Raw genomic sequence first — 288,358 nt, forward strand, 5'->3', positions numbered from 1 at the left:
AGTGATTTGCATGCAAGCAATTTTCGCATCCTTCTTACTGTGCACAGACTGTTCAATAAGGAACTTAGCATCCTTTATCTGTCTCCATGCTGCATATCAGCTGCACTTTAGCAAAGTCTGGATCCCAGATAAGCAAAACAAACCAATTGCCTAAAGTTACCTTTGTCATCTGTTTGGCACGATGTGGACTATCACTATCAGCTTGCATGTGCTTACACTGATAAATCAAAGAAACACACACTCATAATGGGTTAACTGTGTGGATGCGTGCATTAGTATTTTGTTTTTGTGCTTTATATCATTTATAATCACTAAAGGAAGCCTCTGTAACTCCTGTCCCTCAAATAATGACATGATAAGCGCTTTGAGACGGAAAGGGAAAGGGGCTAGTCTTATTTGACTTCCACAGTATCAATATATCTTCCTTCACATTCCTCAGTGTTAAGCAAATGAACTCCTTGCTTATGGTCCAGAGTAAAGAGAAAAGTGTGTGTTTGTTTCAAGATGTTTAAAGACATTTATTTGATTTGATGCTCTAAAAGTTTCACTGAAACTCGGTTTAAATTAAGATGAAAGAAGCAGGCAGTTGTATATTGATTTCATCAAAATCAGAGACAAATAAAGTCTTTTAAAAGCTATAAACTCACTTTATTTGTAGTTTCTGCATGTGGGTTGAGTGAGCTTCAGGCTAGTCAGGATGAGAAGATCTCATTTCAGCTGTTGAGCTTGAATTTCCATTACACAGGAGCACTGTGTGATCAACTGCAGAGGGACATAGTTAAAAGAAAGAGAGAGCGAGATAGAGAGACGAAAAACTGATTAGTGAATAGAATAGAATAGAATAGAATAGAATAGAATAGAATAGATAAGAACATATAGCATTTAAAAGAGATTAAACAAAAAAAACTGCATTGGCAAGAAATCAGATCATGGGGAGGTGGAGAAAGAGGAGGACATGGGAGAATGGGACTGAGAGAGACAGATGGAAAAGTGTTATGACCTGCTGGTCCATGCTATAGGGAAGCTGTTAGAAACCAGGCACGATGGACAGCTAGAGAAGATGTTGGTGAGAGAGCGAAGAGGTTAAAGCAATAGTTTTAATGAATGTAAAAGAATGCACTACAGGTCACCGTGTAAACTGAACCATCCTAAGCAGTGTTTCTGCAAAGGATTATTTGTGTAACTGTAAAACAAAGCCCTCTTGATTCTTTTAATGTTAAAATTTGATCATTAAACACTTAAAATTTAGGAAAAAACAAAAAACATCAGCGTGTTTACAGCTAAGAAAATCTTAAAGGCAAGTGCTTGATCAAGCCAAACACAACAAAGTAAAAAAATAATAATCAGCACACTGCCACTTTAGCTCCCAAACAACACATTTAATAGAGTAGCCTACATGGTCTTCACCAGGTGATCATGTTGACATGATGAAGACCATGTAGGTTGAAACATTGTCTTATTAAATTTGTCTTTTAAAAGCTAAAGTGGCAATGTGCCAAATTTTTGACTTTTTCGAAACAAAAACTAACATTTTTGTTAACTATTTTTGATGGTCAAGTAACTTTAAAGCTTCATGTCAACTACCTTAATATTTGATAACACTTTATTTTGACAAATATTTGATTATCTATAAGTAACTTTTCAACTGACATCAAAATATCAACTGATTTTATTAACCCTACTCTAACTTGTGTACTAATACTAATAAAACTTTTCATAAACACAAGAACATCAAGTCAGTCATGTTCAGACTGTCTGAAAAGTGTTTTTTACATTTAGAAACATACTTAGCTTAAATAGATTGTTCAATCCTAAAGAAAATTCATTTATTGTTTGTTCATGCTGGTATTGTTGTATTTTGTCTGACCTCAAAAGGAAGCATTTTGCATTTAAATTCTGTGTGAACCAGAAGTTGCTGAGACTTTTATTTTAATATGTTGATGTACTTCCAATGAACATGTTGCGGCTTTCTTTTTGTGCATAATTACCTCATAGCAAACTAATGCTAAGAGAAGTGAAGCCACCCAAACTGACAACAATAGAGGAGGACTGACACTCCAAACACAGAAGCAAAAGGTCAGATTTTGATTGAATATTACAAAAAACATTTTTTTTTCCTCAATGGATTAAATTGCATGGATTATTTGTTCTCCTAAAGAATAGCAATGTTTGCTAACAAAATAACCCTTGTAAAGCATTAAACTTTTAAAGGGCACCAATTTTACCCCTTTTTCAAGATTTAAGATAAGTTTTTTGTGTCTCCAGAATGTGTCTGTAACGTTTCAGCTCAAAACACCCATCAGATTATTTATTATACCTTTCAGAATATTGTAATATTTTGCTTTAAACACTATGTAGCTGTTTTTGTTGCCTGACCCTTAATGCTAGTTTTCCCCACCCACCGTTCACACGTGCCTGTCAGAGTGTACCTTAATCTCTGCCTTGGCTGCGTCAGATAAACAGCACTGTGACCGACATGAAGTTAGCAGATCTCACATAACGTTTGTGAGAAATACTACAGTAAGAACTTTCCCAATGATTATTTGATGTATTTGTTGTGGAGTTCATTCAAGCCTTTCTGCAATGATGAGTTACACACTATGTCATTACAAAGTTGTTTTGTAATTCTTGATCACATTTGATGATGATTGATGATCACAGAGAGCTGAACAGATCTTTTAATCCCAGTTGCTTTGTACATCTTCGGTCTTGTTGATATGATTACACGCGTTACTAAGGAGACATGTTATACACGGCTGCAGTGGACCTCAAAAACGGGAAGGATTTGGATCCTATTTTAACGTCAGAAAATTTGAAAAAAGAGACTTATTGTCTTTATATCACTCCACTACGACTGTCGACACACTATACTAATGCACAGTTCTGTCCAAAGAGCTTACAAAAGATGATTTTCATCAAAGGTGAAACACACAAAATATGAATGGGTTTGACTCTCAGCTAGTGACCATTGACTTGCAATGTCTTTATGTATGACCAATGACAACTGTTTCAGCTAAAAATCTACTTTAAACTTCTACTGTATAAAAAAACAGTCACTTATAATGGAATAACCTGAGGGTGAATAAACTTACAGCACATTTTACTTTTTAGGTGAACTACCCCTTCACTAAAATCCTGAAAAGCTTAGTAAATGTAAAAGAAAATGGCTGATTTGATCGTTTATAACAGCAAAATGACAAAGGGAAAAAGTTGTGAGACATTAATATTAGTATAATCTTCAACTTTGCCTGAAATTATATTAGCCAAACGTTCTCACCATTACGTTAAATTGCACAATTACTGCTGCTAGAAGATTAATGGGCCTCTGATGGCAATTCATACTTCATGTTTCATTTTCTCCAACACAGCAAATTCACCCTTCAGTAGATCAATCATTTAGAGGAGAATCACAGAGCAGATTCTGTAATTCACTTTATTTTAAAGCACAGTAGTTATTTGTTTTTTTAACACAGAATAGATAAAAGCTCATAGTCAGTCCTCATCTGCAGCACCGGCATGAGATGCTGCTTGTGTGACTGTAGTCATAGAGAGAGCTGGAGAGGCTCGCCGTCACACCAGTGCAATGAATAAGAGGATTCTGGCAGCCTGGAGACTACAGGCTTTTTAGCTGTCACAGGGCGTTATGGCCCCAAGTGGTGAATGGCCTCTGACTCAGCTAAAAAGGCCTGTGCATAAAACCGGCTAGAGAAACGGAGAGATAGATGCAGAAAGGGAAATAGGAGGAATAGGTCACACCAATGAATAGTTAAATCCAAGACTTTGTTAACAGTAAAAGCTTTGTATTCTACATAACCATGTTTTCCAGTCCCCTCAATTGTCTTTTGTTTTATTCCTATTACTTATTCATTATGTCATGTTTGTTTGCTTGAGCCACTCTCTCTCTCTCTTTCTTTCTCTCGCTGGCCATGTTTTGCCTCCTCTGTTTGCTGGTCCTATTCATTCTTTTCATTGGCAGATCAAACTCAAGATCACAGCAAAGTAGTTTTTCTAGTCTGTTTTATCCCTTTTGGTTGTTTTTTCTTGCTCTCCCTCTTTCTCTGCCCCGTTATACATTTATTTACTCACGTACTTACTTCATTGTGGAGCTTTGTAAATTATAAATCAAGCCAAGACACAACAGTAGATCATTCTTTGAGACGTGTAAAATATTTATATGTTCCTTTTAGCTCAAATGTTGATTTAAGCACCAACATAAAACTCTGTTCTGTTCTGGGCTCACTTATTATTGAGTTCCAAAATAAATATGTGGTCGTGAATTGTTTTTGTAGTCTTAAATCTTCCACTTCCACAGCAATAGTTTAATACTACGTGCAAAAGAGTTAGAACAGCAATTAGCAGTTGCTTTTTCAAAAGTAAAGAGTGCAAGTCAAGGGAGTGTAACAAAAGCTCTGGCTACATTTAACTAATTACAGACTAATTGTAATGTCATGCTTTACAATAAGGTTGTATTTATCAGCATTACACAATGCAGACCCATAGCCAAGGGGGGGGTTGGGTGGTTTGAAAGACCCACTCACTGACAATGGTCCAAAATATGTCCCATACATGAGCTCTTTTGTCCTATTTTGACTGCTATGCCATCATAAATGTCAAAATAACCCATCAAAAAAGGCTTAAATACTAAGAGAAATCCTCTGTTGGCTGTTGCTTTCATGTGCCTGCAGCTAACAATTCAAAGTCCAGAGCAAACTATTATTTTTTATTCGTCTAACTTCCAGCTGTGCAAGCTGTCATCTTTCACTACTGACCTGCTGTATTTTTGCTACATAGAAAACATTTTACAAGTAACTTTGATTCTAAATCTTATTCTTGAAACAAAAAATGACCAATAAAAATGTGTGAAGCACCAAAAGTGGCCCATATTAAAATTAATTTGAACACTAATTCGGCTATTGTTGTTATATGTGAATTTTCAAGGTACTTTTTTTACAAGAGAGGCTAGAAAAATTGTGAATCTCAACATTAATATTATTATTATTATTATTATTATTATTATTATTACTATTTTTTTAATTCAAAGGGCCAAATTCTGACTGAGGAAAGTTAAATGTACTGGTCAGTTTGCTATTTGCCCAACAAATGACAATAGACTATAGTTTTTAAATTCAAAACTGTAACCGATTCTTTTTTTTCTAATTAAATAAATTTGCATTCCCATTTTTTTCATATTTCTTTTTACTAAATCTTTAGGAATTTTTTTTTTGGTACACCAAAAAGTGTGACCAACTGATGACAAGCTAATCTAGCTACAAATAGTGTTTAAAATGTCACTAAAAAGCAATATTTAAATCTCAAAATTAAATAGAAAATGAGGGGAATAACTGCAAAAAGGTCCACTTTTTTGACTGCCTACGGGCCTGCAATGCATTAGCAAACATAAACTAAGATTTACTTACTTCCAGGGCCGTTTTATATTGAAGTTGATATTAAGTCGCACCATGTTGGTGGAAAGCGGAGCACCCGGTGGAAACCCACTTGAACTCGGGGAGAACATGCAAACTCTGCACAGAAATGGCAACTGACCCAGCCAGGGCTCGAACCAGCGACCTTCTTTCTGTGAGGCGACAGTGCTACTCACTGTGCTACTGAACTAATGAACAAAATATTTTACAGTAATTAAAGAATGTAATCGTTCACAATGTATTAATTACATAATGTAATTAAATTGCTAGTAGTTTTCATAGCTAGTACTTGTCACTTAATATATTTAAATAATTTTAACAAACGAAAACTTGTTATAAAGTGTTTCAAAATAAATAAAGTTGTAAACTGAAAGGTGTTTCCTGGATATTATCATAAAAATAATAATAAAGTATAATATAATAATACATATTTACGATTTAGTACACTCAAAAAATTGTTCAAACTGCTTAATTAAAATGAGCTGAAACAACACAATTCTTGAGATTTCATTGGGACAACAAAATATTTTATGCTCAATCCACAAATTTCTTAAGTTAACTTAATCAATTTGTGTTGGGACAACATTAATGAATTGTATGGAACCCTGCATTTTTTACAGTGTATGCTCAGGTAATTAAATAAATATACTGTGATATTAACAGTATTAATGTTATATTATTAAGCACCCTAGCAACAATTCAAAACACCTTAGCAACCACCTAACAATTGACTTCAGAAAATAAATAACATATATACAATTTTAATTAACAAACTTCTGATACTTCACAAAATGAATCAATATAAATACTTCCATTTTTCTTTATACAAACAATTAAACTAATTAATAACTATTAATTAATAACTATTAACATGTTAGTTTGTTAATAACAGCTATTTTGAAAGCTAGTATAACAATTATAGTATAAATCATTCTAATGTATCAGGGAGCTTTTTCATATTACACTGGGCCAAAAAAGCATGAGAACGTTTTATGTTGTGTGTTTTGTTACATTATTTTGTCCTCCTTGCTGTCTTGATGACTTATTTCAGCACCCAGTCTGATCTGGTTAAAAAAAGTAATTGGTTACCACTACTGAATTATAAAATAGAGACTTTAAAGGCTGTCTTTCTGGCTCCATACCGTCTCTGTGGACATTCTTTGCCTCGCTGGCCGTCCTATTGATGCCTTCCTTCCTGTGTGGTGGAGCCACAGTAGATAATACATTATCATTTCTCCGGTCACAATGTGTCTTGAATGATAAATTGGGGCTCCTTTTAAACACATCCATGTATGAACCTGATAATGAGGCCCCTGGTGTGTTTCATCCACCACGTTTTATTTGTAAAGCTCTGTTGTGGGCAAATAAAGTTGCGTTTTATTTAACTGCATTTTAGCAGGTCTGATAACACTTCAAAAACTGTTTATGGAAACACACACATATATTTTAGGGCTACAGTTTTCTCATTACACGTAGACTTGATTTCACTGTCCCGCAGATGATCTTCAATGAGGAGCACATGCATTGGCTGAGGTTTCGGGAAGCACCTGCTCTGGGGAGAAAAGCATGCCATGAATTCCAGTTTGAAGAGATATGTGTCAGACTCAGAGATTGAGAACATCCCCTTTAAAGCCAATGGCTCGCACCTCATTGCAACATGATGGAAATACAGTCTCGTTAGCCAGTTTATTTAGTGCCTGCCATGACACCCTACTGAATTGTAAAAAGCCGAAGCCTAGGGTTCATCTCTGGCTCTGCTGGCTCTGTGTGGAAACATTCTGTCCAGAAGCTCACGCTGTTTTTTGAGAAAAACTTGTGCCAACTCCTGGAGTTAGAAAAGAGAGTTTGTTTAGTTCTTATTTTAGGTTGGGGAGAAAACTGGGTTCAGTTGTTAAAGTGCAGGTTTAATCGAATTGATCCTAATTAGATTTAGTACAATTCACTAAATTCTTTCTCTAAAAAACACAACAACAATTTAAAAAAAAATAATTAGTAGAAACAATAATCTTGACAATGCAGAAAGCTATTTTGGTTAAGCTTTAGTTTAAGTAATTCCCACTAGGTGCTTATTACCTGCCTATTAATAAGATATTGGTTGTATATTAGTAATTATAAATGACTTTTGCAAACTACTTATTTAATGAGTTTTATGTTTTTTAGGACAACTTAATTGTTTTATATAAATTGTTAAATCATGTTGTGGAAGCTGTGTGGACAGAACTGTGTGTAGATATAGCATGTCCACAGTCATATTGGATTGATAGAAACACAATAAGTTTCTTTTTAAAATATCCTGACGTTAAAATAGGATCCAAATCCCTCCCATTTTGAGGTCCACCGTAACGTGATGTAGGAGTGAGGTTTCCCCGTCCACCGAATTGACTGACAGTGTGTATTAGCATGTCTCCGTAGTAATGCCAATAATCATATCAACAAGACAGGATGTGCGCAAAGCAACTGAGATTAAAAGATCTGTTGAGCTCTCTGTGATCATCAATCATCATTAAATGTGATCAAGAATGAGTTTTACAAGTTTAAAATGTTTTAAAATGATGCATGTTTGTAATGAATTACAGCGATTTTACCGTCTTTACTTTATCACCACAGCCACATGTCAGACGCTTCACTCCCGGTTTGTGGATGTTAAATCTTTTGTACATTAACATAATTTTGTACATTAACATAACGGATATCCATATAGCAGTGGATATTAATGTGTATCCTGTCACATTTGCATGCATAAACGACATTGTAATGACATTGTGTGTAACTCATCATTGCAGAAAGGCTTGAATGAACTCCACAACAAATACATCAAATAATCATTGGGAAAGTTCTTACTGTAGTATTTTTCACAAACGTTATGTGAGATCTGCTAACTTCATGTCTGTCACTCTGCTGGTTATCTGATGCAGCCGAGGTGGAGATTGAGGCACACTCTGACAGGCATGTGGAAATGGTGGGCAGGGAGAACTAGCATTAAAGGCACAAGCAACAAAAACAGCTACATAGTGTTCAGAGCAGAAAACCCCAATATTCTGAAAGGTATAATAAATAATAATAAATCTAATGGGTGTTTTGAGCTGAAACTTTACAGACACATTCTGGAGACACAAAAACTCATCTTAAATCTTGAAAAAGGGGTAAAATAGGTGCCCTTTAAAATAAAAGTGTGACTTCTATAACTAATTGTTTTTATTGTTATAGTGTTATTATTTATCATATCAGTATTATTTTATTATCAAACAGCAGAGCGAAACGCTAGCAGTCTCAGGATCATGGGTTTGATTCCCAGCCAACTGAACACACATGCATTCAGCAGATGTCTGGTTCTCCCAAATGCATATATGCATGTACTGTTGTGAGAAACTGGTAAAAAATTAAATTAATTAATAAATATAATCTCTCCTTGCTCTTTTATAGTTTACTCAAAAATTAAAAGTCTGTCATTAATTACCAGTGGTGTAAAGGAACAAATTACAAATACGCAAACTGCTGTATTTAAGTAGTTTTTCTCAGGAATTGTAATTTACTAAGTAGTTTTAAAAATGTGTGCTTTTACTTTCCCTTGAGTACATTTTTAGTGCAGTATGGGTACTTTTACTCCTCTACTTTCCTTCAACCTACAGTCACTACTTTTTTTTTTCATGCCTACGGGGATTGGCTGAGTAAAAAAATCTGTCTTGTGATTCCTGTGCAATCAAATCACACACAGAAAGTAAAATGCATCATACTGAGCTACCTGAAGACATGGGTGTTTTATAAACACAGCAAACCATCTGGAAGCATTAAACATGTCCAAGAAGATGTTCATAATCTTTACACGCAATGACCCAGACGCTGCAAGTCACTGATAAGAAGATGAAGGATGTTTACTGTATGATGACTGAAATCACCAATGGCCTTAAACGGTCACTAAATAAACTACAAAATGTTACGTGTACACACACACGCACAAATTGCATGTAAACGCATCAGCCATTTACAGTTTAATACTCAACACTCATTACTATTAAGTACTTTTTAAAGGGCTACTTTTTACTCATACTTTGAATAATATTTACAACAGATACATTTACTCTACTTCTGCTATAGTTTTGGGCAAGTAATAGTACTTTTACTTGATTATAATTTTTCAGTATTCTTTCCATTACTGTTAATTACTCATCCTCATGTTGTTCCAAACCTTAAAAGTGTACCCCAGGTACAGTATCAAGACTTAATATAACATAAATAATGTCTCTTAATGAATGAGTGCCAGTATTGTAGAAGTGCAGTGTGTGATGTCAAATGGATGCACTTGGTGATCCACAGACACTGTTTACAGAACTTAGAAAGTAAAATACTGATATAATGCAACACTTTTGGCTTTAATTTTCAATCTAAAGAATGTTGATCTTTACAACAATTGATTTTTCACCACAAGGAATAACAGTAATAATGTAATATTAATGTAATGTGTTAATGTAATGTTAAATGCTTCTAGATGTTAAGTGAAATCCACAGAGTGAGAAAAAGAAAAGATAAACAATAAAAATGCTACTTTTATTTCTGCATTGATTGTAGCTGAAAAAACTGGACAATTACCAATTTCTATAAATCTGACTAATCGCCAAATCACTCCCTGAATAAGCTTGAACTTTCTCGTTCAGTGAATAAAAAGCATGTTTCATATTTTGCCATTTCTCAATGCAAATTTCACTCAATGTCAAACTCATTGTGGAGAAACACTAACGGTACAGCATTTGGTTTAAGTGAGCACTATGTCTATCTCTACCTGTGCTCTCTTTCAGTAGCTGCGGTTTACTAAAAACCTTGAAGTCATCAGGCGTCCTTTCACAATTTTCTCTCTTATCAATAAGAAATCAGTTAAGACATACATTGCTTCTCTTTTTGGGGTTGTTTGTCTGAAAATTACAAGCAAAAGCCACACAATGTGGCATGATATCAATATTTTGTATTCCCAGTTGTGTTGTGATAACAATAGAAACAGATAGAGTGCCAGTAGAGGTTCAACCGGTTGATGTCGAAAATAACGGCGTAGTCCTAGTATGTATAAGATTATCTGAAAGGGCTTTACATATTTCATTAAGAGACATAATTTACATTTTATAAGTAATACATAATACTCATGGGTTCCTTCAAAGAGTTTTGTTCATATTCAGAGCACAATTTAAGGCATTTTAATGATATCTGAGATGTTTTTGTTTATCCAACTTCAATAATTATTCACTTCCGCATCAGTCTCTGACATTAGCTCATGGAATGACCATAGTGTTGTTTTGGCCAAACAGCAAACATCCCGAAACAACCTGTCCCAGAAGCACTGCTGTTTACAAGAATTTGCATGACATTTCGAAACTAACATTTTGATGAGCAGCCAGCAGTCATAATTTCATCACTCACAATTGTTTACTGGGAATGTGTGAAATGAAAGCCTCGATAATGCTTTTTTGCATATTCTCACAGGTATCTTGCGTCTGGCATTCAGGAAGTGGACACACAATCTGTTTACAGAAATCGTTCTTTATGGTGTAAAACTTAGATCTTAGGTCTCAAACTCAATTCCTGGAGGACCGCAGCTCAGTTTTGCTCCAACCCTAATCAAACACAGCTGATCTAGTATAGTGTCTAGTAGTCTTGAACTCCTTGATTAGTTGAATCACCTGTTTAATCAGGGTTGGAACACAACTGTGCAGAGATGCGGCCCTCCAGGAATTGAGTTTAAGACCTATGTTTTAGATGATTTAAACATTTTTCAAAAATGATTATTTAAGTTATATTTAACAGTTCTTCTCTTGACGTTAGTTTGATGGCTTCAGTAACAATATTGGTAACCACACCCCTTTTACCATTAACACTACAAGCTCCGCCCCTACTCAATATTCGGTTTCAGTTGGAAGTACATCAGCATACAGAAAAAAGTCTTAGCAGCTTCCGGTTCACTTTAATACATGGTTCTTTGCAACATAGGCTCATTCTGAAAACGTAGCCCTATATACGTTTCTGGAGATCCCGAATTATGTAGCCAGAAAGCGTGTCAAAAATATGAGAACATGGTAAAAATCAGGTGATTTCAGTGGTCGCTCATACACTGTGTATTACGGTAGAGCCCCAAACAGCAATGTACAGTAAGCTGACAGGGAAGATGACGAGGTCACTCACTACACTGAACCGCTGTCATGGAAATGAAATGGATGCTCTTGGCTGGTGGAAAATTAACTAACAATCCTACCCAAAACTTGCAAAATTAGCCAGATCAGTATCCTGGCCAGTAACAGCAGCAGAGAAAGGAGAATCCATGTACAGTGGATTCAATAATGTTCCCCCACAAAAACACGTAGCCTAATCTTTGTGAGTATAGGATTTTTAAATTATAACTAAATATTAATTAAACCATAAAATCATAATGTAGACAGAGTATATAGGCTAGTGCTGCCATTATTCTTTTATTATTCATTATTATTATTCAAATGTGAGGAGAAGTGGTGAAACAAATCCCACAGAGACTTTAATTTCGTTATTGCCAAATATCTGCCATAATTTATAATTTATTTTAATTTAATTGGTTAAGAAAGACTTATTTTTATTGGTGTGTTGGCCAATTTAAAGGCTAAGTGTATGTACCTAGGCCTATTTAGAGTGCTGAGATGTTATGATGTTACAGAGGACTTATTTTATTTCTTTGTTCCAACTTCCAAGTGACCTATAGCCTACGTTTGTTACGAATAAATTGTTAGAGCACATATAACTGACTCTTTCATGAAAAAAGGCAAAAGAGCTGTGTGCAGGTACACATTTGAATAATGTCGGGCTATAAACGGGTTCAGGATTTTAAATAGCTGTCAATCAAAATGTACTTATCGGGCTCGGGCCGAATTCTGTTGGGCTCGGGCTCTATCGGGCCTAACATTTATGGCTCGATTACAGCTCTACTCTGGTGGACTCGTGAAAACAAAAACTGCAAAAAAGCATAGCTCCTGGGGCGTATGGCGACCTCCAGAAATGTATATAGAGGTACGTTTTCAGAATGAGCATAGGTTGGTTCTTCGAGAACTTAAATTGGTTCTTCCATTGCGTTGCCGTGAAAAGCCAATTTTAAAATGTTTACTTATATGAATCGTGGTTCTTTGTGGAACCATCAAATTCTGATAGGTAATTCCAAAACTGTACATTTTTGCAACTAAATCTTAGATGATTCAAGCTTCTTAAACCCATATAACCTGACCTGTTGATGGCCTGAAAGAGGTCAGTGTCAATTAGGCTTGGGCTGGTATAAGTTTCTGACGGTTGATAACCTTGGATAAAAATATCACGGTTTCACGCCATTATGATCACTGCTTTAAAATAAGTTATTTTTTAATATCTGGCTAAAAAAAGGAACTTGATATGTTTCATTTTAAGAAACATTTCTCATATTTTGGAACAGTATGTCAGGCTAAATAATTAAAATAACTCATTGACTTCTGCTGTCTTCATTAGTTTCAAAAACACAGATTTCTTTAAACACAAACAAAAAACCTTATGAACGGTATAGCAGGAAATTTTTTACGTTTTAAAACCTTGACTTTTCCAAACCATGGTAAACCTTGAAACCAGTTATCGTCCCATGCCTATTATCAATACAGAGATAGCTGATATTCAATGTGTTGACTCCTAGTTGCCGCAGGTTCCTCCACAACCGCTTCCTGTTTGTCATTCTGAGTAACTTCAGGACACGTAAACACCAAGAAACCCCAAGCTGTTTTTTATTGCCACTACACCGTCACATTGTGGCAAGTTATTCTTACTACTGACCATGCAAATGTCTGTGGTCACACAGTTAAGTGACTGAAGACAATACACCAAACAAGGCTGGTCATTTCCAGACCACAAGGACGCAAAATGGAAAATGGAAATAGATCTTTGGGCCGTGTGGGCTTTACAGTGTCAGGATGGTGTGGCCTGAAAATACTCTGGGTCTCTTTTGCTTTACTTCCCCTGATCTCTTTTTAATGGATAGTTTTTTGTGTCTTCAGCTTTTTGTAGTTCCTTTATGATGCTTCTGCATAGTACATATCCTATTTTATCATTAAGAAAGTCTGTTTTTTATTGTATTTTCATTTCTCAGAAGATCTTTCAAAGAAATTATAATAAAGATTTGAACTTTAATCAACTTTGGGCGTTTTATATCTTAGTTTTATCAACAAGGTCAATTTCTCTTTTTAAAAATAGGCACAAGCACATTTGAAATCTGCTGAGTAGCTCCAACTATTTTTGCTTCTATTGCCGAAAAGTGTAGAGCATACATATACGGTCATGTTGTTTGCAAGCTTTAGACAAAGGCAGACACACACATGCACACGCACACATTTCTGTTATTGTTTTTGGAGCCAAGGAGACGTCTGGAGTGTGCCGTGCAGGAAACGAAAGACCCTTGTCTGACCTCTGTGACCTCTGACCTGTCATCCCTGCTGTTTTAGGATGTAAGTGTGGCCACTTCAAGGAGGCACAATAGAGAAGGGTGTCAAACCACCAACATGCATCACAAAAACAGCAGGATACTCACGTAAAACATGTTCATGGTCAAAGTAAACATGGAAAAATGGACATAGAAACACACAAGTGTACAGTTGAAGACAAAAGTATTAGCTCTCCTGTGAAATTTTGATTCTTTTTAAGAGATGTGTAACGGACCAAGCTGTGGAATTTGTCACAGATTTTCCTATTATTTTTTTTCTTCTTTATAAATTCTGGGCGACGCAGTGGCGCAGTAGGTAGGGCTGTCGCCTCACAGCAAGAAGGTCGCTGGTTTCCCCCACAGTCCAAAGACATGCGGTATAGGTCATTTGGGTAAGCTAAAATTGTCCATAGTGTATGAATGTAAATGTATGAGTGTGATGTTTTCCAGTGATGGGTTGCAGCTGGAAAGGCATCCACTGCGTGAAACATGTGCTGGAGAAGTTGGCGGTTCATTCCGCTGTGGAGACCACAGATTAATAAAGGGACTAAGCCATAAAGAAAATGAATTAATGTATTAATTCTTTTTTTTTTCTTTTAATTAGGTTGGGAAATGAATAAATGAATAAAAAAACTAAATAAATAAATAAATAAATAAATAAATAAATAAATAAATAAATAAATAAATAAATAAATAAATAAATAAAATAAAATATATTCATAAATAATTAATAAAACAAAATAAAATAAATACATAAAATAAAACAAAACAAAATTAAATAAAAATAAATACATATAAAAATACATAAAATAAAATAAAATAAAATAAAATAAATGGCATTACAGTGGCGCAATGGGTAGCATGATTGCCTCACAGCAAGAAGGTCACTGGTTTCTGCTTCAGCTGGGTCAGTTGGCATTTCTGTGTGGAGTTTGCATGTTCTCCCTGTGTTTGCGTGGGTTTCTTCCAGGTGCTCCAGTTTTCCCCCACAAGTCCAAAGACATGCGGTTAAGTTGAATTGGGTAAGCTAAATTGTCCATAGTGTTTGTATGTGAATGAGAGTGTATGGGTGTTTCCCAGTGATGGGTTACAGCTGCAAGGGCATCCGCTGCGTAAAACATATGCTGGATAAGTTGGCGGTTTATTCTGCTGTGGCGACCCCAGATTACAGTTTTTCTCAGTCACTTTGGTGCATTTCTCACAGCACTATTTACATTTGCACAACAGTTAATGCATTTCTCAAAACAATTAGTCATTTGTGCACATCATAGTAGCAGTTTTTCATTCCTTCCAACAAATTGCAAATGCGTTTGGACATGCATCAACTGCTTTCATACAACTCTCTGCTGTTTTAGAACATTATGACATTTGCTTATGTTATGTCAGTCAAAATGAACTAAACTTGTGAATGCTGAATAGTCAGTCCATTTAAAACTAATAGTCCTCATTTCATTACTTGAGTCATTTCATACAAAAATTTTGAACTAGTTGTCAAAATCTGTCAAGCTAATTTGATTAAAAAAATAATAATAAATCTTTTTTTTTCCTGAAAATGTCTTCTAAATTGAACAATTTCATGAATGATTTACAGACCTGTGTATGTTGTAGGTTCAGTTCCAATATGTACTGCAATATTGTTTACAGTTGTGCACAGCTCTACCCAAAGGAAGTTTATGTTTGTTGTAAATAAGGGTGTGTTTCTTCTTTTTCACAATGCTGTGAATAAATTATGCAAATAAAAATGTGAAACATACATATTCAGTGTCTTGTACTCAGATACGCCACTAAATACAGTAATGTCTAACTTTACTGTAGTTTTCAAATGGCTGTGTAAATAGTAAATAGTGCTGTCTTGAGCATTTTCAGGATGTGTCACCAAAATCTGACTTTTTGCACTGGAAAAAAATGTAGAGAGTAAACAGTCATAATGAAAACATGACAAAGCCATTTGACTATCTTGTTCATAAACAATGGTGTCAGGACTTTTCATCTTGATGACACTGACACTTTCACTGACATGAATACTTGCTTTTGAAGAATGAGCTATCCATTTTGAGCAAGTGACACGCTTTGCAGGTTATCAACTAGGTTTTGCAGTTATACTAATTGTTTTGAGAAATGCATTAACTGTTGTGTAAATGTAAATAGTGTTGTGAGAAATGCACCAAAGCCACTGAGAAAAACTGTAATAAAGGGACTAAGCTGAAAAGAAAATGAATGAATGAATGAATAAATACATACATAAGTAAATAAGTAAATAAATAAATAAAATAAACAAAATAAAATAAAATAAATAAAATTTAATTACATTTAAAATAAAATAAATACATAAATAAATACATAAAATAAATAAAATAAAGTAACAAAAAAAATTATAAAATAAATAAATGCTGAGGTCATTATTATTAGCCCCCTTAAGTTTTTTTTTTTTTGTTTGGCTACAGAACAAACCACTGTTTGTGGTATACAGAGTGATTCAAAAGGATTACCACAACTTTGAAAATCTGTATTTAATCAAAGAAACATAATTTAACCTTGGGTAATTAATCAATGTGAAGAGTACTTTACAAACTTCAGTTTCCTTAAATTGACGACAGAAAGAGCTTAGGTCTTCTTTTCTTCTTAGAGTTCTCGATTTTCAGAGTTGTGGTATACGTTTTAAATCACCCTGTAAACTGCAAAATAACAAGTAAAAATAACAAAGACAAAAACTATTGTTTAAAAAATGTGTTGGAAAAAATCTCTCTGTTAAACAACACTTTTCAATCTTTGAGAATGAGCTAAAATTTCACAGGAGGAAGAATAATTTTGTCCTTAATTTTATTTACAGATTCATGGTTCATACAAAATCTAGGGCCATTTAAAAACGTGGTTTTCTTGCTTTTGTTTTTCCACTTGTTCTGTCATAAATAGACACACTTGAAAACATACAAACATAAACACACTCTGTTTTCTCGACTGTAAATCTACTTAGATCAGAAAATCATCGCTGACGTATCTCTCCTCAGATTGCTGTCTGGAGTGCCCACATTTTGTCCTGGAACAAAGACACTAAATTTAGCCTGCAGAAGGAGAAAGAGAGAGATACATAGATGATAGGAATAGAGAGAGTCTTTTATCAGAGAGTTTAATAATGCATCAAGCATCTCCGTCCCAGACGAGTCTCATTGAAGCAAGGCTGCTCAGTCGTGGTAATGTGTCCGTCGTTTCTTTCAGACTGCTCGAGCCTGTGTTTGGAGATAGAGACACAGAGACTGTCCTCCTCTAACCCTGATCCTGCCTCACAGTCAGACAGACAAACTCACAATCTGTGCACTGAATTCTGATGTCTGCTACCACTTTACAATGAGACACATTCCAATCATGCATAAATAGAAAGAAGGATGGACCCACAGGCAGATTGGAGAAAAGGATAGATAGATAGATAGATAGATAGATAGATAGATAGATAGATAGATAGATAGATAGATAGATAGACGGATGGATAGACGGATGGATAGATAGACGGATAGATGGATGGATGGATGGATGGATGGATGGATGGATGGATTAATGGATGGATGGATGGATGGAAATATGGATGGATGAATGGTTGGATTGATAGATAGATCGATAGATAGAGAGAAAGAGTGATGGATGGATATATGGATGGATAGATAGATAGATAGATAGATAGATAGATAGATAGATAGATAGATAGATAGATAGATAGATAGATAGATAGATAGATAGATAGACGGACGGACGGACGGACGGACGGACGGACGGACGGACGGACGGACGGATGGACGGACGGATGGATGGATAGCTAGAGAGAGAGAGATGGATAGATGGATGGATGGATATATGGATAGATAGATAGATAGATAGATAGATAGATAGATAGATAGATAGATAGATAGATAGATAGATAGATAGATAGATAGATAGATAGATAGATAGATAGATAGATAGATAGATGGATGGATGGATGGATGGATGGATGGATGGATGGATGGATGGATTGATAGATCGATAGAGAGAGAGAGAGAGAGAGAGAGAGAGAGAGAGAGAGAGAGAGAGAGAGAGAGAGAGAGAGAGATGGATGGATGGATGGATGGATGGATGGATGGATGGATGGATGGACGGATGGATGGATATATGGATGGATTTATGGATTGATAGATCGATAGATAGAGAGAGAGAGAGATGGATAGATGGATGGCTGGATGGATGGATGGATGGATGGACGGATGGATAGATAGATAGATAGATAGATAGATGGATGGATGGATGGATGGATGGATGGATGGATGGATGGATGGATGGATGGATGGATAGATAGATAGACGGATGGATGGATGGATGGATGGATTGATAGATCGATAGAGAGAGAGAAAGAGAGAGAGAGATGGATGGATGGATAGATGGATGGATGGACGGATGGATGGATATATGGATGGATGGATGGATGGATGGATTTATGGATTGATAGATCGATAGAGAGAGAGAGAGATGGATAGATGGATGGATGGATATATGGATAGATAGATAGATAGATAGATAGATAGATAGATAGATAGATAGATAGATAGATAGATAGATAGATAGATAGATGGATATATGGATGGATGGATGGATGGATGGATATATGGATGGATATATGGATGGATATATGGATGGATATATGGATGGATGGATGGATGGATGGATGGATGGATATATGGATGGATGGATCGATAGAGAGAGAGAGAGAGATGGATGGATGGATGGATGGACGGACGGATGGATGGATGGATGGATTGATAGATCGATAGATAGATAAAGAGAGAGAGAGATGGATAGATGGATGGATGGATGGATGGATATATGGATGGATGGATGGATGGATGGATGGATGGATGGATAGATAGATAGATAGATAAATAGATAGATAGATAGATAGATAGATAGATAGATAGATAGATAGATAGATAGATAGATAGATAGATAGATAGATAGATAGATAGATAGATAGATAGATAGATAGATAGAATTTCTTTATATGACTTAGTGTTGAGTCTTTCTTACCTTCCTCTCGCAGTGTTTAGTTCATGGTCTCACAATGAGGGAAGCTATTTGAAGTCATAATCCCTTGAACGAACAAGATGGGGATGATCGATAAAACAATAATGAAAGTGTGTGTGCGCAGGGTGTATGGGAGAGGACAATTGTAGATACGCACACACACACACACACACACACATACACATCTTGTTTCTGTAGCAATGGCTGCAGATGGAGATTTAGAAAGTGCTTTTTTTGAGAATAGGCTCACTTTGCAACTCCCCTAGAGTAAAACAGTTGAGTTTTACCACTCTTCTCTACATCTTAAGCTAAGTTAGAAGTGTTCCCATCAGACAGGCTGAACAGTTTAATAAAATTAAAGAACTCATTTGTTAAACTCTAGGGCGGTGGTAAAATGAGCCGATTTATTTATATTTTTTAAGTGTTTTATAGTAAACTCTTCAAGTTATTGTGTCTTTCAGACTTTAGAGTGCACAAGTCAAACTTTAAGAGCCCTTGTTATAGATCGAGGGCTCAGTTTAACTAGATCTTAACACATCTCTCAGCAGTGCAGTTGTAGTCAATATTTTTAGTCACTGAGTCCTTTGTAATTACACTTCTGCGTTTATGTGTTTGCCTTCTGGATGGTGGCAGAAACACACAGCGAAAGAAGAAAAACACAGAAAGGAGAAAGGCAACTTGCATGCAGGAATGATAAATACATGGGAGAACACACACCACAGACATGGTGTGTGATTAAGAGCCTGACCTCAGGTCTGGTCTCATTCTTTTGGGTTTATGCTTTTTTATTTTAAGAGAAATGTGTACAAAATATAGAAAATGCACTAAAGGTAAACTAAACTGGCAAATTGTAAACTGACAATTAATGGCAAACACTCTATGGTGAATGATATTGAATACGGAGAAGTGTGCACAAAATAACATCAAAATAGCATCTTTCCATTGGGTTGTCATTGCAAAAAGGCTTTATAGTCCTGCTCAGCAATCAGCACAAGACTGAGACTTGTGAATGTTTATGTGATGCAGTTCTTTTTAGTGAATCACATTTGAAGTTGTCACTTTTATTTCTATAGCACTTTATGCAATACAGATTGTGTCAAAGCAGCTTTAAAGGATAAAATTAAGGATTCAAATCAGTTATAAGTTTTAAAATCAAAGGATTCGAAACAGTTATAAGTAATAGATTAATTAAGCAATGTTGTTTTCCAGTTTGAGTTAGTTCAGTGTTGAATCAGTTAATCTCAAGACCTCAAGATATCAATGTTACAGGATGTGATTCAACTAATAGGTATTTCAAATAATTGACTTGAAATAAATGAGCCAGTACTGTAATGAATTGTTAAAAATTGTGTTATTTGTTTGGTTTGCCTGAAAAATTATTGAACTCAATTCATGAGTGTGGGTATGTATGTGTATTATCTCACTAAAATGACCAAGGTTGTTTTGTTTCAGTAAACTTATCAATTATTAAATGAAGATACATTCCTCCATTTTGTATGTCCCAGTGCAACATCATGTTATAAATAACATCCTTATCCCTTTAACTGCCCCACCAAGAAGAAAAAATTGGATTGCATTTCTTAACTCCCAGTGTCACTAGTTAACAACCTCAATGCATTTTTTTCAACACATCCCATCATTTCAATAATGATAACCTCTACCAAATGGTTGGTTTGTCGCTTTATGGTAAAAGGACCGGAATTAATAGATATGCTTTAAAAAATCAGAAAATATGAAGTGTAAGACTAATTTATTTAAAACATAATCAAAATAAAACATTTTTAAACATTAAATCATCTTTATTTTATAATGTATGCCTTAAAATATTTCAGATTCTCATTTAAAATGTTTTCTTGTTTGTTTGTTTTTTACAGTAAAACCCTAAATCAAGTGTAGTAGTGCAGCAGGATTATATTTTATTTTTTTTGCTGTGTGTGTAAACCAGTATTTTAAACAGTCACTCTTTAAATGACTTTAACAGTCATTATTTAAAACAGTCAAAATATGGTCAACCATTTGGTGGAGCAGGCAGCTAAAAGGTTAAACTTTATTTTAACACAACAAACCTTTTCCCATCCATAAATACCAAAATGCTTGAAATTTGTGATTTGCTCTTGTGAATTTTGTCAAAGCAAATAATTAAAGTAAACCAGAACAACTCTTTGTTCTGAGAACAGTTTTCTAAGCTGCATCCACACAGTAGTAATTGGCATTCCTGTACTTAGGACTGATCTAAGACCAGCGCTCTTATATAAATCCTGGCAGCAGTATTAAAGATCTATACAGTTCATTAACAGACTATAAGCAACCCAATCAACACATTCACAACAGGTTCTAGAGTAGCAGAAGACAAAACTAGCTCATACTGTACACACAGCAGAGATAAAAATAGCTCACTCCAAAACACTGAATATATTATGCATTCTGGACCATTCACATGTCTATATTTTTACACTATTGCACAATTGATTTACTCAAAAAGACCAACAATGTGCTTTGAAAAAGTAAATATGGGTCTGCTTCCCTAGCCTTGTGGTTAATGCATCGACACATAGCACTACGGTGTTCACAGCTAGTTGAGTTCAATTCCCAGCTCAGTCCTATGCTGATAGTTCTCCTCTCTCTGCTCCCCACAATTTCCTGTCTATAATCTTCACTCTCATATAACGTTAAAGGTGAAAACTCCAAAAAAGTAAATAGGCTTAGTTTTTATTTCTCGTTGACCATTTTAAAATGTTGAATTTGTCACACGTGCCAGGGGAACACAAACTGTACGACATGTCCTGTGCCACTTCCAGAAGTTATAAAAATAGATAATACTGAAATTGGCATTGGCATAAGTCCATCCATGACGTCTGCTGTGAACAGACAGGACAGTGCGATGAGTCAGTATTATAATGCCACATTAGTAATCGAGTGCGTGAGGAGGCCCTCTGTGATGTCATTGACCCCTCCGGCCGAGGGTGATAAGACAGGGCGTGGCCTCTTCCTCCCTGACACGAGAGACGCCGATAAGAAGTCTTTCATCCTGTGCCATCTATGGTCTATCTAGCTGAACACAGTTGCTTCAGACTAGTATGTTACTGGCAGTAGTTTGCCAGTAACATACTGTAAATCAATTACAGCAAAAAACACTGTATTCACATATACAGCACTATTCATTTTTACAGAATTGTATGTGTATCTTTACTGTAAAATATACAGTAATTTTCACTATTTAACTTTAAAGTACAGTAACATACTGTATAACTGTCCTACAGTAAAACAGTTCATATTACAGTTAAATACTGTGTAAATTTCAAAAATCATTAACAGTGTATTTTAAAGCATTTGTTTAGCATGAGCTAGTAAGTTATTAGAGTATTCAGCAATACATTTGAAATGGAGGGTCATTTAAGGAAAAGTGTTCTTAAACACTTGTTTTTAAACCATACTTAATTTTAGTGCAAACGCAAGTAGTGAACTTGTGCACTAGAAAGTTTAGTTCTTGTCCAGTGTGCTTTTTTTCTGTCCAAAAGTTCTGAAAGTTTTGTCATACTTGTTTAAAACAGACTTGTATGTATCTTTAAAAACCCTCAGACAAGCACTTGACTTTCTTTTCAGTATCTAAAACAGTAGCTATGTTTCCATCCAAAGATGCAAGTAAAATTTATGCGCAAAACAGGAATATCGCATAAAAGTCGTGGGATAAAAGTGTTTCCATCGTAGTTTATGCGCATCTTCACTTATCGAATAAAAGGTTTATCCTACTCAGTTATGCGCATATGTTTTTTATGTGCATTTTCAAAACGTATGCACACCTCAGCGTTTACATCAACCATTTTTTATGCGCATATCCAAAATAGGGGAATGGAAACATAGCTAATAGCTTGGTTTTGTGCTAATACTGTACCTTGTGGAGAAAGTAAGCAGTAAAAAAACATTTCAAAGTGCAAATGCACGTAACCCCTCTGGTTCTGACTGACCCACTAGGAGCAGTATTTTAAACCCATCATGGAATCCAGAGTTACACTCTAAACATGTATGCTAAAGACAACAGACTCTTAGAATGTTTACTTGTGCTCCTCTCAATAGCTGGACTCTGTTTCACTCACCCCCTTAAACATCACCCCCATCCAGGTCACGGCACCAATGTCCGGTTCTGCTCAACACTCTCTGAGCTGGACTCTGGCAATTCTCCAAAGGGAGGAGAGCTCACTAACAAGGACAGTAAAGATTGCAGCGTCTAGCATCTGTCACTGGTGTGTATCTTGGACGGTTTACTCGCATATCTCACTAGTTGGCCTGCATTACTTTAACCCACTTTAACCTCATCATCATCCTGGTCATGGCACCAATGTAATCCATCTGGTTCAACTTGACTCTCTGAGATTGAACTCAAACCTGCCGATTCTCCCATGGGAGCTGAGTGCACTTACAAGTACACTAAAGACTACAATTTCTAGCAACTGTCATTAGTGCAAATCTTAAACAGTTTGCTCACATAACTCTCACTAATTGACCTGCACTAACCCACTTAAACTTCACTCCCACCCGGGTCACAACACCAATGTAATCCCTCCAGTTATACACAACCTGCTTTGAGCTGATCTCAAACCTGGTGATTCTCCCACAGGAGGCGAACAGACTAACAATCACAATAAGGATCGCAGCCTCTAGCATCTGTCACTAGTGCATGTCCTGAACAGTTTGCCTCCAAGAGAACTCTCACTAGTTGACCTGCACTACACTAACCCACTTAAACCTCTCTCCCATCCGGGTCACGGCACCAATCTAATCCCTCCGGTTCTACGCAAACCCGCTATGAGCTGATTTCAAACCTGGTGATTCTGCCATAGGAGGTTTTCTAACAAGGCATGTCTTGAGAGAGACAACCTTTGAGGAGAGCCATGTAATTAATGTCAAATAATTTATTGCACCGGTATGACCCAGCATGAAGCTACATAGCCTTCAGCAGCTCTGCAAAATGCAATTCAACAGTAATTACAGCACTGTAAAGCAGAGTTTTGTTATGAAGGCCATAGCATCATCATATTTCTGCATATGCAAAGCTAAGGGCATTTTAATAAACAGCACAGCAAATATAGCGCACCCAAAGTACACCCGGAGATTTCCAGTAAAGCACTTTGTTCTTTTGTTTTATTAGGATGTCAGATAAAGCGATGAACATCAATAATTTACTATTTGGGAAAGAATGAGCGTAGGACATTATGCGTGCCACACTGCATGCCTATTATGTATGTTTTTTATGAAAACCAGGCCTAAGGAAACACTGACCATGCCTATTTTCTTCCTTTCTCTCAGTTTGGCTCACCATAACGCTTCTCATTGATCGCCCCGTAAATTTATTAGCCATTGTGACAGCTTCCTGCCAGGTTCAGCAGGCGATCAGGGGAAACACGCAAGTGGTCAGATAAAGCGAGGGCACACAATGCCTATTGTGTCCTAATTGCGGGTCAAACTATTACCCGAATGGAATGCTTTTCAGGTATGCGTGTACGTTTGCGTCTATGAATGTCCATGTTTGGTTATGCATGTACCTCCTGCTGAAGAATGAAGATTGTCGCTAGAAAGCCTTTAAAAATTCCAACCACAAGGTCAGAAAAACAAGAGAGCACGGATAAGAAGAACAAAGGAAATGGATTCTGGCCAAAGGCAAACAAACGGGCGACAATGGCTTTAAATGAATTACCTTGACCTTCTGCGGTCAATAGCACTCCGAGTTTAAGTTCAGCATTTTGAGGAAAGTATTTGAAGGGGTGTACACTCACTGGACTTCTGGTTACAGAAATGGAAAACAATAAAATCTGTCCTTCTGAGACAGCCAAACGGCACCATTACAAGGATATCTCGACATCTATTATGCGTAATTTTAAACCCTGGGAGTGAGCTTTAAGTAGAGTTCATTGCAGATCTATTTGTATAAGTGTTGACAAACTGTCTGTGCAACTGTGTCTCGGTTAATGTTCGGAGGTCAGCGTTTGAGTGTCTGCATTATTTTTATAGATCTATTTAATAGTTTATACCACACATGTCTGGGGTTGTTGGCTTAAAGTGTGTCAGAGCTTGTTTGGGCTGAGTAAATGAAACTAAGTTTAACTGGATAGTTTCAAAACAGACATACACAGATGCACACATTGTGGCAAAAATAGGACTGGCCTTTGGTTTTCCAACCCATAACCTAAAGGGATACATGTTATGCCTCTTTTTACAGGGCAAGTCTCTGATGTCCCGAGTGTGTATGTGAAGTTTCAGCTCAAAATACTACACAAATATTTTTTAACTCTTTGAATCTGCTCCTTTTAGGCTTTGATCCAAATTGTGTCATTTAAAATTCAAAAAAGGGGCAAAATTTTGCTAACCACTATCATAATATTTGGGATTATCAGAAATTAACCCCATACTGGAAAGAGATTAAAATACATTTAGACGCCATTGTTGAAATAGAGATTGCTTTCACTTGTGAATTTTTATATTCAAGTAATATAAATTTAGATGGACGGATTATTAAAGACAAGAAACTGTTATGAATTCTTCTGGCAGCTAGTAAAAAAGTAATTACAAAAAAATGGTTAAAATTAGATTGCCTACAGTTGAAGAATGCATTGATACAGTGCACACTATATAAGTCATGGATAAGAACACAGACTGAATACTTTTTTCTAATTTGAAGTGAATAAATTAAGTATATTTCACCAATATGCCTGGATTTTTATTGAATTGTAACTTTTAAATGTAATATTATGTGTCTAAATATATATCTTTTCTTCTTTAAAGGCAATCTTCTAAAGGATTTGTAGCTCCCCATGTTTTACTGTGTATAGTTGTTGTTAAAGGGAAGAAAATAGCATATGCAAGATCTGTAAGTGTCTTTCTGTACGAGGGATTATGTAAGTTATATATGAAAAATGTAAAAAATTAACAATTCAAATGAGATTATGCTTTTAAAAAGAGGGTGGAGCTACACATGTCTATGCATCACCATAGTGGCAGATTCAAAAAAGGACTAACGTCATTTCTGTGAAAAACTAAATATTGTTAAAACCCGGATTGGTTTTCTTTACAGAAACATATCTTCTTTTATGCACTCTTTAAAGCAGCATTTGGTCAAGATAACAGTATTACCAATTTTGGATTATGGGCATTTAATTTACAGATCAGCTTCAAAAACTCTCCTTCAAAAACTGGATGTTATTTACCATGCAGCAATTCGTTTTGTTACTGGTGCGCCATTTACTCATCACTGTCAACTGTATTCTTTATTGAATATTTGTTCATTTACAAAACTCTTATTGGGAAAACTTCACTATATTTACAGTCACTTCTTAAAGGGTCATGAAACCCCAAAACACATTTTTTAGATGTTGACTGACATATATATGTGCCACGTTGCTAAAAACTCTATTAAGACACATATACTGTATTTCACCAAAAAATTTAAATTGGTTGGTTTTGCATTATTTAGAGCAATTTTGTTTTTCGAAATTTTGATTGAATTTGATGAATTTTTATTCATGAGGAAAAGTTAGTTTGAACCAATCCGCTCTATTATGAATGAGATGCTACTTCATTAATATGCATGAGATAGCTTCATCGCCTTTTAGCTGTTACAAAGTTCAGAAAATATGTCGAAATCTGTGCTCTAGTAGTTTTTTAACTTTTGCATACCCAAAGTTTGCAATTCATTTGGCCGCTACCCTTTTCAGTTTTCTGCTGCTGACGCTTGGAATTATCTGCAGCAGACCTTAAAGCTCAACACTTTCATTCCACTCTCATCCTTTAAAAAAAATCAATCCAGTTAATAGTACAAAATCACTGTGCTTGTTTTTAGTTTTCCTTGGTTTTATTTGTTATTATCTGCAATTGTGAAATTGTAATTGTATTGTAACCTTGCTGCTTCCTATCTGCTTTTTATGTTGCCTCTTGGACAGGTTGTCATTGTGAATGAGAACTAGTTTTCACCTGACTTACCTGGATAAATAAAGGTTATTAAGACAATTTTAATGGTGGACAGCTGCTTCTCACTCAGGGCTGTTTATGCTAATGAGGGATAGATCATCACTAATCGGCAGGACTTTCCCCCCTGATGATATATACTAAGAGAAAATGTCAATCAAAGTGTTTCTACAGATGTTTTATGATGTGTGATTGTAATAAATATAATAAACGTAGTTTTATGATTAGAGACTGGCTATATTCACAAACTGATGCCACACAACTGTTTAAACCTCTTATAAAAGTGTTTTTTGCGTAATAGGTCCCCTTTAATAGACAGTATGTGCTGAGGCTCTTGTAGACTTCAAGCATCTTATCGCACATCAGCAAGTTATTCAGCAGCACCACTAAACCAATAATCAATAATGATCATCCTGACTGTACTGGAGACATGATAAGCCTTGTACCTGTAGCTTGTGATGACACAGCACAGTACAGGATTTAGTTAAGATATGAAATAGATTTTTAATTACCTTTATCAGTTGAGCTAATGAGTGTCTCTTAGGACCCCAAAGGCAAATATCGCAGGCTCAGCAGTGATGACACGTGTGCACTTTTGTGTGTCTTGTGCTATTTTGGAATGACACCTATTTGGTATGTTTGATAAACTATTAGTTAACTTTAAATGAAACACTGTAAAAAAATATCTGTTAATATACAGTTTCTGTATTTTGTGTTTTCCTGTTTATTTACAGTTGTGATTTGCATTATATACCTTGATCTAAAGTTTAACAAAATTATTTTTTATTGACATTTTAGTAGTTTGAAATAATATAATCTATAAGAATAGATAAATAAGTCTGTAAAATAACCAAAAATGTACTATCACTTGAAACTTTATATAAAATTTATATTAAAAATGGTAATAAAAGTCACTTTTTTGAACTTTTCTAGGTTAAACGTTGTTAGAAGAAATAGCAAGGTCCCATAACTCAACTCAAAAGCATAAATAAACAGGGCGAAAGAAAAAATTAATTTATATATAATTTTTACAGTTATACAATGCTTTATTCTGTTAAAAATACAGTTTTGAGGATTGGTCTTAATTTTCAATTCTCTATAGATTTTTTGTTTATTACATAATTCCAAAACAGTTGGAAGTAGTATATTAGTAGTATATTAGTAGTATTAGTAGTATATTAGATTGTAGTATATTGCACTTTATTTTACATATATGTTTTTTACATTTTTATTTATGGTAATTTCAGCATTTACTTGTATTATCATTATTAAAGTCTAGAGTTGTTTATTTAAATAGTTATTTCACTGTGAATTATTGAACATGAGTAATGTGAACATAGAATATACTTATAATTATGATTAGTCAATGTAATGCATTCAATTAATTTTAACCAATCACAAAAGTGACAGTGTTGGCAACCCATCTATATATGATTTGTATATTTTTGCTATTGTTTATTGCATGGATAGACCTCAGATTTTGATTACAGCTCTGTAATGTATAACCCATACACTGTAAAAATTATTTTCAATATTACAAGAAAATAGTTGTAGCTTTTTAAAATGCTTTTTGCATTGTTGTTGCTATTTCTTAGTTACTGTTTTCAAATTTCATTTGTATCAAGTTTTAAGTGAAATTTTCTTTCAGTTGAGAAAGCAGCTAATGTATTTTTTTCAATCCTATATATATATATATATATATATATATATATATATATATATATATATATATATATATATATATATATATATATATATATATATATATATATCCATGTTTTATAACTATATTTGACACTTCCCTGTCTGTTATAAACGATTCTTGATATGGTTTAGTAATACTCCATATGTTTAGCTCATGAATGTTTTAGAGTCACCGAGCGCTGATGGTTTAAACCTGAGTATATTCTGCCACCTAGCGTTGCATAAAGGTATGATAGGATTACTGTATGGACAAATCATTTTTAGACATTTAAAGCAGTTAAAATGAAAGCTTATACGTTTATTTCAACAATGTTTTGGTAAAAAAAAAGATGACAAAATTACAATAAAATAAACAGTACAATAAAAAACAATGGCACTTTAAAAAGTCTATTCACTTGCTACACATTCCCAGTCTGTACAGTGGAGGACGGATTTAGTAGATACAGTATTTCAAGCTTTCAGGTTTGGTCCAGGAGGGGACGTTCTCTCCCCTTGTTCCCCTGAGGCTCTCATTAGTAGCACACACAGCTGCGGAGAGGCGGAAAAAGCAGGACGAGTGCTCACAATGACAAGAACATGCTGAGCTTGGTACGACACCTTCTTGAATATCGTAAATGGGTAAAAGAAATTATATAAATGCATCTAAAAATGTAAGGCAAGCAGTCTATTTTCCCAAACGAAAAATACGCAAGCAAGACAATCACAGTAATCAATTATAAACATACTTAGTCACACTTTACAATTAGGTTTATGTAATTGATGTTATTTACTTACATGAATTAATTACGAACAATACTTAAACAGCAATTATTAATCAACGATAGTCCAAATGCATGCTTGCTAACATTAGCTAATGCACCGTGAGTTATCATGAACAACCTTATTTCCATTAACTAATATTTACTAACATGAACAACTATTGTAATAAATGTATTGTTCATTCTTTGTTCCTGTTAGTAAATGTATTAACTATTAATAAATAATATAACCTTATTGTAAAGTGTTACCACACACTCGAAGTGTGAGACATGACTAGTAGAAATGCTAAGACGAGACACTGCAGGCTAAAACACTTTTTTATTTGAAATTTTTCTAGAACCTTTTCATTTTGAGGCTTTTAATATATTTATTTACTTCAAAATAATGTAAAGAAAACACCCAAAATACACTTTTAAGTGTTTCATTTGTCGCACAGTACCACTTATAATAGTCCAAATTTCACAGTTTTATTCATATCCACAATATATTCTGAAGGTTTTTTTTTTTTTGTTTGTTTTTTACAGAGGTTGTCATACGCTTTTACATAATTTGCTTGATTATACATAACTTTTTATTTAACAACAATACAGGCATATGTTCAAACATAATTTGTTTGAATATATACAACGTTTAATTTAACAATAATAAGTGTGTTCTGGCTTTTTCTTTAGGATAATGGAGTGATAAAAAGAGATTGCCAAAATCCCCTCTGTAAAAACCTTTGATTCTGCTGAGTAAAAACACCTTGAATCTGACTTCACTCAATGTTCAGAATTTTGTGCTTCAATTGTAGGCAAATTAGCACCTATTTATTTGATTAATGCTTCAATTGCATATTAAATACACATTTTTGAAAACGTGCTATCAAAGTATGGTGATAATTATTAGTTAATATTTATACCCCATTAACCTGCATTATCTTGCCTTAAAATGTGTAACAAACGAAGCTAATGTGTTTTTGTCTCAGTAAGATGCTAAGTGCTTTGCCATGTAAACTTTTACATGTTACTTTTATTGTTACAATGTTTCTGAAGCCTTAATTCTCATTGTCCATGTATCCATATGTATTCACATGTGTCTGCTTGATGTATCAAAGATTATTCAAGGTCTCAGGGTTGTTGTTTTCATGGTCAGACTGACTCCGAGACTGTGGTTATTTCTGGTACAGGAGCCTGTCCTGTATTGGAGAACACAGGAAGCAAAGAAATTATTCAAATGTACAGTCAAACCAGAAATTATTTAAACCCCTGAAAATTTTGACTTAAAGTTATTTTTATTTAATCAGTAAATTTCTGTTTGACTGGAAATGGCACAGGCTTCTCACAAAATATAAAACAATGATGTGAAGAGGCATCAATGTGTGGAAAATACATATTTCTCGGCTTTTATTTACATTTGAACAATAACTCTGTTGGAATTTGCCAGGGTTAGGATTCATTTCAGGCTTGATTGTATTTATGTACCTATGTACCAAAATTAGAGCTTGCATTGTTGGCAGCCTTTTTATATTTTAAAAATGTGTGTCTTTGCTGTGATATTATTAGCTTTTGGCCCTCAATATATCAAAAATGTTGATGAATACAAAAAGAGCATATATACAGTAAGTAGATCCCTCACAAATCTATCTTTTAAATTCATATTTTTAATAGGAAGCTATACAATATTATATTTGTGCATATACATTAGATTAGTCACTACTGAAGCCAATTCTGGAGCTAATCTAACAAAATAACTTACGACAATGGTCCAAAAACTAGTGCACACAAATGTATATGTTATAGAAAAAGATTAAATAAAAAAATTTTAAAAAGAAGGGAAAAAAAATCAAGAGAAGCAAAAAATATGAAAATTTAGTTGAAATTTTGTAGGTTGTAATTTTATTTTTATTTTTTGCAATATTTTGCTTGAATTTAATTGTGCTATCTTTTAATTTCTAAATATGTTTGGTGATTAAAATATTATTTTAATAAATATATCTGTTTAGAAAATCTGTTTTGTTTAAATGCACCAAAATACATTGCCTATATTCACTGAGAAATGGATACAACATTCATTTTCAAAATGAGGTGTACTTAATTATGCACTGTATGCAAGAAACCAGCAGATCATTTCTTCAAAATCTGAAATAATCATATTTTGCTTCTGTTAATAAATAAAGGTCTTAAAGGGACAGTTATTCTCCCTCCACTTGTTTAAAACCTGTTTGAGTTGCTTTCTTCTGAAAAAAGGAAGATATTTTGAAGAGTGTTGGCAACCTGTAACCACCGACTTCTATAGTATTTGTTTTTCCTACTATGGACGCCAATGGTTACAGATTTCCAACATTCTTTAAAATCTCTTCTTTTGTGTTCAAAAAGTTTTTGGAACCACTTGAGTGTAATTAATTGGTGAGACATTTTCATTGCTGGCTGAACTATCCCTTTAAGAGCTGCTGTCATTAAAAACAATATTATAAAATTCAAACAATGAAAGTTTTATATTACTTGTACTGTACATAACTGTACAGTTATCTAATAAGTTTGGAATTTGTAAGATTTTCTCTATTATTTCCTGTCGTCTTGTTAAGTGTTTATTTATACTACTTTTTTAAGTGTGGAGTTTGTAAGTTTACATTAATAAAAATAAAAATGTTCTAAAATATTTCATTTTTATTTTATATGTGCACATATGATCCTGCTCTGTTCATAAACTTGCCTTCAGTGGAAAAAATCTAGAAGAACAAGAGAGCTTTTGTCCTAAACTCAACTTTGAACCCTGTGTAAAACTCTGTGTTATGCCACAGTGTAATTTTTTATACTTTGTTACTAGCCAGGAGATGATATTATCACCGTCAAGTGTGTTAGCTAATGTGATTGTGGTGTGTTTAGAACAAAAGCACAATGCCAGCAGCAAAGCTTGACAACTTTTGTAAACAATTACAGTAATTTCACATTTAAGCCAACTTTTAATTCCCTTTTTGACTGATTTAAAGGATACCAACTTTTGTTCCGCTATTTGGAATGCTAATTTAAATTAAAATGTACATCCTTTTACTGTTTAGTTTTTCAAATAAACCTGCTACTGGAGTTTTGTTTTGCATTCATTAAGTGCTTTACATTTACATTCATTTACATACAGAAATACATAAAAGCAAGTAGAATACATCTGAGAACAAATAAGCATCATCAGGAGACACCAGTATAAAGCCAGTCTGTCATTGTGATGGGCTGTTATTACCTGAAGTCAGCAATTCTGCTGCTTTCCGGTCCTCTTTGATATACAGAGAGGTCATGAGGAAAAACAGGCCTCCCAGGACCCCAATGAAGGGGCACAGCAGAACACTATACTCCAATCTGCGGAAATCCCAGCTGGGATCGGTGGTATTATACTTACTCAGAGAATCTGAGATCTGAAGAGAGCACATAGAAGATTACAGTCTTTAGTCTTTTAAGGCAAGACATTATCCAGGCAAAAACACAGTTCTTTCCATTGTGAGATTTTAGGCTGTAAAGCATTTCTTTTGTCTCTTTTTGTCAAGATCATATGTAAAAATCATATAAAAAAACTTGCTACTACCTTGAGATTCAATCTTAGAAATTTTATACATATAAGAGATACCTTGACTTATGATGCCACTAGTATGTGTTTAAACACTATGATTGTTGCACATTTTTTATATTGTATAACAAGCTGGTCCCAGGCATGTAAAACATCTCTAACACCCCTGCATTGTACACTGAAAAAAATTATTCAAAGTTGTTTCCTTGGATTTACTCAATTTTTTTAACGTTAAGTGGCTGTAAACAATTTATTTTGGATGAATTTAAACAAACAAATTAAGTTGAAGACTATTAAATTTAAGTTGTTTGTTTAAATTCAACACAAATAAATTGTTTGCAACATTTTTGCATGCAACACTTTTTTTCAGTGTAAAAAATGCAGGGTTCCACACAATTAATTCATGTTGTCACAACACAAATTGATTAAGTTAACTTAACACTTTTAACAAATTTGTGTGGATTGAACATAAAAAAAATAAGTTGTCCCAATGAAATAGTGTTGTTTCAGTGTGGAATCATTATACAAGAGATCACTTAAAATCCATGATATAAAAAAAAAAACTTGGTTGTACCATCACTGGAATATTTAAAAAAAAAACGTAGCCTTTTGAGCGTTTTGATAATATTATTAAATATGCCAACATTTGTTTTTTGTTTTTAAACTTATTCATAATCTTTCTGCTCCTTCGTTAAGAAAATGTTTAACTCTTACATCAGAGAAAATATCTCGAACAACACGCTTCATGGTAAGAGTATTGCCAGTGTATTGTGCCTAGGCGTAAAACATCATTTGGCCAATCCTCTTTTTCATATAAAGCCAGAAGACTATGTACTACTCTTTCAACAGAATTAATCACATGGACCAACTACAAGATGTTTTCATGCCTGACCAGGTATTTGTCAAATCAAATTTGTACAGACTGAGTGATGTGTTTGATTTGTCTGTATGTGATTGTGTCTGTATGTGTCTGTAATGTGCAATTTTATTTTATTTTTTATTTATTTATAACCTTTCCTTTTTGAGGTTAATATAATTTTGTTCATGACTCTGTTAAATAAATAAATTCAAATCCAAATACAAGCCAGACGAGACGAGACGAGATTTGTGTTTGAAGATTTCAATTATTTGTCAATTAAGTAGAGTAATAGTGTTTGTAGATTTCAATTATAATTTGTAATCTTTGCATTTATAATTATACATTATATATTATGTATAATATACATCATAAATTATATAATTAATATAATAATTTGTCATTTTGAAAACTTGACCATTTCTTTGTCATTTTTTTCATGCACTTCCCAATTTTGAGATTTTGGGACTATAAAATTTTACTTTTAAGTGTTATCTTTTTTCTGTCTTTAATGCGTTTTTTAAATTTGTTTTCTCAAAATGATTTTTTGCTCTTGTATTGAGCCATAAATTTCCGATTTACCTGCCCAGTTTTATTCATATCTGTATTCAGAAGGTTTATACTGGCTGAGGGTTATGCAAGAGTACATAATTTGCCTGATTATACAGATCTACAGTCTAAAAGTTGCAAAAACATATGTATTTTCTGAATTATGAAGTGATAAATGAGATGCACAAAATCTAAAAACATTTGACTCTAATATGCCAACAACAAATAAGAATCTTTGATCCAATGATACATTTTTTTTGTGCTAGAAATATTAGTATCCATATTAGTTCACATTTAATGAAACAATGCCTCATTAGCATATTTAAACAACAAGTGGGAAAACTGTAATACACTGAAAAAAATATTCAAATATGATTTCTTTGATTTGATAATTTTTTAAGACAAGTGTTTGTAAACTATTTATTTGAGCAAAATTTCATTGATACATTTTTTTCGGCTTAGTCCCTTTATTAATCTGGGGTCGCCACTGCGGAATGAACTGCCAACTTTTCATTCATTCATTCATTCATTCATTTTCTTTTTGGCTTAGTCCCTTTATTAATCAGGGGTCGCCACAGCAGAATGATCCGCCAAGTTTTCCAGGATTTGTTTTATGCAGCGGATGCCCTTCCAGCAGCAACCCATCACTGGGAAACACATACACACTTATTCACACACACATACACTACGGACAATTTAGCCTACCCAATTCACCTGTACCGCATGTCTTTGGACTGTGGGGGAAACCGAAGGACCCGGAGAAAACCCACGCAAACGCAGGGAGAACATGCAAACTCCACACAGAAATGCCAACTGACCCAGCCCAGGCTGGAACCAGTGACCATCTTGCTGTGAGGCGACAGCACTACCTACTGCACCACTGCGTCGCCCTGAACTGCCAACTTATCCAGCAAATGTTTCACACAGCAGATGCCCTTCCAGCTGCAACCCAACACTGGGAAACACCCATTCACTTCCATTCACACATACACTACGGACAATTTAGCTTATTCAATTCACCTATAGTGCATGTCTTTGGACTTGTGGGGGAAACCGGACTCCAAACAGAAATGTCAACTGACATAGCCGGGGATTGAACCAGCGACCTTCTTGCTTTGAGGCGATCGTGCTATCCACTGCGCCACCATGACGCCCTGAGCTGAATTTAAACAAACAAATAAAGTTACTAAATTAAATTTGTGTGTTTAAACTCAACCCATATAAATAGTTTGTAACAATTTTTCAGAAATCATTTTTTTCAGTGTATAGATAATGTTTGCAATTCACTACCTAATCAGATAACCGGGGAAGTATGTTTTTTTCACACTGCATTGCCTTAAATTAAACTGTAAAACACAACATAATTACACCAATACAACTGCTATTTCTAAAGGTGTAGTTTTGTATCCAGGAGTGTCACAGTACTTCTGGACAGTGGCAGCCTTTGACCGCAATGCTGTTTTAAGTGTATTGTGGATTATAAAATTCTTACCGCACCAATAAGGTATGGACTTCCTGCATCTCCAAGAAGATGACAGACCATAATTTGCAAGGCCTCTGCTGTCGCTCTTCTATTAGGCACGACTACATACTACAAGAAAAAGTTCAGAAAGATGCTTTAAATTCCAACCATTCTTCTACAATTGTAATCTAATAATCACAACAAGGGGAAATATAGAACAATTAATTCAACAGTACATCAGTGTTCTCCACGTTTCTACATTTAACCATAATGGTATTTTACATTCATACCGTTAGCTTTATTTATTTTTATTAAATTAGCAGGTTGCTACACTAAATGAAAAGAGTGTGTGTTACATTTATGTCTTTATTTCATTTTATTATATTGTGACGTATAGACCTCTCACCAGAAGAATGTCTGCCAGAATAGCCCAGTTGAGCGACAGCAGAGTCTCTCCAATAGCAATGAATGTCTGTATAAAAAAAGACATTGTATCTGTAGAGCAAACAGTGCACCCTTGTGGTCATATTCTGTTATCGCAGAAAATAATCTGTGTTAAAGAAACACTCCACTTTTTTTTGGAAATAAACTCGTTTTACAACTAAAAACGATTGAGTTTTACCATTTTCTGCTGGTATGGCGGGAGTACTAGTTTTACCTTATCTTGGCTTAGCATAAATCATTGCATCAGATTAAACAATTAGCATCTTGCTCACAAATGACCAAAGAGTTTAGTTAACTTTCCTTTTTAAAGTTTGATTCGTCTGTTGGTACAAAGTTTGACTCTTCTGTTGTTACATTACGTAGTTAGACAAATGGAATATTAAAAGTTTTTTTAGTTATTGCTAGAAACTATACTCTCATTTTTGTGTAATAATCAGGGAAATTTATATGGTGTACACTCAAATAAATGATGTTTGCTGTTTGTTCAGTCTACTTGTTTAAAATGAACTGAAACAACACATTTATTTTGAGTTTTTGGGACAAATTAATTGTTTTATGTTAAATCCACTTAAATTTGTAAAAACTGATAAGTTAACTTAATTCCTTCATGTTGTCCCAACCCAAATTGATTGTGTGGAGCCCAGCATTTTTTATAGTGTAAGTACATGATATCATTTCAAAACAGTCAAGCTTTAAATAGTAAAATTATTTAAAACTTTCTCTTTAATGTAGCGAGATGCTATTGAAATGGTCCAATTTGAGATCGGCCGAATGGATTCAAAAATAGCAAAACTCAACCTTTTAGCTCTAGGTAACTTGCAAAATAAGCCTATTTGCAAAAAAGTGGTGTGTTTTCTTTAAAAGGATAGTGTAAAGTATCCTTTTAAAGAAAACACTACTCTTTTTTGCAAATAGACTGCTACTGCTATGGACGTCAGTGGCTACCGGTTTGCAACATTTCTCAAATATTTACCATTTAAATATTTGAAAAATGTTGCAAACCATGCAAACTGATGTCCATAGCAGTAAAATAAAATCACATAAGCCAATAATTACCAGTTTTGTAAAATAGAAATTAAGAATAATTAATAAATAATTTAATGAATAATAATAAGATCATACAATTATATTAAGGATATCATTTTAAGAATATTATTATATAATTTTATTAGACAAACTAAATACACAAATAAAATCATTCATTCATTTTCTTTTTGGCTTAGTCCCTTTATTAATCAGGGATCGCCACAGCAGAATAAACCGATAACTTATCCAGCACATGTTTTAAACAGCAGATGCCCTTGCAGCCGCAATACTGGGAAACACCCATATACACTCTTTCACACACATACACTACAGCCAATTTAGTGAATCCAATTCACCTATAGCGCATGTCTTTCGAATGTGAGGGAAACCGGAGCACCCGGAGGAAACCCACAAGTGAATTCAATTAGATAAAAATGAATTATTACAGTTTGTTAAAATATGTAAGCAATTATGTAAAAATATTGAGTAAAATAAATGTAATAATGTCAACTACAATAAACTAAATATTGTCTAAATAATATTTTATACCTATATATAATATTTATTTTAAAGTATGAATTCTTTATAAACAACAAACTATATAGATGCCCATGCCTTTGAAAACATCGAAAACCCAATTGTGTTAGTTCAAAATAATCTATATCTGTAAATGAATAGTTTACCAAAAAAATACAATTATGTTATGTAATAAATCACTTTCTACAGAAAAGATGATATTTAGTCATATTTTTGTACAGTCACTGGAGTCTAAAACTGTTATTGAGCTCAGTGACTGCGCAAGAAAAAAAAAAACAAGTTTCTTTTTTGGTGAACTACTCTCTTAATATCAACAGAAATACTGAATGTCACAGAATAATCCAGCAGCATAGCTAAACTGTTCTTACATAAGTGGCCGGGATGCTGGTGGAGGCCAGGACTATAGCAATGAAGAAGCAGGGTGAGGAGCTGAGCATTCCTACAGCACAGATGAGCGGGTCTGCGTTCGGCACACGGTCTCTCAGCTTCTTGGATATGCAGGTGCCCAGAAACACTCCAACAACTCCCGTCACCACTGTGATTGCTCCAAAAATGTAGCTTACACATGAAAGAAAAAATATACAATGTGATGTTATTCAATTTCAGCCTCACTTCTCTGTGTTTTGTTCCTCACAGGCCCTACCAGACCAGTCGGACTAGAAAAAGTGAACAATGCTCTCTCTGTAAGAAGATCAACTCAGTTTGGAGGGACAAATGGTAGGTATATGACTGTATCACATTTTTTGGTAACATTTTATTTTAGATTTAATATCACGGTATTAACAAACCATTACCTAGCACTACTAGCTTAATAAATGACTAATTAGCTGTTAATTAATAGTAAGGAAGAAGTTGGGTTTAGGTTTTAAGTAGGGAAGCAGAATAATATCATACTTTATAACTACTAATGAACAGTTAATAACTTAATAATATGAATAACTTAATAATAGGCTCACATCACAGTAAGCCTATTATTAAGTACATTATATAGTGAAAAGAGCAGAAATTATTGCAACAAAAAAGGGTAACATTAGTTTAGGTCGCAATTCACACATAATAGTGTGAATTGCGACCTAAACTAGTGTTACCCTTTTTTGTTGCAATAATTTCTGCTCTTTTCACTATATAATGTATTGTAACAACACAAAAAAGGTTTCCAGGTATTATTAGAGGTAACAGCTATTATAACCTAAAAAGCATTTTAGATTTATTTCTTTATTCACTACATTACTTTATCATACTTACATGTGAAGGCAAATATATAAGCCCTCCAGAAAATGTTATTTTTGACTTTACATTTTTAACTGAAAATAATAATGTTCAGAGTAAACAAATGTTTTCTACAAATAAAATTACAAAAAGATTATAAAGTACAATAGCTAACACTTTATAGTTGTCACAATCACCAGCAATCTAGCTTGTGCAGATCGCTGGAGAACTACACATCTGCCACTATATGAAATACACCTCCCAGAAGTCTTTCCATTCACACACCAGTTTCTGATTCCCCCTGATTACACACACACAGCTGGGAGCTCATGAGGGACTGCTTACTAGGACTATAAAGACATAGCATTCACACACATTACGAGCATTATGAAGCATTTTTTTTTGTCTTTTTGACATTTGCTTTGTTTATAGTTTATGTTGTTTTGCCGCCTGTCCCGACCATTCGCCTGTTTTTCTGCCTGCGCTTTGGATTAACTGCATGCTCCTGTCTGTCCCTGCTTTGACCTTTGCCAGCCTGACGATTTTCTTAATAAACTGCACTTGGATTCATTACAATAGTAAGGTCTTTTTGATAAGTGTTAGTTAAGGCATTAACTATCATAAACAGTGAGAAATAGCTACAATTGTTAGTTGGAAAAAAAAAACTTATCTTTATTTATTTTTATTTCTATTAAATAAATCAATGTTTAAATTTAATTAACAAGTTAATAAACATCAACCAAAAAATTATTATCACCTGAGATTAATAATGTTTTACAAATATTATTTTACTTTAAATAGCTCATTTTAACAAATGCGGCCTCACTGTAAATCTTAACGAACATTAAACAATAAAAAAAATGGATTCAATATCTCGTGTCGTAGGCTAGATGAAGATGTAAAAATGCTAAGTGTTCAAGCTTTACAACATAACAATATGAATATATATTTTAGAAATATTTAATTAATTAATTAATTATTATATTGAATTAATTATTTAAATTGAATTAATTAATTAATAATTTTTTTATTAATAAATAAATAATTATGCTAATTTAATATGCCAACAATAACAATACCATGCATAAATATTATTAAATATTGGCACTTGTCTATGGCCGAAAAACGGATTAGATCCATTCATGGACTGCAAGAGCAAAAAAAGCTGCAGAAAACAGCAAAAGTGTATCTAGTCAAGGATTACGCAGTATCACAGAGGAAGCCACAGCTACTCAACTAATCTCTGGCTTATCTTTCAGTCAACTGTCAACCTCATTGGTTTCCTCTCAGATCTGTTATATGAAGCCAAAAGGCTGTACCTGTCCACAGAGTCACAGGGCTCTTCTTTGCAGGGTTGTCTGAGACCCTGTGTGACCTGTGCACGAGACAGAAAGGTGGGCGTCCAGAAAGCCAGAGCCCCGGTGACAAAAGCCATGGCCGTAACGCCGAGAGAAGACCAGACGAAACTCCGGCTAGAAGAGGGAGACACAGTAAAAAGCATCAAACCGATGTAGAAATTAACTGAACTAATAGGACTGTAAAAAATATTTGATAATTAAGCTGCCCAGAGATAATGGTTCAACAGAGTTTTCTGTTTATTTGAGCTTCAACACTGTAAAAAAAATCATGGTTGCCATAAATATTTAAGCTAAATCAAATTATCCTTATGAGTCCATTGAACTTATATTATGCTACACTGACTTAAAAACAGCTCGCGTAACTTATAAAATTAAATTAGTACATGATTAACTTCGTTTAATAAGTTACAATGAATTAAAAACATGCTGTCAAATTGTTCATAGATTTTTTACAGTGAATGTTTCTATGTTGTTAAGTGTAAAAAGTGACATTTTTGTAGTTTTAAAAGATATATGTGACCTTGGACTAAATCAATTGTAAGTTTAAGTTTTTTAAAATTGAGATCAATAAAAAGCAGGTAATAAATACTTTTTCTGTTATTTAATGGATTTATTTCAGTGTTTTCCTCTACAATATATTGTTTCAAACTACAAACATCAATAAAAGTCAATATGTTCAACTGCAGAGATAAACATTCTAACATTGTCAGGTCACAGATCAAGGTCCTGCAGTATTAATTCAAACATATAAATAAATAGAAAACACCTGTAAAACAATATGTTTTATTGTGAAGGTAAAACCATCTTTTTGACCTCTACTGATCACCTATTGTCCAATAAAATACACTTCTTGTCTTGTCGCCTATCCAAGTTTTAGGAACAGCAAATAATAACTGGACTTCTAGTTGATCATTTGGTATCGGCAGTGGCTAATATGAAAGGCAAAGGCCTCTAGATTATACTTATTTTAACAAAATTAAATATGATCATGCTTTGATTTTTAAGTATTTAATTAGTAAGGTCTAACTTAGAAAAAAGTCCTGTTACTTAACAGAAATAATGTACAGTATAGAATATAAAGTCATGGTGCAGTGGAAAAGAATTAATATTGTGTATGACTCCCATGAGCTTGGAGGACTGCATCCATACATCTCTGCAATGACTCAAATAACTTATTAATAAAGTCATCTGGAATGGCAAAGAAAGTGTTCTTGCAGGACTTGCAGAGTTCTTGCAGAGTTCATCAAGATTGTTTGGATTCATCTTCAAGGCCTCCTCCTCCATCTTAACCCAGACATGCTCAATAATGTACATATCTGGTGACTGGGCTGGCCAATCCTGGAGCACTTTGACCTTCTTTGCTTTCAGAAACTTTGATGTGGAGGCTGAAGTATGAGAAGGAGCGCTTTCCTGCTGAAGAAACCCTCTCCAGTGGTTTGTAATGTAATGGGCAGCACAAATGTCTTGATACCTCAGGCTGGTGATGTTGCCATCCACTCTGTAGATCTCTTGCACACCCCCATACTGAATGTAACCCCAAACCATGATTTTCCCTTCACCAAACTTGACTGAAGAAGCTATATTTATTAGATATGCCCTGTAATATATCTGGTAAATTGGCCAAATTCACAAAGTTTTTACACAAATTAGATTTGATATGTTGAAGTAATAATCAAATAAACTCAAAAAGTCATGTTTTATTAAATGAAACCTCTTTTAATAAATTTAACCTGTGTTTTTTGTTTTACATCTTAAAAAATACATAACGCAAGTTAAGATATTTCTAATGCAATCTAACAGATTTATGTCCTTCCACTGAAGTCTTTTTTTACTCAAATGATATAAAAATATCAATATTTATATTTGAATAAAAGCCTAAATTAAATGTGTGAATCATAAGAAGCATTTTCCGTCTTGAAGAACTGGATTAACCCATTCAGTTCATGTGTGTTTATTACTACAGTATGTATTACACATAATACAATGATTCTGAAGTGAATATGCTTTTATGGGGGCACAAAAATCTCAGATTTAGTTGTAAATATTTTTCTTCATGTGTTTATTTCTTATGGATTTGGAACAACATTGTAAGTATCCCTTCAAGTAATTTGTCACCCTGAGCCCCTTGACCACTGTCCTAGAGGATATTGTATATAACCTGAGCTCATGACAAACGAACAAACACCTTGAAAAGTGTTCTAAGCACATGGTGGATTGAATGATGTGCACATGACGAGAGTCTATACTCACTTTTTCAAGAGGTATTTGATGTCTTCAGTGTATGAAGTGGTTTCCATGTTTGCTCCTCCATTGTCTGAGGCTCCACGAGGAGGATTGGGTATAAGAAACACCAGAAGCAGCAAACCAAATCCTCCAAGAGCAGGACTGACCTACATTAAAAAACAAATACAGCTTAGCTTTCTTATATAGGCGTAGAAGATTTGTTTCTTGATTATATTGATCATTAAAAAGCTGCTACATGTTGCACAATGCACTTTAATGAAGCAAAGATTTGTAGCATCGTAAACTTTGGATGAAGTAACTTTTTAACTCAAGCCCTTAAGCTTAATTTTGTTTTATTTTTTGTTTCTGTTTGGGACTGCTAAGGACTTCTATTAAAAGACCAATTTTACTGAGAACAGAATATAAATAGCTCCACATCAAAGTTAACTTTTTCCATTTTTTTTTTTTTTTTGCTTGAATGGAATGCAGGTATGCAGTAGAAGTTAGAGGAAATTCAATTAAACCTAATAAATCTAATCCAATACTGAGCAATAGCTTTGTTCAAGCATTTTTATTCTATATTTTTGGATACCACTTTATTACAAGATTAACTAATTGAGTCTTAATCACTAAAGCTGTAGGTGCTTGAGTATTATTGTCACTTTCAATATATGTTTATTTAAAGAGCAGCTATTTTACCCCTTTTACAAGATGTAAGATAAGCCTTTGGTGTCTCCAGAATTTGTCTGTAAAGTTTCAGCTCAAAATACGCATCAAATCACTTATTATAGCCTCCAGAATGTGCTAATTTTGCTTGGCTTGAGTACAGTGTAGCTGTTTTTGTAACCTGTGGCTTTAAATCCAAGTGAGCTGCTTCTCCTCACCCAACGTTCCCATGTTCATGTCTGCTTTTCTGCTTTACATCAGATAAACGGCAGTCAGTGATAGAGACAGACTCAGATGAAGCTGAAATACAGCTCATTAGTCAAATACCAAGTAAGTTTATTTGATGTATTTGTGGTGAAGTTTATTCAAACCTTTCGGAAATGATGAGTCACACACAAATGTCATTTGCAGTACACACACACAGACACACATATTAACGTTTACTGACACCATTCGGCCGTGGTGATTATAGCGGTTAAGAATTATATAGCAATTTTATTGTCTTTATTACAAACATGCTCTGTTTTAAAATAACGTTTTAAACTTATAAAACTTATAAAAATCACTGAGAGTTGGAAGAGATTTTTTAATCCCAGTTTCTTTGCAAAATAGTACTTTGCACATGTGTATACATGTTATTATAGAAACATGGCACACATCAATCAATTCGGCGGTGGGGAAAACTACACTCCTATGTCACATTGCGGTGGGCCTTAAAATCACTGAGATTTAGATCCTATTTTAATGTCAAGAAATTTTAAAAAAGAGACTTATTGTTTTTCTATCACTTCAATATGACAGTATATGTTATATGAGAGGATGCTGACAAAGTAGTGTGGATCCAAATGCAGGTTTATTAGGAGAATGGTCAGGCAAGCAACAGTCAACACAGGGGCAAAGCATGGCTGGATAAGTAGTTTTTTAGTGTGGTGTGTGTGTAGTTCTCCGGCAATCCGCATTCATACCAGCGATCTGCAAGGATTAGATCGCTGGTAATTGTGACACTAAACCTACACACAGTCCTGTCCAAACAGCTTACAAAAGTTGATTTTCATCATAGATGCCCTTTAAAATAATTTCACATATATTCTCTTACCCTCAGAGCCCAACGCCAGTCTCCTGTTGCATTAGCTATAGTTGCCCCAACAATGTATCCAAGACCACTGCAAGAAAGAATGATAAAAAAATAAAGATTTAACAAAGGTTTTTGTCAACATGGCCCAAAGATAAGATAAAGATAAAATTTGTTAGAAAAGAAATTGCTAAAAGGCCAAATATTAGTAAAATATCGATCTGTTGCTATACAGGATAACACACACATAAACATATGTAAAAATGAGACAACATGCAAATTCTGATCTGTACTTATTATTAAATATTATGAAAAATATAACATAAATGATCATGTTAAATTATATTCTATTATAAAATGTTTGTGTTTCTTTTTTCTTTGAGTATTTTGTGCTCCTTTAATAGAGTTTTTTAGTATATTGTCAAATGGTTCTTGTTTTAAAGGGCACCTAGGTTACCCCTTTTTCCAGATTTAATATAAGTCGTTTATGTCTCCAGAATGTGTCTGTAAAGTTTCAGCTCAAAACACCAATCAGATTATTTAGTATACCATTCAAAAGTTTCTATTTTATAGCTCTAAGCATCAGGTAGCAGTTTTTGTGAACTGTGCCTTTAAGGCTAGTCCTTCACGCCCACCGTTTACATGTGCCTGTCAGTGTGTCTTAATTTCCTCCGTCGGCTGCGTCAGACAACAGACAGACATAAAGGAAGCAGATCTCATGTAACATTTGTGAGAAATACTACAGTAAGAACTTTACCAATGAGTATTTGATGCATTTGTTGTTGAGTTGCAATGATTAGTCACACACAATGTCGTTACAAAGTTCACGCACACACACACACACACACAGACAGACAGACAGCATGCGCGTTTAACGTCGCACTCTTTTTGCACGCAAATGTGACAGGATACATGTTAATATCCACTGCTGTTTGGAGATCTGTTATGTTAATGTACAAAATTACCTGATTTAATATCCACAAACTGGGACTGAAGCGTCTTCTTTTATAATTGTTCTGACACGCAGCTGTGGTGATGAAGTAAATCTGAAGTAAATCGCTGTTATTCATTACAAAAATGCTTGTAAAACTTGTATTTTTAAAACTCACTCTTGATCACATTTGATGATGATTGATGATCCTAGCAAACTGAACAGACATTTATTCCCGGTTGCTCTGCGACGTCCTGTCTTGTTGGTATGGTTATACGCTTTACTACAGAGACAAGTTAATACGCAGCTGTCAATCAATTCGGTTGGCGGGGGGACCGCACTCCTACGCCAAGTTGCAGTCAACCTCAAAACAGCTCCAATTAGTCCACCGTTTTTATGTTGTTAAATTAAAAATAAAAGGACTGGGTGTGTTTATATCACCCCAATATGACAGTATATACTGTACACTATACCTACACGTATGTCTGTCCAAACAGCTTGAAAAGTAGATTTTTCACCATAGGTGCCTTTTAAATATGACTGACAAGACATTTTTGTATTTAAACAATTGTCCTTCTGTAAATTACAGTTAACAATGATAATTAATATTTTTGTTAACAAAAAAACTAAACAAGACACAATGTATGGGGAAACAAAAATGCTGTATTATACTGTTAATGTTCTATCTACTTGAAAATCCCCTTTTCATCTGTAACCCAATAACCCAAATGCAAGAATGCTTTAATGATAATTGTATACTACAATTCAAGAATATCATAGTCATTTCTCGAAAATAGATTCAACAAAGTAGTTTCAAATAAATCACAACTGAAAAAAACTGCTACGCATCCCGGAGAGCTACACAGCAGTAGCATTTTTAGTAATTTGTTAGTGCCAATTCTCAGTATTAATAGTCACGCGGATCATCTTGATCATGTCTACATGCCTAAATGAGTTGCTGCCATGTGATTGGTTGATTAGAAATTTGCGTTAACGAGCAGTTGGACACGTGTACCTAATAAAGTGGTTGGTGAATGTATGAAGTACATTTTGTGCAAACTCTTATTCTGCATTACTAATCCTACCCAATACCCAAACATCATTATGACCTTATAACTATTAATAAGTAGCAAACGAGGTGTTTACTGAAGCTAACCATAGTTAATGTTGTATAACAGTGATAATTGTACCTTAAAATAAAGTGTGACCGCATTCTTGACTGACTGACTCATGACTCACTTTGTTCCCGAATGAATCAGTGTTTTTGAATGAATCATGGGTCAATAGCACACGCCTGAACACTAATGTGAATAAAACCTACAGAAAGAGTCTGACAGTCTGTGTGCACTTCACAACTTAATGCATTTAGGCATGTAGACACAGTCAAGCAGAATGAAAAAAACAAACAATGAGAAGTCTGTATTTCTGCACTCACAGAATGCCTGAACATTCCTGAAATTGTAGGACTGAAACAGGCTGTGGAATGTATTTGTGTGAGGATTATTATACAGCTTCTCTCAGAATCTAATAGCAATGCATTTCTTATTTTATTTTTTTATTTAATTTTTAAGAATAATTTTCTTCTTTATTTGACAGAAAATTCTGATGACAGGAAAAGAGAGAGAGAAAGAGATAGAGGGACGGGATAGGGAAAGGTCCACAAGCCAGGACTCGAACCTGGGACACCCAGAGAGCAGATGTGATATACACTACCTGATAAAAGTCTTGTCACCTATGCAAGTTTTAGAAACAACAAATAATAACTTGACTTCTAGTTGATCAATTGGTATCAGCAGTGGCTAATATCAAAGGCAAAGGCCTCTAGATTATGCTTATTTTACCAAAATAAAATATGATCATGCCTTGATTTTAATTATTTAATTAGTACAGTAAGGTCTGACTTTGCTGAGACAAAAGCTTTGTTACTTAACAGAAATAATGTACAGTATAGAATATAAAGTCATGGTGCAGTGGAAAAAGAATTAATATTGTGTATGATTCCCATGAGCTTGGAGGACTGCATCCATACATCTCTGCAATGACTCATAACTTAATAAGTCATCTGGAATGGCAAAGAAAGCGTTCTTGCAGGACGTTTATCAAGATTGTTTGGATTCATCTTTAACGCCTCCTCCTTCATCTTACCCCAGACATGCTCAATAATGTTTATTTCTGGTGACTGGGCTGGCCAATCCTGGAGCACCTTGACTTTCTTTGCTTTCAGGAACTTCGATGTGGAGGCTGAAGTATGAGAAGGAGCGCTTTCCTGCAAAAGAATTTGCCCTCTGCTGTGGTTTGTAATATAATGGGCAGCACAGTCTTGATACCTCAGGTTTTTGATGTTGCCATCCACTCTGCAGATCTCTCGCACACACCCATACGTAATGTAACCCCAAACCATAATTTTTTCTTCACCAAAATTGACTGATTTCTCTGAGAATCTTGGGTCCATGCGGATTCTAATAGGTCTTGTGCAGTATTTGTGATGATTAGAATGCAGTTCTACAGATGATTCATCAGAAAAATCTTAATTATTATTAAGTTATTATATGTTATTAAGTTATTATTTGTTGTTCTTACAACTGGGATTGACGACAAGACTTTTTCATGTAGTGTATGTCAGCACACTAACCATTGGGCTATCGAAGCTAACAGCAATGAGTTTCTTGCATATAATTTTGCAGTGAGGCTTTCACCTTCCGACTGGTATGAAGATGTAAAAGAAGGAGATCATAAGAGTTCTCTTGGAGCCAGCGAACAGGTCACCAATGATAGTAGGAGCAATGGTGGAGTAACTGGCCTCTCCTGTCCCGACCAAAGCCCTTGTCGCAACCAGAACCCAGAAGTGCTGTGGTGAGAATTAAGACTTTAAATCGTGTTCTTAAAAACAATTTACTCCATTAAAAAATCCAGTATAGTCAACGTGTAGGTGTGAAATATAAATCATATACACTTTATTAAAGCTGTGAGACTTTGTACTGTACCGATGATTTGACGAAAGAGCTTCCCAATGTTGTGACGATCCACATAACCAGCCCAACGATCATGATAAGCTTCCTATCATAGCGATCTCCAAGGTAACCAAACACTGGTGCCAAGAACATAAAGCTGCAGATAAAAACTGTAAATATGTTATTACAGGGTTGATGGCAAAGATCCTCTACTTCTGAAATGTTTGGTGTCAATATGAATTTTTTTTGTGAATAACATATTTTATGCTTATTAAGATCAAAATGAATGCTGTGAAGTATTATATAAGTTTTAAAATAAGTGATTTCTATGAATAGATTTTTACATATTTATAAAAAAAATCTATAAAAATTTTTACTTAAAACAACATTTTCTGTAGTCTACAGTATCACATGGCCTTTCAGAAGTGAATCTGATTCAAAAACAATAAGCCTGTTTTTTATATAATTATTTATTTATTCATTCATTCAGTTATTCATAGGAAACTTTCAACCATTTTTTTGTATTTTTTGACAAACAGTTTAATAAGCATTTATTACATTGAAAAAATTTCATTACACCATACATTCAGGTCAGTTTCTCTTTTGATTAATCATTGCTGTAAAGCAATGGTCTCAAACTCAATTGCTGGAGGGCCGCAGCTCTGCCCAGTTTAGCTCCAAATACCTCTAACTCACACCTGCTTAATAGGCTGCATTTACACTGCAGATCTTGATGGTCAATTCTGATTTTGTAACTGTATCAGATTTTTCTGATGACCCGCTTACATCATCTTATAAAAGTGACTCGTATCCGATTGTCTGCATTTACACACCACACGGAAAAAGAGCAGGCGCTGACCAACAGCTGATAATAAAAGAGCACCCTTTTCTCTGTTCCTGTATTCAATCTGTTTGCAGGGATCATTTTTAAAAAAAAATATTTTTGACAAGTTGTTTTACCATAGTTTATCACAGAAAAGTTCTCATTTGGCCATATTCTTTTAATCTAGGCGTTTTTAAACAAGTAGGCATTTTAATGTCAGTTCATGGCGTGATTTATGCACGTGATGTACGCAATAGTTTTATATTAGTTTAAATTGGTTACTTGGTGGATATTGTGCTCTCTCTCTCTCTCTCTCTCTCTCTCTCTCTCTCTCTCTCTCTCTCTCTCTCTCTCTCTCTCTCTCTCGTTAACATACTTAAATACTTGTGCTACATGCTTTTTTAGTCCTCGTGTATTTAAGGTTTGCGACTCTGCTGAAGTCTGTTCCAAAATGAAAGCGTTGGTTTTTGAGGATGCGCAACTAGCATTGACAGGTGAAAATCTGATCTACCTGCTTACACTGCAGACGTGAGGGCACAGATCCGAATCTGAATCTGATTTGAGTAAGTCGAAATCCATGTGATTTTTTTCCTGCTTACATGTACATGGGCCATATCCGATCTGTGCCACATGGGAGAAAAAAATTGAGGAATTGAGTCACTTGAACCACGCAGTGTAAATGCAGCCTGTCTCTACTAGTAGTCTTAAACCCCTTGATTATTTGGATCAGCTGTGTTTGATTAGGATTGGAGCAAACTGCAGAGCTGCGGCCCTCTTTAAAAAAATGTGCTGGTAAAGGTAGAGGTAAAACCTACCTATGTAGCTGCGGTTTTCATCTTTTTGACACCTGTTATTGGCCCCTATTGTCCAGTGAAATAAACTAAAGCCCTTATATTTAATATGTCCAGTAGCATTTCTACTTAATTGCACAAATAATGCTTTACGCAAAGTAGAAAGAGCTTTGATATGTTGAAGTAGTTTTCCATTAAACTCTGCATTTTTTTTATTTAATTGAATTTAAATGAAAACTTTTTTAACATAAATATTTTCAGTAAAGTTCAAAGTTTAAATTTTGTTTGATTTTTATGTGTTTCAGCAAAACGGCTTTTCAAATACCTTTGAATGGTATTTGTAATGTATCATATTTTCTAGTTGTCAAGTTTTCTACAACAAGTGTCCAATAACGGCCTTAAAACCTAATGATGTGTAACATGCTTTCATGTACGCATTATGCAAATCCATAGAACAAATTGTGTATTACATTAATGACTGTCAGTATTCAGTGTAATCAACCAGCCGTTTAACGACCAGATAGAGACTGAGAAAACGGGAAACTGCAAAACCACTTTCATCATCATCAGATTTAGATAAAAAAAAGCAAGCTCCATGACAGATTGCGTAATTTAAATGCACAATTTTTGAAACAACTACTGGTGTATAGCGTAATGCTAGTCTTGCTTACAAAGCCAGTAAAATAAAAAAAACTATTAACCAACACTCAGAATAATATATTTTAGCTGCTTGTTCAAACTTATTGAAAATGAGCTAAACAGCACAATTCTTGTTTTTTTGTGACAACTTAATTGTTTTATGTTCAATCCACTTAAATTTGTTTGTTAACTTAATCAATTTTCTGTTGGGACAATATTGATGAATTTTGTGGAACCTTGCATTGTTTTTTCACAGTGAAGAAAATTCTACAATGATAACCCTTTTACTGTCAAGTCATTACACTGAAAAAATGATTAATTAGATTTACTAAATTTTTTAAGCTAAGTGGTTGCAAACAATTTATATGGGCTGAATTTAAAGGTGCTGTATGTAAGTTTTTGACTCTTCTAAAGCATAAAAATACCATATGTTTGCAGATATTTAAGGATGATAAGTGAACATTCTTGATTATCAAAAAAAAATTATGCTGAAGTCAGATATTTTGCTTTGAAAATGTGTTTTCTCTGCTGGAACGCTGCCTTTGTTTTGGATCTTTTAACCCGCCCAATGCAAGTTTAGCCAATTTCAACACCCTGGTTTGCCCTGGTGGAAAACAGCGTATTTCATTCATTCATTCTGTCTGAAAGGCTCTCAAAGCATGCATCCATGACCGAAATGCGACCTCAAGTGGACAGGAGCAGACTCCAAAATGAGACGCAGATTCAGAGTTCCACATGAGGTTATTAATTAGTAAATAATATAAATATTACAAACGTAAACATTAGGTGAGCAGGTTACATTATAATCACGTGCCCTAACAACACGCTACGTGATGAGATTTGCAGTGATAAGCAATTTGGCTGTTTGCACCAGACGAAATATGACAGAAATTTAAATACACAGAATAGTGCAATCACTCACGAAATGGTAAGGTTTATACTCTAATTCAGTGGTTCTCAAACTGTGGTACGTGTACCACTAGTGGTACGCAGGCTTTCTTCTAATAGTACGCGGAGGAATCGCTGAATAATTAACTTTTAAAAGCACATTTTAAAATTGTTTAAAAGCACATTTTAAAATCACATTTTAATTTAAACGTTGACGTTTTATTTATCTGTTTTTACCTGTATGCACAGTACTGTGTTAATGTTCAAACTATTTATAATGTTTAAAGTGGCTGACAATAATTATATTCATAATAATAATAAATCTGCCACGTTTTTGAACTGTGCAGAGCTGTAGCTGCTTAATTAGGCCTATACGCTACTGTATTTCAAAACCAGTCGTTATGGTTGTACTTGGATAGACAATTTTTTTCTGAGGTGGTACTTAGTGAAAAAAATTTGTGAACCACTGCTCTAATTAATACATATTAACCCTCTTTAACATTATTAAATGTACATGCTGAATGACTTGGCTTGCATTATTCTCAGTTCTAAAGTTCAATTTCAGATGTTTTTTTTATTTTCAAGGAACTATCTGCTGCTGCTTTCAGTAGTAAGGCAATAAATTTCATGTAAAATGGCATTCAAACTCACATTATTAGCATTTACCACTAAATAAGGCACACAATGTGTACCTGAGATATCGAAGCAAGAAATAGAAGCCATTTCGCTTATATCAATTCAAGGTGTTGGTTAGGACAAAAACTCCTCTAAATCTGGAAAATATTCCTTCTATGGTGTGCTGTTGCTTTTATTTAGAACACGACTTAAATCAGCCTTTAAGCTCAGTCATCAGACTCGCTTTGTCAATCTGGCAACCTTCGCTTGCGTTTGTTTTGATTCAGGAATGTAATACCTCGTTCAACCACTGGGTGTCAAACTTACATACTGCACCTTTAAATAAACAAATTAAGTTAATCCTAACTAAATTTATCTTGTTTGTTTAAATTCAGCCCACATAAATAGTTTGTAACCACTTACCTTAAAAAGATTTAGTAAGCCCAAAGAATATTTTTTCAGTGTGGAATATACTAGAACTCATACTGATACCTGTCTGTAGGAGGCCCGATGTGCTGTCGGAGATGCCGAAGAACTTCTGTATGCTAGGCAGCACACCTGGAACAGAAGCAGAACCACATGCATCACTATTTACAGAGGTATTCAGTCAACCATGCATTTGAGTGGGATTTAGGCACAGTGTGCTCACCAGCTATTGTGTACCGGTCCATATAGTTGAGCAGATTGATGTAACACAGCACTGCCACTGCAATGTAGGAGCGTCTCTGAGAGATGGAGGTTGTTTGTGGGGTGGAAGGGTCTCCATCCGGATGCTCAGAGCTCATGGAGCCGTAACGTATAGTTGTGCTGGAGCGGAGACTTAAGCGGGGTTTTGGTCTGTGTTGGTCCGAGGCCATGATTCCCTCTGTCTTTATGGCTTCTGAATAACTTTTGCTCCTGTAAGAAGAGAGATGACTGGTAAACACAGATGGTTGAATTGGCAAAACATGATTTTTAGCACCCTTGCTCTGATGAATGATTAGTGAACTCTGACATAAAGCTCACGTGGATCTCATGTGATTCCTGGGCACTGGAGAATTTATTTAGATTGAAGTTACCATGACAATGTGGAAAAAAGTCTGGAGCAGAGCTGTAACTGCTATAGACAATGTTCAATGAAATGAGACTAAGAAGCATGAATTTTAGGTTAATACTTTTTTAAAATAGTTTTTAATAGTGAGAAGTGTGAGATAAGCTAAAAGTAGTTAAATGTTAAACATTTACATTACTTTTATTATTTTGGCAGACACTTTTATCCAAAGTGATTTACAAATGAGAATAAAAGTAATCAAAAGGAGTGTTAAAAAAATCTTAATTTGTATAAATTGTATTTTATTGCACAATACAAAGAGGTATTGTTAAAGGACTGGGGATATTTTATTTATTTTATCTTGTTTTGTTTTTTTCATTCATTTTCTTTTCGGCTAGTCCCTTTATTATTCTGGGATCGCCACAGCGGAATGAACCACCAACTTATCCAGCATATTTTTTACACAGAAATAGCAACTGACCCAGTCGAGGCTCGAACCAGCGACCTTCTTGTTGTGAGGCAGGAGCGATACCCACTGCGCCATCGTGCTGCCCTGTTTTGTTTTTTGTTTGTTTTATTTGTTTGAATTAATATTATTTAATTTAATTTGATTAATCTATTTTATTTTATCTTGTTTTGTTTTTTGTTTTATTTTTGTTTTATTTAATCAAAATGAGTGTAAGAGATCTTAATTTGTATAAATTTCATCGTATTTTGTTTTATTGCACACTACAAAGAGGTATTGTAGAGGACCGGAGAAATTAATAAATTAATTAAATTAAATAATAATTAAATTAAATTAAATTAAATTAAATTAAATTAAATTAAATTAAATTAAAATTAAATTAAATTAAATTAAATTAAATTAAATTAAGTTTTATTTTATTTTATTTTTTTATTTTATTTTTTTTATATTTTTTTATTTTGTTTTTTGGTTTTTTTTTTATTTTATTAGTTTTTTGTTTTTTTTATTTTGTTTTATTTAATTTTTATTATTACACACTACAAAGGGATACTGTTAGAGGACCAGAGAGATTTTATTTTATTTTATTTTATTTTATTTTATTTTATTTTATTTTATTTTATTTTATTTTATTTTATTTTATTTTATTTTATTTTATTTTATTTTATTTTATTTTATTTTTTTTTTATGCACACTACAAAGGGATATTGTTAGAGGACCAGACTTTTTTTTAGATCATTTTTAGATGGGGTAGATAATAGACCGTATTAGTAACAGGAGTGTTTGCAAAGAACTTTATCTTTAGAATCTTTAGATGATTCTTGTGAATGGCTAAGACTAGAATGGTATGAATGGCCCTGATAATTTAGATTCTAGTGTAATTTAGATCATTGCTCTTTTGTTGAACTTGATTGCTTCTGTTTTCTAAATTTTAGAAAACAGAACCAATCAAACTCAACCAAAGAAATCAGAGAGCAATAATAGTGCTAGGACTATTCCCATTAGATCAAATGCATTAAACAGAACAAGGGTTTATAGAATAGACCAGAACTTGAACATAATAATAAAAGAGTTGTGGAGGGGTTGGGTGGGATTTGGAGGTAGGTATCGTCAAATATTAAAACAAGAACTTGCGTGATATTACACATAACAAATACATGCAACAACATGCTTGTTATACAGTTCACTAAAAACTCATTTTCATCTTTCTGTTCTTTCCTTTTGTCTTCCTGTGCACTTCCAGTTTTGTTCTTTGTAGTATAGCCAACGTTGGTTTGAAAAGTATCAGAGATTTTGTGCATTGTTTTTTATCGTCTTTCTTATGTTGTGATAACTTTCGTTGATTTGTCATTTTGGCATTTATGTTCTACTCCATTGATCAAGTCAGAGATTTAATTTCTTTTTTATTTCATTTTCATTTTTTATTTTGCTTAAGTCTTTGTCTCATTTACTGAGTTCTATATTTCTTTTAATTTCCATGGTGCTCTTTTCGTTATGTTTGAATCCAGGTCCTTCACTATTTCATGTATATGGCTTTCATCTTTTCCCACATTGTTTTTCTACCGTACCTCTGTTGTCTTAACTTTCTGCTAGTATAATAAAGTCCTCAATTAATCCTCAATCATCTTTAAAATGTTTCCACCGCATTTAAAATTTGATCACCTAAATCAAACAATTTAAATTTTAGATTAAGGTCATCTTTGGTTTTTACAATTATATCCACACTTTTTTTTGGCTATAAAGTTTACATCAAACTGAAAATATATGCAAAGCAAACTGTTGCAAATAGCAATCGGATCACTGTAATTAAACTAAATCATCAGCGTACATCAGATGATTTATATGACTTACAGGATGTGTTTTACAATCATTTACATTAAAAGAACTTTCATCGAATATTGTAATAATAGTTAAAAAAAAGAGATATAGATTAAGTAGTAGGTGTTAATGCAAGTGAGCATGCTAAGCTGTTTCATGAAAAAGTTTAGAGCTAGAACTGACCTGCCGTATTATCCAGTAAGTGAACTCTTATTTTCCGGCACTGGCTAATATCGTTATACCTGATGTACTCCTCTGTTATACAGTGTTGCTAATAGCTTGATGCCATTTAAAAGCCACAATTTAGTCAAACTGACATGACAAATGTATACAAGTGGCAGCACTTTAAAACAGATTGAATGCCAATAAATATGCTGGGGAAACACTGGAGAGTTAGGAATGCTGTTTGTAATGGTGCTATGTTAAGATAAATAGACATTATGATCATTGTCAAAGGGGAAACATTTATCATAATTTAATTTATAATCAATTCCTACCTCTATTACAGGTTAACCTCAAACTCAAAAATTGACTAAAATTTACTGAAAGTTAATTCTACTTATTTAAAAGAGTTTAAACTCCAGTGTTGAAGGTAATGAGTTAATTAAATACCTCATTACTCAACTTAAAATGGAGCAAGTTAACAGTGCTCATTGATTAGTTTTTAACTCAAATGGTTTGTAGCAATCGGTTTCCTCAAACGGTTTGAGTTATCTTAACTTATTGGGTTTGGAAGCTTTCCTGACTCGCATATAGTTAATTAGCTTACTCAGTGTTTAAAAATACATACTTCTTACAAAGTCCCGGACATTACACAATGTGTGGGGAAAAACAAAGAAGAAGCACTCGTAGTGAGAGATGCAAACCAATCGAGACAAGATGAAAATTATTGCCTGACAAGATTGTAAACCAGCTAATGCTAATGCCAGTACGAGGCTGTTTTGTTTTATTGGAAGTCAGTGGCAGAGAGGCATCACTATACAGAATAAACAGCTTTTGCAAGGAAATTTGTTACTGTAACTCTCTGGAAAGTGTACAATAGACAGGCAGTTGTTAGTACTACTTACTACATCCTAATTCCCCTAACTTGGTTTTTTCAAGGCAATCGGTTTGGATGCTTTTTTTTAGTAAGGTTTACTAATTAGATTTTACAGTGTATATGTAGACCAACACGGAATCTGCTTGTGCAGAAAGCTGCAAATTTCCATAGATTTTTATGCCATCGTTCAATCTCTTTATTTACTTATGTGAATATTTATTTAGTGAGTTTTATATTAATTACAGTAATATTATTGAAGAATATGCAAATGTTTGGAATCATTATGTACAATACAATTTGTAAAGTAACTTTTCTGTTTTTGGATGTACAGTATTAGAGGGCTGTATTTCATTGGAGAGCTGTGAATTTATATATATATATATATATATATATATATATATATATATATATATATATATATATATATATATATATATATATATATATATATATATATATATAAACTATCGGTCAAAAGTTTGGGGCCGTTTTTTTGTTTTTTCATGTTTTTTTTTTAAAGAAAATTATTCTGTTCATCAAGGCAGCATTTGTCATTTGTTAAATTATTAAATTAGTATTTAAATTTTAAATAACTGCTTTCTTATTGTAAGTAATTTCAAACAAAATGATTACTCCAGTCATTTTTGCTTTTATTACTATTAACATTAATCATAATAATATTATTATTAATAATAATTAATATTAGAGTGATTTCTGAAGGATCATGTGACTTTGAAGACTGGACTAATGAAGCTGAAAATTCATCTTTAAAATCACTGGAATAAATTATTAAATTAATCTATAAAATTACTTTTGAACAATAGCATTTCACAATTTTACCATTTGTACTGTATTTTTGATTAAATAAATGCAGCCTTGGTGAGCAGGATATACTTATTTTAAAACATTTAAAAATCCTACTGACCCCAAACTTTTGGCCGGTAGTCTATACGTTATTTTATATTTTTATTTGTTAGGTTTTCAGCTCCTATGCTCTCAAAATCATTCCAAAAATTGCATAAATTCTCAGATCTTTTTTTTTTTTTGCAAAACTTCTGCACAGAAATAGTCTAGTGTAGTTCTGTTCCCGACATGCTATTAAAATACTATAAAATGCATCAATCTTATAGAGGCTGCAAAACATTACTGTGGATATACAGTAAATGCAGCTACTTGTCAGTGAGCACATTTCCTGGTAGCAAATTCAAAGCAAATGATGCCTTTTAATCATAATTGTTTTTCGGGGGAGGGGGATTTACACTACAAGACACCTACAGTTTGTGAGAATGGAATGTAGACCGGAACATGTTATCTTGAAGATGGTTGTGATCTTGCTCGTTGCACCCAGCAAGCTGTTTCATCTCCAACCTAACTCACAAACTGGTGTTATTTTAGACCTATGATGACCTTATATTAACACAGGAAGAACACTTAAAATATCATACCCACTGACTTACACTTTAAACTGAATTCATATACATGTGTTTTACTCAGTCATATCGAAATATGAAGAAAGTTTTCAGTGGATCAAGATTTCATTTTTCATCAGACTTCCAATACTGAGTTCAGCTCAGGTCTGAGTTCCTCAGCAGACTACCAACAATGCCACTGTTGTGATGTTTATCAGAGTATGACCACAGTAGGATAATGCCATATATTTGTTCAGCTTTTGAATCAATGTGGAATGAAGTAGACTTGACAATGAGACTGATTCATTTTTTGCAAGCAAACTAATCATAGCACCTAGACTATTTTGATAATGTAAATGTAAAATGACTTACGCTTCAGCTTATGTGCTCCAATGTATCTTCTAATCCATCTTTTTCTGTTGTCTTTCTGTCTTCCTCTCACTTTCTTTCTTCTTTTTATAGTGTTCGTTGAGATGTCACAACAGAAATGCATTCCTGTGTGAGTACAGCACACTGCAGGGTTATCAAGTTAGAATCAAGCCCCGCCCCCTTTTCTCTGGTCACATGCAGATAAACAGTTCCTGCTTGTTGCATTATACACCACAAACCCGTAGATTTTCATCTATGCACTCACATCATGCTTTCTGCTTTGCATCGATCTGTTACCCAGATCTGCCAGGGTGTTTGGCATTATGTTTCACGCTAATGTTCAGAACACCAGGACAAAGGTCTTACAGACAGAGTTGCTGGAAAATCAACACCCGTGAGGGGACTTTTTTAAATGGAAACCTGTAAACTCTGTAAAGTTTATGGCTTTTTATGTAGTTAACACTGCTGTGTGGATTGATCATTCTAAGCTATAATCGGTGTGCTGCAGCACTTTTCACTCTACAGTTTTCAATTTATTTATTTTTCTCATGATTTCTTTTCAATTTAATTGAGAAACTTGGTGAAACTGTTGTGCTTCCATTATGATGCAAATGTTGCCATTCTTGTGAAATCCTCTACCTAACCACTTCTCTAAAACAAACAGTCTGTTATTGTAGCACATGTAAAATATATTTTACAGTATGTAAAATGGACACCACGGTGGCTCAGTGGTTAGCACTGTCGCCTCTCAACAAGGAGGTCGCTGGTTTTGAGTCCTGACAGGGTCGGTTGGCATTTCTGTGTGAAGTTTGCATGTTTTCACTGAGTTGGCGTGGGTTTTCTCCGGGTGCTTTAGTTTCCCCACACAGTCCAAAGACATGTGGGTATAGGTGAATTGAATAAACAAAATTGGCCATTGTGTAATTTGTGGATGTGTGTAAACGTAACATTCTGTAGTGCATCTAGTTATTGCCAAGCAGGTGCACAACATCATAAGATGTTAATATTAGGTCGTGACGTCAGGTGACCAAAATTCAACCTCTAGCCAGTGTCTAAGGACAATGTTATTTTGATGTCCAATAATGACGTCAAATGATGTTGATATTTGGTTGATTTTCGGTTGTTAGAAAGCAACCAAAATCCAACGTCGACCCAACATCTTAAACCAACATCATATTGACATCAAATACTGACATTTATTTATCAGGTATGGCAATCAAAATCCAACGTCTAATAAACGTCAATAGTGGTAACGCCCACACAACGTCAAGCTGTAACATCATTAGACCTTGATATTTGGTTGGTTTTAGGTTGGACGTTGGATATTGACATTGGCCTGACGTTGAGTTCTGACGTCAACTCGATTTTCATTTCCAAACAAGATGCAACGTCCCTTGATGTTGGGGTACATCATTAATCTGACGCCACATTGGCGTCTTGTGCCTGCTGGATGTTTAAGGCCATTTCGGTCATCATTCAGTAAACATCCGTCATCTTCTCATCAGTGACATGCATCTAAACAGTCTCTGGGTCAATGCGTGTAAAGATTTTAGACATCTTCTTGCACACTTTGAATACTTCCAAACAGTTTGCTGCAATTATAAATCGCCCATGTCTTGCTGTTGTTCATTATGATGCCATTTACCTTCTATGTGTGATTTGATTGGACTTGCAGGACTGATTTGTCTAATAATTGTTCTATCATAGAAAAGAAAAAATAAAGTAGTGACTGCAGGTTGAAGGAAAGTAGTGGAGTAAAAGTACAGATACAGCACTAAAAATGTACTCAAGGGTAAGTAAAAGTACACATTTTTAAAACTTAAAATTACAATTTCTGAGAAAAAACAATGTAATTAGTTACTTTACATCAATGTTTGCAAGCCATTCATATTTAGTTGAATGTTGTTGTCATTGACACGCTGTAAAACCCAACAGTCATCTTTATCAAATGAAATGTGTGTAGTTAATTCAAAATTGACTGAAAGTTATTTCTACTCACTTGAAAAGAGTTTTGAACTCAGTGTTGAAGGTAATGAGTTAATTTATTACCTCATTACTTCACCTTAAATGGAGCAAGTTCACAGTACTCGTATAGATTAGTTTTACACTCAAATGGTTTGTAGTAATCGGTTTCCTCAAACAGTTTAAGTTCCTTAACTTATTGGGTTTTACAGTACTCAGTTGGTTAAAGTTCTTTTTTATTTATTGGGTTTTACTGTGCTCAAATTGCTTCATTTACTCAGATGGATTAAGTTCACAGTACTCTTTAGGATTAGTTTTTAAACTTAAATGGTTTGCTGCAATTGGTTTCCTCAAATGGTTTGAGTACCCTTAATTTTTGGGGTTTTACAGTCCAGTTCAGCAGCATTCAAAAATCACATTTAAGGTCTTCATTGTGCAGTTTCTCTCTAACAAAATGTACACTGTAGGTCAGATATTTGGGAATATTATGATTTGTCAGTGTTTTTGAAAGTCTCTTCTGCTTATCAAAAATGTAATTGATGTGAACTGTAATAAATGTAATTTATTTCTGTAATTCAAAACATTATCACTCCAGTCTTCTTGTACTATTTCGGTCTTCAATCGTTACTACTGGTTCTCATTTTATCAGTTCAAAACAATATATTTCTGCTAATTTTAGTGGATACTTTTAACTTTTCAAAAAAAAATTTGATCTGAAGTAAAATATTTTAAACGTAATCATATTTACTGTCACATGTAATCAATTTAACGTGTCTGTGAAAATTCTTTGAATTGTACTCTTACTCTTAATATATGACAGTTTTCCTTATGAAATATATGAACATTGATAACAATCAGAACAAAATTATTCAGTAGCGAATCAGCATATCAGATTGATTATGTAACACTGAAAACGAGTAATAACTGCTGACAATTCTCAATTCTGCACTGTAATACAGAAATAAATCAGTTTAAAATACAGTCAAAATTAGAAGTTATTTTAACTGAAACAATATTTCACAATTTTTTTATTTTACTTTTGTCTTGATGAACACAAGAGACGTCTTTCAAAATAATGTTTCCAAATAAAATGTTTTGGCCTGTAGTTTACATCACGCCAGTAAGCGGTACACAAGTGTCATGAACGGTTATGAGAGAGCTGTGTGGAAGTGGATGATTCTCCCATAAGGATCGCCTCTACCACACATTTTGACTTTTATTATTACGCTGTACTGTCTCCTAGTGGTTGAATGACACTGTGCTGTCCACAACAATCCCTTTTCTCTAATAAAAACGTTTTCGAAAAGAAAGAGCAATAATACATGTATGATCACAGATTTTCGCCATAACGAGACATATGAATAGACTCACCAACAACATCACTAAAGTGATAACATATTCTCGCAGTCAATGCCATGGCTGTTTGTTAAAAACTAAGTGTATTTGTTTCTGACATGCGCGAATCCTCCGCCCATAAGTACCCTGGAGCACACTCTCGCCGCGGCCTCGCGGAGAGCAGAGCGCATGCGCACACCGCATCAGAATGTTGAGCAAAACGGACTAGAACAGAGACGGGAAGACGCGCAAGCAAATTCAAACATATTTTTCTCCTTGTCGAGGTGAACGTCTGTCGACCTAGAATATAACTTATAAAAACATGACGGAGCCCCAGTCAGCACTGTTACTCAGGAGACAGCTAGCAGGTAATATTTGAAGGCTATTAGCGAAGGCAGGCTAACAAACCGGTGAACGTTTTAGCCTGCCAGTGCAGCCGAGACGGAGCATTTTAGCCGTTAGCCGCTAGATTAGCAGCCAACAAGCGCTGTTTATTATACAGCATTCGTTAGCATGTTAGCAGCTAAAATAGCCGGCTAAAGGCAAGCACCGTCGTCTTTTGTTATTTTAAAATGCTAGTTTTGTAAGACTCTTGCTAAAATATCAACATGAGAGCTGTTCTAACATAATTAAAACGACAATACACCTCGTTCATTTAGTGTTATTCGGTTTATTGGTGTCAACATAAGTAAGTGTCAGCCACTTTTGTTCGTATCACACCGGCGGGGCTGCTCTCGATCGGCTACCCCCGTGTTTTGACATCTGTGTCCGGACGCAGTTTCCGCAAGAGAATCAGTCATCTTATTAATGGAGGAAAAGTCTGTCATTGTACCAATTTCTGCTCACCGTCTTATCGTTATCCGTCAAACCAATAGTATTATCGCATGGCTCAAATGTGAGATTTATAAGCCGTATAATGTGTGCCATTACCCCGCATCGGGTTGATCAAATCCCTTTGTTTTTCTAGGCTGGCTAGCAGGCTAAAGCTAACAATTGATGGCTGCTGTTTGATCACCAGCTCACTGGTACAGCAAGAACTGGAGTCCCACAGTCTCTGTCACCGTAGACGTGTGCGGGAAATTGGCTCTTATTAGAGTCGTTATGAGCGTTTCCTATTGTGTTATACCCAGCACACACACACACTGGGCAATATGATCCGCGAGTGTCAGCTTTACTGAGCTCAAGCCAGAGGAGGATTTCTCCACTGGGCCCCATTTGCGCAGTGCAGCCAGTGAAGTGAGTTCGTAATAGGGGTCAAACTAGGCAGATTGCCCGAGTTTGGGGGTCTGATGAGATCAATTAAAAAGCAAAACAACAACAACGTTAGATCTGCTTCATGACAGCTGTCTCTTTGCGTCACAGACAGCTCAAGCAACCCCATCCCCCCCAAATTACTCATCTTACACACACATAAAAGCAACTCGCCTGTTTCTTTCCAAGGGTCGCAGGGTGAGCGGCACCCCGGGCCTGTCATGGCGTCAGGTTCTGCAGAGGCCCTGTGCTTGATTGACTGATTCAGGGGGTCAGGGGCTGTTTTGGTTGTCTTTTTTTCAGAGGAACCAGCATGGTGAACTCATCAGCCTTGATCTAACTCAGTGAACCCTTCGTGAGAACAAAAGCCACACAACATCCATTAAAGTTGGCCCGTAAAAGATACGGGCGAGGAAAATGCGGGCACAACTTGTGTTTTGTTAACAGCATGTGTAAAAGTTTATTTTTTTTAAATAAATCACTTAGAAATTATCTTTATTTACTCACCCTAAGCCATTTAACACAATTAATCGATTAATTAGCCATTTTTCGATTAATCGAAATTGAATCGCAATCACGATTTGAAACGTTACGATTAGCTAATTACAAGAGGCTGAGATATGAAAATATTTGTATTAATTATTTTATTTCCCCTGTCCAGAGCAAATGCGTGACTGCCATCTTTGAATGATAGTCTTACTAGCCAATTCAGTGAGCACAATTGAGTGATGAGTGTCTTGCTAAAAAGTCAACTGACAGTATTGCCAGTGTCACTCAATCAACTTCAGAGTTGTTTCATCCGTGTTAGTTTGATGAGTTCTGTATTTTTATAAATATTGTTTTTGTTTGTATAATAAGCTACACTAATCTCCCTGATTTGAGTTTAACTTGTTTACAGAAAGGTAAGGTCATTCTATTTGTTTACTGTTTGCTCTAGAGAGAATTTGTGTCTCATTTCTGAATATTTAAAAATAAATTAGAATAAATGTTTAAGTAAGTTAATATCTTTTCAGTTCCTTTTTTTCACTACACTCACTGCATTTTAGCAGCAAGAAGCTACGTATTATTGAGCTGAAGCTTGACTACAAAATTAAATCAAAAATCAAATCGAAATCGCAGTATCTGTCAAAAAATTTTCAATTACATGTTTTTCCCAAATCGCACGGCCCTTGTATCTACTTTTCATGATCAATAGATTTTCTTCCCTAAATACGGAGAGAAGAGTGTTATTAGATGGCATAATTTCTTTGAAGCTAAATGCTCTAGCATTCCCTGTTCACTAGCATTAGATGAAGAGTTGTGTCCTTTCCTCCAAAACCTTGGCTGAAGAAAGTCAGTCATATACTGGTTGAATGAGCTGCGTGGAAGTAAATAAGTAATATTTTTATATTATTTGCGTTCAGATAATGTTCTGTTTATTAAAAGCACTACTGTTATGTCACTTCATGCTCATGCTTTTAAATTTGTGGGTTTTCTTTGCCTGTGAAGGTTTTATAATTAATTGATGGGAAAATATATCTCTGAAAGTGATTCCAATGATATTGTGTTTCTGTGGTGTTATTGTTAAATCTGCTGTGTGGACGTCTCTCTTCTATTGAATTTAAGGTGTTGGTAAACCTTTCTAGTGATGGCTGTCATCCATTCTTGATTTGAACAGCCCTTTATGGTATTTGTGTGGGTGTTGCTTAGGGTTGGGTGATAGGGCAAAAATGCAATCTTGATGATGATTTTCCATATTGAATAATAACTATATATATATCCAACAATGACTGAAGCCAGTAAAATGAGAGGGTCCATTAAATGGCATAGCATATTTTCTGTGGCTTAAAATTCAGTACATCTCTAATATCAATACACTTTTACATTCTTATTGTTGTACATTTCTGCTGTGTAATTGGTTCTTAGATCAATATAGAGTAAAAAAAAATCCAGAGCTTATCATTGTTATTGACAAATTTGATCGCGATTCGATATAATAGTTTATCGGCCTAGCACTAGTGTTGCTCGAATAACAAATCAGCACTCTAACATTGAAAGTAGGTTTGTTGAAATACAATTTTGAGTCATTTAATAACTGTCAGATAGCGGTAAAAAGCTGGCTTTGACAGAAGAGAGACTCTTCATATAAATGCCAGACTGTCTTAGTGATTCAGGTGCAAAAATGACACATCCATGTGACTGGATAACCAACTGTCATCTTGTTTATGACTACAAGGTGGTCATGCAGTCAACATCCAGTTATTCTGTTGTGCTCTGTCTTGCAAACACACAGAAGTTCAGACAGAGTATCTGAACAAACAGCCAGGCAGGCGTTCTGTAACTAAGAGTCACTCAGCTGATTTGATAGCCGACAGGCAAATTGGCCGTTTCTTGTCTGAAATGCTGCCCAGATGTAGGTCTAACTATCAGAACCCATGTGAAGGCATGAAATGCCACAATTTGCACTTTGAGTAGTTCCATGCAATTGTCAACCAAAGTTTTCAGCAAAATAGCCAAAAATATGGTCACACATCCATAAACAAATCATGTTTATTTTCCTTATTTAAAAATGTTAACAGATTGATATTTTTCTGAACCCATGACCCTGTGGTTGGTTGTTTTGTCAATATAAACCGATGTTTCAATATAGTATGAACTCATACTTTCTCTATGAATTTATGTTCTACTTGTTTTACTGCAAATGTCACATACATAAGACTTTTCTGTAAAAGTGACTAATCTGTATCTTGTTGTCTCTTCCTGACAGAACTGAATAAAAATCCTGTGGAAGGTTTCTCAGCCGGTTTGATAGATGATAATGACCTCTACAGATGGGAAGTACTAATAATTGGTCCTCCTGATACACTGTAGTAAGTCTTTTTGTTGTTTTATGAAATGCCATGTTGTGTGACTCTTACCAGAATGAAATTGTTATCAATCAGCTAAAGAATTAGTTGATGCGAAATAAAATTGACATCATTTACTCATGTAGAGCTAGCAGTACAGGTATTCTCACAGTCTAAGATGGGTAATGTCAAGTTTATTCTTGACATTATAAAAATATAGATGTGTCAGCTGCATTACATGGTCGAACAGGAAAAGCCATAATAATTTTTCGGTTTGTTTGACATATTCAGTGGATCAGGCAGGTAGCAGTGGTAGTGGTAGGATTGATTCTCTATGTGGTGGGAAATTAACTGAATAAGTTTATGTACTTGTTGTGATTCCATACTGGGTCAATTTAAGCTGTTGCAAATATTTCAATAACTTTCATTCCACCACAGTATTATAAGCCTTTTATATTTTTTCTGTTTACAGTGAGGGTGGTGTCCTTTAAAGCCCATCTTACGTTTCCCAAAGACTATCCTCTCAGGCCTCCTAAAATGAAGTTCATTAGCAGAAATATGGCATCCAAATGGTAAGTTTGCCTCATGGTCATTTAAATAGAATTATTTATACTTTACATAAATATTTTGTCAGCTATACATTCATATTGTTTAATACAACCACTTTTTTGTAAGTGTTTTTTTTTTTAACTTTGTTGGAAGCAGGGGCGTAGCACCCGGGGGACGTGGGGGATACGTCCCCCGTACTTTTAGAGACAGACCATTTAGAAACAGGTGATTAAGAATGTAAACCTTGGATTTCATACAGCGGTCCCCCCACTTTTAAAATGTCCACTACACCCCTGGTTGGAAGGATCGGTTGCAGATTTCCAAAAAAAATAAATATGAATTATTGTTATAGAACAATATTATTGTTATATTGGTGATACTGGAAACTCTTGAACTTACACTGACAGACTTCATTATAAATTCACCTGCATGCAGGATTTTGAAAGTGTTGATTCCATTTGCAGCATTGTGGGTATTTGTTGATCCACTTGGGAAATATCTAATAATCTGCCAAACCTAAATACTGACATGCTGTGTATTAGCCTAATAATGACATGAGATTTCTTGTGGCATTGTGTATAACTTGAATAACATTTTAAATTCTACATGTTCCTGAAACATTTACATGTTGTTATTTGCCAGCTGTTATGGTCATTAATAATTTCTTCAGCCACAAGAATTATCTTTATATATATTACCATGTTAATTAAAGGATCAGAAAAAAAATGGTTAATGTGGCTTCATACCCAAGCAACATACGCATTAACTGATACAAAATCCATGTCCTGTCTCTGCATTGTGTTCTGCACAGTTGACAAGAATGGTGATGTTTGTAGTTCGATATTGCACGAACCCCGGGGAGGATAAATATGGCTATGAGAAACCAGAAGAGCGCTGGCTCCCCATCCATACCGTAGAGACCATCATGATTAGCGTCATCTCTATGCTAGCAGACCCCAATGGAGACTCCCCTGCCAATGTTGATGCAGCAGCAGTAAGTATAACATCAAGTTGTTCAACCAGAGATGATTACATGTTGGCAGAAGATCTTTACTTCATGTTTAATTCATTTTTATCTGTTCAACATTTCAGAAAGAGTGGCGGGAAGACAGACATGGTGAATTCAAAAGAAAAGTTGCCCGCTGTGTAAGAAAGAGCCAAGAGACTGCCTTCGAGTGACATTCATCTAGCAGCTTGTAGCTTCACTATTTTCAGGGTAAGCAAATGGACTTTTGGCATCTTGTTTGACTGCCAACATCTTGTTACCTTTTTTTTTTTTTCCCAACATGACTGACTGATTGATTTGAAATTCTTCAAGTATAGAGCTAGATGATGTAGAAGACTTTTACTGGTGGTTTTAAATGAATATTTTAGAGAAACAAATGAACATTCGTCGTCTAAGAAAAAGTTTATTCATACTCAAAGTTTTTTAATATGTGACTATTTCTTGTTTTATAAATAAAAAGGGAAAGACACTTTAACAGTTGTTAATGGCATATGTTTAAGCACTATATAAATAGTCAAAGTATTACAGTTTTTGCTGATTTGTACTGTATTAAAATCACACAATTCCTATACTGCCCCACCTTCCTATACAGCTCTAATCCTCTCCAAGCAGGACTTTTTGTCAGACTGTGCAGAGATCTGTTGTGGTAATGTTAACCTGTTAGAACAGGTTCATGAAGCTTGTGTAAAGTAGAGGTTCAGATCTAAAGATTATTAGGTAACAGCAGTGGCTCTGTTGTCTGCTTGGCCTTTTATTGGTAATCTTCAGGGGCCGATCACAACAAATGTGCTTTTCAGTTCTGTAAACGCAAGGTGCACCACGCTGCCTTTTTGCTGACTTGAGGAAAGAGCAGTGTGCTGCTCTTTTTATGTTGCTAGATAACCACTCTATCAACGGTCTTCAGGCTGGAGCGGAGCGCAAGTTTGCTTTTTTTTCCCAACTGCAGGCACACGAGTGCTCTGTCAAAAATTGCAAGGTGGTTGAATGCAGGGTGCATAAACAACACGCAATATGGTTACTGCCAATAGAAAACCTTTTTCTTTTAAAAAGATGTTTAGTGTTATAGTCAGCTTTTAAGACTGTTGCACTTGTTACTGATGGTCAGTTTATTTGTTTGCTCATCAAAGCTCATGAACCAGTAGTGTTGTTCAATTCTATCAAGTGTGTTAAAATACGTTTCTGTTTTAATTTGTTTTAAAGTGTTTGATGGCAAAGCTGAATTTTAGTAGCCATTTGTCCAGTTTTTAGTGTCACGTGATTTTTCAGAAACCCATTCTAACATACTGATTTACCATAGGAGGACTCCTAGGATGCTCATATTACCCTATATTGATATGACAGCTGTTTGCATCAATTTTCAGTGAACAATGGCTCTGTGTTGCTGCTCCATCAGAAAGCACGTGGAAATACTTTTATTTAAGACCATGTTTTTACTCCGAACTCATAACTTCAGTCAAGTGTTTGAAATCATTCTGAGAGATGATTCTGTAATCTTTACACTGAATCAAAACAGCAACTGTTTGATTATTAGTTTGTTTCTTGTATCCATAGGTGACTAACAATAAAAACAAATGATACGCATAGGCTACACATAAATTGGGGCATGAAGCTAGTCTTCTAATGGAAAGCTTCCACTGCAATCATAGAAACTGGTTCTCATGTGTTTTACATTGTCATATTTTGATTGGTTTGTGCGATTGGCTACATTTTGTGAATCATGATCAGCTGATCAATTGGAGTGTTCTAATTGTTCAAAAGCGTTTAAAAAACAGCATTTATTTGAAATACTTTTCGTAATGTTTTACTGTGACTTTTTTCAATATAATGAATAGAAATATTAATTCTTTTAATAACTTTTGATGGCTTTAGGCTTTTGAACCAGCGTGTGCATTTAAGTTGCGTTTCTAGAGAATAAAATCTAAGCTGAAATGTATCTTAGTCACTTGTTTTGAGAAATCAATTGAAATGAATGTGGTGATTGTTCTGACATTTGAAACCTCTCTAATATCACTGTCTGTACCTTCACAGGTCTCCAGTTGAGAAACAACATGGCACTGTTTTCTTGCACTCTACCACCCATATTGCTGGACTGGTTTTCATTGAATGTTGGCAGTAACAGACTGGCATTAATAGGCTGCAATAGAACATAAGGCCATCACCGATGCTGACAGAACACACCAAGCAAGTGCCAACAAAAGAGAAAATACAACTTCAAAACGATTACGCTTTTTTTTTTTTTCTATTTTTTTTTCCTTTTTGTGTTTTTTTTTTTTTTTTTTTCTCAAGTTTATGAACTGATACAACTTTTCAGGAAGAGATTGTAAAGATGTGTACATAGCACAGACATAAGAACCGGATATATATAATAACTTGTTCCTATCCATCCAGCAAGACTTAGTACCAAATAAAATAGCAGTTCTGTAGTTAGAGTGTGACATCATGTAAAGTTTCTCGAGAGTCTAGTTCATCTCTCCCTCCTACCGCCTCACAGGTGCGACTGCCTGTCGGTTTGAAACAAAAGTCTGCTTTGGCTATTCTCACTCAAACTCCATGCGGTTTAAGGTGGCGAAGGCAGGGGTAAGCTATGGTTAGGATTCAAAGCATGCACGTGACGTTGGACTGCTTTCTCAGTCGGGACACTTCAGGTAAAAATAGCTGTAAAGCACGGTCATTTTCTTAAGAATTAGGGGTCATGAAGGTCTTTCTCTGATTTGGTTTTTAAATGGGGTGGGGGGTGCTCTTACTTTGGATGACTGCTTTCTGAGTGTCGGATTCTCACCTTTGCTCTCTTTTTTTGTCCATTTGAGGCGGGGAGGAAATGGCAAGGAAACCCATCAGATGTGATTTTCTTCTTTTTCCTGCATGTTTTAAGTTTTTCTTCTTGTTTTGTTTTCAAAAGTGCCTCCAATTTAAATCGCTTGGCTCATTACATGCCCTGCATCAAATGGGAGCTAAAGGGAGGAACGTGATTTAAGAACTGCTCAACATCCTCTCAAGCTTGTGTGAATGTGTGAGGTTTATTTTTCTTCATAACCTTCTTACCAGCATTCTGGATTCTTTTGGTGTAGCAATAACTCTGCTTTGCCCAACTTTGTGCGGACATCTCAAAAATTGGATATTCATGTAAGATTTCTAGTAAAGATTCTCCCTGTATCAGAGCAGTTTTTTGTTTTCATGCTTGACATCTTTTGTGTGGTTTCTTTGATAGGTTTCTTAGCCATGCTTTAAATGTAGATTTCTTGCAGACGTTTTCTGGGATTTCAGATGTGTGTGTGTGTGTGTGTGTGTGTGTGTGTGTGTGTGTGTGTGTGTGTGTGGTGTGTGTGTTTAAGGGAGATTGAGTAAAAGTGTTATGAAGAGTGTGTGTGCGAGTGTGTATGTGTGTGCATGCCTGTATCCCACTCTCTTCCCACAATCTTTAATTCTCTGGTTAATTTTATTCTGGCTCTGACAGACTACTGCATTTCTTTTGCCTAATGTACAAAGACAAAATACCGATGTATATTTTTCATGTTTGGAAATTGTCACCTCTAGTGAGTTCTTCTAAAATATAATTTTTTTCCAATACTTTGAGTGTGGTGTCTGTGTTCAGTTCAGTGTTACCACTAACACATTTATATGCATTCATTTATATCAGCGTAACCATAAATGTCTGCTGTTTATTAGAAATAATCTCATGAAAATGTACATTTTGGACAAACCTTTGGTGATTGTGTATCTATGATTCATAAATATTTGAAACCCTGCTGTTATAGTAGTTTTATAGCAGTATTTTTGTAGTTTTAGTAACTTGTGTAATTTTTATGGATTAATTAGTTTGTATAGTTGGTGTCATTTTTTATGCATTTTATTCATTTACAGTAGATATATACACTAAAACCCAACAGTCAACTTTATCAAAGGCATTGAGTGTAGTTAAATCTAAATTTACTGAAAGTTATTTCTACTTATTTGAAAAGAGTTTTGAACTCCGTGTTGAAGGTAATGAGTTACTACTCCATTTAAGTTGAAGTAATGAGGTTAAGTTCACAGTACTCATATAGATTAGTTTTTTTTTTACTCAAATGGTTTGTAGTAGTTGGTTTTCTCAAACAGTTTGAGTTGCCTTAATTTATTGAGTTTTACAGTACTTCATTTAGTTTATTTTTTTCAGGGCCAAGAATGGCTATTTTTCATTGTAGACCACTTACAGAATGTTAAAGTGTCACACCTAAAATAGAAGCACAGCATAATGACATAGACCACACTATCATATTAAAAAAAAAACAATTTAAAAGGCCAAAAACAGATTGATGGCAGTAAAAGAGGACAAAAAAAGCCAAAACAAACAGTACAAATAACTGTCAAGAATACAGTACTAATGCTGATTTGAACTGAAAGAACTCAGTTGGTTTGAGATCTCTTCATCCATTGGGTTTTACGGTGCTCAAATTGCTTCGTTTACTAAATGGATTAAGTTCACAGTACTCATTAGGATTGGTTTTTGAACTTAAATGGTTTGTTGCAATCAGTTTGAGTTAACTTTTTGGGTTTTACTGTGTAGTGCTGATTTCACTTAGTTAAGCGTTTTCTTCTCCTAATTACAAAATTTCAGAAAACATGTTTTTTTTTCTCTAACAATAATAACACAGATTAGGACAAAGTGAAATTTAAGAGCAGACTAAAGACTAAGAACAGACTAAAGCTTGTTTTAGAAGGGTTTTGGGGATCTTTGCCAAATAAGGCATCTCAATAGAACAATGTTGATAAGCCATATGGCTGTGTACTTACATAATAGTAATATTAACGACACCATGTGCTTGTCGACATTGTTGGTACATTTTAAAATCTCCCATTTACAAACGTTAAGCATCTTGAGTAGTAGTCAGCGCATTCACGCTACACCGCTCCTCCCAAATCAAAACCTTCCAGCTCGCGCGCTCTCTCGCGATATTAGGCGACGAGCCACGGATCCAACATGGCGGAAGGTATGAGAATGGTTTCTTTCTTATTTTCACGCCCTTTCTGTTCAACACTTGTAGCTGTCTCTTATTTGCGCGAATGGCATGCATAATGCTGCCTTAAATTGTTATCGGCACAACCAGTTGCCAATAAGTATTGCGCAACCCCAAACGGGCTAGATTGTTTCTTAGGGCTTTTTCTTGCTAGCTGCTTGCAAGTCAGGTGGTGGGCTGGGCGGTGGTAGTAATAATTCGCCGGGTGATTTGAGCTCGCATGTAAAAGAAATATCACTTAATATGATTTCTAAACGATGTTTGCGGTTACATTTATTGCAGCGTTAAGATTTATAAAAAGGAAAATTGTCAATTAAAAACGCTGTCGCTCTGTTTCTCTTGGATCTGCTTTCAAAGTCATTTCAACCAGTAAATTGCCCTTTTAAGTCTTTGTCTTGGTCTTCAGCATCATATTATATGATTCGTGATGCTGTTTATTACTGATTATTTAATCAGAGTATCACGCATCACAATGACAAGAACATGCTGAGCTTGGTACGACACCTTCTTGAATATCGTAAATGGGTAAAAGAATTATATAAATGCATCTAAAAATGTAAGGCAAGCAGTCTATTTTCCCAAACGAAAAATACGCAAGCAAGACAATCACAGTAATCAATTATAAACATACTTAGTCACACTTTACAATTAGGTTTATGTAATTGATGTTATTTACTTACATGAATTAATTACGAACAATACTTAAACAGCAATTATTAATCAACGATAGTCCAAATGCATGCTTGCTAACATTAGCTAATGCACCGTGAGTTATCATGAACAACCTTATTTCCATTAACTAATATTTACTAACATGAACAACTATTGTAATAAATGTATTGTTCATTCTTTGTTCCTGTTAGTAAATGTATTAACTATTAATAAATAATATAACCTTATTGTAAAGTGTTACCACACACTCGAAGTGTGAGACATGACTAGTAGAAATGCTAAGACGAGACACTGCAGGCTAAAACACTTTTTTATTTGAAATTTTTCTAGAACCTTTTCATTTTGAGGCTTTTAATATTTTATTTACTTCAAAATAATGTAAAGAAAACACCCAAAATACACTTTTAAGTGTTTCATTTGTCGCACAGTACCACTTATAATAGTCCAAATTTCACAGTTTTATTCATATCCACAATATATTCTGAAGGTTTTTTTTTGTTTGTTTGTTTTTTACAGAGGTTGTCATACGCTTTTACATAATTTGCTTGATTATACATAACTTTTTATTTAACAACAATACAGGCATATGTTCAAACATAATTTGTTTGAATATATACAACGTTTAATTTAACAATAATAAGTGTGTTCTGGCTTTTTCTTTAGGATAATGGAGTGATAAAAAGAGATTGCCAAAATCCCCTCTGTAAAAACCTTTGATTCTGCTGAGTAAAAACACCTTGAATCTGACTTCACTCAATGTTCAGAATTTTGTGCTTCAATTGTAGGCAAATTAGCACCTATTTATTTGATTAATGCTTCAATTGCATATTAAATACACATTTTTGAAAACGTGCTATCAAAGTATGGTGATAATTATTAGTTAATATTTATACCCCATTAACCTGCATTATCTTGCCTTAAAATGTGTAACAAACGAAGCTAATGTGTTTTTGTCTCAGTAAGATGCTAAGTGCTTTGCCATGTAAACTTTTACATGTTACTTTTATTGTTACAATGTTTCTGAAGCCTTAATTCTCATTGTCCATGTATCCATATGTATTCACATGTGTCTGCTTGATGTATCAAAGATTATTCAAGGTCTCAGGGTTGTTGTTTTCATGGTCAGACTGACTCCGAGACTGTGGTTATTTCTGGTACAGGAGCCTGTCCTGTATTGGAGAACACAGGAAGCAAAGAAATTATTCAAATGTACAGTCAAACCAGAAATTATTTAAACCCCTGGAAAATTTTGACTTAAAGTTATTTTTATTTAATCAGTAAATTTCTGTTTGACTGGAAATGGCACAGGCTTCTCACAAAATATAAAACAATGATGTGAAGAGGCATCAATGTGTGGAAAATACATATTTCTCGGCTTTTATTTACATTTGAACAATAACTCTGTTGGAATTTGCCAGGGTTAGGATTCATTTCAGGCTTGATTGTATTTATGTACCTATGTACCAAAATTAGAGCTTGCATTGTTGGCAGCCTTTTTATATTTTAAAAATGTGTGTCTTTGCTGTGATATTATTAGCTTTTGGCCCTCAATATATCAAAAATGTTGATGAATACAAAAAGAGCATATATACAGTAAGTAGATCCCTCACAAATCTATCTTTTAAATTCATATTTTTAATAGGAAGCTATACAATATTATATTTGTGCATATACATTAGATTAGTCACTACTGAAGCCAATTCTGGAGCTAATCTAACAAAATAACTTACGACAATGGTCCAAAACTAGTGCACACAAATGTATATGTTATAGAAAAAGATTAAATAAAAAATTTTAAAAAGAAGGGAAAAAAAATCAAGAGAAGCAAAAAATATGAAAATTTAGTTGAAATTTTGTAGGTTGTAATTTTATTTTTATTTTTTGCAATATTTTGCTTGAATTTAATTGTGCTATCTTTTAATTTCTAAATATGTTTGGTGATTAAAATATTATTTTAATAAATATATCTGTTTAGAAAATCTGTTTTGTTTAAATGCACCAAAATACATTGCCTATATTCACTGAGAAATGGATACAACATTCATTTTCAAAATGAGGTGTACTTAATTATGCACTGTATGCAAGAAACCAGCAGATCATTTCTTCAAAATCTGAAATAATCATATTTTGCTTCTGTTAATAAATAAAGGTCTTAAAGGGACAGTTATTCTCCCTCCACTTGTTTAAAACCTGTTTGAGTTGCTTTCTTCTGAAAAAAGGAAGATATTTTGAAGAGTGTTGGCAACCTGTAACCACCGACTTCTATAGTATTTGTTTTTCCTACTATGGACGCCAATGGTTACAGATTTCCAACATTCTTTAAAATCTCTTCTTTTGTGTTCAAAAAGTTTTTGGAACCACTTGAGTGTAATTAATTGGTGAGACATTTTCATTGCTGGCTGAACTATCCCTTTAAGAGCTGCTGTCATTAAAAACAATATTATAAAATTCAAACAATGAAAGTTTTATATTACTTGTACTGTACATAACTGTACAGTTATCTAATAAGTTTGGAATTTGTAAGATTTTCTCTATTATTTCCTGTCGTCTTGTTAAGTGTTTATTTATACTACTTTTTTAAGTGTGGAGTTTGTAAGTTTACATTAATAAAAATAAAAATGTTCTAAAATATTTCATTTTTATTTTATATGTGCACATATGATCCTGCTCTGTTCATAAACTTGCCTTCAGTGGAAAAAATCTAGAAGAACAAGAGAGCTTTTGTCCTAAACTCAACTTTGAACCCTGTGTAAAACTCTGTGTTATGCCACAGTGTAATTTTTTATACTTTGTTACTAGCCAGGAGATGATATTATCACCGTCAAGTGTGTTAGCTAATGTGATTGTGGTGTGTTTAGAACAAAAGCACAATGCCAGCAGCAAAGCTTGACAACTTTTGTAAACAATTACAGTAATTTCACATTTAAGCCAACTTTTAATTCCCTTTTTGACTGATTTAAAGGATACCAACTTTTGTTCCGCTATTTGGAATGCTAATTTAAATTAAAATGTACATCCTTTTACTGTTTAGTTTTTCAAATAAACCTGCTACTGGAGTTTTGTTTTGCATTCATTAAGTGCTTTACATTTACATTCATTTACATACAGAAATACATAAAAGCAAGTAGAATACATCTGAGAACAAATAAGCATCATCAGGAGACACCAGTATAAAGCCAGTCTGTCATTGTGATGGGCTGTTATTACCTGAAGTCAGCAATTCTGCTGCTTTCCGGTCCTCTTTGATATACAGAGAGGTCATGAGGAAAAACAGGCCTCCCAGGACCCCAATGAAGGGGCACAGCAGAACACTATACTCCAATCTGCGGAAATCCCAGCTGGGATCGGTGGTATTATACTTACTCAGAGAATCTGAGATCTGAAGAGAGCACATAGAAGATTACAGTCTTTAGTCTTTTAAGGCAAGACATTATCCAGGCAAAAACACAGTTCTTTCCATTGTGAGATTTTAGGCTGTAAAGCATTTCTTTTGTCTCTTTTTGTCAAGATCATATGTAAAAATCATATAAAAAAACTTGCTACTACCTTGAGATTCAATCTTAGAAATTTTATACATATAAGATACCTTGACTTATGATGCCACTAGTATGTGTTTAAACACTATGATTGTTGCACATTTTTTATATTGTATAACAAGCTGGTCCCAGGCATGTAAAACATCTCTAACACCCCTGCATTGTACACTGAAAAAAATTATTCAAAGTTGTTTCCTTGGATTTACTCAATTTTTTTAACGTTAAGTGGCTGTAAACAATTTATTTTGGATGAATTTAAACAAACAAATTAAGTTGAAGACTATTAAATTTAAGTTGTTTGTTTAAATTCAACACAAATAAATTGTTTGCAACATTTTTGCATGCAACACTTTTTTTCAGTGTAAAAAATGCAGGGTTCCACACAATTAATTCATGTTGTCACAACACAAATTGATTAAGTTAACTTAACACTTTTAACAAATTTGTGTGGATTGAACATAAAAAAAATAAGTTGTCCCAATGAAATAGTGTTGTTTCAGTGTGGAATCATTATACAAGAGATCACTTAAAATCCATGATATAAAAAAAAAAACTTGGTTGTACCATCACTGGAATATTTAAAAAAAAAACGTAGCCTTTTGAGCGTTTTGATAATATTATTAAATATGCCAACATTTGTTTTTTGTTTTTAAACTTATTCATAATCTTTCTGCTCCTTCGTTAAGAAAATGTTTAACTCTTACATCAGAGAAAATATCTCGAACAACACGCTTCATGGTAAGAGTATTGCCAGTGTATTGTGCCTAGGCGTAAAACATCATTTGGCCAATCCTCTTTTTCATATAAAGCCAGAAGACTATGTACTACTCTTTCAACAGAATTAATCACATGGACCAACTACAAGATGTTTTCATGCCTGACCAGGTATTTGTCAAATCAAATTTGTACAGACTGAGTGATGTGTTTGATTTGTCTGTATGTGATTGTGTCTGTATGTGTCTGTAATGTGCAATTTTATTTTATTTTTTATTTATTTATAACCTTTCCTTTTTGAGGTTAATATAATTTTGTTCATGACTCTGTTAAATAAATAAATTCAAATCCAAATACAAGCCAGACGAGACGAGACTAGATTTGTGTTTGAAGATTTCAATTATTTGTCAATTAAGTAGAGTAATAGTGTTTGTAGATTTCAATTATAATTTGTAATCTTTGCATTTATAATTATACATTATATATATGTATAATATACATCATAAATTATATAATTAATATAATAATTTGTCATTTTGAAAACTTGACCATTTCTTTGTCATTTTTTTCATTGCACTTTCCCCAATTTTGAGATTTTTGGGACTATAAAATTTTACTTTTAAGTGTTATCTTTTTTCTGTCTTTAATGGCGTTTTTTAAATTTGTTTTCCTCAAAATGATTTTTTGCTCTTGTATTGAGCCATAAATTTCCGATTTACCTGCCCAGTTTTATTCATATCTGTATTCAGAAGGTTTATACTGGCTGAGGGTTATGCAAGAGTACATAATTTGCCTGATTATACAGATTCTACAGTCTAAAAGTTGCAAAAACATATGTATTTTCTGAATTATGAAGTGATAAATGAGATGCACAAAATCTAAAAACATTTGACTCTAATATGCCAACAACAAATAAGAATCTTTGATCCAATGATACATTTTTTTTGTGCTAGAAATATTAGTATCCATATTAGTTCACATTTAATGAAACAATGCCTCATTAGCATATTTAAACAACAAGTGGGAAAACTGTAATACACTGAAAAAATATTCAAATATGATTTCTTTGATTTGATAATTTTTTAAGACAAGTGTTTGTAAACTATTTATTTGAGCAAAATTTCATTGATACATTTTTTTCGGCTTAGTCCCTTTATTAATCTGGGGGTCGCCACTGCGGAATGAACTGCCAACTTTTCATTCATTCATTCATTCATTTCATTTCTTTTTGGCTTAGTCCCTTTATTAATCAGGGGTCGCCACAGCAGAATGATCCGCCAAGTTTTCCAGGATTTGTTTATTGCAGCGGATGCCCTTCCAGCAGCAACCCATCACTGGGAAACACATACACACTTATTCACACACACATACACTACTACGGACAATTTAGCCTACCCAATTCACCTGTACCGCATGTCTTTGGACTGTGGGGAAACCGAAGGACCCGGAGAAAACCCACGCAAACGCAGGGAGAACATGCAAACTCCACACAGAAATGCCAACTGACCCAGCCCAGGCTGGAACCAGTGACCATCTTGCTGTGAGGCGACAGCACTACCTACTGCACCACTGCGTCGCCCTGAACTGCCAACTTATCCAGCAAATGTTTCACACAGCAGATGCCCTTCCAGCTGCAACCCAACACTGGGAAACACCCATTCACTTCCATTCACACATACACTACGGACAATTTAGCTTATTCAATTCACCTATAGTGCATGTCTTTGGACTTGTGGGGGAAACCGGACTCCAAACAGAAATGTCAACTGACATAGGCCGGGGATTGAACCAGCGACCTTCTTGCTTTGAGGCGATCGTGCTATCCACTGCGCCACCATGACGCCCTGAGCTGAATTTAAAACAAACAAATAAAGTTACTAAATTAAATTTGTGTGTTTAAACTCAACCCATATAAATAGGTTTGTAACAATTTTTCAGAAATCATTTTTTTCAGTGTATAGATAATGTTTGCAATTCACTACCTAATCAGATAACCGGGGAAGTATGTTTTTTTCACACTGCATTGCCTTAAATTAAACTGTAAAACACAACATAATTACACCAATACAACTGCTATTTCTAAAGGTGTAGTTTTGTATCCAGGAGCTGTCAACAGTACTTCTGGACAGTGGCCAGCCTTTGACCGCAATGCTGTTTTAAAGTGTATTGTGGATTATAAAATTAATATCTTACCGCACCAATAAGGTATGGACTTCCTGCATCTCCAAGAAGATGACAGACCATAATTTGCAAGGCCTCTGCTGTCGCTCTTCTATTAGGCACGACTACATACTACAAGAAAAAGTTCAGAAAGATGCTTTAAATTCCAACCATTCTTCTACAATTGTAATCTAATAATCACAACAAGGGGAAATATAGAACAATTAATTCAACAGTACATCAGTGTTCTCCACGTTTCTACATTTAACCATAATGGTATTTTACATTCATACCGTTAGCTTTATTTATTTTTATTAATTAGCAGGTTGCTACACTAAATGAAAAGAGTGTGTGTTAACATTTATGTCTTTATTTCATTTTAGTATATTGTGACGTATAGACCTCTCACCAGAAGAATGTCTGCCAGAATAGCCAGGTTGAGCGACAGCAGAGTCTCTCCAATCGCAATGAATGTCTGTATAAAAAAGACATTGTATCTGTAGAGCAAACAGTGCACCCTTGTGGTCATATTCTGTTATCGCAGAAAATAATCTGTGTTAAAGAAACACTCCACTTTTTTTGGAAATAAACTCGTTTTAACAACTAAAAACGATTGAGTTTACCATTTTCTGGCTGGTATGGCGGGGAAGTACTATTTTACCTTATCTTGGCTTAGCATAAATCATTGCATCAGATTAAACAATTAGCATCTTGCTCACAAATGACCAAAGAGTTTAGTTAACTTTTTCCTTTTTAAAGTTTGATTCGTCTGTTGGTACAAAGTTTGACTCTTCTGTTGTTTACATTACGTAGTTAGACAATGGAATATTAAAAGTTTTTTAGTTATTGCTAGAAACTATACTCTCATTTTGTGTAATAATCAGGGAAATTTATATGGTGTACACTCAAATAAATGATGTTTGCTGTTGTTCAGTTCTACTTGTTTAAAATGAACTGAAACAACACATTTATTTTGAGTTTTTGGGACAAATTAATTGTTTTATGTTAAATACCACTTAAATTTGTAAAAACTGATAAGTTAACTTAATTCCTTCATGTTGTCCCAACCCAAATTGATTGTGTGGAGCCCAGCATTTTTTATAGTGTAAGTACATGATATCATTTCAAAACAGTCAAGCTTTAAATAGTAAAATTATTTAAAACTTTCTCTTTAATGTAGCGAGATGCTATTGAAATGGTCCAATTTGAGATCGGCCGAATGGATTCAAAATAGCAAACTCAACCTTTTAGCTCTAGGTAACTTGCAAAATAAGCCTATTTGCAAAAAAGTGGTGTGTTTTCTTTAAAAGGATAGTGTAAAGTATCCTTTTAAAGAAAACACTACTCTTTTTTGCAAATAGACTGCTACTGCTATGGACGTCAGTGGCTACCGGTTTGCAACATTTCTCAAATATTTACCATTTAAATATTTGAAAAATGTTGCAAACCATGCAAACTGATGTCCATAGCAGTAAAATAAATCACATAAGCCAATAATTACCAGTTTTGTAAAATAGAAATTAAGAATAATTAATAAATAATTTAATGAATACTAATAAGATCATACAATTATATTAAGGATATCATTTTAAGAATATTATTATATAATTTTATTAGACAAACTAAATACACAATAAAATCATTCATTCATTTTCTTTTTGGCTTAGTCCCTTTATTAATCAGGGATCGCCACAGCAGAATAAACCGATAACTTATCCAGCACATGTTTTAAACAGCAGATGCCCTTGCAGCCGCAATACTGGGAAACACCCATATACACTCTTTCACACACATACACTACAGCCAATTTAGTGAATCCAATTCACCTATAGCGCATGTCTTTCGAATGTGAGGGAAACCGGAGCACCCGGAGGAAACCCACAAGTGAATTCAATTAGATAAAAATGAATTATTACAGTTTGTTAAAATATGTAGCAATTATGTAAAAATATTGAGTAAAATAATGTAATAATGTCAACTACAATAAACTAAATATTGTCTAAATAATATTTTATACCTATATATAATATTTATTTTAAAGTATGAATTCTTTATAAACAACAAACTATATAGATTGCCCCATGCCTTTGAAAACATCGAAAAACCCAATTGTGTTAGTTCAAAATAATCTATATCTGTAAATGAATAGTTTACCAAAAAAATACAATTATGTTATGTAATAAATCACTTTCTACAGAAAAGATGATATTTAGTCATATTTTTGTACAGTCACTGGAGTCCTAAAACTGTTATTGAGCTCAGTGACTGCGCAAGAAAAAAAAAACAAGTTTCTTTTTTGGTGAACTACTCTCTTAATATCAACAGAAATACTGAATGTCACAGAATAATCCAGCAGCATAGCTAAAACTGTTCTTACATAAGTGGCCGGGATGCTGGTGGAGGCCAGGACTATAGCAATGAAGAAGCAGGGGTGAGGAGCTGAGCATTCCTACAGCACAGATGAGCGGGTCTGCGTTCGGCACACGGTCTCTCAGCTTCTTGGATATGCAGGTGCCCAGAAACACTCCAACAACTCCGTCACCACTGTGATTGCTCCAAAAAATGTAGCTTACACATGAAAGAAAAAATATACAATGTGATGTTATTCAATTTCAGGCCTCACTTCTCTGTGTTTTGTTCCTCACAGGCCCTACCAGACCAGTCGGACTAGAAAAAGTGAACAATGCTCTCTCTGTAAGAAGATCAACTCAGTTTGGAGGGACAAATGGTAGGTATATGACTGTATCACATTTTTTGGTAACATTTTATTTTAGATTTAATATCACGGTATTAACAAACCATTACCTAGCACTACTAGCTTAATAAATGACTAATTAGCTGTTAATTAATAGTAAGGAAGAAGTTGGGTTTAGGTTTTAAGTAGGGAAGCAGAATAATATCATACTTTATAACTACTAATGAACAGTTAATAACTTAATAATATGAATAACTTAATAATAGGCTCACATCACAGTAAGCCTATTATTAAGTACATTATATAGTGAAAAGAGCAGAAATTATTGCAACAAAAAAGGGTAACATTAGTTTAGGTCGCAATTCACACATAATAGTGTGAATTGCGACCTAAACTAGTGTTACCCTTTTTTGTTGCAATAATTTCTGCTCTTTTCACTATATAATGTATTGTAACAACACAAAAAAGGTTTCCAGGTATTATTAGAGGTAACAGCTATTATAACCTAAAAAGCATTTTAGATTTATTTCTTTATTCACTACATTACTTTATCATACTTACATGTGAAGGCAAATATATAAGCCCTCCGAAAATGTTATTTTTGACTTTACAATTTTAACTGAAATAATAATGTTCAGAGTAAACAAATGTTTTCTACAAATAAAATTACAAAAGATTATAAAGTACAATAGCTAACACTTTATAGTTGTCACAATCACCAGCAATCTAGCTTGTGCAGATCGCTGGAGAACTACACATCTGCCACTATATGAAATACACCTCCAGAAGTCTTTCCATTCACACACCAGTTTCTGATTCCCCCTGATTACACACACACAGCTGGAGCTCATGAGGGACTGCTTACTAGGACTATAAAGACATAGCATTCACACACATTACGAGCATTATGAAGCATTTTTTTTTGTCTTTTTGACATTTGCTTTGTTTATAGTTTATGTTGTTTTGCCGCCTGTCCCGACCATTCGCCTGTTTTTCTGCCTGCGCTTTGGATTAACTGCATGCTCCTGTCTGTCCCTGCTTTGACCTTTGCCAGCCTGACGATTTTCTTAATAACTGCACTTGATTCATTACAATAGTAAGGTCTTTTTGATAAGTGTTAGTTAAGGCATTAACTATCATAAACAGTGAGAAATAGCTACAATTGTTAGTTGGAAAAAAAAAACTTATCTTTATTTATTTTTATTTCTATTAAATAAATCAATGTTTAAATTTAATTAACAAGTTAATAAACATCAACCAAAAAATTATTATCACCTGAGATTAATAATGTTTTACAAATATTATTTTACTTTAAATAGCTCATTTTAACAAATGCGGCCTCACTGTAAATCTTAACGAACATTAAACAATAAAAAAAATGGATTCAATATCTCGTGTCGTAGGCTAGATGAAGATGTAAAAATGCTAAGTGTTCAAGCTTTACAACATAACAATATGAATATATATTTTAGAAATATTTAATTAATTAATTAATTATTATATTGAATTAATTATTTAAATGAATTAATTAATTAATAATTTTTTTATTAATAAATAAATAATTATGCTAATTTAATATGCCAACAATAACAATACCATGCATAAATATTATTAAATATTGGCACTTGTCTATGGCCGAAAAACGGATTAGATCCATTCATGGACTGCAAGAGCAAAAAAAGCTGCAGAAAACAGGCAAAAGTGTATCTAGTCAAGGATTACGCAGTATCACAGAGGAAGCCACAGCTACTCAACTAATCTCTGGCTTATCTTTCAGTCAACTGTCAACCTCATTGGTTCCTCTCAGATCTGTTATATGAAGCCAAAAGGCTTGTACCTGTCCACAGAGTCACAGGGCTCTTCTTTGCAGGGTTGTCTGAGACCCTGTGTGACCTGTGCACGAGACAGAAAGGTGGGCGTCCAGAAAGCCAGAGCCCCGGTGACAAAAGCCATGGCCGTAACGCCGAGAGAAGACCAGACGAAACTCCGGCTAGAAGAGGGAGACACAGTAAAAAGCATCAAACCGATGTAGAAATTAACTGAACTAATAGGACTGTAAAAAATATTTGATAATTAAGCTGCCCAGAGATAATGGTTCAACAGAGTTTCTGTTTATTTGAGCTTCAACACTGTAAAAAAAATCATGGTTGCCATAAATATTTAAGCTAAATCAAATTATCCTTATGAGTCCATTGAACTTATATTATGCTACACTGACTTAAAAACAGCTCGCGTAACTTATAAAATTAAATTAGTACATGATTAACTTCGTTTAATAAGTTTACAATGAATTAAAAACATGCTGTCAAATTGTTCATAGATTTTTTACAGTGAATGTTTTCTATGTTGTTAAGTGTAAAAAGTGACATTTTGTAGTTTTAAAAGATATATGTGACCTTGGACTAAATCAATTGTAAGTTTAAGTTTTTTAAAATTGAGATCAATAAAAAGCAGGTAATAAATACTTTTTCTGTTATTTAATGGATTTATTTCAGTGTTTTCCTCTACAATATATTGTTCAAACTACAAACATCAATAAAAGTCAATATGTTCAACTGCAGAGATAAACATTCTAACATTGTCAGGTCACAGATCAAGGTCCTGCAGTATTAATTCAAACATATAAATAAATAGAAAACACCTGTAAAACAATATGTTTTATTGTGAAGGTAAAACCATCTTTTTGACCTCTACTGATCACCTATTGTCCAATAAAATACACTTCTTGTCTTGTCGCCTATCCAAGTTTTAGAACAGCAAATAATAACTGGACTTCTAGTTGATCATTTGGTATCGGCAGTGGCTAATATGAAAGGCAAAGGCCTCTAGATTATACTTATTTTAACAAAATTAAATATGATCATGCTTTGATTTTTAAGTATTTAATTAGTAAGGTCTAACTTAGAAAAAAGTCCTGTTACTTAACAGAAATAATGTACAGTATAGAATATAAAGTCATGGTGCAGTGGAAAAGAATTAATATTGTGTATGACTCCCATGAGCTTGGAGGACTGCATCCATACATCTCTGCAATGACTCAAATAACTTATTAATAAAGTCATCTGGAATGGCAAAGAAGTGTTCTTGCAGGACTTGCAGAGTTCTTGCAGAGTTCATCAAGATTGTTTGGATTCATCTTCAAGGCCTCCTCCTCCATCTTAACCCAGACATGCTCAATAATGTACATATCTGGTGACTGGGCTGGCCAATCCTGGAGCACTTTGACCTTCTTTGCTTTCAGAAACTTTGATGTGGAGGCTGAAGTATGAGAAGGAGCGCTTTCCTGCTGAAGAAACCCTCTCCAGTGGTTTGTAATGTAATGGGCAGCACAAATGTCTTGATACCTCAGGCTGGTGATGTTGCCATCCACTCTGTAGATCTCTTGCACACCCCCATACTGAATGTACCCCCAAACCATGATTTTCCCTTCACCAAACTTGACTGAAGAAGCTATATTTATTAGATATGCCCTGTAATATATCTGGTAAATTGGCCAAATTCACAAAGTTTTTACACAAATTAGATTTGATATGTTGAAGTAATAATCAAATAAACTCAAAAAGTCATGTTTTATTAAATGAAACCTCTTTTAATAAATTTAACCTGTGTTTTTTGTTTTACATCTTAAAAAATACATAACGCAAGTTAAGATATTTCTAATGCAATCTAACAGATTTATGTCCTTCCACTGAAGTCTTTTTTTACTCAAATGATATAAAAATATCAATATTTATATTTGAATAAAAGCCTAAATTAAATGTGTGAATCATAAGAAGCATTTTCCGTCTTGAAGAACTGGATTAACCCATTCAGTTCATGTGTGTTTATTACTACAGTATGTATTACACATAATACAATGATTCTGAAGTGAATATGCTTTTATGGGGGCACAAAAATCTCAGATTTAGTTGTAAATATTTTTCTTCATGTGTTTATTTCTTATGGATTTGGAACAACATTGTAAGTATCCCTTCAAGTAATTTGTCACCCTGAGCCCCTTGACCACTGTCCTAGAGGATATTGTATATAACCTGAGCTCATGACAAACGAACAAACACCTTGAAAAGTGTTCTAAGCACATGGTGGATTGAATGATGTGCACATGACGAGAGTCTATACTCACTTTTTCAAGAGGTATTTGATGTCTTCAGTGTATGAAGTGGTTTCCATGTTTGCTCCTCCATTGTCTGAGGCTCCACGAGGAGGATTGGGTATAAGAAACACCAGAAGCAGCAAACCAAATCCTCCAAGAGCAGGACTGACCTACATTAAAAAACAAATACAGCTTAGCTTTCTTATATAGGCGTAGAAGATTTGTTTCTTGATTATATTGATCATTAAAAAGCTGCTACATGTTGCACAATGCACTTTAATGAAGCAAAGATTTGTAGCATCGTAAACTTTGGATGAAGTAACTTTTTAACTCAAGCCCTTAAGCTTAATTTTGTTTTATTTTTTGTTTCTGTTTGGGACTGCTAAGGACTTCTATTAAAAGACCAATTTTACTGAGAACAGAATATAAATAGCTCCACATCAAAGTTAACTTTTCCATTTTTTTTTTTTTTTTGCTTGAATGGAATGCAGGTATGCAGTAGAAGTTAGAGGAAATTCAATTAAACCTAATAAATCTAATCCAATACTGAGCAATAGCTTTGTTCAAGCATTTTTATTCTATATTTTTGGATACCACTTTATTACAAGATTAACTAATTGAGTCTTAATCACTAAAGCTGTAGGTGCTTGAGTATTATTGTCACTTTCAATATATGTTTATTTAAAGAGCAGCTATTTTACCCCTTTTACAAGATGTAAGATAAGCCTTTGGTGTCTCCAGAATTTGTCTGTAAAGTTTCAGCTCAAAATACGCATCAAATCACTTATTATAGCCTCCAGAATGTGCTAATTTTGCTTGGCTTGAGTACAGTGTAGCTGTTTTTGTAACCTGTGGCTTTAAATCCAAGTGAGCTGCTTCTCCTCACCCAACGTTCCCATGTTCATGTCTGCTTTTCTGCTTTACATCAGATAAACGGCAGTCAGTGATAGAGACAGACTCAGATGAAGCTGAAATACAGCTCATTAGTCAAATACCAAGTAAGTTTATTTGATGTATTTGTGGTGAAGTTTATTCAAACCTTTCGGAAATGATGAGTCACACACAAATGTCATTTGCAGTACACACACACAGACACACATATTAACGTTTACTGACACCATTCGGCCGTGGTGATTATAGCGGTTAAGAATTATATAGCAATTTTATTGTCTTTATTACAAACATGCTCTGTTTTTAAAATAACGTTTTAAACTTATAAAACTTATAAAAATCACTGAGAGTTGGAAGAGATTTTTTAATCCCAGTTTCTTTGCAAATAGTACTTTGCACATGTGTATACATGTTATTATAGAAACATGGCACACATCAATCAATTCGGGCGGTGGGGAAAACTACACTCCTATGTCACATTGCGGTGGGCCTTAAAATCACTGAGATTTAGATCCTATTTTAATGTCAAGAAATTTTAAAAAAGAGACTTATTGTTTTTCTATCACTTCAATATGACAGTATATGTTATATGAGAGGATGCTGACAAAGTAGTGTGGATCCAAATGCAGGTTTATTAGGAGAATGGTCAGGCAAGCAACAGTCAACCACAGGGGCAAAGCATGGCTGGATAAGTAGTTTTTAGTGTGGTGTGTGTGTAGTTCTCCGGCAATCCGCATTCATACCAGCGATCTGCAAGGATTAGATCGCTGGTAATTGTGACACTAAACCTACACACAGTCCTGTCCAAACAGCTTACAAAAGTTGATTTTCATCATAGATGCCCTTTAAAATAATTTCACATATATTCTCTTACCCTCAGAGCCCAACGCCAGTCTCCTGTTGCATTAGCTATAGTTGCCCCCAACAATGTATCCAAGACCACTGCAAGAAAGAATGATAAAAAAATAAAGATTTAACAAAGGTTTTTGTCAACATGGCCCAAAGATAAGATAAAGATAAAATTTGTTAGAAAAGAAATTGCTAAAAGCCAAATATTAGTAAAATATCGATCTGTTGCTATACAGGATAACACACACATAAACATATGTAAAAATGAGACAACATGCAAATTCTGATCTGTACTTATTATTAAATATTATGAAAAATATAACATAAATGATCATGTTAAATTATATTCTATTATAAAATGTTTGTGTTTCTTTTTTTCTTTGAGTATTTTGTGCTCCTTTAATAGAGTTTTTTAGTATATTGTCAAATGGTTCTTGTTTTAAAAGGGCACCTAGGTTACCCCTTTTTCCAGATTTAATATAAGTCGTTTATGTCTCCAGATGTGTCTGTAAAGTTTCAGCTCAAAACACCAATCAGATTATTTAGTATACCATTCAAAAGTTTCTATTTTATAGCTCTAAGCATCAGGTAGCAGTTTTTTGTGAACTGTGCCTTTAAGGCTAGTCCTTCACGCCCACCGTTTACATGTGCCTGTCAGTGTGTCTTAATTTCCTCCGTCGGCTGCGTCAGACAACAGACAGACATAAAGGAAGCAGATCTCATGTAACATTTGTGAGAAATACTACAGTAAGAACTTTACCAATGAGTATTTGATGCATTTGTTGTTGAGTTGCAATGATAGTCACACACAATGTCGTTACAAAGGTTCACGCACACACACACACACACACAGACAGACAGACAGCATGCGCGTTTAACGTCGCACTCTTTTTGCACGGCAAATGTGACAGGATACATGTTAATATCCACTGCTGTTTGGAGATTGTTATGTTAATGTACAAAATTACCTGATTTAATATCCACAAACTGGGACTGAAGCGTCTTCTTTTATAATTGTTCTGACACGCAGCTGTGGTGATGAAGTAAATCTGAAGTAAATCGCTGTTATTCATTACAAAAATGCTTGTAAAAACTTGTATTTTTAAAACCACTCTTGATCACATTTGATGATGATTGATGATCCTAGCAAACTGAACAGACATTTATTCCCGGTTGCTCTGCGACGTCCTGTCTTGTTGGTATGGTTATACGCTTTACTACAGAGACAAGTTAATACGCAGCTGTCAATCAATTCGGTTGGCGGGGGGACCGCACTCCTACGCCAAGTTGCAGTCAACCTCAAAACAGCTCCAATTAGTCCACCGTTTTTATGTTGTTAAATTAAAAATAAAAGGACTGGGTGTGTTTATATCACCCCAATATGACAGTATATACTGTACACTATACCTACACGTATGTCTGTCCAAACAGCTTGAAAGTAGATTTTTTCACCATAGGTGCCTTTTAAATATGACTGACAAGACATTTTTGTATTTAAACAATTGTCCTTCTGTAAATTACAGTTAACAATGATAATTAATATTTTTGTTAACAAAAAAACTAAACAAGACACAATGTATGGGGGAAACAAAAATGCTGTATTATACTGTTAATGTTCTATCTACTTGAAAATCCCCTTTTCATCTGTAACCCAATAACCCAAATGCAAGAATGCTTTAATGATAATTGTATACTACAATTCAAGAATATCATAGTCATTTCTCGAAAATAGATTCAAACAAGTAGTTTCAAATAAATCACAACTGAAAAAAACTGCTACGCATCCCGGAGAGCTACACAGCAGTAGCATTTTTAGTAATTTGTTAGTGCCAATTCTCAGTATTAATAGTCACGCGGATCATCTTGATCATGTCTACATGCCTAAATGAGTTGCTGCCATGTGATTGGTTGATTAGAAATTTGCGTTAACGAGCAGTTGGACACGTGTACCTAATAAAGTGGTTGGTGAATGTATGAAGTACATTTTGTGCAAACTCTTATTCTGCATTACTAATCCTACCCAATACCCAAACATCATTATGACCTTATAACTATTAATAAGTAGCAAACGAGGTGTTTACTGAAGCTAACCATAGTTAATGTTGTATAACAGTGATAATTGTACCTTAAAATAAAGTGTGACCGCATTCTTGACTGACTGACTCATGACTCACTTTGTTCCCGAATGAATCAGTGTTTTTGAATGAATCATGGGTCAATAGCACACGCCTGAACACTAATGTGAATAAAACCTACAGAAAGAGTCTGACAGTCTGTGTGCACTTCACAACTTAATGCAATTAGGCATGTAGACACAGTCAAGCAGAATGAAAAAAACAAACAATGAGAAGTCTGTATTTCTGCACTCACAGAATGCCTGAACATTCCTGAAATTGTAGGACTGAAACAGGCTGTGGAATGTATTTGTGTGAGGATTATTATACAGCTTCTCTCAGAATCTAATAGCAATGCATTTCTTATTTTATTTTTTTATTTAATTTTTAAGAATAATTTTCTTCTTTATTTGACAGAAAATTCTGATGACAGGAAAAGAGAGAGAGAAAGAGATAGAGGGACGGGATAGGGAAAGGTCCACAAGCCAGGACTCGAACCTGGGACACCCAGAGAGCAGATGTGATATACACTACCTGATAAAAGTCTTGTCACCTATGCAAGTTTTAGAAACAACAAATAATAACTTGACTTCTAGTTGATCAATTGGTATCAGCAGTGGCTAATATCAAAGGCAAAGGCCTCTAGATTATGCTTATTTTACCAAAATAAAATATGATCATGCCTTGATTTTAATTATTTAATTAGTACAGTAAGGTCTGACTTTGCTGAGACAAAAGCTTTGTTACTTAACAGAAATAATGTACAGTATAGAATATAAAGTCATGGTGCAGTGGAAAAAGAATTAATATTGTGTATGATTCCCATGAGCTTGGAGGACTGCATCCATACATCTCTGCAATGACTCATAACTTAATAAGTCATCTGGAATGGCAAGAAAGCGTTCTTGCAGGACGTTTATCAGATTGTTTGGATTCATCTTTAACGCCTCCTCCTTCATCTTACCCCAGACATGCTCAATAATGTTTATTTCTGGTGACTGGGCTGGCCAATCCTGGAGCACCTTGACTTTCTTTGCTTTCAGGAACTTCGATGTGGAGGCTGAAGTATGAGAAGGAGCGCTTTCCTGCAAAAGAATTTGCCCTCTGCTGTGGTTTGTAATATAATGGGCAGCACAGTCTTGATACCTCAGGTTTTTGATGTTGCCATCCACTCTGCAGATCTCTCGCACACACCCATACGTAATGTAACCCCAAACCATAATTTTTCTTCACCAAAATTGACTGATTTCTCTGAGAATCTTGGGTCCATGCGGATTCTAATAGGTCTTGTGCAGTATTTGTGATGATTAGAATGCAGTTCTACAGATGATTCATCAGAAAAATCTTAATTATTATTAAGTTATTATATGTTATTAAGTTATTATTGTTGTTCTTACAACTGGGATTGACGACAAGACTTTTTCATGTAGTGTATGTCAGCACACTAACCATTGGGCTATCGAAGCTAACAGCAATGAGTTTCTTGCATATAATTTTTGCAGTGAGGCTTTCACCTTCCGACTGGTATGAAGATGTAAAAGAAGGAGATCATAAGAGTTCTCTTGGAGCCAGCGAACAGGTCACCAATGATAGTAGGAGCAATGGTGGAGTAACTGGCCTCTCCTGTCCCGACCAAAGCCCTTGTCGCAACCAGAACCCAGAAGTGCTGTGGTGAGAATTAAGACTTTAAATCGTGTTCTTAAAAACAATTTACTCCATTAAAAAATCCAGTATAGTCAACGTGTAGGTGTGAAATATAAATCATATACACTTTATTAAAGCTGTGAGACTTTGTACTGTACCGATGATTTTGACGAAAGAGCTTCCCAATGTTGTGACGATCCACATAACCAGCCCAACGATCATGATAAGCTTCCTATCATAGCGATCTCCAAGGTAACCAAACACTGGTGCCAAGAACATAAAGCTGCAGATAAAAACTGTAAATATGTTATTACAGGGTTGATGGCAAAGATCCTCTACTTCTGAAATGTTTGGTGTCAATATGAATTTTTTTTGTGAATAACATATTTTATGCTTATTAAGATCAAAATGAATGCTGTGAAGTATTATATAAGTTTTAAAATAAGTGATTTCTATGAATAGATTTTTACATATTTATAAAAAAAATCTATAAAATTTTTACTTAAAACAACATTTTCTGTAGTCTACAGTATCACATGGCCTTTCAGAAGTGAATCTGATTCAAAAACAATAAGCCTGTTTTTTATATAATTATTTATTTATTCATTCATTCAGTTATTCATAGGAAACTTTCAACCATTTTTTGTATTTTTTGACAAACAGTTTAATAAGCATTTATTACATTGAAAAAATTTCATTACACCATACATTCAGGTCAGTTTCTCTTTTGATTAATCATTGCTGTAAAGCAATGGTCTCAAACTCAATTGCTGGAGGGCCGCAGCTCTGCCCAGTTTAGCTCCAAATACCTCTAACTCACACCTGCTTAATAGGCTGCATTTACACTGCAGATCTTGATGGTCAATTCTGATTTTGTAACTGTATCAGATTTTTCTGATGACCCGCTTACATCATCTTATAAAAGTGACTCGTATCCGATTGTCTGCATTTACACACCACACGGAAAAAGAGCAGGCGCTGACCAACAGCTGATAATAAAAGAGCACCCTTTTCTCTGTTCCTGTATCAATCTGTTTGCAGGATCATTTTTAAAAAAAAATATTTTGACAAGTTGTTTTACCATAGTTATCACAGAAAAGTTCTCATTTGGCCATATTCTTTTAATCTAGGCGTTTTTAAACAAGTAGGCATTTTAATGTCAGTTCATGGCGTGATTTATGCACGTGATGTACGCAATAGTTTTATATTAGTTAAATTGGTTACTTGGTGGATATTGTGCTCTCTCTCTCTCTCTCTCTCTCTCTCTCTCTCTCTCTCTCTCTCTCTCTCTCTTCTCTCTCGTTAACATACTTAAATACTTGTGCTACATGCTTTTTTAGTCCTCGTGTATTTAAGGTTTGCGACTCTGCTGAAGTCTGTTCCAAAATGAAAGCGTTGGTTTTTGAGGATGCGCAACTAGCATTGACAGGTGAAAATCTGATCTACCTGCTTACACTGCAGACGTGAGGGCACAGATCCGAATCTGAATCTGATTTGAGTAAGTCGAAATCCATGTGATTTTTTTCCTGCTTACATGTACATGGGCCATATCCGATCTGTGCCACATGGGAGAAAAAAATTGAGGAATTGAGTCACTTGAACCACGCAGTGTAAATGCAGCCTGTCTCTACTAGTAGTCTTAAACCCCTTGATTATTTGGATCAGCTGTGTTTGATTAGGATTGGAGCAAACTGCAGAGCTGCGGCCCTCTTTAAAAAAATGTGCTGGTAAAGGTAGAGGTAAAACCTACCTATGTAGCTGCGGTTTTCATCTTTTTGACACCTGTTATTGGCCCCTATTGTCCAGTGAAATAAACTAAAGCCCTTATATTTAATATGTCCAGTAGCATTTCTACTTAATTGCACAAATAATGCTTTACGCAAAGTAGAAAGAGCTTTGATATGTTGAAGTAGTTTTCCATTAAACTCTGCATTTTTTTATTTAATTGAATTTAAATGAAAACTTTTTTAACATAAATATTTTCAGTAAAGTTCAAAGTTTAAATTTGTTTGATTTTATGTGTTTCAGCAAAACGGCTTTTCAAATACCTTTGAATGGTATTTGTAATGTATCATATTTCTAGTTGTCAAGTTTTCTACAACAAGTGTCCAATAACGGCCTTAAAACCTAATGATGTGTAACATGCTTTCATGTACGCATTATGCAAATCCATAGAACAAATTGTGTATTACATTAATGACTGTCAGTATTCAGTGTAATCAACCAGCCGTTTAACGACCAGATAGAGACTGAGAAAACGGGAAACTGCAAAACCACTTTCATCATCATCAGATTTAGATAAAAAAAAGCAAGCTCCATGACAGATTGCGTAATTTAAATGCACAATTTTTGAAACAACTACTGGTGTATAGCGTAATGCTAGTCTTGCTTACAAAGCCAGTAAAATAAAAAAAACTATTAACCAACACTCAGAATAATATATTTTAGCTGCTTGTTCAAACTTATTGAAAATGAGCTAAACAGCACAATTCTTGTTTTTTTGTGACAACTTAATTGTTTTATGTTCAATCCACTTAAATTTGTTTTGTTAACTTAATCAATTTTCTGTTGGGACAATATTGATGAATTTTGTGGAACCTTGCATTGTTTTTTCACAGTGAAGAAAATTCTACAATGATAACCCTTTTACTGTCAAGTCATTACACTGAAAAAATGATTAATTAGATTTACTAAATTTTTTAAGCTAAGTGGTTGCAAACAATTTATATGGGCTGAATTTAAAGGTGCTGTATGTAAGTTTTTGACTCTTCTAAAGCATAAAAATACCATATGTTTGCAGATATTTAAGGATGATAAGTGAACATTCTTGATTATCAAAAAAAAATTATGCTGAAGTCAGATATTTTGCTTTGAAAATGTGTTTTCTCTGCTGGAACGCTGCCTTTGTTTTGGATCTTTTAACCCGCCCAATGCAAGTTTAGCCAATTTCAACACCCTGGTTTGCCCTGGTGGAAAACAGCGTATTTCATTCATTCATTCTGTCTGAAAGGCTCTCAAAGCATGCATCCATGACCGAAATGCGACCTCAAGTGGACAGGAGCAGACTCCAAAATGAGACGCAGATTCAGAGTTCCACATGAGGTTATTAATTAGTAAATAATATAAATATTACAAACGTAAACATTAGGTGAGCAGGTTACATTATAATCACGTGCCCTAACAACACGCTACGTGATGAGATTTGCAGTGATAAGCAATTTGGCTGTTTGCACCAGACGAAATATGACAGAAATTTAAATACACAGAATAGTGCAATCACTCACGAAATGGTAAGGTTTATACTCTAATTCAGTGGTTCTCAAACTGTGGTACGTGTACCACTAGTGGTACGCAGGCTTTCTTCTAATAGTACGCGGAGGAATCGCTGAATAATTAACTTTTAAAAGCACATTTTAAAATTGTTTAAAAGCACATTTTAAAATCACATTTTAATTTAAACGTTGACGTTTTATTTATCTGTTTTTACCTGTATGCACAGTACTGTGTTAATGTTCAAACTATTTATAATGTTTAAAGTGGCTGACAATAATTAATATTCATAATAATAATAAATCTGCCACGTTTTTGAACTGTGCAGAGCTGTAGCTGCTTAATTAGGCCTATACGCTACTGTATTTCAAAACCAGTCGTTATGGTTGTACTTGGATAGACAATTTTTTTCTGAGGTGGTACTTAGTGAAAAAAATTTGTGAACCACTGCTCTAATTAATACATATTAACCCTCTTTAACATTATTAAATGTACATGCTGAATGACTTGGCTTGCATTATTTCTCAGTTCTAAAGTTCAATTTCAGATGTTTTTTTTATTTTCAAGGAACTATCTGCTGCTGCTTTCAGTAGTAAGGCAATAAATTTCATGTAAAATGGCATTCAAACTCACATTATTAGCATTTACCACTAAATAAGGCACACAATGTGTACCTGAGATATCGAAGCAAGAAATAGAAGCCATTTCGCTTATATCAATTCAAGGTGTTGGTTAGGACAAAAACTCCTCTAAATCTGGAAAATATTCCTTCTATGGTGTGCTGTTGCTTTTATTTAGAACACGACTTAAATCAGCCTTTAAGCTCAGTCATCAGACTCGCTTTGTCAATCTGGCAACCTTCGCTTGCGTTTGTTTGATTCAGGAATGTAATACCTCGTTCAACCACTGGGTGTCAAACTTACATACTGCACCTTTAAATAAACAAATTAAGTTAATCCTAACTAAATTTATCTTGTTTGTTTAAATTCAGCCCACATAAATAGTTTGTAACCACTTACCTTAAAAAGATTTAGTAAGCCCAAAGAATATTTTTTCAGTGTGGAATATACTAGAACTCATACTGATACCTGTCTGTAGGAGGCCCGATGTGCTGTCGGAGATGCCGAAGAACTTCTGTATGCTAGGCAGCACACCTGGAACAGAAGCAGAACCACATGCATCACTATTTACAGAGGTATTCAGTCAACCATGCATTTGAGTGGGATTTAGGCACAGTGTGCTCACCAGCTATTGTTGTACCGGTCCATATAGTTGAGCAGATTGATGTAACACAGCACTGCCACTGCAATGTAGGAGCGTCTCTGAGAGATGGAGGTTGTTTGTGGGGTGGAAGGGTCTCCATCCGGATGCTCAGAGCTCATGGAGCCGTAACGTATAGTTGTGCTGGAGCGGAGACTTAAGCGGGGTTTTGGTCTGTGTTGGTCCGAGGCCATGATTCCCTCTGTCTTTATGGCTTCTGAATAACTTTTGCTCCTGTAAGAAGAGAGATGACTGGTAAACACAGATGGTTGAATTGGCAAAACATGATTTTTAGCACCCTTGCTCTGATGAATGATTAGTGAACTCTGACATAAAGCTCACGTGGATCTCATGTGATTCCTGGGCACTGGAGAATTTATTTAGATTGAAGTTACCATGACAATGTGGAAAAAAGTCTGGAGCAGAGCTGTAACTGCTATAGACAATGTTCAATGAAATGAGACTAAGAAGCATGAATTTTAGGTTAATACTTTTTTAAAATAGTTTTTAATAGTGAGAAGTGTGAGATAAGCTAAAAGTAGTTAAATGTTAAACATTTACATTACTTTTATTATTTTGGCAGACACTTTTATCCAAAGTGATTTACAAATGAGAATAAAAGTAATCAAAAGGAGTGTTAAAAAAATCTTAATTTGTATAAATTGTATTTTATTGCACAATACAAAGAGGTATTGTTAAAGGACTGGGGATATTTTATTTTATTTTATCTTGTTTTGTTTTTTTCATTCATTTTCTTTTCGGCTTAGTCCCTTTATTATTCTGGGATCGCCACAGCGGAATGAACCACCAACTTATCCAGCATATTTTTTACACAGAAATAGCAACTGACCCAGTCGAGGCTCGAACCAGCGACCTTCTTGTTGTGAGGCAGGAGCGCTACCCACTGCGCCATCGTGCTGCCCTGTTTTGTTTTTTGTTTTGTTTTATTTGTTTGAATTAATATTATTTAATTTAATTTGATTTAATCTATTTTATTTTATCTTGTTTTGTTTTTTGTTTTATTTTTGTTTTATTTAATCAAAATGAGTGTTAAGAGATCTTAATTTGTATAAATTTCATCGTATTTTGTTTTATTGCACACTACAAAGAGGTATTGTTAGAGGACCGGAGAAATTAAATTAAATTAAATTAAATTAAATTAAATTAAATTAAATTAAATTAAATTAAATTAAATTAAATTAAATTAAATTAAATTAAATTAAATTAAATTAAATTAAATTAAATTAAGTTTTATTTTATTTTATTTTTTTATTTTATTTTTTTATATTTTTTTTATTTTGTTTTTTGGTTTTTTTTTATTTTATTTAGTTTTTTGTTTTTTTTATTTTGTTTTATTTAATTTTTATTATTACACACTACAAAGGGATACTGTTAGAGGACCAGAGAGATTTTATTTTATTTTATTTTATTTTATTTTATTTTATTTTATTTTATTTTATTTTATTTTATTTATTTTATTTTATTTTATTTTATTTTATTTTATTTTATTTATTTTATTTTATTTTATTTTATTTTATTTTTTTTTTATGCACACTACAAAGGGATATTGTTAGAGGACCAGACTTTTTTTTAGATCATTTTTAGATGGGGTAGATAATAGACCGTATTAGTAACAGGAGTGTTTGCAAAGAACTTTATCTTTAGAATCTTTAGATGATTCTTGTGAATGGCTAAGACTAAGAATGGTATGAATGGCCCTGATAATTTAGATTCTAGTGTAATTTAGATCATTGCTCTTTTGTTGAACTTGATTGCTTCTGTTTTCTAAATTTTAGAAAACAGAACCAATCAAACTCAACCAAAGAAATCAGAGAGCAATAATAGTGCTAGGACTATTCCCATTAGATCAAATGCATTAAACAGAACAAGGGTTTATAGAATAGACCAGAACTGAACATAATAATAAAAGAGTTGTGGAGGGGTTGGGTGGGATTTGGAGGTAGGTATCGTCAAATATTAAAACAAGAACTTGCGTGATATTACACATAACAAATACATGCAACAACATGCTTGTTATACAGTTCACTAAAAACTCATTTCATCTTTCTGTTCTTTCCTTTTTGTCTTCCTGTGCACTTCCAGTTTTGTTCTTTGTAGTATAGCCAACGTTGGTTGAAAAGTATCAGAGATTTTGTGCATTGTTTTTTATCGTCTTCTTATGTTGTGATAACTTTCGTGAATTTGTCATTTTTGGCATTTATGTTCTATCCATTGATCAAGTCAGAGATTTAATTTCTTTTTTATTTCATTTTCATTTTTTTATTTTGCTTAAGTCTTTGTCTCTATTTACTGAGTTCTATTATTTCTTTTAATTTCCATGGTGCTCTTTTCGTTATGTTTGAATCCAGGTACTTCACTATTTCAATGTATATGGCTTTCATCTTTTCCCACATTGTTTCTACCGTACCTCTGTTGTCTTAACTTTCTGCTAGTATAATAAAGTCCTCAATTAATCCTCAAATCATCTTTAAAATGTTTCCACCGCATTTAAAATTTGATCACCTAAATCAAACAATTTAAATTTTAGATTAAGGTCATCTTTGGTTTTTACAATTATATCCACACTTTTTTTTTGCTATTAAAGTTTACATCAAACTGAACATATATGCAAAGCAACTGTTGCAAATCGCAATCGGTCACTGTAATTAAACTAAATCATCAGCGTACATCAGATGATTTATATGACTTACAGGATGTGTTTTACAATCATTTACATTAAAAGAACTTTCATCGAATATTGTAATAATAGTTTAAAAAAAAAGAGATATAGTATTAAGTAGTAGGTGTTAATGCAAGTGAGCATGCTAAGCTGTTTCATGAAAAAGTTTAGAGCTAGAACTGACCTGCCGTATTATCCAGTAAAGTGAACTCTTATTTTCCGGCACTGGCTAATATCGTTATACCTGATGTACTCCTCTGTTATAACAGTGTTGCTAATAGCTTGATGCCATTTAAAAGCCACAATTTAGTCAAACTGACATGACAAATGTATACAGTGGCAGCACTTTAAAACAGATGAATGCCAATAAATATGCTGGGGAAACACTGGAGAGTTAGAATGCTGTTTGTAATGGTGCTATGTTAGATAAATAGACATTATGATCATTGTCAAAGGGGAAACATTTATCATAATTTAATTTATAATCAATTCCTACCTCTTATTACAGGTTAACTCAAACTCAAAAATTGACTAAAATTTACTGAAAGTTAATTCTACTTATTTTAAAAGAGTTTTAAACTCAGTGTTGAAGGTAATGAGTTAATTAAATACCTCATTACTTCAACTTAAATGGAGCAAGTTCACAGTGCTCATATTGATTAGTTTTTAACTCAAATGGTTTGTAGCAATCGGTTTCCTCAAACGGTTTGAGTTATCTTAACTTATTGGGTTTTGAAGCTTTCCTGACTCGCATATAGTTAATTAGCTTTACTCAGTGTTTAAAATACATACTTCTTACAAAGTCCCGGACATTACACAATGTGTGGGAAAAACAAAGAAGAAGCAATCGTAGTGAGAGCATGCAAACCCAATAGATGACAAGATGAAAATTATTGCCTGACAAGATGTAACAGCTAATGCTAATGCCAGTACGAGGCTGTTTTGTTTTATTGGAAGTCAGTGGCAGAGAGGCATCACTATACAGAATAAACAGCTTTTGCAAGGAAATTTGTTACTGTAACTCTCTGGAAAGTGTACAATAGACAGGCAGTTGTTAGTACTACTTACTACATCCTAATTCCCCTAACTTGGTTTTTTCAAGGCAATCGGTTTGGATGCTTTTTTTTAGTAAGGTTTACTAATTAGATTTTACAGTGTATATGTAGACCAACACGGAATCTGCTTGTGCAGAAAGCTGCAAATTTCCATAGATTTTTATGCCATCGTTCAATCTCTTTATTACTTATGTGAATATTTATTTAGTGAGTTTTATATTAATTACAGTAATATTATTGAAGAATATGCAAATGTTTGGAATCATTATGTACAATACAATTTGTAAAGTAACTTTTCTGTTTTTGGATGTACAGTATTAGAGGGCTGTATTTCATTGGAGAGCTGTGAATTTATATATATATATATATATATATATATATATATATATATATATATATATATATATATATATATATATATATATATATATATATATATATATAAACTATCGGTCAAAAGTTTGGGGCCGTTTTTTTGTTTTTTCATGTTTTTTTTTTAAAGAAAATTATTCTGTTCATCAAGGCAGCATTTGTCATTTGTTAAATTATTAAATTAGTATTTAAATTTTAAATAACTGCTTTCTTATTGTAAGTAATTTCAAACAAAATGATTACTCCAGTCATTTTTGCTTTTATTACTATTAACATTAATCATAATAATATTATTATTAATAATAATTAATATTAGAGTGATTTCTGAAGGATCATGTGACTTTGAAGACTGGACTAATGAAGCTGAAAATTCATCTTTAAAATCACTGGAATAAATTATTAAATTAATCTATAAAATTACTTTTGAACAATAGCATTTCACAATTTTACCATTTGTACTGTATTTTTGATTAAATAAATGCAGCCTTGGTGAGCAGGATATACTTATTTTAAAACATTTAAAAATCCTACTGACCCCAAACTTTTGGCCGGTAGTCTATACGTTATTTTATATTTTTATTTGTTAGGTTTTCAGCTCCTATGCTCTCAAAATCATTCCAAAAATTGCATAAATTCTCAGATCTTTTTTTTTTTTGCAAAACTTCTGCACAGAAATAGTCTAGTGTAGTTCTGTTCCCGACATGCTATTAAAATACTATAAAATGCATCAATCTTATAGAGGCTGCAAAACATTACTGTGGATATACAGTAAATGCAGCTACTTGTCAGTGAGCACATTTCCTGGTAGCAAATTCAAAGCAAATGATGCCTTTTAATCATAATTGTTTTTCGGGGGAGGGGGATTTACACTACAAGACACCTACAGTTTGTGAGAATGGAATGTAGACCGGAACATGTTATCTTGAAGATGGTTGTGATCTTGCTCGTTGCACCCAGCAAGCTGTTTCATCTCCAACCTAACTCACAAACTGGTGTTATTTTAGACCTATGATGACCTTATATTAACACAGGAAGAACACTTAAAATATCATACCCACTGACTTACACTTTAAACTGAATTCATATACATGTGTTTTACTCAGTCATATCGAAATATGAAGAAAGTTTTCAGTGGATCAAGATTTCATTTTTCATCAGACTTCCAATACTGAGTTCAGCTCAGGTCTGAGTTCCTCAGCAGACTACCAACAATGCCACTGTTGTGATGTTTATCAGAGTATGACCACAGTAGGATAATGCCATATATTTGTTCAGCTTTTGAATCAATGTGGAATGAAGTAGACTTGACAATGAGACTGATTCATTTTTTGCAAGCAAACTAATCATAGCACCTAGACTATTTTGATAATGTAAATGTAAAATGACTTACGCTTCAGCTTATGTGCTCCAATGTATCTTCTAATCCATCTTTTCTGTTGTCTTTCTGTCTTCCTCTCACTTTCTTTCTTCTTTTTATAGTGTTCGTTGAGATGTCACAACAGAAATGCATTCCTGTGTGAGTACAGCACACTGCAGGGTTATCAAGTTAGAATCAAGCCCCGCCCCCTTTTCTCTGGTCACATGCAGATAAACAGTTCCTGCTTGTTGCATTATACACCACAAACCCGTAGATTTTCATCTATGCACTCACATCATGCTTTCTGCTTTGCATCGATCTGTTACCCAGATCTGCCAGGGTGTTTGGCATTATGTTTCACGCTAATGTTCAGAACACCAGGACAAAGGTCTTACAGACAGAGTTGCTGGAAAATCAACACCCGTGAGGGGACTTTTTTAAATGGAAACCTGTAAACTCTGTAAAGTTTATGGCTTTTTATGTAGTTAACACTGCTGTGTGGATTGATCATTCTAAGCTATAATCGGTGTGCTGCAGCACTTTTCACTCTACAGTTTTCAATTTATTTATTTTTCTCATGATTTCTTTTCAATTTAATTGAGAAACTTGGTGAAACTGTTGTGCTTCCATTATGATGCAAATGTTGCCATTCTTGTGAAATCCTCTACCTAACCACTTCTCTAAAACAAACAGTCTGTTATTGTAGCACATGTAAAATATATTTTACAGTATGTAAAATGGACACCACGGTGGCTCAGTGGTTAGCACTGTCGCCTCTCAACAAGGAGGTCGCTGGTTTTGAGTCCTGACAGGGTCGGTTGGCATTTCTGTGTGAAGTTTGCATGTTTTCACTGAGTTGGCGTGGGTTTTCTCCGGGTGCTTTAGTTTCCCCACACAGTCCAAAGACATGTGGGTATAGGTGAATTGAATAAACAAAATTGGCCATTGTGTAATTTGTGGATGTGTGTAAACGTAACATTCTGTAGTGCATCTAGTTATTGCCAAGCAGGTGCACAACATCATAAGATGTTAATATTAGGTCGTGACGTCAGGTGACCAAAATTCAACCTCTAGCCAGTGTCTAAGGACAATGTTATTTTGATGTCCAATAATGACGTCAAATGATGTTGATATTTGGTTGATTTTCGGTTGTTAGAAAGCAACCAAAATCCAACGTCGACCCAACATCTTAAACCAACATCATATTGACATCAAATACTGACATTTATTTATCAGGTATGGCAATCAAAATCCAACGTCTAATAAACGTCAATAGTGGTAACGCCCACACAACGTCAAGCTGTAACATCATTAGACCTTGATATTTGGTTGGTTTTAGGTTGGATGTTGGACATTGACATTGGCCTGACGTTGAGTTCTGACGTCAACCCGATTTTCATTTCCAAACAAAATGCAACGTCCCCATGATGTTGGGGTACAATGTCAATCTGACGTTATGTTGACGTCTTGTGCCTGCTGGATGTTTAAGGCCATTTCGGTCATCATACAGTAAACATCGATCATCTTGTCATCAGTGACATGCATCTAAACAATTTCTTGGTCAATGCGTGTAAAGATTTTAGACATCTTCTTGCACACTTTGAATACTTCCAAACAGTTTGCTGCAATTATAAATCGCCCATGTCTTGCTGTTGTTCATTATGATGCCATTTACCTTCTATGTGTGATTTGATTGGACTTGCAGGACTGATTTGTCTAATAATTGTTCTATCATAGAAAAGAAAAAATAAAGTAGTGACTGCAGGTTGAAGGAAAGTAGTGGAGTAAAAGTACAGATACAGCACTAAAAATGTACTCAAGGGTAAGTAAAAGTACACATTTTTAAAACTTAAAAATTACAATTTCTGAGAAAAAACAATGTAATTAGTTACTTTACATCAATGTTTGCAAGCCATTCATATTTAGTTGAATGTTGTTGTCATTGACACGCTGTAAAACCCAACAGTCATCTTTATCAAATGAAATGTGTGTAGTTAATTCAAAATTGACTGAAAGTTATTTCTACTCACTTGAAAAGAGTTTTGAACTCAGTGTTGAAGGTAATGAGTTAATTTATTACCTCATTACTTCACCTTAAATGGAGCAAGTTCACAGTACTCGTATAGATTAGTTTTACACTCAAATGGTTTGTAGTAATCGGTTTCCTCAAACAGTTTAAGTTCCTTAACTTATTGGGTTTTACAGTACTCAGTTGGTTAAAGTTCTTTTTTATTTATTGGGTTTTACTGTGCTCAAATTGCTTCATTTACTCAGATGGATTAAGTTCACAGTACTCTTTAGGATTAGTTTTTAAACTTAAATGGTTTGCTGCAATTGGTTTCCTCAAATGGTTTGAGTACCCTTAATTTTTGGGGTTTTACAGTCCAGTTCAGCAGCATTCAAAAATCACATTTAAGGTCTTCATTGTGCAGTTTCTCTCTAACAAAATGTACACTGTAGGTCAGATATTTGGGAATATTATGATTTGTCAGTGTTTTTGAAAGTCTCTTCTGCTTATCAAAAATGTAATTGATGTGAACTGTAATAAATGTAATTTATTTCTGTAATTCAAAACATTATCACTCCAGTCTTCTTGTACTATTTCGGTCTTCAATCGTTACTACTGGTTCTCATTTTATCAGTTCAAAACAATATATTTCTGCTAATTTTAGTGGATACTTTTAACTTTTCAAAAAAAAATTTGATCTGAAGTAAAATATTTTAAACGTAATCATATTTACTGTCACATGTAATCAATTTAACGTGTCTGTGAAAATTCTTTGAATTGTACTCTTACTCTTAATATATGACAGTTTCCTTATGAAATATATGAACATTGATAACAATCAGAACAAAATTATTCAGTAGCGAATCAGCATATCAGATTGATTATGTAACACTGAAAACGAGTAATAACTGCTGACAATTCTCAATTCTGCACTGTAATACAGAAATAAATCAGTTTAAAATACAGTCAAAATTAGAAGTTATTTTAACTGAAACAATATTTCACAATTTTTTTATTTTACTTTTGTCTTGATGAACACAAGAGACGTCTTTCAAAATAAATGTTTCCAAATAAAATGTTTTGGCCTGTAGTTTACATCACGCCAGTAAGCGGTACACAAGTGTCATGAACGGTTATGAGAGAGCTGTGTGGAAGTGGATGATTCTCCCATAAGGATCGCCTCTACCACACATTTTGACTTTTATTATTACGCTGTACTGTCTCCTAGTGGTTGAATGACACTGTGCTGTCCACAACAATCCCTTTTCTCTAATAAAAACGTTTTCGAAAAGAAAGAGCAATAATACATGTATGATCACAGATTTTCGCCATAACGAGACATATGAATAGACTCACCAACAACATCACTAAAGTGATAACATATTCTCGCAGTCAATGCCATGGCTGTTTGTTAAAAACTAAGTGTATTTGTTTCTGACATGCGCGAATCCTCCGCCCATAAGTACCCTGGAGCACACTCTCGCCGCGGCCTCGCGGAGAGCAGAGCGCATGCGCACACCGCATCAGAATGTTGAGCAAAACGGACTAGAACAGAGACGGGAAGACGCGCAAGCAAATTCAAACATATTTTTCTCCTTGTCGAGGTGAACGTCTGTCGACCTAGAATATAACTTATAAAAACATGACGGAGCCCCAGTCAGCACTGTTACTCAGGAGACAGCTAGCAGGTAATATTTGAAGGCTATTAGCGAAGGCAGGCTAACAAACCGGTGAACGTTTTAGCCTGCCAGTGCAGCCGAGACGGAGCATTTTAGCCGTTAGCCGCTAGATTAGCAGCCAACAAGCGCTGTTTATTATACAGCATTCGTTAGCATGTTAGCAGCTAAAATAGCCGGCTAAAGGCAAGCACCGTCGTCTTTTGTTATTTTAAAATGCTAGTTTTGTAAGACTCTTGCTAAAATATCAACATGAGAGCTGTTCTAACATAATTAAAACGACAATACACCTCGTTCATTTAGTGTTATTCGGTTTATTGGTGTCAACATAAGTAAGTGTCAGCCACTTTTGTTCGTATCACACCGGCGGGGCTGCTCTCGATCGGCTACCCCCGTGTTTTGACATCTGTGTCCGGACGCAGTTTCCGCAAGAGAATCAGTCATCTTATTAATGGAGGAAAAGTCTGTCATTGTACCAATTTCTGCTCACCGTCTTATCGTTATCCGTCAAACCAATAGTATTATCGCATGGCTCAAATGTGAGATTTATAAGCCGTATAATGTGTGCCATTACCCCGCATCGGGTTGATCAAATCCCTTTGTTTTTCTAGGCTGGCTAGCAGGCTAAAGCTAACAAATTGATGGCTGCTGTTTGATCACCAGCTCACTGGTACAGCAAGAACTGGAGTCCCACAGTCTCTGTCACCGTAGACGTGTGCGGGAAATTGGCTCTTATTAGAGTCGTTATGAGCGTTTCCTATTGTGTTATACCCAGCACACACACACACTGGGCAATATGATCCGCGAGTGTCAGCTTTACTGAGCTCAAGCCAGAGGAGGATTTCTCCACTGGGCCCCATTTGCGCAGTGCAGCCAGTGAAGTGAGTTCGTAATAGGGGTCAAACTAGGCAGATTGCCCGAGTTTGGGGGTCTGATGAGATCAATTAAAAAGCAAAACAACAACAACGTTAGATCTGCTTCATGACAGCTGTCTCTTTGCGTCACAGACAGCTCAAGCAACCCCATCCCCCCCAAATTACTCATCTTACACACACATAAAAGCAACTCGCCTGTTTCTTTCCAAGGGTCGCAGGGTGAGCGGCACCCCGGGCCTGTCATGGCGTCAGGTTCTGCAGAGGCCCTGTGCTTGATTGACTGATTCAGGGGGTCAGGGGCTGTTTTGGTTGTCTTTTTTTCAGAGGAACCAGCATGGTGAACTCATCAGCCTTGATCTAAACTCAGTGAACCCTTCGTGAGAACAAAAGCCACACAACATCCATTAAAGTTGGCCCGTAAAAGATACGGGCGAGGAAAATGCGGGCACAACTTGTGTTTTGTTAACAGCATGTGTAAAAGTTTATTTTTTTAAATAAATCACTTAGAAATTATCTTTATTTACTCACCCTAAGCCATTTAACACAATTAATCGATTAATTAGCCATTTTTCGATTAATCGAAATTGAATCGCAATCACGATTTGAAACGTTACGATTAGCTAATTACAAGAGGCTGAGATATGAAAATATATTTGTATTTAATTATTTTATTTCCCCTGTCCAGAGCAAATGCGTGACTGCCATCTTTGAATGATAGTCTTACTAGCCAATTCAGTGAGCACAATTGAGTGATGAGTGTCTTGCTAAAAAGTCAACTGACAGTATTGCCAGTGTCACTCAATCAACTTCAGAGTTGTTTCATCCGTGTTAGTTTGATGAGTTCTGTATTTTTATAAATATTGTTTTTGTTTGTATAATAAGCTACACTATCTCCCTGATTTGAGTTTAACTTGTTTACAGAAAGGTAAGGTCATTCTATTTGTTTACTGTTTGCTCTAGAGAAGAATTTGTGTCTCATTTCTGAATATTTAAAAATAAATTAGAATAAATGTTTAAGTAAGTTAATATCTTTTCAGTTCCTTTTTTCACTAACACTCACTGCATTTTAGCAGCAAGAAGCTACGTATTATTGAGCTGAAGCTTGACTACAAAATTAAATCAAAAATCAAATCGAAATCGCAGTATCTGTCAAAAAATTTTCAATTACATGTTTTTTCCCAAATCGCACGGCCCTTGTATCTACTTTTCATGATCAATAGATTTTCTTCCCTAAATACGGAGAGAAGAGTGTTATTAGATGGCATAATTTCTTTGAAGCTAAATGCTCTAGCATTCCCTGTTCACTAGCATTAGATGAAGAGTTGTTTCCTTTCCTCCAAAACCTTGGCTGAAGAAAGTCAGTCATATACTGGTTGAATGAGCTGCGTGGAAGTAAATAAGTAATATTTTTATATTTATTTGCGTTCAGATAATGTTCTGTTTATTAAAAGCACTACTGTTATGTCACTTCATGCTCATGCTTTTTAAATTTGTGGGTTTTCTTTGCCTGTGAAGGTTTTTATAATTAATTGATGGGAAAATATATCTCTGAAAGTGATTCCAATGATATTGTGTTTCTGTGGTGTTATTGTTAAATCTGCTGTGTGGACGTCTCTCTTCTAATTGAATTTAAGGTGTTGGTAAACCTTTCTAGTGATGGCTGTCATCCATTCTTGATTTGAACAGCCCTTTATGGTATTTGTGTGGGTGTTGCTTAGGGTTGGGCGATAGGGCAAAAATGCAATCTTGATGATGATTTTCCATATTGAATAATAACTATATATATATCCAACAATGACTGAAGCCAGTAAAATGAGAGGGTCCATTAAATGGCATAGCATATTTTCTGTGGCTTAAAATTCAGTACATCTCTAATATCAATACACTTTTACATTCTTATTGTTGTACATTTCTGCTGTGTAATTGGTTCTTAGATCAATATAGAGTAAAAAAAAATCCAGAGCTTATCATTGTTATTGACAAATTTGATCGCGATTCGATATAATAGTTTATCGGCCTAGCACTAGTGTTGCTCGAATAACAAATCAGCACTCTAACATTGAAAGTAGGTTTGTTGAAATACAATTTTGAGTCATTTAATAACTGTCAGATAGCGGTAAAAAGCTGGCTTTGACAGAAGAGAGACTCTTCATATAAATGCCAGACTGTCTTAGTGATTCAGGTGCAAAAATGACACATCCATGTGACTGGATAACCCAACTGTCATCTTGTTTATGACTACAAGGTGGTCATGCAGTCAACATCCAGTTATTCTGTTGTGCTCTGTCTTGCAAACACACAGAAGTTCAGACAGAGTATCTGAACAAACAGCCAGGCAGGCGTTCTGTAACTAAAGAGTCACTCAGCTGATTTGATAGCCGACAGGCAAATTGGCCGTTTCTTGTCTGAAATGCTGCCCAGATGTAGGTCTAACTATCAGAACCCATGTGAAGGCATGAAATGCCACAATTTGCACTTTGAGTAGTTCCATGCAATTGTCAACCAAAGTTTTCAGCAAAATAGCCAAAAATATGGTCACATCCATAAACAAATCATGTTTATTTTCCTTATTTAAAATATGTTAACAGATTGATATTTTCTGAACCCATGACCCTGTGGTTGGTTGTTTTGTCAAATATAAACCGATGTTTCAATATAGTATGAACTCATACTTTCTCTATGAATTTATGTTCTACGTTTTTACTGCAAATGTCACATACATAAGACTTTTCTGTATAAAGTGACTAATCTGTATCTTGTTGTCTCTTCCTGACAGAACTGAATAAAAATCCTGTGGAAGGTTTCTCAGCCGGTTTGATAGATGATAATGACCTCTACAGATGGGAAGTACTAATAATTGGTCCTCCTGATACACTGTAGTAAGTCTTTTTGTTGTTTTATGAAATGCCATGTTGTGTGACTCCTTACCAGAATGAAATTGTTATCAATCAGCTAAAGAATTAGTTGATGCGAAATAAAAATTGACATCATTTACTCATGTAGAGCTAGCAGTACAGGTATTCTCACAGTCTAAGATGGGTAATGTCAAGTTTATTTCTTGACATTATAAAATATAGAATGTGTCAGCTGCATTACATGGTCGAACAGGAAAAGCCATAATAATTTTTCTGTTTGTTTGACATATTCAGTGGATCAGGCAGGTAGCAGTGTAGTGGTAGGATTGATTCTCGATGTGGTGGGAAATTAACTGAATAAGTTTATGTACTTGTTGTGATTCCATACTGGGTCAATTTAAGCTGTTGCCAAATATTTCAATAACTTTCATTCCACCACAGTATTATAAGCCTTTTATATTTTTCTGTTTACAGTGAGGGTGGTGTCTTTAAAGCCCATCTTACGTTTCCCAAAGACTATCCTCTCAGGCCTCCTAAAATGAAGTTCATTACAGAAATATGGCATCCAAATGGTAAGTTTGCCTCATGGGTCATTTAATATATGAATTATTTATACTTTACATAAATATTTTGTCAGCTATACATTTCATATTGTTTAATACACACTTTTTTTGTAAGTGTTTTTTTTTTTAACTTTGTTGGAAGCAGGGGCGTAGCACCCAGGGGGGACGTGGGGGATACGTCCCCCGTACTTTTAGAGACAGACCATTTAGAAACAGGTGATTAAGAATGTAAACCTTTGGATTTCATACAGCTGTCCCCCCCACTTTTAAAATGTCCACTACACCCCTGGTTGGAAGGATCGGTTGCAGATTTCCAAAAAAAATAAATATGAATTATTGTTATAAACAATATTATTGTTATATTGGCTGATATGGAAACTCTTGAACTTACACTGACAGACTTCATTATAAATTCACCTGCATGCAGGATTTGAAGTGTTGATTCCATTTGCAGCATTGTGGGTATTTTTGATCCACTTGGGAAATATCTAATAATCTGCCAAACCTAAATACTGACATGCTGTGTATTAGCCTAATAATGACATGAGATTTCTTGTGGCATTGTGTATAACTTGAATAACATTTTAAATTCTACATGTTCCTGAAACATTTACATGTTGTTATTTGCCAGCTGTTATGGTCATTTAATAATTCTTCAGCCACAAGAATTATCTTTATATAATATTACCATGTTAATTAAAGGATCAGAAAAAAAATGGTTAATGTGGCTTCATACCCAAGCAACACTACGCATTAACTGATACAAAATCCCATGTCCTGTCTCTGCATTGTGTTCTGCACAGTTGACAAGAATGGTGATGTTTGTATTTCGATATTGCACGAACCCGGGGAGGATAAATATGGCTATGAGAAACCAGAAGAGCGCTGGCTCCCCATCCATACCGTAGAGACCATCATGATTAGCGTCATCTCTATGCTAGCAGACCCCAATGGAGACTCCCCTGCCAATGTTGATGCAGCAGTAAGTATAACATCAAGTTGTTCAACCAGAGATGATTACATGTTGGCAGAAGATCTTTACTTCATGTGTTAATTCATTTTTATCTGTTCAACATTTCAGAAAGAGTGGCGGGAAGACAGACATGGTGAATTCAAAAGAAAAGTTGCCCGCTGTGTAAGAAAGAGCCAAGAGACTGCCTTCGAGTGACATTCATCTAGCAGCTTGTAGCTTCACTATTTTCAGGGTAAGCAAATGGACTTTTGGCATCTTGTTTGACTGCCAACATCTTGTTACCTTTTTTTTTTTTTTCCCAACATGACTGACTGATTGATTTGAAATTCTTCAAGTATAGAGCTAGATGATGTAGAAGACTTTTACTGGTGGTTTTAAATGAATATTTTAGAGAAACAAACTGAACATTCGTCGTCTAAGAAAAAGTTTATTCATACTCAAAGTTTTTTAATATGTGACTATTTCTTGTTTTATAAATAAAAAGGGAAAGACACTTTAACAGTTGTTAATGGCATATGTTTAAGCACTATATAAATAGTCAAAGTATTACAGTTTTTGCTGATTTGTACTGTATTAAAATCACACAATTCCTATACTGCCCCACCTTCCTATACAGCTCTAATCCTCTCCAAGCAGGACTTTTTGTCAGACTGTGCAGAGATCTGTTGTGGTAATGTTAACCTGTTAGAACAGGTTCATGAAGCTTGTGTAAAGTAGAGGTTCAGATCTAAAGATTATTAGGTAACAGCAGTGGCTCTGTTGTCTGCTTGGCCTTTTATTGGTAATCTTTCAGGGGCCGATCACAACAAATGTGCTTTTCAGTTCTGTAAACGCAAGGTGCACCACGCTGCCTTTTTGCTGACTTGAGGAAAGAGCAGTGTGCTGCTCTTTTTATGTTGCTAGATAACCACTCTATCAACGGTCTTCAGGCTGGAGCGCAAGTTTGCTTTTTTTTCCCAACTGCAGGCACACGAGTGCTCTGTCAAAAATTGCAAGGTGGTTGAATGCAGGGTGCATAAACAACACGCAATATGGTTACTGCCAATAGAAAACCTTTTTCTTTTAAAAAGATGTTTAGTGTTATAGTCAGCTTTTAAGACTGTTGCACTTGTTTACTGATGGTCAGTTTATTTGTTTGCTCATCAAAGCTCATGAACCAGTAGTGTTGTTCAATTCTATCAAGTGTGTTAAAATACGTTTCTGTTTTAATTTGTTTTAAAGTTGTTTGATGGCAAAGCTGAATTTTAGTAGCCATTTGTCCAGTTTTTAGTGTCACGTGATTTTTCAGAAACCCATTCTAACATACTGATTTACCATAGGAGGACTCCTAGGATGCTCATATTACCCTATATTGATATGACAGCTGTTTGCATCAATTTTCAGTGAACAATGGCTCTGTGTTGCTGCTCCATCAGAAAGCACGTGGAAATACTTTTATTTAAGACCATGTTTTTACTCCGAACTCATAACTTCAGTCAAGTGTTTGAAATCATTCTGAGAGATGATTCTGTAATCTTTACACTGAATCAAAACAGCAACTGTTTGATTATTAGTTTGTTTCTTGTATCCAATAGGTGACTAACAATAAAAACAAATGATACGCATAGGCTACACATAAATTGGGGCATGAAGCTAGTCTTCTAATGGAAAGCTTCCACTGCAATCATAGAAACTGGTTCTCATGTGTTTTACATTGTCATATTTTGATTGGTTTGTGCGATTGGCTACATTTTGTGAATCATGATCAGCTGATCAATTGGAGTGTTCTAATTGTTCAAAAGCGTTTAAAAAAACAGCATTTATTTGAAATACTTTTCGTAATGTTTTACTGTGACTTTTGTTCAATATAATGAATAGAAATATTAATTCTTTTAAATAACTTTTGATGGCTTTAGGCTTTTGAACCAGCGTGTGCATTTAAGTTGCGTTTCTAGAGAATAAAATCTAAGCTGAAATGTATCTTAGTCACTTGTTTTGAGAAATCAATTGAAATGAATGTGGTGATTGTTCTGACATTTGAAACCTCTCTAATATCACTGTCTGTACCTTTCACAGGTCTCCAGTTGAGAAACAACATGGCACTGTTTTCTTGCACTCTACCACCCTATTGCTGGACTGGTTTTCATTGAATGTTGGCAGTAACAGACTGGCATTAATAGGCTGCAATAGAACATAAGGCCATCACCGATGCTGACAGAACACACCAAGCAAGTGCCAACAAAAAAGAGAAAAATACAACTTCAAAACGATTACGCTTTTTTTTTTTTTTCTATTTTTTTTTTCCTTTTTGTGTTTTTTTTTTTTTTTTTTTCTCAAGTTTATGAACTGATACAACTTTTCAGGAAGAGATTGTAAAGATGTGTACATAGCACAGACATAAGAACCGGATAATATATAATAACTTGTTCCTATCCATCCAGCAAGACTTAGTACCAAATAAAAATAGCAGTTCTGTAGTTAGAGTGTGACATCATGTAAAGTTTCTCGAAGAGTCTAGTTCATCTCTCCCTCCTACCGCCTCACAGGTGCGACTGCCTGTCGGTTTGAACAAAAGTCTGCTTTGGCTATTCTCACTCAAACTCCATGCGGTTTAAGGTGGCGAAGGCAGGGGTAAGCTATGGTTAGGATTCAAAGCATGCACGTGACGTTGGACTGCTTTCTCAGTCGGGACACTTCAGGTAAAAATAGCTGTAAAGCACGGTCATTTTCTTAAGAATTAGGGGTCATGAAGGTCTTTCTCTGATTTGGTTTTTAAATGGGGTGGGGGGTGCTCTTACTTTGGATGACTGCTTTCTGAGTGTCGGATTCTCACCTTTGCTCTCTTTTTTTGTCCATTTGAGGCGGGGAGGAAATGGCAAGGAAACCCATCAGATGTGATTTTCTTCTTTTTCCTGCATGTTTTAAGTTTTTCTTTCTTGTTTTGTTTTCAAAAGTGCCTCCAATTTAAATCGCTTGGCTCATTACATGCCCTGCATCAAATGGGAGCTAAAGGGAGGAACGTGATTTAAGAACTGCTCAACATCCTCTCAAGCTTGTGTGAATGTGTGAGGTTTATTTTTCTTCATAACCTTCTTACCAGCATTCTGGATTCTTTTGGTGTAGCAATAACTCTGCTTTGCCCAACTTTGTGCGGACATCTCAAAAATTGGATATTCATGTAAGATTTCTAGTAAAGATTCTCCCCTGTATCAGAGCAGTTTTTTGTTTTCATGCTTGACATCTTTTGTGTGGTTTCTTTGATAGGTTTCTTAGCCATGCTTTAAATGTAGATTTCTTGCAGACGTTTTCTGGGATTTCAGATGTGTGTGTGTGTGTGTGTGTGTGTGTGTGTGTGTGTGTGTGTGTGTGTGTGTGTGTGTTTAAGGGAGATTGAGTAAAAGTGTTATGAAGAGGTGTGTGTGCGAGTGTGTATGTGTGTGCATGCCTGTATCCCACTCTCTTCCCACAATCTTTAATTCTCTGGTTAATTTTATTCTGGCTCTGACAGACTACTGCATTTCTTTTGCCTAATGTACAAAGACAAAATACCGATGTATATTTTTCATGTTATGGAAATTGTCACCTCTAGTGAGTTCTTCTAAAATATAATTTTTTTCCAATACTTTGAGTGTGGTGTCTGTGTTCAGTTCAGTGTTACCACTAACACATTTATATGCATTCATTTATATCAGCGTAACCATAAATGTCTGCTGTTTATTAGAAATAATCTCATGAAAATGTACATTTTGGACAAACCTTTGGTGATTGTGTATCTATGATTCATAAATATTTGAAACCCTGCTGTTATAGTAGTTTTATAGCAGTATTTTTGTAGTTTTAGTAACTTGTGTAATTTTTATGGATTAATTAGTTTGTATAGTTGGTGTCATTTTTATATGCATTTTATTCATTTACAGTAGATATATACACTAAAACCCAACAGTCAACTTTATCAAAGGCATTGAGTGTAGTTAAATCTAAATTTACTGAAAGTTATTTCTACTTATTTGAAAAGAGTTTTGAACTCCGTGTTGAAGGTAATGAGTTACTCCATTTAAGTTGAAGTAATGAGGTTAAGTTCACAGTACTCATATAGATTAGTTTTTTTTTACTCAAATGGTTTGTAGTAGTTGGTTTTCTCAAACAGTTTGAGTTGCCTTAATTTATTGAGTTTTACAGTACTTCATTTAGTTTATTTGTTTACAGGGCCAAGAATGGCTATTTTTCATTTGTAGACCACTTACAGAATGTTAAAGTCACACCTAAAATAGAAGCACAGCATAATGACATAGACCACACTATCATATTAAAAAAAAAACAATTTAAAAGGCCAAAAACAGATTGATGGCAGTAAAAGAGGACAAAAAAAGCCAAAAACAAACAGTACAAATAACTGTCAAGAATACAGTACTAATGCTGATTTGAACTGAAAGAACTCAGTTGGTTTGAGATCTCTTCATCCATTGGGTTTTACGGTGCTCAAATTGCTTCGTTTACTAAAATGGATTAAGTTCACAGTACTCATTAGGATTGGTTTTTGAACTTAAATGGTTTGTTGCAATCAGTTTGAGTTAACTTTTTGGGTTTTACTGTGTAGTGCTGATTTCACTTAGTTAAGCGTTTTTCTTCTCCTAATTAACAAAATTTCAGAAAACATGTTTTTTTTTCTCTAACAATAATAACACAGATTAGGACAAAGTGAAATTTAAGAGCAGACTAAAGACTAAGAACAGACTAAAGCTTGTTTTAGAAGGGGTTTTGGGGATCTTTGCCAAATAAGGCATCTCAATAGAACAATGTTGATAAGCCATATTGGCTGTGTACTTACATAATAGTAATATTAACGACACCATGTGCTTGTCGACATTGTTGGTACATTATTAAAATCTCCCATTTACAAACGTTAAGCATCTTGAGTAGTAGTCAGCGCATTCACGCTACACGCTCCTCCCAAATCAAAACCTTCCAGCTCGCGCGCTCTCGCGATATTAGGCGACGAGCCACGGATCCAACATGGCGGAAGGTATGAGAATGGTTTCTTTCTTATTTTTCACGCCCTTTCTGTTCAACACTTGTAGCTGTCTCTTATTTGCGCGAATGGCATGCATAATGCTGCCTTAAATTGTTATCGGCACAACCAGTTGCCAATAAGTATTGCGCAACCCTCAAACGGGCTAGATTGTTTCTTAGGGCTTTTTTCTTGCTAGCTGCTTGCAAGTCAGGTGGTGGGCTGGGCGGTGGTAGTAATAATTCGCCGGGTGATTTGAGCTCGCATGTAAAAGAAATATCAGCTTAATATGATTTCTAACGATGTTTGCGGTTACATTTATTGCAGCGTTAAGATTTATAAAAAGGAAAATTGTCAATTAAAAACGCTGTCGCTCTGTTTCTCAGTTTGGATCTGCTTTCAAAGTCATTTCAAACCAGTAAATTGCCCTTTTAAGTCTTTTGTCTTGGTCTTCATCAGCATATATATATGAATTCGTGATGCTGTTATTACTGATTATTTAATCAGAGTATCACGCCGATGTCTTAAAATGTGTTTAAAGATATGTAAATGGAAACTGTTAATAAATGATGTTATTTGAAGGTGCATAATATATACATGTGCTGTTGGTGTTCATATTAGTATATATGTTCACGGTAAAACACCTCGCAGCAAGCGGTTGTGACCGTTACATTTATCAGCTCATAGGTGACATCCTCCTCCTTTATCTTCCTACAACAGGCTGTAAAGTCACAATACATTTAAAGGACACTTCTTTAAAACCTCGTTCGAGAAAGCAAAAGAGTACCTCTCATTTTACCTCAACGACGAAAAAGTACTTACACGGTTAATTATTGTTTATCATGTTGTCAAAACATAGCGTACAGTTTTCTGTGTTAGTAAACGACTGGAGCCGTTTATGCTGTTTCGTTTAGACCGTTTCAGGATTTTAAAAACCATTATTCACCTTAAATCGTTATATAAATCACGTAAATGCTTTTGTGTGATGCAAGCAGATTATTGCTCCAGTGTTTCCTGTCAGCTGATTGGCTCATGAGCTTTTTAAATACTTTATGGGACCTATTTGGAGGACTCAAGTTGTTGATTGCTCAGGACACTGGATTCTTGAATCTAGGCTAAAGGCAAATGGCTCACATATTAAACTGAAAGTATGCTAATCCTTTGCTTACACACACACACACAGGCTTTAATGCTTTGACTAGACTTTACTTTTAACAAAACTTAAAGGGATAGTTCACCAAAATATTTAAGTGTGCTTATACTCGTCCTCCAAGCCTGCTTGAGTTTCCTCATCATGTTAAATCTAAAGGAAGATAATTTGTAGAATGTGTTTGTAGAATGTGTGAATGTGATACTTTTGGTAGCCATTTTTATTACATCAATAGTGTTTATAATTATAGTAAACAATACTAGTTATAGTTTTCCAACATTTTTAAAGATGTCTTGTTTTGTATAAAAATCCAAAATTAAAACAAAAAGGGCTCAGGGGTAGCTAAAATTATGTGTCTGTGCTCTATGGGTGAGGGATTCATAAGAATAAACAGCAAAAATCAGTCCTAGGCACTCGAAAAATGCAGGAAAAATATTAAAAAGCCTTTATTCAGCCTTTATTAGGCTAATCCTTAAAAAAAACCTACGCGTTTCGGCATAGAGCTGCCTTCATCAGGGTAATCTCTCGGCCAAAACGCGTAGGTTTTTTTAAGGATTAGCTATGTGAATAAAGGCTTTTAATATTTTATTCACATTTTTCGAGCGCCTTGGACTGATTTTTGCTGTTTATGTCTTGTTTTGTGTTCAATTGAAAGAGAAATAAAAGTTTTGTAAGCATTTGAGGGTGAGTACGCATGGAGAAAGTTGTAATTACTCCTTTATTACAATATATAGCAGATGTTGATCGGCTAGCTGTTTTATATTTAGCAGCATTTGAAGTGTTTTTTTTTCTAGATGTCAAATAATAAGACATTTCCAGACCTGCTCCCTCGACAACTGAGCATATATGGAGCAAAGTGTAGCCTCAGCGTTCTGGAGAGAGAGCCACAGAAATAAATTCAGGGAAAAGAGGAAGGAAGCAGCCGTGTTGGAATGTAGGCTAAGCTGTGAAATCCTCTAGTAACAGATCCCAGGCAATTAGCACACTGAAGATGGCCAGTTTGAAGTTGTTATTTTGAAGTTTGAGCGATCCAGAGGGAGCGTTTGTGGTTCTGATGAATCAGAGGACGTTGAAAGTGTTTTTACTTCTTGTAATGTGGACAGAGCTTTGCTCACATGTCGTAGGATCACTTCTCTTGCTGTGAGCATACTCAGGAAGTTTGTCTGTCAGCAGTTTTTCATGACATGTCTGTATTTTTGCCTCTTTTCTGTTCTTTGAGTACATGTAATCGCATTTCCTCTTCCCTTTTGCTTTGCCCATCACTTTTCTTTTCACGTACCTTTATTTTCCTTCATTCCTTTCTCTCCACTGCTCTGTTTGCCACTGTTTGTCCATCATGCGCACAGAGGAGGTGCAGAAACTGCAGAAGCACCTTGCTCTGCTGAGGCAGGAGTATGTGAAGATGCAGCAGAAGCTGGTGGAGACGGAGAGGCGCTGCGCTGTTTTGGCTGCTCAGGCTTCTGTACCCGGCTCCTCCTCTCAGGCCAGTGACTCCTTCATCAGCCGCCTGCTGGCCATCGTGTCTGACCTCTATCAGCAGGAGCAGTACAGGTGAGAAGCACACATCCTGATAGATCAGGTGCTGGATGAACTGTGCAAACGCGCTATTAGTTTTCCATATTTGTTCAGAATGTCATGTTTCCAAAAGAAAGAAACCAGATCGAGGATAAATCAAAGATATTTTTGGGTGAACGAACTTATTAATGGGATATGTTGTCATATTTAAATTTGACATGAAACGGATGTTGGGATTGTTCCTTTTTTGCTTCATCATGAGGTATTTATTTATTTTATTTATAGATTTATTTTGACCTGGATATCACAATTACACTGGACAACCAAATGCATTTGTTCATGGATAGATTTATACACTAGATATCGCATGCGTTAATAGCGCCGCCACATTTGTACAGTGCTCCCTGGACAAAAGTCATTCAACCGCACTAGTCAAGACTAAAGCCAATCTGAAGATGCTGGACTTTAGCGGTGTGTACAGGTGTAGTAACAAGCAAACAAAGCACAAAGGCAGAACATTTCATGGGTAAGATTGAATTTTTTTTACGAATTTGTATGTTATGAACTTTTGTTCTAAACAAGTAACGTTATTGATGATAATAAAGTCACTTACTGCACTGACCATAAGGCAAAGTAGCAGCAACTTGCACTAAATACTAGGCTTATGCTAGTCTTGTTGAATAAAATCAGCAAACAATGTACATGAAATGTAACAAGATGCTGCAGTGCTAGTATCTTGAATTCTTGTCGGCTAAGTGAACGAGTAGTCATAACGGAGATTCATTCACAAACGAATCGCTCCCGCCGTGACCACGAGAAGTGAAAGCAGAAGAGAGGGTGTGTTTCAGGACATGGATTAGATCAAATTTAACAGGTAGGATAATACATTTTCATGCACACAAACACACGCTCTTTGTCAGCATTGCCCATGCGGTCACTTATTCATCGATGTAGAAAAGTGACGTAAAATTATAATTTTCAAAATAAAATTAAAAAAAATGTTTGCATACTGACCACAAGAAAAACTCCCGATCATAGATATGTGCATATATGTGTATATCTCTGGCTCTAGACAGCCAGTCTTCCACTGCACCTTGGTCCCATATTTATTCATTCAGGAGCGCTACCCTGTACTAAAATGGCGGCTCTATTGACGTGTAAGTGTTTTAGTAGACTTGCTAATTCTTAACATCTGTCCATGGGAAACTTGACCTAAAATGAAAATACAATAGATACATATACACTATTGTTAAAATTAAAATATTATAAACACATAAACATTTTATTTCTTTACATAGAATTGCTATAAGGCAAAAGCAAAGGTGGCAAAATCAACAAGCTTATAGTAGCCTATTTGTCCAAACACTGGTGTTTTGTTTTTAACCACTTTTTAAGTACACTACAAAAAATATTTCTATTACCTTCTAATTTTAGGCTAACAGGTAAATCATTCCACAATTTGGTTCCCTTCACAGAGAAAACAGATTGACCAAAAGAGGTCTTACACTTTGGAACAAGACAGTCAACATTAGCAGTTACATGTAGAAAGAAAATACATGTAGGCTGGTGCATGATTTGGTTCCTTGGGAACCGATTGGATTGTTGGAAGATGGGGGTTGTTAACAAAATCTTGGAAGTTGGAGGACCGAACAAGGCGCGTCCTTAAGGCATTTCATGTGACCAGAAGTGAAGGGGAAAAAAAAGTTATTTCTAGGATAGAGAGATGGTTATAATATTTGATTAAAGATTCAGAGGGCAAATGATTTTTTGCTAAATAATGAAGTAAGCATGTACATAAATTATTGCAAGCACTGCTATATATATATATATATATATATATATATATATATATATATATATATATATATATATATATTTAAAATTAGGTAGAGTACATTTAGATTTCATTCCGACTTTAAGTTTTGTAAAATTAAAAGCACTTTGTACCCAATAAATATACAGTAGCTATAATAAAGTAGTTTTAGTTCAGTAGAAATCAACAATGCTAAGTAATGTATACTGATATAAAATAACAAATGATGTTCTAATTAAAAAAAAAATTAAATGTTTTGTGCAAATATTATATTTTCATGATGATATTTATTGTATTTTTCGGCTGATGGCATGGTTATGATAGAAAATGTTATGTAAACATTTTTGCAAAGATTCTTATTAAAACTGCAATATTCAAAAATAGTTTAGACTTTAGGAAAACTTTTTTTGATGCAGAGTGATTCTTAGATGTACTTAACTTTTCAAGTTTTTTTAAAGTGAAGAAATATGATCGCAATTTAGATTAGCAGTTTTCCAAAAATTATATATATAAACATTTATATGTATGTATATGTATGACTTTATTTATGGCTAGACCTGATATAAATTTCCTGCCTCCACCTGCTGGATCTGATTTTCAGTTTCATTTAGCTACTAAGTGCAATAAAGCCAGCTAAATGATTTTAATATGTCTGCTTGGTCTGTAAAGTTAGGAAGTTGTATTGGAGGTGTATTTCCTTACATTGCACCATGTGCTTGCGAGATTACAGAATGATCCATCAGAGATTTGAGTTCAGACTGTTGTCTCAGATCTGACCTGACCAAGACCAATGCATAATACATAAGATCTAGTCCAGTGCTTTAGAAGATATAGGAGCTGATGACTGCATATTTCACTGGGATGCCTTGTCCTTCGATCAGTGTTTTTTTCTTTTTCTTCTTGCAGTGATCTGAAGGTGAAGATTGGAGACCAGAGGCTCAGTGCTCATAAATTTGTACTGGCTGCTCGCAGTGAAATCTGGAGTTTAGCTAACCTGGCTTCCACCTCAGAACTGGACCTCTCAGGTAAAAAATAGGCCTGTCACGATATCTATTTTTGTTCTACAGTATATTGCACCAAAATATATTGCAATAAACGATATTATTGTCATTTAAAGGCCATTTTACATCACTCATTACATAATGCCAGAATGATAATACAAATCATCACAAAGAGCACACAATATTTTATTTTTAAGAATATTTAATTTAATTATAGTCATTTTAACAATGTAATAGTAAATGCATATCCTAAATAAATAATAATTTATGTACCAAAAAAGTGCAAGGTAAAAAGTAACAGAAGCTGCAATATCTGCTACCAGATCTATTTTCAGTTGCCAGACACCCACGTGAAAGTATCCTGTAGTAATTTATAGTAAATACTATAGTATTTTTTAACTATACTGACACTGACACCTCCAATAGAGATAGAGGTTGCGCAATCAGCTATATGGTTGCTATAATAGTTTTTGTTATGTATGGGCGATATATATTGCGCCAAATATTATTGAGGTCATGTCCATGTGTTGTGCGATAAATCAATATATTGATTTCTGAGACAGACTTAGTAACAATTGCTTTGCTGTTTTCTACTACTTGTGATGTAGAACATCAATCACATTTTTCAAAAACATTTACAGCAGGTCAAACTTGTATTTGTGGTGGGAAATAAATACACAATTTGCATTGCCGTAAAAGTATTTTTATTTAATTGAGAAATTATGTTAAAAATTATATTTAAAATTTTATTTTAGCAGCCCTTACTCCACAGCAAAACCTTTAAATATTAATATAAGTATAAAATGCTGACATTATAGTCACATTCACTGTAGCCAACTTAAAACTATGAACAAAATATACCACTTAGAAGTTCTTAGTTTCTCTGGATTTGCAATTCATAATTATGTTTGAGGTGTAATTCTGATAACTACTGATTACATTTCTTCTTAATTTAAAATCAACAGGCTGTAATCTAAAGGATAAAATGACAGTTGATCAACATTCTAAAGATATTTTTCAGAATCAGTTGTTTAGAAATGTTTATATTCCTTAAAATATCAATGGAAGAGTCGAGAAAGCAATGCTTTTAGTCCACCGAGTTCAATGGCAGCAAATGACAGCATTTGGCATTTGTTATTTTCAGAACAATTATCGTTTTCTGCCAAAAAAAGAGCTCTTAATTTTTCACAGCTATATATATATATATACACATACATTATGAAAGTCAAACATAAGTATATTTATCTGTGAAACTGTAACTAGCAATGTGTGAGAAAAGCATTCTAAAAATGCTCTGGTGTGTTTTTCATTTTTCTTGTGTTTGCCTGTGTTTCCTAGATGCCAAACCAGAGGTGGCGATGGCCATGCTACGCTGGACATACACAGATGATCTGGAGTTGAATGGAGATGATGGCTTTCTTGTCGACCTAATGAAGTTAGCCAACCGCTTCCAGCTCCATCTCTTGCGAGAAAGGTACTTGAACTCTTCAAAATAACTGACTCACTCGCTGCTTAATTCCATTTCATTGTTATTCACCAACAAAAAACACCATGTAAATCAATGGTCTCAAACTCAATTCCTGGAGAGCCACAACTCTGCATAGTTTAGCTCCAACCAGCTTCACCTTAGACCTGGTTAATAGTCTCTAGTAGTCTTGAACACCATGATTAGTTGGATCAGCTATGTTTGATTAGAATTGGAGCACAACTCTGCAGAGCTGCAGACGTATGATGTAAATGGTTTTATTGATCACTCGTCTTTAAGAATATCAAATACAGATTATAAAGCACTTATCTGTAGTGCATTGATGTTGATGTTTGATAGTGAATCTATTTGCATTTGCATCGTACCAACATTTTTAGTCACTCTGAGTCCTATTCATCAAACGGAGTAGACATTTCCCTGAAAGCATGTGCTCTTTTACCTGGCATTTACTTGAAAGAGGCTTATGGTTGAGAGGAGAGTTGCGGTGATGCCTCATCATCAGCGCACCCTTGAGTTAAGTACCTAATCTTCTCCTGTCAAATCACTTTGGATAAAAGCAGCTGACTAATGGCAAGCAAACAGCCTGTGTGTTGGTGCGTTTACACTAATGATCAGCTTTTATTTTTCAGTACAAAGATAAAAAATAATAAAGAAACAAACATGCATGGGTCTTATGTTACTTGGAATTTGTTTCGGACCTACTAGCTGTCTACAGGGTTTACTTAGAATGTAGGAATTTATTTTAAAGTATATATATTTTGATCTCATTTTTGTAAAAGGAAAAAAAAGCAAATGCTCAAGTCTAAATTTGAGTTTATTCTAATGTGAGGTGAATATTTTTTCCTTTTTTTTTTTTTTTTTTTTTTTTTTTTTTTTTTTTTTTTTTTTTTTTTTTTTTGTGTTGGCAAAAAAGAAAAAGTCTCAATTATGAATTTCATGGAGAAGTTGTTAGAGTGACTCACTGTAGTATTGGTAACCTAGTAACCAGCAGTAAACAGGCAAACATAATGGCTGTTTCTCAATTCCAAGAACGCAGAACGGACTTGCGTTCTTGTGAAGACTGGTCTTTGCCAAGTTACCTCGGAAGAACGCATTCGAGAGACTGCGAGAACCGAGAACGCGTCCTGTAAGAAGGGAGATGCTGCGTTCTTCCTGATAGCCACGTGACCATCACGCGTTTTTAATGGAAACTTATTTAAACATTACACCATTCATACAATGAGTTATTGTTTTTCCCCCTTTTCACAATATATACTATGCATAAAAACTTTACAAATATACGTTGCACAATACATATGAAACTCATTTTAATATGAAATTTATCAAATATACACCCTTTTAGTAAGATTTTTTTATGGTAATGTTTTCTTTCACAGTCTCATTTTGGGAAACTCCTGACATAAGTTATATGTCTGAACTTTAATAATAAATCTATATAAAATGCTGCGCTTCCCACCTCCTTTATACAGCCGCAATGACTTCTGGGACTTCTTGAGTGAGTTTTTCCCTCAAGTCTGCATCGATGCGTCCTCGATATCAAGAACGCATCCGGGAACTTTTGCGCGTCCTCCGTTCTTGCGGTCTTGAGTTTTGGAACTGAACTTTGGCAGTTGATGATGACATTACACGAGAACACAAGGACACAAGATTGCTGAAAAATGCATATGAAACGGCCAAAGAGTTAGTCATGCATTTATTTGGCAAATGCAATTTCATCTCCATTGTTCACTTTAACTCCTATTCACAAAACCAAATCCACCTCAATCAAGTATAAAAGCTTTTTTTGATAATTTAATTTCCATCACTTGTTTCTTACGCAATACTTCAAAATGCCCATTAATTAATGTGATGGAAACCTAGATTATTGTATGATAATTATTTCACTGTTCAATATGCTTGGAATCAGTTCTTTTAACATTTTTTAGGGATGCACAGATACCATTTTTTTTTTGGAACCAATCCCGATACTGTACAGTGTTTTTTTTATTATTATTATTATTTTTTTTACATAATACAGTTTCTGTAGTTCTGCACAGCCGGTGCCTGAATGAAGCGCTTGATGCATCACTGAAACAGAGCGTAGCCCTCCAGTATCTGCGGACACTTCCAAAACAGAAGCACAAAGGAAAGAAATGAGTGCATTGAGGAACTGTCCAATGTATTAAGCATTTTCTAATTTAGAGTTTCAGGTAGGCCTACTTTGTGTGTGCAGAGCAGGTAAAAACCCTCTCTACTCCAGTGTTGCAAATGCGATCTGATCTTACAGACACGACGCAACATGATTTAAAAACAGCAATGAACTACATGTTGCAGGTCAAAATGAACCCATTTAATGCAAAACTGAATACATTTCTCCACTAATTACTTATATTTACTGGAACAATTAGTCTTGTAGAGTTTTATTTGTGTTGTCATGAACGCCACATGCAGTTTGAATTGTGAATGAATAGAGAATGATTGACAGGCACAGCGAAGGGAAGCTCTGAAATGAACATGAATTTAAGCACTTGACTATTCATCTGTACATCACATTAAACTATATAATGGCTTCAGAACTTTTGACATATAGTAGGCCTACATGACAACTTTCTAGTGCCTTGTAATAGGCTACATTTGGGGCTTTTGTTGGCTCATATATTACCCAGAATATAGCGCACACGCAAGATTGGATTTGGATCGGTACCAGCTGGCTGATACCCGATCCAGCCAAAATATGCGGTATCAAACCGATATCCGATCCAAGTATCGGGATCGGTGCTTCCCTAACGTTAACTAACCGATGCAGACTTTTTATTTTTTTAAACAGCCGTGTCAAAAGACCAACATTTACCATGGCCATGTTTCAGGATGAGGCCCAAATTGATAATGAAATTTTGTTTTTCACACATGAATTTGCTACCAATTGAACTGAACCCCACTGAATATCTTTGAAATGTTTTTGATCAAAGTCTCAGGTTAACCATTGCTGCATTTTGAAAAATATATATAATAACAATTAAAAGCTCTAATACTTTACTAATTTAACATAACTCGGCATGAGTTATTTTAAATGTAAGAAAATATTTCGGCATGATTACAATTGAAGCTTATTCCTGAAGCTTAATTTGCTCTTGGCTTCAGTGTCATTTTTACTTTGCTTTTTCAATACATTTATTTATCTTTGCTGAATATTTGACTATTGAATTTTTTAAAAGAGGTGTCTGATCCCGAAATTTGGAATACTTGCGTATACCAAAAATATTTATGATTTAGAAATATGGAAACGAGGATGTTATTAATCTGTATAATTAAATATAAAAGTATATAATCTTAGGTTAGGTGTAAATGGTAATAATTTAAGTAATTTAAAATAATAATCCATTTGATAAGCACATCTAATTAGTTTCAACACTTATCATGTTGTTTTATATGCACAGTGAGCTGTAAATGTGTTTCTTAAATGCAGATGTGAGAAAGGAGTGATGTCATCAGTGAACGTGAGGAACTGCATCAGGTTTTATCAGACAGCTGAAGAGCTGGACGCCGCAACATTGATGAACTATTGTGGAGAGATTATTGCCAGTCACTGGGTAAGTCAGAAGAAAGGAGTTGTCGTTATCATCATTTTTTTTTTTAAGACCAATCAGATTTGGAAATTGTTTTAAAGATGCAATAGCCTTGATTTTCTTTAATATCGTTTTTTTTAATAGTACACTTGTAATACTCCATAATAATACAGTTCTAGGCATAATTTTAACATTGTTGCATTAATTACTGATTAATAAATTGACTTCCTGACATGGAGAAATGGCTTTTGTCCATTTCATGTTCACCATTCAACGGCAGCAGGATTTTGTTGCTCTCGTTGAAGTTTGGGGTCTTCTTTATGAGTCCTTGTAAATCCCCACAAGGTGTAATGATTGATTTCCAAGGTTATGTTTATGACCAGGATGGTAAAGGAAATCTTGTGATAGTTTTACAGGCTCTTTCTCATCTGAGTGAACCAAACACATCAATATGGGCTCAGCAAACCTTGAGCAAGACCTTGAAAAAGACCACAGGGAGTCTCTGATTTGAATAATTAGTCATAAATCAAGCCACCTGCTGTTTTAAAGGAGATTGTTCGGTTTGTTTTGACTGTGTATTCATATAAAGGAGAGGATTGTTTTATTGTTGTTGTTTGCTTGATTTTTTTTTAATTATGGAGTGATAAAAGGATTCACAAATTCCAATCCGGATAAAAAAATGTCCCAAAAAAAGATATTAACTTTAGATTGATCCAATGTTCATATGTGTGTATGTATGCAAATTATAATGCATAATATAGCATTATTTCTATATTTAAACGCATTTTGTGAAAACGTGTAATACAAAAAATGTTGGAAAAGAAAGTCTAGTAACAGTCTAAATGGCAATCCTCACTATTAACTAAGTGTCTTGTTACCTGACTTTGTTATAAATATTGGTTACTTATTTGTAATTATAAAGTGCATATTCAGCATGATTTTAGTGTGCGTTTCTACTCCCACCCAATACCTAAACCCAACTACAACCTTAACGATTAACATACAACAAATTAGGAGTTTGAGCTAAAAGTCATAGTAAATGGTTTGTAAATGGTACCATAAATAAAGTGACTTAATTTCTTATTCTAAAAATTTTTAAGAATTATATTGATATCAGTTTTTTTTTTAGCCATTCATCCACAGTTTCTAAATTAGTTGCTTATTTTATCCCTCTTAAACAGGATGATCTGCGGAAAGAGGACTTCAGTACCATGGATGCTCAACTTCTCTATAAGATGATCAAATCTAAAACCGAGTACCCCCTTCACAAAGCTATTAAAGTAGAGCGAGAAGATGTGGTCTTCCTTTATCTAATAGAGATGGATGCCCAGGTAAGAAGTGGGATTGTGGTACCATTAAGTGGTATAAATGCATAAGGATGCAGAAATAAATCCTATCAAGTGATGTTTTTGCATGGGTATTGACTGGACGTCTTGTGCTGAACGAATATGAGACTAAACTATTTCTTGTAAAAAATGCAACAAAAAAAAACCCCTTTTATAGTTGTTAGTGAAGTCCAAGAGCCACGATTTTGCCCTAAAACTAATGTGAGTACTTTCACTATGTACCACATCATTAAGGGTTTTCCAATCAGCCTGATGATGGCGCTACAGTGACCAAAAACATGAAATTGCTCATAACTGCTGACTGCACTCAAGTGTCTTATATGGCCAAGTCCCATGTTTTTCACTCAGAAAAATTACTGTCTAAACTCTTTAAGCCAATAATAATGTTAAAATATCAGGGCCCGTATTTGTCAAGCTTCTCAAAGTTTTAAATGCTGACAATTGAATTGAATTGAATTGACAATTTAAATTAACAATTGACATGAAATTTACTCCTACTTACAAACTTAAGTGTAAAAGCAAGTGATCTGAAAATTATCTGAAGCCAAGAATTACTCTCCCGTTTTTTTTTAAGCTCCAGATCTCTCTCAAGGGGTTAGGAGTTGTCAGTATGGGGTTCTTTTATCGCTGGGGAGTAGAAAAGTGCATGGGACACATTGCTGTGACCTTGTTGACTGAATGATGATGCGCTGAAATCCACTTTGCAGAAATCAGCAGCCGAACAGTGATTTGCTGTTTGCCAGTTCTCTTGTGAAAAGGCTTTTTTTATGTCTCTGCTTGAGTGTGTAACCACAATGCACAAATAGAGAAAGCTCTCTCCGACGATAAGCTGGAGCTATAATTGGTTTAATGCAGTAGATAATTTGCGGTTGATTTATTTTAATCATGTATATTTAGTTATTTTAGTTATACCTGCTGAATCTTGTACTATTGCATTGGGTCGGGTTGCAGATCTTTTGTTTAGAGACAGAGATGTGCATGAATCTTTCAGGAGAGGAATAATGTTTTTTAGAATTTTTGACAGCAAGCAGTTAATCAAACGTTCTCATTTAGAAAGAGCAGGCATCACCATTTATCAGCGATTTGTGGTTGGTCTCACCACCACTAAAAGCACTCTGCTTTAAAAGTTTGAAATAAGACATGCTGGGAAACGAGTTGAAGTTTCCTTTCCAGTATCAAGTGTATAACATAATATATTCTGTTATTCCTTATCAAATCTGTGTTGAATTTAAACTCGTAGGAATTCCATTTAATAATAATAATAATAACAATAATAATTAAATGATATTCTTATATGAAGAAATCTACTGCGATTGGTCTGTCAATGTTGTCATCCAAAATCACATCTAAAGTGTCGTGAATCACCTCTAATATGGACATCTAAGATTTACTCCTACCCTTCACTTAAAGTACGACTGGGATGCATTATAAGTAACTTTGAAGTGCAACTTTGAGCCAAGAATCGTTTTACTCTTAAGCCAATTCTTAGCACTGTTATTATGAGTAGTAATAATAATAATTTTAAAAGCTTGATAAATACAGACCTAGGTCTTGGGGTACACTTGGCCACGCCTGTTATCCCTAACCAAAACTTTTCTAAAGTGATAGAGAGCATGTAACATGCATTTCTAAAGAAGCATAACTTTTTTTAACAAGAGCAACCATTAGGTCACATACTTATTATTTAGGTAGAAAATGCTAGCTATTTTTTGTATTTCTGAATTTCCTTTGTAGTGGTTACAGATTTACTAAAGGATAAATAATATGTTTTCACAAATAAACCTATTGGCGTTAAGTTAAATTACTTATTAGATTTTGAACAGCATGCATAGGCTCAACAGTGTGTAAAATAAAATCAATATTTTGTTCTTTAATGATAAGATTTCTTTAAATAAAGTCATGAATCTGTTTTCATTTCATTCCCAAGTTACCAGGAAAGCTGAATGAGCTGGACAATAATGGAGACTTGGCGTTGGATCTGGCTCTGTCCAAGAAGCTGGAGAGCATCGCCACTACACTGGTCAACAACAAGGCGGATGTTGACATGGTGGACCAGAGCGGCTGGAGTCTTCTACACAAGGCAATCCAGAGAGGTGATGTGCACTTCAATCTGGCCTGAGTGAATAATTCAGTGTGCCATTTTAACTATTAAGTTGATTTCACACAAACGCTATTGAAGATCTATTTTGTTGGCCTAAATACTCTACCCATGTATCTTTGTCTGTCTCTTTAGGAGATGAATTCGCCTCCACTTTCCTGATCCGTCACTCAGCGCAGGTGAATGCCGCCACGGTTGGGGCAGTGGAGACGCCTCTCCACCTGGTCTGCTCTTTCAGCCCTAAGAAACACAGTGGTGAGGTTATGGCTGGCATGGCACGCATCGCTGAGGCTCTGCTCAAAGCTGGTGCCAACCCCAACATGCAAAACAGCAAAGGACGGTGGGTGAAATAAACCAAAGATTTGTTCTGCATGAATGTTTTGATAGGTTAGATATGTTTACACTATTTAATCCATTGATTTTATTTTTATGTGTTTTTTTTTTTTTTAGGACGCCACTACATGAGGCTGTGGTGTCAGGAAACGAACCGGTTTTTAATCAGCTTCTGCAGTGCAAACAGTAAGATCTTTCATATATTTTTTGTTTCAAAATGAATTATCTGAAATTATTAAGTGTTCTTTATACATGGAAAAGACAGAACAGTCAAAACAATGTTTTAAGAAGTACAAATGCAACAGGGTGCTCTATGAGATGGTGTTTCCAATGATGCATTACCTGACCTTCCATTCTGACAAAGTAACTAGGAGTAATATCAAAATTAGGGATGCACCGCTACCATTTTTTTGGATCCGATACCAAAATTCTGAGTATCAACCGATACAGATCTGATCCCGATACTGTGCCTTTTTTGTTTTTAAAGCATAATACAGTTTCTATAGTTCTGGTATAAACTCAAATATACATCATCTTCAGTAAAAATAACATACCTATAGGTCTGCTGTATATGACAGACGACACAATCTAACTAAAAACATGATACTTGCTGTAAACTAGGCTACATTATTTGAGTATTCGTGACATTGATCTGCTGTGGTCCAGCTTATGTTTCCTTTTTTAATGTTAAGATTTTTCTTTGAAATCTGTGATAGGCTACCACTATTGACACTAATCGTTGGTAAAATAGCCAGTCTTTTAGCAAAGCCTGATATTTCTCTGCAGGTTTGATGCAGACTAAACTGTCTGAGGCCAGTTTTACTTCTAAAACACTTTCTCTTTTCTGTTAATGACAATCCATATTGCGCCTGTCAGTTTCACTTTTATTAATTTAATCAACTACTTTGACCACAGTGAGCCAGGCTTTACAAACTATTCGCACCAATTAAAGTATTCCCCTCGGAAGAATAAACTCAGTCGAAAGGATTACAGAACAGAAACTCTTTGTGAGAATAATTTTGCGGAGTGAGGCATGTCGTGTCTGCTCAGCCGGGATACGTGAATGATACGCTTGATGAGCCACAGAAAGAAGAAGAAGAAATGAGTGTGTTGAGGATTTGTCCAATGTATTATTGAGCCTTTTCTAATTAATTTCAGGTAATCCTACTTTGTGTATGAAGAGCAGGTAATAAGCCTGCGAATGCGATTTGCTAATCTAACTGACACAGCGCAACATGATTTAGAACCACCAATGAACTCCTTGTTGCAGGTCAAAATGAACTAATTTAATGCAAAACTGAATGCATTTCTCCACAGATAACTTATATTAACAGGAACAATTAGTCTTGGGGAGAGTTTTTCATAATCGTCATGAAAGCGACATGCAGATTGAATTGTAAATGAATGGAGAAAGATTAACAGGCGCAGCAGCGGGAATCGCTGAACTAAACATGAATTTAACCACGTGAATATTCATCTGTACATTAAACTATACAATGGCTTCAGATCTTTTGGGATATTGTAGGCCTACATGACAACTTTCTAGTGCCTTGTAATAGGCTACCTTCATGACTTTTGTTGCTTTATGGATTACACAGAATATAGCGCAGGCGCAAGATCGGATTTGGATCGGTACCAGCTGGCTGATACCTGATCGAGCAAAAATATGCGGTATAACTGATATTCCATCCAAGTATCAGGATTGGTGCATCCCTAATCAAGATGTGATTTATTTATAGTCATCTAGACGGGCAAAAGTTGAAAAAAAAGTTGTATTTTTGATCATCTATTGTTCAAGAAGTCTTTTTAAGAAATAATGAAAAGAGTCGGCTTAAGGATGCAAGAAATACAGTCCTAAAAATACAGTGCGCATCTAAAATCTTATGCTGTCTGAATCAATACTGCAATTAAATTTGCACTTATAGCACTTCATTTTCCTGTTGTATGTAAACTTTAAGCATGAAATAAACAACAGAATAAACGTAATCTGCAGCTCCTTATAAATGACTGTCACACAAATAAAAGACTGCAGCATAAATATCTTTTTTTGGAGAGCTTTCTAGAGCTCTTCCTTGACTTGAAATTGGTGTGACATACAGGTAATGCTCATTACCTCTCAGTCATCAGACATCCACCTTTTTCCACACTGTACTACTGTGTTTCAAATGATGTGTTGCACATCCAGTTTGGTGAACCTCCAGTTAGAAGAACAGACACAAATCACCTAAAATAATATGCCCATGCTACAATTAACCCATATAAATAGTGAAACCTGAGTGTTTGTGCTTAATTTTTAAAAATAATGTTGTGTTTGTTTTTTCAATGTGATGTTAATATTGCCAGTCAATCTGTGGCTCTTAAGTTCACAGTGTTTTGTTCCTGCAGATTATTGTCTCTATTTATTACCTACAATACAGTAATATATTGCTGCAGAAAGACTTGTTTTTGGTGTTATTCATGGTCTGCTGAAAATAATTGGTTAATTGTAATATGTTGCCTTTTAATATTTGATGAATGAACTGTGAGGAGAATAATTACACCTCATTGTACACCATTTTCAAAATACTTACTCCTATAACAAATCATTATGGGCTATTGGGAAATGGTAGATGATATGAATACTGGTAGCATTGACATTCTTGCTTCTTTTTCTATGCTCTCATATGATTGTAATGTGACATTTTCACTTCTGTTTTTAATGAATGAACAAAACCAGTGATTTGCAATATTGTTTTCTTCATTAAATTATTTGATAATGGATTCTAATTTTTGATTTTACAATGTCTATTTTGCCTGGTTTACCCTGTATTTTCTCTTCTTTTTGTTCAGGTTGGACCTGGAGCTGAAAGATCACGAAGGCAGCACTGCACTCTGGCTGGCCCTGCAATACATCACTGTGGCCTCTGACCCCTCTGTTAACCCTTTTGAAGACGAGGCTCCTGTTGTGAACGGCACTTCATTTGATGAGAACAGCTTTGCAGCACGGCTTATACAGAGGGGGAGCAATCCTGATGCACCAGACACTAACGGTACCACACTTTTTGCACTTACTTGAATATTCACTTGGTCTTCTTTACAACTTGTGAAGATGTTAATCGTGGCATGTCTTCCTCAGGCAATTGCCTTATGCAGAGAGCAGCCGTCGCAGGAAGTGAAGCAGCCGCTATCTTTCTGGCCACACATGGAGCTAAAGTCAATCACACCAACAAATGGGTTAGTGTCAGATTAGTTATATTTTACATGCATACATTATTCCCTCACAGGCCACTTTATTAGGTACACCTTACTAGTACCGGGTTGGAGCCCCTTTTGCCTTCAGAACCTTCCTTAATCCTTCATGGCGTAGATTCAACAAGATACTGGAAGTATTCCTCATAGATTTTGGTCCATATTGACATGATGGCATGACTTAGTTGCTGCAAATTTGTCAGCTGCACATCCATGATGCGATTCTCCCATTCTACCACATCCCAAAGGTGCTCTGTTGGATTGAGATCTGGTGACTGTGGAGGCCATTTGTGTACAGTGAACTGATTGCCATGTTCAAGAAACCAGTCTGAGATGATTCGCGCTTTGACATGCTGCATTATCCTGCTGAAAGTTGCCATCAGAAGATGGATACACTGTGTTCTTAAAACTAGTGACATGGTCTGCAACAATACTCAGGTAGTCTGTGGTGTTGGCACTATGCTCAACTGACACTAATGGGCCCAAAGTGTGCCAAGAAAATAACTCCCACACCATTACACTACTGTTACCAGCCTGAACTGTTGATGCAGGATGGATCCATGCTTTAAAGTTGTTAATTCCAATTTCTGATCCTACCATCTGAATGTTGCAGCAGAAATCGAGACTCATCAGACTAGGCAATGTTTATCCAATCTTATATTGTTCAATTTTGGTGAGCCTGTGCGAATTGTAGCCTCACTTTCCTGTTCTTAGCTGACAGGAGTGGCACCCAGTGTGGTCTTCTGCTGCTGTAAACCATCCGCCTCAAGGTTGGATGTGTTGTGTGTTCAGAGATGCTTTTCTGCATACCTCGGTTGTAACAAGTAGTTAATTGAGTTACTGTTGCCTTTTTATCAGCTCCAACCAGTCTGGCCATTCTCCTCTGACCTCTGGCATCAACAAGACGTTTGTGTCTACAGAACTGCCACTCACTGGATATTTTCTCTTTTTCAGACCATTCTCTGTAAACCCTAGAGATGTCTGTATGTGAAAATCCCAGTAGATCAGCAGTTTCTGAAATACTCAGACAAGCCCATCTGGCACCAACAACCATGCTACGTTCAAAGTCACTTAAATCACCTTTCTTCTCCATTCTAATGCTCAATTTAAACTGCAGCAGGTCGCCTTGACCATGTCTACATGCCTAAATGCATTGTCATGTGATTGGCTGATTATAAATTTGCATTAACGAGCACTAATAAAGTGGCTGGTGTGTATATATTATTGTACCATTATTAATTTAGTTTAATCTCATACTACAGTAGATCTTCATTCATTTTTTTTGTAACAGGATGCTTTCTAATTAATGTATTATGTAATTTCATTATAGAGATGAATCTCAGTTATAATAAAAGTGGAATCAAAACCAACCAACCACCTATACATCATGCGGCAAGACTGTTTATAGTTTAACTTTTTAAATTGATATATAATTAGCATCTAATAAACAGTATAATACTTTTACCCAATTGAAAAAATCTAAGATCTTTAGATCAAGATTTCAAAATATTGTACAACTACCAATAGGGGGCGATAAGCACTAAGATTGTAACTTTTTCATTAAACAGCTGCTTTTTGGCATCAGTTCCTTTTGCGGATCACCAGCTTGTAGCTTTGGTGTTCTGTTAAGATTGTCTTTTGTGTTTATGATAAAGTTGATTGAACTTACTCCCAGGAGGGACCAACATCAATAAGTTTTGGGGTTAATCAACCAAGAGTCCAGGGTTTAGCAGATGGTAAGTTAACTTTCACCCCCCGGTTTCTTATGGATTGTTTTTCTTTTTAGGGAGAGACGCCTCTCCATACGGCGTGCCGCTGTGGCCTGGCAGGACTGACAGTTGAGTTGCTCCAGCAGGGGGCCAATCCTAACCTGCAGACTGACAGCGCTTTGCCTGGTGGAGTGGAGAAGAGCCAGGGAGTCTCTCAGCAGAGCCCGCTCCACCTGGCCATTGTTCATAACCATCCGGATGTGGTGTCTGTTATACTAGAACAGAAAGGTAGGTTGAGAGATGATGCTCAATTTGACTACTGATCTGTGCAGCTTCTTATGCATGTTATTCTCCTCCATCTCTCATAGCCAATGCGCTACATGCCACCAACAACCTGCAGATCATCCCTGACTTCAGTTTGAAAGACTCCATGGATCAAACCGTTCTGGGTCTTGCTCTCTGGACTGGTGGGTTCTGCCAAAATCTCTTTTAATGAGTTCACACTGCCTCACTGTTAATGAGTTCACCGTTTCCTGTTTTTGCTTGTATCCTGTTTTAGGTATGCACACTATTGCTGCTCAGCTGCTTGGCTCTGGAGCAGCCATTAATGACACCATGTCTGATGGACAGACGCTGCTTCACATGGCCATCAAAAGACAGGACAGCAAAAGCGCCCTTTTTCTGCTGGAGCACCAGGCCGATATCAATGTCAGGTAATGCACCTGCTATGAACATCCACACATCCACCACACGTGTTCAAGTCCCGTTCCGTCTGCTTCAAGACATGGCTGCCACTTATAAAGTTGATGCCATATACATTAGAGGATAATTTCACTATGAAAAGGAAACTACTATAAAATAAGATAGACAATTACTTACATTTATTTATTTTAACAGATGCTTTTATCTAAAGTGACTTAAATACAAAAAAGGGTAAAAGAATTTCAAATCACCAGAAAGCAGGGATTCTCAACCGGTGGGCCATGGGCTTCAGTGATCCTGCAGGTGGGCTGCGAGATGGCTTAAAATTAACTTAAATATTATACTATAATTATTTTATTTCGTTATTAAATATGTCCTATTAAAATGTTCGAAGTGATGCCATTTCCGGTTTCTGTATTGAATAGGCTAATTCGGACTCTGTGCAAAAACAGCCTCACTGGTTTTTTACACAGATATGCCTCACAGACATATATAATGCTTAAAATTCCAACTGCTGCACGTCAACTAGGACAGCATTCTCAGTTCTATAAATCAAACCGTCACATAAATGTAAAGATAACGATGGTTATGAGTTATAATAACCAGTTAGCGTGTGCCTCACATCTGCGACTCGAACTGTATCAGAGTCGCAGAGGTCTGTTGATTCACAAACTATGTGTGCTCTCTTTTTGTCAATACTTTAATATATCTGCTTATTTTTCCAAATGAATGTCCTGCAAGTGTTTTGGAATGCGTGCCCAAACGTAGCGAGACTCTGTGGTGTTCAGTAATGAACAGCTGTTCATCGTTCCTGTCAGCAAACTCCAATATTCAGCTGCAAACCCATAAAAAAAAGTTCTTTTTTTAATGGTCTTTAAAGTGAAATAATGCAACGTAAACAAAGGAGGCTGACAAAAAGGATCATTTTCAATGGAAATTTCAGATGGCACTTAGAGGTTTTTGCATCTGAACTCTTCATACATACATACATACATACATATATATATACATACATACATACATACATACATACATATACATACATACATATATATATATATATATATATATATATATATATATATATATATATATATATATATATATATATATATATATATATATATGAAAGTGTAAGTGCGTGCGATTTAAAATTGTTGAAAATTATGTATTTAGTTGTGTTTTGTTATTTGTAACCGCGTGTACTGTATCAGGTTAACTCTTTATATTCTCATATATCCCGTGTAAAGCCACGTTGAAAACGCGACGCGTGCCGCTTTGTTTACGGATCGTCAGCTGTTCCTACAAGCGAGCAATGGTCAAGTTTCAAAATATTTCAGCTCAGGTTTGAGGTGAGGTGTCTAAATTGCACCCTGCAAGCTGAACTGGCGCTCTAGGCGAACGGTGAGGGTAAAATGTGTGTGTGTTGTGTCTTCTGAGGAGGAGGAGTGTAGTGTGTGTGTGTGTGTGTCTGTGTGAAAAGAGCAGGTAGACTGTGATGGGCTAGAACAGGGGTCACCAAACTTGTTCCTCGAGGGCCAGTGTCCTGCAGATTTTAGCTCCAACCCTAATCAAACACACCTGAACAAGCTGATCAAATTTTTACCAGGTATTCTTGAAACTCCCAAGCAGGTGTGTTGAGGTAAGTTGGAGCTAAACCCTGGAGGGACACCGGCCCTCCAGGAGCGAGATTGGTGACCCCTGGGCTAGGAGATCTCCTCGCCAGTTCTTGGAGTTTTTGCTCAATAAAATAGTTAGTCATTGGTATTTTCAAGTCCATCGTCTGTATTTACATTCACCCACTGGCAGCCAAAATCCACGCCTTACACTATGAAGCGTGTATGCACTGTGACTACTTTTATATTGTTAATTAGCAGCTGGGCATTTAACTCTGTCTAGCGCTGAAGGCTGTCAGTTTCGACCAATCGCAACAGGCTGTCATCTGTCCAATCAGCGCAGATTAGCTTCGCACTGAGGACGGGTTTGGGTACAAATGAATCGCTGAACGATTCATATGGGAGTCGCTGGAATAATTAGGTAAAAATAAATGCAGATTATAAGACCATGAAAGTGTTTTTTGACCTTTTATGCATATTAGACTGTTGTTGGAGACCCTTACAACCTAAATATGACCCTATTTTATGTATAATAGGGGCTCTTTAACACCGATAACGGCCCAGCACTAATATATACATATATATGTTTCACTTTTTTATAAAATGTAGGAAAAATAAGAGAATAGTTGTAGAAGGCAAAAGAAATGTTTTGCTAATAAATAAAGCTTTAAAATAAGCATTTTCTCCAGACAATCAGTTTGGGCCTTCAAAAAAATTTTTGAGAAGGAGGTGGGCCTCGAAGTGAAAAAGGTTGGGAACCCCTGTCAGAGAGCAACTTTATGCAGTAGTCAACATTTGATGTGGATCAAAAACATTTTTCATTATTGTAGTAGGCTTATCAAAGTATCAAGTTAGTTATCAACCTTGATTGGCCTTGAAGGTCATCAGTTCCTTATCCTTCATCGCTGTTCAGTGCAAACACAGATACACGAACTCTGGAGTGTTTTAATGCCACGTAGATCAGTCAATCCCTCAGTGGATCGCTTGTATGTCAGCTCATAGACAAAATCAGCTGATTGATGACACTTTGAAACGCTTTAATATGTGTGTATCTGTGTTTGCACTTTGTAAACAGCGGTGAAGCATGGTGAACTGGTTATTTCTGTTGAGTACATGAACACAATGACCAATCAGCGGTTTTTAAGAATGTGGTGAAATGTTAGTCGTTTTCAATTTCTGTACCGATTGGTACCGTACTATATATATTTGACAACCCTAGTTCTAAGATAAGAATGGGTGTTGTTCACTAGTTTTAGACAATTTTCATAAACATTTTTTATTGCACATACATGTGTATATATACACACTTATGTATTCCTACAGGTGATCTGTCAAGCCCACTTACCTGTGTGAAGCTATTAATCTCGCAACGTTTTCCAAGAAATCTGGAGCATTTATGAAAGAGTGTGTGGTGCATTTGGAGAGGAAAAGAGATTATCTCCGACAGGTGGTTTGACTATAGATTAAAAATCATGCTTTGTTCCAGGACCCAGGAGGGACAGACGGCTTTGCAGTTGGCCATCAGTAACCAGCTTCCTTTAGTAGTGGACGCCATCTGCACCAGAGGAGCCGACATGTCAGTGGTGAATGAGAAGGGGGATCCTCCACTCTGGCTGGCTTTGGAGAATGGTTTAGAGGACATTGCATCAACATTGGTAAGGCCTTCTTTTTTATATATATATATATATATATATATATATATATATATATATATATATATATATATATATATATATATATATATATATATAAATATATATATATATATATATATATAAATATAAATATATAAATATAAATATATAAATATATATAAATATAAAACTTTCCAGTATTTTTTAAATAATACATGCTAAAATGGGTTGAATTTGCTTGTCTTTTTTTTGTTTTTTAATAGGTGAGACATGGGTGTGATGCGACCTGCTGGAGTTCAGGGCCAGGAGGATGTCAGCAGACTCTTCTCCACAGAGCTATCGATGAGAACAATGAGGTCACTGCCTGCTTCCTTATACGCAGGTTTGCACTCCATTCTTTGTTTTGTCTTGCTCCTGGGAATAGTTCGTGTTAAAAATAAAGTAAACCACCAAATAAAATATGTCTTGTTTAAAAGCCTGTGATTAACACAAACTCAATTTCTTTTATTTTAAGCTGTAATCAGTGACACCCCCTCCCGTTTTTTTTATACTTGTCTTAAAGGCAGTTACGGGTGACTAAATAGAAATTTAGAGGTTTTCAGGCACAATAAAGTGAGCGTGAACTGGAAGTTATTTCACTGTTGATGTACTTCCAACTGAAACAGAATATTAATTAGAGGGTGGAGTTTTTTTTTCCACATCATTCTCTCAAAGAAAACTTTAAAACGTTATGAGGGGCGTGGTTAAACATATTGATATAGAGTTACTATGGAAGCCCTCAGGTTGACATTAACAGATTGACCGCCACACCAAATGGGGATGAAAATGGTCAGATTTGGCTAAAGATTACCAAAACAAAGTTTTTTAGGGGATTAACTTGCATAGATGAATTCTTCTCTTTTTTCCAATTCCTTTTTATTATATTTTAACATGTACATACACATTTCCATGTACCATATAACATAAACCAACAAGCAAACAAATGATCAAACAAAACAAAAGGCGTCTCAGTATTTTACATCAGAATAATATATCACCTCTTTTACTAATCTTCTAGTAAAACATTTCCAACTCCAACACCTTTTAAAAACAACATAAAAGGTCCCCAAACCCAAATCTGGTATTCATTTCTTAATATACAAGTTATTTTTTCCATTGACATGTTTGTTACCATCTCTTTCAGCCAATGGCCTATATTTGGTGCACATATACTTTTCCAATTTAAAGAAGCAAGCCATTTCTCTTGCAGAGTACATGTATTCATAAATATGTTCTGTCTTTTTTAACTTGATCTCCTTGGGATATAAATGAAATAAAAAAAAAATTCAAGGAGACATTGGTATGTTAACCTCAATAATCATTTCTTTCACACCTTTCCAGAAGTTCTGCCTTCCTTTACATTCCCATATACAGTGATACAGCGTTCATTTAAGGTCCCTGAGTCTCAATCTAGTATCTGGAATATTTTCATTATATTTATGCAATAAAACTTGAGTTATGTAAATCCTCATCAACCGCTTATATTGTAATCGTTTCAGACGAGTGTTTATTGTTAGTGCTTGTGCTTCCTCGCATGTCTTTATCCAGTCGATTAATCATTTAAAAAAAAAAACAAAGTGAGCTAGCAAAAAATAACATTGCAAATTTTAATTTCAGTAGGGCTTTAATTGTCATTCTACATCATCACACATGTACTTCTGGTCATTTGCATTGAGAATTCATATATGTAAAGATAATTTGTGCTCATTCAAAAGGAACAAAATACGCAAGAATCGTACTCTTTGGGGCTTATCCAGTATTCAATGTGATGACAACGTCCTGGTTCAGGCTATAACTGCTGGCCTTTTACACAATCTTTTAAAGACTTTTGTTTTAAAATAAAGTAATCTATGAATTGTATTGCTGGTTAAATTAATGAAATTCATTCCAAGTAATCACTTACATAAAAATAATTGATTACTAAATGAGTAGACGTTGCAAAAGATAACCTAAAATAAAGATACAGAAATTAAATGTTCTTTGAATGTCACCTTGTTTTTTCAGTGGCTGCGACGTGAACAGCTCGAGGAGGCCTGGTCCTAATGGTGAGGGTGATGAGGAGGCGAGGGATGGACAGTGTCCACTGCACCTGGCTGCGTCCTGGGGTCTGGAGGAGGTGGCACAGTGCCTTTTAGAGTTTGGAGCCAATGTTAATGCACAGGTTTCTACGCACTTTAGCGTTCTTTATTTTATTCTTTAGATGAAAGAATAGCTTCTTTTTTTAGATCGGTCTCGTATACCCTGACAATGTCTGCAATGTCAATTTCTGTGCCTGCAGGATTCAGAGGGTCGCGCTCCCATCCACGTCGCCATCAGCAACCAGCAAAGCGTCATCATCCAGCTGCTCATCTCCCACCCTGAAATCCGGCTGAATATACGAGACCGACAAGGCATGACGCCGTTCGCCTGTGCCATGACCCACAAGAACAACAAGGCTGCTGAAGCTATCCTCAAGCGAGAGTCTGGCGCTGCTGAACAGGTTTATTGGTGCTATTATATTTGCATAAAAAAATAAATAAATCAGTTGTAACAAATCACGTTGTCATATATGCAGTGTCACAAGCCACTAAATGAATGTTCTTTCTGTGTCAAGGTGGACAACAAAGGTCGCAACTTTCTCCATGTGGCTGTGCAGAATTCAGACATAGAGAGTGTGCTGTTCCTCATCAGTGTACAGGCCAACGTCAACTCCAGAGTGCAGGACAGTGCCAAACTCTCGCCTCTACACCTGGCCGTGCAGGCAGGATCCGAGATCATTGTCAGAAATCTGGTAAAGCCAAAGATGCAGGAGTTTCTGTTCTCTTTTTTCTTTTCTTTTAAATTTTTAAGTAGTGAAACATGTATTAAGTGACACGGTGGCGCAGTGGGTAGAGCTGTCGCCCCACATCAAAAATGTCTGTTCTTTTGTTTTTAGTTTAGTTTAAAACATTATTAATCCCCTTGGGGCAATTCATTCTGACATGGTGGTGCTTCACATATAACAAGAATAACACACTCCACAATAAACACCAACGCTTAACATCAAGTACACACACACCCAAAAAAAAACACAAAAAATCAATAACAATAATAACTAATAATAATAATCAATTGATTAACTGCATTTATTACGTAACCGAATTGCTTCAGGCACAAAAGTAAATTTATAATGATTTGTAGAACATCTTATTGTCCTTAAACGTTGCTCAAGGGTCATCCACTCAAAATATCTGCTCAAGGGGTGTGTGCTGTCTCCTAGTATTTTATGTGCCATCCTCAACACCTGCTGTTCGTAATAGCATGCCAGACTTCGCAGGGGAACTCCTAAAATTTTTGAGCACAAATTAACAATGCCTCAAAGACGATTCTTGTTTTTTTATAGAAAGTGAAGCAAACCAGCAAATAAAGGAAAAGGACATAATGCTTTCAGTAAATGAATGGTTCGAGCCCCGGCTGGGTCAGTTGGCAATTCTGTGTGGAGTTTGCATGTTCTCCCCGTGTTTGTGTGGGTTTCCTCCGGGTGCTCCGGTTTCCCCCGCAGTCCAAAGACATGCGCTATATGTGAATTGGGTTAGCTAAATTGGCCATGGTGTATGTGTGTGAATGCAAGAGTGCATTTGCTGCGTAAAACATATGCTGGATAAGTTCATTCCGCTGTGGCAACCCATGATTGATTAAAGGACTAAGTCAAAAAACATGTATTTTCTGAGATCATTGTAAGAAATCTGTAAGTCCAAAAACGTATTTTTTCCCATTCCTTTAATTTCCTTTTTCCATTCTTTGTTTTTCCTGTTCTTTTCCTTTCCTTTCATTATCTTTACTAATTATTCAGTTCAGTTCTACTTCTGTACTGCTTCTCACAAAAACTATCATTGCAAAGCTTCACAAAATGAACGCATCATTACATTACAGTCAAAATTAGAAAAGTAATGAATTTTCTGAGGTGGTTGTCTGAAGTCTTGTAAATCCAACGATGAAGGATTCTTTCTTTTTCTAAAACCTTTTCCTTACATTTACTTTAATATCCTCCTTTTTCTTTTCCCAGTTTCGTTTCTATTCTCTTCCATTTTCTAATACTTTTCTATTCTTTTCTATTCAAGTACTGAAACATGTATTTTATCTTGTTGCATTTGTGGATTGCAGCTCCTGGCTGGTGCTAAAGTAAACGAACTGACCAAGCATCGTCAGACAGCGTTGCATCTTGCTGCTCAACAGGATCTTTCCACGATCTGCTCTGTCCTGATTGAGAATGGCGTTGACTTTGCAGCCGTCGATGAGAATGGAAACAACGGTAGATTATTGTGCTAATCTCAGATTTTCAGTAAAGTGTCTCTCTAGTCAGTGTAAATCAGAATCATTTTAGCACGAAAAAGTTAAATCATTAAAACAGTATAAATAAATTCCATTTCCTCCTCCTAGCACTTCATCTGGCCGTGATGCAGGGGCGACTGAACAATGTGCGTGCTCTACTGACCGAGTCCAACGTAGATGCGGAGGCCTATAATTTAAGGTTATACATCTACATCTACATCTTTCACCACATGCTAGCAGTTATACATTTATTTATATACTATTTTAAATGCAAAAATGTATTCTTTTTTTATTATCATAATACATTGTTTTTATAACCTAAAAATTTCATTAAATGGATATTATTACAAAATAACGGAGTTGTTTAAATTATATAATAAACTCACAAAATTATAATTATATATTGTCTTATATTCATTGACATTCACTAACTTGTATAGTTTTGGCCTGATTTTACTTCTCTAGAGGTCAATCTCCAATGCATGTCCTCGGCCAGTATGGGAAGGAGAATGCGGCGGCCATCTTTGAGCTGTTTTTGGAATGCATGCCGGAATATCCCCTAGATAAACCTGACAATGAGGGCAACACAGGTTGGTGAAGCACAACTGCTTTGATTTAAAATGAATGTGCACTTTTAAATGGTTTATCATTGTTGTCAGACAAACAAAACAAAAACAAAGTTGTTTTCTTCTTGCAGTACTGCTGTTGGCTTATATGAAAGGAAATGCAAACCTGTGTCGTGCGATTGTGAGGGCTGGAGCTCGTCTCGGCGTCACGAACAACCAGGGCATCAACATCTTTAACTATCAAGTTGCCACTAAACAGCTTCTGTTTCGTCTGCTAGGTAAGAGGTACAGGCCTTGGTGTTTGAAGGTATCAATACAATCACTGTGAAGTTATTTTCATTCGACTTGGAGGTAAAAAGAAGTTCAAAATGGCTTTACGGATATAGATGCGGTTTTAGTGAACATCAATTTTGTTTTGATTATGCAAATATGTAATGCAAGCTTTCCACTTCATAAAATCAGTGCTGAAAATAAGGAGTTGCAAGTTTGAAACCCGACACGTTATTTAATGTGTTGATGTAGTTTCCTTTCAAATGGGAAGACATTGTTGGACATTAAGTAGCTACTTTATAACAGTCACAATCTAATAGTAATGCTGTGTCTGGTTATGTCCAGATGGCATCGTGTTTTTATCTGCGTTGCAGATTTTAATAGTTTTGTGTGGGTACACATTTTGTTTCAAGAAATGTCTGCGTTCATACAGAAATGGGAAAAGTGGGTAAAAATGGTCTAATATGTGTGCCGCACATATATGTGGCACCGTAAACCAACATTGAGACTCAAGACACACTAAAATCACAGAAGTGTGCAGTGAGCATGCATGCATGATGTGGTAGTGTGACATCATAGGACTGCGTATTTAAATAAAGGCATTTTCTTGTGCATTTTGTCAGTCAAGCCAGGTCTGTAACCAACAGTAAATCTCCAGCACCATCTTTTAGAAGGAGCAGTGTTTATTACACAAAGCTATAATTCACTCACAATTCACACAAAAATTGCGGACAATTTAATTTATGAAAAAAAAAGTCCTGAAATCGAAGAGAATCATTTTGCAATTTGACTTTGTTTGCATGGGTTCTCAGTGAACTGGGGCTCTTTGTTACTGCTACATCTGAAATGCGTGAAGACACCACATTTAATTACATGTTTTTACTTCAAACTCACTTCATAACTTCAGTCTATTGTTTGAAATCAATCATTCAGGGCATTAAGGCCTTTTACACAGCAAATAAACCAAACTGAAGTGGCATAAATTTATGTATTTACACAACTTAATAGCGGCTTTAAACAAAGCAGGCACAGACCCAATTTAGGGCTACTGTAAAATTGTCTGTGTAAATATGACTTTAGTCATGTTGAATCAATAAAACGGTTAAATCCTCAGCTCTAATTAATTTCCCATTGCTCCATATTTAAATTTTCTGCTGAGAGTGCCATCTGGTCTTTGGAGGTTTCCTAGCCATCATTGATCCATGCTTCCCTGACAAGATGTGCATAAGAAATGCTGCTTTTGCTGGATCAAGATTTAGATTTCATTTTCATTAATACTGCAACCCTATGTCATCATTTCCAAAACGTTGCATTTTGCCAAACACATGGCTGTGTGCAGGGTGACATTTTGAGATTTATTTCACTCTATAACTTTCAAGGAACCTACAAATGCCAGTGTCTTGTGGGGGTGAAAGGCCAAAACATTTGCGGATTGACCTAAATCTATTGCAGGGTGAAGGTGTCTGTCTAATCCCAACTATTTAAATAATAATAATAATAAAATAATATTAAAAATGCATGCATTTATCCATCAACCAAACAACTATGTCAAACAAGCATAGAATTACAGTTTAAAATCTCTTATGAATCACGTTTACTGACTAAACGGAGGAAATGAACCAGAGAAAATTGTCAAAAAAGGCAGTACCTCGGGGTCGCAACAACCAGTTATGCAGTGACCAAAGTGCAGTGGTGGTTTGAACCCATTTACCATCTGGAGTAAACATTTTTGGATGGTTAATTTTGACAAACATAATTTTTCTTTTTTGTCATACCAGTTCGGTCTCCCGTTTTGCTTGAACCATTTCAATGTGGACATGTCATTGGCCCCTGAACATTTCCTGCTTGTCATCAAACTATTTCATAACTGTAACAAGAGGCTATTCAATCACAACTTCATGTCAAAACAGCTATCATAAGATTATTTATCAATCTGTGGCTCTTTTTGGATTCTCAGAAGCTATAGAAATTAAAAATGTAAAACAGGAAATACGTTGGGACCATTGTTTTATTTACATCCCTCAAAATGGTCTTTACTTGTAGTATATGTACCTATCAACACTTGTGTGTTACATTTTTATTATTTTTTTTTCAACATTCCAGATATGCTATCCAAAGAGCCCCCATGGTGTGATGGATCAAACTGCTATGAATGTATTACCAAATTTGGAGTCACCACCAGAAAACATCACTGGTACGTAACCAACATGATATTCAATCTGTTTACCTTCATAAATCCCTTTGTTTTCTCCGTTCAATATGAACAACTCCCTCGTTTCACTTCAAATCCTTATAATTATGATGTTTTGTCATCGTCTTTTGTCCTCTCGTAGCCGCCATTGTGGACGTCTGCTCTGCCACAAGTGCTCTATAAAAGAGATCCCCATCATCAAATTTGACCTGAACAAACCTGTGCGTGTGTGTGACATCTGCTTTGATGTCCTGACCCTGGGCGGCGTGTCGTAACGCACCAGAGGAACCTGAAGGACAGGCGCCAGCCGAGCTGAGCATGAACCCACGGCCTGGGCCTAACACTATTCAAGGAGGACGCCGAAGAAAGGAAGAGCTTTTGAACAAAACCATTCCATTCTTGTCAGATGACAAAATACAACCATAACAATATATGTTTGTTCTAGCAGTACTATTTAGAACCAAACTATTGTCTGTCGAGGATCCAGATTAAAACTAGCGGAATGCAGAAGCAAATTGTAGTTCAGAGTGAGATGAGAAGGACCGCTTTCATTTACTAGTCATTAAGCAAACAATGAACCATATGGGTTTTTATACAGGGCTAACGTGCTATGTGGACACTTATGATTTATGATCACTTGATTTTTATTTTGTTTCTCCATCAGAATGACAAAACTAGCACAGGATTCCCTCTCGCCATCACCACTCCAATTGACTGTTTCTACAGACTTGAAGGTATTCGTTGAATGCTGCTGGATGTGAAGGGATCTGAAAGGTAGCCATGTTTAAACATTGAGAAGCCTTAATCATGCCATGCAGGCTCGTTCAGTTGTCACATTGAGGTTTTGTACACATTTTTAGCCTCTCTAGAAAGGGAATTTCTTTTTCTTTGTGGAGTTCAAATCAAAACACTAAGAGAGAGACAGATGGAGAAATACACCTTACTGGCTTTATTATATTATTAGTAACATGATCACGTAATCATTTATTAATCTGCATATTCAGTGGACTTTATTTTTACTGATCTATTAGAGTTTACATCATTCTACAATGTGAGAATTGCTTCATATATGAATTTAAAACGTTCCTTGTGATTCTATTAAGTCGGACAGGTGCAGAAATACAAGTGCAGGTTCATAATATGCTTACTATGCATATGCATGACGTCATTTGTAGCCTGTTATCATCATCATCATCATCATCACAGTTTATTCATTTCTGATCACCAAAGGATACATTCCAATTAATGTTTGCTCTGCAAGCTGGTGCAGGGGGCACTGCTTGCTTGGTCCTTGTTTTCAAAAGTCTCTTTGGTGGCGTGACGCGTCACTTCATTTTTTAATTTTATGCTTTTCATGTCCATGCTTAACAGGTGCACTTTATCAAGTTCTTTTTTTTTTTAAACATTTCCGATCATTTTCAAGAGATTTGATTTGTTTGCATTGTTAGTTGTTTGTGGGGGGAGGGCAGGGGGGAAGGGCGAGTCCACAGTCTGGTATTGGTATTGTTGAATTGTACAGATAAATGTATAATATTTTTGACCACTACAACTGTTTTGTACTTTAATGCAGGTTGTGCTTTTTTTGTCTATGTGACAAACCTACAATTTGGCCTCTGTTTAATCTTCTCTGCACATTGTATGGTATCTGTATGCTCAGATATTTAGCCTGTCGCCGCCTCTAGTATCCTTTTCAAGAAAGGGAGGACAACTTTACATAAAGGACAATTCAAAAAAGCTGTCTTTTTATTTAATTATTTTGATTTCATGGCATAAATAACAGGATTGGTTATAATCTGCAGGGTTCTTGCGGGTGCTGGAAATCCTGGAAAATGCTTGATTTTTTTAATATGGTGTTTTGAAGGTTAGAAAGTACTTAAATCTGCTTGAATTTGAAATTGCAGGGCTCACAATTGCGACCGTTTTGGTTGCATATGCTCATAATATTTTATCTATGTGAGCTCAAAATATATTTGGGAGCAAATGTGCGAGTGCATTAATTGTTGTCGTACGACCAGTTTTCACTGCAAAATTTTCACCGTATGCGAGTATTTATGGAGCTAATAATATGCCAAAACAGTCTGAATTTGAATTGTGTTTATTTAAATTATTAACAACTGTAAGTTAAAAAAACTGAATAATATATGTATCCATACGTATTTAGGAGACATTCACCAAGAATGCATCTTTGCACCTAAAACGCCAATAAAAATAGCAATGCACATGAAATATCATAAATGACTTTTTTTTTTTTTTTTTTAAGATATAACCTTTAGGTAGAAAAATGCCAAACTTAAATCCAAAACTGAACTTTTTTTTTTTTATTTTACAATTTTGGGTGAACTATCCTAATAAATTTATGCTCTAAAGTATTCAACAATTTAAGCTGAAATTTCATATTTTGTTTTCTTAAAATAGCACAATGGATTTAAATGTGAAGGTTCATACAGCATATATAAACGTAATTTACTGTGGTTGTTAGGTGCTGGAAAACATAAAAATGCACCTTGGAAGTGCTTTAAAAGAGCTGGAATTTGAAGTTGGAAAAGGTGTAAGAACCCTGAATCTGTAATGGAAGGAAAGGTAAAACCTAAAGGCCCTGAAAAACTCAAGATGGAGATATTTTCCATTCCTTACAGAGGGTGAAAAGAAGTCCAAAATAACTGAGCAGCGAGACAGTGGTGTGAATGTGTTTGCATGAGCTCTGCCATTTAGCACTCCAGTGATTTCAAAACACTTATTTATACCAATTGTACTATAGACTGCTTTAATAAAAACCACTTTACAGTACTGAACCCCCTCCAAAAATGATCAGTTCTGCTTTAAGTTAGAATTACAGCTTCGATTTCTATAACAAATCTCCTCTCTCTGTTTAATGTGTTTACTCATGGATGTCTAGCCTTTAGCAGTTTTTTCGATTCTGCTTGAAGTACAGTGCTCAGCATAGTTGAGTACACCCCAGTTTTATCCATTTCTCAGTGAATATAGGCAATGTGTTTTGGTGCATTTAAACAAAACAGATTTATTTAACAGATATTTATTAAAATAACATTTTAGTCACATAACATCTTTAGAAATGGAAAGATAATACAATTAAATTCAAGCAAAATATTGCAAAAACAAATTACAAACTACAACAATTTAACAAAATTGTATATATTTTATGTCTCTCTTGATTTTTGCTATTTTTGAAAAATGTTCAACATTTTTCCAAAACACATACATTTGGGCTACTAATTTTTCAAACATTATTGTAAGTTATTTTGTTAACCAAGCTCCAGATTTGGCTTTAGTACTGACCAAACTAATGTTTATGCACAAATCTAATATTGTAAAGCATCCTATAGAAAATATTCATTTAAATGAGAGATTTGTGAGGGGTGTACTTATATATGCAGAGGACTGGATGTCAAGGCCTTAAATGACTATTTCGCCTCCCCAAAAATAAAATGTTATTAATTTCTTACCCTCATGTCATTCCAATTGCATAAGACGATTTTTTTTTTGTCATCTTTGGAACACAAATGAAGATATTTTAGATGAAATCTGAGAGCTGTCCGACTCTCCATATACAGAAATGGTCACAAGACCCTCAAAGTCCTGACAATGAAGTAATGTGTGTGTGTGTGTGTGTGTGTGTATATATATATATATATATATATATATATATATATATATATATATATATATATATATATATATATATATATATCCTCCCGAGACCCTGCCCATTGGCTTGTGTCCTCTGTAGTGGACACTGTGTTTTCATGAATTTTCTTTGAATTTTTTGAGCTACTCTGTCAAGTTGTACTCAAGTCTGTAGTACTGTTCAAAAGGCATCCTGGGCTTTCTAGTGATATGTCATTTGATTGGCTGGCATGCTAGGAACCACTTCTTACACTGCATCCAAAATGGCCGACATTACAAAAAAGCACATTTTATGGGAAAGAGAGAGGCATGTAGAATTTTGCTTTTTAAATGTTTTTTTACTCTTCTTATTACATATATATTTGTTTAATAAAGTGTCAGGAACGATACTTTAGCTTTCAAAGCTGTTAATTGTTTGTGTTTCCCTTTTTAATTGTTCACTATAGTGGACACCAGGACCATCTTAATGTACTTAATGACTGCATGTTGTTATAGGGGCAAAACTGAAGCAGAGAGGATTCTTTATAAAATAGTTGAGGGAGACTCTGATTTAGAGTCTGACAATTAGAGAATGACAATCAGTTTTAAATCGCTCTTATGTTAAATTTATTTTGGATTAACATCACTTTTTATTTTTATTTTTTAGTTTGGCTCTCTTTCAGACTAAACTGTTTCAGGAATTTCAATACAAAAGGAAAAAATGGCTTTTATTTTGTTTTTGTATGTATTAATTAGTCAAAATATTCAATGTGACTAGTGGTTCAACTGTGATCATATGAAGCTCAATGATACTAACTGTAAAAATGACTTTGTTCACCCTGACCTCTTTTCTGTGACAGGTCAGTGTGCATGTTTACTATGGACGTTATCACATTTTGCCATTGGAGTCAAACGTTGTATTGCCAGTAATAAATGCACACTCTAATCTGACATAGAAGACATAGTCGGGCAAAGTAGTTTTTGCAGCTTTTTACAAGTTTTCCTGGAGCTTCATTTGATAATTGAATCGCTGAACTCACATATGGCTGCTTTTCTGGACTTTAAACAACTCTGGACTGTTGCTGTCTATGGAGGGTCTGGGAGCTCTCAGATTACATCTAAATTTTAAATCTTAAGATGAAAAAAGATCTCAAAAGATTGGAACAATATAAGGGTGAGTAATTTATAATGAAAAATTCGGTCACGGTTTATTTTTATGGTCCGTTTGTTGAATTTAAATTACGTTGCAACTAATTCTCATTATATTATAAGTAGTCTGTTAGGTTGGAGTTAGGGTTAGTGTAAGTTGATGTGTACTTGCAAAGTTTCTCATAGTCAAATATCTGTTGAAGGAGCAGTATCAGCAGATATTAAGCAGACAGTCTACTAATACTTAAATGGACCATCAAAATAAGGTGTTGCCAAAAATTTTATTTGTGGGTGAACTAACCCTTTAAATCATAAAAATAATTTAATCGGAAACTTAATCATATAAACAATTAAGAGCAGCATCAGTCCCATGGTGTGTGCCTTCTACAATAAACAAATCAAAATAACAATTCTATTGATGTGAGTCCTTGAAATCCAAAACAAACACATTGAGTTCTGTAGTGTGGTGAAGGCTTGTATCTCAGTCTTTAGCAATTTGGCAAGACTCTGCTCGAAAAGGACAGTCCTTGTACTCTCTCAGGTTTCGGTTCTCAGAATGAACAGGATCAGAGAGTCTGATACACACACATCTGGAATGACCAGATCCTGGGGTGAATAGCATTCTGGGTACTCCAACCCAGTCTCTGTGAATGCCGCCACTACGGAGTAAAAACATGCGTTATTAAATGTTGTCCATGGGAGAGATTGTATGTAAAATGTCACAGTTGTACCTCATCGTTGAGCACCATACTCGTCCTCCGCTGGCTTCACTCCACTCTGAGTTACAGGAGGGGTAAAGCTGCATCTCACTCTGAGCCTGGGCCTTTTTCTTCAGCCCGTCAGATAGGAAAGCCTCAACATGGAGCAAAGCGTCAGTGGGCAGCCCAGTTTCTGTGTAGAATCGGCCTATAAGTTTGCCTGCAACACAGAGGCCATGCAGACAGATGCCTTTAAGGGATAATTCTACCCAAAAAAGTAATCTATTTATTTACTGATTAAGGACTTGATTTTTTTTTTCTTGGTTGGGAACATTTTTTTATTTAAAACCATAATTGAAGATTCTGAAAGGATTACTTGAAATTCTTAAGTGAAATTTTGCACGACTTGCATTGATTAAAGAATTTAGATATACCAAGATATTTTTTTAAAACACATTTTTAAACAATGTTATTACATGTAATAGAGGGTATCTTAAGAAATGTAGAAAAATACATGTACAACAATGATGTAAAATTTAGCTCACTAAATATTTTGATATTAGTACATGCAAATTAGTTGTACCCCCTTTCGTCTTCAGAACTGCCTTAATCATTTGTGGCATAAATTCAACGAGGTCCTGTAAATATTCATCAGAGATTTTGGTCTATATTCACATGATCGCATCACACAGTTGCTGCAGATTTGTCAGCTGCACATCCATGATGTGAATCTCCCTTTCCACCACATCCCAAAGGTGCTCTATTGGACTTAGATCTGGTGACTCTGGAGGCCATTTGAGTTCAGTGAACTCATTGTCATGTTTAAGAAACCAGTCTGAGATGCTTCACGCTTTGACGTGACGCATTATTCAGCTGGAAGTAGCCATCAGAAAATGGGTACACTGTGGTCATAAAGGGATGGACAAGGTCAGCAACAACACTCGGGTAGGCTGTGGTGTTGACACAATGCTCAATTGGTACAAATTGGCCCAAAGTGAGTGTATGTATATTAATTTATGGATCCATTTCTCATTTGTTCATTAATTTATTTTCTTTTTGTTACCTTGTTTTATTTGTTGTATATATATATATATATATATATATATATATATATATATATATATATATATATATATATATATATATATATATATATAGTATCAGGCTTTCCTGAAATGCTACTTCCTGTCCCTAAGGGGGAGCATTAAAGTATACAATAAAAAACATAAATTCAGTACTAGTTTTCAAATTATTGTATTTTCACATTATAATTACAGTACTTAGTTTATGTTAGTTATTATAACAATTATAAAACATAATTTTAACTTTAAAAGTTTAAAGTAAATTCAAAACACTTTGTAATAAATACAATTGCAAACGGGTTCTGAATAATTTTAAAAGTAATGTCAACAGCATTGACGAAGAAAGCAGAATTATTTCCATTCCTTGAATTTATTCTCAAATATATTCATTTAAAAATATTTGTGTGTGGCCGAATTAACTATTAATTTGACGTAAGCAGTTGTGGTACCCACCTACTGGTGTGTAGTCCCTTTGATAAAATGACAGCCAGTCATGAAGAGCCACAATCTGGGACTCTGTGAAATCCGAGACGTCGTTAGATAAACCAGCATCTGTGAAATCGCCAGTAATAAACGCCCTTGATGCATCTTTTCCTGTAAAAACACGCAGATTTCAGGAACATACGAGCTTTAGCATCACTAACCTCCTTCACAGCAACATGCCTCCTAAACTGACCTGTAAAGAAATGATAACCGCCTCCCGGGCCGTAATGCTTTCTCCCCTTTTCAACGTCAAACACCTGTCCTAAAATCGCCAGGTACAATCCTTTGCTGTTCTCTCCGCCGTTGTATAACGAGAGCTGATCTTCGGTCAGTAAGAGTCCCGGAGAAGAAGCGGACACTTCACTGACCCGCTGCCGCAGCCAGGACTCCACTACTGCTACTACATTACCGTAGACCGGGAACGTGAGCCACTCGGGCGCCGTCCAGACGGCCAGAACCATAGAGATGAGAGCTACTAAATATTTCAGCATTGTGCATAAAATGTGTATTCATATAGGCGATATGTCGAGGACTCAGCATATCACATCTGAAACAATGTCATGCTGCACCGAGCAACACATCTGTGGATTAACAATAGAATCGCCTCTGTCAACATGTTTCCGGGAGTGCGACTGCGCATGCGCATTTCTATTACGAAGTTATTCGTTTGTATGTTTGTTTTTATGTGGGGTATTTTTAAATTCTCTAAATAATTATATCTATCATCACAACAAAAATTATCACCAGAAGAAAGAACAACAGGGTGAATTGTACACAGAGAAAATTACTAGTACACGAAATTTCTTTAAATATGAATGTCGGTTTTTTTTTTGCAAGAGTAAAAATTCGGACAACCTTACTCTCAGTATAAGGCTCTACATTGGGGTATTCTATTACTGAATTAACTTGTACATATATATATATATATATATATATATATATATATATATATATATATATATATATATATATATATATGTATATGTACATATATATATATATATATATATATATATATATATATATATATATATATATATATATATATATATATATATGTATATGTACATATATATATATATTTATATATATATATATATATATATATATATATATATATATATATATATATATATATATATACACACACACACACACACACACACACACACACATAAATATACACATATATACATATACACATATAAATGCACATATATATGCACATATACACACACATATATATGTGTATATATGTGTGTGTGTGTGTATGTGTGTATATATATATATATATATATATATATATATATATATATATATATATATATATATATATATGTGTGTGTGTGTGTGTGTGTGTGTATGTATGTATATGTATATTTATACATTTATTTATTTATGTAAATTCCTGCTCAAATAAAACAATAAATAAATAAATGTATATATAAAATCCACCAATCCCTGCATAAATAAATGTATAAATAATTAATAGTGTGGGCAGGTAAATAATTAAATACATTTCACGAATATTGGGGCAATAAGAAAATGCTGAAACACTGAAAGTTTGTTTTACGCCCCTTTTAAACGTTTATTCATTAATCATCAGAAGCCAGTCAAAAAAAAAATCGAATTCAATTTTTTTTCTAACGATCAACCAATAATAGCATAAAGACCGCCTTTTGATGATTGATCAGACACCCTCTCATTAGCACGTTGACCTGAAGAAAAGTAAATACGCATCTACGTTCAAGAGTGAATAAACGTTTAAATTGGGGAGGGGAGATAAATATATATATATATATATATATATATATATATATATATATATATATATATATATATATATATATATATATATTTATAAATATTATATAATTACTTATATACTTATTTATTTATGCAGGAATGTGTGGATTTTTTATACATTTATTTATGTGTTTGATTATTTAATTATTATTGTATTTATAGATGAATGTGTGTACTTATTTATTTATATATTTGCTTATTTCTTTATTGTTTTTACATTTTAAAAAATAAAAATGAAAGAAATCAAAGGCGTATTTCAGATTGCGGATCCTGGCGGTTGTTCGCTAGGGGGCGTGTTTCCAGTACGGCGGCCGTCGCTGAGCTCACGGAAGGGACCAAAGTTTTTTGCTGACAAACATGACGTCAGCTGGCGGAGCCCGTCAATGCGGTAGTGACAGCGAAGGAACGCACTGACTGGAAAAGCACCCTGGATTAATCAAACCTGACACTAAAACTAAGCTTGAAACCTGGGCTGAAGGTGATCGGAAGAGAGCCCGAGGCCGCGGAACAGCATGGGGAACGCGGAGAGCGGCTGTGGCGCGGGGAGCGGCGATGAAGAGGACGTAGAAACGGAGAGTCCCGTGTTCGCGGAGGGCAGCCCGGCCTCTGCGGCCACTGGCACCAGGGACGGTAGCGGAGGTGGTGGCGGCGGTGGCGGAGCGGGAGGAGCAGCGGCGGCGGGCTCCGCTGGCCCGGGGAGAAGCGGAAGAGGGTCGGCGAACCCACCGGCACCGAGCCACGGTCTTCCCACTCCCGAAGCTCTGCTAGAGCAGGTGAAGCTACGAGAGGCAGCGGCCCGTATGAGCGACTCATGGGTCGCCATTTCGGAGTCGGTTCTGGCGCGCAACGAGAGCGCTCTGGTGCGCTGGCTAGAGGAGAGGCTGAGCCGCGGAGAGGAGTCCGTCACCCTGGAGCAGTTCTGCGAGATGATGGAGAGCAGAGACGCGGCCAGAGACGAGTGCGAGGAGGTGAGCACTCTCTGGGACATGCTGACATAACGTCACAGGTCCAAAATCTTGGTGACTGGAAGTTTGTATGTTCAATACCCATGCCAAGTGATTCATGACATGCCACCATAGTGCACTTCAGGAAAACGCCCCAAATGACTAATTAGTAGATAAGTAACGCTTCACTCTGACAAGCAGCTCTAAGTTGAGTAATTGACATCAAGCTTGATTTTGAGAGTGGTTAAATTGTGTAATCTTTATCTTTGTACACTATCACACATTTGATAAAGGCTGTTTCTTGGCTGTCTCCACATTTTCGTGCCTTGTAGGACTGTCATTGTTAGATTTGGTTTTTGTGTTTATATTGGCAGCTGCAAGTTTTGATTAGGCTGTTTAACAAATATTTAGACCGCAGAATCAGCCCTGTTCAGGGCTAGAGAAGTTTGTATTATTGACTCAGCATTTTTACAATTAGAGATGATAACTCTGATTGAGGTAAAGTTGGTTTTATATTCGCACATTCCTTCATTTCACGTTCCCTATATTATCTACCACGCTAATCTGAAATCTGGTCTGAAATCACATGTAAATATGACTTGAAAACAAAATTAGCACTATTTATTTGACTGTGAACACTGTTGTACTTTGATATTCATTGGTTGCTAATATGATTTCACTATTTATAATATGCAAATCACACTTTTCTGATATTATTAAGGAGAAATTCTGAATGTGAGAATATAAAACCAACTTTCCACATTATAAATCTGAACCTTGGCATTTTAATGCTAGTCTATGGCCATGGGATATGTCTTTTTACATGGCTGTTGAAGAACAAAAAGCTACACACTACATCTGGCAGTTAGGCATAAAGAATAGTTCCCAACATATAAGAAGCCATTTCGAAACATTGCAGTAGTTTTATCATGGTTCAGTGATGACATATTGACATATAATTGATTAACATAACACAGATTGTTTTTTATGTACTACATGTTAATCTAAGATAATCAAAAATCATGATTGGACTGAGTTGCTTTTTGCTGGTGTGGTGCTTTCTGGAAGTTCCTTTCTGGATTTTACCTGGCCCTCTTTCTTTCATCAGCTTCACAAATGATTCGCACACTGACCGTGCCAGTGTTTTTGTAGATGAAATAGACGGCTGCTTTGAGACTGGCAGTGTGAATGCTTTTTTTTGTTTTCCTTCTCCTTTTTTCATCTGCTTGTCTTTTAGTGTGTACTATTTGCGTGTCAGAGAATGTACAAACAGAAACAGACAATCATCTTTTGCATCTGTGCTCTTTAGGCCTTTGGTCAGTTTGATGCTGAGGGTGATGGGATTGTGGATGTGGAGAACATGCTCATGGCACTAAGGAACTCCAATGGAGCCAATCTGCAGGGAGAACTGAGTCATGTGATCAGGCAGCTCCAGGCATGCTCTTTGACACCAGGTGGGGAAGCAGAAATGAGCATGTTGTGTATTTGAATGAAATGGCAACAGGCGCTCAGATGTCCAGAATTGAGCATGCAAGGTGATCATTCAAATGACTCTTTCACTCACTTGTTTTTCATCCTTTATGCTTATACAGGATTTGTGGATATCTTCTCCAAGTCCAAGGACCGCCTTAAAGCACATGCCTCCAAAATCCTGAAATTTTTGCACCGGAATCGCATCCCCAGCAATGTCATCCCGTTCCCTGTGCTGGATGGCTACAACAGCATCTGCACCATGAGGGCGTCTGTAGTGCAGGACTTCCTGGATTACCTGCTGCAGAAGGAGAAAGGTGAAGGGCGTGGTTGGTGAAAACAAAACACATGAAAATAGGCTAAAGTTAACCTATAAACAAACAACACTGCCATCACATGACTTCAACATCACCACCACTGATCTTCTGAACACACTGTCAAGCCTTTAAAATCTGCCAGTTCAAAAGTGTGAGCAATAATTAAGAGTTAAGCACACCAATACTGTCAGAAACAAATTAGCGAGTAGAAAGCTTTTCTGTTCAGAGTCATGATGTGTAGATGTTTACAAATTGTACATGCTGCCAATTGTTATCACAGAATAAAGCCAGACAGGCTTCGATTTAATAATAATAATAGTAAAAATTTTTTTTGTCTCCCCCAAATGATTGAAGGACTTTATTTTGTGAAAACAACCAGCTTGGTGTACATTATCCCGCTTATTACATGGTGAAATACTATTATTATTCATTAATTCAGTCATTCATTCAGTCATTCATTTTCTTTTCAGCTTAGTCCCTTTATTAATCAGGTGTCGCCACAGCGAAATGAACCTCCAACTTATCCAGCATATGTTTTACGCAGTGGATGCCCTTCCAGCTGCAACCCATCACTGGGAAGCGCCCATACACTCTCATTCACACACATAGACTACAGACAATTTAGCTTACCCAATTCACCGTTACCACATGGCTTTGGACTTGTAAGGGTAAACGGAGCACCCGGAGTCCACACAGACACGCCAACTGACCCGGTCGAGGCTCAAACCAGCGATGTTTGTTTTTGCTGTGAGGCGATCGTGCTACCCACTGCACCACCGTGCAGCTATTATTATTATTATTATTATTATTATTATTATTATTATTATTATTATTATTATTATCTTTATTATTATTATTATTATTCAGTCACAGGGTGCTGCTAAACAGTCAAGAACAGCAAAGTGAATGATAATATCTATATGTTCATTAATAGCCACATTGATTCTTAGTACCCGGATGAGCCTGTGTTATTACTTTAATCTGTTGTTATCTGGGAATAACATAGCCAATGTCGCGATTGGCCAATCAGAATCAAGTATATTACAGAACAAAAAAAAAACAATTATATAAAAAAAATAGCAAGCAAGTTTTAAATTGGAATCTGATTATTTAATATAAAACATATTTTATAATACATTTAAAATGATTTTTTATAATGAATTTAAAAATGCATTATTTAGATTTTTTTAAAATCTCTTTTCTTTTGTGTCTTTGTGTTCTTATGAAAGTAAATTTAAGATTTTGTGAAATCATTTTTTTTTAGAAATAGCCAGTAAATAGGTGTATGTACTGTGGGTTTTAAACTTGGTTCATTGTGAATGAAGTTTCAAAGATTCATAATAAGCTCTTAAACCAGCAGCTCAGTGCCTAGATTTATGCAAATTAGTCTGAATTTACATTGGTTGTTCATGTGCACACGTAAATTGTGCATGTATAATAATATCTGATTTATCCATCCCATCTCATAATTTTTCTGATGGTTTGTTTACTGATATTAGGGTGGAGTGAACCAATAGCAAAATTAAAACAAGTCCTGATGAACTAAATTAAATTTAAATTATTATTATTTTTTTTTTCTTATTCAGACATATGCCACAACAGAGAAAATAAGACTATCTCTACTTCTGTTTTATGCCAAACAGTTTTTTTTTTCTTCAGGCATTGAATTCACAGACGGTTGAGTTATATGGAGGACGAAACCTGCAAAAACAATAAATAAGTAAATACGCAAACAAATAAACAAATGAGTAAATAAATCCACAAATTCCTGCATAAATAAAAGAATAAATAAATAAATATGCAAATAGATAAATGCACATAAAAATACACAAATTTCTGCATAAATAAGAAATATATATATAATTTATAGTACGGGCAGGTAAATAATTAATTACAGCAATGTTGGGGGAATAAGAAATTGCTTGACTGAAATTATATTCCTTTATTTATTGGTTGATCATTAGAAAAAAAATTTTTTTTTGAATGACTTCTGATGATGATTAATGGATAAACGTTTGAAAGGGGGAAAATTAAACTTTCAGTTTAGCATTTTCTTATTGCCCCAATATTTTTATAATTTATTTACTTATTTACCTGCCCACACTGTTAATTATTTATATATGCAAGAATTTGTTATATATAGACGTTATTTATTTATTTATTTGCATAATTATTTATTTATTCATTTATTTATTGTTTTTGCAGTTTTCATCCTCTATAGAGTTTGCGGTAATGGGATCTGAAATACAATAATGTAACTCACTTGCAAGTTTTAGGACCTTTATTTTTAAGTGATTTTCATTTAGTACTGCTAAAGGATGAAAGCCATGTGAGAGCACATCTTCCTCAATCTCCTCAATTGCTGTCAATAATCATAATCTGATGGCTCTCCTTTCAGATCTAGACATCCAGTACAGGGCAGAGCTCAATCATGACCCAGACGTGGATAAGGTCAAAGTGGTCACTCAGTGCTTCAGCTTCATCGAGGCTTCATCCAATAATACAGACGTCAACAAGCTGACCAATGGTGAGACTGTGTCTTTCTGGCAGTCGGACGGCAGCGCTCGCTCACACTGGATAAGGCAAGATTCATTGTTGCATCTACATAGAGCTTCATCTTATCTTAATAAAGAGATAGTTAAATATAGCTACTTCCTTTGACTCATTGCTTTCACAGGTTAAAAATGAAGCCAGACATAGTTTTGAGACGGTTGGCAATTGCAGTAGCATCTAATGACCACAGCTACATGCCGCAGCTGGTGTCTATAGCGGTTGGAAAGAACCGGCGCTCCCTGCAGGAGATCAGAGACGTGAGGATCCCCAGTAACATTACGGGTTATGTACCGCTGTTAGAAAACGCCAACATCAGCCATCCCTGTGAGTGCACACTCTAATAACACAGTATTTTGTTTGAAGTAAAGCCATCGTAATGCATTGAAAATCTCTATGCTGTTTTTTGATTTGTCATACAGTGCTCAGCATTATTCACGACACCCCATTTTGAAAACATTTTATTATGATATTATTGAGTATTTCGTAGGGAAAATAAGCAATGTAGTTTGGTGCATTTAAACAAAACAGATTTTCTAAACAGATATATTTATTAAAGTAATATTTTAGTCACCAAACAATTTAGAAATTGAAAGATAATCCAATAAAATTCAGGCAAAATATTGCAAAAAAAAAAATCAACCTATCAAATTTTAACAAAATTTTTCTAATTTTTTGCTTTTCATGATTTTTCCTCTGTTTTTTAAATTTATATTTAATATTTTTCTATAGCATTTACATTTAGGTGTACTAGTTTTTGCACCGTTATCGCAAATTATTTTGTTAGATAAGCTCCAGATTTGGCTTCAGTAGTGACTAATCTAATGCATATGCACAAATATAATATTGTATAGCTTCCTATTAAAATATGAATTTAAAAGACAGATTTGTGAGGGGTTTACTTATAAATGCTGAGCACTTTATATAATAATAATTTATTTAGGACTCATATGAAGGGAAAATAAAAATGTCAAAGTATTGATTTGTTATCATGTATCAAAATCATTCCTTAAAGTGTATTTACATATAACTTTTACCCCTATCTAACATACTGTAAGGATATTACGATGCCTCAAAATACTCCATACATAGCTTGGTCACAAAACATGATCACTAAACATTTAATATTTTCTTTTTCAAAGGTTGTGTTTAGAAAAAAAAATACTGAAAAAAAATGATTTAATGGTAATCTCTTGTTGTTCTACTAAAAATATGCATATTTTAGTGTATACATCTACATATCAAACAAAATCCACTTGAGGGTTGTTGTAAAATATTTGTTTGCAAATTGTAAAGATTTTTGCACTTTAAACTGTATTTTAGTACTTAATCTAGTGTTATACGAATCTTAAATATTAAATTAAATGTCAGTGCTCTTTTTTTATATAATAGCCATTTTAATAAAGGCTTTTACATTATTTTCAGTTACTCTTCGAAGGCTTTGGACTTATGATTTCATTGTTTATCTTTATAAATTCCTTATTCAAAGAGCACTGAGACATTAAATACCCATAAAGCATTTTTTGTTTGATTTTTGAATTGAACTTAATGTTTTTTCAACTTTTTTGTAACATAATAAATGCATTTAGCAACAATAATAATATAAAATATAAACATTACATAAAACATTTTTGTAATTAAATAATAATAATAAATAAATCTTATCGACCCCAATCTTTTGAACTAATGGATGTGTACTTGGTCTTTAAATATTGTGATGAGTGAAATGTACAGACTGGCTGTGATTTCTGTTTAGTTTTATTTTAGAGTTCTTCTTTATCAACATGAAGTTTAGAAATTTAGCAAAAGCATCTGTAAACCTTTTTTCTTTTGTCTCTCAGATATTCAGATAAATATTAAGCGCTGCCTTAGTGATGGCTGTGACACACGTATTCATGGTCTGAAGACAATGGGCTACCAGATCACCAAGAGTAAAGAGGTTTCGGTATCCGACGCCTCGGCTATATGGTATCTGTCTCTCCTCACATCTCTGGTCACCGCTTCAATGGAAACAAACCCTGTGCTTGCACAGACTGTCCTACAGAGCACACAGTAAGAGAAAAAGGATGAATGAATGTGCTATGTTTGCTGTGTTTTAGTCACATGATGCACAAAGCTACCAATCATATAAACCAAAGCCTGGAATTATGTTTTATTTATTTTTTAAGTCCCAATGAACCAGAAGCTACGATTGTTTTTTTTTTTTTGGTATTGTGACAGTTTCTAGAGAAATTTAGAGAATTTTAAATGAGAAAGCAGTGGGCATGGCTTGTTTTTTTTTTTTTTTACCGTAAACTGAATGGATGTAGTAAAGTAGGCATTTCATTCAGTAAGATCAGGAAATGGGTTTTAGAAGAGTTATTGCTATAACAGACTCATCCTGCTCACCATTTGTGTTTGTTGTCAAAACTGACAGTTGGAGCAGCGTGGAGTGCATTTTCAGAATTCAATTAAAGATCACAAGGGCAAACATTTTTTTTCTTATTGACATGCACAGATGAATTGTTCACCACAAAACTAGCAATGTGACCTAACAAGATCATATGGTTATTTTTGATTCTTGGGGACATGAAATAATGCATTTTGATTATAAAATGAACACAAACTTCCTTATTCTTTTGAAAAGAAATTAATACTTCTATTCAGAAATTATGCATTACAATTTCTTCATGAGATTTTTTCTGTATTTTTTCTGTTTTTCCTTTATTTTATTAAATTATCAAAAACATAAGTGATAGATTGAAACCAGTGTTAATTTTAAATCTTTTTTGGTATGTGTGATCTATGTAATTGATTTTTTCATCCTTTTAGTATTTTAATATGAGTGAGTAAAATGTAATTTTTGTTTTACTCTGTAAACTTCTGGTGAAATCTCTTTCAAATTTCAAATAATTGCAATGAAAACAACAACTCAGAGTACCATAGAAAAACCTTGGTAACCACAAATTTTTTAAATTTAAATTTAAAATTTCTTAGCAACTGCCTAGCAACCACCTAGATGTATTTATCTACCTATACAATTTGTTTCAGATTTCAAGCTTTTTGAAAACTACTTTCAAAATAACAAAAATGTAGCATAACAACAATAAAAAAGTACCATAACAACAATAAAAAAAGTACCATAACAACAATAATGTTTTAACTTCAAAAGAAATTAAATATCAGTACTTAGTAAAAAAAAAAAAAAATTCAATCACAACAAATGACTTTTGAAAACAGTGTTATTCTGACCAACTGTCTTTAAGGGTGCACTCACACTAGGCTATCCGAACCGTCCCTGGGCACTTTTCACGGTTCATTTGACAAGTGTGAGTGCTATGAATCGGGCCTAGGCGCGGTTCAGTTAGCTGGCTCTGGCCCTGGCCCGCTTGGAAGAGGTGTGCTAGAAAGCGGTTGAGTTGGGTTTTGGTGCGGTACGCTTGTAGTGTTAGTGCAAAGTGCACCTGAGTGTGAAACTGAAGACGCAACTTCACTTTTAAGGGACTGTTTCATGTGGGTTTATTAATTATTCTTACATTTTCTCTCTCTAGGAAAGCCTTACAGCACATGCCACCCCTGTCTCTTACTCCTTCCTCAACTGAGTTCCCCAAATTCTTCTCTGCAAACATTCTGGAAGAGGTGGACGGCTTTTTACTGCGCATAGCAGAGTAAGAGTCAAGCTCAGCTCAAATCTGTTATTAGGAGGTCAAAACAATGCTAACGAAGGCAGCGGTAAACCCCGTCCATTTTTAGTTAAGCAATAAAGCCAGCCTGATAATAACAAGATAGCTATTTCGCATCAGTGAATAATTACAGCCTTTTCTTCTGAACATAATTGGACTGGTTCTGCCATTCTCTGCTGAAGACTCTCATGATAACCGTCTTGTGTCCGTGTCTGTCTTTAGCTGCTGTGTTTCTCCTGAGGCTGAGCTGACTCTGTTAGCGTTCGCTCTGGCTCGGGGCAGTGTTGCTAAAGTCCTCATCTCCCTGTCTGGAATCTGTGGGCATCTGGACTCAGAATACAGAGCTTCCTCACTGCTGGCCTCAATGGCGTCAGTCCGGTTAAGATTACTCCACCGCAACGGTAATGGACACTAGTTATATAGACAATTTATTTTTTTAACATTTTTACTTGTGATTTATTCACATAGATATTTTTGTATGTGCACTTTACCGTTCTTTTTATTTTTACAGTTTCAGTATTTTTCAACAAAAAATATCAACAAATTCTTTGATAATCTAAGTTGTATCTATAAATATGATTCCTAGTCAGATCTGAGGAGGGGTGAACTAACATTTAAACAGGTGTATTTTTTATTACTTAAAGCTAACATGCATAAATAAATATTCATTGTTAATGTAATGCAACTCACATTCATTTACCATTTGTGCAGCGTCTCTCCTTAATAACTTATTTCAGTTACCTGTTAAGTCAGCATTTCTAATTTTCATCTAATATTTATAAATGTTGTTTTCTTAATGTAATATGTAATCTCATTTTTAGACAATATTCTAATCTAATATTTACATAGTTAATAAATATTTGGAATTATTTCTTAAATATTTCGTTATTTAGTTTCTTAAGCTTCTTATTTTAATTAACAATATGAATATAAATATTATTCTCCTGTCACTGAACACCTACACATTTGTTCTATTTGTTTATATTGTCACAAATTTCTTTGAAAATATTGTAGATGCAGTTCCACATGAATACATATCTGTGTTAAAATGTCTATCTAGTAAAAAGGTAATTATCTATATTAAAGGTAATTATTTTTACCATTTTTAGCAGAAGGATTAAAATAAACTAGTTGATAAAACCGCTTAAAACTCATCAGGTCTAGAGTTGTTGAAGCCAGCCAGTCTCTACATTTTCAGTAAAAGGAATAAGCTGATTAAGCCTACTGTATTGTAATGTGTGTGTTTGTGTGTAGGTAAACCTCTGCAGCTCCATCTGATGGCATGTGATGTAAAGAGTAAAGAGGAGAAGTCTGGCCCAGAAAACATGCTGACAGAGCCCAACACTGGAGATGGTACACAGACCATGCACAACATTATTGCTTTATTCTGACTTTAAAATATGGGTAGGGATGGGTATTGTGGTCGTGTTCTTCAGGGGTAAATCACCTAGTACTAGAAAATAACTGCTTCAAATGCAAAACTTGCTACGTGTTATTCTCAAGAGTGAAAGTATACCCTGTTTTATTTGCTGTATATTGCGTGCAATGCTGGGCCAAAAAGAAAATGTTGACACGTTTTTAAAAGTCGATGTTTGATTTGAAACCTGCAGGCTTCCTGACAGAGAATGGAAAGAGGAAAGCCAGTGTGATTTTGTCCACTGAAAACCAGAGCTGCTTCCAGGTCACACAGATCAAGATAAAAGTGAGAGAAGCTTTTGCATACTCTTGAGCTTTTTGTGTTTAATGCTTCATTTTTGGGGTTACAATATTATATTCTGTAATTATATGGTGATAGATTGTTTTTGAATTATGTGCAAGCGATATTACTGTGTATGTCCTTCAATTTGCCAAAACAATCAAACAAAATGCATGATTGCATGATGAAGCCCGTTAGAATGCAGTTAGATGATTCCTTTATTAATTAATACACTTTAATTTGCATATTACATTTATTAAATATGATATACAGTAGTTAAGTAATGTCACACTAGCTACAGTGCATTGTTCTCAAAAATCAGTATGCGAGCATTATTGCAAATGTGAGATTGATTTTATATATGAAGTTCAACAAACAGAAATTGATATTATGTCAGAAAGTTGCAGAATAAATAAACACTGGGAATAATAGTATTTGATTAATGCTAACACATACCTTTTTAATGTTTAAATTGTTTTAATCCTTTTGTAAATCTTAGTTGGTGGCTGATTTCTTTTTTTAACTTGTTTTATTTATTTTTTTTGTGCTGTTTTTTTTCTATTACACATTGAGGTTTTACTTAAAATCTTAAAAAGTGCTTCATATTTTAACACAATTAGTTGTTCCCAAAAACATTTCATTAAATTCCTTCAGGTAAGGAGCTATTTTTCTTCTCATCAAGGTGCAAAGCTTACAAAACCAACCAAAACACCTTTTTGAAGACCTGTTATCAAAGTCTGCTCAATCAAAATGTTTAGTACGTATGTTCTATAAGATGTTCGAATCATGCTGGACAGAGTCATCAGAATTTAAATTGGCTTCCTGGAGAGAAGAATGAAATGTAAATATTCCACTGGATGAATGGGTGGAAATATGTATAAAAGCTCAATCATTATCATTTAATAGTAATCTTAAATTAATGCAGCACAACTGGATTATCAGAACATATATCACTCCAGTCAGGTTAAATGAAATTAACCAAAGTATCCCAGACACATGTATCAAATGCTCAGTTGAAAAGGGTACACTTTTGCACTGTATGTGGGATTGCCCGAAGGTACAGGAATTTTGGAAAGAAGTGGCTATGTTCATTTTTGAAATGGTATCTGTATAACTGCCCATGAAACTGTAAATGTTTGTTTTGGGAATTACTTATGAAAATAGTGATTGCCACAGCAGCACTAGTCAACTTATCGATATAAGTATACTCCAAGCAAAGCATCTAATAGCTTGTACTGGAGGAAAATGGGAAGCCAGCTATTGTAAAGTGGATCAATAATATGTCCTTCTGTTTAGCTATGGAAAAGATGTCATGTGTTAAAAGGCAAACTTACTATTTTTAAGAAAATGTGGACGGCCTTTATATATCTTATTTCTAATTCAAATTTCAGCAATTTAAATGAAACAGGAAAAGATGAAATAAACTGACATTCACTTGGCCTATATACATATTTCCCTTTTTCCAAAGATTTATTTAAACAAACCAGTCATATTGCTGATCTGGTGTGTGCCTTCTATAGATTATTTGTATTTTTAACAATTTCTTCCTAATGTATTGTCTAAAATAATCTGGTACTAATTTAAACAACCTGTGCCCGCTTTTTTTTTTTTTTTTTTTTATTATTATTATTATTTTTTTTATATTATTATTATTTTTTTTAATAAATCCCTTTTGTTTTTTAGTTTTGAAAGTTTTTTTTTTCTCTAAATTGAAAACAACGATATAAAAATGATTGTGATGTTATATTGTCCTATTTTTATTACTTCTCAATAAAAAGATTGTTCAAAAAAGTACTTTATAACTAAAATGTATTGTAATTATTATTATTATTATTAATGCTATCGAAACGAAGATTCCATAAAATACTGAGATGTACATTTTTGTGTCAGTATCGCACACCCCTACTTTATAAACCTGAAATCAGAATGGTTGTCTTGTAAATGTTCTGTTTGCAACACTGTCACTGATGTGTGTTTCCATCTTAGGTGCGTAAAGGAGCCATTGGTTCTAAATGTGGTTTGGTGTTTGCCTACAATGACTGCGAGGCATTTGATGCAGATAAACATTTCAAAAGATTCAAGAAGTTCGACAGCTGGGACTACAAAGACTATAAAGAATTTGTCCAAGACAGGTATGGTTTTTCCTTAAACTAATGCTGCATGTTCATTTATTTACCTGTTGCTCATTAGAAACAGCCTTGTGAACTCTGCATAATGTTTGTGTAGGAGTGTATGAGTGAGAAATGGTGTAAGAAGATATTGTCAATGCGCATGTTAGAGTTTATTTTGATCTTTGTGTGGCCAAGATGGCTATAAATTCTGTGAGACTTTTTCTGTTGACCTCTTGCTGTTATCTGCTTGTGTACCCTTCACCACAAACACACACACACACACACACACACACACACACTACAGCTCAAGAATAACAGAGAGCAGTGAAGAGGAGCCCATTGGCTGGTTTGAGGTGGAGGAGGACTGGAATGACGTGGATATCAAGCTACAACAATGCAGAGTGTCAAAAGTATGTTTCTTTCTTTCTTTCTTTCTTTCTTTCTTTCTTTCTTTCTTTCTTTCTTTCCTTTTCGTCTTTTTTCTTCTTTTTTCCTTTCTTTCTTTCTTTCTTTCTGTCTTTCTTTCTTTCTTTCTTTCTTTCTTTCTTTCTTTCTTCTTTCTTTCTTTCTTCTTTCTTTCCTTTCGTCTTTTTTCTTATTTTTTTCTTTCTTTCTTTCTTTCTTTCTTTCTTTCTTTCTTTCTTTCTTTCTTTCTTTCTTTGTTTATTCCTTTTCTTCTTTTCTGTCTTTTATTATCTTTTTTATTTTTTCCTTTTATTTCTTAAATTTCTTTCTTTCTTTCCTTTTTCGTCTTTTTTCTTTTATTTCTTGAATTTCTTTCTTTCTTTCTTTCTTTTTTTCTTTCTTTCTTTTTCATCTTTTCTTTCTTTTATTTTTTTCTTTTATTACTTGAATTTCTTTCTTTCTTTCTTTCTTTCTTTCTTTCTTTCTTTCTTTCTTTCTTTTTCATCTTTTCTTTCTTTTATTTTTTTCTTTTATTTCTTAAATTTCTTTCTTTAGTTTTTTTCCTTTTCTTCTTTTCTGTCTTTTATCTTTTTTTATTTTTTTCCTTTTATTTCTTAAATTTCTTTCTTTCCTTTTCGTCTTTTTTCTTCTTTCTTTTATTTCTTGAATTTTTTTTTCTTTCTTTTTTACTTTTCTTCTTTTCTTTCTTATCTTCTTTTTTCTTTTTCCTTTTCTTTTCTTTTTTTGGTCAATTCTATTTCAAATACAAGGAGATATTTAAATTGTCCTTATCTGCTAGTTTTTTTTCTGAAATTATGACTAATGTTTTTGCAAAAATCATAGTTGTGTTATAGTGTGTGATGTAGTGTTTTTTTTACACTAATTAAATATTTTGCAGATTGTGTTGTAGTACAAGTATCTTCTAGGGATGGGGAAATATTTTGATACAGCATAGTATTAAAATATTTTCCACGGCAATACTATATTGACATGCTAATGCACATATTGATACATTGCATATAAAAATAAATACAGGCCACAAATGAACATGGAGGATGATCTCCGAGTGGCGTTCTCCAAAATTAAATGAAGAATAGACTTGGGCCTATTGGTGTGTGTACATCGTTGTGTGCGAGGTTTGTATATTTATAACCACCTCAGAGGATGTTGGGGGTCGTGAGTCACTGGTATTGTTATTTTAGGGGTCGTGGGCTGAAAAGTTTGGGAACTCCTGCACTAGGTGGTGGTGCTAATATAGCACACAACTTTTATGACAGGTTTTCATTAAATCCTATTTTGCACTGCAGCAATTCAAATGAAGTGAGATTAAAAATAAAAACAAACAAACTGAGAAATGTTTTAATAAGTTGAAACGGATGTTTTCAAAGTTTTCTTTTGGGGACATAATTTGAAGTTGGAAAGAGGTGATAAATTGCCATATATGGCGGAATATCACAATATATTTAAAATATCAATAATATTGTGTTGTTAAACAAGTATCATGACAATATTGTGTCATTGAGACTGGTGATTCCCACCCCTAGTGCCTTTGCTAGATCTGGCTTGTTATGGATAAATAAAAATTAAAAAAGGAAAACACAAATAGTCAGTATGTGGCAGCAAATCACTGCCTTAATAAGTGATTCACTGAACCATTTATTCAAACAACTCATTTGAACAGACTGACTCATTTAGAACTGAAACAAGAAAGCATTTTTTGAATAAATCATTGAGTCATCGAATCAAACGATTTATTCAAAAACATTCATTCACGAAAGAAACAGATAGTGTTTCCCTAAGATGCACAAACGTTCTGCTGCAGCTTGGTCTTAAACCCTCTTTTGGTAAAAAAACAACAAAAAAAACATGTTGTTTGTAAAATGTTGCTTACTAAATATATTGAGAGTTCCATTCATTTTAAAGAGCTCAGACATTTAAAAGAGCAGATGACAAAACTGCTGCCTGTGCTCAGAATAAAGCAAAGCTATCTTCCCGTTGGGGCTGATTCTTGTGCAGTTATCTTTAAATCTTTATCATTCTTGCTGTAAACAGTTCCTAGGATTTAAAAGACAAGTCAAAAGGATTTTCTCCATGTGTCCATGTGGCAAACGCTTTGATAGAGCTTAATTTCAATTCAATATACATTTATTTGTTGCATAAGAAAGCATTGAATGTAATGGGGATTAAACATCCTTCCCTTTCTCTGTCTCTCTAGTTTCTGATGGTGAAGTTCCTGTGTGCACGGCAGGACACAGCGGAGCGGCTCGGGGTCCAGCAGTTGATTTTCAGTGGTTATTTGTGTCCAGACTCAGAGCGGATGGAGGATGTGGAGGATCTGAGCGCTCAGGCTGAGGGAAGCGACTCGGGTCTGGTTACTGGTCTTGCGCTCATGAAGAAAACTCTTTATTTCATCCAGCAGCTCACCAGAGATACGGTACACCCACCACATGTCCATGACTCTGACTTGAATGATTAAAAACAAGCATTTTTCAGTCAACTTTGCATGCATCTGTAAAGAGAATGAATCTGTTGTCCTGTGTTACAGGATGTGTCTCTGTCCAAGCAGAAGACCCTGCTGGACTTCAGTGACCTCAACCTTCTGCTGTTTTGGGACTTTTACCGCAAACTCAGATCCATGTGAGTAAAGCTGCCAGATCAATTTCTGTAAATGCAGTATGATATAAGAAGTAATGTGAAAAAATTTTAGTGTGTCATGTGATTTTCAGTTGTTTGAAATATTCATTAAGTAACCATAAATGGTGTTTCCTTAAATCATTATAATAATGAAAGATAGCAAATGTGCTCTTTCAAAAACATGCCTCACTTTTAATCGATGAGTGTGTTTACAGTACAAACTTTTAATGAACTTTTTAAGGGCGAAAATACAATTCACAATAAAATAATTCTTTAATAATTGAACTTGAGGCTGTCGAGGTTTAGATTATTAGGTCATGTTGTCCAGCCCAGACTCCTTTGTTAAAATATATCCTGACTGCACAGTTTTTGTCTGTTCTAATGCATATTTGTTTGTTTGTTTGTGTGTTTGTTTGTGTGTGTGTGTGCGCGTGTGTGCGTGTGTGTGTGCGCGTGTATGTGTGTGTGCGTGTGCACTCACAGTGAAGGAGAAGAGGCCATAAAGACAAGAGTTCTCCTCCTTCAGCTGCTACAGAACTGCTTCCCAATGTTGCCCAGTCTGACCGAGTCCCAGCCATCAGATCTCTCTGCATCAGCCTTAGCATCGGCTTCAGGCAGCTCAGACATTGACCCCGCAGAAGCTGTCGGAGAGCTCTGCAGACACTTATGTCAAGGTGAGACTCTGCTCTGAGATAATGCTCTCACTTAGTATGTTTACATGGACACCAATACTCGAATAAAAAACGATTAAAGCAATACTCTGATTAACAGTCCATAATGTAAACAAAGTTTTGATCACCTTGATTTGCTCATAATCGTTTGCATAATTGAATGTTTGCATTCAGAGAGCAGCATTTACAGCGGATCTTTCAGCCCATAATATTGTAGTGATATGAACTTATTGTAAACTTAGTAACTAAAGTATTTTGACTAAGGTATGTCTTTAAAAACTGAAAGAGCACTTCTGACGATACTCACTAACTCTGAATAACCAAAGAAAGGACATTGATCATGCACTTACCAAATCTGTATAGACAGGACAATTAACATCAACTGGAACTGTGTCTTTTTTAAAAAGAAGACGAGTGGCAAATTCTGATTTCACCATTTCCTGATGCAAAGAGCTCTTGGGTAAAAAATGTTCCTTACAAACGTATTTTTGTCCTCTTAGCAGAGCTCTGTAATCCTCACATGTGAGTCCAGCTTTGTTCTCTCATAGCGGGGAATTGAAAAAAGAAACTTCCTTACTGCACATTTATAAACGCAACACTGACAACCCATGTCTCCAAACAATTCTTCTTCTTCCACTTGTTTTAATTACGGTTGTCAACACAACGTGGCGTCTCTCTGCCGTCTGAACACTGTAACTGGTAAAAACAGTCTTCAAAGCTATCATGCATATTAATGAAGTTGCACCTCAATAGAGCGCACTGATTGGTTCGAACCAAGTCTTTCTCTTGAATTAATGCAAAGACGTCACGTTGTACTGGCCGGTACAGACATCCAGTCTACATGCTGAAATACACACAGTTTCTTTTCAAACCGGAAGAACGAATTTGCTCAAAATAACGCAAAAACAACCAATTTTCACTTTTTTGTTAAATAAATGTGTCCTAATAGTGTTTTTAGCAGCGTGGGACACATATATGACTGTCAACATCTCAAAAAATGTGTTTTGGTGTTTCGTGACCCTTTAAAAAATCACCTCAGCTTATCAATGCGTTTTTGGATTACAGTGAATGAGCTCATAAAAATGTTAATGCAGGTTTTGGAAATATTGATACTTCATGATTCTTTGTTGAAAAGAAAGCATTTATTTTGTTACAACCTCTTTGATGTTAGTCTAGGGTAAAAGTAATAACATTTAAACGGTGTGGTACTCACAAGTGTTGGGTTCAAGCAACAGCAACAAGACAAACAACAAACTGCCAACAAAAGTGATTTAATATACAAAGAAAGTGAAACCAGAATGCCCAAATATATTTACAAAAATAAGAAATATTTACAATAATAAAGTAGCAAATGAAACAAAGTATCAAACAAAATTAGGTCAACTCAAGAGTAAGGGGACACGCTAGTGAAGCCAAAATCAAAGAAATAAATATAACAAAACAATTCTAACTCGTAAACAAACCCCTTACCTACCTAGAAGCATGAAAAGAAAAATTAAGAATTAGAAAACTTTTGTATAATTATGACTATCTCTGCCGTCAATTTTGATTAACGCATCCTTTGTGAACAAATTTTTTTTATCTGTTTCATTTAGAACAGATAAACTGATAACAAACCTAAAATAACAGAAAGGTATTGTAGCGTATATTGTGAAAAGCATTTATTATAAACTCCCAGCCAAATTGTATTTATTTAAAACTCAACTTACTAGATTTGATATATAAATTCTTGAATTAATAATAATAATAATAATAATAATAATAATAATAAAAACAAATATAATAGGGTTTCACGCTTCATTTGACCCTTTAATAATTCTGATTTGATGTCTGAAAAGGCTTTTTTTGTGTTTTGACTAGTGTTAGAGAGAGTAACTCATAGATTTTATGCTGTGCAGTGGTGGACGGGCCTGAAGGAGAGACTGCAGCAGAAAAAGCTCTGAGGAAAGAAGCTGTGAAAGCCATTCTCAATGGAGCTGCCATCTTCTACCCAGACAAACAGAGCCGGAGGGACAAACTCTTTCACATGATGGTAAGACACTGAGAGTCGGATACTTGGCTTACCTGAAAGAATATTATCAGCAAAGTTCTTTTGTATGAGCATGTTTTTTAATGACTTCTTTTTTTCAGAAAAACATAACTGAGGAGAATCAACCAGAGTCTGTAAAGCTGACGTTTGAGTCGCTCTGCAGTTACTTCAGGTATTCTTCCTTTAATAGGGTAAAAAATGTATCACCATATCATTACAGTAAGAATTGCAAGCATTTTTTTATTATTACAAGTGTTAAATATGCACTAATCTGCATATATTTCTAGCACAAAGAATATGAACATTGGATGAAGTCATGTTCAGAATTCATGTTTCATTTTAAAGGTTTTTACAGTGGTGGTTTCGAGGATCTCTTTTTGTCACTCACTAGTAGCCAAAAAAAAGTTTCACACATATGAACATACACTTCTGTAAAAACCTTCAGAATACAGAAATGAATCACACAGTGAAGTCTGAAATATGTAAGTGTTGCTGAAGTGGAGATTTATAACTTTAGAACAGGAGGAAAACCTCATTTTGTGAAAAGTCTTTAAAAATATGTATTGTGATTGAAATCTACAGACTCAAATTGTTACTGTATAAATAAATTAAATAAACTTAAGTGATGTTTTAAAAAGATCAGAAAGATGTTTTTTTTTTTTACATTAGACCTTAAAAATACTCTGAAAATCCATAAATATCTAAAAATTTACATAAATTCTAATAAAAACTGAGCAATTTCTGTTTTATGGATGTTTGCTGTAAAAACATAAAACTGTAATTGCAAATTATTTTCTTTTAATTGCTTTAATTCTCCGGTAAATGATCAGTTTACGCACACAGACAGCCTCTGTGAGCAAAAGGATCCCAGACATGGGCTCACGTGCATTTTTAAAGGCAATGTTAAAATGTTTTAGATAAGAATTTCTCCACAGCTCCTTAACTCTTAAACAACCAGTAGATTACACATGGCTGTAATAGTTCGATGATGATAATAATGCATTTGATCTTTACTTTAGCAAAACCATAATCAATTTATAATGTCAATATATAATTATCAATCATCAATATATGATCTTCGATTTTAAAAATTTCCATCACAAAACAAATTCAAAGACAGTGTATATGTCAAAAGTGTATTGAAATATATGTTTCTTTTTCCTAACAAACAAACAAACCACAGAGTGAAGAGATCAGACAAATATTAGTCTGTAAGCGTTTTACATTTTAAATAAGGGAAAAAATATGCATTATGGATGTAAACAAAAAAGTATCCAAGTTTACAGTATAACACACTTATTCTGTTAATTAAACTTCACAACCCCCCAAAAAATAATACTAATCAAAATGAAAAGAGTTGGGTCTTCAAAGAACAATTATGATTTATTTTATTTTATGTTTCATTTTTGCATTTATGAGGAAAAAAATTGTAATATATTTGACATCGCTTCATTATGGTTGTGACGATTTTTTGAAAATGTTGACAGACATTTTTAAATATTTTACTGTACTGTAAAATACAAGCCTACACAAACAATTTTGGAAAGATTTTGCTGTTTTGGTAAAAAACTTTTTATTTATTTATTTTTAATCAACTCCTTGTCATTCTGCCCTCACACACTCACTCTCGCCCATCTCTGTTTGCAGTGATCAGGACCCAAAAGGTCTTCTTCTGCTCCCCCCTAAAGGAGCCCCGTCTGACTTTGACATCTCCCCTGTCCTGAGCGTCATGGACACGCTGCTAATTGTGGCCAGTAGAGAGGTACTTTGTGTTCGTCATGCTGACAGTCAACAACATGCTAATAGCTGGCATATGCTTTAAGTCAGTGTTTCTCAACCACGTTCCTGGGGGACCCCGAGCATCAGCTCATTAACAGAGACTGACAAACCTGTAATGGGTGTAACAGACAAAGGAGACATCCAAAACATGCAGTGTTGGCGGTCCTACAGGAACATGGTTGCGAAACACTGCTTTAGATGTTACATCTAAAGCATATGCCAGCATATATGTTAGATGTATACATTGTGCTTTAGCATCTGTTAGCTGAAGATCTCATGTTGTTCTGTTTTCTATGATAGCTCATTAATAGTTTCTCTTGACTGTCCTGATGACGAGTAATGTGATGTTCATTAATGTAAAAATGCCGCTCTGTTCTTTCAGTGTGAGGTGCTGATGTCGGAGTCCAGTGGAGGGTCTATTTGGAGGGTCCTGCTGTCTCTGTTTTGGGCTCTACAGGGTAGTTTGCTATCCTGGTGCTTCCTGCAGCTCAAAGGAGGAACTGCTACCTCCGCTGATCTGGCCAGGGAAATCCTGCTCAAATGTTAGTGAGCTTAGTGATCTCCTTTATAAGAACTCTTCCAAGTGCAGCATGGTCCAGTCTATTCTAAATCTATGGTGAAAATGCTTCTGTTGTGCTAAAATATTTGTTTTGATAAGGGTTGTGCAATAATAATATTGCTGTTTTTTTAACAATTTGAGAGCTGACTTTAAGTATGTGATGGTGAATCATATTATTTGTTTTACATATTTTACTAAGAAACACACAAAAATATAGAAATGAAAAAAATATATATTAATAGTTTAAATCTACAAAGGAACAGTAAATTGATCAAAAGTGACATCAAAGATTTTTATAAGGGTGTTTTAAATGATCCTAAAGCAATGTTAGACATTAATAATCTTACAAATGATTTCTTTCTCAAAAAAATGCAGTTTTTTTTACTTTCTACTCATCGAAGAGTCCTGACAAATGTAATCACAATTTCAGCCTTTTTATCAAAATATATGTACCAAGTGCGTTAAGCAGAAAAAATATTCAAGTTTAATGCCATTTCTTGATGATCAAATAGCAAATCCTTCATAAATTATGATTCATATCAGCATATTAGCTGGAATATTAACTGCAATAACTGCTGATAATTCATCTTTATTTGTCATAATTGCAATTTATTATAAATATAAAAAAATCCACAATTTGAACAGTTTTTGCTATAATTTGATCTAATAAATGCAGCGTAATATTATCAAGCTCAATTTTGCTGTGTTTTCTCAGTAAGTGAACATGCTTGTGCTGTTTCTCTTGGCTGTTAGATGTGGAGCAGTTCCTGTCAGGCACCAGAGACATACTGATTCCTCTTACTAAGAGCTTTTCTGGAGCTGATATCATGAAGAAACTCAGTGGATCCATCCTCGCAATGGCAACAAGACAGCTGGTAGCTGACTACTTTATCCCACTATATTTAGAATTATTCATTCATGCCTTCATGCTTCTGCAAATATGTCTATATTGAATGTGTATGGTGTCCTGTTGTAGACAATCTTCCTCCTGGAGCTGTGTGCTCTGGATATTCCTCACTGTGTGCTGCTCAAGAGATTTTACCCCATTTCAGACCTGCTGAAGAATCTGTCTAGTGACTCAGATGACATCTTCTCTAAGGTCAGTTCACAGCATGTTCAACAAGAGTTTCTTTACAGGAAATCACTTCCTTTGGTTTCACACTGACTAAACATTATTACTGACTATTCTTTTTTTCTCTGTAAAGCTGATTTGACATTGAAAACACTCACATAGACATAAAATAAATGAAATAAATACAAACTAAATGCTGGATAATAAAAATGATTTGTTATTTGTGTGTTTGCAGGTTGATTTGGAAGGCTGTCAGCAGCCTCAGCAGCCTGTTGTGTTGAGGACGTGGCAGATGGAGTCTCCTCATAACTATGAGAACAGCAGACACGAGACCACCGTCTTTGTCTGCCCTGGAGCCACGTCCTTTGAGGTGGAGTTTGACGCTCGCTGTGAGACAGAGAAAAGGTGTGAAAACTCTACTGACACCTTCTGGTGATAACAGGACTGGCGATAATGCATACTTTTCTGTTACAGACACCTTCTGGTTTGACTTTGGTCTAAACTCTGAGGTTTATGCTATATTTACACACAGTGAATGTTGTTGTTGTGTGTGTTTTTTTTTTAATAGGTATGACTATCTGGAGTTCACTGATGCTAGAGGAGGGAAAGTGCGCTATGATATGAAGGTTGGCACAGAGAAATGGCCAAAGGTATGGAAAAAGTATTTTTTTGGAGTGTTCTTATAGGTCTCATTTAAATGTGTTAATTGTGTCAAAAATAATATAAAAAATAAATGTGTTAAAGGGATAAATCACCCATAAAATGAACATTTACGCACCCTCAAGTGGTTCCTATAAGTTTCTTTATTCTTTTTAACACAAAAGAAGATATTTTGAAGAAAGCTTAAACACTGTAACCGTTGACTTGCATAATAGAAAAAAACGAAAATTCTGAAAGTCAATGATTACAGGTTTCCAGCTTTCTTCAAAATATCTTCTTTTGTGTTCAACAGATGAAGAAAGTGAAACCAATTTGGAACAAGTAAAGGGTGAGCAAATGATGACAGAATTTTCCATTTTGGGTGAACTATCCCTTTAAAAAAAGGCTGTTATTATTAATACCTCCTACCTGCACATACATGTTATTATTTAATCTGGTAAATATGAAGAAGAAAAAACATAAATTTGATTTATAATAAATAATGGGTTTTTTTCCTTCAGAAAGTGACGTTTAAAGCGGGTCCCCAGTTGCAGTTTCTGTTCCACTCTGACAGCAGTAATAATGAATGGGGTTATAAGTTCACTGTGACAGCGTATGGCCTGCCGGACGTCACTGTGTCCTGGACCTCAGACCTGCAACTGCTCGTGTCCAGGCTGATGGGCCGCCTGGCATCCCGCACCATGGCTTTAAAATCACCATACGGTGAGGGGGCACACTGATAATCTATTAATCTGAAATGGTTTATTTTTATAAAGTTTCTTTTTCTTTCTAATAATATATTGTACATGCATTTAAGTACAAATGTAGGTTTAAAAATGCATAGACCAAATTCACTACCTAAAACAGTTTGTCACACCTGCCACTGGCCGATGCCCTAATTAATTCGCTGTCCATTTAAAAAGACAGCCAGAACAAATTTAGGAGAAACATTTCACTGCAATTTATTTTTACTTGCAGATAATTACTTGTGCACATTATAAGTAATTAAAGCTTGCAGCATTTTCAGAAATATAGTTCATTTGGATCATTTACTGCACCCGAGCCACTTCTGAACATTAAAAACACTGTTATCATGAGCCGTTTATATGAAAAGATCACAGCTTCACACACAGATTATATATTCCTAAAAATACAACAGATTCTCTGCAATTTGATTCAAGCCAATTCCTCCTCACATTTGAGTATTATTGAATTTTTAATTTTATCTATGTCTGTATTTTGTATGATAAAAGAAGCAAGATAATAATCTGTCATATTATGCATTGCAGTTTGTTTAAAAGTGTAATTTTATGTTTTTGTTTTAAAGAGATCCGCAGTGTTAAGGAATTACCGGCAACCTTGATGAACCACATCCTGTCGTGTCCCCTGTGGAAACCTGTGTTCAGACATGGACTAAGTGGCCTTCCTGAGGAACAGAAGTTAGCTCTGGCCAGCCCAGAAGCCGGCCAGGTGATTTACACTAGGATTTTGACTATGTCAGTGTGTTTCAATCTAAAACAGTCTAATTGCATTTTGCATCCTGCGTGATTTCTTTTTGCAGGAAGATTCGGCTCCTCTGGGAGACGAGCTGGTGGAGTTCCTGAAGGAATTTGCCCGCTGGGATCCTTCACAGGATTCTTCTGATGGCAGAACAGAGCTCATGAGGGCCCTTTTGGTGAACTGCAAGAAGCAGTTGATCAGAAACGAGATTGCTTCAGGCTTAAAAGTGGACCAGGCTGTTAATGCCATCTGGGCAGCTATGGTTTATCACACACCTGCTCTTCACCACTGCCTGAAGAGCTTCGGTAATTCAAGAGTTTGAATTACACACTCACAAGAGCAAACACTGTATATAAATGTAACTAGTATGCAATTAGAATTTATTTCAAATTAATTCTTTTGTAATAATCATATTTAATATGTTAATGAGAGTAATTATCATATAACAAACACGCATATTGATATATTTGATTGCTGTATCTTCAGGAAAATAAGTTGCATCAATAAATTGTGTTGGGTCAATATGTCATTGAATGCATGATTGGTTACCTGTAGCTAGTAATATTTAAAAAATATAGACGTACATTTTAGTTTAAAACAAAAGTTCATTATAAACAAAAATAAATCAAAACATAGAATACATTTTTAAAATTGTAACTACAAAGCAGAAATATTATAATATATTAAATATAATTTAATTTAGAGCAAAACTGAAAGTAACCTTTTAAGAAATATATTTTAGGAATACTTGCATGTCAGTCTCATTCAACTTTTAAACAAATGTGTGTTTGCGTATGTTTTGCGAATGCTTCACTTTTTTTATAATAGATTTATAATAATTGATTTTGGAATAAAAGTAACATGTTTCACGTTTTTAAGGTCGATTATAACTTTATTTTATACTTTTAAAACTTTATAACTTATTTTATACGATTATAACTTTCGATTTATACTTTAAGGTCGACTTACAACCTTAAATTTAAATTTAAAATGAATAGACTTAGGACTTAAAGTAATAACATGTGAGGCTCATTTATGCATATATTTGTATCTGATCAACAGCTAGTTTCATTGTTTTGTGTTTCCTCATTTATTTATGAACTTTTAGCTTCTTCAGTATAATTAAACATGTTTAATCACAATTTGCGGACTTGTTTTAATGGAGAAATGCTGTCTAATTATGTCATAATGCCAAGCCATAGTAACCTTGCCTGCTTTGGTACCAACAGTATCTGCTGTAAGATGTTCGTATGAATAGGTCAATTTGTCAGTCACACATGTCCATAACAGAGACTAAGTTACATTTTCTATATTTCCTATTCATTAGTTGCTAAGAATGGTCAGAGTTGTCTCAGTGAGGATCTTGTGCAGGTCTACACTCTCGCGGATGGCATCAGAACATGGATGGTTAGTATGGCTTTCGACTTCTGGTTTTAAAGTAACATTATGTTTTCTTTGTATTTAACTCTGTATTTTGAACTGTTTTGGTAGTTGGAGATGAAACAACGCTACCTTATGGGTAAAATGAATGGAGTAGAGGAAAAAGATGAAGGACAGAACGAGGTTACAATGGAATCACTTGGTAAATATTGAAGAAAATACATTTTGATTGAATGTATGAATGAGTTTTCAAATACCTCTGGAAGTGCTTGAAAGTAGGCAAGCTTAAATAATTTTAGACCCTGTTTACACCAATATTCGGATATTTAAATGGAATGATTTAATAGATGGACAATGTTTTATTAAAAAATATATTATTTTTAAACAAAAATTGTTAATTATTGTGCATTTTTTATTGGAATAATATCATTTGCATGATGAAAGTGAATTGTTTTTCCCATAAATATAGACAGTGTTTCTGACATGTAATTTAATCATTAATAAATAAATACAGCTGTAACTTTTTTTTTTAACCAATCTAACACTCTACTATATACTATACTACACTACCTGACAAAAGTCTTGTGGTCGATCCCAGGTGTAAGAGCATCAAATAAAAACTTGATCATTTGGAAAAGTGGCAGAAGGTAGATTTTTCCAATGAAACATCTGTTGAACTCCTTCCCAATCATGACAAATACTCCAGAAAACCAATTGGAACCCGTACAGACCCAAGATTCTCACATTAATCAGTCAAGTTTGGTAAAAGCAAAATCATGGTTTAGGGTTACAATAAGTATGGGGTGTGCGAGAGATCTGCAGAGTGGTTGGCAACATCAACAGCCTGAGGTATCAAGACATTTGTGCTGCCCATTATAATACAAACCACAGGAGAAGACAAATTCTTCAGCAGGATAGCGCTCCTTCTCATACTTCAGCCTCAACATCAAAGTTCCTGAATGCAAAGAAGGTCAAGGTGCTCCAGGATTGGCCAGCCCAGTCACCAGACATGAACATTGTTGAGCATGTCTGGGGTAAGATGATGGAGGAGGCATTGAAGATGAATCCAAAGAATCTTGATGAACTCTGGGAGTCCTGCAAAAATGCTTTCTTTGCCATTCCAGATGGCTTTATTAATAAGTGATTTGAGTCATTGCAGAGATGTATGGATGCAGTCCTCCAAGCTCATGGGAGTCATACACAATATTAAATTTTTTTTCCATTGCACAATGACTTTATGTTCTATACTGTACATTATTTCTGTTAAGTGACAAGACTTTTGTCTCAGCAAAGTCAGACCTTACTGTCCTAATTAAATCATTAAAAATCAAGGCATAATGATATTTTATTTTAGTAAAATAAGCATAATCTAGAGGATAGGTTACAAGACTTTTTTGCCAGGTAGTGTATACCATACTATACTGTAATGATTATTAGTTGACTTGTTTTTCAGCTAATTAAACAAAATGTCTGAAGAGGAACATCAGAATCAAGTGTAACCATTATTTTTTTTCTATTTCTCACTCTCTTTACAGCTGAAGTTTGCATCAGCAGAAGTTTGTTCCTCTTCCAGTTCAGCCCAAGCGGTGGAACCTCTGTATCTCAGGAACAAGAGCTTTCCAGACCTGAAGACATTGCTTGTGTTGCTCCTCTTCTTCGCTCCGCTTCCACCTCAGAAGGGGATTTCCAGCCGAGTCCATCTTTCTCCGTCTCCCAGACCCCTGATGGGGCAAAAGCAGTGACATCCCCTGTATCTGCTTCTCGCGAGCGGACACAGGACCAGGGTTTCTCTGCTTCAGGTGATGTAGGAGCGTCCGGCAGCATCAGTTCTCAGGGTGCCACAGGCTCCTCAGAAAGTCTTCAGTCACAAACAGGAGAGCCTCTGTCTCCGTTAGTCTTCCCGCGCAAAGCACCGTTCAGCCGGGGACGCTTGAGGCTCCTTTCCTTACGATCCATGGAGGAACCTCGTATGGCGCCACCAGTTAAAGAGCGCTTCCCAATCCTCAAACACATCCTCAGCTTTATGAAGGACATGGTCATTAATGAGAGCAGGTACAAACCAGGGTTTTTTACCTCATGTTGTCAGTAGCGTAATTCATGGTTCTGTGATTCAACAGGTTTTGATGTATGTATTTAAAGAGGAATGCATAAGTTTAAAGTTGAGTTTCCTCGTGTTTGTGTCACGCTTATTTTATACGAGTTTCTGACGCACTATAACACAAAACTGCATGTGCCATTGGCTCTTCCAATATATATATATAATAATTCAAGGGGGCTAATAATTCAAGGGGGCTAATAATTCTGACTTCAACTGTATATGATGGGAGGATAAGCAGTAATGATAAGTGTGTTTGTTTGTGCAGTGTTCTTCAGACTCTGGCTCTGAAGAAGGCTCAGGCTGTGAGTGTGTGTGAGGTACTGGAGCTCGTGCAGCAGTGTATTCTCACCCTGGGCAAACCGCACCTCTTCCAGGCACCCTGTATTTTGTTTCTCCAGGAAGTTTTGGCCTGTCAGAAAGATTTCACAAAGTATGTAATCCAAATTTGGTTGTCATTTCCAAATCATTTTGCCACATTTAACTTTATCTGTCTTTATCAGCTACTTTTCTCAACTGGTGGGCAGCGGGCAGGAGATGAGGGAACGGGTCAGACACTCGTATCATCAGCTGGTTCTCATGTTAGTCGAAGCCGTGCAAGGCTTCAGTGCCCTGAATGAAAAGTGAGTTCTCTCTCATCTGTTTTTAAGCATTTAATCTAGAATATACTATACAGAGTTGATGTTTAAATGTGATTTGAAACCAGTGTGTTCTTCAGAAATAACATATTAGTACATTTACTTTTCCATTTAATCATTTAGCTGATGCTTTTTTTAAGTTACTTACAAAGTGCATTTTTTGTAAATCATATTTATATTTATACCCTACAGCGGTGTATATATAATGTTCATTATGTGTGTATTCTCAGGGTTCTGCTGCCAGCACTATCATGCGTTCAGACTTGTCTGCTGCATTTGCTGGACATGAGCTGGGAAGCTGAAGATTTGTCGCTGTTTCTTGATATTAAACTGCCGGATCTTCTGCTCGCAATGTCCCAGGAAAACATCAGTGTGCATGACATTGCTATCAGGTATGAGACTTAGCTTCAGGGATCAGAGCCCACACATTGGGCTAGGGTTGTAAATATATCAATGATAAAAAAAGACATTCAAAGGAAAATAAGGCATTCAAAGAAATTAGTTATAAGTTGAGCATGACCTAGTTAATAAACAGTTCTATTTAACAACTTGGTTTACTCCAAGGAAAAAAATGAATGCATGTTAAAAAAAAAAAGTTTTTCCCCTGCTTTTGTTAGTCAAATGTAAAACTTGCACTATTCAGACTTAAATTGTTATAATTTTAAGAAAACTCTATTCAGATTTTTGCTAAAAATTAAGTATTTTAAAAAATAAAATGTTATAGAATATTCACCGTTATAAATATTTCAATAAATATAAATAAAACCAAATTTGAAATTGATAAAACAAACCTGAAATTATTAAACGCTATATCCAAAATAGTTACTACATGAAACCCAAATTTTACAGAGTTTTTTAAAAATGCATTCCTTTGTCACAAATCAACCAATTTCTGTCACAATATCACTTTTTAATCACAAAACCATTTTTAAATATGTGATAAAGGAGAAAAAACAATAAAAAGAGTTTCATGAAGAAGTATAATAGAGACTTAAAAATGATATAAAAATGGAGAAAGGGGGGGTTACAGACATGTAATGATTTGTGAACTTCTCACTTATATCTAACCGTTCATGTGAAAACATCTTAAAAGTATATTTGATGAGCATTGTTTTTATTCTTCTTTAACTGACACTGTTAATAGGGTTTAGTTTGCGCTTAATCCTGATGTCACAAATTAGGCTCAAATGTATGCGATGCTTTATATGGCTTCTCATCTGTCCTTTTCTCCATGTGACATGTTGGTGTAGTCAGTGGACAGAGGAGGATGAGATTGCTGACTACGAGAGGAACTGTGAATGGATGGATGAGTGTTTGGACGGCATGTTTGAGAAATGGTTTGATAAGATCAGCCAGGCCTCTGTGGAGGACAAGAGAAAGGTACGTATTGCAAGTAAAGTTTCTGCACATTAAAATTCAATACCTCAAAAGACTAAATAATCCATACTAATAGATACTTTTCCTTTAAATAATTTAGACAATTAAATAAAATGTCAGATGAATAAGGACAAAAGCCAACTTCTAGGTGGAGGTATAGGATTGCTATTTATTCATGTCATGTTTTTTGAACATGTTATTGCAAACCTTCTTACTTTGTTTAATCCTCAAACACAACCAAATGTCAGCACCACGTTAATGCCTAATAATCATGAGATCCTAAGTTCACTTTGTTCAGGCAGAGTAAATATTTGAATTGACTTTAGTTTCAGAATGTGAAATTGACTGTTAACTGTGTGCTGGATTTTTGTTATCTGCAAAAGCATAGCCATATTTACAAAATTGTGCGGGTTGAATCCAGATGTCGCATTTTGGTCTTTGCATCAAATTTAATAGAAGACAACTTATGTATTTCTTAACCCTAGTGTGCTGTTGGGGATGTTTTCATCCACTCTGGGGTGATTTTGAGTTTTCATTTGGCCACAACATTCTCTGTTCTTCAGAGAAAAGTTTTTTGGTGACGAATCTTATTTTGATACATATTTTAGGCAAATGCATTGAAAATTTAAAAATTCTGTAATACACTCTGGGCTCTACACTTTCATTGGGCTCTATTTTGACGATCTATGCGCAAAAGCATTAAGGGCGTGTCAGAATACACTTTTGCTATTTTAAGGACGGAAAAATCCGCTTAGCACCGTGGTGCATGGTCTTACAGGGTTGAGCTTATTCTCTTATTGAGTTATAGGTGTATTTTGAGAATAAACTAATCAGAGTCTCATCTCCCATTCCCTTTAAAAGTCAGTTGCGCTGCGCCATAGCGCATTTGCTATTTACATGATGGACTTTGTAAGTGGAAAAACTGAATGCTTCACTAGCAATAAAACAGTTAAACAGAGCATCTGCAGCGCAAGAATGAGAGATGAGCCTCCCCATTATTTACTTTCACTCTCATGGATAGGGAAACGTGTTGTATGCACAGTCATCGATTAGCCTATACATAATTATTTTCGTTTATTAAGCGCAAAGATTTGTTTCAGAACTATTTCAGTTCTAATTTCCAGCAAAGGAATAAATGAACAATAATAACGAAGTGTGTTCAAACAACTGAGTTATTTCCAAATACACATGCTATGCCCCATATGGTCTAAAACCTGACAGGTGGACAAATCTAAGCTTGTTTTTAATAAAACAAATATAAATATGCATATAATAAATAATACTACAACTAATAATGACCTTATACAAAAGCAAATTGTCATGAATAAACTGAACAAGCCCCCACGAGATGAAGGCATGAAAGTATGGTTTTTATATTTATGTAGGCTAGAAAATAATATTTTTTGTAATATTTTAATCCTTTATATTTAAATACTATATATATCCTTATTATATCCTATATATATCCTTAATATTTTCATTCTTTTTCATTTGTAAAGGTATTTGCGTATTGCTGTACACCTTGTGTGTATTAAGCAATGTGTCAGCGAGGCGCACAACTAACGCGCTCTGCGCTGGACTATAGACCTGATTTGATCTTGTCTATTGAACAGTCTATTTAAGTTCCTCAAAATAGCAACACGCCAGCAATGTGCCTCAACATGCCTCTTTTTTTAGACCAGCATAGGCGCACATATGAGCGCAAATGCATTTGCTAGTTAAACAGCGTGGCGCAAAATGTCAAAACCACTCTTGCACCAAGCTGAAACTAGCAAACAACAATTGTGTCGCGCCTTGTGCCGCATTGCACGGGGTGTATGATAGGGCCCATTATGTTCATGGCTGTTTTTGCCCCAATGACTATCATTATAATGTTTTTTGATTGCGAAGCCAGCACACCATATAATCACAATCATTGTTGCTGTGTTTCCTTGTTGGGAAGAAATTACATTTTTTAATTCTTACTGTTGATTATCAGTTGCAGTGCAAAAAAAGCATAGTTTCTGCCTTCTATGTAGAGTATTGTGTGTGTGTGTGTGTGTGTGTGTGTGTGTGTGTGTGTGAGAGACTTGTCTTGAAATGTTTAAGATAATCAAAATAAACAGCTCAGCTCTCAGAGCATAGTAAACATAGTAAGTGTATTTATGCACACACACTAATCTCATGTTATACTCTGTAGAACTGCATATAAAAGCCGGAAACTTTTTTTGCATGGACCTTTCTATAGGGTTAATGCTGCCAACAGATGATCAACAGTAAAAATGACACATTTTAAAATATATAAAAGAATAAGGGATTGTTTTGGTGCTCATTCACTGACTTTTGTGGCTTTTAGATGCACATGTTCATTGCACGTTACTGTGACCTGCTAAACGTGGAGATTTCATGTGACGGCTGTGAGCGGATCGCACCGTGGCATCGCTATCGCTGTCTGCAGTGCACAGACATGGACCTGTGCAAGACCTGCTTCCTCAGTGAGTCCCATCATCACAGATGACCATGACTTTAGCTCTATCTACATCACAATGAATCATTATTTCTCTTTATTTATTACATTAGATAATACACAATGGACTTGCAGCAGTACGTTTTTGCACGTTTGCTTGGGTGGAGTGTGTTTTTGAGCAGTTCTGTTCTCCTTATTCAGGCGGTGCTAAACCAGAAGGCCACGAGGATGACCATGAGATGGTGAACATGGAGTATGCCTGTGACCACTGCCAGGGCCTCATCGTGGGCAGCAGGATCAACTGTAATGTCTGTGAGGACTTCGATCTCTGCTTTGGCTGTTACAATGCCAAGAAATACCCAGACAGGTAATACACACCCAACAAGTGAGAAGATACTTCTAGCTGACTTTACATTTTGGAATAACTTTAGATTTTTTTTTTTAACCCAGAAATACTTTTTTCCTTATGAAGATATTTAAGTTTACAAAACGTGCTAGTAGCAACCGGTTTACTCAACTTGAGTTTTAGTGTTCAACCAAGCCAAATTAAGAAGCAACACTACATTGTGAGGGAATGCATTAGGGCTGGACACTATATACTGCAATGTGTGCATTTGCAATAGTCACATCACAGGATTAGATTAGATAAAATATTATAATTTCTTTTTTAATTATTGTTTATATAATGATGACCATGTTAGTTTACTTTTGATTGTTTAATATTTGTACTTGAATACTGTTAGACTCCCCATAAAACCAAAAAAGCACAGATTATTTATTTATTTATTTTTGCTTGTAGTTTATTACAGTTTATGCAAATCCACTGCATAGAAAAAGACTTGATTATCCCAGTCAATCTAAATTAACGAAATCTTTTCAAACAGCTATTCAAATCATCTGGTCAAATTCTTTATATCGCAATATTTATCTCAGCAAAACAAAATATCGCAATGTCAGATTTGTCCAATATTGTGCAGCCCTAGGATGCATCGTTTATTAAAAAGCCCCTATTATGGGTTTTTTGAGAATGAGCTTCCATGTAGTGTGTAACACTGATCTAAGTGAAGTGAAATATCCAGCTAAGGCTTAAATCTGAATGTACACAGTGTTTAAAACTATTGATTAATTTATAAAAGAGTCGACTCATTGTGTTTCCACATACACTATGCACTCTGACTACAATATTGTTGATAAGCCATGGTGGGCATTTCGCTGTCGACCAATCCCAACAGGCTGTCATCGGTCCAATCAGCGCAGATTAGCTTTGCACTAAGCACAAATTTGGGAACAAATGAATCGCTGAACGATTAATATGAGAGTCGCTGGGATAATTAGGAAAAAATAAATGCATATTATAAGACAATGAAAGTGTTTTTTTGACCTTACACGTATATCAGCCTGTGGTTGGAGACCCTTATAACCAAAATTGTACCTTTTTTAATACATAATAGGGGCTCTTTAAATACTAGTATTTAAAGTTACACCATTGATCATCGCCACATTATTGGTAAGTTTAGAGCAAGCAAAAGTTTCAACAAAACATCTGGAAGTTCTTTGCATTTGCTAAAAAAATATTTTAAAAGTGCTTAAATATGTTGGGTAAAATCAAAGAAGAAAGGTCCAAAAGAATGTTCAAAACCAAAGAATTAAACAGAGTAATCATTATTAAATAATAGTGAAGGAGAACATAAATTTGGATCAATTTTAAAATATTTGTTTTGTGTGTGTACATCAGGGAATCTGCAGGGTCTTAAAATGTCTTCAATCTCAAAAGCTAAATTTTAGCCCTTAAAAGTCTTAAATCTACTGAAATGTTGTTTTGTAGGACTTAAATCTCATTTTAACAGGTCTTAATTTTCCTTTGTTCATGTATAATTACCCAATCTGGCCATTGACACCCATGCCAACAATCTATCTCAATAAAACTTCTAACCTTTTATTTAAAAATAGCATATAATTACTTTCCTTATTGTAACATTTGCTTAAAAGTTATCCATTTATTTACAGCTGAGGATACTGACCTGACATATATTTTTTATTATTATTATTATTGTAGACGGACGTAATTAACAGCTATGTTTTGTTCTTTTCTAAGTAAGGGTTATAGGGTTTGTGAATGGATATATTTGAAATTTAATAAAAAATATTCCAACTAAATTATTGTTGTATTTTTTAATTGTAATTATTTTTTCCTAGGCAAGTAAAAATCTTTTCTAACTGGGATATTCGGAAAAAAAATCCTTAGCGTTTACCCCTGTATAAGTCTAAAATTTCGTTCATAATGTTCTTAAAATGTCTCAGATTAAAAAGTTTTAGATTTAAGTTGGTGAAACCTTGGTGTATATATAAGGACACTTGCCAAAGCATACAAAACTGATTTAGTTTGTGTCTACTATCATTTATAATGAAAAGGTCTTGTAGTTTTGTTGCTTGGAAAAATCCCTAGAACAAATGTAAGTGTAAAAAGTGTACTTAATGTAAGTGAAATAAATCAATTAAAGCTGCATTACACATTGATTCTTGACAACCCCTTTTTGTTTTTTACCAATGTATAATTATTGCTATATGTGATATTAAACATCACAATACATTTTTCTCTCTCTTTGTCTCTAGCCATTTACCCACCCACCGTATCACTGTTTACCCAATGGTCACTATCCGCATCAGTGACCGCCACAGACTCATCCAGCCCTACATCCATAACTACTCCTGGCTTCTCTTTGCCGCTCTTGCCCTGTTCACCTCCGAACTGATCAGCGAGAAAGCACAGGACGGAGAGTCTCTGGATGATGTCACACTGGGTAATGCCAGTGCTCTGCAGACCCAGTGCTTTGACATCATCAAAGAGTGCCTGCTGAAGGGACAGACTGGGAAAGGTAATTAAGTCAGTGAGAGTGTTTACATGAATGTGCTTAAAGGGTTAGTTCACCCAAAAAATGAAAGGTTTGTCATTAATTACTCACACTCATGTTGTTCCCTTTCCTCAAAACCTTCATTCATCTTCAGTACGTTGTACCTAAAGTACGTTGACACAAATTTTAGATGAAATCCAAGAGCTCTCTCTGACCCTTTTCAAAATTTTCAAAACATTCTATCTTACTTTAGTAGTTAAATTGTAATCATACAAAGCTCCAATAACAATAACTTTTGTACACCAAAAAAACTGTAAGCAAATGACTTTGCTTGCCAATATAGTCTCCTCCATTTTAGGTTAGGGTAAAGGCATTTACTACAGGGAGTATGACGTATTGTCATTAGATTCAAAAGTGCAACACACAAGCATAATAAACACACACCTTGACCTGACACAATAGACAAATGTGAAAGTTATTTTCATGGGTTTTTTTTTTTGACTCACAAAAGTGTTCTTGGAGGTTTGTATGATTCCAGATACACTGAAGTCACTTGAAATGTTTTGGTTTCTTTTCTGAACTTTAAATATCTCAGGACTCTAACTGTATATGATGGGGCAGAGAGAGCTCTTGGATTTCATCTGAAACAGTGTTTCTCAACCATGTTCCTGGAGAACCACCAGCTCTGCACATTATCCATGACTGTTTGTCAGTTACAAGACCGCAGAGAACGGACTCGTGTTCTTGTCAGGCCACCTCAGAAGAACGAACTCAGGAGACCGAGAGAACACAGAATGCATCCTGTGAGAAATGAGATGCTGTGTTTTTCCTGGTTCTTCCTGATGGTCACATGACCTTCACACATTTTTAATGGAAAATTATTTAATCATTACAGATTTTAATACAAATTTCAGCAAACAAATACCCTTAATGTGTTTATGCCTTTTAAAAAGATTTTTTTATGGTAATGTTTACTTTCACCGTCTCATTTAGGGAAACTCCTGAGATAAATAAGTTATATGTCTGAACTTTAATAATCAATCTATATAAAATGCTGCGCTTCCCACCTCCTTTATACAGCCGCAATGACTTCTGGAACTTTTAGAGCGAGATCGGTGCTCAAGTCTGCATCGGTGCATCCTTTAAACCAAGAACACATCTGGGAACTTTCGCGCGTCCTCCATTCTTGCGGTGTTGAGTATTGAAACTGATCTTTGGTGATGACGTTACACTAGAACACGAGGACGCAAGATCGCTTAAGAACGCATATTGAGAAACAGCGCGTCTCCTTAACCAAACACACCTGAATCACATCATCAGCTCATTAACACAGACTTAAAGGCCTGTAATGGGCATGACAGACAAATGAGACATCCAAAACATGCAGTGTTGGTGGTCCTCAAGGAACATGGTTGAGAAACACTGCTCTAAAATATCATAATATGTGTGCTGAGGATGAACATAGGGAACTGCAATGACATGAGGATTTAAATTTTTTGGGTGAACTAATTTGTAATAAGCTGACACTGCACACTGTCATGTTAACATGTTAACCTGTTTTCTGTTGGTTAATTAAAGTGCGCACATGCACATTTAAGTGCATCTAGGTAGAGAAATTATATGAAATGAAGCAAGAAGAAATCTACCGCAAACTCAGGCGCTTTCTTAACCCAAAGATTTATAAGAATGTTTTTTGATCTTATCCAAGTAGACATGCTTCAATCATAATGTTTCTAGTTGAGAGGATAGTATATGAGCCGTAAGAGTTCCACTGGCCTGTTGCAGTACTGTGATTTATTAAACATGACAGTCAACTTATCAAATTTAATTATTAGATACACAAATTAGTAAGTTTTGACATCACTACCAAGAAATAAAATGATTTATTAAGAACGTTTTATAAATACAGTTTACCTGCATTGGTAGGTTTTTAGTAGGGCCAGACAGAATCTACGGACATTTTGTTGCTATTTCTGCTGAGAATTTTGTTAAAAATCTGCAGGTTTCTGCAGAATTTTTTTGGGAGTATCATAACTTAAAACTTAATATATGAAATCAGAAATAATATGTTTTAACATTTAATGTTTACAATGCAAATCCATCTAATTCCACTTATCTGGTAAACAAAGCAGGTCTCTCATATAATAGATCTACTAAAAGACAGAAAATATTACTTTACAAACTGTATTGTAAATAAATCGAACAAACTCTTTCATATTAGTCAATAATATTAGTGACATTAATTAAAAAACTGAATAAATAAACATTTACACAAGCAAATAAATAGACTCAATGTTGGGCTGGAAATCTGTGGATTTCTTCGCGCACAGATTTCAATGTGGGCCTAGTTATTGGTTTGCATGTGAACTGGGACATCCGGTTATCTAAGCATGCTCAGTAATGTAACAATTAAAGTGATGTGCCATTTAATATGGTAAGGGATGCTTGCTGTTTTTTCCTGTAGGTTTGCGAGCCTCTGCTCTGTTGTCTCTGCTTTCTTCAAACGAATCAGCCACAGAGAGTGAACTGTGTCCCGCGACGGCAGGCTCCTCTCAGGACATAAGCAGCACAGACACCTCTTCACTACCCAGCAGCACAACAGCCATCTGCTCTCCTCCGCTGCCCAGAGACAGAGTCAGTCACTTCACAAACAAACATTACTAATACATCCCTTGACTGCAGTCAGGAAAAGTGTGCTTGGCCTTTAAGGTCCACGTATAAAGATTCATAAATATCCTTCTCCAAAAATAATCTCTCTTTAGGGAGGAGGAGAAGGTGACGAGAAGAGGAGAAGAAAGCTGGTCTCTCAGGACACCTCAGACTCATCCTGCGCCAGTCAGACTCCCTCAGTGTCGAGTGAAGACACACTGTCCCCTGGAGTCAGAGGTGAGCTCTCTTATTTTTCTGTAAATGGATGGTTCACATAAAAATGAGAATAGTTGCTTTTAAAGGTGCTCTATAGACGTTTTTGACTCTTCTAAAGCATAAAATACCATAATATGTTTGCAAATCAGAAATTCTGCTTTGAAAATGCAGAATGCTGGAATGCCGTCTTTGTTTTGGTAATTTTACCCTGCCCAATGCCAGTTTAGCCAATTATATTCCAGCATCCTGGGTTGCCTTTGTGGAAAACTGCATATTTTATTCAGAAAGGCTCTCAAAGCATGCATCCGTGACTGAAATGCAACCTCTGGTGGACAGTAACAGACTCCAAAATGAGACACAGATTCAGAGTTCCACATGAGGTTATTAATTAGCAATTGATTTAAATATTACGAGCGTAAACAATAGGTGAGCAGGTTACATTGTAACCCCGTGTCCTAACAACATGCTACGTGAGGAAGACGACTGAAGGAAACATGACAGACATTTAGAAGCACAGAATATGCACTCACTCATGAAATTGTAAGGTTTATAACCTTATTAATACATATTAATCCCATTTAACTATATTAAATGTACATGCTGAATCACTGATATGTGTTGATTTGCATTATTTCACAGTGCTAAAGTTCAATTTTATTAGGATTTATTTTATTTTCAAGATCTGAGGTGAACTATCTGCCGCTGCTTTCAGTAGTACAGCAATAAATGTCACGTAAAATGGCATTCAAACTCACATTGTTAGCATTTAACACTGAATAAAGCACATGAGGTGTACATGAGGTAAACAGCACTGTCAGTTTGGCTTGTTGTTCAGCTGCAAGAAATAGAAGTCGCTTCTAATATATCAATTTGAGGTGTTGGTTAGAACAAAAGCTCCTTTTAATATGGAAAATATTCTTTCTATCAGGTGCCATTGCTTTTATATAGAACACCATTTGAATCAGCCTTTAGGCTCGAAACGTCAGACTCGCTCCTGTTGGTCCTCAATCTTTCAACATGCGCTTGCGTTTGTTTTGATCCAGGAATGCAATACCTATTTCAACCACTGGGTATCAAACTTGCATACAGCGCCTTTAATTTAAGCTGTAAGTGACTTTTCTCCTCTGTATAACATTAAAATAACATATTTAGATGAAACTGGGCTTCATTTAGTCATAAATGCCATTCAAGCACTATTGAATCAAATTGAATCAAAATGACAAATGAGCTATTGAGGTTGTCTTATGTTGTGGGGGTTTATATGGGTATAACATCCAAAAATACATTGCATGGGTCAAAAATATACATTTTTCATTATATACGTTTTTTTTTTTTTTTTTTTTTTTTTTTAGTATTGTGCATTACTAATAACTTAATTTGACAACCTTAAGGGTAATTTTCTCATTTTTTCGTTTTTTTGAACCCTAGAATTTCAATAGTTGTATCTCTGTTGCCAGATATCGCTTTATCTTAACAAATCTACATCAATGGAAAGCTTATTAATTTAGCTTTCAGATAATGTATAAAGCTCAATTTCCAAAAGAATTGACTGGTTTTGTGGCCCATGGTCACAAATAATGTTGTGCTTCATAATAAGTGTGTTATCAGGAGCCATGGGTATTGATTTGTTTTTGCCTGTATATATTTATGCGACTCCCAAAATGCTTTTTTAAATGTTCTTAGAAAAATAGTCACCTATTTCTTGAATTGCCTGAGGTAAATTTACAGAAATAACAGCTTCAAGAAGCCTTGTATACAAGAATTACTTATACATTGTTGTCTCCCTAAGAGTTCAGGATTGTTCTTGGTGCTAAAGGAGGTCACATTAAATACTGCCATTAGCAGGAAGCCATTTTGTTCTGAAAACAAATGACTTTTTGTGCTTTGCAAGTATCTTTAGGAAGAGACCAAACCATACATACAAATGACTTTTAAAACAGAGTTTGGAACTCTCAGCATAAAAGAGTACACCTCCTTTTGAAAATGAATATTTTTATCCATTTATCTGTGAATATAGCCAATAATGTTTGGTGCACTTTATTAAACAGTAATATCCATTAAAATAATAGTTTGGTCACCGAATATGTTTAGGAATAGAAAGATAATACATGTTTTATTTTGTATGTTTCTTTTGATTTGTCCTGTTTATTAAAGTTTTGTTTAATATTTCCCCCAACATACTCATTTAAGTGTATATACAGTGCTCAGCATTTATTAGAACACCCCTCACACATCTATCTTTTAAATTCATATTTTTAATAGGAAGCTATACAATATTATATTTGTGCATATACATTAGATTAGTCAGTACTGAAGCTAAATCTGGAGCTTATCTAACAAAATAACGGTCCAAAAACTAGTACACCCAAATTTATGTCACAGAAAAATATTAAATGAAATTTGTTTTTGCAATATTTTGCTTGGATTTAATTGTATAATCTTTCTATTTCTAAATATGTTTGGTGACTAAAATATTATTTTAATAAATATATTTGTAAAAAATCTGTTTTGTTTAAATGCACTGAGAAATGGATAAAAAATTGATAAAAAGTGTTACCAAATATACCAAAAAAATAAATAAAGTGTTACCAAAAAAGAGATCTGTTAGGGGTGTACTCAGTTATCAGGGTGTTCGTGGGGTCTTAAAAAGTATTAAAAGTTGATGAATCAATGTAGAGAAGTGAAGGCCCTTAAAAAGTATTAAAAAGTCTTAAATGCTATTTTGCAAGGTATTAAATTTGATATTATTTATGAATATACAATGTATGGTTGTATGCTAAAGTTAGTCTGAATTAAATCTGCGAATATCAGGATGCCTTGTAGTTTATAAAATCAATGAAATCCTACTAGATTTCACAGCATGCTGCTATGTTTACTGCATTAACCAAGGCAACACTATTATTTCTGCAGTATTATAGGCACCAACCTGCTGAATTAGCAAGATTTAATAGATTTTTATTCAGTACATGAATAATGTTTTAGTTCTGGATTAGTTTCTTACATTAATATTTAGTAAATATATTGTAATTTAAAATCTCGCCAGTGTTTATAAGGTTGGTTATAAGGTCTTAAATTTATGGAAAGAGTCTTAAAAGGTATTGAATTTCATTTTTTGATTCTTGTATACACTCTATTTATGCTTAGCATTGTATATATTATGTATATATTTGTGTTTCACGGTTTATGCATTTTAACATATATATATATATATATATATATATATATATATTTTTTTTTTCCTTCTGTTTCAGGTTCTGAATCAAGTGGAGACACCATCACATCTCCTACCTCAGAGAACTTGGATGCATATAAAGAACAGGAGGAAAAGACAGCCCGGGGGCCGCTGCAGGAGCATGTGTTTGCCGAATGCTCCAGGGAGAGGATTCTGGGATTGCTGGCAGCTATGTTACCTGCAACCAAACCGGTAACAACTAGCTTCCAGAATTGTTAAAGAATAGTTGCAAAAGGTTTAACATATAACCTGAAATCTGTTTTGTCTCTCATTCATATTATACCTCTGTATAAACATATACTAATATACACCTTATGAATGTGCTATAGGGCAGCCCGCTGTCATTATCCAGCCTGAGCCCCATCCTGCCTCTGCTGTTCAGAGTGGTGATCTCCAACGCTGGCTGTCTGAATGAGACGTATCACCTGACCCTGGGTCTTTTGGGACAGCTTCTGTTGAGGATCTGTCCTGCGGAGGCTGATGCTGCTGTGACCGAGGCTCTGACAGACAAATTTGAGCTGCTTACCCTTGGTGATGGAGCAGCACTTGATGTCGCTGGCTGGAAGACCACACAGTTGCTCTTCAGTCTGGGAGCTGTGTGTCTGGACAGGTATGGTGTGATAGGATGTTCAACATACGGATAAAAAAAATATGTGTTTGACTTGAATAGGGAGATTGAGCTGATTCCTGGTTGCAAATTTTAAAACTCACCATATAGCACTTAATTTATTTATTAATGATTCTTAGTATTGTTTTGTGTTGGAGTAATATTTCTTTCATACCATTCATTTGGAAGAATGCATTCAGTTGTGCATAATAGTTGTATTGGCTCATTTTATTAGTCTTGCTGTGATAGCAGTACATAATATTTTACTAGTTTTTGCAAGATTCTAGTATTTAAAGGCTTGAATTAGCTTAACACAATAGTTTATTTTTTCCTTTTTTTTCTTTTTATAGAATTTTGTGTAGACAACAGCATCGAGTAAAACATAAACAGAATACAGTATACTTAAGGGACAAAAGAAAGAAGAAAAAACAAAGCAGCAGTGTGGTCTTATTCAAAACAGTATTACAATATTGCAGTATGCACAGTTAGGGATAAATAGTAGACTTATAATCAATGCCAAGACAGAATCCAAGAAATGTTCCACAACTTCTGAAATGACTTGGATTTTCCTTTTAATATATGTCCAATCTTTCCCATAATTATGTTTTTTTTTAATCAGGATTATCCAGTCTTTGACAAGAAGGGGTTCTGTCCCGAACCATTTATTCATAATTAAATTTCTCCCTAGTATCAGTAGAGGTTTAAAGACATCTGAATGAATAATGTTTCAGAGAAAGGGGAGGGCAGAACACCTAGTAAGCACATTAATGGGGAGGCGGTAATCTTCTGTTTATGTAATACAGCTTGTCGCAACCAAAGGACATTCCCAAACACGATGAAAGAATATGCCAATACTATTATTGCATTTCTGACATTGAGGTGAAACAGTGTTATTTATTTTACTATATTTTTGGGGGATATATAAGCTCTATGTACAATATTATATTGCAATTCTTTAGATCTGTTGCAGACTGAAATATTCAAGGGTAGTCTGATATCATCCCACACATTTTCATTAATGTCGCATTTTAAGTTCTTACTCCATGTCTTCTGCAATGAAATCAGTGTAAAATTTGGATATAAAGTGCTTAACTTCAGTAGTTTTAAGAAAGAATCTATCCAAAAAGAAATGAGAGCTATTCAAGGTGAAATTCAACAATGGTTTATTCTGTAGCAAATCTGGGGAAAAAGAATCTTACATTAAAAAATTATTACAGAAAATGCTTTTTCTGTTAAACATCACATCAACATCATCATATTTAAAAAAGGGTTAAGATTTCATATGAGGACTAATAATTTTGCCCTGTAAACATTTTATAACAATATATAAGATATAAGGGCAGCACGGTGGCACAGTGGGTAGCATAATCGCCTTACAGCAAGAAGGTTTCTGGGTCAGTTGGCATTTCTGTGTGGAGTTTGCATGTTCTTCCTGTGTTCGAGTGGGTTTCCCCACAGTCCAAAGACATGTGGTACAGGTGAATTGATAAGCTAAATTGGCAATTTGGGTTTCGGCTGGAAGGGCATCCGCTGCATAAAACATGCTGGATAAGTTAGCGGTTCATTCCGTTGTGGCGACTCCAGATTAATAAAGGGACTAAGCCAAAAAGAAAATAAATATACAATGAATATATAATGTGTTTTTATATTTAGTTTGTGTGCGCATGTGTGCGCGTGTGTGCACGTGTGTGCGTGTGTAATATCACACAGCATATTACAAATACATTTAAAAACGTATTAATTTCTAAATCTAAATTTATATAGAAAAAAAGTTACCATAGAAATATTTCTCATTTTAATTGCATAATAACTAAATAACCACAGTTAAAATGAAACATGTATAAAAACAAATCTTTAAAAACTAAGGAAATGTTGCTAACATGTATCTAAATAACAAAAACATAATTAATTTACTATAAAGTGAAAACAGAAAATATATAAATAAAATGAGTTAATAAATAAACTACTTTTTTAAAACTGCTTACTTGGTGGTAATAAAACAAACTGGTTGGACGTTACTGTATTTGCACAAAATGATACAGTATATTTCATATAACAGCTCTGAATAGGTTAAATGCATGGCTAGTGGTTTTCAGCCAATGATGAACTTCTGGTGAAAGCTTTATGTGACTATTTTCAATTTCATAAAGTTCCTTGTACAGCATCGATGTTGTAATGTAATTAAGTCACATTCAGTTAATTAGACTTAAGCATTTAATTAGTCGTTAAAGCGTAAAAAGAGACGCAGCAGCAGGCCAGTTTAAACGCAGCAGCAGGCTAGCACAGATATACTATTGAAAATACTAGGGTAAAATTTATTTCCATATTTTAAACACATACGACATAAGGCGCGAGGAAATAGAATTTAATGCAGTGCTTCTTGTTTGGTCTGATACCCCCTGTATACCGTATCTCAGCCAGGCAGTGAAAAGATTGCTGTTTTTTTAAGAAATCAGATCTTAAATGCTGCAATTTTTGTATGGGATGACATTCAACCTAAAGCCCTGGGGCTGACTAACTGAAATTAAAAGTTTTTGTGCGTATACGTCATTTAAATGATTGTGCTCATCATCTGTCTTTTCATTATTACAGTCGTATCGGTCTGGACTGGGCCTGCTCAGTGGCGGACATCCTACGAAACCTGAATGTTTCTTCCCAGTGGTGCACTGTTGTGGCATCTTTCACTGATCACTGCATCCTACAATTACCACAACATCTCAAGAGAACAAACCTCTTCACACTGCTGGTGCTCGTGGGCTTTCCTGAGGTACGATAAAACCATTGATATTTGATAAGCCTTTTCACACTGTGCTTCACCCTGGATTATCATCATTCTTACCTCCTGATTGTAGGTGCTGTGTATGGGGACTCAGGCTGTGTTCATCGATAACGCCAACGAACAGCACAACATGATTCTGCTCAAACACTTCACAGAGAAGAATCGAGCTGCTGTGGTGGACGTCAAGACTCGCAAGAGGAGAACAGGTGTGATAAGAGCTGTCAGCAGGTTCTTTATGCTGATCACACTCATCTGTCAGATAGTCTCAGCTGTAAAAATACCAGCACTGCCAGTCAGTTTAAAATCCCATGACTGTCATAGATACATAAACACACCTTCATTTATGAAGGGTGTGGGTGCTTTACACTTGAGTTGCCCGTTTTTGTGCATCTTGAGTAAACCTCTAAGGCTTTAAAGATAACCGAGCAAATATTTGGCCACAATTCTCATTTCTCAGTAGTAAAACAGTCATGTGCTTAAAAAAATAATGCTTTTTTTGTGTGTTTTTAAATTTCAGTTCTGTCAGTCATCCACTGAAAACATGTAGGATTGCTGATTATTATGGTCATTTTTTCCTTTGAAACCTGAAAGCAATAGTTTAGCCAAACATAAAAATCCTGTCCAAAATCAAACATAAAGTACTCAGGGGTAGCTTAAATAATGTGTCGGTACTCTTTGGGCAAGGTATTCATCAGAATAAACAGCAATAGTCTGTTCAAGGCACTTGAAAATGTGGAAAAGAATGGTAAAAAATTCTTTATTCTAATGGCTTTTCCCTGATTAGCCATGTGAATAAAGGCTTTTTAATATTTTTTAAACATTTTTGAGTGCCTTGGACTAATTTTTGCTGTTTATAAAAATTCTTTCATTTTCTCACCATCCACTTGTTCCAAAACTGAAGCTTAACTTGCAATTTACTCGCCCTCAAGTGGTTACAGACCTTAGGGAGTTTCTTTGTTGTTAGTGTTGAACACAAACTAAGATATTTTGTAATAAGATATTTTATAAAAATGTAGAAAGCATGTAGCCATTGACTTTCTAGTACAGTGCCTTATGGTATTGTTTTTGTGTTGTTCATTAGTTTTTTTCAAAAGTGTTTTATATTTTATTAAAATTTATTTTTTAGATTTATACAATTTTAATCAAATATTTGCTCTGATGTTCTAACTAAAGTGTGAAAAAATAATCACATCTGCATGAGTGAATTATTTTGTGTATGTAATTTAAAAAACTAAACTATTAATTTAGTGAAAAATACTGTAGAGTGTTTTTAACTGGGGTTGTCAATGGTCAATCATTGTCAATCAGGTTTCAACTTTCTTAAAAAAACATCTTTTGTTGAGAGTTAAGTTAAAGTTCTGCAACCACTTGAGAATAAGTAAATGGTGAGTTAAGTTTCTTAATGGTGAGCAAATGTTTGTGTGAGCAATACCTTTAAAATTTTCACTTCCAGCCCTCATTTAAGGGATTCTTATTTTGGGTTTGCACCAAACGCATAGAGAACGCATGAATTGGATGACTTTCTTTACATTACTCCTTTTTGCCTCACACAAGTTTTCTGTTTAAGTTGAACTGGTTAAATTTTGAAAACTCGATGTAGCGGACTTCCACACTTTCATTGTAATTTGCAATTCGTGCAAAAAGAATTTGTGCATTTAAATTCACTTTGTATCTTATTAACTTGAAATAATCAAAATTCTCATTTAGTGTGAACTAGGGATGTCCTGATCAGGTTTTTTTTTGCCCTCGAGTCTGAGTCATTTGATTTTGAGTATCTACCGATACCTAAACCCGATCCGATACTTCCATAATGCATAAATAAAGATTAAAGAAGAACGAAGAAACGGATCCAGGATGTTTCAAATTTTTTATTTAATTCACCTTATTTTAACATTCAACAACTCTGTTGACAAACAGCACTTCTGTGAGGTCGCTTGAACAATCAAGTAATGAATAAAATCAACTCTTCACTTTTGGACTTTATTGCAACAGTAAATATAAAAAAAATAGTATAAAACAAATAGTACCTCAACTTAAAATACCCGGCAGGCTATCCCAAGTTTACATATCTCACAGTTTCTATGTCAATGTTGTCATCATCAACTTTATAATACTTCCAGACTGCAGACACACTCGTGCTTCCCTTCTCTACTTTGCCGGCAATTAGTCAAGAGTGTCTCTGCAACAAAGTGAATAAAATTTAAAAATAATAAGAAAATGTATATATACATATATATTCGAGTCCTGATCGGGAGGTGACGTCCAATTCCGATCGAATCTGAAACCGCATGATCGGGCCCGATTTCCGATCTGGACATCGCTGAATCCAGCATTACAGCTTTTTTCCTGAAACACCTATACCGTATGCCGCTTGAATTACAAATCAAGCAATAGTTAGAAAATGTATTAATGTGACACTTGATGTCTACGTTATTTCCTCTCAGTGAAAGACTACCAGTTAGTCCAGGCCCATGAAAGCAGCAGCAGGAATGATTCAGAGTCTCACGAGGGTCAGGCTTTGTCTCCGAGCTCGGCCCACCTGAGCCACTACCTGAAAAACTTCACCTCCATTGTGAGTTTCCTGCTCCAGGCCGGGGTGGAGAGCAGTGCACAGGATGCTGTGGAAGCCACCTGGGTTCTCTCTCTCTCACTTAAAGGACTCTACAACACTTTAAAGGTATTTTTTTTTTCTTTATTTAAGTATTTCATTTTAAATTCGCTACACACCTTAGCATTGGAGAAATCAGGATGATAATGTATTAACTTATACAATTAATTACAGATAAATAATTATAATAATTTTAGCTTAAAAGGATAGTTCACCTAAATAAGAAATTGTGCTCACTGTTACTCTTTCTCAAGTGTTCCCATACTTTTATGAGATTCTTTCTTCTGTTAAACACAAAAGCGGATATTTTGATGAAAGCTGGAAACATGTAATCACTGGCTTCGATAGTCAAGCCAAGTCAATGGTTACAGCTTTCTTCAAAACTTCGTACTTTGTGTCCAACAGAAGAAAATCATAATGGTTTCAAACAAGTTAAGGATAAGTAAATGATGAATTTTTGGGTGAACTGTTACTCTCAACACACTGACCTGACCATACATCAAATATATGTGCAGACACATTTCAGAACATTCATGTTATTTATACACACACTGGCAACATTAAAAGGAATCCTAATAATCCTTAAGTAATTGGAATGACTGCTCAACTTCACTAAAAGCCTTCATGTAAATACGCCAATCAATCTAATTGAGCTAGCTTCTAATGTTAATGCTTAATAAATATAAGCAGCACAGGACAATGATTCATGTGCTGCTTGTCTACTTATTAGGAGCAAAAATAGAGACATATTAGAGAATAAAAATTGATGGTAGTAAACTAATGTATGCAGCCAGCAGAAAAGTCTGTATATTCGTGTGGTATATGCATGCCAGAAGATCAAATCTGAAATCAAGCTTGAGGCATAGAAACACACATCAACCTAATTATTACATAATAATTATTTAATGTTCATGTAAACACAGTTTTTTTAGACTTAGCAGTCAGAATGATTTCAATTCAGTTGTCAATGTAAATGGCCATTTTAATGTTTTTATATTAGTTTTACTGTTTTGAAATTCTAAATGTTTGATTGGTGGTTTGTTTAGTTTTTGGCGTTTGTTAGGTGTTGCCAGGTTAGTTTTTTAAATGATAATGGCTTCTTTTGTACTGTATACTTACACTGTATAAATTGTGAATTCTGGAAAAATTGTGTTTTATAATATTATTAAATGTTTATTATTATTTAAAACTAGAGTAAAGCATGTTGTCAAACTGTTGTAAAAAATTGCGATTAATCAATATTTTGTGGCTCCAGTGTGATCCTTAAAGGTGCTGTATGTACGTTTTTTACTCTTTTGAAGCATAAAAATACCATAATATGTTTGCAGATATTTAAAGAACATGATAAGTAAACATTCGTGCTTATATGAAAAACAATGATAAAGTAAGATATTCTGCTTTGAAAATGTGTGTTACGTGGCGGAACATCTGTTTTTGTTTTGGTCCCTTTAACCTGTCCAATTCCAGTTTAGCCAATTATATTTCAGCACCCCGGGTTGCCTTGGTGGAAAACAGTGTATTTGAATCATTCAGTCAGGAAGGCTCTAAAAGTATGTGTCCACAACCGAAATATGACCTTTGGTGGACAGTGTTAGAATCCGAAATGAGACGCAGATTTAGAGTTCCACATGAGGTTATTAATTAGCAAATAATATAAATATTACGAGTGTAATTAGGTGAGCAGGTTGCGTGGTAACCACGTGTCTTAACAACATGCTACATCATGAGATTTGCAGTGATAAGCAATTTTGCTGTTTGCACCAAACGAAACGCGACAGAAATTTAAATACAGCCATTCAGAAGCCCAGAATAGTGCACTTACTGCACTCTAACAAAATGGTAAGGTTTACAATCTAATTAATACATATTAAACCTCTTTAACATTATTAAATGTGCATGCTGAATCACTGATATGTGTTGGCTTGCACCGAGTCACAGTTCTAAAGTTTAATTTCAAACGGTTCAATTTATTTTCAAGATCTGAGGTCAACTATCTGCTGCTGCTTTCAGTAGTATTGCAATAAATGTCATGTAAAATGGCATTCAAGCTGTTGCTTTTATTTAGAACACGACTTAAATCAGCCTTTAGGCTAGATAGTCAGGCTCGTGCCTGTTGGTGTCGTCAATCTGGCAACCTGTGCTTGCGTGTGTTTTGAAGCAGGCGTGCAATACCTAATTCAACCACTGGGTGTCAAACTTGCATACTACACCTTTAATGTGTTTCATCAATTGGTTAATTATACCAAAAATCATGTCCTCTATGTCTTACAGAAGCATGGTGTGGATCAAGCCCAGGAGGCCCTCCAAGGCTCTGGCCTGATGCAGCTCCTGGTTCGAAAATGTAGCAAAGGCACCGGCTTCAGCAAGATGTGGCTTTTGCGAGACCTAGAGATCCTCTCTATCATGCTGTATTCCTCCAAGCGAGAGATCCACTCGATGGCGGAGGACGCGGACACTGAGACTGATGGAGAGAAGGAGAGAGAGAAGGAGCAGGACTCTGACCACTCCAGCTGCTGCGCTGATGATGCTGATCCAAACAGACCAGATCCACTGGAAGGACTGGACGAAGAGACCAAGATCTGTTTCCAGGTCAGCCTATAGACACCCTGCATTTCAGCAATTTGATACTGTGTTGAATGTTGTAATTGCTTTTCAATAATTATGAACTTGAGGGCAGATGATTCACTGAAATGCAATGAAGAGATGATTATGTGGAGGAAGAGTTATTAAGAGCTCTAATATTATCTTGTTAGATTACCCATGATGCTCTTAATGCCCCACTGCACATCCTGAGAGCCATGTATGAGCTTCAGATGAAGAGAACAGACTCTTTCTTCCTTGAGGTGCAGAAGAGGTGAGTACACAGTCAAGGCTTAGAATTTGTTCCCAGTAATAATGTGAGCATATTTTGAGCTCCAAAATGTTCTTACCAGAATACCAGAACTTAATATAAGAAAACCTCAACATTGTCAGAGATATTTATGTACATTTCAAATGATAAAAATTTACTGAAATTACACAAATCTTTTGATACTTAAAGCCATGTTATTTTCTTTTGTAAATACCATTTTAATTAAGTTATTTTTAATGTAATATTATATATATTTTGCGTTAACTTTCACAACACTAATTATACATGTTTTTCTCTGCTTATGCTGTGATATTTCAGTTGCTTTGTATAATGTTTAAAATGCATACATTTATTTTTTAAATTAAATTATTGATCAGTTTAAGAATAATAGTTTTTTTATTACTACCAGTTAGCAGTGTTAATTTTGACAGCAAATTCTGATTTAGTTTTAGTCTTAGTCTTTTGACTAAAATTCCTTTTTAATTTTATTCATATTTTAGTCTTCTGAATTATTTTAGTTTTAGTCTAGTTTTAGTTGACTAAATCTGCTGTAAATTTAATTGACTAGAATATATTTGGTTTAATTTAATATACAATATTAAAATATTGTATACATTTATTTAAAATATTTCTTATTAAAATATAGATTATAGCTTTTCCATTAAAGAGCAAAAATTAGATATGCATTGTTTATTCATATCATAAGTAATATGTCAAATTATGTGTCAGCAATCAATCCACATGTTATGTAAACAGTAGCTGTCTGAAAATGCAGGATTGTGCATTTTTTTAGCAAACCTATTATTTTAACGAGGTAAACTACTAGTTTTTTTGACCAGTCTGTTGAACATTTTCAAGCCATTAAATCCTTAAAATGGCTTAAAATAGTTTAAGTCCACTTTGCAATGTCAGTCTATAGCAAGCTTTACTGTTGTAGTTTGTGTTACAGTGCATGGTGCTCAGCTGTATAGCACTGAGTAAATAAGGAGAATAATGACATGACTGGCAAATGATAATGTGTTATCTTGTAAAATGTGCACTCAGTCCCATGGCTGTGTTAACTCACAAAGAGGAATTATAAATTGAAAATGTACTTAAAAAATAAAAGTGCGCTTCACTTCAAGGCAGTTTCGTTATCTTGTGTTGTATGCGACTCCCTGATAAGCGGAGATTATAGCACTACAGTATCATTACATCCTTACAGTAAGAAATAATCACATCGCTGAATGATGTCCAGAAATAAAGGAGTTTTTATTTTGTGGTAGAGGTACATTGTCTGCTTCTGCTGCAATTGTCATGCCATTTACAGAGCGTGAACCTAGCGCGAGTTAGCTACACTGTAGCCGCAGCTAAAATGAAACGTGAGGAAACAACTCCTCACGAAGATGAATGCCATGATTATATGACCTTAAGATTGACCGATTTAATAGCTTTTAATGTACAATCTCACTGAGTAAATTCTCTAAAGGTCAGCAAGAGGCTTTAGCGTTTCAGTTCATGGAAAGCACACACACGGGTAAATAAATAAAAGAGTTTACCTTTGCTGAATTTTGGAGATATATCCAGCTGCAGGCCTGCAGAACCACACACGTTTTAGGCACACACGATCTAAGCAAACCGTATATGGTTACGATGGATGTTAATGTTATTAACGTCTTCTTGGACGTCGTTATCGATATATTTTGATATATATGGTTAATAAATATTGTACACAATAAACAATAGTGTTTACTTTATTTCACAAAGATTACGATCGAGACGGGCGAATGGGGGGAACGTTTCCGATCACCATTCAATTATAATAGACTGGACTGTTTTCTACCAGTCATCATAGATGATCAGTCGTTATTGTTCGACAGAGTCAATATAGCAGATACTCGTTTGCTGGCCTTGCTGAAAGATCTAAATTGGACAGGTTTTATTTTTATAATGGATTCATTTATAATAAAGGAGATAATAGCAAGTTAATATAGGCAATAATACATTTTATATGTAATAAAAATCTTTTTACATGTAATAAATGTTTAATACTATATTAATATTTTACTCAAGCGATTAAATAGTGTGTATTTGCTTAATTTTCTAATAACTTTTTAATTAATGATTTCCCACATTAAATACTGTAGTAATTTATAGTAAGCAATGTATTGTTTTTAACCCAAAATTTAGCAATAGAAACAGATTAACTATTAATAATTAATAAAAAAAATAATAATAAGTAAATATATATATATATATATATATATATATATATATATATATATATATATATATATATATATATATATATATATAACAGCTGTGACAGTTTAGTAAAAGATCGTAGTTAATAATCAGATCGGTTAAGATAATCAGTTTATAACTATATTATATATTGTTTAAATGATTAACTATAGTAATTCATTTTTAATGTGTCACATTATTGTTTGCTTTTGATATTTTACAATATCACACTTGTTTAACTAAGTATGATAATATTAAGATCCTAAAATTTGTTTATTACACTTAATCCCACAATTAGACGGTCTATTATGTTTTCTTTGTGTATGTGGACACATGAATAAAGTCAAAAGTGTCTTTAACCAATTATTTTTATTTACATAATTTGAGTTCAGAAACTGCAGAGATGTAAAATGATCGTTGAGATATAATAATAATAATAATAATAATAATAATGACTGAGATGGGAAATCATATTTGTGAAATTCAATAGGTGGCGATAATGCTAAGGAGTTAGTTATTTACCATATATGGTTTGCCTAAATCGTGTGTGCTAGATTGTCTGCCTGAAACGTGTGTGGTTCTGCGGTTCTGCAGCTGGATATTATTGGAATTTTGGGATGATTCCCTGGCATGCTGATGTCACTTTAGATGTTTTTTTTTTTATCAGTTTTTATCAGCTATTTCCAACCCTCTTTTTGTCTTGACATCAAATGTGAATCTTCTCAGCTGTTGTTGCCCTTTCACTGTTGTTTAATCAGACATACGCCCCTATGGAAGATGATGTAATCGCATCCCGCGTCTACTGTAGATCTGCTACTTTTTAAATGTGCGTGTGTACGTCATGCATCACACACCAAGATTAATTCTGATTGGATATTTTCCCAAAAAACGTCCCTCAATCACATTCTCATCTCGTTTTCATTGGTCAAATTTTTTTTTTATTATAGTTGTCGTCTTCATCACTTAATTTTATTTAGTTTTCGTCTAGTTTTTGTCGGTAGAAACTTTTCACAAAAATTTTGATAAAAAATCTTCGTCAGCGAAATAAACACTGCCAGTTAGTTATGTTTTTTGTTAGTTATGTTTTTTGCTGTTGAAATGTTATGACTATACTTTAAAGTGTAAATCATTTTAAATAAACATTTGTGTATAATTCATCAACTTTCTCTCAAATAGTCCTTTTCTGTAAAATGTCATCTTCCAGGTTTGACGGCGATGCTATAAAAACCGACGAGACTATTCGTACACTGGCGCAGAAGTGGCAACCATCTAAAAGACCTCGTTCTGATGAAAGAAGCACAAAGGCTGTAGATACTGATATTATTATTGTGCCCTGTGTGGTAAGACTAAGTTCAAAATTTTACGTCCATTTTGTGATTGAAGTCAATACTAAATCAGTTTTTTGACCCTCAGTCTAAACCCACCCGCTGTGAACGAGCCACAGAAGAAACGAATGTGGTCACGCAGAAACTCATCACTAACACAGAGAGCGATCTGCAGCTGAGTTATGCCAAACAGCGGCGCACAAAAAGCTCTGCTCTGCTGCACAAAGAGCTGGATGCCCGCAGTAACAAGGCGGTACGTCAATATCTCTTCAAGGTGAACGAGGCTATTGCTATCCTGTATGCTCGGCACGTTTTGGCGACACTGCTGGCCAACTGGCCGTCTGATACTCCCATCAGAGAAGAAGACTTGGAGCTGAGTGGAGCTTCTCACATGGCCTACATACTGGACATGCTCATGCAGCTCGAGGAGAGACCCATGTGGGAGAAGGTGAGAAGTGACAGAACAAAACATTTAAAATGGGGCTGTGCAATATGACAATATATATATATATCGTATAGACAAAATAAAAAGTTTGTCGTGCATCGTTTATGCTATATATTTTATGCTCGTCATATTTTATATTTTGTGCTCATTTTATATATTTTATGCTCATCATTTCATGGTGTCAGAAAAGGCATTGTTCATGGTAATACTTTTTCATTATATGGGTGCAATATTATACACCATTATGGGGATGAAGACCTACGTGAATAACAGCTTTGTGTGAAAGTTGCCATCTTGAATGCACAATGTTTATGTTTGTATTTTATTAATATTTATTAATGGATGGGTGGATGGATGGATAATTGGATGGATGGATGGATGGATAGATAGATGGATGGATAGACGGATGGTTAGATAGATAGATAGATAGATAGATAGATAGATAGATAGATAGATAGATAGATAGATAGATAGATAGATAGATAGATAGATAGATAGATAGATAGATAGATAGATAGATAGATAGATAGATAGATAGACGGATGGATGGATGGATGGTTAGATAGATAGATGGATGGATGGATGGATGGATGGATGGATGGATGGATAGACGGACAGATGGATAGATAGACGGATAGATGGATAGATAGACGGATAGATGGATAGATAGACGGATGGTTAGATAGATAGATAGATAGATAGATAGATAGATAGATAGATAGATAGATAGATAAGATAGATAAGATAGATAGATAGATAGATAGATAGATAGATAGATAGATAGATAGATAGATAGATAGATAGATAGATAGACAGACAGACAGACAGACAGACAGACAGACAGACATACAAAAATGTATATAATTAGTATGGTTATCATATAAAATGCAGTAAATTGTAAAGAAAAAAAAATGTATTCCATGGGCCTCTTGCTATCAAAAACCACAGTGTTTTATATTTTTGAGCCAAATCTCAAACTGTCCTATGATGTAACTGTCACAGTTTAAATGATCACAGCTGTTATAAATTAGAAACTGTGAAATCATTAATGAATACCTCAACATAATTTTACTACGGTCTATTTTAGTAAAAAGTAATCATTTTTTCATCCATACATTTCTAAAAAAACAGACATTTGATATGTTTTGTAACTGAAAACCGTGTCCTCTTGTGTAACGCTATATGCTCATTTTGAATCAGCAATTCCTCTGAAAACCTAAATTATTGAAGGATCCCATGACTGAAGCCCCCATGTAAAGAATTTGTCTCAGAATTTTTCATATTTTTGGAACCACTATAATTTTAAAATGTTTTGTTGTCCTTTGGTTTGACATCCTTATTTATTGAAAATATCCAACAAGTCCATCAAATCTTAATAAAAAATATTCTTCATAATTTCATATAAAATAAATAGCATTATATGAAGACAAATAACCAACAGTGAAGATAAATCACTCTCACTCTATTTGTATATTATTAAGAGTGGTTTTACTTAATTTTTGCTATGCCACAGTAAAAAAAGTTAAAGAATTGATATAGTTAATGTCCCCTTATATTTTCCAAAACATCTCGCTTTAAACTACATAAATATAACATATATAGCATTTTTACTGCCTATTTGTAAACCACCCATGTATTTTGAATGTTGGAATTGTCAGATCTTGCAGAAAGTTCTAAGGGGCTGCAGCCAGAGCATGCTGGGTAATCTGTCACTGACTGCTTGCCAGTTTATGGAGGAGCCCGGAATGGCAGTACAAGTTCGTGAGTCCAAGCACCCTTATGACAACAACACTAACTTTGAGGTAACAATCCATTTTCTTTCTGTGCACTAAATCATTGAATTCTGTTTGAGTTTTCAGGTGCGTTCAATTTCGTTCTTTGTGTTGTCTCAGGATAAGGTCCACATTCCTGGTGCAATCTTCCTGTCGGTGAAGTTCGACTCACGCTGCCACACAGAGGAAGGATGTGACGAGCTCCTCATGGCCAGCAGTAGTGACTTCCTGCAGGACCTACACACGTTCAGTGGCTCTCACCAGAAATGGACTGACTTTGAGATTCCAGGTGAGTTTGAGAAAGTTGGAATGTTCATAAAAACTCAAGACCTCCACCTGATTGAAATGCTTTGGCATGACCTCAATAGTAAGATTCACATTGGACATCTCAAGAATACATCTGAGATTAAACCTTTTGCAAACAGTTCAAATATTCCACCTGATAGTTGTGCAGGTCTGATTTATAGTGAAATTTTTGGTGGCTGTTATTGCTGCCCTAAAACCAACCAGTTATTAAATTCAATTCTTTAAATTGAAATTATTGACTTTTCTGTCCTGCAGCTAAAGCCGCTTTAAAAATACAATCTGGAAAAGAAATGAGTTTGTATTAAGTTTGACAGCGTATCTTCTTTTCTTTTATTTCTATTTCTACTTCTATTTCTTCTATTTTTTCTTCTTTTTCTTCTATTATAAATCTAAAGGGAAATGATTTTCAAATCAATTAACTGTTGATGGTTTAATCAATAATATTTATCAAGAGATTGTTAAGAAAAAATATTAGTGTAATTAGTTTTCTTTTGCCAAAGTGTCAATAGTTTTAAAAATAACTTAAAGGGACAGTTCACCTAAAAATGATCTTGGATTACCTAAATCTGTGGTCATTGGTGATTTCATATAATGGCAGTGAATGGTTATAGGTTTTTTATATTAAAACAAACACATACAAACGAGTTCAAATCGATAGCCATGGCTACTGAGGTCTTATGAAGCAAAATTATCAGTCCGTGTAAGAAATTGAACATTATTTACATTCTTGCAGTTGTCTGCGCATGTGTGATTGTAGTCTTGCCACTTTTGATGACAAGAAGCGTGAGAGCTGGTGACGCAATTACCAATATTTATCAACAAACTGCGTCACCTGATCTGCTGTCCAAGTGGCAGACTACAATCGAACTACATTCGCACATGCAGCTAATAAGTGAAGTTTATTTATAAACTAATTTCGAGAGGAGCACGTGCTTATGATTGATCACGGCTGGTCCTGCATTAACTAATGCATGGTTCTTCAATCAGATGATTCCTAACTCACTATAAATAACCAGAGTTTCTTACTTCAGTTATTTTCGCGTTGAAGAATCCGCCTGTTCCAACCCTACTCCTTCACCTTTTCCTTATAGGGCGGCACGGTGGCTAAGTGGTTAGCAGTGTTGCCTCACAGCAAGAACGTCACTTGTTCAAATCTTTAACAGGACAGTTGTCGTTTCTGTGCGGAGTTTACATGTTCTCCCCGTGCTTGTGTGGGTTTCTCCTGGGTTTTCTGGTTTCCTACCACAGTCCAAAAACATGTGTCATAAGTGAATTGATCAATCTAAATTAGCATTATAGTCGAGCTCTTAACCAGCAGTATATCTCTCATTCATTCATTTTCTTTTCGGCTTAGTCCCTTTATTAAGGGACCCCACAGCGGAATGAACCACCAACTTATCCAGCATATGATTTACGCAGCAAATGCCCTTCCAGCCACATGGTCACATCTCTACATAGCAATTTATAATCTATCATCAGCCCTAACTAAAGGGGGAGTTCTCAAGACCTACCTGAGCTCAAACTCCCCTCTCGCCCTTCAAACGGGAGGGAGCCCTGGGCTCGAGGATCTTATGAGCTCAGGGCTCTCTCCCGGGACAGCATGCCAAACTTGCTTTATAATCAATCATCAGCTAAGTGTGAACTCTTGAATATTGTAAATAATGTTCAGTTTCTTGCACTGACCGATCGTTTTGCTATGATCACCATTCACTGCCTTTATATGAGTCACCAAGGATGACAGATTCTGCTCAAAATCTTCTTTAATGTCCTCCAAAAAAGAAGTCACCCACATCTTGAATGTGTCAATTAAAGGGACATTTTCATTTTTGGGTGAACTATCCCTTTAAGAAACAAGACCTTCCCGGACTTCCTAGATTGTCTGTGATAGCCTGTAGACTGATTTTTATGTGAAGAACTGCCTGAAAAGTCAAAATCATGCTGTTAAGAGTTATGTTTTTCTCTTTCTCCTCTAGGGGACACCCTCTACTACAGGTTTATATCAGATATGAGCAACACTGAATGGGGCTACAAGTTCACTGTGACTGGTGGCCATCGAGGACGTTTCCAGACGGGTATGCATTTGAAAATTTATCCATTTAATATCTGTCTCCAGTGTCCTTCAGCCACCGTTATTCTTCAACCCGAGCTGTCATCATCTACATGTCTGGTTATTGCCCTCTAGAATTATGCCCTCTAATAAGACATGGAAAAAACAAATGTCTGCCTAATTCAATGAGATTCACAGTAATGCCATCATTTCACGTGACGCTTGCATTCCTCCTTTGTTTTGGGCCTGTAACGTCGGCTTGTGAGCTTCATTTGCTCATCTGTGTGAGAGTTAGTGGGGGGTCGGTGTTCATGGCCGTGTCTCTCAGCATGTGGAAGCTTTAACAGCCACACAAACTCAACTTCCTGTGAAGTCCATGGCCCTGCAGACCCTCCGATCACATATCACACATTTAAAATTCATTAAGGCAGTCGGTGGGGTGGATTGGCATGGTTTTGGCAGTGACCACTGAGCTGCTTTTCTGTAGAAGAAATGCAAAGCCACACATCACAAACACTAACTGTTAAACTGTTATGATTTTATCTGTGATTGCAGTCTAAATAAATGAAAGATGCAGAATTTAACATTTATTCTGGATATTGCTAAATATCAGATTTTATATTGTAGAATATTAAAATATTCTAAAATCTAAAATATTAAAATTATTTTCCTTAATTGAAAATATACAGTGGGGGAAATAAGTATTCAACACCTCACCATTTTTCTCAGAAAACATATTTCTAAAGATGCCGTTGACTTAAAATTTTCACCAGATGTTAATAAAAACTAAAGAAATCCATATATGCAAAGAAAACAAGTCTAATTGGTTTACAATTTTTGTGTAATAAAATAAAATGACAACGGAAAAAAGTATTGTACACATGAAGAAAGGAAGGTACAGAAAGGCAGTGAACGCAACAGAAATCTCTCAGCAGTTCTTCAGCAACCCTCTGCCCTTTGTCAGTGTAAATGAATATTAGCTGCTTCAGTCCAACATCTATATTAGCGTTAGATGATGAAGATGAAACCAGGGTGGACATTTCAGCAAGACAATGATCCAAAACACAGCCAAGGAAACTCTCAAATGCTTTCAGAAAAAGAAAATCAAGCTGTAGAATGGCCCAGCCAATCACCTGACTCGAATCCAATAGAAAATACAAGATAAAGATCAGATTGGATAGACGAGACCCACAGAACCATCAAGGTTTTTACATTCTGTTAAAGTCTATGAAGAACTCACACCTGAGCAATGTATGTGACTTCATTCTACAAATGAGAGATGTCTTTAAGCTCTATAAGAATACTTTTCCCCCACTGTAATTAAAGAGAGTTGTTTGCAAATTAAAAAGTCAACTCTAAGCTTTTCAACTGTAGTGTATGTAATTATATACATTAAACATTCTTATTTAGCATTATTTTAAATGTGTAAAAAAACTTATTGTGGTATGCCATTTTATGTTTGTTCTTTTCTAATACTGTGTGTTGTTTTAATATTTATTTTTGCATGTGTAGACTCTTAGATTAAATATTATTTAGTAAAATATAAGTAAATATTGGATAAAAAAATGATAAACTTAAAGAAAAAAAAACTTTATTGCTAAAATTAGCCTCACATGCTGCAATGTAATTAATGAAAGCTAAATAGATATATAAAAATATAACAAAAGCAAGAGACTTGAAACCCACCATCAATTTGTACATAAATGAAACATGGCAAAGAGAATGGGACAACTGCATCAACAACAAATGATATGAAATTAACTCGAAAATAAATGAAAGACATTTAGCAAATTATAGTTTCGAAACCAGGCATGATCAGACGGTCTATACCAGATGTCGAATTGGACATTCTAGGTTGACACATTCATATTTTTTTAAATAACGAAGAATCACCTAAATGTAATAACTGCCAGACTGCTCTTACCATTTAACATATTTTGTTGGAATGTAGAAGTTTAAATTCCATTAGACAAAATTTTTATAAGGAGAGTACTATGATGGACATTTTTAAAAAGGTACCACCAGTAAGAGTTTTACATTTTTTTAAATCAAAAATAGAACTGAAATACCATATTTAACTAACTAACTAATTAATTTTGAAATTAGTTTATATTTTTATATTTTATATATTTGTCTAAGTAATTTTTTTATATAATACGAAATTGTTTTTAGCATGTAATATTTTAATGTATATCCATTTGGCCACAAAATTTGGCCATTTGGCCATAAGTTGCTGATGTGGCAATAAATATGTAATAAAAAAATAAATAACAAAAGCAAGAAAATATGATAATACACTAAAATTAAAATGAAAACTGTAAATGAAAAATATATCTTTAAATGTTGTAAGAATACAGTAATATTACATTAGATGAAGTCGAAGAGTTGGGCCACATGAGAATGAACAAGATAAATGTTAAAATAGGCCAAATGAGCATGAACAAAGTGTCTAAAATCAACAGATAATGATAAATTGAGGAATCAAACTCTAATATTAGCCAAAAGGTTGTCATTATATGAAAAATGTAAGAAATTTTCCTGAAAATGTAAAATGTTCCTCTTGTAAAATGTATTTATTACAACCTATTTGGCACATTGTGTCATGTTAAACATTAAACGTTAAACATTCTAGCACATCCACCTGTCCATGTATATATTGAAAAACAATGGGAAACAGCTGAGCAGTGGAATGCTAAATTCAATAGGTTTGTAAACTTTAGGGCGCATGATTGATCATGACTATTAGTAAGCTGTAGCACTGAGTCGCAGATTGCTTTGAATTCTTCTCCTGTGCCTCGTCCACCTTTAATTAAAGAACTAATAGACTTTTGCAACTTGTGCTCTGTTTCTGGTCTTATTTGTCTGTAATAGAATATCTAATGGGTTTTCCAAGTATGCAAACAGTGCCTCATTTATATGGTCCGCCAACTCATTTGTTTTTGCGTAGAAGTATACAAGAGAAGAAAAGCAGTCCCACGTGTGAAATTAAAGTTTTTAATAGTAATCACCATACATTCACATTCACCATCATTCATGCACACTGATTACTATAATAATTACTAAATTTAAAGAAAATTTGTATTTCAAGTTTTCTGAAATGTTGTTAAAATATGTTAATGATCAATTATTTAAGTAAATATTCTTTAATTTGCATACATTTCTAACATAAAAATCTGGACTTTTTTTACTACACATTAGTCGATTATTTTTACAGAGAACATTATATATTTTTTTTTATCACCCCCCCCCCCCTAATTTAGAAAAGTAGTTTTCATTAATATGTTGAGTTTTATTTCTCATAGCAGAAGAAAAATCTCATTTTTAGAAAACAGCTTTTAAAAATGTTTATTGTAATTGGAATGTACAGACACAAATTGAAAAACACTTCATAAAAAGCCCAACATCTCAAAAATTGACATTAGCATGAGAAAGCAGTGTTATTGTCTGTAGTGTCTCACTTAAACTCATTAGTGCCCATGTTTGTTTTTCCCAGGTTTTGAAATCCTGAAGCAGATGCTGGCGGATGAGCAGGCCCTCACTCATCTCCCACTCCCCGACATCTGGGAGTGGCAGGTTGGTGTCGCCTGTCGTCAAACTGGAAACCAGCGGCTGAAAGCTGTTCATCTGCTGCTGCGACTCCTCCAGTGTCCGTCCCAATGGTGTGTTAATTTTTACCTTTCATAAAAGCTTTGACTGCATACTGCAAAAGCAGCCATTTTACCCAGCAGTGCTTTGTAGCTGTCCCAGTATTTTCGCAAATGTCCTTTCAGAGCCTGCTTCTGTCAGATCACTTCTGCACTCTGTGGATGGCAGGTGCAACTTGTCCCAGTTTAATAAGTCTCAGATGCGCAAATCTAACCCTCACTTTGCAGCTTTTTGGACATTATTTGGACATTATTAAAACACATCTTCAGTGTCTAACGCCGCATTAACGCATTTTGATTTTCCCCCCATGTAGCACAGATCGGATATGGCCCACATAGATGTTAGCTGGAAAAAAATCACATGGATTTCAGTTTCAGCCCTCAATCATGTTTGAAAATTGATTCAATATGAATCTGACATGTGCTTACGTCTCTGCAATGTAGACAAGTAGATTGGATTTTCACCTGTCAGTGAGTTGTTTATCATAAAAAAAGGCACGGTATGTGTCCACTGAATCATTTATATTGCGCTGCAGAAACATGAGCACTGTTCTAAATACAATCAGGTGTGTGCGCTTCTCCAACTGTCAAGATGTTTAAAAAATGCAGAGCGTTCATCACTGAGCGTAAAACCAGGGTATCCGCCGGGTCTTAAAGTCCTAAAATGTCCTAAATTTCAAAAACATTTTCAAAAACACATTTTGCCTCAAAGTCTTAAATTTCCTAAAATATTGTCTTTTAGGTCCTAAATGATTTTAAATAGGTCTTCAATTTTCCTTTTTTTATGTAAAGTGAGCCAATCAATCCAACACACATTCAGTCACCAACAATAAATCTCAATACAACTTTTAGCAAAGCTATATTCATAGCTAATATTATAACAGTCTGTTGGGCATACATAACATTTTTTAAAAGTTATGTTGAAACAAATGTATGTGTAAAACTAATGTTTTGACACATTATTTAAAATATCTGGCTAAGAAATACCTAATTAGAATTAGTTTTTTTAATGGGGCAAGTACATTTTCTTTCTGCTGGGCCATTAAAAAAACGTTTAGCCCTGTATACATCTGAAATTTCATTCTTCGTGGTCTTCAAAGGTCTTAAAAAGTCTTAAATTTGACTTGGTAAAACCTTGCAGAAACCCTGAAATCGCATGCCCAGCATCTTGCTATGCAGTTTTAAAACTTTCTACAATAAAAATAAAACACTCGGCTGGTGTGTCTGAAGCGCAAATAACACTTCGGTGGACATACAACTTTAAGCTGTCATCCCAGAACAGTCCCTTCGTCCTGCATGAGTCCAAACCCTTAAAGTCTGCATAAAACGGAAGTTGCTATGAGTTTCATTTTAAATATGTTGATATATTTCCAACTGAAACTGAATATTGAGTAGGGGGCAGGGCTTACTTTTGCATCATTCCGTCATGGCAAACTAATGGTAAGAGGGGTGTGGTTAAGAATATTGTAACTGAAACCGACAAACTGACATGAACAGGGAAGCACCACCACTCCAAACGCAGAAGCAAACGCTCAGACTTAAAAGATTGCCAAAACAATTTTTTTTTTCATTGGATTAACTTGCACAGATTGTTCACCTCAAGAATGACAATGTGCCCTAGCAAAATAGACATTGTAAATTTTGATTTCACAGACTTTAAATCTCATCTACAAGAATGAAAAAAGCTTTTATATTGTCATGTAGCACAAGTTGATGCATTTAAGCATGTTAATGATGAGAGAGAGTGCGCATCCCAAATCGTATACTTGTGCACTATTCTACGCCATTTTGTAGTGCATTCACACTGAAAACTCTAAAAAGAATAAGTGCACTTTAAATACCTGGATGATGGATTTTTTAAACCCTTAAAAAAAGTGTGTTATGTTGGACACCTCACACACTCAACGGCTGCAGCTTTGCTCAAGTAACAAAAGGGGCAGAGCTATCGGGTGCAGACGTTTGATTACTTTGGCTGTTTCTCAATTCCAAGAACACAGAGAACGGACTTGCGTTCTTGTGGAGACTGGTCTTGCCATGTCACCTGGGAAGAGAGACCGTGAGAACAGAGAACGTGTCCTGTGAGGAATGAGATGCTGCGTTCTTCCTGATGGTTAAATGACCTTCACTCGTTTTAACTGAAAATGATTTAAACATTACAGCATTCATACAATAATTTATTGTTTTTCCCCTTTTCACTATATACTATGAATAAAGACTTTACAAATATACGTTGCGCAACACAAATAAAACAGATTTTAAAACGATTTTCAGCAAATAAACACTCTTAATGTGTTTATGCCTTTATTAAGATTTTGATGGTAATGTTTACTTTCACCTTCTCATTTAGTGAAACTCCTGCGGTAAATAAGTTATATCTCTGAACTTTACTAACAAGTATATATAAAATGCTGCGCTTCCCACCTCCAGTCGTAAGGACTTCTGGGACTTCTAGAGCGAGTTCGGTGCTCAAGTCTGCATCCATACATCCTCGATACCAAGAACACATCCAAGAACACCTTCACACGTTCTCCATTCTTGCGGTCTTGAGTTTTGGTACTGAACTTTGGCAGTTGATAATGACGTTACAGAAGAACACGAGAATGCCAGATCGCTGAAGAATGCATATTTAGAAACTGGATTGTGAAATCAAAATTGTTCTATGAGACTGATTATAGCGCCTCCCGATGGTGAATGCAGTTACACTCATGGCAGGTATTATTTAACAGTTTGGTCATTTATTTCACTAATTTGGCAAGTGTCAAACATCATCTGGGGAACATGAATATGACAGTTAGTAAATATACAGTTAGAAAAAAAAAAACATTAGTGCTCCATTTGGTACGACACTATATTCATTTACTGTGCTGTTAAGTGTGTAAGTGCATAGTATATAGCAGGCATGACCAACCCTGTTCCTGGAGATCGACCTTCCTGCAGATTTCAGTTGCAACTCATATCAAACACACCTGGCTGTAATTATCAAGTGCTGTTCAGGTCCTAATTTATTGGTTCAGGTGTGTTTGATCAGGGTTGGAGCTGAACTTTGCAGGATTTTCGATCTCCAGGAACAGGCTTGAGCACCACTGGTGTATAGTGTGCCATTTGGGACGCAGACTGAGATTCACTTAATTACTCTTTAATGGAGGGATTTGTTGCTACATACTGCCATTTTTTTTATAATTTTATCTACAATAGGCCCAAACCAGTCAAGGTACAAGTACAAAAACACACTAACAAAATATTGCTTAATTATCATTTAAAAATTCAGTGCGTTTTTGACATCTGAAACTCGAATCATTTGACCGCCTTATTAATGAACAGCAATATCATGTTTCCTCTCACTGGATGTTTTCCTCAGATGCACTTTTTAAATGGTTTTTATCAACTGTGGCTCATTCATTCATGTCTTTTGTATTGCTGAGCATCCAGATTGATACAGCTTTTGCATAATGCATCTGACAGTGGCTTTCTGCCTTGATTGTTCCCATGGCAACAAGGTCACATGTCAGGTTGATTTGCATGATTTCCATGGTGTTTGGACACAGTTACATCATCGTCAGATGGAGAAATGGAGAGCTGGACCTGTGCTGTCAGATGCAAATGGGCACCTGCCCAGCACCAGGGGAACATTAATCCACCACATAGTTCAAATACTGTATGAGTAATGATGAAGCCAGGCTCATTCAGAGTGTAATGAGCTCCGCTTTTGATTGTTGTGTTTGTACACAGGGGTTGTGACCTGATGCTTCTGCGGCCGCTGTGGCAGCTCTTCACCACTATGGAGAGTGGTTTATGTCAAGATCCTACCAGCATCACAGTCCTCCTTCCTCTCCATCGCGCCCTCACTGAGCTCTTCTTCATCGCTGAAGCAAAAGCCATGGTGAGAGACTAGTCTGATCTTAAGCATGCACCTTTATCACAGATGATGATAGTTCTGATTTAAACTAAAACCCATTTGAATGGCAGGATCATTTCTTTTATTTTTCTGTTTTTATCATTGCATCCATTTTAAATATTTGTAATTTTTTTAATCATTATTTACTCGCACAACCATTCAAGACTTTGGAAAGTTTAAGTAAAAAGTAGGCTTTTATTCAGTACACATGGAAGCAGAGATGCCCAAAATAGGGCCTGCGGGCCAAAGTTGGCCCATTGCATAGATATTTACAATAGATGTCGCCTACCCTGTTGTTGTCTATTAAAAGGAAAGCTTCAATAGAGCCACCATTTTAGTATAGGGTAGTGCTCCCTTGAAATGAATAGGGCACCAAGGTGCAGTGGAGGACTGTGGCCATCCAGAGCCAGAGATATACACATATGTCTATGATCGGGAGTTTTCAACAGAGTCAATGAGAGTCAATATGCAAATATTTTTTTTAATTTTGAAAATTATAATTTTTCGTCATTTTTCTACATCGATGGATAAGTGATCGCACGGGCAATGCCGACAAACAGCATGTGTTTGTGTGCATAAAAATGTATTATCCTACCTGTTAAATTTGATCTGATCCATGTGCTGAAACATACCCCCTCTCCTGCTTTCACTTCTCATTCTAACAGAGGGAATGATTCATTTGTGAATGAATCTCTGTTATGAATGACTCGCTCACTTAGCTGACAATAATACAAGTTTTTAGGATCGCAGCGTCTTGTTGTCATATTTCATTTACATTGTTTGCTTAATTTATTAAACAAAACTATCATAAACCTAGAATTTAGTGCGAGTTGGTGCTACTTTGCCTTATGGTCAGTGCAGTAAGTGACTCTTTTATCATCAATAATGTTACTTGTTTAGCACAAAAGTTCATAACACAAAAAACAAAATCTTACCTATGAAATGATCTGCCTTAGTGCTTTGTTTACTTTGTTTGCTCGTTACTACACCCATATGCAGTGTAAAAGTCCAGCATCTTCAGATTGGCTTTAGTCCTGACTAAGCGCGGTTGAATGACATTTGTCCTGGGAGCACTGTATAAATGTTGCAGCGGTGTTGACACATGCTCAGGGCCCGTATGCAATATCTAGTGTATATTTCTATGGGCCCATTGTAACCTTTGATTTTGCTTACTATCCCATCTGAGAATGATCGAAAGGGTTGGGGCAATTCCTGTAACAGAGGTCGTCATTTTTAATTTGACGTAACCTTTTTTTTTGTTTGTTTGTTTGTTTGTTTGTTTTATTGCTGAGCTACTAAAATAGCTATTTTAAATTAAACGTTTCGATTAAACGTAAGTGAATCTGAGTGTTCAAAACGTAAATAATGTCACTCGATGGATAGAGGAAGCAGAAGACATGGGTGATCAAATCAGGGCAAAAACTAATGTAACTCCATTCCGTTATAAATGAGATTATTTTTGTTTGTACTGTAATAAGTTCAGTAAAAATGTAAAAATAAATATATACTGTATTAGTTAATATAAAGCAATGTTATTTAGTTATTTTTAAATATTATTAAATAAATTAGGAAATTACCCATGGCAACTATATTTACTTTCGGCCCAGTAGCCTTAATAAAGATTGGTTTTTGGACCTTCATAAGAAAAAATGTGGTCACCCATGCATTAAAGTGACAGTAAATACATGTAAAATCCAACTAAATATTTCTATTTCAAATAAATGAGGTTCATTTGAACTTTATGTTTGAATATCATTATTTCATATCAACACTGCTTCCAACTTCTTAAGCTTCCAATCAGCACATTAGACTGATTATTGAACGATCATGTGACACGATTATTCACATTTTAGTTGTCTCCAAATGTATAATTTACAAAACATTTTAACATAGTAGAAAAGACTTATTTTAAATAAAAATTTTAGTTTTCGATATTGATGTTTTCATTCATTCATTCATTCATTTTCTTTTCGACTTAATCCCTTTATTAATCTGGGGTTGCTACAGCGGAATGAACCGCCAACTCATCCAGCATATGTTTTACACAGCGGATGCCCCTCCAGCTGCAACCCATCACTGGGAAACATCCATACACTCTCATTCACGCACACACTACATGCAAACTCCACACATGACTTATTTAAAATATTAATTTCAGTTGGAATAAAAGAATTACTTTAGGCGTTCCTTTTAGCCAGTGGAATTAATTTGATCATTTATTCTGCTGTGCATTTAGGGCTCCACATATACAGTAAATATATAACAGATATGAACTGCTTTGTGGTGACACGGTGGCTCAGTGTTTACCACTGTCGCCTTATGGCAAGAAGTTTGAGTCACGGCTGGACCAGTTGGCATTTCTGTGTGGAGTTTGCATGTTCTTCCCGAGGTGGTGTGGGTTTCCTCCATGTGCTCCAGTTTCCCCCAGACATGCGGTATAGGTGAATTAAATAAACTAAATTGGCCCTAGTGTATGTGTGTGAATGAGTGTGTATGGATGTTTCCCAGTACTGGGTTGCAGCTGGAAGGGCATCCACTGTGTAAAACATATGCTGAATAAGTTGGCAGTTTATTCTGCCGTGGTGGTGAATAAAGCGAATAAGCAGAAGAAAAATGAATGAATGAACTGCTCTGTCCTTCATACACCATTGGTAAAACATATCAGGTCCTTTTTGATGCCTTTTGTTTTAATAAATCTGTCTTCTTCCAAAACTCCAGATGCCCAGTTAAGTTATTTATCCTGGCATCCAACAGTAGCTTTTTGTGGCAGTCCTGCATTCCTAATTAAATCATTTTGTTTTTGTAAACATCAATCAGAATTTGTAAGTGGGAACATTGCATATCGAGGCCAGAAATCTGGGAGGCGTCCAGGTGATGCACAAGTAATTGATTTGTGCTGTCATGAGGAAGTAGTTTTGTGATGATATGTGAAAAACTGGACTGGAGAGACTAGGGTTGTTGTCTGCGAGAGTGTCTGTTAAGGGAATTTCTCATACTCATCTTAAACTGTCTGTTGAGTGTGTTTGTGTCACGCTTGTGTCATGAACTCACATTTCAAAATAATAGAAACGTACAGTCCTCACGTCAGTCTTAATGACAGTGCTTATATGGTGTAGAATGCGAGTCTACAAGACTTCACAATCCTAACTATGACAACATCCTAACTATGATTGACTGTTGATATTGCTGGCCCTGTTTACCAAAGGTGGATCCTCAGCTCAAACTCTGTTTAACTAGATCCTATACACTCATCGGCCACTTTATTAGGTTCTCCCGTCCAGTTGCATGTTAACGCAAATTTATTTATTTATTTATTTATTTTTGCCCAATTGCGATTTGTTGCCTATATTTAACGCAAATTTTTTTTTTAAAGATTTATTTTTTGTCTATTTTGCCTTTATTAGATAGGACAGTATTTAGGACAGGAAGCGAAGTTGGAGAGAGAGAGGGGGGTAGGGAAATGTCCTCGAGCCGGGATTCGAACTCGTGACGCCCTGATGTGCTACTGCACCATATGTCGACGCGCTAACCACTAGGCTATTGCGCCGACTTAACGCAAATATTTAATCAGCCAATCACATGGCAGCAATTCAATGCATTTAGGCATGTAGTCATGGTCAAGACGATATGCTGCAGTTCAAACCGAGCATTAGAATGAGGAAGAACGGTGATTTAAGTGACTTTGAACGTGGCATGCTTGTTGGTACCAGACGGACTGGTCTGAGTATTTCAGAAACTGCTGATTTACTGGGATTTTCATGTACAACCATCTCAAGAGTGAACAGAGAATGGTCTGAAAAAGAGAAAATGTTCTGTGGGCGCAAATGTCTTGTTGATGCCAGAGGTAAGAGGAAAATGGCCAGGCTGGTTAAAGCAGATAGAAAGGCAACAGTAACTCAAATAGCCACTCGATACAACCGTGGTATGCAGAAGAGCATCTCTGAACACACAACACGTCCAACCTTGAGGCGGATGAACTACAGTAGCAGAAGACCACACCGGGTGCCACTGCTGTCAGCTAAGAACAGGAAACTGAGGCTACAATTCGCACAGGCTCACCAAAATTAGACTGTAGAAGATTGGAAAAATGTTGCCTGGTTTGTCAAGTTTTGATTTCTGCTGCAACATTCGGATGGTAGTGACAGAATTTGGCATCAACAACATGAAAGCATGGATCCATCCTGCCTTATATCAACAGTTCAGGTTGGTGGTGGTGTAATGGTGTGGGGGATATTTTCTTGGCACACTTTGGGCCCATTAGTATCAATTGAGCATCGTGTCAATGCCACAGCCTAGCTGAGTATTGTTGCTGACCATGTCCATCCCTTTATGACCACAGTGTACCCATCTTCTGATGGCTACTTCCAGCAAGATAGCGCACCATGTCATAAAGTGCGAATCATCTCAGACTGGTTTCTTTAACATGTCAATGAGTTCGCTGTACTCAAATGGCCTCCACAGTCACCAGAACTCAATTCAATAGAGCACCTTTGGGATGTGGTGGAATGGGAAAATCGTGTCATGGATGTGCAGCTGACAAATCTGCAGCAACTGTGTGATGCTATCAAGTCAATATGGATCAAAATCTCTGAGGAATATTTCCAGTACCTTGTTGAATCTATGCCACGAAGGATTAAGGCAGTTCTGAAGGCAAAAGGGGGCGTCCAACACGGTACTAAGTTGTACGTAATAAATTGGCCTGTGAGTGTATGGCCTGTGACCATATACATGGTCAGTTACAATCTACAGACATTTTTGACAATTCTGTGCAGAATTTTGTTTAAAAAAATTTAAATCAGCGGAATTATGCTGAATGATTTGAGATTTCATTGAGAGTGTAGACAAAAACATTAACAATTAAAAAAAAAAATCTTTAACTTTTTTTAATTTCTTACCTTTTAAGATTTACAATGCAGATCCTTAATTTATACTTATAAATTATATTTTACTCACTTTGATTTATATAATAGAAAGAATTCATACATTTGAATGAGTGGCTTCAATAAGAGTGTGACAGAGAAAAAACGATCACTAGATGGCAATAACACACTTACTTGTATTCAGAATAAGTCTAATAGGTTTTTCAAGAACACAGTATAGCCACACAAATTCTGAACATCCAGTAAATGATTTATATTTTAACCACTACTACTGTATAATGCCTGAGTGAATGACTCAGGAAAGATTTTATGACAATAACCTTTCATCACTGAGCCATAATCTCTTTTAGCAGCATGAGCGTGAAGTGGTTTGTGTGTGTGTGTGTGTGTGTTTGAATGTGGAATGTTTAAGTGAGCATTAGTCTGGAGGACTGACACGCAAATGGCTGAAGTGAGTGTTTTGTGAGTGTGTTGAGTGAATTATTATGAAGAGCCTTAATCTCTCCCACAACCACTGCACTTCTCAGAATTGACCGTAAGATTTCCGTTAGATCCATTGTTGATTTTCAGCACTGCAACACTGGCAGATGAGATCAGAAAACTCAGCATGTGAATATTCAGCTTTTGCACAGTTTTGAGGCGGAAGTGAGGCGGAAAGAAGAAAAAAAAACTGATAAGAAGTTCTGACTTGCTCTGTCTTCCTCTCTTGTAGTGTAGTAATACTCATTTCTGCGGGATGATAAAAGCCCCTCCTTCGCAGAGGAAGTGGTTTCAAATGTGTTGTGACATGACAAAAGCTGCAGCCGCTCCACAGTCTTCACTGAGATGAGTTTTCAGATGTCTAGATGCCGTTTGCTTTGCTGTAGAATTGGAGTGTTGTCTCACGGCTGCTGTAACACAATGCATTAATGGTACACCATTCATAACTTCAACTAGGAAAGTTATTATAAATGTATTTATCTGAATTTTTAGTCTGCAGTGTCACATGATTTTGCAGAAAGCATTTGTATATGCTGATGTAGTGCCTAAAGGGATGTTTGTTTGTTTGTTTGTTTTTTTCATTTTATTTATCCAGGTGAACATTAAAAATGATTTGTTGTGACAAATGGTGATTTCTAAAATAAAAGACAATGGCTATATATATATATATATATATATATATATATACACACTCACCGGCCACTTTATTACACCTTACTAGTACCGGGTTGGACCCCCTTTTGCCTTCAGCACTGCCTTAATTCTTCGTTCATCAAGGTACTGGAAAAACTCCTCTGAGATTTTGGTCCATATTGACATGATAGCATCACGCAGTTGCTGCAGATTTGTCGGCTGCACATCCATGATATGAATCTCTCGTTCCACCACATCCCAAAGGTGCTCTATTGGATTAAGAAATGGTGACTGTGGAGGCCAAATCATTTTAAAACATTTGTCTATAACATCATTTATTCCTGCTTACTTTTTAGTAGTATATTTTGACTGAAAAAAACACAAGTGTAAACATACAAATAGAAAGAAATGTAAAATACAAATGGCAATGAATGATAATACCTGTATGCAAACTTCTCTTGAAGTTTTAACGTTTATGCTGTGCTTGTTCATTTTACTATTTGTCATCAGTATTGGCATTTCTAGCCAGGTTATTTGCCCGTCATCAGGAGTTCAAGCATATGGCTAGTTTTTGCCAGTCAGTGTATGAGTATGCATTAGCCTTGTTATGTACCGTTTACACATCAAGTTACATAACAGCTTTTTAACATATATTTTATATACAGTTGAAGTCAGAATTATTAGCCCCCCTGTTTATTTTTCCCCAATTTTAATTTCCCCCCTGTTTAACAGAGAGACGATTTTTTAACACATTTCTAAACATAATAGATTTAATAACTCATTTCTAATAACTGATTCCTTTTATCTTTGCCATGATGACAGTAAATAATATTTGACTAGATATTTTTCAGGACACTTCTATACAGCTTAAAGAGTGACATTTAAAGGCTTAACTAGGTTAATTAGGCAGGTTAGATTTAATTAGGCAAGTTATTGTATAATGATGGTTTGTTCTGTAGACTATCGAAAAAATATATAGAAGATTTTCTCCTGAAGAAAAAATATTACCAGAGATACTGTGAAAATTTTCTTGCTAATAATTCTTGGCTAATAATTCTGATTTAAACTGTATATATACATTGCATTGTACTGTTCTTAGATTCCACCATCAGATATTCCCCAAGGATCACATAACAGCCTCTGCATAACACAGAAATTACTTACTTTAGCCTCCAGACGTTGATCAATGTGAAATACCTGGAATGGTGCAAATCCTTCAACCGTAGGAAATGAGACAGCAGAGGCAGGGCTGATTTAGATGGTGTCTGCTTTGATTCAGAGCCTTTTCATCAACATTAAGGTGCTGTTCCAAAGCTCAGATTAACAGCTCATGTTGAGGAGCCAGTCTACGCCGAATAACACTGTAGTGTAACCCTGGTCTTAAATTGAACTGCCCGCTGCTTGGATTACTCTCCTGGCAAGTGCTGTAGAATAAATTCAATATTTTTGTTGTTGTGCTTAAATACTGAAGCTGTTATGTGTCTTTTCATTGGTCTATCAGGAGCAGAACGTCCTGCAGGAGTACCTTCTGGCTCTCACTACCAATGAACAGCTAGTGGTTCGCACTGCACAGGTAAGAGCATCAACACTATCTATAATGTTCTTTTTTTTTATTTTACTTTACCAGGTTAACCCCCACTGAGATTTAAATTAAGAGCAGACAGCATTTGAAAAATATATGATATGATATGATATGATATGATATGATATATGATATGATATGATATATATATTGACTTATATTCATAGAAAGCTTGTTGAATGAAAGGTTTTTTTTTATACATATTTTTTAAGAATTATGTTTAAGTAAAATGCCAACATATGGGTTAAATAATGTTCCATCGTTATTCAGCTTCGATGTAAAAATGAAACTACACATTACAATATATAAAAGAATAAGCAATCATGTTAAATGTGCCATAGAGTGCATTGATTTAAGATATTAAATTGTTCTCTAATATCTATATAGTAGGTATGTGGCTTAGGTACAGTAAGTTAACACATTCAACAGATTTTTATATGAGCATATATAACAACAGGAATTACCCCAGAATTAGATGCTCGTTTTTGACTATATTTGGAATGGTCGTTGACTTTGCCAATGCCAGACATCCATTTAGAGTTGCATTCTGAAGCTTTTTAAGTATAAATGAAACCACAGGCAGAAATTATGAACCTCTGCATAAACAGATGAGTTTTAGAAAGTTTATTGTCATCCTTTCACTCAAGAAAAGCTACAGTAAGAGCTGAGTGTTATGACACAATGCATCAACTGGCATTAAACAGTGATATTTAGGAGATTACATGTGTCTGTTGCCTCATTAAAAACATACATGGCAAATTTCACAAGATACACATTAAACTAGCTAAATATACATTTAAACAGAGCTAATACCTCTTCTGTAATATGTGGCACTGAATAAAATTAAATATATTATATAACATTGCAGGGCTATCTGCTTCACAAAACTGCTTCTTTTTAGTCTCCCTGCCTCTCCCACTTTCAAAATAAAGAGTACATATGAAGTATAATAGAAGCTTAGATAAACTTAAACTACTGAATAAAATATAATTCTTGTAATCTCACTAGGAAACATCGTGGCCAATCAAACACAGCCTGGGGCATGCATATTAATGAGTTATTGTTCCAACTGGCCTGTTTTTCACCAGTATTTAACTCTCAGGGGATTTAGATGAAAATGAGGAAACGATGGGGTCTGAGGTTCACAGTATGCTGTTTCCATGTACTGAACTAATTATTTAGCGATGCCTAGATATATCCAGGTTTTTATTCTATGGCACCTTTAAATTATATTTTAAATGTTTAAAAACAAGTGGTCTGAAAGATTTAATTGGACAATTAATTAGCATTATATGCTGATACAAATTCATAAATGATTACTTCTGTAATAAGTGTAAATGTAGTCTTCCCTGTTAAATAAATGTTGGCTGTTAAACGTATTAATTTAGAATTAGTAATTAATTATTTTTAAAAATGGCATGAATAACAAAGGTTTTATTGCTCTTTTAATAGATTTTAATTAATTACTTAACTAATCAGCACATGTAATTTATTAATGATATTTGTCATCCATAACTATCACAGCATAATATGATGTATAGGAAGGAGGATAAACAAATGCAATATAAGAGGTGTTCAACTGAAGACATTTGAACACAGACTAATGCTCCCATGTTCAAATGATTACATACATGGTAAAAAATCTGAGGACACCAAGGGTTGTCACTGGTACTAGTTCTCATCTTAAAGTGTGATGAGGCAAAGGCCAGTGCATTAATTACCTTGTGTCATAAAGCTGTTAATTCACAGGAAACCACAGCAGTGTAAAGGATGTTTTTTTTAAACATCTCAGTGATGGTGGACTGAATCAAATGTCCCACCATATGCTGATGATGAATCATAATAATCCTGTAATGTCTAATGATGTGTAAAGCTTTTATTATCCAGCCTTGATGACTGACAGCCATGGTACAGCATGGATAGTTTATGAAAAATTAATGAGTCTATTTTATCAATATTCTACTATAGCAGCCTCATTTTTCTCTTGTTTCTGTTTTAATACCAATTATTTTATAGATTAATAAACACAGATTAAGAAAATATTTCAAGAAATTTGAAGTTAAGAGTGTTCGACCTTAATTTGTTAGATGGATAATGGCATTTGTGACAAAATTGCCTTTGGTAAAATAAATATTTGCGCTCCTCATCACATGATGGCTCTAATCAAATATTATGCTAAAACAGATGAACATCAGAAAGCATATTGATCAAGAAAACACCTGTGTTGATTCTCACACGTGGCATATCATAAAGTGTCTTTAATGTTTCAAGTAACTTTTGTGAAAATAAAATGCCAAAATATGGGCAAATAATCCTCCATTGTCATTCAGTGTAACACATATTTACGTACAGTATGTATTACATTATTTGCTAGCAGCTAGCTCTCTGCAACAGTACTTGGATGGTCAGTACCTGGATGGGAGACCACATGGGAAAGCTAGGTTGCTGCCAAAAGTAGTGTTAGTGAGAGCAGCGGGGGGGCGCTCAACCTGTGGTCTGTGTGGGTCCTAACGCCCCAGTATATTGATGGGGACTCTACTGCTCAGTGAGTGCCGTCTTTAGGATGAGATGTTAAACTGAGGTCCTGACTCTCTGTGGTGGTTAAAAATCCCAGGATGTCTTTCGAAAAGAGTAGTGGTTTAACCCTGGCTAAATTTGCCTACTGGCATTTGTCCATCATGGCCTCCTTACCATCCCCATATCATAATTCATCACCTTGTCCCCTCTCCACCAATCAGCTGGTGTGTGGTGTGGGGTCTGGCACAATATGGCTGCCGTTACGTCATCCAGGTGGATGCTGCACACTGGTGGTGGATAAGGAGATTCCCCCCAAAAATGTGTAACGCACTCCCCCATCCCCACCTAACCCACCCCCCCCCCCCCCCCCCCCCCCCCCCCCCCCCCCCCCCCCCCCCAAAGTGTAAAGTTCTTTGCGCGTCGAGAAAAACGCTAATTAAATGTATGGAATTATTATTTTTATTATTGGCCACATGGTGGTGCAGTGGGTAGCACAATCACCTCACAGCAAGAAGGTCGCTGGTTCGAGCCTCGACTGGGTCAGTTGGCATTTCTGTGTGGAGTTTGCATGTTCGCCTCGTGTTTACGTGGGTTTCCTGCGGGTGCTTCGGTTTCCCCCACAGTTCAAAATATGTGGTATAGATGAATTGGGTAAGCTAAATTTGATGTAGTGTATGTATTTCCCAGTGATGGGTTGCAGCTGAAAGCGCATCCGCTGTGTAAAACGTGCTGGATAAGTTGGCGGTTCATTCTGCTGTGGTGACCCCAGATTAATAAAAAGACTAAGCCGAAAAGAAAATGAATGAATAAATCACTGTTATTATTGTTGTTGTTATTATTATTATTAATTTGTATTTAGCTTACTCATTATGGCCTTTGCTGTTTAAAATATATAGATATTAAGTGACTAAATTATATGATATTTTAAATGTTTAAATAGCCTCTTGCTGCCAATTGTGTTCAGAATTTGTGGTTTTAAGGATAGTGGCAAAATTTTAATTAAATTAAATGTGAACTTTTCATGTCATCATATAAATCTTGATCAAACTATGTCTGACAAAATGTTTTGGTATATAAACTATAATTATGTTGGATGACATTTTAATGTGTGACTTCTGTAAATCATGAACAAAATGTGTAACAGACATATATGCACTCATCACAAGCTGACTCGAACCAAATATTAATCTTAAACAGCAGAACATCAGAATGGATGTTGATATATGTCAGTTGTCATGTATCATCAATGTACGAGTGTGTTTGTGTGTGGGCTGTGAGCAACTCTATTACATTTAGTCATTAACCCTGTTATCATGTTTAGTGTGGCACAGCTACATCTCCGGCACAGGGACCACTTTGTGTTGTGTAGGATGGGATTAATGCTCCCTATTTATCTTATCCCATACACCTTTTTAGCTGGAATAAAAAAAAGCATATTCATGACAGCCAAACAAGTGGTTTTATATTGTTTTAAAAAAGGGTATATTTGTGCCACAGATTTAAATGGCATATTTGAAGTGTTATAATTGTGTGTTTGTGTGTGGGTGTTTTTTGCTAAACTCTGAGGGCCACAGGTGTGTGAAACGGTTTGATAAATTACCCACAATGTTTTGCTTAATGGGTTTTCTCTCTGCTCTCTTTCTCTTTGACTTCCTCTGGCTTTGTTGCCTCCTCCTGTACTCATTCACTTTTCTTTATATCATTCTCTCTCTCCTGTTTTATTGCACAGGCGCTGAAGAACATCGCAGCCATCAGCCTGGCCATTAATTACCCAAATAAATCCACTAAGCAGCTCAACCTGTCACCCTGAAAGACAGGTGAAAGAGCGATGGAGATGAGAGAAGGGAAGCTTTCCAGAGGCCAATGGGATCGGGAAGTGGCCCACATATCGTCTTCCAAGAAAAAACCCACCCATATCACTAATATTTCTTAAAATCACGAACGTCTTGGACTCTTCAGAATCGTTTCTCTCTCTTTTTTTATTTTGAGCTCAAGTTCAGCTCTGCAAAGGAGAGTTTGGCGCAATTAAAAAACAAAATTACTTCAACTTGTTGAAAACGGTAGTAAATTAAGTTGAAAGAACTTAATTCTGTTAGGTGTAACAACTTGAAGTAATTTTTTTCCTCTTATTTCTGACTTTTTTTTCGTAGATTGTGCCAAATTAGTTTCTCCCTATTACCGTGTGTTTCTATCTCCGCTCCTTGGTTTACTTTTTCAGGAAAAGTGACTGTTGGGCGAGACAATTGATCAAAGAGAAAGCAGGTCACCTTTCCCTGCCTCACACGCTCTCCCTGGATTCGTCGCCTAAAAATACGAGGCTGCCAGTCTTATGCTTTTAAGTGGCCCGAGACTACGAACACAATATACTGATATCTATCTAAAACCGCGGGGGCCTTCTCTCCCTCAGTGGAGCCTGATGTTTGTTCAGATCTAGCAGCTACACTTGAAAACCATGCGCTTCTAGACAAATGTCAGCTGATGTTTGTGAGTAAATAATATAGAGTGCAGAAGGCGCCGTTTGCCTTAAGAGTGCAGATTGTGGGTCAGTTATCAAAGAGGAATGTCTGTCTTACATCGTCCACGATTCTCAACTCACTTGCAATGCTGCATAACACCAGGAAATGTAGAGCACTATGTACAGAAATATCACTTTAAGTTGTGCCGCATGCAACACTCAACTGAAACACAACGTCCAGTACTGTTGGTGGCAAATTGGTTGGTGTTTTTAGATGTGTTCTGTATGTAGTAATAATAATACGGTTGGAGATGCTCTGAAGCGATTGACGGAATTATGCGCAGAAATCGATAATCATAAACTTCATCCATCAAAATGGTTTCCTTCTTATCTAGCGACGTGGATACTGTTATCGAAGTTTTAATTTGCTTTAAAACATTTATGTATTTATTATTATTATCAATACAGGGACATTATTTGGTTAATCTTGAGTGAAGCATTTGATTGGCTGATGTGATTGGTTGCCGTTTGGCAAGAAAGTTCTTAGTTTATCTAAAAAGTCGTTTTTTATTGTATTTTTTTGCCCTGTAATTTCTCTTTTTTTGTTTTGTTTTTGTTTTTTTAATGAAATATGATTTAGGAGTTTTCTTGATAAGGATATTCAGGTCAATTATGGTTTTAATTTCAGTTTGATTTCATTTTAGTGAGAAAGGGATTGAGATGGGTGGTTATTTATGCCAAAGAATCATTACTGTTTGATCTGAAGCAAAGAACTGTATATTTATCTTCCAGAAAGGAGGGTGTCGCATTGGAGTGTGTTGGTGGTGGTGGTTGTAATAGAAGAGGTGCGGGGCTCCAGCGGTCGACACAGATCCTTTAGTTTGTTTACATGTGTACTAGCATGGAGCACTGGCTGCGTTTGGTGCCCCTGCTCAGCCTCAGTTCAGGTGGGTTTCAAAAAGTCTGCCTGGAAAACTTCCTGTCACTATAAAGCCTCAGATATTAACGAACGATGTGCCTATGTTTAAAATGAAGCAATCTTAATTTAGTCTTCATATCATTGTAAAAGTCCTCTCTTCAACTATATTTTTTAAAGAAAATTATATAGTTTAATTTGGAGCATTTTCTATCTATTTTATTTTTACGAATTTTTTTTTTGTTCATGGCTTCAACTGCTTTGAATATGACATGAATGTATATAGTTGTGAATATAGATAATTGCATAAACAATTGAAATGAAAATAAGTTTATGTCAGCCCTCCACGTTAAAAAAAGTCTGAATAATGTAATATATTGTTGTAAGTTTACACTTGATCCTTTTCAATTGATTTGCTACAATATGTCACGCCAAAAAATATGCTTTGGGTTGATGCTCATTTGTTTTTAATTAAAAAATTAAGATATGAAAATGTATGTGGCTTTGGGTTTTCCCTCTCTTTAACAGATATTCAACCAGCTTTAACATGTTTTTGTTTAATTTAGATGGCAGTTCAGTCTTTTGGAATTAGACTCCAGTCAGGATAGCAGAGATAATTTCTGACAGGAACAGATACTGTGAGGGATGAAAGCAGGTACAATGCCTTTAATGAACTGTACCACTGTTTAACAAGATACCAATTGTTCAAATGATAAAACAAAAGGTGTGCAGTAGCAGAGGCGGGGTTTCCGTTGAGGTGACAGCAGTGTTTGTGTGGTCAAGACGGCTACGGAGAGACTAGCGGTCGCTGTTTCAAGTTATCCAGAGCTGTATGACTTTTTTTTAAACTTTAAATATCACAATATTATTAAATATCACAATTATAATCAACAGCAACACTTGCGTACAATACGCAGCTGATTCAGTTGTTGTCTATTGACATAAAGCGTACCACGCTTTTTTTTTTTTTGTAAACAAAAAAGGCAGTGTGGTGCGCCTCACGGAAAAGCTTGTTCGGTGTGATCGACCCCTTACATAGTAGATTTAGTCGAGTAATGTATTTTAGTTACTAGTTACTTTTATTCACAGTTATACTAGGTTTTGTGTTAGCAATTAAAGTTTTTATTGTAATAGCACTTAGTGAACTGACAGAACATTTAACCATTAAAGTCCAAAGTATATTTAATTTATTATTATTATTATTATTATTAATATTATATGTACATTAGCTAAGTCAATAGTCAAACCTGTAGACTCCGTTTGATAGTGTGCACAATCATAATAAATGATTCATCATTGTCCAGTGTTTGCACTTTGTCTCTCCGAATGTTATGATAAATAAGAATGTCTTTGTACGCATTTAAATTAGAGTTGCGGACATCCCCTCATTTACATTCTATGCAAAGTAGGGCTGGGCGATATGGCAAAAATGCAGTCTCAATAATTATTTTCCATATTGAATGATAACGATATATATTTTGATATAAGTTGTTAGTGCTTTTAGATTTAAAAGAGTATCCCAACAATGACTGAAGCCACAAAACTTCGCTTCTTAACATATTTTCGGCCGATAAATTTTTGGTGGCTGAAAATTTGGTACATCTCTAATATCAACACACTTCTAGATTCCCATTATTACAAATTTCTGCTGTGTGATTGGCTTATAGATCAATATAGAGTAAACAAGTCTAGAGCTTATCATTGTTATTGACATACATTTTATCGCGATTCGATATAATATAATTTATTGGCCCAGCCCTAATGCAAAGCTACAAAAATAGGGCAGTGCGCATAAATTACACACATTATACCTACACAAAAGTGTTTTTCTACTATAGAAGTCAATGGTTACAGGTTTTCAGCTTTCTTCAAAATATTGTGTTCAACAGAAGAAACTCATACAGGTTTGGAATCACTTGAGGGTGTGTAAATAGTGTCCTTTTTTTTTTTTTTGGTATAACCATTCCTTTAATGCCCATGCACAACGAAGGCCTATAATAATGGTGATAAAGATATAATAAGGCATTTTTATCAACATATAAAAGAAGTCCACATCATATAAAAATAGTGGCACAGAATTTTACGCAATACTTTTCCTCAATATAAAGGGAATGTAACAGTGGCTGAGAGCTTACATTTTCTGCCACACATGTATAGAAAAACACTAACAATCTACGGAAACAGCTTACTTGGTTTCATAGATATATACACTAGATATTGCATACGGACCCTGAGCATGCGTTAATACCGCCGCCACATTTGTACAGTGCTCCTAGGACAAATGTCATTCAACTGCACTTGGTCAGGACTAAATCCAATCTGAAGATGCTGGACTTTTGTGCTGCGTACAGCTGTAGTACAGAGCAAACAAGGTAAGATTGTTTTTTTTACGTTTTTGTATGTTATGAACTTTTGTTCTAAACAAGTAACGTTATTGATGATAAAACAGTCACTTACTGCACTGACCATAAGGCAAAGTAGCACCAATTTACACTAAATTCTAGGTTTATGATAGAGAATGTTGAATAAAATCAGCAAACATTCATTCATTCATTTTCTTTTCGAACCACCAACTTATCCAGCATGTTTTTACACAGCGGATGCCCTTCCAGCCAAACCCCATCTCTGGGAAACATTCACACACACTCATTCACACTCATACACTACGGACAATTTAGCCTACCCAATTCACCTGTACCGCATGTCTTTGGACTGTGGGGTAAACCGGAGCACCCGGAGGAAACACACGCAAATGCAGGGAGAACATGCAAACTCCACACAGAAACGCCAACTGACCCAGCCCAGGTTCGAACCAGCGACTTTTTTGCTGTGAGGCAACAGCACTACCTACTGCGCCACTGCGTCACCAAATCAGCAAACAATGTAACTGAAATAACAGGATATTGCGGTGCCAGAAACTTGCATTATTGTCGCCTAAGTGAAGTAACAGCAATTTTTTGAAGTAACTTAAAAGAGTGCCTTATAACATAACAGTGCCTGCACCTCAATGTGCATACGCCTACTGTCCATCCTAAATTATTTACTATTACAAATGTTTTATACCATTTAGATCAGAAAGGTGGACATGCACATTGAGACACAGGGATATCGATGTTCACATGAGTCGTTCATAACGGAGATTCATTCACAAACGAATCGCTCCCTCTGTTAAAATGAGAAGTTAAAGCAGGAGAGGGGGTGTGTTTCAGGACATGGATTAGATCAAATTTAACAGGGAGGGAGGATAATACATTTCCATGCACAAACACATGCTGTTTGTCAGCAATGCCTGTGTGGTCACTTATTCTTCAGTGTAGAAAAGTGACGTAAAATGATAAAAAAATATTTGCATACGGACCACCGGGAAAACTCCCGATCATAGATTTATTTATTTATGTTTACATATTTCTGGTTCTGGATGGCGAGTCCTCCACTACACCTTGGTCCCACATTCATTTCAAAGGAGCGCTACCCTGTACTAAAATGGCGGCTCTATTGACACATTCCTTCCAATAGACAACAACAGCGTAGGTGACATCTAATGTAAATGTCTATGACTTGGTTTAACGACAAACACGCATGCAAATTCTCTCAACATGTGCAAATACAGAAACACACTGCAAATAATGCAGAGCACAAAGTAAAATGTGTCCAGGTACGGCAAAATGTGATTAACCTGGCTGCTTGGAGTCAGCGGGGTTGTCGAAGATCTGAGATGTGAGTTTTCGGTTTATTTTAACATTCAGGTCATACAGTTTCTTATTTGTATGTATATTTTTAACCCTACTATTCTGACAAACTGCACTATTAATGTTAAATGAACCACAGACTCTAAACAAGCAAGTTTAGCAAGTGTCCCAATGTAATTCTGTTGTGGCCTGGACTGTTTGCAGCATGTTGCTGTATTTGCATGTGTTTTTGAGAATTTCTGTGCATGTGTGCGGTCAAATTGATGATGTTTTCTCAATTTGTTAATGTTTATTTTCATGTTTTCTTAACTTGCAGGACGTTTGAGCTCTCTCAGCCACCATAGAAATGTAATTAAAATGGAAAAAGGTTTCAAATTAAGGATGTGTTTACACTGGACAAACAGCCATTAAAATGTAGTTGTTGCTATATTTTCTTCAATAATTTGTTTTAAAAATGTTGCTTTAGCTCTTACCCTCAAAAAGTAAAAAAAAACATAAAATAAATAAAAAATAGGCACCCAGACTAATATCTACTGTTTCATTTTTGCTGCGTTAAAAGGAGACATTCTGTTATATTTGGAGCCATGAAACAATATCAGGGTGTCCGCGGGGTCTTAAAAGTATAAAAAATTGCTAAGTCAATTTAAGGTCCTTAAAAAGTATTTAAAAGTCTTAAATGCTATTTTACAAGGTAATAAATCTGGTATCAGTGAGCTAAATTTTACCTGCTGGATTAACATTTTTATTCAGTATATACAGTTTTAGTTTAGTATTCGTTTCTTGCAATCAGTTTTTAGTAGATATATTGCAATTTAAAATGTCGGCAATGTCACTGGTTGAAACCTGAAGTAGTGATAATGTCTTAAAATGTATCTAAAGAGTCTTTAAAAAGGTCTTAAAGGGTACTGAATTTCAATCTTTGATTCCTGTATTTACCCTGAATGTGCTACTGAAAATTATACTGGATTATCTGTAAATTCTTTAAAAACTTTGTGGAACCAAAAGTTTTTCAGCTCTCTTTTCCCCATTGCCATTTGAATATCAACACCATGTACGTCATTGGGGGATCCAGTCGAGTACAGCCAGCAGTCTTGAGGTGTCACGTCTATATGTATGCGTTTTGTCTCGGCAAACACATGGATGGATCCTCCCTTTAGTACTACAAATAGTGTCTCCTATGTCAGCCTTTTCGTCCCTCCTAGGATGTAAACCATCTGCTGTTATCATAACCGTTAGTCTAAATATAGGCTCTCATTTTCAAACAAACAGTGTTAGAGCCACACCCTGACTTTTAAATTAGCTAAACTAATAAATATGGACCACTTTACCTCACAGTACCACCAGCGTTTATTTCTGTGCGCATCCCCTCTTTTCTCTCCATTCACAGAAACCCTGAATGACGGATGTGACGATGATGATGATGAAGACAGCGATGATTCAGAGGCAGTGTGAGCTGTAGCATCCCCCTCATTCCTTGTGAGTCAGCTCTCCTCACACCCCCTCAAGCCGCCGGACCAGATAAACCTTACACCTGAGACCCCTGAGAATGATGATGATGATGAAGTCATCCGTTGGGGACGTAAGTTTGAAGAAATATTAATAGCTCGCGAAACCCGGATGGCGCGAAACTTGCTCTTCACACCTCCACCTCAGTTATGAGTAAAAGAGGAAGAACTGGAAAATAGGGTTGGGAAAAAAGAGGAAAGTGAAAAACGGAGTAACTGATAATGTGCAGATGCGTTGGTTTTTGGAGAGAAGGTGGGCGGCAGTGATTCAGGCTTCGCTGAAGACGAGTTCGGATTAATGGTGCTTTCACAGCAGATGATTTGTGTTTTGGCTCGGTGTCGTGTTGTGCAGGGCTCACACTGTGTGAATGCCGAATGCCTCATAGTAGGCTACTAATATTTGAAACACCTAGAATTCTCTCCCCATGAATTCCCTCTAAACTTACAATTATGTGAATTCTATGGTATACGATATATTTGGTGGTTCGAAAGACCCACTCACTCACAATGGTCCAAAATATGTCCCACACATGAGCTCATTTGTCTTATTTTGACTGCAATGCCATCATAAATTATGAAAATAACCCATCGAAAAAAGGCTTTAAGACCAAGTGGAATCCTCCGTTGGCTGTCGCTTCGGTGTGACTTCAGCTAATCCGTTCAGGCCCGTTGTCAGCCTATTAAAAGTGGAGCATTTTGCAGTTATTCGAGGTTCAAATCTTGCATTTTAGTGACATTTTAAGCTCTAATTTCTGATGAATTAGCTTGTCGGATGGTTATTACCACACTTTTTTAAGCAGCAAAAATACTATTTTTGCCAAAGTGCTTATAGTAGTTTTTGTTTACAAAAATGTACGTTTATTTACAAGTTTTTACAGTTTTATAAATATTGTAATGAGATTAGAGTTTTAGAAATATGAAAAAAATGCTAATTTATTATCATCCATCATAGAAAAAAAAACATAAAAAAATTGGGAACCTGTTAAAACTAGTTTTAAATTAAAAACTAGTCTATAGGCAAATAACAAACTGGCCAGCTCATTTCTTCGACGTGAGGTCATCTTTCAATACTGACCTACTCTATAGTTGTTAAATTGAGAAAACATTTTACAAGTAACTTTGATTCTAAATCTTATTCTTGAAACAAAAAATGGCCCATATTAAAATTAATTTGTATACTAATTTGGCTGTTGTTGTTATCCATGCATTTTCAAAGTACTTTTTTTACAAAAGAGGCTAGAAAAATGTGAATCTACATTATTATTATTATTATTATTATTATTATTATTATTATTATTATTATTATTATTATATGTTTTTTTTTTTTCAAAGGGCCAAATTCTGACAGCGGATAGTTAAATGTACTAGTCTGTTTGTTATTTGCTCAACAAGTTTAATTTAGAACTCATTTCTAACCAATTTCTATTTTTTTTAATGAAATATGATGTAATAATTTTTTTTTTTTCCGTATTCCTTTATCCTAAATCTTTACGTTTTTTTTTTTTTTTTGGTACATCAAAAAAGTGTGGTTATGAAGACCATATGACAAGCTAATCCAGCCAAAAATAGTGAGTAAAATGGCACTAAAAAGCAGTATTAAAATCTCAAAATTAAATAAACAATTAGGCAAATAACTGCTAAAAGGTCCACTTTATGAGAAAACAGAACCACTGCTTTCACTGGACTGGCTACAGGCCAGATACTGAATTTAGAATCATTTCTGACTTATGAAATATAGCCAATGTCAATTGTTAGGCCTATATTTACACGTTTTGATGAACTACATAAATTACACACATTTATAGGCTACCTCAAATTTGATGACTGTTAACAAGCCCCTAAGACTGGTATATGATTAAATTACTACAAGGGGTTATAGCATTGGGTTTAACTGAATAAACCTAAAATGAATTACATGATAAAATTCCCAAACATTTATTATCTGTAAGTAGATTGTTGTGTTCATAATCAGATTTCCATTATATTTTTTTATAAATTAGATTGACTGCAGCTATTTCTGTACATTTTTTTTAAAAAAGGGTCTAATTGATTAGCTTTGAATTATCTCAATGTAGAATGGCCATGGAAATATGATGTAAATTCATTTGGAATCCATACTTCTAAGTCAAATGTAATCTAAAAGTAATCCAAAAGTAGTCCAAAAAGTTATTTAAAATAAGTGCGCTTAAGTGCACTACCGACTGCACCTTTAAACCTGTAATTTGTAACCAGTAACAGACTACAATATTTAGTAAATTGCAATAGACTGTTTAAACAAGACACATTTTTAGGTGGACACTTAGAATATGTCCTTAAGATCTTTATGAGTTAGAATACTTGTAAAACATTTCAAAGACTTGTATTAGGTCACTGTAAACAGCAGACTTTTTCTACACAAATCACGCTTTAAAATACATCTTGCAGTATGTCTGGGTCCAACTATTGAATCATTTAGCAGCTAAATATGCTAGTTGCTAACGACTTAATATTAGCTACTGATAACTGTATAAACGTGTCATTTTAAAATGAAGTCTTGCAACATTAAACACTGTGAATTTCACATTTCCCACTAGTCAAACATATCAGATATCAAAATCACAATATATCTGTCTTCATTTGAAGGGCACATGAGTAGCTTCTCATAAGTTTCATCTGTGGGTTTAATTGCCTGTCACTATCATTTATAGTAGTACTAGCATATGAAGTCTGACTACAGACAGGCTCATCGACAGGAATGATACATTGTGTTCATTTTTAAGTCATGTAAACAATATCTCTGCTCCTGGAGGGCCCATGTCCACAGTTTAATGCCATCCAACACCAATTCCAGGCTGTACACACAGATGGATTTTTAATGGACGTCAATAAAGAAGAGGCTTCAATATGTGGAATAAACTGCTTTTGTGGAAAACAGCTTATTTTAGGAATCAACAGCATATTGGCTAATCCTTAACATGTCTGCCCTTAAACATTAGTTTTGGATTGATCTGGTTTTAGAGTTTACGCCAGAAACAATTTTTTGTACAACACAACACATTGATTTCTATGCTCTCCAGACTGTCACACAACTTTGACAGAAGGTTAATGGATGTCAAGGCTGTAACGTGATTGGTTATGAAAGGCACTCAAGAACCTTAACCATTTTGCTTTCTCCAAAGGAAAGAACTTTGGACCCTTTAACCTCCCAAATTCAGAATATGGCTTTATCCGAAATTGACCCCCTTTCCCCTTTAATACTGCACTATTTGAATGAGCAGCCATTTGCTGAGGTGTCCAAAACCATAATGAACATTCCAAAGTGCACTTAATCAATCCCACAATGCACCGCAATAATGACTGTACAACCAATGTACATTTAATGGCTAGAGAATATACCATAATGCACTGAGTTTGCGCTCTGAACAAATTTTCATGTCTGACTACAAGATGGCATCTACAGCACAATCCCATTGGTGTATGTTTCTAAATCTATTTAATTGTTCATTTAAAATTTAGTTTACATGACAGAAATCAAAATACTTTCTGTTAAATTACTAATGAACAGCTCGCTAACCGTTAAATAACTATCGCAGTGTCTGACCAAGAAGTTGGAAATCTAATGTGCCTCAAGGCATCTATCAACCAGCAGAGCAAAAACAAACAGCTTCACTTCTGGTGCATTGAGTACTTGAATTCACTCACTCGTTTTCATTCACTCCTTTAAGTGGACGATATTAGTGGACTAATGAAGGGAATAATGATTGAGGGTATAGGGAGCAACTTTGGAGTCTCTTTACAGCCTCATTCTAAAGAGGATAGGTCTGAAGACCTTGATTAGCTGAGAAGGGTGTAAAGCGGTGGTCTCAAACTCAATTCCTGGTGGGCCGCAGCTCTGCACAGTTTTGCTCCAACCCTAATCAAACACAGCTGATGCAACTAATCAATTTTTAGGGCTCTTTTGAACATTTGATTATTTGGATCAGCTATGTTTGATTAGGGTTGGAGCAAAACTGTGCAGAGCTGTGGCCCTCCAGGAATCAAGTTTTAGACCTATGGTATAAACAGAGCACAGAGCCAGGTCTTATCATTTAATTTAATGTCTTGTATATGATAGAGTCTTAATTTTTTGTGTTTTATTAACATCTACACCCCAAGCGGCAACATCCCACTCTCCTTTAAGACGCTAATACGGAAGTAACTGGAACTGCAATTCTTCGAAATTCTGCTAGTCCTGGCTCCATAATAGAGCACATTTCTATTGGCCCCAATGTTAAAATAGCCAACTTTACAGCAGAAAAAAAGTGTTTACAGCTTGGTACAAAGAACGATTTTGGTGTATATAGCTAATATTACCTTTCATGACTACTGTGAGGGGTGAATTTTTGGTTTATATTAAGTCTGCATAATTAAGAGCGTGGCCACTTGAGTGATAGCTAGGTTTTGCTGGTTACCGTCATGATTCTGGCTGATTAGCTGCTGAACTCGGCACATACATCCAATTTTTGTTTTATTTTATGTAGCTTTACACAGTCAATTGCCTTTTGGAATTATTTATTACAATTATCAGATGATATGGTATGCTGTGTGCACTAAATTGTGTTCAAACCATTAAATTGGCCATCATTTGACAGGTGAATGAAATTATATACATAATATACCATATCTATAAATGCATTTGTTTTATTTGAAATAATTTATCATTTATAATTTTCTTTAGACCATTAAAGCACTCCAGAATCTGACAGATTGATTAGCTGTAGGCCAGAGAACAGTCATCTGAAACGTTGTCATACAGTGTTAAGCCTGGATTTCATCAATAGCCTTGCATTTACTAACACAGACTATGTTTGAAGTGTTTGGAAGTAATTTGCTTTTTCCTCCTGTAGAAAAACGGCATGAGAACAATGCTTAGTGGCTCAAAGTATTACAACACAGTTTTTAAAAGTCTAAACACTTTATTGATATAGTGTACAACCAAGCACATGTGGTCAGAACACAAACGAGTCAAGGGTAATAAAGTATTAAGCGTTTCTGCCAAAGAAAAGCCTGTCTAGGCAAAATGCTAGCAGGCATCTGTAGCTCCGCTCAAGCTCTGCCTCTTTGCTCTTTTTTTAGTAACCCCCGGTCGGCACGACAATGCGCGAAAAATGACGATGGTTGGCCATCATTTGCGCTTTTCAGAAACCTATGGGTGACGTCACGGTTACTACGTCCATATCTTTTACAGTCCATGGTCTACACCTACCCAAACCCTAAACCCAACCTCACAGTAACCTGTTGTATTTTATTAAGGTCTACTACACCTACACCCAGCCTACTTATGGCGTAAGTCCCTCCCACTTGGTTGTTGCTAGATCAGATACGGTTGTGTCCAAATGTTAATGAGAATTTTTAATATTTTTTTATCAAATTTTCCATTCATTGTATTTTATTACCATCTACCCCAACCCTAAACCCAACCGTTACAGTAACTTAAAAACAGTCGTTTTAAAGTATTATTTGTTATTTATTAAATTACCAATAAATTGTATTTCATTAAGGTCCCCCACCCCAACCCTAAACCCAACCGCCCCAGTACTGCAAAATATGAATTATTGTTACAAAACGATGTTACATTGATGTGCATATCCGCAGCTGTATCCTACTGTCTCTAGACTTTATCCTCCCACTTGGAGGTCACCTAACCCACTTGTGGTGTAATCCCTCCCACTTGGAGGTCTCTTTAACTGTGTTTTTAGGCTTGAAGCTATACTCTCCTAGAACTGGCGTGGACACCCCTGATCTACACTATGCTTTCATCAATCACACACTTGCAAATGCAGTGGCATTTTTCATAGATGAATCCGAGCAAATGATGTGAGGACTAGGTTCTTTTTGCACAAACAGCACAACTTTTATTCTGTAGGGGTGCATAAGCCTCTGTTGACTTTTATGAGTGTTGAATTTACTAAGAATGAGCATTCAGTTATATTTTATATCTTTGAAGCGCAAAAAGAATATAATAGAGCAATACTATAGACTGCATAGAATTGACCATGCTGTGTGAGTAAGTGTTAATTTCACTTTTTTTTTAAATTGGTAAGGGTAGGGTGTCATTACCATATTGCATAGGTTTGCCAATGTCCATCATGATTGTTGTTGTAAAGTTATCGGTAAAGAGTTCATGACCACTTATCTGAAACACACGTCTCCTTTGTTATTACTATTTCTATTAGTTCATTTCTTCGAATGTCTCAGACACTATCTTGGCGGTATGTCCTTTTAATGTCCAGTCACGAAATGAAACGGAGGCGAAAGAGCTGTGTGAAATGAATCTCACGGCTGTGAGTGCACTCCAGAGAAAAGCAATGATCTGCACTCTGACTTCTGTCAAATGCTGCGGGTTGATTTCTTGTACGTGAGAAGAGGCCGAGAGAAAGGGCTTGTTTTGTGTGTGTTTGGGGAGAGAATATTTGCATTTGTTGCTGATTCTCTGATGTCAAGCTCCATTGCAATGCCTATAGGCAGTGCAGGGCTGGGCTGAGATGATCTGAGGGTGAGCTCAGCTGCCCTCTGCGACACACACACTCATCTTCGTGATGAACTGAGAAATTCTTGTCAATACACTGCAAATAAACTTTAGTTATTCTTACATATTTTGCCTTAGGCGAAGTAAAATGATGTCATTGTAAATATATTTATAACTGCAGAAAGAAACCTTCAGATTATTTTCTCTTCAGATTATTGCATCTCTGTCACACAAACGAACTATGTATAAGGACATTTTACATAAGGACATTGGTGAAAAAGTACTGAAAAATCATACCAAAGTAATGTACTCTTACTTGCTGGAGTAAAAGTATCTTTTCTAAATATTACACAAAGTATGAGTAAAAAGTAGCCCTTTAAAATGTACCAAAGAGTTGTGAGTAGTGAGTATTATGGTGTAAAAAGCTGATGCATCTACATGTAATTTCTGTAGTGCATTTAGTTATTGGCCAGCAGGCACACAATGTCATAAGACATTAATATTAGGTTAGATTTAGATTGTGATGTCAGGTGACCAAAATTCAATGTCTAGCCAGCGTCTAAGGACAACGTTATTTTGATGTCCAATAACGAAGTGAAATGATGTTGATATTTGGTTGATTTTAGATTGTATTAGAAAGTGACCAAATTCCAACGTCGAGCCAACATTGAAAACCAGCGTCATATTGACGTCAAATATTTACATCTATTCCTCAGGTATGGAGACCAAAATCCAACATCTGATAGATGTCATAACGGTAATGTCCACACAACATCAAGCTGTAACATCAGACGTTGATATTTGGTTGATTTTAGGCTTGACATTAATGTCGACCTGAGGTTGGGTTCTGATGTCAACCTGATTTTCATTTCACAATGTTTCCACAACGTTTGGGTTTAACGTTAATCTGATGTCATGTTGACTCTTGCGCCTGCTAGGTGTTTAAGGCCATTTCAGTCATCATGCAGTAAACATCTATCATTTTCTCTTCAGTGACATGCATCTAAACAGTCTCTGGGTCATTGCGTGTAAAGATTTTGAAACTTGAGACTTGGAAACTTTTAATGCTTGCAAACAGTTTGCTGCAATTGTAAATCACCCATTATTTGCACAATACTGGAATTCGGTACCAGTCAATGCTGAAATTTTTAAAATGTCAATTTCCCGCTAACATTTTAGCACTGTTAAGCACATTCTTAAACATCGTTGATTTGCCATTGGGTTCACATGCTCAACAGAAATGTTTGTGATTGGCTGTGAAGGTCATCAGTTCACCGAACTTACCACCGCTTACTGAGTGTAACCACAGATACAGGAGTGTATCTGTGTTTCTGTACTGCAGTGTCCCTGTACCTGTGGTTACACTCAGTAAACAGCAGTGAATTCAGTGAACTGATGACCTTTACGGCCAATCACAGTCATTTCTGTTGAGCATGTGAACCCAATCGCAAATCAACAGTGTTTAAGAATGTGCTCAAATGTTAGCGGGAAATTGTCATTTTAAAAATTTCAGTATCGATTAGTACCGAATTCCAGTATCGTGACAACCCTAGTTCATTATGATGAGATTTATCTTCTATGTGTGATTTGATTGGACAGGAATCACAGGACTGATTTTTCTAATCCCCATAGACAAGAAAAAAAATCAAGTAGTGACTGCAGATAGAAGTAAAGGAGTAAAAGTACCAATACTACACTAAAAATGTACTCAGGGGAAAGTAAGTACACAAAGTACACATTTTTAAAACTACTCCGTAAATTACAATTTCTGAGAAAAAACTACTTGATTACAGAAGTTTGAGTATTAATTTGTTACTTTACACCACTGGGCATTTTTGTTCATGTTGCTTGTTTGTTTGTTTAAACACGACTCAAACCGAGCATAACGCACTATGAATCCAGTATTCCTCACAGTGTTTTAATAGTGTATGTACTGCATATTTGCATGCAGTATGTAATCCAGGAATTCTGTGCATCCAGAGACTTTGCATAACCTGCACAACTGGAAAATTATGAGCAGTATGACTGACTGTATGCCATACGCTTTTAGTAGAGAATCTCTGATGAGTACGACAAAGAATGTATAACTATTCTGCACCCTTCTTCCATCCTTGTAGCTCTGAAACAGCGTTTGTCCTTCAACTGAGCTATAAAAAGAGGTTACTAGAATTTCTATATTCAGAAGCTTTTGTCGTGAGGCAAGTTATTTTTATAACGTTTTATATAAGTTTTTTATTTCGCTTATTTCATGTAAAACTGGAACAGCAACACTGCAGAACTCAGAACAAGCTCTAAACAGGTCTCAAAACTAACCCTAATTTTGCATGTGGCATCCCAAATCCTCAAATTGAATCAAACATAGCATTCCACCGCACCACAAATGACATCACATCAGATGTCACAGTCGTCCAAGAGCTTCATTAAAGGAAAGCCCCATCGCAATACTAATGAGACCTATTTCCTGTATCCCAAGTGTCCCTTCTTCAGAGACCTGCTTGCTAATTGGGTTGTTTAAATAACCCAGGAGAGCGAGACCCCACTCAGCCTTTTAACCCAGATTAAATGACATCACAGAGGGACATGTCTGATTGCTCTGAGAGACGCAGGAGACTATTTTAGATGTGGTTTCTCCTTTAGCATATGTTTGATTCCTAATAAGATGTTTTAAAATGGAGGCCCTGTTGTCATAATTTGGCCCGTTCCTCTGCTTTATTGTCAAGGAAACAAGCCCTCACAGGCCCTGGTTAATAGCAGACTGTATTATGTCCATTATGGTCTCCAGTTAGTCTGTCCAGGGTCTGTGCAGTTAATGAAGACATTAGTAATAGCCTCAAACCAATTACTAACACTCGGATACCTGCTGTACAAATATTTGGGGCTGTTCAACCCTATTAAAAGCTAATGCAGAGAAAATTGGAGCTGTTTGCAATACATTCTCCTGACAACTCTATTTGCTAATATTTAAAACAAATAGCTTACAGAAGGTGGTGAAAGAATGTTTTATCTTACGTTTTTCAGATTTACAACCTGACTTAAATGATGGTTTTGCCATCTTGAATACTTGATTAGCACTTCCTGTAAGACTAGAAGAGTTGTTTGTCAAAATGTCAAGTAATAAAACTGCAAAATACTAGCCCATAAATGTTATTATGTCCAAGGTTAGGATGTTTCTGGCTTGTTTTAGTCTAGCTGCTACATTTTGTTAGTAATAACTAGAAAGCTTAAAGAAGGTCTGATGGTTGTGAACTGGATGGATGTAGACGATGGAATGTAAATCTGGAGGTACATAGCTGAATAAGTTGAATTAGGTCAGTACCTGGAAATGACTGTGATCCTCAAACACCATTATTTCCTCATTCTCATGTAAATCCAGTGAGTGTAAAATTTTGGCCAATTGGAACAAAACAGACTGTGACAATCCACATGGAATGATTAATATGCATACCCTAGGCAAAAAACAAACAAAAAAAAAAACAGTCAGTATCTGGTGTGAACACCATTTGCCTCAACAAGGCAAGACAAGTTTATTTATACAGCACATTTCATACACAGTGGCAATTCAAAGTGCTTTACATAAACAGGAATAAAAGAGAAGCATAAAAAAAAAAATAATAAAAAAACAGATAAAATGTGTTAACATGTTATAAAAGAAAAGAAAAACCTAATTGTGCGATCTGTCAGATGTAGCACAGTGCTCATTTAGTAAAGGCACAGCTAAACAGATGTGTTTTCAGTCTTGATTTGAATGTGCCTAATGTTGGAGCACATCTGATCATTCTGGAAGCTGATTCCAGCGGCAAGGGGCGTAGTAGCTGAATGCTGATTCACCCTGCTTTGACTGAACCCTTGGAATTTCTAGTTTATATGATCCTAAAGATCTGAGTGATCTATTAGGTTTGTATTCAGTGAGCAAATCTGTAATGTATTGAGGTCCTAGGCCATTTAGTGATTTATAGACCAGGAATAATACTTTAAAATCTATTCTGAATGCAACTGGGAGCCAGTGTAAAGACCTGAGGACAGGTGTGATGTGCTCTGATTTTCTGGTTCTGTCCAGAATCCTGGCAGCAGCATTCTGGATGAGCTGTCTTTTTAAGAAGGCCAGTGAGGAGGCCGTTACAGTAATCCACCCTGCTGCTGATAAAAGCATGAACAAGTTTCTCTAAGTCCTCACTGGAAACAAAGCATCTAATTCTACCAATGTTTTTAAGATGATAGTATGCAGATTTAGTTATTGCTTTGACGTGACTATTGAAACTCTGATCTTACACTAGAATCACACCAAGATTCTTGACCTTATTTTTTGTTGTTTTACCCTTAGAGCCAAGGTATACATTCACCTTGAGAACCTCATCTCGGTTCCCAAATGCAATGACTTCAGTTTTCTCTATGTTTAACTGAAGAAAGTTCTGCCACATCCAACTGTTAATTTCATCAGTGCATTGGCAGAGGGTGTCAATGGGGCTGTAGTCATTAGGCAGTAAGGCTAAGTATATCTGAGTGTCATCAGCATAGCTGTGGTAGGAGATTTGGTTCTTTCCTATTATTTAGCTCAGTGGGAGTGTCCACCTCGACCTATGGTCACCTATACTGACATAGTAACCTCTCCCTTCAAGGTAAGATCTGTACCATTTGAGGACTGTCCCAGATAGCCCAACGCAGTTTTCCAGCCTAGTATGCTGTGATCAACAGTGTCAAATGCAGCACTGAGATCAAGCAATACCAGCAATGTTAGTTTGCCTGAATGTGTATTTAGGCAGATATCATGTCTCCTTCACATCGAATTGATCAGGTTGTTGATTGTGGCCAATGTTTCTGGCCAGACTTGTGAAGTTGTCTGAAGTTGCTGGATATTGGCAGGAACTGGAGCACACAGCTGTAAATGCTGTTCCAGAGCATCCTAAACATGCTCTGTGTGTGACATGTCGGGTGAATATGCTAGCCATGCAAGAATTGGATTGCTTTCAGCCTCCAGGAATTGTGTACAGATCCTTACAACATGGGGCCATGCATTATCATGCTGAAACATGAGTTGATCGTAGTGAATGAATGGCATAACAATGGGCCTCACGATCTCATCGCAGTATCTCTGTGCACTCAAAATGCCGTCAATAACATGCAGCTGTGTTCGTTGTCTGTAACATACGCCCTTCCATACCCAACAAAGGCTCATTGTGAAAACAAAGCCCTATGTACGTTTCTGGAGATCGCGAATTGAGTAGCCAGAGCTACATATGGTTGCATTTTATCTTTAAAACGAATGCTCTGGGGCAGTATGATGTCATTCCTTTTCTTGCTAACCAGCTGACCACTTACCTGCATGTGGACGGCTTTTCTGCTTTTACCAGTTTGTCTGGTAGCTTGCCATGTACGTCAGTGGACTTGAAATGCAGAGCAGAGTTGACTGTGATGACCGGGTTTAAGTCTGGTGAAAAACGGTTCCAGAAACAGAAGCCAAAAAATAAAATAAACAAGTAAATAACAGGGTGAGAATGTGGTAAAATCTGAAAACATGGTAAAAATCTAATTTCTAGATTGCTTTTCAAAACACTGCGGTTGGGTTTAGGGAAGGGGTGGGCGGGTCAATCAATGCTTTTCAAAATACTATTAGTTGGGTTTAGGGAAGGGGGATAGGGAGAGTGGGCCTCTGATCAGGCTTGGAAGGCAAAAAAATGCAATGTGAGTGCAGGAGGAAAAGGGAGGGGGTACAATCGCGCCCGGGCACGGTTCAAGACAACCATGCCTAGTGTGAGTACACCCTTAAATGATTTACTGTTTGAAGCTTTTCACACGTCAGTAAAAGTCTATGGAACATACTGTATATATGGAATATATATAGTGAGGTACATGTATAATAATCTGTAAATGGGTTCAGAATAAACAGTATTAGCCCTGATTTTGGCACAATCCTTTTGACGCATGATGTTGTAGTGATTTGTCAATGACAATGGAGGCTGGGAAACAAGAAAAGATCATTTGATCTTGTAAAGTGTGTCAAAGTGGACAACAACTGACACCGGCTTTGGGATACAGAAAAACTAGCATGTTCACATTTTTGTCTTCCACAACAAGTTCTGTCACATTTGTGATTGTGAGAAGTAGGGGCTCAGATGCTTTCATACAGCGCTTTGAAACATGGAAAAAACAAAGGAGGGCAGTTGTATTGGTTCTTCTACTATAGGTGTAATTATAGCCAGTACAAAGCACACCACTATCAGTCATTGCTTGAATATCATTCACGTTTCTGCAAGTCACTATGTGAGTGTCGTAATGCACTCAAATGACGTTTGCTGTTTGTTCAACCTAACTATTTAAAATGAGCTGAAACAACAAAAAAGTGAGAACCTAATTGCTTTATGTTCACTTAAATTTAAAAAAACTAATAAGCTAAATTAATTCCTTCATGTTGTCCCAACACAAATTGATTGTGTGGAACCCAGCATTTTTTAAAGCACTGATGGTAAGCGATGATTGGTTGTGAAGCAACTTGTATTTAGCTTTTTTTTTGTCCACACTGAGAATTCAACAGTCAAATTGGCATAATCTAACATAATTAACCATTGTAACAAACAGAACTATTGTTTACTCTGAGTCTGGCATAAGTCAGGTAAGAGTACAAGATCAAAAGTTTGTACTCTCATTGTGTTATTTTAAAATGTAATGTGGAAAGTTGATGATAAGATTATTCTGTAGTTGAACTGACTTTTGCCAGTTTTTTTTCCACATGAGTAAGGTGTTCAGTGATTCGGAGGGGAAGATTCTCTCAGCAGATGGAGAGAATATGTTGATTAGAGGATGAGAGGACTTGAATAGAGGTTAATGAAACAGAAGGACCCACTAAGAAAAGTCCAGAAACATTTCTTGACCTTTTCTTCTCATCTACCCACAAATGTCTATCCACTCAAGCTAAAACTGTGGGTGGAGACCTCTTCTCTGAGAGCTCCAGTTCTTTCAGTAGTACATGTTTCTTCACTTTTCCTCTGATTTGCAGTCTCTCTCTAGCGCCTGTTGCATAACGCCACCTACTTCCCTGAACATAAAACACTTTAGGGCTGTACTGCGTGAACTTAATTCATAGCTGCTTTCAAATTCCTATAAAACCTACGGAAAAGACATTGCTTTTTAACATTATGCTTACATCTGTATTTAAGCCTTAAATGACCCACAAATAATGGTGCGACCCTTTAATTCCTCCAGTTACTGGGGACTCCTTTTGCGATGGAAAGTTGTTCATATGTGACTGTAGATGACTACATTAGGCTGCATTGAGTTCCTTACTTTTCTTTTATCCTGCTGCATACGCATCACTTTGATTTCTTTTGTCAGAGAGAGAGAGACCTCACATTAACTCTTTAAGTCTCATTTCAGTTTACTTTCAAGCTAAAAATATTATTAATATTAATAATATATTATTAAATGACTCACTCTGTCAAATCTTCAAGAAGAGCCCACAGTTAGCTCTTCCGTCATGTTCTGTGGCTGACTTGACTGTCTCCCGCTATCCTGATCCAGGGACACAGTTCCATCTTCTCGAGATCTCGTTTGATCAGGCTCATTATCAGATTTATTTGTGGTTTAAAAAATTAAAATATGCCTGACTGCCTCTTTGCTATTTTGAAAATACAGATATTAATTAGGTAGGCCACTATGCCATTGTTTATTTTCACTGCTCACTGAGCGCGAAACAATAACCACCAACCAATGAGAATAATTGTAAACGTAGAAAGATGATTGGTTGAAAATATTGTTCAGGGCCAATAAACATTTAAAGACTTTTGCTTTAACTTGCACTCATTCACATTCGCTCTCTCTCTTTCACACACACACATGCGGGTATTCACCGCGCATTAATTCATTTATTAATGCCGAATTAATTCAAATAAATACCGGAAAGCAAAACACAAATATCTGACATTTTCTAAAACTGGATCAAGTTGAAATTAAGCACTGATTATCCAAATTTATCTACATATAATGTCCTGCTGGGCAGCAGCTTAAAAAAAGCTTTTTTTTTTTAAGTGTTGTGAATAAAGCTTGCTGGGACAAATGTTCTAGTGTCCAATAGAAATGAGGCAGCCAGCCAGGCACAGAAGAAAACACTCCATGGCAACACTGCTGTAACTTTATCTCATTGAGAATTGTTTCTCTGCCTTCATCAAGCCCAGCCGATGTCCCACCCCCGAGAGCCATATATGCCACCGTGATTGGCAGGTTCATTCAGCTCCCCATATAACACTGTAAAGTGCCATACATATCAAACTTGCGGGCCGCACTAAAGTTAAACTTTTAAATTAAGGCAGGGGCCACAAACCATCATCCCACGAGTTTGAGACCCCTGATTTAAGCAGAACTGATATACATTGTTGCAATTAAAGGGTTAGATCAGCCAAAAATGAAGATTTCCTCAATATTTACACCCCCTCTTCTTTCTTCTGTTGAACACTACAGAAGTTATTCCATACAAATACTATGCAAGTCATTGGTTACATGTTTTCCAGCATTTTTCAAAATATCTTTTGTAGTGTTTAACAAAGAAATGGGATGTCGCGGTGGCGCAGTGAGTAACCCCATCACCTCACAGCAAGAAGGTCACTGGTTCGAGCCACAGCTGGGACAGTTAGCATTTTTGTGTGGAGTTTCATGTTCTCCCCGTGTTCGCGTGGGTTTCCTGCTGGATAAGGTTTCATATGCTGGATAAGTTGGTGGTTCATTCCGCTCTGGCTACCCCTGATTAATAAAAGGACTGAGCCAAAAAGAAAATAAATGAATGAACATAAAGAAAAGAAGACTCATAATGTTTGAAAATAGTGAGGGGCACATAAACGATGACAGGATTTTCATTTTTGGGTGAACTATCTCTTTAAAGAGGCTGGGAGGAAGTTCTGCTAATCTGCAGTTATCTTTTCAGCGAGCGACAATTTCACTATAGCACTTCCCAATTCTCCTCTTTTTCCGTATAATAAAAGTAGAGATCGGCTTAGACATTCTGCCAAATAAACACCACCTTTTACTGTGTTTCACAAAGGGGTAAATGTCATACAGGTTTAGAATGACAGTAGGGTTAGTAAACGATAGAAATATTTGATCTTCCTCTGCTCCTCTTTCACATTTATGAGATCTTATGCCATTTTTTTTTCTGTAAAGTATCATTGTGAACAAAAGCCATTATGATGCCTGTAGTTGATATCCAATAATAATATGATACTACGCCACACTGACAGTGGTAAAAGGTATCATTTGGAAAGACTGGATGATGGTTCAGTGATACTAAAATTGCACTCATGTTAATGCCTGAAGCAGGAGTAATTGTGATGTGTAATTGTGATGTTCACATGAGAGCTTCAGCGCTGCAGTCTCTGCAGTAGGGCGGTAACCTCAAAACATCAGGACTCTGCATGCTCGAATATAGGGCTACAGGACTGCAGTCATAGCATAAAGTGGGACGCATCCTTTCTTTAGTTTTTCTTTTGTAAGATTGGTCAATTGTGGTTTTAAGGCTATTATTATTGCTTATAGTCAAGCCTTTACTGAACTGCTGAGCCATAATATGATGTCTGTTTTAGTGATAGCTACTAGTCATATTTATTTAGTTGCTAATTACGCATATTGATTCCCTGTAAGTAAGCAAAGTAAAGAAAATGTCACACACCCACTTGACCAACATGAAGGTGTCATTTCATTTGCTTGCTGAATGTGAGTTGCCATTTACAACATGTTACTTAAAGTGACAGTTCACCGCAATTAGTCATCATTGACTAGACTGTTTTAATGGTGGATAATTTTCTTTTTCAGACCACACAAGATGTTGCAAAGTAAGGAGAAAAATGTCGTGCTCATACTCGTAAGAAGGCAATTTTATTCAGAAAATCAGCACTTCAGTAAAAGTTAGATGACATTTAGTTTTAGTTTTTCAACAAAATGCTTAAAGTGAACCATCAATATAAAGTCTTGCTTGAATATGATGATTATTTAAGTATGTTTTACAAGAAAATACTGTTTCAGTCGTTTTGTTTCAGAAATGGTCACGTTGAAGCATTTTCATACTGCATATAACTGTAGGTGGTGGCACGGTGGCTCAGTGGTTAGCACTATCGCTTCACAGCAAGAATGTCGCTTATTCAAGTCCTGACTGGATCAGTTGACATTTCTGTATGTTGTTTGCAAGTTCTCCCCCGTGTTTGCGTAGGTTTGCTCCACTTTCCCCCACAGTCCAAAGACACGTGGTATACAGTAGGTGAATTGGTTTGACTGAATTGGCTGTAGTGTATGTGTGTGAATGTGAGTGTGTATGGGTGTTTCCCAGTACTGCAGTTAGAAGTGTATGCGCTGTGTACAACATATGCTGGATAAGTTGGCGGTTCATTCCAGCAGCTGACTCTCTGCAACTTTCACATAGTCGTCCACTGAAAGTAAGCAGGGCTGCAGCCAGTCAGTACCTGGATGTAAGACCACATGGGAAAGCCAGGCTGCTGCAGAAAGTGGTGTTAGTGAGACCAGCAGGGGGCGCTCACACTGGTTTCTGTGGGTCCTAACGCCCCAGTATAGTGAAGGGGACTCTATACTGCTCAGTGAGCGCCGTCTTTCGAATGAGACTTTAAACCGAGGTCCTGACTCTCTGTGGTCGTTAAAAATCCCAGGGTGTCCTTTGAAAAAGAGTAGGGGTTTAACCCCATAATCGTGACCAAATTTGCCCACTGGCCTCTGTCCGTCATGGCCTCCTAACATTCCTCATATCAAAATTGGCTTCATCACTCTGTCTCCTCTCAGCTGGTGTGTAGTGTGCAGTCTGGCGCAATATGGCTGCTGTCGTGTCATCCAGGTGGATGCTGCACACTGGTGATGTATGAGGAGACCGAGGAGACCCCCCCCCCCCCACACACACACACCCCAAAAAAACGTGTAAAGCACTTTGAGTGTCCAGAAATACGCAATATAAATGTAAGGAATTATTATTATAATTATTATTATTCCTCTCTGGCGACCCATGATGAATAAATGGACTAAGCCAAAGGAAAATAAATGAATGAATGAATAACTGGGTTATTTTCTTTTTTTATTTTAAATAACTTAAAATGTTATGCCTAGATGTTTAACAGCCATTTGCGTACCTCCCATTAAGATGCTTTGGAGAGTCGCGGAAACACTGAAAATTGCAGATAAACAGTAGTTTCAGCATTTGATGGATGGCGGTAGATTGTGACATGAGGATTAACTGTTAACCATGAGATAATTCAACGCAATATCATGGCAATTCGTACTTTTTTATTTAATGACTAATTTGTATTATTATATAAGATCTCATTCATAGATTTTAGTACAATTTGCTCATTCCCCAATGAGGGGTAGGTGTTGGGGTAGGGTTTTGGGGCATATCTCCTATTAAAAATGGCAAGTTTTCATACAAATTAACTGTATGAACTGCCCACTTTTGTGACAACTCATAAAATACTGTAATTACGTTTCCTCCTGAGATTGGGCTGGCTAATTATGAGAGCAGTGAGATGTGAAGCAAGAAAAGCTAGGACTCTTTTGACCTGGAGATAAAATGAATGTGTAAAAAGTATTTGTTTTGTTGGTTTGTTGCAGTATTGTTTGTTTTCTTAGCAGAAAAGATGTGTATAAACAATATTAGTTTTGATTTCTTTTTTTACTCTTGTCTTGTACTCTTTTTCTGATATTATATTTCTATTAATTAGAATGTTTTTCAGTCCTTGTCAGTAAAATCTTTAGCAATGCACGGATGGGTAAAAAAGCAAGGGAGGGGAAAGACAACTGGAGGGGAGCTGCTGGGAGCAACGAGTCCAAACAAATGACAGCAAGACTGTATATCAGGAAGAAAGCAATTGTAGGAGGGAGGAAAGGAGAATGCAAAATGTAAGGGATGGAAGGGAAGGAGGTAATATAGGGAGGCAATGGAAGATTTTCTGGATGAGTGTGGTGCATTTCTATTATGGTAACTGGTTTTACGTGGTGGCCACTGGCCATGACCTTCACTGGCTCACTGTGCGGGTTTTTATCTCACTCAAAGCAGGGAGGATATATTCTCTTCTTGGCTGTGTTGAGAGGTCACCTTCATAAGTGATGAATTCCTTTGGCAGTAGGCCTTATTTTAAGCATAAGGTTCTTCAGCTAAACCTCTCTGAAACAGTAGTAGTGGGTAGTTCATCCACAAATGAAACCACTTTTATTATTTACTTTCACTTTTCCTCAAACAGTTTGGCTGAATCACACTACAGTTTTGATTTTGTTTCAGTTCGTTTGTGCAGATGTGAATGCAGCAATTTCACTCAAACAGTGGACCAAACAAGCGAACACTTTCAAACGAACACTGGAATGGTTCGTTTGAGATGAGAACATGCTCTAAATTGAACAAACTAATAGCAAAAAATACTGTGCATTTGTGGACTAAACCAACTGGCTTTTCATCCTCTCATTGTTTGCTTTCGAAGTTTGTTTGAGATTTCCGAAGGAAGATTCACACAATTCTGACCAATCAAAAAGCAGTTTAGAAAATGCATTCAATGATGTATCTGGCCAACGAGTGGTGTGGATGTTGTCACATGACTGCATTTTGGTTCAATTCAACTGGTTCTGACCAGAGCAATCAGGTTGGTTTGAAAAGAAACCGAAACCACTGAAAAGTGTCTCATTTGTTGCCCTTCATCCAGACAACTGAACAGAACCACAGATGTAAAAGCACCCTTACAGCCAATGAAAGTGAACTGTGATCTCTTTTTCACAGCTAGGACATGTTGTGAAACATCTTTGGGTTTTTATTTTTTTTAATATCTAAAGTATTTCCATGTGTCACTATCACCAGAGATCAAGCCTGTGCAGATCGTTGAAGAACTACAAATCTGCCACTTTAATAAACTACAAATGCCATCATGCACTTCACTCACACACCTGGCCCAGATTCCTCTTGATTGCAAACACACACAGCTAAAGCATTAATCAGATGGACTATAAAAACAGCACACACACACACACACACACACACACACACACACGTCATTGCCGAGTCTTGTTATACTGTTAACCTGTCAACATTACGAAGCATTTACCTTTCTTATTTTTTCCTGTGCCATGTGTCTTGACCCTCCCTTTGTTTATTGTTCATGCTGTTAGCCGCCCTGACCGATCTATTTGTTTGTGACCTGACTAGTCTTTTGGACTTCCCTGTATGATTCTATTTGCTCCTGTATTTAACTGTTGCCTGCCTGACCACTGTTCTTAATAAATACTGCACATCGTTGTCCAGCATCTGCTTAGTGACACCAGGCAAGTCTTGACCGCATCACACATCCATATCACTATATGAAAATATTAGTTTGTTTTTTCAATAATATACATTATTATGTGCAATATAACAGTTACCACATCTATGTACTATAAAATGGATATTCTATGAAATTTTCAAATAAAATATTTCAAGATTTTTTTCCTCAAACCGTCAGTTATTCTTTACTTTGAGGTAAGGGCCACAAACAATAAAATCAATTCAATTCACCTTTATTTGTATAGCACTTTTACAATGTAGATTTTGTCAAAGCAGCTTCACATAGAAGGTCATAGTAAATTGAAACAGTGTAGTTCAGTTTTCAGAGCATAAGTTCAGTTCAGTTTAGCTCAGTTCAGTGTGGTTTAATAATCACTACTGAGAGTCCAAACACTGAAAAGCAATCCATTGATGCGCAGCTCTACAGGTCCCAAACAATGCAAGCCAGTGGCGACAGCGGCGAGGAAAAAAACTTCACCAATTTGCGAAAGTGAAGAATTAAAAAACCTTGAGGGAAACCAGGCTTAGTTGGGCATGACCATTTCTCCTATGGCCAAAACGTCTTGTGCAGAGCTGCAGTCTAGGCGCTGGAGAAGCTGGACGTCAGCGAGACTCGTCTGTCCCTGGAGCGTCACAGAAATCAGTCTCATGCTCTCTACTCCTCCATGACCATCACAGCAGCTGCTCAGAATACGGCCTGGTCCAGTATTATGGAAACCTTGGGATCATCTCATCACTGGTCTTGGATCGAATCAGTGGCGCTGCATAATCTCTGAGGGCCTCTGGATGAGTATCCCCAGGTGGAAATAGAGAATAAAGTGAATAATTAGCACAGCTGATGTTCATAGTGCTTATAAACGAGATGCAAAAACCTGCGTGGGGGCACATTCATGAATCACACTGCTTAGTGATGCACTGAGTGTATGCTTTACTAAAAAGATAGGTCTTTAATCCAGTTTTGAATTGGGAGAGTGTGTCTGAGCCTCGGATATTATCAGGAAGGCTTTTCCAGAGTTTAGGAGCCATAAATGAGAAGACTCGAACCCCTTTACTCGACTTTGCTGTTCAAGGTAGCCCTGAGTTTTGAGATCTTAAAGAGCGAGTTGGATTGTAGCGAGACAGAATTTCAGAATGATTTTCAAAAGTTAAATTGCTGTCTAATATGACACCCAGATCTTGTATAGTAGAGCTAACGCTAACTTTGTATGCCTCTAATTGTAGGTCGAGTTGTGAGATCTGCTGTGTACAGGATTTAGGCCCAATAAGTAATAATTCTGTTTTGTCTGAGTTTAAGAGAAGATAATTGTTGGTCATCCAGTCTTTAATATCTTTAATACACTTAGTTAGCTTTGACTGTTCAGACGTCTCATCAGGTTTAGTTGAAATATATAACTGAGTATCATCTGCATAGCAGTGAAAGCTGATCCCATGTCTTCTAATAATGTCTCCCAGGGGTAGCATGTATATCGTAAAAAGTGAAGGGCCTAAAACTGATCCTTGAGGCACCCCATACTTTACTGACCTGACTTGAGAAGGTTGTCTATTACTATTCACAAACTGGTAACGGTCAGCTAAGTATGACTTAAACCATTATAGGGCCTGTCCCTGGACACCTGTAGAATTTAAGCGATTTATGAGGATATTGTGGTCCATGGTGTCAAATGCGGCACTAAGATAGAGTAAAACTAATAGTGATATGCACCCTTGGTCAGCAGCTAAGAGTATATTGTTGGTTATTTTCACTAATGCAGTTTCTGTACTGTGATGAGCCCTGAAACCTGACTGGAACACTTCAAAAATCAATGACCAATTAGCGGGTGTGGGTCTCCTGTGTGAGAGAAAATAATTCAATGGGTCATGACCGAAAGGACAAGATCTTGGATACAAGCAGCCAAAATTAGTTTTCTTCGCAGGGTGGCAGGGCGCACCTTTATAGACAGGGTGAGGAGCTCAAGAGGAGCTCGGAGTAGAGCCGCTGCTCCTTCACATCGAGAGAAGTCAGCTGTGGTGGCTCAGGCATCTGTTTGGGATGCCTCCTTGACGCCTACTTAGAGTCTGTATTCTTCTTTGTCAGCAACGGGAAAGTGGAAGAAGTTGCTTAGACATTAGTTGCTAACATAACATCTTAAAGGGACGTTCAAAATAGTGTTTCCAAATTCTATTCCAGATAGAAACAGGTTTTATTTCAATAGTGTCCTCTTTGTCTTGCTCTGAAGCGCATTTGACTGCTACTATATTGGTCTTTCTCTCAGAGATGACTTCACCTCACGCTCTGAGGAGAGACACAGACTAATTAGCACATGCTTTGCAGCAGTGTTACGGATGAACAGGGGGTTTGAAGCTCTCACGCTGCGTGACTAGAACCTGACACTGCACACTCCAGAGGAGACGGCTAAAAATGCTGAAACATAACGCTCTGTCGACTTCAGTCTCGCTGTACTATTCCACAGCCTTTGTCTCGCTCATAAATGGTGACCTTAAAAACAATGGACAAAATAGGATGGCGAAAGGGCTTCATGAAAGTTTAACTCCAGCACCCTTGAATGTGCCAAGGAGCCGGTTGTGCTGCTTTTCATGTTTTGAGGGGGAACGTAAGAGCAGGTACTTAGTGAGATTATGTGCATGTGTTTTAAGAGAGAAGCTAAATGAAGAGCGCTTGTATGATCTGTCATGGACAGCTGGCCACCAAGCAGTAAAAGATCTGTCAAGAACACCTGGACACACACAAAGAGAAACATGTTTAGCAAGTTAAATATGCAGCGTCTGTCTCATGAACATGACTGTGACATTGTAGGGGGTACAAATGTGCCACTGACTCCTGCTTTTGTGTGCAAGTCAAAAGAAACGGTTAGCTTTTGATCATCTTCAGAATGCAAACGAAGACATTTGAATAAAAAATTAGACATTTCTGAACCTCTCCTGAAATTCATATGATGCTGCTAAATGAAAAAGAAATCTGCATGAATGAATGAATCTCAAACATGCTGCGTGACGTTCAGAACATGAAGCCATTGGTTCTTGAGCATCAGATGAGCATGACAGAGTGTCCATGACCAAACCTGAATGCTGTAAACCCTGTTCCTCACTGTTTTTAAATGTGAATTAAAGCTTAAATTGAATTGGTCATCATATAAAGGGGATCAGAAGATTCAAGAGGGGTCTGGATGCAGACCTGGTGCCGATTTAAGCTGCATGCAAGGGTTTTAATGCCCACAGTGACATCCCTAACTCCATTGAGTGCATTGTGTCTGACATTGCAACTCTGGAATATGCAGTCTCAGCTTGCAAATCCAAGACTGCATCCAGATACTATTGGAAGATTCAGAGTAACCTGCAGCTTAATTCATGTGTATTTGTTTTTATCTCAGTCAATGAATGGGTGAAGAGACATTCAGTGGATGGAAGGAAATCTCTCAGGTGTTATTTAAAAATATCAGTCACTTTATTTTAAAGGGCACCTATGATCAAAATCATCTTTTGTAAGGACAGAACTTGTGTGTTGGTATACTGTGTCCACTGTCATATTGGAGTGATAGAAAGACAATAAGCCTCTTTTTCCAAATCCCTCCCATTTTGAGGCCCACCGCAACGTGATGTAGGAGTGCGGTTTCCCCACCCACCGATTTGATTGACAGATGCATATTAACATGTTTCCGTAGTAACATGTATAACCATATAAACAAGACAGGAGATGCGCAAAGCAACTGGGATTAAAAGATCTGTTCAGCTCTCTGTGATCATCAATCATCATCAAATGTGATCAAGAATGAGTTTTACAAGTTTAAAATGTTTTTAAAACAGCAAATTACAGCGATTTAACCGTCTTTATCACCACAGACGCATGTCGTTACAATTTAAGAAAAGGTACTTCAATCCTGGTTTGTGGATGTTAAATCAGGTTTATTTTGTACATTAACATAACGGATATCCATACAGCAGTGGATATTAACATGTATCCTGTCACATTCACAGTGCAAAAACAGTGCAAAGTTAAATGCACGTGCTGTGTATGTGAGTGTGTGCATGCGTGAACTTTGTAATGACATTGTGTATGACTCATCATTGCAGAAAGGCTTGAATGAACTCCACAACAAATACATCAACTAATGATTGATTAAGTTCTTACTGTAGTATTTCTCACAAACGTTACGTGAGATCTGCTAACTTCATGTCTGTCACTGTGCTGTTTATCTGACGCAGCCGAGGCAGAGATTGAGGCACACTCTGACAGGCACGTGGGAACGGTGGGCAGGGAAGCATTAAAGGCACAGGTAACAATAACAGCTAGATAGTGTTCAAAACAGAATATTCCACTGTTCTGAAATGTATAATATATAAGCTTATGGGTATTTTGAGCTGAAACTTTACAGACACATTCTGAAGACACAAAAGACTTATCTTAAATCTTGAAAAGGGGTAAAATTGGTGCCCTTTAAGGCACAGTTCTTGCTTGCTATTAACAAACCTTTAACTATGACTTTTAGTCAATAAACTCTTTATTTGCTGCTTAATAATCGTTATTAACCATTTATTGAATGAGGTACATATGGTAACTTAATTTACATTGATATAGATATGTCATAAAAGTCTTGTAATAACTCCCAGAAACATTCCAGAGTTTTACTGATGAGTATTTCATTAAGTGCCCTGTAAAAAGTTAAGGTAGTAGTTGGGGAGTTATTAGGTAGGATTAGGGATTTAGAATAAGATCATGCAAAATGTGTAAAAGTAAAATAAGTAATAAGTAAAATTAACAGCCAATATATTAATAACAGGCAGGTAATAACCCTAACAAAAATAATTTAAATGACAGAATTTTGATGTGAACTAACCTTAAAAGAATAAACTGTAGAACAAGTAAGGATATAGCTAAAGTACATTGCATGAAGCTTAGTTAATTCTCAAGGTGAGTGCTCATGTTATCAGTTGTGAATGATTTAGCCATTAGCTAGGTTTTTCAAGCTTACTACTTTTCCTACATTACAGCATAGGTTATGTACAGTTCCACTAAGTGCTAATTACAAAATTTAAGCAATTATCTGCTTTGTTTGTAACAGCTGACAGTTTGCTAGCACATGTGGGCTGCGGGAGGGCCAAATGGACCTTGCTGAAAAGAGCGTAACTGAATCAGCACAATGAGTCATTTCAAATTTTTGCTGGAAATTTCATGTCATCATTTTAGTAAATAGTTTTTCACTGTTTGTAAACTTACAAGCTACAAGACGAGCAATAGAATCAGATGATTATTTCCGAAACTACATTTCCCAGCATGCTCACTACTGCTTTCAAGCTCATCTTTAACCATTGGTATTGCCCTCTGCTCTCTTTTACTCCCAAGTACGGCTATTTGCATGTCTGAGGTCTTTTGCCTTGCAAATCAGCATTATCTCACTGTCTTTTTCTCATTTCTCTTTGCATCTATCCATCATTTCAAAGGCAGTGTTCTCTTATTTCTTCTTAGGATATCCACAAAGAAACACTATTTCACCTTAGACTTGCAACTCAAAATGAGTAAAATCAATCACCCAAACTCTGCTTTATCTCGGGTCCAGCTGGGCAGTGCCTCATTCTCTCCATCATTCTCTTTCTTATTCTCTCTCCCTCGCTCTCATAATCAGGCCATCGTTTTATTTAAAGCCTCCAACTGCCATTGTGTTCCACTGGGACGTTTCGGCACAGCATATCTGATAAAAAGAGAAAGAACAAATATAGCCAGCACAGCAGTTTTTGTAGTGAAGGAAGGAAAGTTTAAATAAGCATTAGAATGCATTATATTTTGGCAAACAACATGTCATATTTAAAGTAAACTAAACATACGGCTATAGGAAATAAAGAAGCTGCATTCTGCATTCATTGAATGTAAAATTTGATTTGATCTTTGACAAGTTCACAACCAACAAACAAGGTGTGCTTAAAAAAAGCAACACAAAAACAGGGAAACTTTTTCATGTCTTCCTAAACTCACGGTGTGAACAATTCAGAGTAGAAAAGTATGTGAAACGTTGGATTTAATAACTGGCTGACCCTGTTTTGGCAGAAATAACCTCCAGCTAACGCTCCCTGTAATTGCGGATCAGGCCTTCACAAGAGTCACGAGGACTTTTTCACCAGTGCTTTCTTCCAAAACTCTTTCATTTCAGCAGTATTCTTCGGTTGTCTGGTGCGAATCGCTCTTTTGAGGTTATATGCCACATAAGAAGGCGTATTTTCTTCTGCTGATGCCATTCTGTTGTTGATTACTCCTGTGATTTGGGTTGTTGTCCTGTTGCATCACCCAACTTCTGTTGAGCTTCATTTGGTGAACAGATGGTCTCAAATTATCCTGCAAACGTCCTTAAAAAAAGTGGAGAATTGATTTTTTGATGATTGCAGTAAGCTATCCAAGCCCTGAGGCACCAGAGCATTTTGATGTCGTGCTTGCCTCTTTTTCTGCATTTTTCTGTGCTTGCCACCCCCCCACCCTTCCTTTAGTCCATAGAAAATGTTGAATGAAGCTATCACAGGGGTCTGGATGCAGACCTGGTGCAAATGCAATCTGAGCTGCATGCAATGCTTTTTAATAGGCTCACCTAACCCCACCCCTAACCTTACCCCTCACTAGCTCCATTGAGTGCATTGTGTATAACATTGCATCACTGAAATATGCAATCTCAGCTTGCAATTTAAAGGCTGCATCCAGATTCTATTGGAATTTAGTGCTTTGCACACAAGTGGTCTTTTTTGTTCTTAAACAGGAGTGACATCCCCTATTGTGTGCTCTCATTAATGATCTTGTTTAGTATTTATTTATCGTAGGATAGGAATGCCAACAGAGACATTAGCATATTTGAGATTTTTCTGTGCTGTAAGTCTTTAACTGACACCTTCTGATTCTTCTTAATAACACTGAGTATTTTGCGTCTGTGTTCTTGCAGTCATCTTTACAGGACGCCCACTCTTGGGATGAGTAGCAACAGTGCTTAAAATTCTCCATTTGTAGGCAGCAAGCCTTACTGGGAACAAATGGTGATATGTATTTGTACAGTGTTTAAATCTTTCTAGCTTTGTGTTAACAAGTTAACTAATCGTAATTGCTGTTCTTATTCTTAGGATTGTTTTAACTGTAGCTCTGCTAAAACCTCTTTTATAAGCTTTAACCTGGAATTTTATTTAGGCACATGCTTTCATGCACTTTAAGAGCTTCAAGTAAGCATTTAGGCCTGAGAGATGTTATCAGAAAATGTAAATGCAATTATTTTGTGTTACCTCCAACAAAGAGGGCTGATGTGCAACATTTAAAATATCAAATTATGCAATGTACACATGGAAAGACAAATGAAGACTTAATCGCTGTAAAGAGACTAATAAATGCTGTTGTTAAGCTCTGTTCAAATGCAGATGTATATGTACTTACTGATTGGACTCTATTTTTCAGTTTAGGAATTCATATAGCTTTTCTACCTTGCGCTGCAAATATCCACCCTGTGTGTTTAATAGAGACATGAAAATCAATATTAAGCCCAGTTTTGATGGGACTAGATTTCTAAATGGCTTTAGATTTGCAAATCTTTAATGTCTGGGATTTTATCGTCCAATTCAGATGGGACATCTTCATGGTTATTACAGAATGGGTGAATGTGCTATGGTTCATGTGCAAGTGATGTACAAGTATTTTAATATTTCAATGAATAATATTGCATGAAATGTATAAACAATAATTTAAAGGAATTTTAAAAGTGGCTGCTTACATGCTGTAAAAAGTTATTAGTACCTAAACAATTTAAGAGGAACACTTTTGTACTTTTTAGGGACTAATATATACCCTTGAGGTATTAATATCTACCTTTTAGGTACAAATTTGTACGTTTTGAAAAGGTACCACCCCAGTGACAGCTCATGTGCCTTTATTTATAATTATTTTTTCTGGGTTTTTCACCTTAAATTGATAGGACAGTAAAGAGTATTGACAGGAAAGTGTAGGGAGCAGAGAGAAGGGAAGAATCGGCATAGGACCACGAGGTGGGAATCGAACTCGGGTCACCGTGAGCATCACAGTGCATGTGTCGACGCACTAACCACTACCACTGGCGCCGACGTGTACCGTTATTTCTGAGAGTGTACCATGGTGATTAAGAGTTCACATGCTTTTGCCTGAACTGTACTTTTTTAATATACTGTATATTTACATGATTTGTTAGCAATAATCATATAATAAAATGCGAGACACTTTTGGTGTGTATGTTGTGAAGGACGTAGCTCAGTTGAGAGCTGACGTCGTGACTGCTTGTCATCCCATGAGTAGGTTTGACTAAGTGTTGCATTTGCGTGAGCTGAAACATTATCATGACTGTGTGCGTGTAAGCAGTCAACAGCGCTAATTGTTTGGACATATCTGCCGGCCTTATTTACACGTTCGAGGGATCTGAAGGGATTGAGAGGTCAGTGACTGTGTGTGGGTTTTAATTGCGTTTGCATGTATTTGTGTGTGTGGGAGTGCAGGGTGACTGTGGGCATGTGCTTTGCATGTGTTGTTTGTGTATGGGTTGGTTTGTTTGTGTGCTCGTGTGTGTGTGTGTGTGTGTATGAGGTGTGTGTGTGAGGTGTAAGATAGAAGAAGGCAGGCTGAGTCACTGGTGCTGCATTGGTAATGGGTGCTGGATAAAAGAACGAGAGGGAGGGAAGCCCACCCACCCACCACCACAGCATGGCAAACATGAGGAGAAACCAGCTGGATCTGCGAGAGAGCAGAAAGGGTGACGTGAAGCTGTTGGCTGAGGGTGTTTGGATGGAGTGACCAAATGAGGCATGAAGATGACGCACTGTTTGATGGCTATTTCAGTGAACAACTGTGATGATGGAGATTGATCGCCTCTTATCCTTGAGTTGTGTGTGTGTGTGTGTGTGTCTAAACTAATCCGAAGTGTAAAAGAACAAAAAAATGTTGTTTTTCTTTCTCTATTCCCTCTCCTCCCCTTCCTAGGAAATGGAAAACAGTCAGTAGCACAGAGCAGTTTGTGAGAAATGCTTCACTTCCCCCTCAGTGCTGAAGGCCATTCATGAGCTCCGGCTCTGTGTGCACCAGTCATTTACTAATTCTTTTCTGCAAGGAAACTCGATTTGCATTAATGTTTGTGTAACAATGTTGTACACAATCAATAAGATTAGAATAGTTTGCCGTTTAATCTACCATGTAAGTAAGTTTATATGCTTTTAAATATATTTAATACGTAAGAAATAACTGATGGTATGCTGTTGAAGTGAGTGTAATGCAATAATTGCAATAAAAACTGTTTTTTTTAGTTCATTTAACAATTATTATAATCAATTATACTATGGTTGTCTCAAAATCTCAAGTGTTTGACTCTTAACTCTCAACTATCATGTGTTAAGGACTAATTTTTTGAACATCTCATCCTAAGCCTTCATTTCTCATAGAAAAAATATCACTTTAGAACTAAAAAAAGTTTGAGGGGGGTGGCACGGTGGCTCAGTGGTTAGTACTGTCACCTCTCAGCAAGACGGAGAGTCCCGGCTGGGTCAGTTGGCATTTCTGTGTGGAGTTTGCATGCTCTCCCCATGTTGGCATGAGTTGAATTGAACAAACTAAATTGGCTGTAGTGTATGTGTATGAATGTAAGTGTTTATGGGTGTTTCCCAGTACTGCGTTGCAGCTGGATGGGCATGTGCTGCGTAAAACATATGCTGAATAAGTTGGCAGTTCATTCCGCTGTGGTGACCCCTGATGAATAAAGGGACTACGCCGAAGAAAGATGAATGAATGAATGAAGGAATGAATGGAGGCTTGAGCCACTGATATAGGCTGTAATTAGAGAGAAAGAGTCTCTCGATAGTGTTTGGCAACAGAATCTCCATGAATAACAAAGCTGCAAGTTTAACTGCTTCAAGAACATGCTAGCAAACTTGATATTAAAAGCATGCAGTTGTTTAATTGCAAAACAATTTTTTGCAAGTCATAAGGCAGCACTAATATCATGTTTCAGTCTTGAGTTTGTGTGTTTATATCTATTGTAACTGTTTGTGTGTGTATGTTTGTATGGGAGAAGGAGAAAAAAGACTGTCCTTTTATAAAGTATATGTGAATTATGTGTGCTTGTCACCTCACAGCTAGAAGGTTGCTGGTTCAGGCCTCGGCTGGGCCAGATGGTGTTTCTGTGTGGAGCATGTTCTCCAGTGTTGGCGTGGGTTTTCTCCAGGTATTCTGGTTTACCCCACAGTCCAAAGACATGCACTATAGGTTGGCTGTAGTGTATGTGTGTGAATGCAAGAGTGTATGGGTGTTTGCCAGTACTGGGTTGTGCCTGGAAGGGTATCTGCTGTGTAAAACTTATGGTTCATTCCGCTGTGGCAACCCCTATTAAATAAGAGACTAAGCCGAAGAAAAAATTATATATATATACAGTTGAAGTAAGAATTATTAGCCCCCCTTTGAATTTTTCCCAAATGATGTTTAACAGAGCAAGGAAATTTTCACAGTATGTCTGATAATATTTTTTCTTCTTGAGAAAGTCTTATTTGATTTTATTCTAGCCAAAATAAAACAGTTTTTAATTTTTTAGAAATCAAAAAAGGTCAAAATCATTAGCCCCTTTAAGCTATTTATATATATTTTTGACAGTCTACAGAACAAACCATCATTATACAATAACTTGCCAAATTACCCTAACCTAGTTAACTTAATTAACCTAGTTAAGCCTTTAAATGTCACTTTAAGCTGAAGTGTCTTGAAATATGTCTAGTCAAATATTATTTACTGTCATCATGGCAAAGATAAAATAAATCAGTTATAAGAAATTAATTATTAAAACTATTATGTTAAGAAATGTGTTTAAAAAAATCTTCTCTCCCTTAAACAGAAATTGGGCAGAAAAATAAACAGGGAGCTAATAATTCTGACTTCAACTGTATATATTTATATACAAACACACACAGTATTGAACATTTGAAGTGGATCAAATATGTTTTTCAAAACTGTCCTAAGACAAGAATGGGTGTTCTTGAAAAGTTTTAGGATAACTTTGATGAAATGTTTATAGAATATAGAAATACTGTGGTTAAGACTTAACCAGATATAACATCATGTAATAATATATCTGGTTAAAAAATGAGGTAAATCTAAATATTGCAGAAAAAACAATTATGTGCGAGTAAATAATTTTTATCAGCAGCAGCAGCTTTTTAGTCTTTAAATTCACTTTGAGCAAGACTTCATATTTTTATAAAGACTTTTAAAGTTGAACTTTCTTTGAGCTCATCACTTTTTTTTGCAGTGTCCCAAAAATCACGTACAATGTCTGGATGGAAACAGTTATATTGTGTCCTATATCAATTACCTAACAGCTATATCTCTCCAAATATGGCTGAGCCCGCAAACCACATAATTAGGCCTATTTCCCTTGAATACCTCCATGTCACGCCGCACTGAGCGCCTGTCACTGATGCCAAAAGCTGAGAGCAGCACACTGACAGTACACTGTAAAACAGACAGAATAAAGCACAACAATTACATGATTCATAGCACAGAATGAGGGACATACTCAGAGATGGACAATTACCTTTGCTTGGTACTTGGTTAGCTGGTTAGTTTGGCCCTCTAGAAAGTGAATGGATGTGAGGTGTGACAGGCATCTCAGGAGTAACTTTATCTTTTAAACCAGCTTATTGAATTGAAAGCTGAAACAAATTGTGTTAAATGCGTTAGCTTTGGGTTTAGTGGCTTGTACATGCATCTGTTGTCAGTTGATGGCAAAATCCTTTGAGCCCTGATGGATTGTTGTGAATGTTAAAATCATTGAGCTACAGTAAGAGCAATTTATTTAACTTTTTTTTAAATAGAACAAGGCTTTGGGCAGCGCGGTAGAACAGTGGGTAGCGATGTTGCCTCACAGCAAGAAGGTCGTTGGTTCGAGCCTCGGCTGGGTCAGTTGGCGTTTCTGTGTGGAGTTTACATGTTCTCCCCGTGTTCACATGGGTTTCTTCCGTGTCCAAAGACATGCACTCTAGGTGAAGTGCATTAAAAAAAAATGATGTCTGCAAAACTGTTGCAAACTATTTATTTGTGTTGAATTTAAACAAACAAATAAAATTTAAGAAAATGAAACTTAATTTGTTTGTTTAAATTCAACCCAAATAAATTGTTTACAACTACTTAACGTAAAAAAATGTAGTAAATCCAAGGAATTATCTCTGAATAATCTTTTTCATTGTGGGTAAAGTAAATTGTTGTTAGTGTATGAGTGTGAATGAGTGTATGGGTGTTTTCCAGTTATGGGTTGCAGCTGGAAAGGCATCCGCTGCATAAAAACATATGCTGGATAAGTTGGTGGTTCATTCCGCTGTAGCGACCCCTGATTAATTAGAGACTAAGCCGAAAAGAAAATGAATGAATGAATGAATGAACAAGGTTTTCTTATGTATTCTGTTATTGACTGATATGAACATATTCGCTTCTGCAGTAAACAGTACAGCTGTTATCATGACTGCTGCCCAGATTAATTAAATAACAGCATATGATGATGAACTGACTTATATAACAACATTTAAAATATACAGTACACAGATCAGTCTGAATCCAGGCTGTAGTATCTCTCTGAATCCTCATCTTATTTGATTCAATTGGCATCATAAAATTGAATGTTTGTTTAAAGTTTATACTTTAATTTGATGATCCCTATTAGATATTCTGTTGACAACCCAGCTTGTCCTTCAACCCATGATGATTTGCTTGGATTATGGAAGCAAATTTCAAGACTTGACACTAAGCTGATGATCGATAATGAAGCTTGTTTGGCATGCTGTCCCGGGAGAGAGCCTTGAGCTCATAAGATCCTCGAGCCCGGGGCTCCCTCCCGTTTGCAAGGCGAGAGGGGAGTTTGTGCTCAGGTAGATCTCGAGAACTCCCCTGCTGTAGTAGCTAATGAACAGATAGTGATTGATCTTAAGAGATAACTAGGTAACTAGATTTACTAGGAGCATTTACTAAAGTGCCAATTTGGAATAGTCAATTAACTTAAGTTGCATGTTTTTGGACGGTGGGAGGAAAACAGGGATCCCGGGGACAACCCACGTGAGCATGAGGAGAATGTGTAAACTCCGCACAGAAACATCGGCTGGCTTGCTAAGGACTAGAACAGGTGACGTTATTGCTGTGAGGCAACAGTGCTAACCACTGGGCCACCATGCCACCCAACTAGGAAAGGAGGAGGAGTAGGGGTGGAAGAGGGAATTCTTCAAAATGAAGATGGCTGTCATATGGAACTCAGGGTATTTATAGTGGCTTAGGAATCGTCTGATGGGTGAATCATAAATTGAATAATGCAGGGCCGGCTGCAAACAATCATATTGTGATATGTGATCCTCTCGAAATTAGTTTTCTAAAAAAAAAACAAGTGTTTTTAAAAACTGTATGATATGGTTGCATTTTTTTATCCTTACAATTTATCCCTTGATTATTAAAAGGAAACTCATGTTGAGATAATAATAATATTTTTAAGAGTGTTATTTCATAATGAATAAAACGAAAACACGCAGAAAACTGTACAGTACATCTTGTTCTGTTTTCACTATGTATATTTGTAGCACTGTACTGAACTGATTTGATTCAGTTTTTAGGGCAAGTTCCCCACACTGTATTCCAGTGTGGGGAACTTGTCCTAAAAACTGAAGCAAACAAGCCATAATTTAACACTCAGAAAGCACATTTGAAAAATGGTGGCTGGGTAACTTTGCCGCTACATGACAACAAACTGTTAATAGCGTATTATCACATTGTTAGGTTGAGGAAATATCTGATATTGCAGTATTTCGTTTTTCTATGATACTTAATGCGATATGGGGTGTCACGGTGGCGCAGTGGGTAGCACGATCGCCTCACAGCAAGAAGGTTGCTGGCTCAAGCTCCGGCTGGGTCAGCTGGCATTTCTGTGTGGAGTTTGCATGTTCTCCCCGTGTTCGCGTGGATTTCCTCCGGGTGCTCCGGTTTCCCCCACAGTCCAAAGACATGCGCTATAGATGAATTGAATAAACTAAATTGGCTGTAGTGTATGTGTGTGAATGCAAGAGTGTATGGGTGTTTCCCAGTGTTGGGTTGCGGCTAGAAGGGCATCCGCTGCGTAAAACATATGCTGGATAAGTTGGCGGGTCATTCCACTGTGGCGACCCCTGATTAATAAAGGAACTAAGCCGAAAAGAAAATTAATGAAGGAACATATTGAATGATACAGTTTCTCTGGATGGTTTGAATAGCTCTATTTGGAAAGAACTCATTAATTTAGATTAATTAGGATGATTCTGTATGTCAGTGAATCATGCATAAAATATAAACAAATTACAAGCATAAATAAATATAATAGAGCAAAGATGAAGTGAAATAGGTTGTGATTTATAGTTTTCTGGGAAGTCTAACAGTATTCAGATGCAGAAATGTAATAATTAAATGTAAAAAAGACTATATAGTCGCCATCTTATAAATAATCAAATGCAATTAATCATTATTAAACCTCTAAGTGTTATAATTTCTTGTGCTTTAAATTCTCTTGAAATGCTCACAGTCACAGGCCTTAAAACCATTTTCACTCTTTTATGGTTAAACGGTGCAGTGACTCCACAAATCTCAATGGTTCTGAACTGTGGCTCTTGGTCAACTATAATAGTGACTCAACATTGCAGATCCCGTGATATGAGTATTGCAGTTGTGCACATTTCAATGTTGATGCTGAAACTATGCATTCTTCAGCCCTAAGAGAGACCATCAGGGTGCAAATTACAGGGTGGTTTGCGGGGGTTCGACTCCCCTAATTACCACTTGATTCCCCTAAAAGATGTGGTTGTTTTGACATTTTGTTTTATATCAAATTAGGGCATCTTTGAGATCTGCTCAATAGCCAATGAGATATTACTGTAGGTGAGCATGCACAGCAAGTACACTCATTATACCTCAAAACACTGAAAAGGTAAATATGTTTAATTAAGAAATTAAATGTAAGTAAATGAAATATATGAATTTGGTTGACTGAAGCTTGAATATTTATTGCACAAACTCAAGGGTGTAGATTCTCTCTTGACATTGACATACATCCCTATTGACCTTATTTTTCGATGTGGAAGTGCGCTCGTTTTGCATTTGGCTGTCTATGAGAGAAATGACTAGGAATAATAAACGGCAGAAAATGGTCAAACTACTTGCTCTACACGCAAGTGTTTTCATGACTATACAGACAAAGTACAATAATATAATAAGAAAACTTCAGTTTGCAACAAACGAGCTGTTTTTAACGTCTAAAAATGAATGGAAGTGTATGAGACCGGAGGTCTCGAGCCAAAAAGATTCCAATGGCTGCGCCCGCTCGTACGCAGAGAACAAGGTGAATAGCACATGCATAAAACAGCACAAATTCTCTTTCATGCTTTTAAAACTATAAATAAAGGCTTTAAACACTTAATAATACGAATAACAATAAATGAAACACGTCTCATGCTGCAAAAGTCAATTTACATGATTTTACTGCAATCTGGCTTTGAGGAAGTTTGAATGTAGAGAAATTTAGAGGGGCATGTGACGCAATTTAACCATTTTATTCCGATTAATATTTTTCATTATCATGAAAGCCAAAATCGTAACTAAATTTCGATTAATTGCACAGCCTTGGTTAATATTATTAGGGTGGACTCCAAGCGAACTTGACTTTAAAAACTTGACTCTTTGAAAAGTTATGTCCATTTCTTGTACAGTGAAGGAAGACTGGGACAATACCTTGTTTTGGTGCTTCTCCCATCTAAACGTAATTACAGCTGTCATTAACAGCATAAATAGGCCCAGCCAATCACACTCTCTTTATGTGTGTGTGGGAGAGAGGACCCGAGAAGAGAACGTGATTTAACCCTTTCTGCATATCTAGGTTACTAAGGGTTGATGAAGCATTATTTTAATTTGAAGGTGATTAAATTATTAGTGGAGACATTTTGGGAATTGCTGGATATTGGCATGCCTCCGTCCATGCCAAATCTACTCCCTTGCACAAACTAATATCACTAAATAAAATATTTGACCCTCCAATAGTCTGGGGACCATGAAAATAAAGTGATAACATATTAAGAAGACAGTTTACTACTGCTAGTTAATATGTAGTTAAAAAGTTTTAATAAATGATTGACTGTGTTCTTTTTTCCTGCAGTGTTGAAGTAGTGTTAGTAATTAACCCAATCTATTGCTCAAATAGTATGCATGCCACTACTAATGCCAATATTATGAGTTTAATTGCCAAGGAAAGCAAGAAATGATAAAATATGTACCTTCAAAGCAATATATTTGTATAAAGGTGTCTGCCAAATGCAATGTACAATGTAGTAAATATGATGTAAGGTTAGACAAGAACAGATACTGAGGAGAATATATAGTAGCACTTTGTGTAGTGTAATCACAAAAAAATAATAATTCAGACAGCGATAAGGATATTCCCTGCCGTCATCTTTAGCTTGGCATACTTTCACATGTTAAGCTTTGTTTGATTTTCCATCTTGAATCCTGTTTGCAGAGGGTCACATCCTCCCTGGGAGGAGCTCTTTGCATTTTAGTGCAAACTAAAGTCTGCAGACATGAAAAGCAGTGGTCTGGATCATGCATGCTTGATTTATGCACATATAAAATTCATCCTTCCTATACCATCAATTTGAATTCTTCCTCCACTTGTATTTTCAAGAGAGAACTCCAAGATTAAGTATAGCAAAGCATATCTGCCCTATTCCAAAACCCTAGTATGTCTAACGTGAACTCATTCATAATTTTAAAATACAGTTTAATCTTGAGCACTCGTTCACCCAGTGCACAGAGATGGCCCTGGAGGGTGATAACAGGAGAAGCGTGTGACTGCTCCATCAGTCTGGACAGATCACAGCTCATATCAGCAGTGGAAAAGTTATCCATCTTTACCTTCTTCACAGAGAATATGTTTCTGCTGTTCGTGTGTGTGTGAAGGTTTCTGATAGAAGCGATTCAAAGGCATGATGTGTGACAGTGAACCGTTCTCTTGACTTCCTGTTGATAAGGTGTGGAGGGCCTGTTTATTTGACATTTCCTCTCTGCTGCACTTACAACATATGCTGCCAGACCACTGATAAATGAAGAGAGCAGTCTGGCCCTTCTGCCGAAACATTCCTAATTCTGTTTTAATAACATGAATTAGACAAAGTGCAGCTCGCGTTTCTTCCCTTTATGGTGTTTCTTTCCAGTTTGTGAGTTCCATCTTTGGTAAACCACTCATCTCATTTGACGTTTTCTCATGGTTATAATGGAAACAACCAAATTAAGATCAGCTGATAATAATGTAAGGTCAGTTTTGATGTCAATCACATCACATCGCTCTAAGAAAGGCCCGTAGCCAGGGGGTATTCGGGTGGTTCGAAAGACCCATCCCTCAATGACAAAGGTCCAGAATTTGTCCTGTACATGAGCTCATTTATTCTATTTTGACTGCTACACCATCATAAATTGTGACAATAACCCATTGAAAAAGAATCCACAGGAATCCTGTGTTGACCATCACATCGGTGTGACTTCAGCTAATCAGTTTTGGCCAATGCTAACAAATCATGAGTTCAACATCCAGCTGTGCAAGAAAACATACAATCGAATGTAAGTGAAGTCATCTTTCGCTACTGTACTGTTTTTAAATAGAGAAAACATTTTACAAGTAACTTTTATTCTAAACCTTGGACCTTGTTTTTAAAACAAACAATGACGGATAAAATGACTGGTATGAAGCACCAAAATGTTAAAATGAATTTGAATACTAATTTGGCTATTGTTAATATCCATGAATTTTTAAACAAATGTACTTTTTTAGTATTTTTTTTTTTTTACAAGAGAGGCTAGACAAATCATGAAGCTGTTTTAATATTATGTTTTCATTTTTTATTATTCAAATGGCCAAATTCTGACTATGGAAAGTTGAATGTGGCCAGTTTGTTATGTGCCTTATAAATGACAATAGACTACAGTTTTTTAATTTAAAATTTTAACAGATTTTAAAATAATTTTATTGATAAATTATGTAATAAATTAGTATTTTAAACATTAGTATTTATTAATTTCTGTATTCTAAATCTTTAGGAAATATTATGATGATCATCCGACAAGCTAATTCAGCTAAAAATAGTGCTTAAATGGGTGGTTCACTACGATGTCATATTTTAAACTTTAGTTGATGTGTAATGTAGATGTGTGAATATAAAACAACATCTCTGAATGTGAGATGCTCAAAGTTCAATGCAAAGGGAGACATTGGCTTTTACAGCAAGTGAAGTTTGGGGACTACAAAAATAGTGAGATCAGAAGGGCTTCCAGTTACACGAGTTCACCAAGCGCACACACCCTGCGCAGTGAAAGAGTGTGGCCAGAGGTGCTGTAATGTTATAGCAAAGAAAGCTAAAATGCTGTCCAAACGCTGCTATTTCCACAGAGCTTCTTCTGTTTCTGTATTTGGGCTTCCAAAGGACATGGCACAAAGAAAGAAGTGCTTACAGTTTAATTTTAATTATGTTCCAGAGAATTATAAAAAATATATAGCTAACAGTTGACAAAGGAGATCTTCCAGAATCTCTCCAGTTCAGTGCTGGATTCAGCTAAATACTCCTCCAACAGATGAAGCTGTGTATTGAGAGCCACAACCTGTACGTTTTTTTAATTTGTTAATTGATCTATTGCATGCACAGTGTCTAACATTAACAGTATGTTGTAGCAAGGTTGTACACAGCAGGAAATGCTGTTTGGCACCGCTAACAATTTAGCTACAAATTCACATTTATCCGTCAAAATGATGTAAACATCCACAATCTACAGCAGCGCTGCAGTGTCTCTCTATGCAGATGCTTTTTGTGCTTTCATATTACTTACACATGCTTATTACAAATATATCTGAAAGACAATTGTCAGATTTTATTGTCAGAGCAGACATGAGGTTCAGCTGTGTACTCTTCATTTTTCTGTCTGATTTATGCTGCTAACGCTGCTAACAGCTGCTCTGAGTGGACTTTTTATATTGCGCAAAAGCATGTGCTTGTAGGGGTGTGATGTGGTGATGTGGAGCCGATCCGCGAATCACAGAACATTATGTTAGCCGACCAATCAGAGCCCTTTTGAGGGCGGGCCTTTTGGAGGAACTAGGAAATATAACAGTGGTTTTCATGTTAGCCAAGTAGCTGTATATAATCAAAGTATAAGGTATATGGAAAATAACGTGATTTTCTACAAGTGAAGCATGAGCACACATTGCTTTGCATCTTATAAACATAACCAAGCCTTAAAAATACACTCTGGACAACCTCTTTAAATCATCAGTAAAATGCAGTATTGAAATGTCAGAATTTAAAACAGAAAATTAGGTAAATAACTACAAAAATGTTCACTTTTTGAGAAAAAAGAACCACCTTTTTCACCAGGTTAGCTACGGGCCTGTAAGATATGAAATCATGTTTATTAGTGTTATACTAAAGGTAACCCCAATTGCTGTTAGTCACATTTGATTTATACAAATATAATCTGAGACACCAGTGTTACTGCGGGACTATGACATTGTGTCAAAGCTACTCAAGGACATTTCAACTGAAATGTTTAAATTCCCTTCGTGTTTTGTTTGATCAATCTCTTATCCCACTGCAGGCCTCAATCAGATACTGTTTTTTTAAAAGGTCAAAAAATGACACATCCCAGAGGAGCGGATCTACTGCTGGATAAAGCTCACATCCGCCCAAGATGTTTCATATCTAACTCTCAACATCTCCAAAGCCCTTTCTATTCTTAGTTTTCAGGAACTGATGTTACAGTATGTTGTCATTACTCTGAGAACAGGGAAAGTGGATTATAATAGAATCTAGAAAAGTGACAGTGTGTAGAAAGATCGGAAGTTTGCATTACACTGTCAGTAAAGACTTTTTTAACATTATTAGATTTTTCCCACAGTGGCTAGCACTGTCGCCTCACAGCAAGAAGGTTGCTGGATTGAGTCTTGGCTTGGATTTCTGTGTGGAGTTTGTATGTTCCCTCTGTGTTTGTGTGGGTTTCCTCTGGGTGTTCCGGTTTTCCCCACAGTCCAAAGACATATGCTATAGGTGAATTGGATGAACTAAATTGGCCGTAGTGTATGAGTGTGTGTATGAATGCGGGATGTATGGGTGTTTCCTAATACTGGGTTGCATCTGGAAGGACATCCGCTGCGCAAAACATATGCCGCAATAGTTGGTGGTTTATTCTGCTGGGGTGACCCCTGATAAATAAGGGACTAAACCGAAGGAAAATGAATGAACTTACAATTTCCATTAAAATATTATGCAGCAGTATATCTAATATAATTCATTTTTTGAGCTTCAATCCGGCATATTATATTTTTAAAGGATGATGTAAATCTATGTGCTTTGGGAAAATATACTTTTTTAAAACCCATGGATTTTACAATCTGTTTTATTCAGTGGAACAAAAACTCTCTTTTTTTTTTACCCATGACCATGACCCTAAAACTTAATCCTTGTCACCAAGACAGCCACAAGACAGAGTTCATACCTCTTTAGATGTTAGCTGCATGTTTAGTTTGGACTGTGCAGATAATCCAGCTGAACCACGAGAGCAGAGAGAGGCAAAGTTATTTTCCGCATGCTGTACAAGCTAAACATTACCTTAAACGCAAAAGAAGACAAGTTGAAGTTCTGTCAGACTTGAGGAAAGAGAGAAAAATGTCCAATGATCGATGCTAAATTGATGCATCTTATTTGCTCAGGCCTTTAGGGACATGTTGTGTAAATGATTCTGTCCCAGTCAAAGCTGTGCAGCAGACACCGCATTTGTTATACTGTAGCAAAGACTATTTATGAACGACAGTTGTGTTTGTTCTTGTTGTTTGACAGTTCAGTTTTTATAATGAATGTTGAAAAACATTTCCAAAGTACTATATTTTAAAGCAGCCAGAAGGATTTTCCTCACAGAAGGCATCAGAGTTATTGATAGCAATATTACATCTGTATAGATGACTTCAAAAATAATTCTTAATGATTTGTCATTATATATGCAGCAGAACAATTCATAATTATCAATAATGCAGACATTTAAAAAAAATTTTTAGTTCTATAGATGGAAAATTAAAGATTCCAATAGGTTTTTAGAAGCATTTTAGTTCCCCAAAAAACCTTTTACTGAACAATTCTTAAAAGAACCATTTTTTTAATGAGTGTTAATAACATTAACAAGAATAATAGTGTATTTAGTGGTAATTTTTACTTTAAAGAACTAATATTGTAATGAAAAGGTTCCCAGTAACTATCAATCCCAATAAAGAACGTTATTTTGGCTTATACAGTCCTCTGCATAAATAAGTACACCCCTTGTAAATCTATCTTTTAAATTCATATTTTAATAGGAAGCTATACAATATTATATTTGCGCATATACATTAGAGTAGTTACTACTGAAGCCAAATCTGGAACTTCAAACAAAATAACTTACGATAACGGCCCAAAAACTAGTACACCCAAATTTATGTTATAGAAAAACATTAAATGCAAATTTAAAAAAGAGGAAAATCAAGAGAAGCAAAAAATATAAAAAATTCAGTTAAAAGGTTGTCATTTATTTTACATTTTTTTGCAACATTTTGCTTAAATTTAATTGTGTTATCTTTCAATTTCTAAATATGTTCGGTGACTAAAATATTATTTAAATAAAAATATCTGTTTAATAAATCTGTTTTGTTGAAATGCACCAAAATACATTGCCTATATTCACTGAGAAATAGATAAAAATATTTATTAACAAAATGGGGTGAACTCAATTACTAAGCACTGTATTTAATAGCTTAAAGCCTCGTAAAGATGAGAGTAAATGTTAGACCTTCATTTTTGTTTTTTCTTTAAACTGATTCAAAGTGTGATCAATTTCGTCTTTGTTATCACTGTTGTTTTTAACAAGCAATGTCCAACTGCGAAACATACAATGCCTTTAATCTTAAACATACAGCAGCAAAAACTGGACAATTAGAAAATTATTCATAGTGGTCATGAAAATTAAATAACTTCTTTTAACCCAGATTCATTCTTATTACGTACCCCTATATACATTCCTGGAGAGCGCCAAATACGTCCCAGGAGCTAAGGTTTTTTTTTTTGCAGTTTTTGTTTTCACGAATCCACCAGAGGGCGGTGTGTATGCTTTTTGAGATCTCAAATTTCTCTCAGGAGTGCTATTCGTGCCTGTTCATTCTCGAGATGCCACTGTCGACTGACCCAACCGACTGACCGATAATCCCACCCACTCCCTTCCCTAAACCCAACTGATAGTGTTTTAAAAAGCACAGATTGACCAGCGCCCACCCTCTTCCCAAAACCCAACCGACAGTGTTTTCAAAAGCAATCCAGAAAAAGCCCTCGCCTGATTTTTACCACTTTTTCAAATTTTACCACATTCTCACCCTGTTATTTACTTGTTTATTTTATTTTTTAGCTTTTGTTTTTTTCATACTTGCTTTCTGGAACTATTCTTTGCCGGATTCAAACCCATCGCCACAGTCAACTCTGCTCTGCATCTCAAATCCCCTAACATACACGGTGAGCTGCTGGACAGACTGGTAACAACGAGAAAGCTGTCCGTATGGAGGTAAGCGGTCAGTTGCTAGCGCAAAAAGAAACGGCGCCATATCGCACCATAATGTTCGTTTTAACAACGAAATGCAGCCAAGCGTTCCTCTGGCTACATATTTGCCAGAAATTTATACTTTCCAGAAATGTATATAGGGCTACATTTTCAGAATGAGCCTATGTTGGCGTCTTTGGTGAAACAACAACAAAAAAACTTTAATAACATTGTAAGTGGACCTAAGGGAGAAAAGTGAAGGTACAAGGGAACCAGGAAAAGAATAACAAAATGATTGTATTGTGACTTGGATGTCAATAAAACATTGTAATGTAAGCCTTCATAGTGGTTCTATGAAGAAAATACCACTGAAGCAGCCGTTTGTTGGTTATTACAAATGGCATGACTGAAGGAACACTTATAACCTACTGACAGTGATAGTGGAAATGTGAAGAGGATAAAGGAAACGGGTGACAAAAGAGTCCATCAAAAAGATAAGAGGCATTTTAAGAGGAAGCGCAGTGATCCTTGAACCACACAGGCTGGCAACAAGTTGACAGGTGTGTAAACTCTGTTCAGTGATTCACTAATCACTTGGACATGATCCCTCCTTTGGGTACTTCATCAAGGGGAAACTTCAAGATCAGTCGCCCATGTGAGCGTGCTCGGCTCATAGGGCAGGTAATCAAAGAGAGGTGGAGTGCAATTAGGGAGTCAGATCTGTTTCCTATAAGTCTTCGTCTTTGGAGCTTTGACCGAAAAAGCTGATGACTCCTGCACTGGGCTATAAGCCTTGAGGTTTTTGGTGACAAAAGGGAGGTCTAATTAGATACTTTGGGGGCAACTTTATGTAGTGATTTACTTATTATCTTAAGTAATATAATGACAAACCTAGGGCGGAACAGTGGCTCAGTGGTTAGCACAGTCGCCTCACAGCAAGAAGGTCACTGGTTCATGTCCCGGCTGGGCCAGTTGGCATTTCTGTGTGGAGTTTGCATGTTGTCCTCGTGTTGGCATGGGTTTCCTCTGGGTGCTCCGGTGTCACAGTCCAAAGACATGCACTGTAGGTGAATTGGATGAACAAAATTGGCCATAGTGTGTGAATGTAAGAGTTTATGTGTGCTTTCCTGTACTGGGTCGCGGCTGGAAGGGCATCCGCTGCGTATAACATATGCTGGAATAGTTGTGGCGACCCCTGATAAATAAGGGATTAAGCCGAAGGAAAATGAATGGATGAATGAATGCCAGAAACTGTGGAGTTTATCCATTTGGATGACTGATATAAGCTAAATCCAAAAACATAAACATTCATGTGCACACTGACCAATGAAATAAGAGATTACTAGCATTTGACACATGTAGGTATTTTTACCATGTGAAAGTGAATTGAGTTAAGGAACTACTGAAACAGTTTAAAAATGTTAATCCCTGCAAACAATCTGCACGGCCCTTGAACCAGGAAATTATTACAAAAAAAGAAAGATATTTCTGTGTGTGAGTGTGTGTGTAGTCATTTTTAACAAAGGTCTTTCTTTAACCTTTAATATGATTTAAGTTTTTTTTACTAATTTGACAAATCTTTTTTTCTTTTTGGGGTGGGGAAAACATTTATGATTCGTGATAACTTAGCATTTTAAAAAAAATTTAAAACATGTCTAATAGACTTCTAAACATAGTCTAAATAGGCTAAAACAAGGCTAAATTTGGGCTGTCGGTGAAAATCTAATAAATATCTAAGAATAATATCTAAGAAAGGCCAAAACTACTGTACACTAATCATCAAACAAACAGAAATGAATGACTGCACATGTAAAGTCTGTCTAGTTCAGGATTGGTCTATTTTTGGGCTATTCTTAGATGTCTATTAGATTTTCACTGACAGCCCAAGTTTAGCCTTGTTTAAGCTAAGCTGTCTATGTTTAGATGTCTATTAGACGTCTATTAAACACAAAATTGTTTGCTGGGAACCAGCCTCCTTGATTTTTTGCTACATGGCCATACAGTAAATAATTATTAAGTGACCAGGATTCATTGAGCCCAGTGTTTGTTTCTGTTGCATTCATTTTTGGTTGTCCAGCTATTATGCTGTATTTCCATTCTTGCTTTATATCTTTTTCTCTGCCTGTTCCTGACAGGCCTTTCTTTGCCTTTCTTCTTCAGTAATGCAGTGTGCCTTTGTTTACACCAAAAAAAAAAAAAAAAAAACACTGGTCAGCTTAAGCAGCTTTGGCTTTGTAAATCAAGACCAGCCTGCTCTCAAAATCGATATCCACCCAAGCCTTTTCTTTACCGCTGGGCCGCTCTGTCAGTAAGAGCGAGCTATCAATGACACCGGCTTCAATTCAATCTCTCTCTCTGCACTTCTCATTCACACATTCTTTTTGCATCCCTGATTTCGCCTGGCCTAACTCTTTTATTTTCTCTCACCCACCCTTTTCCCACTTCATCTGTGTCTCTTACAATTTGGTTTATTCTCTCTCTCTTTTCCCGTTTCTCTGTTACTGAGTATGACTGTCTATATCTTTTATCCCTCTGTCTATTATTTATTTTCCCAAAGCACAGCAGCTTAGCTGTTTTTGTTTGCGTGTTTACCTTTAGTTATAAAACAGACTCCGTATAAAACAGTACAATTAATGGACAGGTTGAAGTACAGCTGTTTAGCATCACAGCATTGATCCAAATCTTTTTTTGTCACAGTGACAAAAAAACATGTAAATAAGAGCAAGTGCAGGCCTGTGCACACCGGCTAAGTCTTTAAAAGAACAGAAAACAGCTGAATATAAGATATAAATTAATGTTGCTGACTGTCCCAAGGACACGTCTAAGAACTTTTCGATAAACAGGAGAGGAATTGTTTTGGAATAAAAGTGTAAATTAAGATTGTATCTTTTTACTTATAACATTATCCTATATTCAAGTGAAACAGGAAAATGTGTCTGCCAAATCCATTAACGAACTTATACAATGTACAAATACAATGTCTTACTTGATTAATTGCAAAAATTATTGCAATAAGTGTAATAAATTATATTGCAAAAAATAATGAGCGGTTGTCAAATGATTTAAATACAGTTTATTTCAAACATTCATTCATTCATTTTCCTTCGGCTTATTCCCTTATTTATCAGGAATCGCCACAGCGGAATCAACCACCAACTATTCCGGCATATGTTTTACGCAACAGATGCCCTTTTTTAAAGCTTAAAAACTTGCTTAAACAAATCAAATTAAACAGAATTTACAATTACTAAAGAACAGAATATTCTCTTGTTTTTAAATAAAATAAAATAGTGACTCTCAGGGGTCCACATTACGCAGTATTTTTTGTATCTACTATTTTTTTTATCCATTTATTTGTCTTTTTTCTGTCTTTGTTGTTAGTATTAGTTGTATGTTCAGTATCCTCATTCATTCATTTTCCTTCGGCTTGGTCCCTTTTATTCCTCAGGGGTCGCCACAGCGGAATGAACCGCCAACTTATCCAGCATATGTTTTACACAGCTGATGCTCTTCCAGCTGCAACCCAGTACTGGGAAACACTCATACACTTTCACATTCAGACTCATACACTATGGACAATTTAGCTTACCCAATTTACCTCTAGCGCATGTCTTTGAAACCGGAGCACCTGGAGGAAACCCACGCAAACACTAGAACATGCAAACTCTTGCTATGAGGTGACAGTGCTAACCTCTGAGCCACGATGTCTCTTGTTCAGTATCCTCCGTAGTCAAAAAGGGTTTCCGCAAGGTCTTAAAAAGTCTAAAATTAAAAAAATCGAAATTTTAGGCCTTAAAAAGTCTTAAGTTCACTGTACAAGGTCTTAAATATTATTGCACAGGTCTTGTTTTTCCGATGTCCATGTAACGCTACATCTAATGCTCATTCATTTTTTTTTCTTGTTGCTTGGTTTTCGTGGTGTTGTAGTTCTTTATTTCACTAGTCCAATTGTAATTTGCGGAATTACAAATGAGACCAACATGCAATAGCCAATCAGCTTTTTGTTATTAAACTCAGTGCGAGCGGCGAATGTGACATCATCACTGTGTTTGCTGAGGTTCGCTTGGGATGCGCGCAAAAGAAGTACAATTTAAAATATTAAATGATAAATACCCTTCTAATAGGTTTTTACACTAGAAATTTAATTTAGAAAATTCACCATCCCATTTGTGTAAACACTTAATTGAACACATATTTTTTACTTGCAGCTCAGTACAATCATTTTGGAAAAAGGTTTGACTTTCTTATTACAAGGTGTATTACATGAAATTACTAAAGATTGTTCTGTTTTGCATGATTTGATAAATATGATCATTGTATTAGACAAATATTTTATTCATAAATTCAGATATTTTAAAACCCCTCCACTACACAATGTCTTTATAAAAAGAACTTTTCGGATGCCCTGACCAAAATGAAAACAAAAACTGCCTTAAAAATGTTTCATTTATTTGTATCATAGAACTTTCCATAGCCTGTCTTATTGATTACTTTTTTATGTTTTTTTATTTTCACTCTTAATTTACTTTAGTTTGGATGGTTTTTGTCATTTACATTTTTGTATTTTTCTAAATTATTTTGTGTTGAGCCTTCCATGTGTGATACACCATTTGTAAAGCATTTTCTCTTTATGTGTATGCATGTTTTTGATATTGTCATATATGATTTAAATTTAATACCTATGGTCTTAAAAAGGTCTTTAAAAGTCTTAAATTTGACATTATGATATCTGCAGAAACCCTGTTAAAATTATTATTGGAATTATATCAACATCAATAGTGTGATATACAGTTAACAACTGTACATATACATATGTTTTTAAGCAGCTAATTTTTATTGGGCTACTTTATGCTCTTCTACTGATTTTAAGCAATACCAGTGACAATCTGTTTAATTTTTATATATCTTATATATAATCTTACAGACTCAGTTATCTGAAGGTTTTATAGTTACAGTTATAGTTAAAAGATTTAAAAACATAAATAATAAAACTGATAGACTTTTACAATACAGTTTAAAATGTTCTTGACCCTTCTTGAATAGAAATGAGCAGTAGTCACATGTTATAAATCCACAAACATCACATTATTGTATGTAACGAATAGTGCAGATAAGCTCAATTTAGATCATCAAGTTCTGGAGTATACAGTAGTATCAGTCTGTGAAGGTTGCTCATTGTTTGTTCTCTAAAAGGATAATTACTTTGATTTAGAGTAACACTCAAGGTGCTGCTTTCATGCTTCCTCCTGCGCTGTTTTATGTACCTGTTGATGCGAGTAATTAACACTGATTTAATTTAAATCTCTAGCTTTGTTTGGTGCTGAGTTAATCCTAATGTTCTTTTCATGTTTAATGTAGGTGCTTTCTGGTGGGCAATGTTTATCAGCGCATTATGAAATAACATTATATTTCTAGTAATAGTTGCCCACACGATACATCACCCTTACCCTTTGTTCCTGTTGTGTTGCTAATACTTTACATCACTCTGCGGTTTATGTTGGCCATTTTGCATTGAACATTAGTGCATGTGCTGAAGCATTGACAGCCATTATTGTAATGCTTCAGGTCTGACAGACCCTTCACAGAATGAGAAATATTTCTGTAAGGGCTGGGCTGTTGCACTGGGTTCCGGAAATTACTGACTAGAACATTACATTTGAAAGCAACAAATTTTTTAACAATAGAAATTTCAATTTTTCTGTTAGCATTCTCTTTTCCTCTACAGGAAGCAGTATCGGAAGCTTCTGGGAAAGAATGTCACTTGCAAAGCACTGAAAATGAATAAGATCATCATAATGAGATGAGGGCACAAATTATGTTTAGTGGAGTCACTTGGATAGACCACCTGGCTGACTGGCATTTTACCAGTCAACAACTTTCACTGCATAGTAATTGGTTCATTATAGCCTGTTTGATTCCATTAGGCGTCGACTGATAGATGAAGATTGGCAACGCGCTGATATGTGACTCCTCTGTGCAAGTGTAATATGGAGCAAGAAAAGTTGATGGATAGATGACAAAGTGTTTAATGTTAATTTTCATGCCTGCACAGGAGTAACCCCAGCAGACACACAACGTCATAAGACATTAATATTATGTTAGATTTAGGTCACCAGCTTCTATGGACAATGTTATTTTGACTTCCAATAATGATGTGAAATGACGTTGATATTTGGTTGATTTTAGGTTGTGTTGGAAAGTAACAAAATCCAAAAGCCAACATCTTAAACCAACATCATATTGACGCCAAATATTGACATGTATTCGTCAGGTATGGCAACAAAAATCCAATCAAAAATCCATCATAGTGGTAATGTCCACACAAAATCAAGCTTTAACATCATTGCACGTTATAAATTTTGTTGTTATTAGTAACCAATATAAAGTAAACAAAATGCAACGTCTGTTTGGTGTTGGACATTGAAGTCGCCCTGTTTTTTTTTTTTTTCGAAAACCATCGCTAGTCAACTAAGGTCGCAAGTTCCGTCATTACAAACATAGTTTGTTGATTTGGCGTTTCCCAATCCATTGTTCCAACGAACATTTGCAAACTGCGTAGCAAAATTGTAAGCTTGCAACAACACCTCTCGAGCTGTAGTTAGAAGCATTCCTGGTTGTGTTCTATTCCCAGTTATCCCCCTTATGCTCTATTCCTTTTCAATGTTCCAACATTTAAACTTGGAATAATTAAAAAAAAATCAAAGTCATCTCTCTTAGGTGTAATTTGCTTTCCAAGTTTTTTTTACAGTTCAGTTTTAGCGATCATCATATTGTCAGTTGCGTTCCCTTCTCATTGCACTTTGAAAACATTTATGCCATTTTGAATGCAGCCATGACTCATGACGAAAGATATAGGTCACCTAAAGCTATAGTGGTTTGAATGTGTCAAATTGTAAAAGTAGACTTTTCAAAAAAAAATGTAAATAAAAAAATAAATAAACTAGATCCTACTTAATACAAAAAAAGTATTATTATTAAGTAGGATTTTATTTCTTAATGAATAGCCTACTGTAAATTACATTAACGATTTATATATGAGATTAGAATACGTGTTAGTTTAGTGGCTTTATGTTTTAGAATAGAATATGGCATACTCTCAATAATATTTGTAAAAGAAACATAGGCCCTGTATGTGCTATTTCTATATATTTCAATTAATAAACTAATATTGGATTTTTAAAAAAATGATCCAGCACGTTTAGACCATAATTATAGACATTTTATGTTATAACTAACGTGTTTGAAATGATGGCTCTGCGACTAAAAAACTATGGAT

At 35.4% G+C, this 288,358-nt stretch overlaps 6 protein-coding genes and 1 pseudogene across 7 annotated transcripts; 4 read left to right on the forward strand and 3 right to left on the reverse strand.

Moving 5' to 3' along the window:
- Nucleotides 1-28,854: 28,854 nt before the first annotated feature.
- On the reverse strand, nucleotides 28,855-58,100 carry LOC130229241 (protein spinster homolog 3). 2 transcript variants are annotated; one of them, XM_056457938.1, is made up of 13 exons: nucleotides 58,037-58,100; nucleotides 52,555-52,802; nucleotides 52,398-52,463; nucleotides 48,183-48,319; nucleotides 47,895-48,046; nucleotides 44,292-44,358; nucleotides 42,557-42,696; nucleotides 40,268-40,420; nucleotides 38,108-38,297; nucleotides 36,139-36,204; nucleotides 35,763-35,861; nucleotides 32,545-32,716; nucleotides 28,855-30,505 (listed from the first exon to the last, which is right to left on the reverse strand). In XM_056457938.1, the coding sequence occupies exons 2-13, from the start codon at nucleotides 52,760-52,762 to the stop codon at nucleotides 30,459-30,461; spliced, it is 1,497 nt and encodes a 498-aa protein (XP_056313913.1). In that variant the 5' UTR covers nucleotides 52,763-52,802; nucleotides 58,037-58,100; the 3' UTR covers nucleotides 28,855-30,458. The 2 variants fall into 2 exon arrangements, with proteins under 2 accessions (XP_056313913.1, XP_056313915.1); XM_056457940.1 differs by lacking the exons at nucleotides 52,555-52,802; nucleotides 58,037-58,100 and having other exon boundaries at nucleotides 48,183-48,306; nucleotides 52,398-52,456.
- Nucleotides 58,101-61,510: 3,410 nt separating this feature from the next.
- LOC130228510 (ubiquitin-conjugating enzyme E2 G1-like) lies at nucleotides 61,511-69,039 on the forward strand. Its single transcript, XM_056456941.1, is given in 9 exon segments — nucleotides 61,511-61,698; nucleotides 65,328-65,430; nucleotides 65,879-65,891; nucleotides 65,893-65,958; nucleotides 65,960-65,978; nucleotides 66,767-66,807; nucleotides 66,809-66,946; nucleotides 67,048-67,171; nucleotides 68,990-69,039. Coding segments are annotated over 8 exon segments (513 nt in total). The 5' UTR covers nucleotides 61,511-61,652; the 3' UTR covers nucleotides 67,135-67,171; nucleotides 68,990-69,039.
- A 3,956-nt stretch (nucleotides 69,040-72,995) lies between these two features.
- LOC130228362 (protein spinster homolog 3-like) lies at nucleotides 72,996-91,444 on the reverse strand (annotated as a pseudogene).
- Nucleotides 91,445-104,825: 13,381 nt separating this feature from the next.
- Nucleotides 104,826-113,868, forward strand: LOC130229243 (ubiquitin-conjugating enzyme E2 G1). Its single transcript, XM_056457941.1, has 6 exons — nucleotides 104,826-105,013; nucleotides 108,653-108,755; nucleotides 109,206-109,303; nucleotides 110,098-110,276; nucleotides 110,376-110,499; nucleotides 112,323-113,868. The coding sequence occupies exons 1-5, from the start codon at nucleotides 104,968-104,970 to the stop codon at nucleotides 110,460-110,462; spliced, it is 513 nt and encodes a 170-aa protein (XP_056313916.1). The 5' UTR covers nucleotides 104,826-104,967; the 3' UTR covers nucleotides 110,463-110,499; nucleotides 112,323-113,868.
- Nucleotides 113,869-115,243: 1,375 nt separating this feature from the next.
- On the forward strand, nucleotides 115,244-148,012 carry ankfy1 (ankyrin repeat and FYVE domain containing 1). Its single transcript, XM_056457942.1, has 25 exons — nucleotides 115,244-115,269; nucleotides 117,751-117,955; nucleotides 120,639-120,757; nucleotides 122,072-122,207; nucleotides 125,665-125,788; nucleotides 126,946-127,095; nucleotides 129,038-129,203; nucleotides 129,344-129,548; nucleotides 129,659-129,727; nucleotides 132,371-132,570; nucleotides 132,657-132,754; nucleotides 134,556-134,766; nucleotides 134,847-134,945; nucleotides 135,038-135,191; nucleotides 138,283-138,451; nucleotides 138,694-138,812; nucleotides 140,474-140,630; nucleotides 140,748-140,948; nucleotides 141,063-141,239; nucleotides 142,592-142,739; nucleotides 142,868-142,958; nucleotides 143,225-143,349; nucleotides 143,457-143,603; nucleotides 145,699-145,789; nucleotides 145,929-148,012. The coding sequence occupies exons 1-25, from the start codon at nucleotides 115,260-115,262 to the stop codon at nucleotides 146,059-146,061; spliced, it is 3,504 nt and encodes a 1,167-aa protein (XP_056313917.1). The 5' UTR covers nucleotides 115,244-115,259; the 3' UTR covers nucleotides 146,062-148,012.
- A 2,099-nt stretch (nucleotides 148,013-150,111) lies between these two features.
- Nucleotides 150,112-153,439, reverse strand: LOC130229245 (neuferricin). The gene is made up of 4 exons (XM_056457943.1): nucleotides 153,016-153,439; nucleotides 152,793-152,933; nucleotides 151,291-151,477; nucleotides 150,112-151,218 (listed from the first exon to the last, which is right to left on the reverse strand). The coding sequence occupies exons 1-4, from the start codon at nucleotides 153,311-153,313 to the stop codon at nucleotides 151,041-151,043; spliced, it is 804 nt and encodes a 267-aa protein (XP_056313918.1). The 5' UTR covers nucleotides 153,314-153,439; the 3' UTR covers nucleotides 150,112-151,040.
- A 1,561-nt stretch (nucleotides 153,440-155,000) lies between these two features.
- zzef1 (zinc finger, ZZ-type with EF hand domain 1) lies at nucleotides 155,001-234,009 on the forward strand. The gene is made up of 54 exons (XM_056457944.1): nucleotides 155,001-155,596; nucleotides 156,882-157,026; nucleotides 157,165-157,359; nucleotides 159,758-159,941; nucleotides 160,037-160,236; nucleotides 161,751-161,961; nucleotides 163,440-163,556; nucleotides 163,794-163,972; nucleotides 164,826-164,924; nucleotides 165,182-165,273; nucleotides 167,254-167,399; nucleotides 167,683-167,788; nucleotides 169,999-170,217; nucleotides 170,329-170,420; nucleotides 170,901-171,091; nucleotides 172,987-173,120; nucleotides 173,219-173,289; nucleotides 174,765-174,879; nucleotides 175,279-175,438; nucleotides 176,209-176,330; nucleotides 176,432-176,554; nucleotides 176,763-176,932; nucleotides 177,096-177,177; nucleotides 177,688-177,889; nucleotides 178,494-178,636; nucleotides 178,728-178,971; nucleotides 179,994-180,073; nucleotides 180,158-180,248; nucleotides 181,582-182,098; nucleotides 182,410-182,574; nucleotides 182,645-182,764; nucleotides 183,010-183,171; nucleotides 184,030-184,159; nucleotides 186,492-186,630; nucleotides 186,804-186,969; nucleotides 189,216-189,478; nucleotides 191,919-192,088; nucleotides 192,217-192,340; nucleotides 195,571-195,743; nucleotides 195,881-196,161; nucleotides 198,751-198,925; nucleotides 199,011-199,143; nucleotides 201,382-201,614; nucleotides 203,817-204,134; nucleotides 204,299-204,399; nucleotides 207,824-207,959; nucleotides 208,033-208,392; nucleotides 210,048-210,191; nucleotides 210,282-210,450; nucleotides 212,441-212,539; nucleotides 216,008-216,173; nucleotides 219,888-220,038; nucleotides 227,548-227,619; nucleotides 231,875-234,009. The coding sequence occupies exons 1-54, from the start codon at nucleotides 155,141-155,143 to the stop codon at nucleotides 231,953-231,955; spliced, it is 9,117 nt and encodes a 3,038-aa protein (XP_056313919.1). The 5' UTR covers nucleotides 155,001-155,140; the 3' UTR covers nucleotides 231,956-234,009.
- Nucleotides 234,010-288,358: the final 54,349 nt, after the last annotated feature.

The sequence above is a fragment of the Danio aesculapii genome, chromosome 5 (assembly GCF_903798145.1).
Source record: "Danio aesculapii chromosome 5, fDanAes4.1, whole genome shotgun sequence".
NCBI classification, from domain to species: Eukaryota; Metazoa; Chordata; class Actinopteri; order Cypriniformes; family Danionidae; genus Danio; species Danio aesculapii.

Bases quoted from the DNA above. Each gene is read 5' to 3' on its own strand.
- LOC130229241 (XM_056457938.1), bottom strand. From the start codon at position 52,762: ATGGCCTCGGACCAACACAGACCAAAACCCCGCTTAAGTCTCCGCTCC. The intron at 48,047-48,182 runs GTACAGTACAAA...TTCTCACCACAG, and splicing joins GCTCTTTCGTCAAATCATCG to CACTTCTGGGTTCTGGTTGC. The intron at 40,421-42,556 runs GTGAGTATAGAC...TCCCTCTTCTAG, and splicing joins ATCAAATACCTCTTGAAAAA to CCGGAGTTTCGTCTGGTCTT.
- LOC130229243 (XM_056457941.1), top strand. From the start codon at position 104,968: ATGACGGAGCCCCAGTCAGCACTGTTACTCAGGAGACAGCTAGCAG. The intron at 105,014-108,652 runs GTAATATTTGAA...TCTTCCTGACAG, and splicing joins ACTCAGGAGACAGCTAGCAG to AACTGAATAAAAATCCTGTG. The intron at 108,756-109,205 runs GTAAGTCTTTTT...TTCTGTTTACAG, and splicing joins GGTCCTCCTGATACACTGTA to TGAGGGTGGTGTCTTTAAAG.
- ankfy1 (XM_056457942.1), top strand. The intron at 132,571-132,656 runs GTACCACACTTT...TGTCTTCCTCAG, and splicing joins TGATGCACCAGACACTAACG to GCAATTGCCTTATGCAGAGA. The intron at 141,240-142,591 runs GTAAAGCCAAAG...TGTGGATTGCAG, and splicing joins AGATCATTGTCAGAAATCTG to CTCCTGGCTGGTGCTAAAGT.
- LOC130229245 (XM_056457943.1), bottom strand. From the start codon at position 153,313: ATGCTGAAATATTTAGTAGCTCTCATCTCTATGGTTCTGGCCGTCTGG. The intron at 152,934-153,015 runs GTCAGTTTAGGA...GTGTTTTTACAG, and splicing joins CGGTTATCATTTCTTTACAG to GAAAAGATGCATCAAGGGCG. The intron at 151,219-151,290 runs GTACAACTGTGA...TTTACTCCGTAG, and splicing joins GTATGGTGCTCAACGATGAG to TGGCGGCATTCACAGAGACT.
- zzef1 (XM_056457944.1), top strand. From the start codon at position 155,141: ATGGGGAACGCGGAGAGCGGCTGTGGCGCGGGGAGCGGCGATGAAGAG. The intron at 157,360-159,757 runs GTGAAGGGCGTG...CTCTCCTTTCAG, and splicing joins CCTGCTGCAGAAGGAGAAAG to ATCTAGACATCCAGTACAGG. The intron at 178,637-178,727 runs GTGATTTACACT...TTCTTTTTGCAG, and splicing joins CCAGCCCAGAAGCCGGCCAG to GAAGATTCGGCTCCTCTGGG.